This window comes from Argiope bruennichi, chromosome 5, assembly GCF_947563725.1.
Source record: "Argiope bruennichi chromosome 5, qqArgBrue1.1, whole genome shotgun sequence".
Taxonomy (NCBI): domain Eukaryota; kingdom Metazoa; phylum Arthropoda; class Arachnida; order Araneae; family Araneidae; genus Argiope; species Argiope bruennichi.
This window is the reverse complement of record NC_079155.1, coordinates 32,233,118-32,521,475: the sequence shown is the minus strand read 5'-3', so window position 1 is coordinate 32,521,475 and position 288,358 is coordinate 32,233,118. Positions and strand designations below refer to the sequence as shown.

The 288,358-nt window shown below is 30.6% G+C and overlaps 9 protein-coding genes across 11 annotated transcripts; 2 read left to right on the top strand and 7 right to left on the bottom strand.

Moving 5' to 3' along the window:
• Nucleotides 1–7,835: 7,835 nt before the first annotated feature.
• LOC129969391 (probable insulin-like peptide 7) lies at nt 7,836–26,221 on the top strand. The gene is made up of 4 exons (XM_056083953.1): nt 7,836–7,899; nt 21,915–22,035; nt 23,622–23,752; nt 25,954–26,221. Exons 1-4 carry the CDS (start codon nt 7,881–7,883, stop codon nt 26,130–26,132), a joined length of 450 nt encoding a protein of 149 aa, XP_055939928.1. The 5' UTR covers nt 7,836–7,880; the 3' UTR covers nt 26,133–26,221.
• Nucleotides 26,222–33,033: 6,812 nt separating this feature from the next.
• LOC129969231 (dynamin-1-like protein) lies at nt 33,034–37,232 on the top strand. Its single transcript, XM_056083691.1, has one exon. The coding sequence runs from the start codon at nt 33,355–33,357 to the stop codon at nt 35,593–35,595; it is 2,241 nt and encodes a 746-aa protein (XP_055939666.1). The 5' UTR covers nt 33,034–33,354; the 3' UTR covers nt 35,596–37,232.
• Nucleotides 37,233–47,947: 10,715 nt separating this feature from the next.
• Nucleotides 47,948–50,221, bottom strand: LOC129968231 (uncharacterized). Its single transcript, XM_056082084.1, has one exon. The coding sequence runs from the start codon at nt 50,219–50,221 to the stop codon at nt 47,948–47,950; it is 2,274 nt and encodes a 757-aa protein (XP_055938059.1).
• An 8-nt stretch (nt 50,222–50,229) lies between these two features.
• On the bottom strand, nt 50,230–53,286 carry LOC129968229 (uncharacterized). Its single transcript, XM_056082083.1, has one exon. It carries the CDS (start codon nt 53,284–53,286, stop codon nt 50,230–50,232), a length of 3,057 nt encoding a protein of 1,018 aa, XP_055938058.1.
• A 1,521-nt stretch (nt 53,287–54,807) lies between these two features.
• Nucleotides 54,808–55,764, bottom strand: LOC129968228 (uncharacterized). The gene has a single exon (XM_056082082.1). The coding sequence runs from the start codon at nt 55,762–55,764 to the stop codon at nt 54,808–54,810; it is 957 nt and encodes a 318-aa protein (XP_055938057.1).
• Nucleotides 55,765–55,772: 8 nt separating this feature from the next.
• On the bottom strand, nt 55,773–58,829 carry LOC129968227 (uncharacterized). The gene has a single exon (XM_056082081.1). The coding sequence runs from the start codon at nt 58,827–58,829 to the stop codon at nt 55,773–55,775; it is 3,057 nt and encodes a 1,018-aa protein (XP_055938056.1).
• Nucleotides 58,830–66,656: 7,827 nt separating this feature from the next.
• Nucleotides 66,657–69,217, bottom strand: LOC129968226 (uncharacterized). Its single transcript, XM_056082080.1, has 2 exons — nt 69,128–69,217; nt 66,657–67,967 (listed from the first exon to the last, which is right to left on the bottom strand). Exons 1-2 carry the CDS (start codon nt 69,215–69,217, stop codon nt 66,657–66,659), a joined length of 1,401 nt encoding a protein of 466 aa, XP_055938055.1.
• Nucleotides 69,218–84,403: 15,186 nt separating this feature from the next.
• On the bottom strand, nt 84,404–212,814 carry LOC129968933 (beta-1,3-galactosyltransferase 5-like). Of its 2 annotated transcripts, XM_056083291.1 has the most exons (5): nt 212,571–212,814; nt 158,248–158,304; nt 100,359–100,555; nt 95,241–95,385; nt 84,404–90,994 (listed from the first exon to the last, which is right to left on the bottom strand). In XM_056083291.1, the coding sequence occupies exons 3-5, from the start codon at nt 100,540–100,542 to the stop codon at nt 90,262–90,264; spliced, it is 1,062 nt and encodes a 353-aa protein (XP_055939266.1). In that variant the 5' UTR covers nt 100,543–100,555; nt 158,248–158,304; nt 212,571–212,814; the 3' UTR covers nt 84,404–90,261. The 2 variants fall into 2 exon arrangements, with proteins under 2 accessions (XP_055939266.1, XP_055939267.1); XM_056083292.1 differs by lacking the exons at nt 158,248–158,304; nt 212,571–212,814 and adding an exon at nt 123,589–123,829.
• A 21,727-nt stretch (nt 212,815–234,541) lies between these two features.
• On the bottom strand, nt 234,542–275,952 carry LOC129969506 (mitogen-activated protein kinase kinase kinase 12-like). Of its 2 annotated transcripts, none has more exons than XM_056084109.1 (14): nt 275,696–275,952; nt 264,909–265,050; nt 263,342–263,661; nt 257,059–257,242; nt 254,592–254,783; nt 253,261–253,419; nt 250,377–250,535; nt 242,836–242,944; nt 241,955–242,181; nt 241,615–241,749; nt 240,180–240,870; nt 239,765–239,838; nt 237,149–237,359; nt 234,542–235,482 (listed from the first exon to the last, which is right to left on the bottom strand). In XM_056084109.1, exons 2-14 carry the CDS (start codon nt 265,022–265,024, stop codon nt 235,405–235,407), a joined length of 2,655 nt encoding a protein of 884 aa, XP_055940084.1. In that variant the 5' UTR covers nt 265,025–265,050; nt 275,696–275,952; the 3' UTR covers nt 234,542–235,404. The 2 variants fall into 2 exon arrangements, with proteins under 2 accessions (XP_055940084.1, XP_055940085.1); XM_056084110.1 differs by lacking the exon at nt 275,696–275,952 and adding an exon at nt 265,375–265,463.
• Nucleotides 275,953–288,358: the final 12,406 nt, after the last annotated feature.

Below are 288,358 nucleotides of genomic sequence, written 5' to 3'. Positions count from 1 at the left end.
AGTGAATGTAATGGTTCGGGCAGGGGGAGGGTGAATTTCCTCTAATTTAATTTCTCCTTGTAAACAACACATGCTTTTTGATTCATTGAACAATATGGTCAGACTATAGACATTATTCCTATTGAAACCGAAGCATCATTTCTGTAATCCACGCATGGATCGTAATTCAGCAGTTGCAGTGCGATCTAAAGAAAGACGGTTGTTCCGCTCATCAGAAGACTCTCCTTCCCTAAGTGTGAGCATTTTTTTCTCTGATATTTGCTAACCGAATGTTTCTTTCCTCTTCATTTTCCTTATCGCTCAACAAACGAAGCTTTTTAGCATTTAATGTGTTCTGCCCAAGCTTGGATTTCCTTCTTTTGGGCATAATGAGATTTGAATCGCTGTCTAAAATCAGACGTAAACAAAGAAATGTATCGTTTATGAACACCACAACTCTTTCTATTTGCACATGCGAAGTTTGAGGTTTCCGCACACGAGCGGATAAATGCAAAGCAGATATTGGTGTTTACGCATGCGCGAATCATAGTAGGAAAATAATTAAAATCGCAATTATAAAACTCTTTTTCTTTTAATTTCGATATGACTTCTATATACTAAAATCTTCCCTAATAAATGCCCTACAAAATAGTACAATATCTGTAAAGTATTTCTCGAGTTTTTCGAGTTCAAACATACAGACACTTTCAGGAGACTTCATTCTATACTATGTATAGATAATATTTCCAAATATGGTTATATGACATAATATTTCCAAATATGGCAGGGTCTTTTTATTCTATTTCATATTATAGAGAATTTATGTTTACAAAATATAAAAATCTTAAACACAATGATCTTTGTACAAAATTTGACACAGGTTTGTTTAAACCTTTGTTACAAGGAAAACATGATTTTTTCATCTATTTAACTTTTGGAGTTATGTTATAGTGGTTAGAATCTAACGAATGAACATGTATACAGATATATTTTTTCAGGGGTTCGGATTAAAGAAAATTCGTATTCGGAGAAATTGAGAGATTCCATGAGATTCATTAAAATCTTCTACCTGAATTTTGTTAATTACAAATTTTCTTTCTACATATACTTTATTTATGACAAATAAAACAAACAAGTACATTCAAAAATGTAATAAAACTATTTTCAATAACAAAATCTCTAAACAATAATCTCGTTTTACTTAATACAGTAGCAGTATTGATATAAATCATATAGTCATTGCATGAAAATAAGTAATGGTAATAACAAAATATCATAAAATTTAATTTCTAGACGAACATAATCAATTTAGTTCTTTTTTTTCATGTCCTTTCATTCGTCATTTTACAAAATGCAATCTCCTATTCAATTCGTAATTAACTATATCCTATTCTTACTATTCTTGCCTTAATTTTATTTAAACCATGCGAAATATTTCCTTTTATTTTTATCTTATTTTTAATTTATTCTATAGCAATATAATAAGGCTAGATAATGTAGTATCATTAGCTAGCAAGAATGAATCACATGACATGCTAACCGCAAGAGAAGCGCAGCTCCTCATGTAATTTAAAATCTAATTTTTGACTTTTACAAATTCTATCCTCCACAAAGATCCTCAATGGATCCAAAACTTAAACAGCACATCTCCTGTAACACACATATTAAGTGACTCCATTATGACAATTTTTTGACTCTAAAGTCTTCATTATTTCATATTTTATGACAGCATATGAAATGATGCGTTTTCTTCCTTGTACTGAGTAACATTTTTGATTTGTGTAATGTCTTCCTGGAAATCATCACGGCACTTCAGTCACGTAATGGATTTTAACGCAGCAGATGTTACATAGTCGTGTAACTAATGATTGACTGGACTCAGTTATGCCACTGGAAATCAATCTTAAACTATACTTTTTGAGGTTTAGCTGTTCAAAATTACTATGAAAAATTATAATCATTTTGTTTCCAACATTTTTTGTTGAATTTTAAATAATTTGGAACCTATGCGATTTCATCAAAATCCTAGAAATTGTAAAGCTGAAGTCCATGATTTGTACAGAATTACGGCCGATTACATTTCAAGAATTACATATCTATATAAATAATTCTCTTATGCGTCTCCCAAAAAACCTGTTATTTAACTTTAAAATTTGGTAATATCTACTGTATTTTTGCTATCAGCGCAAATTATTATAAATGTAAGTAGAATTGTAAATTCAGTTTAGAATTCTTTTTTGGAAAAGGGAAATATTTTTTTGCTATCAGAATATAAATAATTATTTTAAAAAAATGTAAATGAATTCTAGTTTATTTAGAATTCTTTATTGGAGAAAGATTTTTTTTTTTTTTTTACTATCAGAACGCAAACGATTATTTTTTTAAAAATGTAAAGATATTCTAGTAGAATTGTAGTGCAGTTTAGAATTTATTTATTTATTTTTAATTTTTTAAAAATGTGTTGTTTTGGATAGCAAAAGTTACTTTTTCATAGTAAATAAAATAACTATTATTTTTTTTATTAATCTTCACTTTTTAAAATTTTATTTGGAGATATTTTTGATCAGTTGAATAAATTTCAGTTTCAAAGGCATCCATGAATTTGTTATTCGTTGCTTTTCGGTTTAAGCGTTATTTAGAATGCTTGCCTTTATTATTGAAGCATGAATCTTCATCGTGTGGTAAAAAATTATCAAAATATGATATAAGGCGAATCTAACTGGTAAACGAATCAGTTGAAGAAATGTTTTGAAATGCATTTAGAAAGAAGTAGAGTGTTTCAACATGATCAGCATGCCTGTATATAAGTGGACGGTCAGAGCATTGGTGTTGAAGATATCTTTATTGGAACAAAGGCAGAAATTTATGAGACTCTAAGTATACAAAACGCTGACATAATGACAGGATGCGTTTACCGGTATTATCGAACTGTCCCGAATTAAAGAAACAGCTTTTATGCTCCGGTTCATCTGAATCCTGTAATTACCGTTTGCATGTTCACAAATATAATTTTGCATTAGCCTTCACATCCAGAAGAGCAAAAATAAGTATTCCAAGCGAAAATGGATTTAATTGCTTCGAAATTCATGGTCAAATGTGCCATCGTTTTACATTGATATAGCAAAAGGAAGTAAGATACTGGCTGTGGTCAGTATCTTTATAGTGATTTGATATAGTAAATGATATAGTAAATTTTTGATATAGTAAAGCCAATATTATGGGAATGTTAAGAGAAATATTCTTGAATTTTGTTGAGAAGAAATATTCCAAATTCCAAGAATGGCGTTTATCTCATCAGATAGTAAAATGACGTTTAGGTTTAACAGTTCCCTGTACGCTTGGGATTTTCGATGACTATTAGTAAATTTCAAGGTCAGACTTTCGATTAGGTGTGTATAGCATTAAATAAGCCTGCTTTTTAAAATGACCAACTTCGTTTTAGCTTGTTTATGAGCAGATCAGTTGAAAGTGATACAGTGGCCAAAAGGTATGCAAATATACGAAGCAGTATCCTCATTATAAAGAGTGAAGCAAGCAGAGTTTGTTTTGCAAACCCGAAAATGGCTATACAATTCTCCAGGGCTGATGAACGTTTCTGAGTTGGGAACTGAACCCACAATTATAAAACATTATTTCTAACAAAATTTCTTTGTTTCCTTGTCCTTATACTTCATGTGCGTACATATGAACAAGCAGTCCAATCCGTTTAAGCCTTTTTTTTTTATATTAGCATAGAATTCTGCTAATGCTTTCAGTTATTTGTTTGTACTCTCATTCGAGTAGTTTTTTATTATTCATGTATACATGTAATCTAGATTGTGAAATAAAATATTATGTCTTGTGAACAAGCGAGTTTTATTATAAAGTCAGGTTTAAAATATGATAAAATTGAGAATTACATGTACATCACAAAATGTTTATTTTTCATGTACTGCTTTATTAAAGACGCAGCTAGTTGTAAAAATTCAAGAATAGCATTTTCCTCAGTGGTAGCCTAAACATGACATAATGACCTTACAATTATATGAAAAAGTAACAACAGAGTCATATGACAGAAGTAATACATGATAAAAATAAAGCACATGTCATATAAAAGCACATTACCTTAAGTCAATTAGTTCGGCCCCATTTTTGGTACTGTTACAATCCGTGCTAGCCCGAAAAAAAGAGGTATCTGGTGCCCGTCCGAAAAAAAACGCAAATGTTTTGAGAGATCTTGAAATAAGCTTTTTCAAATAATTTATTGTATTACACTCTTTATTACAGTTCGAAAATCTGCATGATAAAAAAATAAAAGAATACAAGAAAATGAAGAATTATTTAAATTAATTTAATAAAGTCAGCATTTCGATATCAAAAATTATCGTTAATAAATCACAAAACTAAAATGTGTGATTTATAAATTTGTTAAATATAATTTTACATGCAGATTACTAGGATCTATGATTTTTGTTTCATTTTGCTAATGTTTTATAACAAATTCGTTCATTGTATCATTGTAATTTAGTTTTTTATTTGTTTCGGATCTGATAGATTTTATCAAAAGAAAAAATCTGTTCTTGTTTAAAGATAAATTTCAAGTAATTATATATTTTTTTAAAACGAGAAACTTAGTTTGGAGATGTAGCTGTGATTGCTTAAACCGATATATTTAGATAATTAACAGAAACTTTGATAAAATTCAAACGAATTATTTTTAAATAATTATTTTAATTTTTATAATAGCAAATAGCATAGTTTTATAATGGATAGAAAACTTTACAACAAATTTGAGTTCAATGAACGCTCAATACAATCAATATTGCCTTGAAAAATCGCATTTGATTCTTTGCTACATTTGAGAACATTATTTTGCATCTAAAATCAGTTTGAGAATATTACTCAAAGGTTTAAAAAGAAACTCTAATCATTCCCAAGTAACAACTATCATTTTGCACAGTTGATTTTAACGCCTCCTCATTTAAACTAAAATCTAAGTCATGCTAAACTTTAAAATCTAAGTCAAGAAAATCAATTATATAACAAAAATTTATAAATTATAGTATCAGTTTATATAGTATCATAGAAATATCAGACAATTAATAAGAATAATTTCGATGCTATTTTAGTTCATAATTCTAAAATGCAATAGAATATTAAAATTTTAACAGTATTATCAAATATTAAAATGTTAACATTATATAAAATAATCGGAATATAACCCATTTTATTTTAGTAGTAAAAAATGTTTAAAAAAATTGAGAAAATTTGGAATTCCAATATTCTACTTGAAAAGGGTTGTTTGGTTCTGTGTAAGTTAATTAAATATCTCACAACGAGTATTGATTCATCATCACTTCTGAGAAATTTTTAAAACCTGAGTGAATTTTAAATTTTTAAATAAAATTGTTACATTTAATTTAATATAGAAAATATCGTGTTCAACAGCAGTTGTCGACTAATTATTACATGACAAATTGAAATTAAATATTGAGCAAATTAAAATTCATGAAAACAGTTCTGAAATAAATAGTGATTTACAAAATGATTCAGCTGTTGAATAAAAATTTAAATGAAGTTTATAATTACGGATGAGTTAGAGATGTTTATTAACTTTTGTAAGTAAATAAATAAAAAAATTTAAAGAAAAACAAATAAAAAGACAATACTTCAAAAGCAAGTAAAAAGAAAGATAAACAATTTTAACTAACCATCTTGAAAATTCAATACACACCAGCTTCATATTAATTACATCACCATCATTATCAGAATCATAGAGACTTCTTTTCTTCAACTAGATTTAACATAAACGGCAAATAGAAGAATGAGAGCAGACGATTTTTTATAAACATTGGAAAAATAATTGATCCAATGAAAACATTTCCAAATTGTAAAAGTATGGAAGTTGAAGTTAAGTATTTTTGCAAGCGACATTTCCTTCTTAAATTGATAAACTTTTCCCAGACGATTTTTAATTTTATTTTTATTAAGGATCCAATTTAAGACACATTTAAAGAACTTTTAAAGAGAACATTCTGAAAAATAATAAATGTAAGATTTAAAGAATATCTATGCATTCTCTTTTACTAAGATAAAAAAAAAATATGTGATAATGATTATATGAAAGATACTATTTTTCGAAGAACATCATTTATCATTTGAAATACTACCTCACTTACTATGCTTTGACGTATTTTTATCCCTCATAGCTTATCAAAAATCAATTGATACACTGATTTAAAAAAAAAAGCAAAATATATTTTTGAAGTAAAGCACATGACCTTTTAAACTTCAACGCTTTTTTTTTTTTTTTTTTGATAATTGTAAAACTCAGAAGCGTTGGAATACCAAAGGACTTTTTTAGCTTAAAAATTCTTTAGAACAATAACTTTTCTATGTAAAGAAATTGTTTTGAAACATCGATTAATTACTTTTAATAATTCTTAATAATGAATAATTGAGAGATTAAAAATTGAGAGAATAAAAGATTTTGTTATTTAGCGTTGAGATTTGACAAACAGAAATTAAAATTTTTTTTGTTTGTCCAAAACAAATATGAAAACTTGTAATTCAAAATTCCAGATAGAAAATTTACTATATGTCTTAACACTAATTAGAAATGTTACCTTTTATGCAATTAAATTTTTTTAAATTACCCAGAAAATTTAATTATTTAAAAAAGCAAAAAAAAAGTTTTATATAAACTTTAGAAAAATTTATATTTTTTTCTGTTAATTAGACAAACTCAATTTAATAACTCACACCTCAATACCGGTTCAAATAAATTTTATTGTTTCTTGCAACGCGATGGACTAGTGACTCAGCCTATTCTATTTGCAGCTTTATATTTTTTCGATAATAATTATATTTTACTGAGAGTAAATATATATCTTCAAACTTTCCGAAAGTTGTGCTTCATTAAATAAAAAAATATTCAATACAATCAATGGAAAAAGTAATACTTTCAAAGAAAAATAAATTTCAAAAGCCTCTGTTCCTTTGATGTTTGAAACTGTTTAATATTATATTATTGTCACTGTCACTATTATTTCTATGCATATTTAGAAATTCTTACTATTATTTTTATTTGAATACAATACTGATGTTAAAATGTTTAACATAAATGTCTGGATAAAATAAGTTTCAAGTAATCAAGAAAAATTTTATATAATAAAATTAAAAGGTATGTAAGTCTTAGAAAAAGTATTGTTTATCTATTACTAGGAATAACACTGGCTTGCGTTTATATTTTGGAAGTCTCAATAGAAATACGGGAAATAAAACATATTTTATAGATGTGCCATTTTTTCGATAAGTATAACAATTTTGAATATCTTATTACTCGGTAAAAAAATCAACTACTTCTGGTTCCTAGAGCAACAGACAGTGACAGACCTTAGATTTGGCTTCTGTTGCTTTATATAAATATGTATGTTAGAAATATATATTTTAAATATCAAACTTCTTGTGATGTTTAGAATATAAATTTCAACAGTTTGTTATTTTTTAATGATATAGGAAAAAGATAGCTTCATCGTGAAGCAAATGAAATATTGGCTTGTATATAAAAAGAACAAATCGAAAGATTATTCTAAGCATCTAGTTATTTTGCTGATATTCAATCACTTAAATTGTAAACAAACTAATAAGACCCTAATATCATTTTAAAAGTAATTTTTGACAAAGGTCAACAAAGATTTTCCCAGAAATGAACGTCAGAGCTATAAATACTTGTTTTTAGCTAAACAGGACACGACACCTGTAGCTTTTTTTTTTTTAACTGTCAGGAAATGCGTGGTTGGAGGGCAGCGATTGGCGGAAAAGCTGAGCGCCCCCGCCCCTCTGCGGAGAAAGCCAGGGCTTTTAAAACAAGGGGGCTGTGCCACAATGTCTCTTAGGATGAGCGCGCGAACCAGCATCTAATGATCAGCCACCGCTCAGGTAAGTCTGCTTTTACTTGCTTTATCTAGAACGAGCATTCTTTTAAAGAAAGTTTGATACAATTTTTTAGTTCATCGATACAGATATAAAATTATTAATTGAATAGACTAATACTGTGGAATCCTCTTTTCATTTTAAATGATTTTAATTGTCATTTTAGGAAGATTTAATAAAAATATAAGCAAAAAATGCTCATGGTCAATCCATAAATTTGGCAAAAATTGTTTCTCATAAATGTGTATTATCTTTATCTAATATGAACTATGTAAAGTTGAAATATTATTTTATGATGTTTTTTCCGTAATCAGAGCTTATTAAATACATTTACTGTGTGTTAAAGAATAAAAAAAACAACGAAAATCATTACATAAAATTTAATATTTAAATATGTGATGTCCTAAGTGATAATGTGTAATGTCCTATAAATGTCCTGTGTAAAATAATGTTAAATGTGTAATGTCCTAAGTGATAATGGTAGTAAGAATTGTTTTAACTATTGCTAGACATTTCGACATTTCAAATTTTTGTATAAACATTGTTAGGAACTTAAATATTAAACTTTCAGAATAAAAGCTACTTGTCTTCGATGGATTTTTTTTTTCAGTTATCGCAGCATTTATGCAATGATTAAGAATTATCTATAAGATTCAGTCACCAATATTTACAAATAGCACTACAGACAATTGTTAATTAGATTCGAAGTTTAAAGAAATGTATCACACTGGAATTCCTGATTCAAATTGTGGTTCGAAAAATATCGTTTAAATTGAGTCCATTTCCATTAGATCGACAATTTTTGAAAATTTATACTATATGGTTCTTACGTAGTCAAGATTTTAAATGAAACAACTTCAATCTATTAAGTTTCAGCTTTTTTTTTAATTCTTTAAGTAACTTAATAATTTTTTTCTGACTTTATTTTAAAAAGTAAAAACTACTTTTTCAACAATACAAGTCACGTGCACTTACATCATGTTCTTTAAATTTCGCTAAGTAATACGCCTTGTTCGATTACTTACGCAGACGGAAGTATTACCATTTAAAGAGCTCAAGTGAAAGAAAGTACTCAGAGAAGTTATTTCCATTAATGAAGAATTTCAACATACTTTTTCAATTTTTTTTACCTCGAATAGCTGTTGAGCCATTTTGGTTTCAGTAGTTTATATTGACATTGGTGTTTGAAAGTCCAACGCTATCTCGATTGTCTGAACAAATAAAATGAAGAAAAAGTTAACACTTTACGGAAAAACAAGAATTTCAACAGACGATTTAGGAGAATCGGCTGATATATATAAAAAAATTTCGTCGTTAAATAAGAAAATATAAAGCATATGTAATATTCCACTCTTGCAAACGAATCAGAATTGCACGAATAAAATTCTTATTCTTGAAAAATTCGCCAAAAAATAGGTTTAAGAATATAGAATGCTGATTTTTTTATTAAAGTATTGATTCTTTGGTAATTTATTTTTTATAAACGTTATTATTTTATAACGATTCCTTCCAATTTATATACAATTCTTAAAACAACAAATTATGCGAATAAATTTTGAATCGCTTTTGCAAACTGCTTAATCTTAAGAAATCGTGAGTATAACGGTGTTAAATTAAATGACAAAAATTAAGTATTTCAACTAATTTTGACTTTTTCACAAACAAATAATAGGTTTTCTGAATGAGCTAAAGCATAGAATTTATTCAAATTTTCGAATTGTAATAGCTAAACTTTCATTATTTATGAAATATTATTCAAAAATGAAAACATGTTGTTTTATCGTGTAAGTCTCTATTTTTACTAACCCTAAACTATCAAATGTCAAATGTTTCAATTTTTATCAATTCAGCAAGAACATATATTTCTGTTCCATTAACTGTATTTTTATTTTTTTTCAAAATTACCATGTTGGCCTTTTTTTTTATGCAGTTATTGAATCTTGGCGATGTTCCAAAAAATTTGGCTTTAGAAATTTTCATTATTGTTAAACTGACTGACAGCCTTCTCTAAAAGAGCTATGTCTTTTTTCATGCAGATTATAATAAATCCGTTGAAGAAACATAGGAAGAAATATTTCTGTTAAAATATCTCTTTTATGTTTAATATAACACTTTTAACAATATTTCTAGGCAATTTAACATTCATCATTTGAATCCTAGTATTTATAAATAGAATTGTTCTAAATTTTTAACTACGTCTTTTAATTAAAATTTTACTTCTTTTTTATTGGCCATTACATTATCTATGCTTACGTTACCTATTATTTTTGTATAGTACATATACAGAGATATTTATGTATGCTCATGTTTCTGTGTTGGTATTGTGTTTGTGCGTGTTTTATTTTTTGATCTTTGCTTTTTTAATGGTCTTTTAATTCGTGGTTCTAAAATAAAAATGAGAATGGGTGACACTAATGTGACGGGTCATTTAGGCTTTGGTATATTTTTGATGTTTCGTAGTTGCCTGTTTTCGTTTTAATTATTTAAGTATTTGTCTTTTTTTACATCAGATATGGTTTTGAATATTATATTGTATGCCATTCTTTTTATGAGTATTTTAATTTGCTTTGTGGCTTATATTTATGCCATGCATTTTGTAAATGAAGTAATCACTGTAATGTACTTATTTTAAATAAATAAATATTGAAATTTATTTAATTTAACGTGACAGCTATCAGCTTTAAGAAAATCCATATAATTATGAAAAATCAAATGGCAGTCATTAAATTTATTTCTTTTAGTAGTTAGGGGTATATTCCTTTAAGTGCATCGTATTACTGCAAAAAATAGAAAATTTACTGCAAACTAAAAACCACTTGTAAGAATGAGCTGAAATTTTGCAGACCATAAAAGATTATCTTCTCCATTTATTTCTGTTAAGACTGATAAGTGTTTCTATTCAAAAGATTTTAAGCATCAATTTTGACAAATTACAAATGGTTTTCAAATGAAAAGGTACGAAACGACACTGTGGGTATAAATGAAGATTTTATTCAAAGTATACATACCTCCATTTCCCGCCTCCAGTTTCTTTATTAAAACATTTTTAATTAGTTTTAATTTTATTCTCTACATAAGGTCTCGATGCTTTGTTTCTACTATTTAACGTAGTATCTAGTCAGTGGTATTTCAAGATTGAAATACGTTGAAATCCAACAGGTGCTTAAAACCGTAACATAACCAGTTATGGATTTTTGATAAAGCAGCTGCCGAGGACCAATAGGATGAAATGGACCGTAGACAGAGTGATTAAAAAGTGATATAAATTTAAGGAGAAATAAATAAATTTATAAAAAATACGAACTATGTAAATTGAAAATATTAGGATTGCAAAGTGTATTTGTTATAGACTTTATTACATAAATTAAAATATAATTAATTGATTATTTATAATTTATTATAATATTAATTATTCAGTGAAGTAGTTGTATAATATATCATATGATTGCTGTAAAATAACATTTCAATACTTTATTTCGAAGTTTATTATTTCTTTGTTTTTTATTACAATAAATAGATATTTTTATTTTTAAGAGAAGAAAATCATTAATTAATAAATATAATTGAAATTTTTTTTTTTAGAATTTCATTATTTTGATTATTTTTTTCGTGACATGCATCTAAATAATGAAAGCATATAGAGTTTCACAAAGTTATTCAAACAAAAAAATAACTAAAATAAACCCTTAATAAGTTGATAAAATATTTTGAAATGAGAAACTAAACTTATCCTTTATTAAAAGATTGTCTTCACAATGCACGCTGACTTCGGCCTCTAAAAGTCTAAATTGCCACTGCGCATGAAGTACAAATGCATTATAGCAACAGAAAGAGTATTCTCGAATTCATTTGTATCGTTATAGTCACAGTTAGTAGTAACTCAAAAATTGATTGTTGAAGAGTCAAAATAAAATTCGTTCAAAGTATCCATTTTTTACTTCGCAGTATAAAGTATAAAAAGTAAAAGTAATCGTCAAAAAATTCGAACTCGAGATTTCGACAAATCTCCACGTTTTAGATCTCCCTTAGTTCGAAAAAAAAACATTTTTGGAAAATGTCCGTCTATGAAAAAGTTATCTCAAAAAAGCTTTGAGCTACACTTATATGTTTGGTTTTTGCACCAAATTTGTAGATTTCTATAAATTTTTGGGAGTCTGTCTGTCCAACTGTTCGAATACAAATTAAAACGATAGCTAAAAAAAAGAAGAGAGCTAGATGGATAAAATTGGGTTTATAGATTTACTATCTATACGGTAGACACCTATCGAATTTTGAATCAAATCCAACTATGGGATTTTGTGACTACAATCATACTTTTGTGTCAAAGTTTTGCTTCAATCGTTTTTAAAAAACATGTCTAAAACACAAATTCCATTTTCGGATACTAGTAAGAGATTAATCGCAAAAAAACTCGCCAAATATGACATGATGGATCCAGTAAAAATGCTAACTTCTCACCAAGGATTAATAATTTCGTATCTATTGTACTCCAATGCCATGAAGGCGTTCTCTGGGATAACGCGTTTATTAATGAGGAGGCAAGAAATTTTTAAGGATACCACTCCCACTATTTACATTCATTGCATTAGCATCATATTTTCAAGATTATGCATTTCGCGATCGTAACAGCGTAATTCGCTTAGACGGCGAAAATTTCATTGTTAGATGTTGCATTTTTTTTTTTTTAAATTCAAAAACTGATTATCTAGACATTACTTATTTACAGCATTTACGAACTTCAAAAATTACCTTTGAATTTTATATCACCGCGTTTTTAGAATACAGCCTGCCAGTTTCAATACAAAATTCTTTTTAGTTATATATAAATGAATAAGGTTACATTCTCGATTGTTTTTCAAATAGCTGTGTGTTCTACAAATTAATAACCAAACAAGGCTACTTCACCCGGTCTAATTCAAAGCATTCGGATTGAATTTGAATGACTGGACCTCCGCGACAGCACTGGCGGAAACTACGATTGAATCCTAAGGGCCTTCACCGGCCACGGTACAATCCTCCTCGTAGGAAGCACGTCCCGCCATCGGTAAGAGGTAGCTTAATCATATCATTTCTGTACTCGTTCAGGAAGCGAGAATCAACCACTCACTATGCTGGAAGCTTCTCATCCCCAAACTTTAAGCGTCACCCCCCCCTTAGTAGGAGTCTACGAATTAATAAATGGAAAGTAAAGCGTTTTTGATTTACATGTAATTTTCAATTCTATCTTATTTCAACAGAGTTCGATAACAAAACAATAGCTTGTTCGCAAGATACATCTTTTAGTTCTACATTTAGATTATATATACACATGATTTCTTTAAAAAACATGATCAAGAATGCAAATGAAAATCTGTTACTAGAATACATCAGTAGAATATTATTAGAAAACACACACAAAAAAAAAAAATTATGTTTAAGTGGGTAGGGCAGCTTGTAGTTCTAATAATGCTGTTGTTCATCAATTAAATTTTGAGAATAGTAAAATCTTTCAGGATCACACATTTCGAAATTTATATCCTTTCCCAGATTTCTCCAAAAAATACCGTAAAATTTGGGTTTGTATTCTTATGCGTATTTGTAATTATCTATTACTTTATTTAATTAGATTATGCAATATAATAGACAAATAATCTATCAATCTTTCAAAATTGTGATCATCAAATTTTAATGGAATATTTCGAATCAAATTCCGAACAAAACTTCACAACCATATTAATTTTTCCAATAAAAAAAAAAAGAGACATGAGTTTTTTAATTATTTTTAGAAAACGACAGACCAATAAAATAAAAGTTGACAGACTTGGAAAGCCTCAATCCAATATATTAAGTCCACATTGATAAATATGGCATCAGTTTCCAGGGCTGTACTGTGTTCCTTTTAGAATGCGTCCCCTTGCTATCGTGCATCAATTGCTGGGTAAAAGATCAGTCTTCGATATATCCGTAACTCATCTATATCCAAGTTCAACTATTAAATATTGGGCCACGGTGGCCTGGTGGTAAGGTCTCGGCTCTTGATCGGTAGGGTTTCAGGTTCGAGACCTGATTCCACCGAAGAACCGTCGTGTAAAGGGGTCTAGAGTACGTTAAATCCGTCTAGGCCAAGCGTCCTCCCGATGGTGTTGAGGAATATGGAGATGGGTATGCCAGCTCAGATGTCGTCCTCGTCATCTGACCGCGGTTCAAAATTACGAGGTCCGTCCCAAAATAGCCCTAGTGTTGTTTAAAATGGGACGTTAATATAACTAACTTATATATAACTAACTAACTTCCCCCAGATTTTCATAACCCCACTGGGATTTGGAAACTCTACAAGCAATTTTTATCGAAAGAAGAAATATTTTGCTATTTGTAATCCTCTTTCTATACCCCCCCCCCTTTCAGATTGTAATAGGTTTTTTTTTCTTTCTTTCTTTTCCCCTTTCCATATTGTCTGCTTTGTTTTCACAATACCTGCTGAGTTTCGATTAATCACAGGATTATATTTTAAACCGAAGGAATTTAATTTTCAAAATAAATAAGATGGTATCCTGTTAGCAAAGTTTAATACTTTGACGAAATGAGAACATCTATTAATCGAACCATCCATTCGTTTAGATGTTTGCGGAAAAACAAGCCAACAGCCCTTTGGCCGATTGGTTGAAAATTTCCTAAAAATCTACAATTCAGACTCTAAAACTGCGTACCAAAAACGGTTTATTGTAATTGTTACATTTTTGAATTACTGGGTTTACAAGCATGCAAAAGCACAGACTGACAGACGATCAACCTCTTGACGGAATTTGTTCCAAATTTGATACGGTATATATTTTAAATATTTAGCATGTATACCAAATTTAACTATCTAGCACTTTATGTTTTCCAGTTAACGTATTCACTTGAACTCAGATAGCCAGACATACTTCCACTGAATAAATTTCACAAAATTTAATAGAAATTTACAAATTTTATGTACTAGAATCCCTATTAGAAATTTCTTCCGTATAGTTCAAAACGTTTCTAGTTAGCTCAAAACAATAGTTCCGTATAGGTCAAAACTTTTTTGAGTTGTTGTTGCAGATCTCCAAGAACAGCAGTCTATGAAAGTCTATGAAATTGCACACCCTAAATAGACCTAATGGATTGACAATAAGATTCTATTTGTTAAGCGTTTTTCACTAATCAAATTCTCAGAAAGAGCAAGTGAGATATATAATTACAAAAATGTGTTTTTGTGTCGGACTCACGAAGAAATGGAAATGCGGAAATTGTTCAAAATCTCGTTTTCAAATTTTTTGACGATTACATTACTTTTTCGTTTATATATTTTTCTTTTATACAAAAAAGTAAAAAAACTATTAAACATACAACTAAACCAAACATGTAATCAAATATATAAAATTATAAATACACAATATTTAAACAAATAGTCATAACAAGAGAAAACTTTCTCTTCCTTTTCATCGATACTTTCCAAGATATATTGTTTTATAAGAAATGCAAGACATGTGTCTACTTGCTTGATAATTGTAATTAGGCTGCCATTTGTAAAAACTTTCCAAGGAATATATGAAATATAACATAAATTGTGACTTAAAACGGTCAAGCTTCAACAATTTACCACACTCTTTCAAAATTAAAATTTAAAGAGCAAAATTTATTTTCGAATAAAAACGTTTTACAAATACTATTCACAGTTTTTTTTAAAATAAATTTTTATTGTTGCATCTTTTACATTCCTTTTTTACCATTCAATACAAGAGAAAAAAAATAAATAAAATCCAAACTGCCAGCCCGTTGAAGAGCATTTTGCACTTTTTGGACAGTCTATTTTTACGCTGGCAATAATGGGTTTGCTGGCGCTGCAATTATCAAGACGGAATTAAACGTAAAGAGGAGGAAAAAGCGAGATTCAATTCGGAAATGTTTTCTTTAAATCTCATCATATTTGGATCCCCGCCAAGAGCATAATAACGAAGTTGCAGGCACGTCCCCTGCTTTTCATTACGCAGAAGAGTACGCAACGTGCTAGGGGAAAAGGTCGCGCTAAGTTTTTGAAAATCAATTTTCAACAAAGTAATCTAAAGGTGACAGAGCATTTTCATGTCAAATTCGATTTTCGACAGAATTATCAGCGTGCAATTAAATAATGGTGTAGGATTTTAGAGATAATGCATAGATACTTTTTTATGGAAAAAAAATCAAATGACGGACATTAATCAAATAAACAATATATTCAATGTGTGTATGAAATTAATAAAAAACAATTATTTGGAAACGCGTTTTCATTAATGCACTAAAAGGTAGAAAAATTTTATTTTAATTAATTTTTGCAATTTAATTTTTACCTTCATAATCCATCCTTCTCTTTATTTATTTATATAGTTGAATTTATATTTGTATTTTTTTAATACAAATCTGTAGTTTTCATTTGATCTTAATGAAATTCGGCGCATGCGCTGTTGAAGATAAGGCGAGCATTAAGAACCAGAATAAATAAATTATATTTATTAAAGATTGGGCAAGTTTTAGCGTTTCGAAAATAGTATTTTACAAAAATGATTTTTTCTATATCTTATGTAAAAAAAACAAAAAAGCTTTAATTTTATTTTTGTACAATGTTTTTATAAATTTAGAATTTAATCTGGTATACTATCGCCAATACTTCACCTCTTGAGAGTCAAAATACAGATACATATCTTCCTTTATTATTAGTAGTAGAGATACAAGGAATTCAAAATACACCTGAAACGGATGAATTGATGTGAATTTTATTTTGGTGGCTTTTCTATTCCCTTTTGTAGGATAAACTTTGCCGACTACTGAAATGGGAATTAAGCTTTAAATTGTACAATTGTGTCGACGCAGAAAAATGATTTAGATAATCCGGAATTTTAACTCTTTAACATGCATGACGGCTTAATTCTTTATCAACTACTTTATGAAATTTCATGAAAGAAATCTTAGCAATGAGACGTGGTAATCTCGATTAATGAATTGTCTTTAAGAAATATGTGGAATTTTATGAGAAAACTTGCAATGATTTTCAATTTTTTTTCTTTTCATTTCAGCTGGAAAACTTACAATTAAGCGAATCGTGAAATTATATAAAATAATTTTGGCATAGACAGAAATTTTCATTTTTCATAAATCGTCTGAAATACAGATGGTAGAAAAATTTTTTTTCTCCTTTTTTCAATGTAACTGTACAAACTGTATTATACATATTCAGGGTGATAGGTCAAGTCATTATAAGCAATTTAAATACAAAATGGTGTCCCCTATACCTAGGGAAATAACATGCATCTTTAGTAAAGTGACTACGCTGAATTTATTGAGACAGATTACAACGTTCCTAACGGCGGAATAAGGAAGTAACAAAGGTAAAGGAAATTGTTTGTAAATATCCAATTTGAAAAATATACACTATACCACAATAAAAGCACAAAAAAACGTTCCATGGAAGTATCTGTAAAACTGACTGAGATATTTGCGATTAAAATATGAGCTTCCCATGACTTGAAAATAGGTGTGTCCTAAAAGGTCACTTTAATAAACTCAGATCACCTCCCCAAGTGTGTTTTCCACATTTTTTTTTTTAAATTTATTTTTGTTTACTTTCTCCGTAGCTTAAATTTAACACAGTTGTTGATGAAAGAAAACTGTAGGATAATATCAGATAATCTATTTTTCAATATTAAGAGGAACAATTTTTTTAATTTCATAATTTTAATCAAAAATTGCTCCACCTGTTTGTTTTTTTTAATTTTTTTAAAATTTATTCTTGCTTAATTTCTCCGTAGCTTAAATTTCACTTCGTTGTTGCTAAAAGAAAGCTGTAGGATAATATCAGATAATCTATTTTTCAATATTAAGAGGAACAATTTTTTCAATTTCATAATTTTAATCGAAAATAGCTCCGCCTGTTTGCTTTTTTACATATTTGCTTTCAAATAATGCCAAATTCACAATGAATCAAAATTTTAAAAAATAAACAAATAATGAGTATTTTAACTCTGAAACTATTGGACAAATTTCGGGAACACGTCAGTGAACTGAATTTCTAAACTTTAGCTTAACAGAAAATGAGAGAAAAATTTATGATAAAATTCCATCTTTATTAACAGGAAACAAGACACGCTAAATAAAAGCGTGATAAAACTAGATCTACTTCATACAACCACGCGATTTATCTAATAAATTCCACCTACGTATAATTTTAAACTCAACTCATTCAAAAAATAAGTTTGAATTCCAATAGGTTCTTTTAAAACGATTCTTTCTCCAAGATTTGTTCCATAATGAAAGACTAGCTTATAAATAAACTTGGAGGAAAAAGCTGCTTTTCGCGAGTGGTATTTCTGCCAAGATTTTGAATCTCGTTTAAATTGACAAGATTAGAATTCGAGCCATCGAACTCATTTGCATCATCATTGAACAGCTCACTTTGAATATTTTAGCGGGGATTTAACTTCACAGAATTATACGAAAGAAAAGAATCCGTTTTCAAAGAGATTTTCAAATCTCTTTTAGAACATGTTCTAAAATGTTTTCCCGCCTTTTTTGGATCTTGAATAGAAGTATTTACTTTTTTTTCTTTCGTGGAACAGCTGGATTCGTTTCGTGTAGGTTTGTGTTCATGTCATTTACACAGGAATTTTTAATATTTTTCACAAATTTTACTCAAAAATTTCGTATATTTCTTCTCTTAAATTTTTAAGCATTTTTTTTTAATTTCAAAAATCTGTACAGGATTTTCATTTTTTGTATTCATTTCAATATTTTAACGAATATTTCATGTTTTTATGGAGAAGTATTCTTATACTTGAACGGATTGCTAAAAAATATATTCGAAGAAAATTTATACATAAAGTTATCAATATTCATGTAGAAATTACCTAGAATGCTATATTTCTATGTTATGACAACTATGCTGAGAAGCTTTTGCAACTTTTATCGGGCAGATAAAAAGAATCGAATTTAGTGACTTATTCATGTATTAGTGCATAATTGTGATAATGCGCAAGTAACAAAAATTCTTATATTTAAGGGAATTAACTTGATAGCAAGAACATTAGCATCATATTAATTAAATTTTTTAACTGATTTTGTTTAAGGCTGGGGAAAACCAGCAGGAGTGAACTACTTTAAACTTTCTCTTGTACTATCTAATAACTTGCCATGCCAGAGAACGCCTTACATATGGCATTGGCGTACAATGGTTATGAAATTTCAACTTTTGGAGTGAATTTCATTTTTACTGGATCTATTGTCACTTCCTTTAGCGAGTTATGTGAACGATTAATCCTTGGCATGCCATGTTTTATATATTTTTAATAATGTTTTATATACGTTTTTCTCAAACTTTTGAAAAAAAAATTGGCACAAAACTCCATTTATAATCAAAAATTCCAATACCAAATTTGATATATTTAAATTATTGCATTTTTTGAATTATCGCGTTCACATATTTCTGAAAGTACAGACCGATAGACAGTCAACCCCTTATTGGATTTTGCTCAAAATTTGACAGGTATATACACTACAGATGTTAAATTTGTCGACCGAATTTTATTTATCTAATTCTCTTCATTTTGAAATTATTGTTAGCTTGTATTCGACCAGCCGAACAGACTTTCCCTCAAAGGATTTTATTCAAAATTTGACAGCAGTTGGAAAATTTGGTGTAAAGACCGTATGCTAAATTTCAACCGTCTAGCTCAAAGCCTTTTAAAGTTATCTTTGTTACAGATAGACAGACTGACATTTTCCAAAAATGTGTTTTTCTCAGTCAGAGAAACATCAGTCTGAAACGTGTAGATTCGTCAAAATCTCGATTTCGAGTTTTTTGACTATTACTATACTTTTTCTATACTACATCTACGAGAAAGCAAGGTGAAAGAGAGATTGATGTCAGATGGTGCTGACATTTATTATTATCATATTAACTATGACACCATTTTAATTGACTCAATTATATTGTAATAAATAAACATATGAGAAGAAACCTATAGTCTTCAATAGTTTTGGTATGATTTTTTTTTGTGTGTAACTGAAAAACATTCAAGTCATAGTAATTAAAATAAACAAAGATGTGTACATGCATACGCGCGTGCACGGGTGTGTGTATGTGTGTGTGCTACCATATTTGACATAAATATAAACTGAAGGTGGGTGGCTATAACTTAGAGATGCATTTTTTTCTTTCTGCAATTTTAAATAGAGAGTAAACGAAATTTTAATTATTTTTCTTTGAATAACATCAAAATATGTAATTGAAAATAAAATATTTTTATTTCACTTAAAGCCTAAATAAATGTCTTTTTAATGGTACTGCTTTTTTAAATATTCTTTGCATAATTTTTAACGATACTCTTTATAATTGCAATGAAATTCAAATCGTTTTCATCGCTTCGTCAGTTGTTTAATTACGTAATTTTGCTTCCATTTTTGAAACTTAAGAAAGAAATTGTTTATTAATTAACCAGTTTACATGAGAATAAGAAAGTGAAGTTATAGTTCAGCAAGAGACAAAGTGTAATTATAAAATAGGTTACCTAGGCAGTTACTTTTTTACTAACATTATGATACCATGAAATTTGATTTCATTACGTCCATGTACACAATAAATGATAATTCTTCTAAACCAATATATCTTTAAAATCTATTATAATTTACGTTATTATCAAGAGATTTCTTTTTAAATGAAGCACAATAATGCTCCTGAATTCTAAATGGTTGCCAAAGATTTAATAATACTAATCATAATTAATTAATAATTAATAAATAATTTTATTAATACTTAGTGGTAAAATGAATAATTTATAGCTAATAAATAAAAATTATCTAATTTTTTTATGAATAAGATAATAAAAATTATAATTAAAAAGTGTAATACTTTTAAAAACAATAATTTCAATAAATTAGTGAATTATTCAGATAAACAGTATAAAATATTTTTAATATAATAATTGTGTAAGACAACATTTAAATACAGTCAAGTGAAAAAAATGAGAAATTCGTTATTACATTTCTAAATCAATATGTTATGTGCCAGCAAAGACCTTGAATGAACTAACCCTCTAATCGGATTATCTTTTTTACGACAGTTAAAATACATATAAATGTAATCGGTTATCCAAAGATCTTCCGAATAGATTATTAGAATACGAATAAATTAGTCTTTATTGTTTTCAAAACGTTTATTATTAATCTTTTCTTGCTTAATAACAAAAATTTCTATTACGTTTTCAGACTTATTCTAGAATATTTGGAGCAAATGATCTGTCAATAATAAAGTAAAATATTAATCAATAAACTTTCAAAATATTCATCAGTTAGTAATTTCACTCAATTTTTTTAAAATCAAAATTTGTTATTTCTTGAATAAGTTACAATTAAATACTAGGGTTAAGTCAAAAATTTTCTAAATGCTTGGCATAACTCGTTACATTGCGCACACTGCTTTCTGCTTTCGCTTCTTTTATTGTTATACACAGATGAATGATAATGCTATGAAAGTTTGATTTCAATTTCGCAATTTTTCTTTCATCTGTTGTCGACTATGGCCGCTCCATTAGAAGAGAAATGAATTAATAAATGGAATGATCCAACACTTTTAATCATAGAATGTCAAAAGTCAGAAAATCATCGAAGACTGTTGCCACACTCGGATAATACTTATTTCATACTGGGGAAGATACAAATACCTCAATGGACAATCTTAGATTCTCAAGGCATTTATATTTCTCTGAAGACAAAACCTTAGTACATTTGTATCATTTTAAGAAAAATTGTAAAAAGAAAACGAAAAGATAATACCCTAGGCGGTTACACGCCCAAAGACTGATTGGTGAGATGCATTTATCAGTTCAATATAATTTAACTTCAATGACTTGTTCTTTAATTTGTCTATTCATGCATCGAAAACCCCCATTCTTCAAGAAATATCGTTTAGGCTATAAAAAAATCTTTAAATAATTTTATTGTTATTGTCTTATACAAATATTGATATAAATTGGAGTCTTTTTCTTTTTTTCCAGGTACTATGGGTAGTACATCGCTGGTATCGCTGCGCAGTAGCGTTATTTTATGCGTTATCTGGCTAGCTCTAGCCGCAGAAATGGAAATAGACCCTGTCTGGGAAAATATTTTCAAAGCCAGGTACATAGTTTTTTTTGCATGAAAATAATGCTAAAGTATTCTGGGAAATTTTTTTCTCATTATAGCTATCAAAATTCCAAATTAAAATTTCGTGGTCATTGATTTTGATAAAAGTATTTTTTTTTAAATTGCTGAATAAAATTTAGTAAGAATTGTTTTTTTTTTTGTCTCTTCTTCATTAATTGTAAAAAATCGTTCTTTATTTTATATTGTTAAATAGTTGTGGCATTTACTATGGCTAATTTGCCATTGTTTAAATTATTGAAGACGAAATTCTGTTTTTGGTTTTTCATTAAGAACAAATTTATTTTGAAAACCGCAAACATTTCCCTGCTATATAAATCATTCCTCAAAAAGGAAACATTTCCAGAAAACAATTACCAATGCAGAAATGCGTCTATATGATCCTAACACATTTTTTGTATGATAAAATCTGCTATATAAATCATTCTACCAAAAAGAAAAAATTTAGATAAAGAAAAGAAAAGAAAACCTTTCCAAAAATAATTACCAATGCTAAAATACGTCTATATGATCGAAACACTTTTTTTTTTTGTATGATGCGAGTTAACCGGATAAAAAAAATCAATGTATTGTTTTATTTAAAATTAGCTATCTATTGTTAAAAACTTTGTCTATAATTAAAAGAATACATCGTAAAATCTTTTTGTATATTAAATATGTAGAAAGCATTTCTAATTTCATTTCTTATAATAAAATTAGCTTTCATTTTTTTAATAATTCATAAACAGTCATCTTTTTTTAAAATAACACAAATGTTTGTTAAATTATATATGCTTTATAAGATTTTCAATTTTTTATGTAACGTTTACAAGAAAATATTTTAAGAAAAAGTTTTTTTTAAGCAAATTTAATTAAACATTAATAAACCAGTCGAAATGTTCTTCCTTTCAGTTGCTTGTATATTTCCACTTAAACACATCGGTGACTTTTGAACTTGCTTTTGAAATATGTTAGCCGAGGCCTGTTCTAGGATAGGCTGGCTTTCGACTGGCATCCATAAGGATCACTATATTTTTTTAGCTGTTATGTGCAACGATAAAGATTTTATTGAATGGGAAATGACAATGACTCAATGGCAAAAGATTTTATTGAATGGGAAATGGCAATGGCTTAGTGACAAAAACTTTTATTGAATGGGAAATGGCAATGGCTTAATGACAAAAAATTTTATTGAATGGGAAATGGCAATGGCTTAGTGACAAAAAATTTTATTGAATGGGAAATGGAAATGGCTTAGTGACAAAAAATTTTATTGAATGAGAAATGGCAATGGTTCAAAATTTTGATTTGAAAAAATGAGTTTTTGGGGGGGATTGAAAGCGGGCTGAAACGATGCTATAATTCAGAATACCAAAATGAAATTATTTGAGGTCTACTATCCTTTCTCTTAGCATATTTTGTATATATAAAAAAAAATCTAAAAGTTAAAAAAAAATTATAAGAGTTAAGTTTTTCGTGTAAATTCTTCCTACACATCAACTTCCTACTTACGTTCTTGGCTCATAAAGTTCAATAAGATAAATTTTCAATGGTGTTTGTTGAAACTGCCGTTCTTCCCGCAGGAGCGACGATGACTGGCGAACAGTGTGGCACACGGAAAGACACCGCAGATGTTACCATGACCTCCTCATACACATGGATTGGGTTTGTCAGAAAGATATTTATGCTGTTAAGAGGAAGAAGAAAATTTCTGGTAAGAAATTCGACTCTTTGATCGGTAAATGTTGCTTCAAAACAATGCTAACTCGTTTATTGGAGATGCAGAGCTTTAGATCTCATTACACATTTTGAAGAAAGCGTCCATATGGAAAATTTGATGAATAATGCATACAAAATAATTTTTTCCCATTCTTTAATTGCAAAAATTATTCTTACTCTATTTGAGATGTAGAGCTTGAGATCTCACTGAACTTTTTCAAAAAATAATGGTCACCTCTCCCCCTAGTAATATATGTCAATGCATCCATACGGAAAGTTTGATGATCAATGCAGATAAAACACTTCTTTTATCTCACACTTTAATTTAGCAAGGGTGTAAAAATAAGTCATCGTTCTACGGAAACCCAGCGCACGATTATAATATCCAAAAGAACTTGTAGTGAATAGCTTATAAGCCAGTTACGCTACCCGAGCAATTGCTTTTGTATTGTGGTCATGTTACTGGGCTGCGAACCACAAGGTCCCAGATACTATCCTCGCGCATCTCAATTTGTCACATTGATGACCTCGGACGATGAACCTTCAACTTTCGTATAGCTGTTGTGGCGCCATCTACCCACAGCAACTCAAAGTCGTCAGATTCACTTGACGCAGCAACACAAAGCCGCTAGACTCACTTGGCGCAACAACATCAGCAACCACTCACGCTCGCCAGCTTGGCGCTACTCAAATGACTACAGGCGCATTAGAATCAACAGCTAATACATCATCATTCAACAGCCGTATCGTTCGTCTCACCTCCGACTCACTGGAGGGAGAGTCTGTAGTGAATAGATTATAAACCAGTTAACAACTACGTTTCACAAGCCATTGCTTTTGTATCGGGGTTATGTTACTCAGCTGAGAACCACAAGGTCCCAGGTTCTATCCTCACGCATCACAACCACCTACAAACTAATGTTTAAGTACTAAAATTATCAGAAGTGAAAAACTGATTGCTTTGTGCACTTGATAAAACTAAATTTTTTTACAGACATGATCTCACATACTTCGGCTAAAATTTAGAACCAGATGGCTATCTCATAAAAAATGATTATTTTTATTTAATTTGAGTTATAGACATATTAATTAGAATCGATAAAGAAAAGTCAATATAGGAATTTACTCTTTCATAACTTTTAACACACATTATTTATGAACCAAAGAGCATGCGCAGAAAACTAATATAGATATCAGACTTTAACTTTAGTCTTTATTTGTCTTCAGAAATTTAACCATTTATATCATCTAACTTAGTTTCAGAAGCAATGATATTATTACAACGAATTACCATCAATAGTTTATAGATTTTTTTCATCAATGTAACTATTTCAGAGATTTTTCTATACTTTATTTTTGGATTTTTTCACATATTTCGGGAAATGGGCTGGAAATCAATGCCACCAGTAAGAAATATTTTAAGTATTTTTTAACGCTTTTGGAAGTTACCTATCTATCTATATATTGTTCAATAACAATCACAAATGCATTGGAATTATTAAATAAACAACAAATTTCATAATACGAAACACTTGCTGAAACTTATCCTAATCTTTTCAGTAAAACAGGCGACATCAGTGGCGTCACTAGGAAAGCTGCAAAATTGCTGGTCGGTAGGTCAAGGCATATGTAAACAATATAAAGAGCTGCCAAAAATATTTAGGCTGAAATCAATGTTTCAATTCTAGATGATACAACAGTAGCAGCGTCTATGTACATGAGTAATTAGGTCACAGAATATTGACTCCTGACAATTTATCAATCCTGCCATCCAGTAATGAGTCACTAAGTCATACTTATATACTCATAGACCTATGTCGTTGGGAGAATTCCCTACTCTGTCTGAGATGTACAACTGTTTAGCCTCATTTAATCATATTTTAACACAATGATCTCGTTTCAGCTGCCAAATACTCTTCTATTTATAAAAAAAAACTGCAACCAATTCAATAGAAGTCTCAAGAAAGTTTCCACATCTTTTATCCTTCCAAATAAAAATATTTTTTATCGAACTTAATATATCGAGCTTTGCCATTAATTTAGATATTATTGAGATAATTATCTCATGATTTATTTCACAATATATAATATTATTTCATGAATAAATTATCTCATAGTGGTCAAATGCCTAATAAACATAAATCAAACTACCACAGTTTCATATTCACCTTAGTGACAAAAACTGTTCAATTTCAGAGCCTTTTATGGATGACCAGCAGGCTCACCGTTTCCTGGGGCGTCGCCGAAAGCGCTCTGCTGCTCACCACGCCCTCGTCAAGAGAGGCATCATCGACGAATGCTGCCACGGAAATGCAGGGTGCTCCTGGGAAGAGTACGCAGAGTACTGTCCGGCCAACTCGAGGGTCCGGTCCTGACGACCACGTGTCCTAAAGAAATGACTTTCTTTATGTATGTGAAAGAGAACGGCACCTGGCTTCGAGATTAATAAAATAAATTTTTCAAACTGCTTTCTCTCATTTCTTTTGGTTCCGGTGTATAATGCCTCGACTCGTCTCCTTAAACACTCATTTTCACTTTCTCGTATACGTAGTTTAGAGCACATTTTTGAAAATTGTCTGCCTGTCTGTGATAAGGATAACTCAGAAACGTTTTCAGCAAGACTGCTGAAATTTAGTACATAATCTTTACACCAAATTTTTAGATTTCTATCGAAGTTTGAGTGAAAAATCTGTTTAAAGAAAGTATGTCTGTCCGGCTGTCCGAATATAAGTTATCACGATAATTACAAAACGAAGTGAGCTAAATAGATAAAATTGGGTACACAGATTTAACGTCTATGCAGTAGACATCTATCAAATTTTGAGCCAAATTCAACTACGGGTTGATGATTTGTCAGTTTGTACTTTCAGAAATAAGTAAACGCGATAATAGAAAAACGCAATGACTTAAATATATCAAGTATGTTATGAGATTTTGTGACTACAAATATAATTTTATGTCAAAATTTTTGTTCCCATTATTTGAGAAAAACATGTCTAAAACACAAATTTGGTTTTGGGATACTGTTAATCGTGAAATAACTCGCCAAGAATGACACGATAGATTCAGAAAAATGATAAATTTATGCCAAAGGTTAATATTTCGTAATTATTAACCTTTGTATTTAATTTGCATTTATTATTCGTTTTGTATTTAATATTATATTAATATATTCAATTTATATTAATATTTTGTATTTATTATTTTATATTTGTATTTTACATTTGTATTTAATATTCGTAATTATTAACCGAATTCGCCAATGCCACGTAAGACGTTCTCTGGCATGACAAATTTATTAGAAAGTATGCGAGAAAGTTTTGATGAGACCTTCACGTTTTTTATATATTTATTTTATTTTGAGACGAAGATCTTGGCAATAAATTGAATCTGACCTATTTGTATTTAATCATTTAGTGTTACACTGATCAGATGAAATTATGGACGTCCAAAGTAGATATTAAATTAATTGGATATGAAGATGAGATTATTATCTTGGAGTAGATAAAGTTCGTTAAACATGAATAAGTTTTTTTTTTAAAGTTGATAATTTTTTTCTATCTATCACTTATAAAATAAAGTTGATGATAGGAAGATGCCTATAAGCCAATCTTAAATTTAAGACACGCCGGCGTCCTGGCATAGGGGTAGCGCGTCTTCCCCGTGATCTGGGCGTCCCGGTTTGGGCATGGTTGTTCTTCTGTTGTTCTATCTGTGAGATGTGTGAATGTGCCCTCCTGTAAAAAGGGGTTGTGCAAGCGAATGAATGATGCGTGAGTGGCAAAGTCGTACTCTTGGCCCTAGTTGGCGCTGCTATAAAAAATAAGAGACGTTCCCCCTCAGGCTTAAATCGCTGTCTTCTTAACAGCGGGCTTGTCAGTGGCAAGTGCCATAAGAAACAAACAAACAAACAAATTTAAGACACGATAGATGACCAAATCTCCTCTTACATTCAATGCGCAATTATTCAAAGTTCACGTATTAAAAACCGTACAAACTCTAACTATTCTTCAGAAAGTTATAGTTTTGAAAAGATATTTAGCCAAAGAAAAAAGTGTACATTAGACATTCTTATTAGGTGACGTATTTCTGTTTTATTCGGAAAATTAAATGACGAAGATAAATTCTATTTCTCAGGAAGGTTATCATAATCAACTTATCATTATCTTTTGAAATATTAAAGGTAGTAGACAAAACATGCATAGTTCTTGAATTGATAAGGATGTGACGAAAAATATTATCTTTTAGTTTAATGTTATCGTATTTGCTTAATGTTATCGTTTAGTTAAAATAACGTTAAGCAAGTCATTTAGTATAATTTTTAAATCAAGATTCTGAGATATGGGTTTGAAATTTTGAACTAAACGATACTGTTCCTATGAAAAAAGGCATTCCAAAAAATATTTTTTCACAAAATTAAGCTTTTGATTATTTTAAAACTCATGGATTTTTCTTCAAACGAATTAATTAATCAATTCTTCTTAATCGATTGCATATCCAAGACTAAATAATTTATTAATGAGGCAACAACCATAAAATGTCACTCCACCATCTGAAAATTATATTTTATTGTTTGTTTGTTTCTTATGGCACTTGCCACTGACAAGCCCACTGTTACGAAGACAACGATTTAAGCCTGAGGGGGAACGTCTCTTATTTTTTATAGCAGCGCCAACTAGGGCCAAGAGTACGACTTTGCCACTCACGCATCACTCATTCGCTTGCACAACCCCTTTTTACAGGAGGGCACATTCACACATCTCACAGATAGAACAACAGAAGAACAACCATGCCCAAACCGGGACTCGAACTCGGGACGCCCAGATCACGGGGAAGACGCGCTACCCCTATGCCAGGACGCCGGCATTATATTTTATAATAAAGTTATCAAAATTACCTATAGGCAACCTATTTCATTTAAGATTATTATAGAATACAAATTCTAGGAGGAAATGTCGCTTTTTCTAACAATTTCTTTGTTCAAGGCTCTTCTTAAAATCAAGAATTACACCCCGTAAGGATATCCATTCCCAGAATATTTTATCATTGTGATTATTGCGTTGAGATTTCAAATTTCAATAATGAACATATTTTTAAACATAAATGATAAATTCTTAGAAATAAATTCGAGCACATTCTAGATACCAAACACTCAAGACAGGATTATAAAATAGGATATGTTGGCATTGTCTAGGGGCCCTGTAACTTTGGAGAGCCTCCAGATTTTTTGCGGTATTTTCTGGTTGTCTAATTTTACGCATTCACTTGAATTATTATTTTCATCATTTGTATATATTCAAATTTAAATCAAGTATTATTTAAATTTTAGAACACTATTTTTGGATTTTTTTCGTGCTTTTCAAAGTCACAATTGGAGTCAGTGTAGAGTACTCTTTTTATAGTTTACTAATTGAATCACAATAAACAGCCTTGGTAATCATTGCATTTGAGTGTTTAGAATGGTTGTTTCCTAACTTTTTTGTAATTTTGTCTCTGCACCAAACGAGATAACGATGTTAATAAGAAAATCATATGTCGAATTTTATTTATATGACTTGTTGAATTTTGGCAGGCAGTATTCTGAATATATAGATAAATAATCTAACTATTGAAAGATTTAACCAAAAAATTAATATAGATATGCAATGGAGTCAACTGATTACGCATTCACTGTCAGTTGACAGGCGTGTAAAGCAATTAACATATATTTAGAGTTTGCATCATTTAGTGCAGATGTGTGTGTCTTTTGTATCTTATTCTTTTTGTACATTTTGGAAACTTTTTAATGATTAAAAAATGAGTTAATGTTCAACTTTTTTTCATTATATGGCTTTAGAAAAATTGAAACATCAAACAGCAATATTTATCAAGTTTATATTTAAAAATCATGAGTTAATGAAATTTTAATGAGGCGATGAATTCATTTAAAAAAATAGCGAGTAAAACCAACTAAATGTGCATTTTTACTTTCTCGTCTGAGAATTATAAAAAAGAATAGCGTTGTAATATCAAACAATTTGATTTCGAAATATCGACGAATCTCTCTATTTCATACCTCTCCTTTGTCTGTCTTTGAAAATTATTTGAAAGCTAAATAATGTAAAATAACCAAAATGCTTTTTAAAAGAATGCAATTCTACATCTACCCATTTGAATCGTAATTTGCATAAAATTGAAGTATTTATTTATAAATATGCCGTTGCTTTTAGCCAAATAAGATTTATGTAATATTTTAAATAATAACTCAATAAACAAAAACACGAATAATAATTATATATATGTAATGATATTTTAAACTCTAATTTCAATTCCAAATAAATTCCCAAAGTTTCATCGTAATTTAGCCCATATCAAAGTCATTCTAAAATATTCTCTTATTCCTTGATTCCATTCCACTTTTTCTATTTAATTAATTCAAGAGATGCTTTGTAAAATGCTTTAGTCAGAGGTTCCCATGTTCGGAGTGAAAGGATAAAAATTGCTGATCCAAACAAATTATTTTTTAAATGATCCCCGTGTTTCCCTTGCTTGTGATTGACATGTGTCAGAAAACCCTTTCAGAATCTTAATAGCATATTAGCACTGTGAAAAAATATTTTCCCTAACGATATCTCATGTTATATAAGACCAGGGATAACTCATTTCTGTCTTCTCTTGCCTAATTTGATGCTGTGAGGGGACGCGCTCTTTGTCCGCACCTCTTGTAAATAAATTATGTCTTTCCGGGATGGATTAAAGAGAATTTAAAAATGCAAAGTGTCTTCACTGTCTTCGAAGCAGCCTTTTGCTTTCAAAAAAATTAAATGTTTACATATTTATCAATAAAGATAAATTTACACATGAATATAAATGAGTTCTATATACTCTTTATTATTTATATTTTAAAACACTTTTGCAAATCATAATACTTATCAAGAAAAAATATATACCTGAAGCTTTTGGGTGGGGAAGGGTTATTATTGTTTTAAAATGATGACCCTTTAAATATGTGTAACTTTTGTTAGTTTAATTTAATGCAGTTAAATTAACGTCTTTGTTTGAAGCTTGCAACAATTATTTTGGGAAGAACTTTGTATCAACCGTAGTCAAATAATGAAGACGTACCTTAAATGTCACCCTCATCTAAACTTTTAGCATAGAATATGGTTAGATATATATTTGAAAGTAATTGTTCGATGTACTGAAGCCGCATAATATCGTGAAGATATCATAACAATATTGTAAAACTTTTCATAATATTAAGATTCTTTTGATCCTCTTTGCCAGATTTAATGTGCCCTAGTCCCATATATACTGGCAAGGTGTATTTATTAAATAAGCGAAGTAAGCAATCGCCTAGGGTCCCCATAACTTTTAAAAGCCCCGAGAAATCGAGATTTTTTGAAGTATTTTAAAAGTAATTTATTGTTCGCTTTCATTAAATTAGTGATGTGTCTTATTTATTTAAAATCACAATAAGTACTTTTTAAATTAATTTTAGAAAATTATTCTAGGAAAATTCTCAATTAATTAACCTTTCCAAGCTTTGTATTATGTTATATAATTATAAAAAATGTGTTGTTTTATTATTCTAAGAGTTATTTATTTGCGAGTGCTCTCCACAAAACGTTCGCTCTTATTCTCCAACAATGCTGTTATTCCCCTCTCCTTGCATGAAATTCTGAACATTTAGCAACGAATACTCAGATTTTTACTATCGTTTGTTCCACATATGAGCGCTCCGTGTTTCATAGAATAGAGAAGAAAACCAAATGAGCATTTTGCACTCGTTTTCCCGAAGAATTGAAGCCAAATTATGACACAGAACTATAATTGTTACAAGACAGCATGGTTAATCAGATGACTATTTTCCAGTTATGTGGTGAGTGTTAGATTCTACATATTTTTGTAAAATTAGGTTTCAAATTAAATCGGCGATTTAGAAATATTTTTATTAAGACATCAATCATTCTTACTTATAAAAGAACAACTCATTCATATTATATTTAGATTATAATTAAAATTTAATTTTTAAACAGAATAATAATTATAACTTTAATGATGATCATAACAATGGACACTTTCACGATGAAAAAAAATCGTGCAATTTTATTTCACCATGAATATTAGTAATTTTTTATGCAGATATTAATTTTTAATTTTATAATAGAACCAAAATTATAATGATAATAAAAAAAATTGGAAACAAAAAAAATCTTGATATTTTTTCAATTAATAAGTGGTGACTGGTTCACAAAAACACGGTTTCCTTAGCTAGTTTGCTGAAAGGCATACATTACTAATTTTGGACCATCTGTAACAATTATTCTTTGATCCAAGTGTAAATCGAATGAGTCCATAAATTTAAAACAAATCCAATTAATCTTAAAATTTTACTATCTTTCTTTATAATAGAAATTTAATTTATTACTATTAAAAATAGTTGAAATCATTTAACTATCTAAAAATTAATTTTTAATTATAATTTTATAAATGAATGAACAGTCTATTATGGATTGAATAAAAAGAAGCTCGTATTTTAAATAAAGTCCAAAGATATTTTTAAAAAATCTCAAATTTCCTCTAGAATAAAAATTTAAAACAATCTCGAACTATAACTAAATGTTTATTAACTCCTTCAAATATTAAAAAAGACAAAATGTTCTAGATTTTTTAAACATTTCTATTAATAAAACTTTCCACCGGAAGTATTTCTTGAAAATGGTATTCTATGAACCCAGATAAAAAAGGCAAGGCCGAAACAAAAATAAGCTAACTAAAGCAAGAAAACTACAAGCATTTCTTCAATTCAAAAATTAAATTACAACTATCTAGCTTTTAGTGCGCAAACATTTTGGATTATTTTAAAAATTCCTTCTCAATAAAACGAAACGAAGTAGATGGATTAAAGTGACTAGTCGCACTGGAACTTCAAACTAGCGGCTGGAAAGCATTTAGTGACTTCAAGAACAAGTTATTTTACTCTTTTCCACTTTAATTAGGGGAATTATAACAAACTAATCATAAATTCAAATAAAATATGATTGATAAATTTATGTTCATATGATTGATATTTAAGAACTGCGAACCAACAAGCTAATAAATATATTGTGTTGAAGTCGGAATTCGTTTGTCAACGTACTTAGTAAGAATGTTAGTTTCATAATTAAAATAATCATTAACTCAATTATTTCTTCACCCTCGGATATTTAAAATTAATTTTGCAATAATTACGTATTATTGCCTGCTCTCTCATGCCTGACATTCATGGATTCAGTGATTACTATGACTCAACGATTGGCAACATCGCTCGCTTTCAGATTTGTTTTTGTGTTTACTAGGAGCGGCGTTAACGAACTTCTTTTTTTTACATTGTTTAAAATAACGGTTTCGTAATGTAATACAGTTTCTTTTTAAAGTTATCGCCCTCCATTTTTATAATACATCTAACACTTCAAAGCCTTAAATTGCATCATACAGTAAGTACTTCACTGGGACCTTTGACCTCTAAGAATTCTGATTTCACATCTAAGGATAACGATTGTTCGGAGAAATTCTTCGTAAGTGTTTGAATTTTGTTCCAAAGTACTCTTCAGTGGCGAACGAAAATAACTAATTATGGAGGCCTTGATTCCTGTAATGAACAAATTGCACGATGTTTTCAATACCGTTGGAACAGATACTATCCAACTCCCTCAGATTGTTGTTGTAGGAGCTCAGAGTTCGGGTAAAAGTTCTGTTCTAGAAAGCTTGGTTGGCCGGGATTTTCTTCCTAGAGGAGCAGGTATTGTAACCCGGCGACCATTAGTTTTACAACTTGTTTACACACCTAAGGATGATACTTCGTATCGTTCGGCAGAGGAGGGTACTCTCAATCTTGAAGAATGGGGTAAATTTTTGCACACGAAATCGAAGGTTTATTCTGATTTTAATGAAATCCGCAAAGAAATTGAAGCCGAAACTGATAGGATGAGTGGTTCAAACAAAGGAATTTGTCCTGAGCCCATAAATTTGAAGATATATTCCCCTCATGTTGTTAACCTTACTTTAGTAGATTTGCCCGGAATAACCAAAGTTCCTGTTGGGGACCAGCCAGAGGATATTGAGATTCAAATACGTCAGTTAATTCTTCAACATATAAGCAATCCCAATGCTATCATATTAGCAGTAACTCCTGCCAATACAGATTTCGCTACTTCTGAAGCTTTGAAGATGGCCAGAGAAGTTGACCCTGATGGACGAAGAACTCTGGCTGTAGTTACTAAACTGGACCTCATGGATGCTGGTACTGATGCCGTAGATGTCTTATGTGGTCGAGTTATACCTGTGAAGCTTGGTATAATTGGTGTTGTCAATCGATCTCAGCAAGACATAAATAACAGGAAAAGCATTGAAGAAGCTGCTAAAGATGAATTCTCATTTTTACAAAGGAAGTATCCAACTTTAGCAAACAGAAATGGAACTGCTTTTCTTGCAAAAACTTTGAATCGACTCCTGATGCATCACATAAGAGATTGCTTGCCTGATTTAAAGACGAGAGTGAATGTAATGATATCTCAGTTTCAGTCTATGCTGCATTCTTATGGAGAAGCTGTGGATGATCAAGGGCAAACTTTATTGCAGATAATTACAAAATTTGCATCTGCTTATTGCTCTACAGTAGAAGGCACTGCTCGCAATATTGAAACAGCAGAATTATGTGGTGGTGCAAGAATTTGTTATATTTTCCATGAAACATTTGGTCGCACATTAAATAGTATTCATCCTCTTGGGGGATTGACAACACTGGACATCCTGACTGCAATTCGAAATGCTACAGGTACTCGACCAGCTCTGTTTGTCCCAGAAGTTTCTTTTGAGCTATTGGTTAAACGTCAGATCCGACGTTTAGAAGATCCTAGTCTGAGGTGTGTAGAATTGGTACATGAAGAAATGCAACGTATCATTCAGCATTGTGGCACAGAAGTTCAACAAGAGATTATTCGTTTTCCAAAATTGCATGAAAAGATTGTTGATGTAGTTACTCATCTACTCCGCAGAAGATTGCCAGCTACAAATTCCATGGTGGAGAATCTTGTGGCTATTGAATTGGCTTATATTAATACAAAGCATCCTGACTTTCACCATGATGCTGCTTTAGTGGATACTTTAACTAAGCATAATGAAGAAAAAACTGTCAATATAACTAAAATGGTGGAAAATAATAAAACCTTTAATAATCCATCATTAATGTTCCAGAACCAGAGTGATGGTCCGAAAATAGATAATATTTCAACATCGAAAAAATTTGCCCAGTATTCAGAATCGACAACCTTGCGTTCCTCAAGCAAGTTGAGTGGTAGCGATTCCAACTTGCTGCAAGGTTCTTTAACAAAGCAGATTCCACCTGCTTCAGGAAACTGGATGGAATCATCACCAACTTTCCCCGGCAAAGAAACTAAGCCAGCAGCAAATGAAAAGTCGAATTTTGGACCTATGAATCCAGCTGCTACTTATAGTCCTGTGAAGGCTGTAAATTTGTTGCCCGAGATACCTAACAGCACCCCTCGACAACTGTCTACTAAAGAGAAGAAGGATTGTGAAGTTATTGAACGTTTAATCCATTCTTATTTTATGATTGTTCGTAAAAACATTCAAGATGCTGTGCCTAAAGCCATTATGCATTTTCTTGTAAATTTTGTGAGGGATAATCTCCAAAGTGAACTTGTAACTCATCTTTATAAGCATGAAAATTTCACTACCCTTTTGCAGGAATCGGAACACATAGCTGTTCGCAGGCAAGAAGCTGCCGAGATGTTGAAGGCCCTTCAAAAAGCTAATCAAATAATAAGTGAAATTAGAGAAACACATATGTGGTAAATAAAGCAATTTTAGGCTAATTATTTCAGTTGTAGCGTTGCAAAGTTTGTTAATTTTTTTTACACTTGGGTTCTAGTTGTAATGAGTAAGAACGCCACATTTTTTTTTTGTGTGTGTGAATATTAGTTGTACATTCCTTTGTTAAACCTAACAATATTTAGCTCTCTTGAGAACACTTCAGTACAATATATTAAAGAATGAAAATAAATTGTTTTATATCAAAGATGAAAAAGTAAGCCATTTGCTATTGGAAAGGACTGGGTAAAATACCCATAGGTAATAAACTTATCACGTTTCTAGTTCACATGAAAATTAGAAATCTCTTAATTGTTAGTATTGTTTATTTTTAGATAAATAATTTGTGATATTGGTCTTTGCATGAATTTTTGTTTACTTTATAGGTTATTCTTATTTATATTAAGGTCTTTCATTTTCCCATAATTAAGATGCCAGGTTCAACTTCTATATCGAATTGTCCTTAAAATGTATTTATTATAAGAGATTAACTAATTCGTAAACATACTGTAAATTATGAATTTTAGCAAACATGGTTTGTTTTCTCATATTAAAACTTGCCAATGTTAAAAAAAAATATTTCGTAATTTTTCTATTATGAAATATTTAAGAAAGCAAGGCGAGTAAAATTATTGAGTTTTGAAGTTTTCATAATGCTTATAAATCCAATGTAGTTCATTTTGGAGAAAGAATATAGGAATTATTTTATTATAAAAACTTGAATTACTTTTGCATATTATCATAGATTTGTAAAGAATTTTTTCAGTTATAACAGGATAATGCTTGAATATGAGTAATATAAATTTTTACTGTAAATTGAAAAATATTTCTTAGCAAGTACTCCGTATTCGGATGCTTTATCTTTAAAAAAATGTATGGCATGAATTAATTTTTTTCATCAGATTGAAGGAATGTATGTATACTCGTTATTTATTTTACATGATGAGTAAACTTTTTTTACACTTTTATTACATAATATATTGATTCATAATATACATCATATAAAAATTTTGTTCTGGTAATGAAATGTTATATATTATTATGAGCCTGAATTTGTAAGTATTGACAACAATACTTGTAGATATAAATGTATTATGTCTAAATTATTAATTTGCATCTATTAGCAAACTATCTTTTTGCTATTGTTGTGAAACTGATATAAATATTTATATATTTGACTCCTTGACTATTTTATTAATATAACAGCTTTCTGAAAATAATTATATAAAGTATGTGAGAAAATCTATTTCTTTTGTCTGAATAAAGACTTAATTTATTGCATGAAATATATGTACATAGAAAAATCATACATAAATCTTCCTGTTTTCTATAAATCAACTTAGTTTATTTTTATTACTATTATGCATTATTATCTGTAAATATAATTTTTAATTAACCTTTTATTTAAAAAAAATTTTTGAAAGTTTGCATTTTTCAAAATTAAACATGAAAATTTATTTCCTTATTGAATGTTCCAGTACTTAGGGAATTGAGCCCCTTTTATTATATGTAAATTCACCTCCAATTTCACTATGTTTGTATTGTGGCTTGACATGAATACTGTAAAATGTTTATCTGTTGTCCATTCTAAATAAAATATGCACATGCTTTATAAAATTTTGAGTCTTTATTATTTTGATGGGATTTTAAACTAATAAGAGAGTTGCTTGAGAATTTTCATGAAGCAGTAAGATTGTTTTTTCTGTTTATTTTAACTAAGAGATTAATTTTTATTTATTTGTTTTGGTAAATTAAATTTACTTATTCAAAAATTCTATGAGGATAAAAGCTTATCTGCATGTATGAAACTATTAATATGAAAAAAATGAATTGATTTGCTTATGTCATACCCATGTTAAATTATATGATAATTTATAAATATATCATTCTCATATATGCAAAAATTATATGGTAATTGTTCACTTCCTTGACCGTATATTCCTAAAACCAAATTTTTACCAAAAAAAAAAAAAAAAATTACAATAAAACCAATTAGTGATCTATTTTGAGATGATTTTGCACCAGGAATATCTAATAATTATTTAGAAAAATAATTTATTGTAAATTTAGTTAAAATTAGAAATTTATTCAGATATATTTTCTTTACTTCAAATTCTTGTTGTGCAAGTTATCTTGTATATTTTAGCTTGCCTACTGCCTTTTCTCCTCTTTTTTTTTTTTTTTTTCTTTTTGCTGCCGTCAGTGCATAAGTTCAAATAACTAGTGTCTTCTTTATTTTCATTCAAATGCAATATCAGAATTTTATATAAATTTATTAATGATTTCGAAACTAAACCTAAATGAATCTCCTAAAATACAGGGTGTCCCAAAAAAATGTATACACATTTTAGCAGCTGATAACTAAGTTATTTCTTCTTTCTTTACTGACTGAACCCATTGAACCGAGTGATGGCAGACAGACTTGAATTTGAAGAAAGGAAATTTATTCTAAAATGCTACTGGAAGTATGAAAATGCAGTAGAAGTGCAAAGACAATTTAAGAGGGAGTTTAACAAAGAACCACCTACACGAGTTACCATCACTTGAATTAGAGATAAGTTTGAAGCTGATGGAACTGTTCAGGACGTCCATAAACCTGCAACAGTTGTTCAATTGAGGGCAACCATTGAACATGAATGTATGAATATCCCAAGGGAATTGTTCCATCCTGTGTTATTCCATCGCTTCGTGTTGTCAGCAGTGTCTGGAGCAGAACGGACATCAGTTTGAGAACATGCGATAACAAGACAATAGAATGATATTTGTAGAATCTTTTACATATTGAAAATTATTCGAATTATAATAAACCCCAAATTTACAATTATTTAAAGTGTGTATACATTTTTTTGGGACACCCTGTATTACTTATCTCCATTGACCTTGATATTGATTGTATTTTTTTTTAACATGCCATATATTTTTACATTAAAAATTTATCCTTGTATGTAAAAGCTATAATTTTAATATATAACTAATTAATAGTGTGTCATAAAATTGTATATGGAATTTAAAATATCATCAGTTTAGGAAAGCTATGTATTGGCTCGTGAATAATGATCTAAAAATCCATTTAAATTCTTCTAGTTTAATATTGTTTAATATAATTTATAGTCTAGTATAATAATCTTCTAGTTCTTGTGATTTTTTTTAAATGGAGTGGAGGTTTAATTGCCAGATTTATCTATAATTTTTTCATTATTACTTAACCATTTATAAATGTATTTAATACAAGTTAATACAATTATTTTACCATTTATATATGTATTAAATATTTACTTACAACTGATAATTTAAGGTATTGAAGTTTTTATCATAGGGAGTAAATTTGTCATCACCAGATAGAAAAATATTTTGAGAATTTTAATATTTACTTATAACTAACTGAAATGATTTAAGATCTATAATTTTAAAGCTTGTGATATATTCTTGGAATTATAAAATTGATATTTTTTATATCAAATTACCTGACAAACATTCTTATGATAAATGCAAGATTGTTTTTAAAATACTTTTTTTCTTTTAAGATAAAATACAGCTATCTTTTATGGTTTATGTTGAATTATACCATTTAAATAGAAATTTACTGTCCCAAAATATTTATTCTTGTGTACATTTTTTATATATCAAGCATTTAGTATATCAATCCCTAATATAAGAATTCAATCCAAAATAATATAATTCCCTATTTATCTTTCTACTGTATATCTAATGGTGATATTGAAAATACCATGATTGAGACATGCTTTATTCATCCAATATGTGGTAGAAGTCAGTTTATTAAAGAACTTAATATTGCAGATTTTAATTTCTGATGCTTTAAATTCTTGAGATAGATTTTGTTTCTGTGCTAGTAAAGATTATAATGACTGCTGTTCTGTCATAAACAGTATATTTATTTGCAACTGTTGATATATCGTTCAAATTCTGCTGAATTATTGCTAAATTAAAAGTTATTGAACATCACTGTATTAGCAAGTTTTCAAAGGTGCCTTATTATTTGTTTATGCTTCAAATATTAATTAGATTATTCAAAATTGATATTGAAATATGAAGGTCTACAAATTGTTATTTCATTTACTAAATTCTATATTGATTTTTCAGTATTGCCCTCTACTAAAACTGCAAGTTTTTAAAATGAAACTACAAAGTGCTCATATAATGTGTATAGTTTTTAATAATTAAGACTTGATAATGGTATGTGATAGAAAAAATATGTAAAAGTTATTAGAAATCTTGGTATACATTTTTTTTTTTTAATTTTTAGAAAAGGGACTAAAAAATTACTAATTTTTCAGTTTCATAGAAACAAAAAAAAAGTTTTTTTTTATTGAACTTTTTGAAAAAATTTTATTGACTGATTCGAATATGAAATTATTGTGTAAATGCTCATCCAGCTGGAAAATGCAATTTTCTTTCTCTTTTAGTGAAGCCACAGATTAGGAGTAATTTTTTCCAGAGGTAAGGGTTTTTTTTAATGCTTTTTTTTGCTGTACACATATACATATAAAATTATAAGGAACTTATAAAATTATAAGTAAAAAGAACTAAAGTTCCAAATGAATCATATGAGCACAATCTATTATTACATTTTAAATATGCACTGTTAAATTAATTAGCTGTGAATCAATCAAGATATTTAGAAATCAATATATATTAAAATATTTTTTTTTATCTAGTTTGCTTAACTAGCATCAATTCATGACATATCTGCTTGTACTTTCAATTAAAAATAGCTTTGAAACCGATTTTGATTTGAAATAAATATTATCCATTTTGTCTTATGCTGAGCTGATGACAACAAATAATTTTGTTAACACTAAGATGAATATGAATAACTGGAATATGAAATAACTGGTCTTTCATTTGCATTAGATTTTTATATTTTATTGCGTGTTTTGCAACCTTTTTAGTTTTGATAAATAAATATAAAATTTCTAAGTAGTTAAGTATGATGCTTTTTATAATAATATTCACCCAAACTTTAATATATAATTTTAAATTGCCAATCTCTGACACATCAATTATTTTTTGTTGTTAAAATATCATAAATGTATCATGATATCTGAGGAATCCAAATGAAGTTTTATTTTTAAAATTTAAACAATTTTGATTACATTTTCTTTCAAATGTTTTTTACTCCCTTCTAAGCACTTAATTAATAAGAATATTTAGTATAATTTAATTATATTTAGAAGTGTAAATATAATTAATTGTATAATAGAATAATAAATTCTGAAATTTTTTTTATCATTATTTTATGATTTCACTAAATTTTCAAAATTGGATGCTTGTTTCTTATACCAGTTAAAAATAAAAAGATTGTCTGGAACATATTTAGAATATTCGTGCAGATTTGCAATTTTTTAAAGTTTAATTTTGGTAATCAAGAAGATTTTTTTTAAATCGAGGAACTGGAAGTTTTAATAAGAAGAAAAAGAAACACTGTAATTGATATAAGCAGATATTGTTTCTCATTTTAGAAATGAATCAGTTTGTGGATTCTTATGATGTATTTGTATAAAATTGAGCCATTTGCCCTGACTCTTCTTGCACTGTCAGTGATTCAGAATAAAAAGGAAAGCTTGAAATTTCCTGTTGGTCAAGGCAATCTTGGTTTACTTGAGGTAGAAGTTAGATTTCATCCCAATATGTGAGAACATATTACCTTTTAAAGGAAACTGACCCACATTTTTGTTTTGTCTGGGATGAAGGGGGATCTTTAACAAGGAACAATTCATCTGCTGTCAGAGAACACATCTATTTACCAGTTTTTAACTAATGTTGAGTACAGAAGCCATAATATTTTTCCTGTGATTCATATTCCTCTGTATCCACGTCTTAACCTAGGTGGTGATAGGCACAATATAAAATTTAAAACTGTATACGTTTATTTAATTTAAAAAATCAAATGCATGTGCATGCATCAAATATTGTGCCATGAAAATTTGGAGTAATTTATAATAGCACAGCAGCTGATCATTGTCACTTGATTGTTTATTGTTAAATATATATCCCAACAACATCATTCGAATTAAATGCTTAGTTTTCAAGTAATCACTGCTGATTTAAAGGTTTGATTATATTGTTTGCAACAACTCTCATTCCTGGCTTTGGGCATTTTGCGACCCTAGGCAGTGCACATTATGAGGTCCTTCTTTTACTAAAATGGGCAATTTAGTTTCACTTTTTTAACATGCTAATGATTTATTTTGGGTTAATTTTTTTATTTTATTAACTTTGTGAATATGTATTTAGTATATAAAATTCAAATTTGCGTTTATTTTATTCAATGAACGATTGAAACGAACCTTTTTAAATAACAAAGTTAGTTTTATTTTATTTACACATCTTTTCTTATTACGAATTTCGAGAGAAAAACCAAAATAAGAAGTACTTTTTAAATTTATACTAATTACTGTTGCCACCAATCTTACTAAAACTTTGCTGTTTCTGAACAGTATTTTTTATTTATATATTAAGATTCCAAACTGCCCGACAGCCACGCTTCGACACAATATTATTGAAGTAAGTGTTGATATTATAAATATTTTAAGTATTAAATGAACATAGTGAACCTGACTAGTTATACTTGATAAAGTTTTCATATTTTTCAAATATTTTATCATGCATAGAATGTGTACTTTTTACAAACTTATTTTTTTATCAACGAGGAAAATAAAGATCTTAAAGGACCTATTAAATGGCTTCTTCTCAGCCTAGCGGCGGCCCTACGTAGTTGCCTAGTTGGAAATTCACCAATGATAAATTTACTTATATTTCTGGTCACAATTATAAGTGGGGGCGCTTTAATTTTGACCCTATCTTCGAATTTTTTAAATTTTAGTAAATATATATATATTGTTACGAAATTTCCGAGGTTCGTTTGGATAGTGGGAGTTGTATGGTGCAAAGAACGCACAGTAGAAAATAAAACAACGACGTTTATTTACACGGAGACACACAGGACAGCACAAAGACGACAACTATATACAGCACAGAAGACGATTATCTTCAGCCGAGACGTGCAGCATACAACAGATTCTACTGCAGACAGTAGCACACAGCTTAGTTCAGCACTAGCTTCACTCCTTCGCTGCTCCGCTTATTTCTGGGAGGCCAGTTCTTTAGCGTCGGTTCCGACTACGACTCAATTCTCCACTACTCGGCAGCGGCAGGACTGCTCCCTTTTATAGGCATCAGGAGGCGGGGCTAGAAGCCTCTCAACCAATCAGGAACGTTCGAGGCGTAACTCGGTTCCTACTGGACGGAACGGGAAAATTCTCGATGTTTCGGGTATAATCGATTTTGGCGCCAAAGTCGCCAAGCTCTGGGCCCTCTCATGGAACAAACTATGCTGGAAAGCCGCATCACAGATTCGTAACTATATATATATATATATATATATATATATATATATATATATATATATATATATATATATATATATAAGCCGTTTATTATGAAAATGGGGCAAGTCCATTTTTTGTTATTGCGAAATATTTAAAGGTTTGCGTTTCAATAAATCTAAAAATATTGGTAAGTATTAATAGATATATATATATTTTGTATTTTGTGGTACCAGATAATGTAGGTTTATAATCCAATAGTGTTTACAGTGCTGACTAAAAAAATGAGAGTTCATTTATAACTAAATGAACTTGCCTCACTTTCAAAATTAAAGAATTATTGCAATCATTCATTTAATTGGGAAATAATATTTCAGTTGCATCAGCCTTTTTTTAAGAATAAAAACTAAATACTATTCAAATTTTTATAAATATTTATTCATTTGATAAAAAGGGAAACAAAACCAAGAATATTCTAGTAGAAAATATAACATAACAACAAACCATTCAGTTTTATTAAAAATTTCAATGAAATTATATATTTCTGTTCATATGTAGGTATAATCAATTTGAATTTTATTCAAGATTTAACATTTTAAAAAATTTATGATGAGCGGGAGGTATATGTGGTAATGTATCCATCATATCCTTGTATTTTTCAGATGTAATAAATCTCCTTTTTCCTCTTATATAAAAGATAATTTTATATTTCTGAAATTACTTGGAATTATTTATCTTTCTCGTTGTGTTGACAAATGGGTAATTTTAAATTCAAAATATCGTTCTGTCGAAGTTTTGTTGAACATTTTGTATGGTGCATCACTTGTAAATCTGATCCAGCATATAGTTAATCCATTCACGGTTTCTCCATCGGTATTTTCCTTTCCTTTTAAAACCGCTTTTTCCAGAGGTTAGGTTGAAAATAAATTTCTATGTTTAATTTCATATACTAAAAATTGATTATGTTTTTGACAATTTTGTATTACTTTATAGTAATCCTGGGAAATATGCAAGGAACTGGTTTCTGGATTGAATAGTTACTGGATAGCTCCACTCAAAAATCACGATCGTTCGGTAGAAATGAATGTCCTAACAATAAAAATTCGTGATCAATGATATTCATTTCGTTATCACTGGACTGAATAATCGGTGATGGAAGTAAACATTATTATCGACACACAAAATTAAGATATACTTTTTATTATTTATAAAATACTGTACAACCACCGATTTTCAATATCAAAAATAGATAAATAGAAATAGTCTAGATTTCAGACATGATGCCAAACGGCCACATTTCCTTCACCATAGAGCAACCGGAGCTAAATTTTGTCGTAATATATTCGGTCAAATATATTACAACTATCTAAGATGGACTTGCACCACTTTCAAAATAAACAGATTTCCAATACTGTTAAGAGCTAAAACTTGCATCTACAAAATAGTTGAATCAAAATATTTTTTTACTATAAATTTTTTGCTGTTAAAAAGATCATACCAAGTTTTATCTATAACTGCCATTATCACCATTTTTTTTTTTTCAAAAATGGACTTGCCCTACTTTTAAAATAAACGGCTCATTTGTGCATCTCTGTTCAGACCTGAATCTAATTAGGCCCGCATCAGACATGCATCTAAATAGATCTGCATCCAGTTAGGCGTGCACCTAAATAGATATGCATCTAATTCTATCTCAATCAGGTCTGCATCTAATTTAGTCCGCATCAGAATGGCATCCATTACATTTGCATCTATTTAGACCTGAAAGTAACTGGATATATTTAGATCTGCATCTAATAAGGCCCCCATCAGATCTGCATCAAATTAGATCCGCTTCTAAATAGAACTGTATCTAATTAGGCCTGCACCAAATTAGACCTGCATCAGATCTGCATCTAATTAGATACATATCTAAACAGATATTCAACAAATCTGCATCAAATAATATCCATATCTATGTAGTTCTGCAGCAAGCCTGCATCTTATTAGCTCCGCATCAAAACAGAACTGCAACTAATTAGGCCTGCAGCAATTCTGCGTCTTATCAGGCCTGTATGAGGTCTGCATCTTATACGATCCATATCTAAATAGATCTGCATCATGTGTGCATCTAATTATTCCCGTGCCTAATCAGAACTGAATCAGGTCAGCATCTAATTAGATCCGCATCTAAATAGAACTGCATCTAGTTAGATCTGAATTCAGGTTTGCATCGGATTAGGCTCGAATCAGACCTGCATCTTATTAGATGTGCATCTAATTAGAACTGTATGTAACTAGGTCTATTTAGAGCCGCATCTAGTTAGGCCCGCATCTGATCTATCATCTAACTAGATCCGTATCTAAATAGAACAGTATCTAATTAGGCTCCAATTAGATCTACATCTAATTAGATCCATATAGAAATCTGCATCAAGTTTGCGTTTAATTAGATCTGAATCAGGCCTGCATCTTATTAGGCCAGCATCAGACCTGCATCTAATTAAGCGCGCATATGATCCGCATCTAAATAGAACTGCATCTTATTAGGCACGCATCAGAACTGATTCTACTTACATCTGCATCTATTTTGAGCTATATATAACTAGATATGTTAAGATCTGCATCTAATTAGATCCGCATTTAACAGAACTGCAACTAATTAGGCCTGCAGCTAATCTGCATCTTATTAGGTCTGTATGAAGCCTGCATCTAATATGATCCATATCTGAATAGATCTGTATCAGGTGTGCATCTAATTACGCCCTCTTGAGACCTGCATCTAATTAGGCCGGCCTCTAAATACATCTCCATCTAATTAGATCTGTATCAGGTCTACATCTAATTAGGCCTACATCAGCCCTGCATCTAATTAAAGACGCATGAGATCCGCCTCTTATTAGCCCCGCATCCAAATAGATCTGAATCTAATTATATCTGAATCAGGTCTCCATCTATTTAAGCCCGCATCAGACCGGCATCGAATTACATCTGCATCCACTTAGACCTGCATGTAACTACATATATTTAAGTCTACATCTAATAAGGCCCGCATCAGACTTGCATCTAAATAGAACTGAATCGAATTAGGCCTGCATCAAGTCTGCATCTAATTAGGGCTGCATCAAGTCTGCATCTAATTAGGGCTGCATCAAGTCTGCATCTAATTAGGGCTGCATCAAGTCTGCATCTAATTAGGGCTGCATCAAGTCTGCATCTAATTAGGGCTGCATCAAGTCTGCATCTAATTAGGGCTGCATCAAGTCTGCATCTAATTAGGACTGCATCAAATTTGCATCTAATTAGATCCATATGAGCCGTTTATTTTGAATGTGAAGCAAGTCCATTTTTGAAAGAAAATTTAGATAATGGTAGTATAGATAAAATTTGTTATGATGTTTTTATGCGTAAACAATTTAAAGTAAAAAAAATCAGATTCTAGTATTTTCTGATGGCAGTTTTAGATCGTGAAAGTATTGAAAATCTGTTTATTTTGAAAGTGGTGTAAGTCCATCTTAGATTTAAATTATTTTTGACCGAATATTACTGCAAAATTTAGCTCCGGTTGCTCTATGGTGAAGGAAATGTGACCGTTTGACATCATGTCTGAAATCTAGGGTGTTTCTATCTATCTATCTTTAATAATGAAAATCGGTGGTTGTACTGTGTTTCATAAATGATAAAAAGTATATCTTAATTTTGTGTTTCGATAATAATACAGTATCTTGTGTGCATCTCTGATCAGACCTGCATCTAATGAGGCCCGCATCAAATCTGCATCTAAATAGACCTGCATCTAATTAGATATGAATCAGGTCTGTATCTAATTAGTGCCGCATCAAACCTGGATCTGAAAAGAACTGCATGTAAACAGATGAAATTAAATCTGCAACTAATTAGGCTCTCTTCATATCTGCATCAAATTAGACACGCTTCTAAATAGAACTGCATCTAATTAGGCCTGCATGTAAATAGATCAAATTAGATCTGCAACTAATTAGGCTCTCTTCATATCTGCATCAAATTAGACACGCTTCTAAATAGAACTGCATCTAATTAGGCCTGCATGTAAATAGATCAAATTAGATCTGCAACTAATTAGGCTCTCTTCATATCTGTATCAAATTACACGCTTCTAAATAGAACTGCATCTAATTAGGCCTGCATGTAAATAGATCAAATTAGATCTGCAACTAATTAGGCTCTCTTCATATCTGCATCAAATTAGACACGCTTCTAATTAGGCCTGCATCTAATTAGACCTGCATCAAGTCTACATCTAATTACATACATATCTAAATAGATATTCAACAGATCTGCATCAAATGAGATCCATATCTATATAGTTCTGCCGCAAGCCTGCATCTTATTAGCTCCGCATCAAAACAGAACTGCAACTAATTAGGCCTGCAGCAATTCTGCGTCTTATCAGGCCTGTATGAGGTCTCCATCTTATACGATCCATATCTAAATAGATCTGCATCATGTGTGCATCTAATTAGGCCCGCGCCTAATCAGATCTGAATCAGGTCAGTGTAAACAATGTCAGTAAAAATATCGTTGCGGACGCCTTTTCTATTACAATTCACTCAAATGATCAAAAGATCTCCAGATGAGTGATATACTCACGAAAAAGTGTATTAATCAGTGTTCTTAAATGCAATTAACGACCTGATTGCCTATCACAGTTCTTTATTAACGGACAAACACATTCAAAACAAACTACACTATTTACAAGATGTTGCCATACGGTACAAGCTAAATCAAAACAAAACAAATAATTCTTAGGTTATAGGTGGACGGTTTGTATTCAGACATTGAAAATAATATTGCACAATCTTAAATTGAACACATACATAATACAAAAAAAATAAACAGAGTGAAATATTTTACAACATGTTACATACTCCCACCTTGCAAAGTGAAGGGTTACAAACTGAACTTTGCAATATAAAACAAACTGAAATTTATAACACTTAATTCCTCGTGAAATCTGTAAAATTGAAAGGAGTTCACAAGTCCAATTTACGAGGAACCTTTATGGTCCTTCCTAATCTGGTTTTGGTATGGTGTACCTCCTCAGAAATATCAGTCCTTTCAACAGGAGAATTGGGAACCTGGTCAGCAGGTAAATCAGGAACATGATCAGCAAGTGAATCAGGAACATGATCAGTAGGTGAATCAGGAACATGGTCAGTAGGTAAATCAGGAGTTTTCTCAACAGATAAGCCACTTTTTCCTGAGGCCTTCAAAACATCAATTTCAGTTTTTGCTGACACTTCCAATGGATAAAGCCTTTGGAAGGGACGGATCCTCTCACCATGGGAGGTTCTAATTCTCGCTACTCTAGGGACACCATCTTTGCCAGGATAAACCTCCAAGATAACACCAAGAGGCCAGTCAATGCGTCGAATATTGTCATGACCAATCAGTACAACATCGCCCGCTTCTAAAACATCACTTTTCCTTGTCCCTCTGTGGACCAGAAGAGCAAGATATTCATTTCTAAATCTTTGTCTAAGATCTTCACGCAACTTCTGCAAATATTTGGTGCGCTTTACCAACGAAGAACGATCTACTTTATCTAAATCTGGCGTTTCATAGTTGCTGTTTCCGTGAATAAACATTGATGGGGTCAAAGGTAGCAATTCATTTGGATCATCTTGTATGTATGTCAACGGTCTAGCATTGATTATGGACTCACAGTCACATAAGATGGTTAGGAGTTCTTCATAATTTATAATAGATTTTCCTAACACTCGACGTAAAAGCTCTTTGAGCATTCTCACAATACGCTCCCACCATCCACCCCACCAGGCTGCTGTGGGTGGGATAAATTTCCAAGTGATTTTCTGAGCAGTTGAGTACACAGAAATTTTATCCCAATCTAATGCTCGCAACGCATTATTTGTCCCTACGAAATTAGTACCGTTGTCACTGTAAAGTACTGAAATCCTGCCTCTTCTTGCAATGAACCGTCTTAAGGCTTGAATAAAAGTATCAGTAGTGACTGATCGGACTAATTCAAAATGCACTGCTCTGTAGACAGCACAAGTAAATAAAACAATCCAGGCCTTTCCTTTCGACTTAAGATAAAGAGGACCTGCATAGTCTACACCTGTTACTTCAAATACCTTTGTCTGAGTAACTCTATCTTTAGGCAGTGGAGCGAAGGGCACTTCAAGATGTTTAGCTTTATAACGCTTGCAAATCACACACTCAGAAAGAACCTGCTTAACTAATCTTTTGGCTCTAATTATCCAAAATTTCTCTCTAAGCCGGGCGAGTAATATTGAAGAGCCTGCATGCATAGCTTTTATATGCTCCTCTCGAATTAATTTTATTACAACATCATTGGCAGGTAAGAGAATTGGAAACTTGAAATCTTCCTTCTCACAACTGTCTGCTAGTTTGGTTCTTATTCTCAGAAGCCCATCTTCATCTTTAAATGCTTGCATTTTAGCAAGAAGTTTCTCATCTTGAAAGGCATTTGACTGCATGGACTTGAAACACAAAATCTCTGCTTGTCTGAATTCTTCATAGACTAAGTTTCCTTTTAGCTTGGTTGCATTTGAAACGTTATGAATAAAACGTAGAATCCATGCCACTACTCTGATGTTTCTACTATAGGTGGAAAAATATTCACTCTTTATATCGGTTGTTTGAATATTCACCAGAGAGGTCACGATAGCTCTTCTCTCTTTATTGACTTCTTCCTCATTGACATCTACTACCACATCACTGACAGGCCATTCATGAGACGAAAGGTACAACCAACTGGGACCTTCCCACCATTTCGAACTGCAAAGCTGCTTCGCTGAACACCCTCTACTCGGACAGTCCGCTGGATTCAGTGATCCAGGAACGTGTCTCCAGGCTTTGACTGGTGTCAGCTTTCGAATTTCTTGAACACGGTTGTAAACAAATACACCCCACGGTTCTTCTCTCTTCAACCAAGCCAGCACAGTAGTAGAGTCTGTCCAGAAATAAACATTGTCTGTTGGAAACTCTTTCAAGACAGTGGAAGAAAGACGAGCAGATATAGCAGCACCAAGAAGTTCCAGCCTTGCAATAGTTGTTTCCTTTTTTCCACAAGGTGCAATTCTAGTTTTACTCTGCACCAGTTGTATGTGTACAGAGTTTCCACTATCAACTCGTAGGAAAACAACCGCAGAATAGGCTAGTTTGCTCGCGTCGCAAAAAAAATGCAATGAAATATTCTCAAATCCGCTATCACAGTGTAACCATCTTGGTACTCTAACATGCTTCAAATATTCCAGCTCCATTAGCCACTTCAGAAAATCTTGACGTGTTCTACTTCTTCATCCCAACCGATTTTAGATTTCCACAAATTTTGTAGCCAGAGTTTTGGTAGTAGCAACACTGGACTAGTAATCCCCAAGGGATCAAACACTTTGTGGGAAGCAGCAAGAATATTTCTTTTCGTGATAACCTCTTCCATTAGTTCTCTCAAATCCGGAATATTTATTGAAAGAGTATCACAATGTCTGTCCCAAATCGTTCCCAGGATGATTGTAGGACTTGTTATTGGATCAGATGGGCTAGAGTGCTCCCACCCTCGTAAGTCGAATTTTCTTTCAGCCATGATCTCCGTGGCTACATCAATAAATCGTTCTAGCTCCGAGTGGGTTTTGACGCTTGCTAAACAATTGTCCACGTAAAAGCTGTTCATCAACTTTTGAATAATGCACTCAGGGTATCTTCCACGGCCTTGCTGCGCTTCTTCCAACTTTCTCTCCAAGTGGTATTGGATTGTTGACCCAAGCAAGAAAGGGCTGCTGGAAACACCAAACACCACTCGGCAATGTCGGTAATGTATGAGTTCTCCTTCTTCACTGTGCCACAAAAATCGCAGGAAATTTCGATCCTCCTTATATAGACTTATTTGTAAGAAGGCCTTCCGTATATCAGCCGAAATGCCAAACCTATACAGTCGAAACCTTGTTAACATGGAAGGGATCAATTCAATCAAGTTTAATCCCTTTTCCAAACAGTCATTGAGGCTGACCGCTCCCTTTTGTTTTGATGAAGCGTTAAAGACGGGCCTAATTTTCGTAGTGCTGTTCGGCTTCACCACATGTCGATGGGGCAGATAGTGACAAGCAGACTTTATTTCCTCTTGGGGAACTTCTTCAATTATGCCTTCTCGTTCCCATTCTTTAAAGACATCACCGTATTCTTGAAATAAGTTTTCCTTCTTCAGCTTATGGGTTGTCACTTGCAACCCTTTGAGTGCCAAATTGAAGTTGTCTGGAAGAGGCAAATGACCGTCAAGCCAAGGTAGGGAGACAAGGAATCGCTCTTCTTCATCGACCTTGACAGTTCTTAAGAAGTGCTCCATCGACGCTTTATGAAGCTCCTCTTTGGTTTTTTGTTCTGAAGGATCTTGGATCCCCAAGGAATCTAATCTCCATAATTGGGAGATATCCATCTCTTTCACAAATAGGGAGGCCACCAGCATAGCATTGCATGATGACATCTCATTCTCAGGAACTTTACCTGACAGAGTCCAGCCAAGTAGTGTCTCCATGGCAACAAGCCCACAGGATAGAACTCTACGCTGGCCAGTCATGAGCTTCCCTATCACATCTGAACCAAGAAGCACTTGAACAGATTGTGGCTCCTCCCCTACATCTGATAGCCTGATCTTCATCTCACGGAGCTCTGTAATCCATGAACCTGGAATGACTGATGAAATTTTGTCACATATAGATGGCTGGTCTAATGCTTCCAGGTTGCATGTAACACTGTTGTCTTGATTTCTCAGTTTTATCCTATAGCAATTATGTTCGCACTTGTCAGATTTAATGCCCCCAAACAATGAGTGCATCAGAATTTCCTTTCTGAGTGGGATATATCCCATTTTCTCAACAACATTCTTTAATACATAAGTCTTTTGTGACCCAGAATCTAGAATTGCCCTAACTGGGATTTCTTTGTTACCACACACCATTTTTAATTTCAACGTTTGGAGGAACACCCTGGGACTAGAAGTGTTGTTGGCCATATTAACTTCAACATTTGGACTCTTATTCTCACTCTTGAATGAATCTTGATTCTTAGCCTCTAGAGACTCACACATAAGTGGGACATGCTTTTTCCCACATATTACACATCTTAAAAATGCCTTACAGGAACGAGATGTATGCTTTGGTGTTAAGCAAGCAAAACAACATTGCTTCTCTCTTAAAATATTATACCTTTCAGCCAAACTCATCTTCTGAGCTTGAAAACAGTCTGGGCTCGAGTGTTTCCCAGTACAGAAAACACATTCTTTCTTCACTTCTTTTGAAGCTGTAGTAAATAAATTGGCAGCTGTAGGTACTTTTTTCATTGGAAAATCTCTTACTTTTTTCTTAAATGATTGGCGATTTTCATCTGCACCCAAGCCAAAACCAGCCATAGCCAAATTAATTCTTTCTTCGTCCTCCGTTTCTGCTTTAAGAAAAGTCATCAAGTTGGTTAAACGGTCTTTAGCATCAGTTGAGACTGCTGAAGAAGCACTTCTATTCCATGCTTTCAAAAAGTCCTCTTGAAAACAAGACTCCACCATGGGATAAAGAATTGAAGCACATTTATCAGTAGTCACTCCTAAAGTCTCTAAGGCTCTCAAATAAGATTCGAGTTTATCATAGAGAGATGTCATCGATATTTTCTCATGTTTCTGAACTGAGATTATCAGCTTTAATAATTCCCGAACATAAACTTCTACTAATAGTTCATCTCTCCCAAATCGTGCTTTTAAACTTTCAACTGCTTTGACATAATTGGCTGCTGTTGCCGGGAAGCTTTCTACTACTTCTCGGGCTCGTGATCCATTTACAGTAGCTTGCACAAGATATTGAAATTTGTTCTCAGGCGCGATTTCATCATCGTTATGAATGTGTTGAAACTGGCTCCAGAATTGTAGCCAATCTTTAATATCGCCATTAAACTGTCTAAATTCTAATTTTGGCAGATTAAATTTCTTTTTAGCACCAGATATAACAGTATTTTGAGACTCACCTGTAATTGGCAACGTTGCTCTGATTCTCGCCAATTCCAGTTCGTGTTCTCTTATTTTTCCACTTTCTTCGTATTCTAGCTGTTTTAATCTTTCCGCTTTTTCAAATTCTGTTTGCTTTTGTTTTTGTTCTTCTTTTAGTTTTCGTTGGCTCACGGCCGTTACTAAAATATTTGTCACAAAGTCTGGATCATCCAAATACTCTTTGCTATTCAAAATAATATCTTTCAGTTCAGAAATTTTTACCTTATCAGGCAGTGTCTCTCCAATTTCTTCTGCTACAAACAACAAGTCCTCTTTCAAGAAGCCCTTAGCTGTTTTAAACATGTTTGTATTCAAAAACAATGTCCTGTCGCGTAACGCCAGAAATGTAAACAATGTCAGTAAAAATATCGTTGCGGACGCCTTTTCTATTACAATTCACTCAAATGATCAAAAGATCTCCAGATGAGTGATATACTCACGAAAAAGTGTATTAATCAGTGTTCTTAAATGCAATTAACGACCTGATTGCCTATCACAGTTCTTTATTAACGGACAAACACATTCAAAACAAACTACACTATTTACAAGATGTTGCCATACGGTACAAGCTAAATCAAAACAAAACAAATAATTCTTAGGTTATAGGTGGACGGTTTGTATTCAGACATTGAAAATAATATTGCACAATCTTAAATTGAACACATACATAAGACAAAAAAAATAAACAGAGTGAAATATTTTACAACATGTTACAGTCAGCATCTAATTCATAGGTTCCCAAAGTGGTCCAGGTGGACCTCCAGGGGTCCATAGGAGACCACACGGGGGTTCACGTAGACGTGAAAAGAAAACAGGGGTTCGCAAGTTGTAAGTGGGGGTCCACGAAAAATTTTCTGGTTTTCATAATAAAGAACAAAATATTTGGCTTGGATTTACCTATCAACGCAGGCAGGTAGCATCATTCACTAGGTAGGTACTCAAACATATTCGAGATTCAGTTCAAACACAGAATTGAATAGAACAATAGATAATAGTACAAATGTACACCACCACCAAATTTTTGATAGCGTTTCTCTCGTCATATCTTGTCGAAAGAAGTTTTAGTGCCGTTTAGTGTTAACAAAAAAAAGAGCAGATTGAACATCACAGAATGGGGAGATTTGAGATTACTTCTTACAAAACTCAAGCCAAATATTGATAATTTGCTGTCAATTCATCAAGTACATCCGTCTCATTAAAAGTATGACTATTTTTTGATGTTGATTTACATTTCAGAGTTCATTGTTGATGTTTTTGTCAATTGTTGATTGTTTGTAATAATAAATATTTATAATTTTGTATAACCACAAGTATTATTTTAATAAATAGGACACAAGAAAATGTGCTACTTTTTTTTTTTTCTTAACCCCCCCAATTTAGGTGATAATTTTTAGGAGTTTTGGGAATACAGTAGAAATGTAGCAGCAGGGGGTCTACCGAAAATAGTAAAACTTTGAAAGTGGTCCACGAGAAAAAATAGTTTGGAAACCTCTGATCTAATTAGATCCGCATCTAAATAGAACTGCATCTAGTTAGATCTGAATCAGGTCTGCATCGGATTAGGCCCGAATCAGACCTGCATCTTATTAGATCTGCATCTAATTAGAACTACATGTAACTAGATCTATTTAGATCTGCATCTAATTAAGCCAGCATCAGATCCATCATCTAATTAGATCCGCATCTAAATAGAACAGCATCTAATTTTTCCTGCATCTAGTCTGCATCTAATTAAGCCCCAATTAGATCTACATCTAATTAGATCCATATATAAATGTGCATCAGGCTTGCATCTAATTAGATCTGAATCATGCCTGCATCTAATTAGATCTGAATCTGTCCTGCATCTAATGAATCGCGCATGTGATCCGCACCGAAATCTTCCTTCTCACAACTGTCTGCTAGTTTGGTTCTTATTCTCAGAAGCCCATCTTCATCTTTAAATGCTTGCATTTTAGCAAGAAGTTTCTCATCTTGAAAGGCATTTGACTGCATGGACTTGAAACACAAAATCTCTGCTTGTCTGAATTCTTCATAGACTAAGTTTCCTTTTAGCTTGGTTGCATTTGAAACGTTATGAATAAAACGTAGAATCCATGCCACTACTCTGATGTTTCTACTATAGGTGGAAAAATATTCACTCTTTATATCGGTTGTTTGAATATTCACCAGAGAGGTCACGATAGCTCTTCTCTCTTTATTGACTTCTTCCTCATTGACATCTACTACCACATCACTGACAGGCCATTCATGAGACGAAAGGTACAACCAACTGGGACCTTCCCACCATTTCGAACTGCAAAGCTGCTTCGCTGAACACCCTCTACTCGGACAGTCCGCTGGATTCAGTGATCCAGGAACGTGTCTCCAGGCTTTGACTGGTGTCAGCTTTCGAATTTCTTGAACACGGTTGTAAACAAATACACCCCACGGTTCTTCTCTCTTCAACCAAGCCAGCACAGTAGTAGAGTCTGTCCAGAAATAAACATTGTCTGTTGGAAACTCTTTCAAGACAGTGGAAGAAAGACGAGCAGATATAGCAGCACCAAGAAGTTCCAGCCTTGCAATAGTTGTTTCCTTTTTTCCACAAGGTGCAATTCTAGTTTTACTCTGCACCAGTTGTATGTGTACAGAGTTTCCACTATCAACTCGTAGGAAAACAACCGCAGAATAGGCTAGTTTGCTCGCGTCGCAAAAAAAATGCAATGAAATATTCTCAAATCCGCTATCACAGTGTAACCATCTTGGTACTCTAACATGCTTCAAATATTCCAGCTCCATTAGCCACTTCAGAAAATCTTGACGTGTTCTACTTCTTCATCCCAACCGATTTTAGATTTCCACAAATTTTGTAGCCAGAGTTTTGGTAGTAGCAACACTGGACTAGTAATCCCCAAGGGATCAAACACTTTGTGGGAAGCAGCAAGAATATTTCTTTTCGTGATAACCTCTTCCATTAGTTCTCTCAAATCCGGAATATTTATTGAAAGAGTATCACAATGTCTGTCCCAAATCGTTCCCAGGATGATTGTAGGACTTGTTATTGGATCAGATGGGCTAGAGTGCTCCCACCCTCGTAAGTCGAATTTTCTTTCAGCCATGATCTCCGTGGCTACATCAATAAATCGTTCTAGCTCCGAGTGGGTTTTGACGCTTGCTAAACAATTGTCCACGTAAAAGCTGTTCATCAACTTTTGAATAATGCACTCAGGGTATCTTCCACGGCCTTGCTGCGCTTCTTCCAACTTTCTCTCCAAGTGGTATTGGATTGTTGACCCAAGCAAGAAAGGGCTGCTGGAAACACCAAACACCACTCGGCAATGTCGGTAATGTATGAGTTCTCCTTCTTCACTGTGCCACAAAAATCGCAGGAAATTTCGATCCTCCTTATATAGACTTATTTGTAAGAAGGCCTTCCGTATATCAGCCGAAATGCCAAACCTATACAGTCGAAACCTTGTTAACATGGAAGGGATCAATTCAATCAAGTTTAATCCCTTTTCCAAACAGTCATTGAGGCTGACCGCTCCCTTTTGTTTTGATGAAGCGTTAAAGACGGGCCTAATTTTCGTAGTGCTGTTCGGCTTCACCACATGTCGATGGGGCAGATAGTGACAAGCAGACTTTATTTCCTCTTGGGGAACTTCTTCAATTATGCCTTCTCGTTCCCATTCTTTAAAGACATCACCGTATTCTTGAAATAAGTTTTCCTTCTTCAGCTTATGGGTTGTCACTTGCAACCCTTTGAGTGCCAAATTGAAGTTGTCTGGAAGAGGCAAATGACCGTCAAGCCAAGGTAGGGAGACAAGGAATCGCTCTTCTTCATCGACCTTGACAGTTCTTAAGAAGTGCTCCATCGACGCTTTATGAAGCTCCTCTTTGGTTTTTTGTTCTGAAGGATCTTGGATCCCCAAGGAATCTAATCTCCATAATTGGGAGATATCCATCTCTTTCACAAATAGGGAGGCCACCAGCATAGCATTGCATGATGACATCTCATTCTCAGGAACTTTACCTGACAGAGTCCAGCCAAGTAGTGTCTCCATGGCAACAAGCCCACAGGATAGAACTCTACGCTGGCCAGTCATGAGCTTCCCTATCACATCTGAACCAAGAAGCACTTGAACAGATTGTGGCTCCTCCCCTACATCTGATAGCCTGATCTTCATCTCACGGAGCTCTGTAATCCATGAACCTGGAATGACTGATGAAATTTTGTCACATATAGATGGCTGGTCTAATGCTTCCAGGTTGCATGTAACACTGTTGTCTTGATTTCTCAGTTTTATCCTATAGCAATTATGTTCGCACTTGTCAGATTTAATGCCCCCAAACAATGAGTGCATCAGAATTTCCTTTCTGAGTGGGATATATCCCATTTTCTCAACAACATTCTTTAATACATAAGTCTTTTGTGACCCAGAATCTAGAATTGCCCTAACTGGGATTTCTTTGTTACCACACACCATTTTTAATTTCAACGTTTGGAGGAACACCCTGGGACTAGAAGTGTTGTTGGCCATATTAACTTCAACATTTGGACTCTTATTCTCACTCTTGAATGAATCTTGATTCTTAGCCTCTAGAGACTCACACATAAGTGGGACATGCTTTTTCCCACATATTACACATCTTAAAAATGCCTTACAGGAACGAGATGTATGCTTTGGTGTTAAGCAAGCAAAACAACATTGCTTCTCTCTTAAAATATTATACCTTTCAGCCAAACTCATCTTCTGAGCTTGAAAACAGTCTGGGCTCGAGTGTTTCCCAGTACAGAAAACACATTCTTTCTTCACTTCTTTTGAAGCTGTAGTAAATAAATTGGCAGCTGTAGGTACTTTTTTCATTGGAAAATCTCTTACTTTTTTCTTAAATGATTGGCGATTTTCATCTGCACCCAAGCCAAAACCAGCCATAGCCAAATTAATTCTTTCTTCGCCCTCCGTTTCTGCTTTAAGAAAAGTCATCAAGTTGGTTAAACGGTCTTTAGCATCAGTTGAGACTGCTGAAGAAGCACTTCTATTCCATGCTTTCAAAAAGTCCTCTTGAAAACAAGACTCCACCATGGGATAAAGAATTGAAGCACATTTATCAGTAGTCACTCCTAAAGTCTCTAAGGCTCTCAAATAAGATTCGAGTTTATCATAGAGAGATGTCATCGATATTTTCTCATGTTTCTGAACTGAGATTATCAGCTTTAATAATTCCCGAACATAAACTTCTACTAATAGTTCATCTCTCCCAAATCGTGCTTTTAAACTTTCAACTGCTTTGGCATAATTGGCTGCTGTTGCCGGGAAGCTTTCTACTACTTCTCGGGCTCGTGATCCATTTACAGTAGCTTGCACAAGATATTGAAATTTGTTCTCAGGCGCGATTTCATCATCGTTATGAATGTGTTGAAACTGGCTCCAGAATTGTAGCCAATCTTTAATATCGCCATTAAACTGTCTAAATTCTAATTTTGGCAGATTAAATTTCTTTTTAGCACCAGATATAACAGTATTTTGAGACTCACCTGTAATTGGCAACGTTGCTCTGATTCTCGCCAATTCCAGTTCGTGTTCTCTTATTTTTCCACTTTCTTCGTATTCTAGCTGTTTTAATCTTTCCGCTTTTTCAAATTCTGTTTGCTTTTGTTTTTGTTCTTCTTTTAGTTTTCGTTGGCTCACGGCCGTTACTAAAATATTTGTCACAAAGTCTGGATCATCCAAATACTCTTTGCTATTCAAAATAATATCTTTCAGTTCAGAAATTTTTACCTTATCAGGCAGTGTCTCTCCAATTTCTTCTGCTACAAACAACAAGTCCTCTTTCAAGAAGCCCTTAGCTGTTTTAAACATGTTTGTATTCAAAAACAATGTCCTGTCGCGTAACGCCAGAAATGTAAACAATGTCAGTAAAAATATCGTTGCGGACGCCTTTTCTATTACAATTCACTCAAATGATCAAAAGATCTCCAGATGAGTGATATACTCACGAAAAAGTGTATTAATCAGTGTTCTTAAATGCAATTAACGACCTGATTGCCTATCACAGTTCTTTATTAACGGACAAACACATTCAAAACAAACTACACTATTTACAAGATGTTGCCATACGGTACAAGCTAAATCAAAACAAAACAAATAATTCTTAGGTTATAGGTGGACGGTTTGTATTCAGACATTGAAAATAATATTGCACAATCTTAAATTGAACACATACATAAGACAAAAAAAATAAACAGAGTGAAATATTTTACAACATGTTACAGTCAGCATCTAATTCATAGGTTCCCAAAGTGGTCCAGGTGGACCTCCAGGGGTCCATAGGAGACCACACGGGGGTTCACGTAGACGTGAAAAGAAAACAGGGGTTCACAAGTTGTAAGTGGGGGTCCACGAAAAATTTTCTGGTTTTCATAATAAAGAACAAAATATTTGGCTTGGATTTACCTATCAACGCAGGCAGGTAGCATCGTTCACTAGGTAGGTACTCAAACATATTCGAGATTCAGTTCAAACACAGAATTGAATAGAACAATAGATAATAGTACAAATGTACACCACCACCAAATTTTTGATAGCGTTTCTCTCGTCATATCTTGTCGAAAGAAGTTTTAGTGCCGTTTAGTGTTAACAAAAAAAAGAGCAGATTGAACATCACAGAATGGGGAGATTTGAGATTACTTCTTACAAAACTCAAGCCAAATATTGATAATTTGCTGTCAATTCATCAAGTACATCCGTCTCATTAAAAGTATGACTATTTTTTGATGTTGATTTACATTTCAGAGTTCATTGTTGATGTTTTTGTCAATTGTTGATTGTTTGTAATAATAAATATTTATAATTTTGTATAACCACAAGTATTATTTTAATAAATAGGACACAAGAAAATGTGCTACTTTTTTTTTTCTTAACCCCCCCAATTTAGGTGATAATTTTTAGGAGTTTTGGGAATACAGTAGAAATGTAGCAGCAGGGGGTCTACCGAAAATAGTAAAACTTTGAAAGTGGTCCACGAGAAAAAATAGTTTGGAAACCTCTGATCTAATTAGATCCGCATCTAAATAGAACTGCATCTAGTTAGATCTGAATCAGGTCTGCATCGGATTAGGCCCGAATCAGACCTGCATCTTATTAGATCTGCATCTAATTAGAACTGCATGTAACTAGATCTATTTAGATCTGCATCTAATTAAGCCAGCATCAGATCCATCATCTAATTAGATCCGCATCTAAATAGAACAGCATCTAATTTTTCCTGCATCTAGTCTGCATCTAATTAAGCCCCAATTAGATCTACATCTAATTAGATCCATATATAAATGTGCATCAGGTTTGCATCTAATTAGATCTGAATCATGCCTGCATCTAATTAGATCTGAATCTGTCCTGCATCTAATGAATCGCGCATGTGATCCGCATCTAAATAGAACTGTATCTTATAAGGCACGCATCAGAACCGCAACTGATTACATCTGCATCTATTTAGAGCTGTAAACAAATAGATATATTGAAATCTGCATCTAATAAGGCCCGCATTAGATCTGCATCAAATTAGACCCGCATCTAAATGGAATTGCATCTAATTAGGCCAGCATGCATCAAATCTGCATCTAATTAGGCCTTCATCAGATCTGCATCGAATTAGATCCATATGAGCCATTTATTTTGAAAGTGGGCCAAGTCCATTTTTGAAAAAAAAATTTAGATAATGTTAACTGTAGGTAAAATTTGTTATGATCTTTTTATGAGTAAGCAATTTAAAGTGGAAGAAAAAAAAATAATCAGATTCTAGTATTTTGGAGATGGAAGTTTTAGCTCTTAACAGTTTTGAAAATCTGTTTGTGTGGTGCAAGTCTATCTTAGATAGCTGTAATATATTTGACCGAATATATTTAGCTCCGGTTGCTCTATGGTGAAGCAAATGTGGCCGTTTGATATCATGTCTGAAATCTAGGGTGTTTTTGTCTTTCTATCTTTGATAATGAAATTCGGTGATTGTACAGTGTTTCATAAATAAAAAAAAGTATATCATAATTTTGTGTTTTGATAATAATATGTTTATTTCCAACACCGATTGACAATGAAATAAGTATCATTGATCATAAATTTTTGTTGTCAGGACATTCATTTCTACCGAGCGATCGTGATTTTAGAGTGGTAGAACTGGAAATCCGGAAAACCAGTTTCTTGTATATTCCCCTTGATTAACTATAAAGTAATACGAAATATTCGAAAATATAATAAATGTTTAATACATTAAATGAAATGCGGATATTTATTTTCAACCCAACCTCTGGAGAAAGCGGTTTTACAAAGAAATAAAAATACGGATGGAGAAACCGTGAATTGTTTAACTATAATATAGTTATAATATTATTATTAATATTATTATTATCGAATATAATATTATCGATAATAATATTCTTATTATCGAAACACAAAATTAAGATATACTTTTTATTATTTATGAAACACCGTATAATCACCGATTTTCTTTATCAAAGATAGATAGATAGAAACACCCTAGATTTCAGACATGATATATCAAACAGCCACATTTGCTTCACCATAGAGCAACCGGAGCTAAATTTTGCTGTAATATATTCGGTCAAATATATTACAGCTATCTAAGATGGATATGCACCACTTTCAAAATAAACAAATTTTTAATACTTTTAAGAGCTAAAACTGCCATCTCCAAAATACTAGATTTTGATTTTTTTTCACCTTTAAATTGTTTACGCATAAAAAAGATCATAACAAGTTTTATCTGTACTATTATCTCCATTTTTTTTCAAAAATTGACTTGCCCCACTTTCAAAATAAACGGCTCATATAATGTTCTTGGTAAATAATTATAAAATAATTTTCTTTATATCATAGCTGTATTATTTTTCTTCACTTTTAGACAGATTGTTCATCTTTGAAATGGTTTTAAAAAGCTTTCCCTTTAAACCATGGTAAGAAAATCGAAAGACTCGCTCATCACAGTGATAGAAAAGATTTAAAAAAAAATTAGGTACTCATTCACAGCTAATATACTTTTGAGAAAGGGATTTTACAGAAATATTGCTTTGTGTCAAATGTGTTCCGACCTGTCACTGTGCTGCCCTCTTGCGGCAAAAGGAAAAACACTTCAGTGTATCGTGAGCGAGTGTGTGCGGTAGCAAGGCAGCGCCTGCCAAGCAATGATGACCAGAATAAAAGGAAAAAGAGTCCAAATTTATTCTTGTGTGGTGATTTTTTAATAATGTGATAGCTATCGACATAAATTTAGTGCGTGTGTGTTCATATGGTCCGTCTCGGAGGAGGTGAAATAGCGATCAGCAATGGATTACGTTTTTTTTTTTTTTTTGTGTGTGTGTGTGTGTGTGTGTGTGTGTGTGTGTGTGAAAATATGCGAAGTGGATTAGCGTAATCAAAACACGAGCCAAAATTTGTAGCTTGAGTGGTGTTTTCTGTTTCTGTTCTCTGTGTTTTCGCGTATTCTCTCGTCCCAATTCTCAAGGATAATTATTGTGGGTAAGTGTTCAATTACTTAAATTTTCATTATGTTTTTGTCTAGTTTGAAGAAAGACGAATTAAAGAGTTTGTGTACAGAACTAGATATTCACTTTGCATCTTTCGCTAAAGTTGTAGATTTGATATAATTGAGAATAGTGACATTTATAAGCAAAGAATTGAGGTTGTGAAAAATTTAATTAAAGAGATTTCAGACGAAAGAAGTAAAAATTCGGATCAAGCCGAAAACGAAAGGCGTTCATTAGAGCAAAAATTGGAGATTGAAAGGCTTTCGCTTTTGCGTGTAGAGAAAGAAATAGAGCTTTTAAAGCTCAAATCCTCATCGTGTGAGCTTAGCAATACTGAACAGAGTTTTAGTTTAGAGAATTTAATTAAGAGTATCAAAGTTTTGACGATTCCTGTTCCCAAAAATGCTGAATGTTTTAATCTCTTTTTCAATTCGCTCGAAAAAGCCTTCAAAACAAAAGGAGTTAGTGATAAATTTAAAGCGGAAATTCTATTAAATCTATTAGGGGATAGAATTGGCAATTTAATGGTTTATATCAAAGAAGAAGAGTTGAGTGACTATGAAAAAATTAAATCTATTGTTTTAAAACAATTTCAACCAACTTATCAAGAATGTCTAAAACAATTTAAAAGTGCAGTAAAATTGCCAACAGAAAATTACGCTCAATTTGCTTCAAGAGTTAGACCTGTTTTTGAATATTACATTCAACTTCGTAATGTGAATGATTTTTCTAAATTGTGTGTTTCTGATCAGAGTTTTAGCACTCTTCCTCAAGATTTAAAAAGTCATATCAGTATTAAACAAGGAGAATCTGTTTTTAATGTGCAGGAATTAAGTAGAGAATGTGATTTATTTGTGGCTTCTAAAACCGGAACCAAAAGTAGTTCGTTTTCCCGCGCAGTTGTTACGAATAAAAATGAGCAAAGGAATTTCGGTAAAGGAAATTTTGAGAATCGTAATAGAAATGTTTCTAAAGTGTTCTTATCGAATACTAATTCTAAATGCGTTATGTGCCAGAACAACCACTCAATTTTTAAATGTCAGGAATTTCAAAAACTTTCTGTTAGTGATAGAGTTGCATTTGTGAAATCCCAAAACTTATGTTTTAAATGCCTCTCACCAATATGCAATGTGAAAAAGTGTTCTGCAAGAAATTGCTTTTGTAATAAACCTCATAATAGGTTACTTCATTATCCCAGAGAGTTTGATCATTTCAGTGGGAGTGGTAAAAACGAAACTAGTACCATAGTTAATAAAGGGGAAAGTTCAAAATCAATTTTAAACCCGGAAGTTAATTCCTTTTATCCAACTTCTTGCGCAACTTGTAAAATATCTTCAATAATTACTATGGATGTGATATGAGAGAACACTTTATTTGCGATTATTTACATAGCAAAGTTTCGAAATCATATTTACATCGAGAAAAGCGAAATCTGAATTAATTACATTTTGGAGTGGAGTTGAGTTGCAACTGGTATGACGCTTACATAATCTCCCACCTTGCAATTTTATGGAGTACCTAAAATTGCAACAAAGTTATAAATCGAGTCTATTGGGAATTTTAATACGCCGTCCAGCTTTAGTGACAACATCAGGAGTTACTTTGGTTATATAATCATCATCTTCACTGGAATCTTGATCTGAAACAGCTGGAGTTGCAGAAAGTTGACTGTTTGTGTCTTTATCCTTTTGCTGAGCAATGAATGGTAATTTTTCAGAACTTCTGATTTCCAAGGAATAAAGTCTCTGGAATGGTCTTAATTTTTCCCCCTGAGCTGTTCTTACTCTGGCGACTCTTGAATGTCCATCTGCTCCAGGGAGGACTTCAGTTACAATTCCTAAGGGCCAGTGAAGGCGTTTTCCATCAGTTTCAAGGAGAATTATGTCTCCAACATTCAAAGATTCATCTCGGGTGTGACGACCTTTATGCACTAACATTGCTAAGTATTCGTTGCGAAATCTCGTTCTTAAATTATGCCGTAGTTTTTGAATAAAACGTAATCTTCTATTTAGGCTTTTACTGTCGATTTCGTCTAAATCAGTTGTATCACTACTAGGAATGCTTTGCAAGAAACAAGCAGGTGTCAATGGCCTTAGACCTTCTGAATTATCTTCAATATATGTGAGAGGCCTGGAATTTATTGTAGCTTCACAGTCACATATAAGAGTTTCCAATTCTTCATAATCAATACTCTTTCGGCCCAAAATTCTCCTTAGCATTTCTTTTAGCATGCGAATCATCCACTCCCACCATCCACCCCACCATGCAGCAGTTGGAGGGTTGAAATTCCATTTAATTTTCTTGATAGTGGAAAACGACATGATCTTCTCCCAATCTAGATTTTTCAAGGCATTACTTGTACCAACGAAGTTGGTGCCGTTATCAGTGTAGATTATATTAACTCGACCTCTCCTAGCAAAAAATCTTCTTAAAGCCATTATAAAGGCTTCCGTGGACAAGGAATTGACTAGCTCAAGATGAACAGCCCTATAAATAGCACAGGTAAAAAGGACAATCCATGTCTTTTCTCCAGAACGTAAAAACAATGGGCCTGCCAAATCAATCCCTGTGACTTCAAATGCTGCAGCAACTTTTATTCTATTTTTAGGAAGAGGTGCTAAAGGTGGCTCCGTAGGTTTGGCTTTAAATCTTTTGCAAGTAATACAATGAGAGCTTACTTGTTTTGCTATTTTATTGATAGAAATAATCCAGTAATTTTCCCTCAAATTGGAAATGAGAGTTCGAAGTCCGGCATGCTGCAACTCACAATGTTTCTGGTGTATCAGTCGACGAATTATTTCATGGTTACCTGGCAACAATATAGGGCACTTAAAATTCTCTTCTTCATCTCCCAGTATGAGCTTAGTTCTAACTTTAAGAATGTCGGAATCGTCTTTGAAAGTTTGCATATTTTTCAATGCTTTCATCTTGCTTCCTGCAAAACTTTCCTTTTGAATTAGCTTTAGCAAACAGTTTTCAGCTGATTGGACTTCTTCATAGGTTAGTTCGGTTTCCTTACATTTTTCTTTAAGACGACAGTTTTTAATAAAACGTAGTATCCAAGTCAGCATTCTTAAAATCTTTGTATATTTCGAGAAATAAAGTAGATTGTCAGTAAAGTTAACTGATTCATGCTCCACATTACTGACTATTGTTTTCCTTTTCTCTGATTCAACTAAATTTTCATCAATAATTTGTTTTTCATTCAAAGGCCAGTATTCTTGTGACTTTGATAACCATTCTGGACCTTCCCACCACTTGCTCTTCAATAAAATCTTTGCATCACAACCTCTTGAAGGAAGGTCTGCTGGATTCATATGACCTGGCACGAAATGCCAGTTATCAGAATTGGTATATTTTCTTATTTCAGTTATCCTATTTCTTACAAATGTATTCCAAGAATTATCCCGTTTAATCCAAGTTAAGACAACAGTCGAGTCAGTCCAAAAGTATACTTCATTAAAATTTACCTCAAGTCCATCTGTCACTTGGCAATATAATCGGGATAATATAAGAGCTCCCAATAGTTCTAATCGAGGAATTGTAATTTCCTTTGTTGGTGACACTCTTGATTTACTTGCCACTAATTGAACTGAAACTTTCCCGTTATATTCAGCACGTAAAAAAATACATGCAGCATAAGAGGCTTCACTGGCGTCACTGAAACAGTGAAGACTTATCTGACAATCTTTAAAGGGATTTGAAAGTAGTCTTCTTGGAATTTTGCAATCTTTTAGCAGATTTACATGTTTGTACCAGGCTAAAAATTCATTACATATATCTGGTGGAAGCACATCATCCCAATTAATTTTTCTTTTCCATGTTTTTTGTAGAATGATCTTTGGAATTAGAGTAGTTGGACTTGTAAATCCTATTGGGTCGTAAATTCTTTGAGCAATAGATAATAATGTTCGTTTGGTTATATTTTCTTCTGAAATTTTTATAACACTGTTACAAGAAAGTTCATCATATTCAGTATCCCAGGAAAGTCCTAGTATTGGAATATATCTCTTTTGTGTTTCTTCTACAATTTCTTCAGAAGTAACCCAACCTCGTAAATCAAATTTGGCTGCAGACATTAGTTCTTTAGCTTCAGAAATAAATTTGGCTGCCTCTTCTCTAGTTTCTAAACTAGTTATGCAGTTATCTACATAAAAGGATTTTTGAAGTTGATGAGCTGTTTCCTTCCTTCCTCAAGTAAAAATGGACTAGGAGAAGCACCAAATACCACTCGACAATGTCTCAGGGTGATCAATTCCTCTCTTCTTGAAAAATCTTTCCACCATAAAAACTTAAAATAATCTCTATCCTTTGGGTTCAAACTGATTTGTAAGAAGGCCTTTTTAATATCTGATGTTATTCCAATAGCATTTTTGCGAAATTGTATTATCAATTTTGGTACTAATTCTAATAAATTTGGACCCTTTTCTAAGCAATTATTCAAGCAATTTCCTTTAGAGTCTTTTGCTGAGGCATCGAAAACAGGGCGAATCTTTGTAGTTGTATCTCCAGTCTTTATTACAGGATGATGAGGTAAATAATGTCCTTTATTCTTATCTTCATTTACAATTTCGATAATTCCCTCTCGAATCCATTCATTAAACACATCATCATATTCGCTTAAATGTCCTGACCGAATAAGATTTTTTGTAGTTGACATCAAACGCTTAGTGGCTAATTCTTTGTTGCTTTCTAACTCTGGATATCCACTTTTCCATGGCAAACATACTTCATATCTCTTGTCTTCATTTCTCTTAATAGTTTTACGGAAAAATTCAACTGCTTCTTCATCGGCTACCTGCCTTGATTTAATTTCTACAGGATCTCGTATACCGATGGCATCTAGACTCCATAATTCCGTCAAATCTAAATTGGCAACATAAATAATATTCTCCAAAGATTTCGACTGTTTCGTTTGTTTACCTTGAAGTGTCCATCTGAGTTTTGTTTTTATGGCTACTAAATTTTTATCAACGTGTTCAATTGATCCCGTCAGCAATACACCAAGGTAATCTGCTCCTATTAATAAATCTATTTCAGGAGTGTCTTCCCCTGTATCACTTAATTCTATATTTTTTCTCTTCAAAATGGGAAAAATGTCAGGATTACTTACACGAGGAATAGCACCACATATTTTCTTTTCATCTAAAACGGAAATGTTGTGCCTGAAATTTGAACACAAGCTTTGCAATGTAATGTTATACACATTATGGGACTTTTGTTTAGTTTCACTGCCCCCCAAAAGTCCATGACTTAACATTTCTTGATCTACTGGTTCCAATCCCAGTTTATCCACAATATCCTTTTTTATGAAAGATCTTTGAGCACCGGTATCGAATAATCCTCGGATAATTAAAGATCTGTCTTTATTGATGATTTTCACCAATACCGTTAACAATAATGTAGATGAATTTCTTGGTGACAGGAGAATCTTGGCATCTAATTCAGGTGATGGATTCTGTTTTGTTTGATTTATATTTGGACACATAATACTATGATGTTTTTTCTTGCATATAATGCACTTCAAATAGGCCCTACACATCTTCAAATTATGACCTGGTTTCAAACAAATAAAGCACGCACCTTTCTTCTTTAATATTTCTTTTTTCTCTTCCAGTGACATATCAGGAGCTTTAAAGCATTCTGTTGTATTATGAAATGACTTATTACAAAATATGCATTGCTTGTCATTTTTTTCTGCTCTTTTCTTTTCACTAGATACAATACAAGCTGCCGTAGGAATTTTATCTTTCTGTTTAATTCTTTGAAATTCTTGATCCTTCGCAAAACCGGATCGAGCAAGTTGTAATCTCTCATCACTCTCGACTTCCGATCGAAGAAATTCTAACAAGTTTCCCAAAATATTCGGCTTGACTTTATTTTCAACTCTGCTACGTGTTCGTTCCCATTCTTTTATGAGATCTTCTGGAAGAGCTGACTCTACTAATGGATACAGCATTGCTTCGTACTTTTCAGATGTCACTCCTAATGTCTCTAATGCTCTTAACTGGGTTTCTAATTTATCATAAAGAGCACGTAAAGTGAAATTTTCTCCATTCTTTACTTGCGTTAAAACAAGATTCAAAAGTTCACGAACATAAATTTGGATCAACAACTCATCTTTAGCAAAACGCGATTTCAATTGTTCAATAGCTTTAGTATAATTCGCGCCCGACGGCGGAAAACTTTCTACTAAATCTCTTGCCGATGAACCAATTTCCGTCGCTTGCAAAAGATATTGAAATTTATCATCCGAATCAATAGTATCATCATCGTGAATTTTTTTGAATTGTCCCCAGAATCCGAGCCAGTTCTTTATATCGCCGTCAAAACGTTTTAATTCCAACTTGGGAAGGCGAAAAGTTCGTTTTGTTTCATTTAATACACAGGAAGTATCACTATTTTCTTCTTTCGTAGCCAAAACAAAATCGACTTTCGTTTCAAAGCAATCCACTGATCGCGATAATTTTCCGCTATGTCAAGGTCATTAGAAAATTCTTCTTCGTCAATATTTTCCATTTCGGACCATTTTACTCTTATTTTTTCATCTAATAGAAATAACCTTTCAGCTTTATCACTTAAAATATTAAATACCGGTATCAATTCAATTTTACTTACCGGTTCCGTTTTCACAGCATTTTCAACTTCTTTCAACGATTTGGTAAATAATCGCCTGAGTTGTGTTCTCTCCCGTTTTAGATAATCCATAATCCTGTCGCGGACGCCAATTTGTAAAATATCTTCAATAATTACTATGGATGTGATATGAGAGAACACTTTATTTGCGATTATTTACATAGCAAAGTTTCGAAATCATATTTACATCGAGAAAAGCGAAATCTGAATTAATTACATTTTGGAGTGGAGTTGAGTTGCAACTGGTATGACGCTTACACAACTAATGAAAATGTGCAATCGACATTTTCAGCTACGAGTACGGTTGAAAATAAACAAATGAGAACTGTATTTTTAAGTCCGGCTAAATTTTATATTCGAGATAAATTTGGGAATCTGCAATGTGTTAGAGGGTTGCTGGATGTAGGAAGTCAGTCCGATATTATGACTTCGGAGTGTGCAAACAGATTAGGGTTAAAACAAGAAAAAATAAATGTAACAATTTCATGTTTAAATAATTCCTCAATGACTGTTACTAAATTTATTAAAGCTGAAATTTCAAATGCTGATAAGAGCTTTAAGCAAAATTTTGAGTTTCTTGTTGTAGATAAAATCACTGAGTTAACCCTAATTAAATATTTAAGTGTTAAAGAACAAATTCCTTCTAATATTAATTTGGCTGATAATTTTATGGTTCCCCAAAAAGTTGATTGTCTACTAGGTGCTAAATCGTTCTATCATTTGTTGAGGCCAGAAAAGATCTACTCATCAAATGCAGAGTTGTGTTTTCAAAATAGTGTTTTTGGATTTTGGGCTTGCGGTAGTGTAATGGAATTTGATTCCCCAAAAATTCATTGTGGGTTAATTATTGATGAAGATTTAAACAATACCATGAAAAAACTCTGGGAACTAGAAACTGTTGAGTTAGAGACCCCTAAATCCCATGAGGCAAAAGTCGCTGAGGAACATTTTGTTAAAACTCATTATAGAGAGCCTAGTGGAAAATATGTAGTCACAATCCCACTTAAAGAGGAACCTAGTTGTTTAGGCGAGTCTAAAAGTATAGCATTAAAAAGATTAAATTCACTTTGGAATAAACTATCTCGTGATAAAACTTATTTAAAATTGTATGAAGAATTTATTAATGAGTATGAAAATTTGGGACATATGAGAGACGTGACGCATGAGACAGAACCAGAGACAGTGTATTATATGCCCCATCATGGAGTATATAGACCAGAGAAAATGACAACTAAGCTTCGTGTAGTATTTAATGCCTCTAGTGAAACCACGAATGGAAATTCATTCAATAGCTTGCAAATTAATGGGGGAATTGTGCAGGAGGACTTAATTTCAATTATGATGCGATTCCGCAAACATACATATGCATTTATTGCGGACATTGAAAAAATGTATAGGATGATTTACATTCATCCCAGTCAGCGAAACCTACAAAGAATACTTTGGAAGGACAGTGAGTTTGGTTCAGTGAAAACGTTTGAACTGTCGACAATTACTTACGGTACTACTAGTGCCCTATTTTTAGCTACCCGAACGCTAATTCAAATTGCAAGGGATGAGGGACACAATTTTCCCCTTGCAGCGCCTGTTGTTGAGAAAGATTTTTATGTGGACGATGTGCTATCTGGTGCTAAGACTTTACCCGTATTCATAGAGATGCAACAGCAGCTCACTTCCATGTTAAAACGAGCTGGCATGAACTTGCATAAATGGCGAGGCAATCATCCTCAGTTGTCTACCACTTCTGGATGCAACTACGACTTTGAAGACTGTGATAACAAAACTTTAGGTGTCACGTGGAACCATACTAATGACTGTTTTTGTTTTAAGGTGTCCATAACTTCAATGGATGTTCATACTAAACGAACAGTTCTATCCACAATTGCCAAGTTGTTTGACCCTCTGGGCCTCCTTGGTCCTGTGATTTCACTAGCAAAAATATTTCTACAAAAATTGTGGCTTCTGAATCTTCAATGGGATGATCAGCTTCTCCCTGAAAATCATAGTGAATAGGAGAAGTTTTCAAACGAGTTACAGTGCATTAACAACATCAAGGTGAGCAGATGTATTCTTCCATTTTCCGACGTCGAAGCTATATAGCTTCATGGGTTCAGCGACGCTTCTGAAGCTGCCTTTGGAGCTGTTGTGTACTGCAAATCCCAAACACCTGCTGGTGAGGTTGTTGTCAAGATGGTGGCCAGTACATCCAGAGTGGCTCCACTGAAGAAGCTCACGATCCCGAGATTGGAGCTCTGTGCTGCTGGTGAAATTGATGCAGCGTATCCAGTCCGCTCTTCGATTGAAAGTGTCCAATACCTATTACTGGAGCGATAGTATGATTGTGCTGTCATGGATTAAAAAAGAGACGTCCCAGTTAAAAACCTTCGTGGCAAACCGTGTAGCCACACTTCAAGACCTTTCGTGTCAGAAGCAGTGGAGACATGTTTCGTCAGGAGATAATCCAGCTGATCTTATCAGTCGTGGTGTAAATCCGTCCAAAATGCTCGAGAGTCACTTGTGGTGGGAAGGCCCTGCCTTTCTAAAAAACAGTGAGTATCCGTGCAGAGAAATCTCTGACTCTGTGATAAAGGACGATGTAGACTGTGAACTCAAAAAAGTTGACTGTGAAAGTGTTTTAGTTACTACATTGAACAATTCATTTGTTACTGATATTCTTAATTGTAGTAATAGTTATACTAAAATATTGCATGTATTAAGTTATATTTACAGGTACTTGAATAATTGTAGAGCTAATTTTCCTAAGAATTTTGGAATCTTAAAAGCTATTGAATTAAAGGAATCTGAAATAAAGCTCCTTAAAATTATTCAAGAGGGAGACTTTCACAAAGAAATCAAATCTCTCAAGGTATCAGGTTTTGTCAATACTGACAGCCAGGTAAAAAATTTATTTCCCTTTTTGGATGAAAATGGCATTTTGAGAATTGGTGGAAGACTTAGCCACAGTGATTTAGATTTTGATAGTAAATTTCCAATTCTTTTATCTAAAAATCATAGACTGTCTTATTTAATTGTAGAACATTTTCATCTAAAAAATTTGCATGCTTCACCACAATTATTATTATATCTCATACGCCAAAAATATTGGATTATAAGTTGCCGTGATTTGTGTAAAAAAATAGTTCATTCATGTATTGTGTGTTTTAAGGCTAAACCTGTTACTTTAGACCAGATAATGGGAGATTTGCCGAGAGATCGAGTAACACCTAACTATCCATTCAATGTGAGTGGAGTTGATTTTTGTGGACCATTCTTCATAAAATATCGCAATCAGGGGAAAGGTATTTTAAACAAAGTCTTTGTGTGTATTTTTATATGCTTTGTAACCAAAGCAATTCATCTAGAGATTGTGAGTGACTTAACGAGTGAAGCCTTTATTGCTACACTAAAAAGATTTTTTGCAAGGAAATGGCAAATAATTAAAGCCAATGTCAAGATAGGTGATTTGGTACTGTTGAAAGAGGAAAATTTACCAAGTACCAAATGGGCCATTGGTCGTATTTTGAATATTTACCTCGGTAAGGATGGTAACGTAAGAGTTTGTGATGTGAAAACACAGAAGGGTATTTTCAAAAGAGCTATTTCCAAATTGTGTAAATTACCTATGGATAATAGAATTTAATCAGTGTAATATTGTATAGTGATTTAATGTAATTTGTATTTTTCCTATTGATGTGTAATCTTATATTAGTGTTCTTTATTGTGTGATTAATGCTATTACCTTGTAATGTGTAGTGTTTAAAACCTTGATTCCCGCTCTATTAGATACTTTTTCGCTCAATTTTTTTTTTCACACGTATTTGAGTATAGTATCGCTTCTGACCTTATTATTTTACTTTAATTTATCCGAGTTTATTTTATTGTTAAATGTAAGCATCTCCTTTTTTCATCTTTCTTCTGGCCCATACTTTAACGAATTAAACCCATCCAAACGCATGTGCAAAAGCGTGGAGGGTTTTAGAATCCGTTGGCAAACTATAGTTTACTTTATTGTTGTATGTAAACATCTGGCGAACAGCCGGTGTGAACTGGTCTTAATGTTCATTAAAATTTCAATAATTAAATATTTTATGCATTTCCTGCTTTAATAGCTTCTTCATCAAAATATTTTAAAACTTCAAATTTTGATTGTCATATAATTCACTCATAATATTATAAAGGCCTTCAGTCATAACGTAATATTATCTCACTCATTTTCTATTAGCTGCCGTAGAATTTATGCTTTAAATTAAAGTGGAAAAGATTAATCTGCAATTAATATAATAATATTTTTTACTAAAACAAAGCATTTTTTTATAATATGATTACTGAAAACAGAGTCACTGAGCATTTAAACTTTATGGGCACTAAAAAATACCTTTCTTAATTTATGTAATATCTCAAGAATTTGTCAACAAAATTTTCTCAGATTCATCATGACAAGATCGATTAATGAACAATGTTTAATTTTAAATGCATCAAACACTAAGAAAATAAAACGAATCGTTTAAAGTAATCGGTTGAAAACAGCTTAAAAAAACTACTTAAAAAACGATGTACTTAAAACTATAAGCACATATAAAAAATAAATAACATAAATACAATTTAATTACAATAGCATACAACTAACGTAAAAATAATTTAAATCAAGTCCGCATCCGTTGTCAACAATCAGAACACAATGCGCATGCGTGAATTTTCAACGCCAGTTACGGTAACGCAAATGCGGGAATTTTCTACTCCAGTTGGGGTAACGCTATGCAGATTAGACATTTTTAATTTCTTTTATTATGTGTTATTTTAATTCAAAAGTACTTCAGAATGAATCTGAAAGATCGATTAATTAACAATGTTTAATTTTAAATGCATAAAACATTAAGAAAATAAACAGAATCGTTTGAAATAATCGGCCGAAAAATATTAATCCTAGCCTCATTACTGTTGGGAAAAACAAAACAAAACTGAAGCCTTACTCATTTGGCGGTGGGAAAAATGGAACATTTTTTGGCGAAAAAGTTAGTTTTTAATCAATAATTAAAATTCTAATTAAAAATTCAAAAAATTTCAAAAAAAGGGACCCCAGGTGCACATTTCCAACCTCTAAGGTATACATGTACCAAATTTGGTAGCTGTAGGTCAAATGGCCTGGCCTGTAGAGCGCCAACACACACAGGCACACATTGAGCTTTATATAAGTATAGATAGATGTAAACATCTCCTCCTTTCAACTTTTCTCCCCCTCCCTCTCACAGACCTGATACTGCGGAGAGTTTTTGAATACGAGAATTAACAGTATCTACAGAACTCGGAAGTTAAATTGTTTTTTAAATTCGAATATAAATTGTTTGAAAATAATTAATTTTAAAAACGTGGATGAATTGAGTTTATTATACATATGTGAAATATTCTTTGGTTTAAGGAGAAGTATGTGTGGAATTTTTTTAACAACGTCTTTTAGTATTCACGATACTAGTGATTTCAATTATTATTATTATTATTTCCTGTTATCAAGATTTCTTTGTGAAAGCCATGGCTAGGCAAAAGACGTAGTCCGAAGAAAAAAGCAGAAAAAAGAGATCTTTTGAAAGTATCTTGAAGTGATATAATTTTAGAAAGGATACCACGTTTTGCTGATAACGCATTTTGATTCGGTATTGTTAAGAGTCATTGAATGAAAATAGAAGTCCCCCAACTCGGCGGTGAAGCTAGAGTTTGAGATAAGAAGATATTTTTAGAATGTGGATAAATTTAAATTATATTGATATATACATAAATTGCTGTGAAATTATTTTAAAAATGAATTTTTTAAAATTTAATATTGTATTATGAATTTATTTTCTAATTCTTTGGAAGGGACGATATATTTACACGATATCGCGAAAATGAGCTGCGAAGAAAGTTAAAAAAAGTACTTCTTTATAATAATACTTATCTCATTTTATTTTTAAAAAATGGAATTAAAAAAACAACATTGAACTGATTTTTACATCGGTATTGCCCTCACTCAAAATAATGTTTAATATAATTTATGCAAGAGCTTATTGCTACAACAAAAATTTAAAAATCGTCTGCAAATTAGTAACAATTTTTATTAGATATATTTATTTGACTTATTGAAAGATATATGATTGCTTTATTTAAAAGAAATTTAAAGGAGATTTGGTTTATTAGTGTGAAGCATCATGCCTGCTGATTTATTTAGGTTTACATGATTTATCTGTATTTTATTTTTATTGAGCATATTAAAAATGTGTTCGATATCGTCGAAAGGCGCTTGTTTATTAATCCAATAACAAACTATAAAAAGCAAATTCTACTTAAAAACCTTTAAAAAAAATTTAATGTTTAGGTTTTTTTCTCCTAGTTTTATATTAATTCATTTAAAACTGGGGGTGGGGGGTTGCTCTACTACTTACTTTGCTAAGTTAATTCACTGTAAAGCTTAAAAAAATAAAGTGGTGTAAAAATGGTTTATGTACTATAATATTCTTTCAAGTTATTCAGGAAAAATATTAAAATTTCGATTAATTTTTAATTAAAATTTAATTAAAGTTTTTAGAAAGTGTTTTCTTTTTGTGAGTACTTACTACACAAGAAATAACTGCGTCCCAAATGTGATAGCTCTAGGTCCAACGTTCTGCCTATAGAGTGTTATGGCATGAATTTTCATAATGCTAGTCGTGATTTATAGATTCTATTCCAACATAGAAACATTTTCCTGTTAAAATAATGTAATGTGTTATAAAATTATTGCTACAACAAAACTATAAAGAGCGACGAAAACTACACACAAACGAGTCAAGTCTCCATTTTCATGAAACTATTTGGGAATTATAATTAGTTAATTGCTTGTAAAAGATATAAGATCGATCGGTTTAAAACAGGAAACATAAATGTATAGCTTTTGACTGTTTTTTGGGAAGGGGGCACTTTTTAATTATGTGGAGTAATGTATTTATAAATATATTTTAAATAATAGATCATCCTTCCCTTTCACTTTTATTGTTTCCTGTGTGAACAACTTAGTCTGTACACAATCTTGATCAGAGTAGATTATTTATTACGTTAGATAACGCTGTAATGATGCAATACAAAATTAACTTTCGTATTTGTATTGCATCATGACATCATTATCTTGCAATACCAAACGTTAGATGTAATAACTGCTGCCTGATAGTGATAAATTGCTGTCCTTTGAAACTCGATTATTGTCGGAATATAGATAACTTCTTTCAATTTCAAAATAAGAGATGTGTGAACGCATAAAATAATAAAAAACAAAAATTTGGTTGTTTTTTTTATTAACAGTTAACCATGAGAAAAAAAAGTGAAATAAAATTATATCCATTTGGTTAGATTAAATGATAGTGTTTTTATAAAATTTTAAAATAATAAGATTGCTATTGATTGCGATATGATTATTACTTTATCGAGTTCGAAATAAAAAAAGAAAAATATTGTAATTGTCAAAAGAAAAGAAAAAAAAAAAAATGTGATTTTGTCGAATTTCCAAAATTTTCTGAGTCCGAAAAATACATTTTTGCATTCAAGGAAGTCTATATGTGAACAGGATACTCAAAAACGCTTTGTGCTAGATAGATGAAATTTGGTATATGATTGTAACACCAAATTTGAAGATTTCTATGACATTTCGAACGAAATCCTTTCATAGGAAATATGTGACTGTTCGAATACAAGTGAAGTGGATAACTACAAAACGTAAAGCGCTACATAGGTAAAATTTGGTTTATAGGTTTAACACCTAATACGTCGATTGTTTCAGATTTGGAACGAAATTCATCAAGAATTTGATAGTCTTTCTGTCTGTGCTTTTGCTTGTATGTAAACGCGATAATTCAAAAACGTAAGAACGCAGGTAAATGAAATTTGGTTATTAATTTTTAGCATCTAAAGTGTGAATCTTCATCAAATTTTGAACCAAATCTGTCAAAGGGTTGACCACCTGTCTTTCCTTACTTTCATATACAGATAAATCGAATAACCCCCCAAAACATTGACTTAAATAAATGAAATTTTTAATGTAATCTTGCAATTACATTTGTAGTTCTATGTCAAATTTTGGCTTCGTTCGGTCCAAAGGAAAGCCAAATCAATTACCAAAAAAAAAAAAAAAAAAAAATCAATAAATATTCCGTCAAAGATCGAGAGATAGAATCGTTAAAAATACTAGATTCACACCAAAGATCAATAATCCGTACGAATATTCTCCAATGTCATGCAGTGGTGCGTGAGAACAACCCGACAATAAAAATTTGAACGCTAATGGCATCTCGTACAGACCAAGCTCCCCAATTCTATTTAGGAAAAAGGGGGATAATGCCTTTATTAGAGAATATGCGAGACAGTTTTGAAGAGACCACTCTCGCAGGTTTACTATTTTAGAAGATATTTAAAAAATGCACTATGTCTTATATAGCACTCAGAAGTATAACAGAAATTCTTTTCCTCTTATATATTTCTGTCCTTGAAAAGTCAATAATTTCCGTTAGAATCACTAGATCAAATGAAGAATTTCTGTATCAAAAATTTATTTATTCAGATTATAAAAAGCATGCTATCGTCGAGGAGAATGTTTATTTTGATTGTTATCAGAAACAATACAGAACGGACAAAGCAATTTCCTTCCTTATCATGATTGTGTAAAGAGTTGAAAGACCTATTTACTTTTTATTTATATTTGTGTAACAAATTCATATCAATGCGTCATATATCTTTCTTATATGTCATCAATTTTTGATACTCTAATTTCATCATTTTTGGTTTTGTACATGCTCAACTTGCGAATTTTGATTCCATTTCATTTAGTTTTCTTTTCTTGTATTGTTAATTTTCGATGTTCCGTATTTCTTTTCGTCAATTTTCTATCGGTTATTTCAACTTTTTTACAAAGTTCGTACGTTTAAAAAGAGCAAAATTGTCATTATCAGTTGATTCACAAAGAGATTTTCTTTCTCTGTGAGTCGATTATTATTACAATTCTTACTGCAATACGTTATTATTTTTTTTTTTTGGAAAAAAAATTGTTGAAATAATAATAATAATATAAACTTCCATACATTCAAATCCATTCTGTGCATATATTTTTTAGAATGTTTGCAGACACACCGGATATTCTTTATGTTCTCTTCTAATAACTTGGACCAAATAATGATAATAATAATAATAATAATAATAATAAAAAATACGTGATCGCATTTTAAGCACGAAAAACATTCCCACCTTTACATGTACACGTAAGAAGGAAAATAAATAAATAAAAATAAGGAAATGAGACATTTTTTTAATAAACAATGTGTTATGACTCGGAACTCTACTTTCGTTTTGGAATCAGTTTATTTTTGCACAACAAAAGACAGAGAATTTCATGAGGCTATTTACATAATGATGATAGAAACTGATGAGAGTATTTACAGATGAAGTATACTGAAATTGATCGAATGATTCGTACATCTCAGAGATGAAATAACGTAACATAGAAACACGAATAATCAAAACCGGGTTGCCAGATTCAAAGTCGGAATAAGATGCAACCTAAACACTAAAATGAAAATAAACAGGAAATATAAAACTTATTAGGAGTGGCAACACAAAGGTTCTTAAAAAAGAACACCCGATTGATTTTAAATATGATCAACAATACCCACATTATCCGTGACTTAGTGAATATCAGCGAAATCAAAAAGCCACAATAACGTAAGTTAAAATAAAATTATATATGAAAATACAATTAAAACAAAAAAAGAATGTTGATTGTACACATTTTTCCCACTATCTTATCGCAAACTGAACTGCAGGCAGAAGAAATCGAAACAATGAACTAAAAATGTAGATGTTTTTAAAAAAATGAGAAGAGAACATGAAAAGTTTTCAGCAAACGATCATGAAAAAATCTATTAAAATTTATATCGTGTAAAAAATTTTTTTCATAATTTTTGGAGCTATGTTTCTTTTTCGGTTCTTTGTCAATTAATCGAAGAAGTAAAATTTTTCTCTCTCCGTAGATATGTAAAGAAATTACTCAATTTTCGCAAATATATATAAAAAAAAATTAGATTATTCCGGAAAGTAAATAAAATCAGTGGAAAAAGATATTTCTATCCTTAGAAATATCTTTTAAGGATAGAAGGATTAAGGAAAATTTCTTCTTAATTTAACCTTAAAAGAAATATCTTTTAAGGTTAAATTAAGAAGAAATTTTCCAAGATATTGTCTCATTTAATTTGAACAAGTTAACAAAATGAGAATATTGGGTCCAAATATTTTAGTTCTTAAAATATTTTTGGAAAACCGATAATATATTTTTAAAAAAATTCTCAAAATACAACAAATTACCTCAGACCTTGAAAGCAAACTTCATTAAAACAATTATTTCTTCTATAGGATTGAGCATCTCTTTTATACTTTCTCGTATATGGTGCGTCAAAAAATTCGAACTGAAAATTTTGGGAAATCTGCACCTTTCAGACTTCCGAGTCCGAAAAGACATTTTTAGAATTATATCTGTTTGTGAAAGCGGTAATACAAAAGTGCTTTGAATTAAACGGGTGGAATTTAGTATGTGATCTTTAAACCAAATTTGTGAATTAATTAGTGAAATTTTGATCGAAATGCATTCACTTAAGTCTATCTAGATGTCCAAATACACGTGAACATAGTAGCTACAAAACGTAAAGAGCTAGATGAATGAAATTTGAATAGCATCTAAAGTGTACATCTTTATTAAATATTGAACCAAATCTCTTAAAGGATTGACCATCTGTACTTTCGCATGAACGTAAACTTAATAACTTCAAATATTGATGGTTTGAATAAATGAAATTTGGTATATGATCTTGGAGTTGCAATTGTAATTTTATGTCAAATTTTGATTTCAGTTGCTTGGAAAAAGGGCGTCGAAAATACATAATCGAATTTCCAGTACTTGACTGTTAGCATGGGACTGATCAATTGCCTGTACCCCTAAAAAATGGCGAAAGGTAATACGGCATATTAAATTCAAAGATCAATATTTAGTAACTATTGTTCGCCACTACTAAGTAATTATACAAGTACATATTTTCTTTACTACATAACGAAGCATACAAATCACACGTATAGGCCTCCTCAAAAGGGTTACTTGACCCCACCTTGAGGCATTCGATTAAATCTGAATGACCGGAATACCGCGGAAGCATTGGACGATTGAATCCTAACGGTCACGTAGGTGGCACGTCCCGTCATCGGTAAAGGGTAGCCAACTCCACACCTTTTCTGTACCCACTAGGATGACGAGAACCAGGCACCATGCCGGAAGCTCTTTAGCCCCATTCCTCCCCCCCAGGTTCCCCTCAAGGGGATTTGTTACTCTGAGAAACAAAGACCATGGCAAATCGTATGACAATATATGCAGTTGCAGAGTATTTCTCCGTCTTTTTGACCCTTCCATATAGCGCAGAATTCCGCGCACACGGACGTGTTGAGCGTTGCAGTATAGTGAAGAAAATCGAAAAACTCAGAATGGTTTTTTTGAAAAAAAAAAATTGAAACCAAAATTTGACACAGAACAACTTTAGAAAGAAAACCACATATTAAATTTCATTTACGCAAGTCGTTGCGTTTTTCGAGTTATCGTGTTTATATGCATGCGAAAATACAGACCGATAGGCGTTCAATCCTTTGACGTTTTTTGGTTCAAAATTTGATGTCGATCTACACTTTAAATGCTAAAATCACACTCCAAAGTTTGCATTTTATTGTTATCGTGTTCATTTGTATTCAAACAGAAAGAGAAACTTCTTGTGAATGGATTTTTATTGAAAGTCTATGAAGGTCTAAAAATTTGGTGTAGAAGTCACATAGCAAATATTACCTACCTAGCTCAAAGCGTTTTTGATATCATGTCCATAGACAGAAAGACTATTTCAAAAATGCATTTTTCAGACTTCGGGAGATCTGAAATGCGAAAAATTCCTCAGAATCACAAAATCATTTAATTTTTTTTTTTTTTTTTTTTTTTTTTTTACGATTTTAATATTTTTTCTATATAAAGAAAATAAAAAGGGCATTGGCAGACTATTCTTGTTGAAAACATTTCTCAGCAAAATTTTCACACATACACACGCACAAAGAATATAACTTTCATCTTGAACACATTTAAGCCCTCCATACAATTTAAAAACTTCTCGCCTATTCATGCATAACAATCGTGAAAGAATTACAGTCCAGAAATTGTACGCTTCAATGCACGAATACACTACTTTCACACGGCTTTGTAGTCACGCACTTGGCAACAAATGAATTAAAAGAGTTATTGCGTTACTGTACAAGATTCTTTAGTCTTTTGATTGTCAAATACTCTTTTCAAAAATGATTCTCCAGACTCAAAATTATCTTTCACAATAGTGCAAGCCACAACATATGAAAAATATTATGTAGGATGTTCGACAATAAATCTGAAGGTCATAAAAAAAATCCAGATCCAATCAACCAGCAATAAATATAAGAAAAAGTACAAACATCATGGATGGGATTAAAAAAAAAAACACTTTTTAAATCGCCATTTAAATTATTTTGCCTCAAACCTAGTTAGTTAAAAACTTTAGGTTAGAAACAAAACAGACATGTCCTATAGATTTGAAACTTTCAACCATGATACCTAGCAATTAATGCAGTATGATTTATTTATTTTTTAAAATAAAAACCATGTTTTCAACGCTTTTCAAAAAGGAAGAATTAAAAAGAATAAACATATGCTATAAATTTTTTTTATCACTTTTAACAAAGGACTTCTAGGATTGTGATAACATACTAATCGTACAGCAAGAAATACTATAAATTATTACAGGCATGTTATCCTCAGAAATACTTGTACAGGATTAATTTTTCTCCTAAAATTCCAAATATCAGAGTGTGTGTGTGGGGGGGGGGGGGAATTGAAAGAAATTAAAGATAATCAAAGTTGTCAATTGGTAATACTTTTGATACTAATCCATGCAATACACTGCGCAAAAAAAGTAGGACAGTCGTTTTCTGTAAATATTCTTTTATATTTTTATCATTGCTAATAGATTTTTGTGTAGGTTTTATTTTAAAAAGTTTTCTTTATTTTCATGTAAAAATGAAATAGTTAACACTATTTATAATTAGAAAGACGAGAATATATCATCTACATTGTGTAAAAAAAGTAGGAGGACACCTACTACATTTTTTTTATTTGATGGAATGTGCATAAGTAGAAGAGTAAGTATATACTTTTTTTAAACATTTTTTTCTCAGAAAAACGTAGTTTGTTAAAAATTTCACCGATGCTTTAATTTCGGAATGTCTAGAGCTAGACCCTTAAATGATTTTCAAAAGGGTCAAATTGTTGCACATAAAATGAAGGTAAAGGTATTAGAGAGATTCCTCGTATACTGCACGTCAGCCCGAATACAGTTTCTAACTTTGTTAAAAACCAAACAGAAACGGAATCTGAAAGTAGACTAGTAGCCCTAAAAAGTTAAAACCTCGTGATGAAAGAAAACTTGCTCATGAGCTTAAAAAGAGTACTGGAAGTATTGCAAAAGCTCGAAATCAAGGAAATCAAGCAGGACTTATTCATGTGTCCAAGCAAACAGTATACAACTACATCCAAAGGTCCAAAAGATTCGTTTTCAACAACGGGAGGCATCACCCAAAGTGGAAACAAACACATATTAATAATCGTTTGTCTTGAGCTAAGCAACACATGTCATGGACCACAAAATTCCAGAAGAAAAGAAAATTTAACTTAGAAGGTCCAGACGATTATTAATACTGGCATTGTTTAAAGAATGCAGAACAATATTATTCAACTAGACAAATGGGGGGAGGAAGTTTCATGATTTGGTTAGCAGTTGGCTATAGAGGAAGAACAAGTTTGGTCTTTCTCAATGGTAGGCAGAAGCATACAGACTACATTAATGTTCTGAATTCTGAGCTTCTTCCTTATTGCTCCCAAGTAGGAGGAGAACAGTTGATGTTTCAACAAGATGGAGCCTCAATTTACACCGCCAATGGAGTTAAAAATGGTTCGTTGCAAATAATGTGCAGGTTTTATCATGGCCAGCTAAAAGTTCCGATCTGAATATAGTAGAAAATATCTGGCCAATGCTTGTTCGTCGAGTATACGCTGGTGGGAAGCAGTTTGAATCGCTCTCTGAGCTTTGTGTGACCTTAAATATCCCATGGAATAATTCTTGTCAAATAGAAATCTAATCTTTGTATGATTCACTTCCAAACAGAATATTTGAAGTCATAAAAGCTAATGGAAAGAGTATTCTTTACTAAAACCGCTTATATTTTGTTCTTTTTATAACTGTCCTACTTTTTTTAAAGTTGTTTCTTTTTTTTTTTTTTTTGTCATTTATACTTCATTTTTGAATACCATGGTAATGATGCAAATATTTTTTCGGTAAAGGATCTAAAAAATAATTGCAGTAAAAATGAAAATAAAACCTTATTTTTAAGAATACTAGTGCCCTACTTTTTTTTTTACACAATGTATCTATTTGTCTTATCTTAGTTACTTAGTTCCACTAAGCAATGAAGGCAATTTCATACCCAAAGAATATGGACATTTTTGCATACATGTGCTATCATAATAATTTTTGCCAACAGCTATGGGCTAATTATCGCCACATTTGAATTATGTAAAAAACAACACATTTGTGAAAAATAGAGAAAACTTACTTTTTCATTTTTTTTTGTCACAGAGTTTAAGTTAGTGCAGCATACAAAAATCTTACTCAAGGAAAAAAATTTAATTTAGTTATATACTCTTACTCCTCCCATTTTTCAAGAGAAAATTAATAAATAATAATTTTGTTAGCAAGGTAATGCGATTTGAGAAGTATTTTGCAATATTAAATTTAATTTTCTAATTTTGAAGAAGCCATAACATTTTTGGTAACCTAGTCAATCTTACAAAACGAAAGTGTTTAACAAATGAATCGTAGAATTAAATTTTAAATAATTTCATTGGAATTGAATGTTATATCGATTTCTAATTTTTTTTCTATAGAATGTTTAATAATAAGTAAGTAAAGCAATTATTTTTATGAAATTATGAATAATAAGGGAAATTTTAGTTTGATTTAAACCTACATTCATATTTGTGAAAAAGTATGTCAAGGGATTATGTAACTACAATGAAAAAAAAAATATGTTTCTTTATTATGATTTTATTTGTAGAGAGATTTGAGAATTTCACAAATAATGTTTTATGAATAATGATAACATAAAACACAAAATGCTGAACACATGAACACAGAAGAAAAAAAAAACAGTAAATATAGATTCACATCATAAACTTTAAAAAGATATTACACAGAAAGAAAAAAAAAATATCAAACAAAAGAAAATTTGATGGGAAAGAGATAGTTAATACAAAGTCCTGAGAAACATTTGTCAAAAAGCAAAATAAGGAATGCAGAAACAATATTTTAAATATGTGCAAATTCTAAAACTAAATGCACATTACTTTTAAGAGAATCAAACATAAAAGAAATACCACAATATAAAACACACCAACTGAGGAAATGTATCAAAAACCTGATTCAATCTTTAAATACAATTGTGGTAAATGAACTAGTAATGAAGACATTTAAGCACAGTAAATGCAAAAAACATCGTTTTTAAATATAATTTTTAAAAGAAAATAAATTTAATAAAAATTAATAAAATTTTCTGATTTACTAGTACAGTAGTCTCAAATAAACAAGCACTGCATCAATCTAGTCTCTCTTATCAGGATGTGATTAAACCCTCTAGGGGCCCTTAAGGCAATCTAAGTCTGGGGCCCCTTGCCTCCTTCCCAACTTCAAAAACCAGATATTGTTATTATTTTAAGTTTAATTTATAAAAGCAATGTTATTACATTTTGACAAACTTAAATAGCAGAATATTTAATTTCATGTTACTTTCAAGAAAGGAGTTTTTAGAATTTCGGCGTTAAAAAGATTTTAAGTTTGAATTCAAAAATAATTTCAACAGAATTATGGAATTTTATACTATTCAATGATAAATTTTAAAATTATATAGCTTATATCTTGTTAGAATTATAAAACATAAAAAAAACTTGGCAAAGGCAGTAAATTAGGAATGCTATTAGAATAATATTTCAAAATTTAAGCAATGCTTAATTTTGTTTTAACAAGTGCATGACCTTTGTTTAAGACCTCTTACTGTTTGTGAAAATAGCACAAATTAAAAAATAGAGATCTTGGGGGCAGGGCAGAATCATGAGGCCCCTAGGAATTTGCTTACTTTGCCTATTTACCAACTCTGCTTTTATTGTCCAACAATTTAATAAAGCCAAATGGGAAGCCGTAAATAAAAATATCCCTGTATGTCAATAAAAGTGCTCAAAGGCATGACAAACAATAGTTTATTAATTATATTTTGTAGCAATATTATATTAAACCTATTTTTTATATTTTGTGCAATAAACACAGTTTTTGCAATTAAAACACGTAATCCAGCAGCTGGGCCGAAACATGCAGGATTACTGAGAGTCTGCTGTATTTACAATGTTTAATTAAATCAATAATGCACTGCAGTTAGCTAAATTGAGAAATCAATAATTGATATAACTCAGGAACATCATTTCACTGGAATCATCAATTCTCAGGAATAATACATCATTTCACTTTTCTTTGCATTTTAACTATAGCAATCTTAAAAAAACAAAACTATCTTACTTATGAACAAATAAGATGCTTAAATGTGTAAATAAAACTATGGAGTGGAACAAAACATAGTAAACTTTGTTGGATATTATTGAAATTCCCCAATCTACTGTAAATATTTTAAATTTTACTATACTATAAAAATAATGAAAATAAAAATTGAGATGATTTAATTAATAATGAATTTCAATTAAAGAAAGGCACTAGCAGACATATGTCACCAACAACATTAATGGTATAAATACAGAGTTAGATAACTACAATATACATTATAAAGTTAATATGAAAAATATTATTAGGAATATATGCCACAAGCATAACAGATATCTTATATAAATGTATTGTACAATGAAGTGCAAAACATGTTGGCAGAATTGACAATAAAAAGAACTTAATAAAATTCACATCCAACTTTATATTTATAATTATGTTTTTAAAAAATAAATGTTAAAAATGACATAAAAATACAAAATATTAATTGCTAAGAAACAACAATCTAAATTAAGTAATTTAATTTTTATAACATATATATTGCATATTTTTTTCTTCAATTCAGAAACTGAATTTGTTACACATATATATTTTACATTCTAAATATTTAGATATGCTATAAACATGATGTGATAAGTTAACATTCTTTAAATGATATTATTAATTTGTAGATTTGCCAAACTTAAATACTGAAACAAAAGACTGATAAAAAAAATTATAATATTCACAAAGAAAATAATTTGATTCAAAATTTTAAACCCATAATTTCTAATTATACATTAAAGTTTGGACCTGTAGTTATTTTTTTAAAATATGAATTTACTTATTTCACAAGAAACAATCAAGTACTTAGCATCAACATCCTACAAAGCCTTAGAAAGAATTAGATGAGTATGCATCAAGTTATGAAATTTGGCACAGCATAAAGAGAGCACCAGCTATTAACAAAGATGCTAAAGTTTGGCACATGGTTATTATTAATATTAGCACAAAAAGAGAGTGCAGAAGCTACATTACATAAAGATAACAGATCGGGAAGATAGGATGCTTATTCCTAGATTATTTAGTAAAATGAAGTTCTTTATTTAAAATTCCAGATGGAAAAAAAACTAAGATAAAGCAAAAGTTTAAGAAAACTATTTTTACATGTATTATAAAATATAAGTGAGAAAAAATTAGCATTATTATGCAAAGATGGACCTTCAACATGATACAATCTGTTGGGTATAGAATTATTGCTATTTCTATTCAGCACTTTTGATATAACAAGGGTGTTAATAAAACTTTCATATAAAAGAAAGTAAAATGCAAGTGAATTATTTTATTACACATTTTTCAATTACATGCAATAATTAATAATAATATTATACATATAGCACTAGAAATTTTAAAAAAAAGTCAACAGTGTTAGATCAAAATTAAGAAAAAAGTATAGTTTCTTAAAGATTACACCACTGTTAAAAAAGCTGCAATTAATAATTATAACAAAATCACAATTGTTTTGAGTCAATGCATTCTATAAAAAAGTAATTGCTGATTTAAAATAATTGTTTAAAAAATAAAAATAATTTAGTATTAAGAAAAATAATCACCAAATTAATTGATACGACCAACAAAATGCATGAAAAAAATATCAAACACTGAACTGACAGAAGTGCATAATGAGAAGCAGGTTTAGCAGATATTGATATAAATTAATGCAAAAAACACCTTGCCTTTTAAAATTATTATGCATAGCTTATTGATCTGAACAGATCTTTATGTTAATAATTATTCATTCAACATCATTAAGCATGACTACAGTGTTTCATTTTAGTGAAGAAATTTTACAAAAAGCAAAATGAAAAGAGAAATGTTGAATCTAACAAATTTACTTCATAGCATAAGCTGTCTAATTTTTAAAAATTCCTCACTACTCTTGAATATTTAGCAAATACATTTAAAGACAGGATGTTTAATAAAAATTAGGCATTACTCACTCATTAAATAAATATTTGTAATAAAACACTGAATTTAAAATTGCATATGTATAAAATCTAGTACCATCAGAAAAGATAGATCTCAATCTAGAAAAATATGGAAAATTTTAATTAAATTCTAAAAAAAAAGATAATGTAATGAGCTTTTGAGGATGGGAAATTAAAAATCATATGTTATTGCATAGATATTCTTCCCCTTTCTTCTTACAACAAAAATATATCCATCTATAAAAAAAAATGATATTTTGAAGTAGAAGGTTTTATACACTAATCTAATCTCCCGTGACATTTCAAGTATAGTAATTAATAAAAAACTTTTTTCTAAATTTACAGCAGGAAAATAATATAATATAATTAAAAAGGTGAAAAAAAGTCCTTAATTTAATTTTTTTCCTCCTTAAAAAGTTTTAAATGTTTTATGATTCAAATTTTAATATTATGCTTTCATTTATAACTATTCTTATTCTTGTTCATGAACTAAAGGTTAAGAAGATCTGGAAGGAGAAAACTACTATATATAATAATAGCTTATACTGATAATTTAAGCAGCATTTATAACCATGTCTAAATTTTTAAACTACTTCAAGAAAACTAGCATCGCATGTCATCTCTGTGCAAATGAATTTTTTAAAACATTGTTAATTGAATCAAATGTTTTTTTAAATATAGACACTTTGCAAGATAGATGCCATTCTAGAAATTTTTACAGACATTTTTGATGCATAAATGAAAACATTTGATCGAAGCAATTTTTTTTAGCCAAAACTAGTATACCAGAGAATTCACAAAGTAAGTCACAGTTCATAGAAACTACAAATTTCGAAAATATTTTCACTTCTTCAAATTATTGTGAATTAATATTGACAATAGAACACAATATGAGAATATCAACAGTTGGTGTGAAGAGTATGATCATAAACAAAAAAGTGATATAGTAATACTTCTACATCAGTCATATGAAAATAAATAAACATTAAAAAACTACACTGTATATGCACTAAAATGAACAATTGACATAAAAAAAAAAAAGGCCAAGACAGAAACATACAATAATCAGTGTTAAATAACAAATTACATTAAAAACAAGAATCATAAGCAGTACATTAAAAACAAATACAGACAAGGATGTAAGAAAACAAAATTTGCATCAGGCATAGTTAAGTTATAGCTGCTCTGGTAGACACACATTGTCTATATCACAAGAGAACCTATCTTTAGAAATACTTTGAAAATTTCAGGCAATCATTACATATCATTTCAACACTTTATCACAGTAAAGAAATGGATCAGTCAGTAGTCTCTGCCAATAAACACTCAAAATATATAATAATGGCAGAAAACTACTATGCTTGCTTGCCTTAGTCAGGTCACCCAATGAATATTTTAAGAACAATCCTTACATTTTTAAAATAAATGCAAAAATATATAACTCAAGATGGACATAAAAATAAAAAATTAAATTATTTACCTCTCAACAGATTATTAAATTCCAATAATTATTAAGGAAACTGGTTCATATATATATCTATATAGTTTGTAGCACATATTTTAAAACAAATATATGTATCGAACAAATCTGCTTTATATCAGATAATGTAAAATATTTTTTAAATTTATACCTCTAATAAATTGAGTTCCGAAATTCAATTTTTGAGTAAAATGTTTAAATTAATTGATAGAATTAATAAAATACTTTTAGTAGTTCACAATGGATATTTTCTTAATGTATTAAAAAATTTATAAGACTATTTTATTAATTTTTAAGTCAGCAAAAATTTTGCCTTTTTCTTAACATAGAAAGAAATTTACAGAAATTTAATAATAAAGTTAAAATCAAATTTTAATGAAAAATCTTCTTACTAAGGAAAACAAAAGATAGTTAAGATTAACCTACTGAAATCCTATTTTGGAATAAAAATGTTCTCTTGTTTCTAGTGAAGCTCAACAATGCCAAGTACTTGTTAATGAGTATGTATTAGATTTAAATTCTAATCTAACAAGAACCAGCATGAAAAATTGATGGCAGTGAATGATATTGCAACGCTGGTACTTATACATCAAAAGCAAGATTATTGCAGACAATTTCATTACAGTGCCTTAAATCATTATGTCTTTTTAAATACATTTTAGGAAATTAATAGAATCAACAAGAAGGTTAGCACTGTATTCTCAAAAAAATAATCACGTTTTTAAAAATTAATAAATTATCACAGAGAATCAATATATGTAGACACTAAAATTATCAGATCTCTTCCTGTCACTACTACCTAAAAAAGAATACACTTTAAAAGCCTTATAATATTTACTTTATGATAGGAACATACAATGTTCAAGTAGAGCATTCATCCACAGAAGTTGCAAAATTCTGGCTATGAATGACACTGGCAATTCACAACAATATTCATTGAGTGACGCTGGACAGAGAAAAAGATTGCGATTACTGCTACCTAGATGGCACCAGCGGCCTATGATAATACTGCATCGTTCGATTCCAGAGAGCTAGAATTGTTTCTGAATCAGAATTCGGGTAGCCAAAAAGATAAGGCTTGATTACATTCTCACTATTCAACCACTTATCCACATCAATAGCTGTCAAGGCAAGTTTTTCGGTAAAATCGACATGCGAAATACCCACATGGCTTGCCAATGTACCTGTTACATGCACATCATCTACCCAGAAGTAAGGTATTTTGGAAGATAAAAGGTATAGTTTAAAAACAACATCTGGACTCATAAGTACACCCCAGCCAGCACAATAAGTAGGATACTTCCTAGCAGGGTACTCCTTGAAGCTCACTCGCCACTTGCTTCGCTGACTGCGTTTCACGTGGGGTGAACGGATTAAGTAACACATCATAAGATTTGCCACACCGCCCGTCTGTCCAAAAGTATCTTTGAGGAAGGTTGTAAGTTGAAAAATATCAACAAATATGTCATCATCTGTTTTGAAAACAAAGCGGGCTTGCCGACAGTAGTAAGTAACCCACTTTAAGCCCATAACATGTTTATATGTGAGATTGCGATAGCTGTCCACAAAATTACCTTGAACCACATCATGGTAGAGAGCATTTTCTTCCTCAATCTGTTGCTGTACTTTAGTTTCATTAACAGTACCCAACAGAAAGACTATTTTCATAGGATCATGAGCTAAATTTCCTTCATGTCCCCATGTATTTCTGAAAGGAAATATATATATATATTAAAATTGAGAACAATTACTTAGACAAATCAACATTTCAAACTACTGTAAGTTGATTATTTGGCATGAAAAAAGTTTGTCTACATTCAATCAAGGAAAGTTTTAAATAATAAAGAGAAAGAGAAGATCACAAAGGATGCTCTTCTAATTTTTCCATATTCTTAGATAATATAATACTGTCTGTTTATCTTCTAAGATTTGTAATCCCTTAATGTATTATGAAAGGCAGGAAAGGGGAGGGGTTAAAGCCTCAGAATTGTAAAGTCAAACAGCAAAATCTCCTTTTTACCACTAACTTTCGTGTAAATTAATACAATGGCATAAAATACATTTTTTAGCTTAATGAAGAATTAATCGTATTCACTTAACATGAATACAAAACGAAAACAGTCAAAACATTGATACAAGATTTAACACAAAATTTCATATCAATCTACAATTCTGATAAAATTGTTAGTAATTTGCAAAAGGCAACAAGTTGAATTGTTGTCTTCACATTTATAACACTTTTTACATAAAATAATATTCAATCAAGTGTTTTATATGATCTATTGTACTTCAAATTTAAAAAGAGCTAATAACTAATCATTTCATCATAAAAATATTAAAGATAATCTGTACAGAGTGTTGAGTTAAAGTATGAAGATTTAGATGTCTTATTTTCAAGAAATACAGAGTTTAAAACAGAAACAATTTCTGATGTATATGTATATATAATTCTTTTTAAAGCCATTTAATTTTAAGATAAGAACACTTTCTACTTTAACATATGAATAGCAACTGTTTACATTTTTCTCGACCTTAATTAAAACTGCTGAACTAGCAGTTTTTTTTCCTTTAATTTCACATCAAGTAATGGAGCTCTCCATTTTAAAATTACATTAAAGCTCTGTACAGGTTCCTGATTGTGTCTTTCATTTTCAATGAGATACATAACAAATCAATTCATTTCTAGAGACATAAAAACAATATTTTCAAAACTGCCAATTTGCCCTGCATCCAAGTGCAAGGCTCTAGCATACAATTATAATTACATATACATATGTAAATTACAAACTACATATACTTAAGTAAAGTTACAATATCTAAAGTTTTATTAAAGTAGAAAATAGGAGTACAGATGGGTATCAAAATGATTCAATTTGTTTTCCAAAGATTATATTAGCTAAACACTTATAAATAATCTTGAAACTGTACCATTATATTTTGAGAATATGACTTAAGCTTCAAGATATGAATTTCATAGCCACTCCATTACAGTATTATATATAAGGAATAGGGATTGCAATACCGGGATACCGAATACCGGTATTTTGAGCCATTTGTACAATTTCGTAATACCGGTATTCACAAGTTTAAATACCGGTTTTTCGGTATTTACTAGAAATTTTTAAAATTGTTTCCAATATATATTTCGGTATCGCGAACATAGCAATATAGTATAGCTTTTGTTTTTATGTCTCCCTACCGGGCGAAATTAATTAGCTAATTAATGGCTAAATTAATTGCTTAAATCTAAATTAGCGAAACATGGATTATCCCTGAAAGATGTTGTATCCATAACGACTGATGGAGCAACAATTATGAAAAAAGTTGGAAAATGGATTGGTGCAAATCAGCAGTTGTGCAATGCACATGGAATTCAATTAGGAGTAATAGATGTATTATACCAAAAATATAAAGAACAGAAGAATCCAAATACTGTGGATATAGAAACTTCGGAACCCAACTTAGAAAAGAGTAAGAGTAAGAGTGAGAGTGATATTGACAATGAAGATAATGACAATGTAATTGTTGAAGAAGATATTGCTACTGAGGATGAAATATGAACCTATCAAGAATTGCTTCCTATAATTTATAAAGTTCGAAAAAATGTTAAAATATTTAAACGTTCCCCTATAAAAAGGATATATTACTAAAATATATACTAACTGAAAATAAAACAGAATATATGTTAATATTAGATTCTAAAACAACAGTTTACTCCTAATGATGGAACGATTTTTGAAACTGAGAAATCCAATCCAAAAAGCAATAATCGACTTAAACCGGTAAATTAATTTTTCAGATAGTGAATTCGACTTAATATCCAGAACTATATCAGCTCTATTTCCAATAAAACTGACTATTGAGGCATTATGTCGGAGAGATTCTAATTTATTAACAGCTAATGCAACAATAAATTTCATGTTGCTGTCACTGAAAGAACAGCACACATCACTATTTAAAGAATTATATATTACATTGAAAAATCGCACAGAAGAAAGGCATACCGAAATAGAAAATGTCTTATGGTATTTAGATAATTCTAATGATTTTAAAAATGAAAATGAAAAGAAGAAAAGAAAATAACCAATTCAAATCTGATTAAGTTAGAGTAAAGTTTCTTAAAAATTTTTTCCCACAAACCTATCCACATTCAGAATTCGGTTCAATTATCGAAGATTATGATGTCACTAGTGTCGATAGTGAAAAGGAATTGTCTCTTGAACAAAAATTAGAATTAGTGATAAATAAAATTTCAACGAACCAAAATACAATACAGAAATCAGCTATATCTAAAACCATCCGACGGGAAATCGATTTATTTGAAGATGAGACATTTAGAGGTAAATACTTGGAAAAAGTATATCGCGCATTGCTAACAGTACCACCAATTAACGTAGATGCCGAAAGAGCGATTTCGACAGCTGGTCATTTTTACACAAAATTACTTTTCAGACTTAATGATAGTAGAATTGATGCATTATGTTTTTTAAGATCACATTTCAAAAATTTGTAATAGTACCACAGACTGAATAGTGATATTTACACTTTTTTTTGTGATTTAAATAAATAAGATGTTTCTATACTTTTTTGTGATTATATACTGTTATAATTTATAAGTTACAGATTATTTTTTGTGATATTTACACTCTCTAACAAAACTGGCAAAAAAAAAAAAAAAACACCTGTGTTTTCTTTCTTTTTCTAAAATTTCTAATACCGGTATTAAAACCGGTATCCCGGTATTAAGATTTAAGAAATACCGAATACCGGTATTGAAATTTTGGTCCGGTATTGCAATCCCTAATAAGGAATCATAAATGTTTAGATATTTCATTAAAACCATCCCTCAAGTAGAAGGAACAAAAAGACTGATTGTATCAAACATCTCTATAACCCTCGTTTAATGAATGCAATACTGATAAATTTACTAATTCAGTATATTAAAGACTCATGAAGCTCGACAAACACGGAAATTGAATAAAATACTCATATAATACTAAAGCTTAAAATGGGTATAACTTAATAATAGAAATTGTAAGATTTATTTGTTTATATTATATATGCATGCATGCTATTTCGATTAGTTTTACCTGTGGAAAGAAAGAAGAAACAATATAAATATGACTGATTCCTCAATGAATTCGAATAATATATACTTTCAGCTTAAGTATTTTTATTTCATATTGTTGTAAATAATTTTTTTAAAATAAAAATAGTAACAAGCGTCAAAACATTACCATGGGTAAATGAAATGGTGAACAAAAGATAATAAATAATATAATTTTGATGACTGGTAAATAATTTATAGCTTATTTGAATACTATATAAATAAATTATGTGAATCAAAAGGCATAACAGCACTGTACTTAAAATGTTAATATACGTAAAAGTTAAAGATAATTCATGATTTCACATAAATTATTCAACAGTCAATGGGAAGATGTTAACCATACATAAATAATTCCTCAGATTGTCAATTGCAAGTAAAAAAAAATCTGAAATTGAAAATCCTTTAATTTTTTAAAATATAATCCTTTAATTTTTTATAATTTAGAAAGTAATTTTATTTCTTAGCCTACACTTTAAAATTTTTTGCACTTTTCAATTAGCAAATGAAATAATATATTGATAACGAAAATCTGAAAATATATTCAATATAAAACTAAATCTGATTATTCAGTTTAATGATTTTTGAATGAACATTGAAATAAAATAACACTTTAATGAATATTTCAAAGCTTTTATAGGTGGTGAGAAGTTTTAAAAAGTTTAGTTTCTAGCAGAAATTTTTAAAAGAAGTACATGAATAGATGCAATAACCAAAGACTAAAATAATAATAATAAATGCAAGTATTCATTAAAGGTTGTAAAGCATTTTTTGTAACAATACATTAAAATACTTATAAAAACCAACAAGACAAGTTTGTTTCATTAATGTAGTGAATTTTACTCACCTAATAACTTGACGTTTGTGAAAATTAGTAGGTGCAGAATGAACAAAAACAACAAGAAATACTGGATCAACACCATCACACCGCTTATTGTTGATTAAAAATTCAAACCCTGTATTATCTACAAGCCACTTCATATCATTTGAACCTGAATAATAAATGAAATCAATACATTTTAGAAAGTTCATACAAAGTCATTCAATATAATGATAATGAATAACATGAGAGAAACTAAACATCATTTACAAGAAATTTTATAATATTAGCAAGAGAAAAAAAATATTAAATCTGTTATATTAATACCTTTTAGGAGGAGATATCTTTTATAGAAGGATAAGGAGCGAGTAGGAATAATCAGTAAAAATAAGGAACTTATATTGAATCACTGTCACAAAAAAATGGGCAAAAGCAGATAGCATTTTGCACTTTTTAAACACTTGGGAAAATCATTTTCCACATCAGTGTTAATCATGCCTGTTCAAATGACTTTAGTGATTTTTAATAATTAATATGAAATTATTTAATAATTTTGTTTATGTGCAATAAATGTAAACAAAAATTGTTATTTAACGAAACTTCTTCTCAAATTGAAGTAATTAATGAAAAAACGATGAAGTAACGATGAAAAAATTAATTTTAAACACAGAAAACATTAAATTATAATTTAAAATACAATGATATTTTTTTAAATTCGAGAGATGGTAAATTTTACTGAAAACAATCAGAATGATTTCATTCATAATTGCATATTTTGGGAATAAGACAGCCAGAATGGAATAATGATTGTGTTCGATTTCAATCAATTATTTTATGCATAACTTCACAGATATGGATCTGTAAAGTTATGCATAGTTTCAAATTGAAAAAGAAAATTAAGTTACAATATTTTAATTGCTTTGGCTACCTTTCAGTAGCATTAGCTAGTTGTTCTTCTCTTTAAATGCATTAATCTTCATAAGGTTGGTTGTTTTAGAGAGATTTAATAAAGCAAAAGCCAGATTTGACTATTCTGTGCCATATATATGGTTTAAAAGAAATATGAACATTAAAAATGTCCCTTGTGAGCAGTACAAACCATAAAACCTTATGTTAAAAACAGTGAATAAATAAAAATGAGTTAATACAGTTGGCAAAAATGAATTATAATTATGAAATATAAAATCAAAAATTAAAAACAAATATTTTCCTAGTAGAATTAAAGGGAAAACGATTAAATACATACAGCCAATAGATTCCACTAAAAAGTGAAAATTCATACAAAAAGACAATCGGAAAAAGATTAAGAAATTCTTGCAATCTCTTAAATGGATGCCTTTTTAAATACTTGTCATGGGCAAGACTACTTACGGTCGTACGTTTTAAAACTAACCCATAGAAAATGAGTTCTTTTTCAATTGTCGAGGCAAAATAGCTCTATTAGTAGAGTAAAAGTTAGCAGATGGTTATAGATGCTCTGCAACATCAAGTCTTTCATCAATGGTTTCATTTAGATCGTAGTGTATGGAATTCGAAACATTGCGGACCGGCATTGGGCATTGGTTCACAGTCGGAGTTTACAGTTAACTTTCAGCTCAGCTCATGTGTATCTGTTAAATGGAGAAAACCAATAGTCGGTTTAGTAGCAGATGACGAAGCTTCTATACTCTGTTTCACCCTAACTTGGCAGTAGTGTATATTCTAGGGATGCCGAATCGCAGTCGTTATCAGGGGAACTGGGTTACTTGAAAGTACAAAGTTACTAGAAATGCAAATCACTGGCGAAACTTTATCTCGCAAATTTTTCGCCAAATAGTAAATATTTATTTACTTTATTATATTATCACTTTATCGGAGAATTAATTGTTTCCTTATTTTCCTTATTTTTTTAATATTATTGATACATTATTTTAATAAATTATTAATGTTATTTCATTTCGTTTCATCGTTTCTGAAAAGAAAAACCTAAATCTTTCCACATTCGGTAAAGCATAGTTCGGCTAATGTTTTTCGAAAAGATATCTGTATAATCGTTCACATCTTTTAAAACTTTATCTAATGTTGGGATCTCATTTCTACTAAAATATGCATGGATTTTTCGTCAAATACAGGGTAATGTAAAATCATCATATTTTACAAGACCTGAATGTTTGGCGGAGATGTAAAAGAAAAGCGCGCCAAATATTTGACCTTGAAGACCGGTTCTAGCCAAAGTGGAATTCATTATGTCAATCTTTTAGTTTTATTCGTTCGCTTTATTTACAAAATACTTAACATATAAGCACTTCTAACTTGAGAATAATTTTAAATACATATTGATAAAAAAAAGGATTTCTGTAATTTATGATATTATTTGATAAATTTCTGCGCATTTTAACTATTTTAAAGTCGGAATTGATGGGGAACTCTTTCCCAACGCGGAGCGTCACATTTTCTACCTTTTACAATACTGCCAAGTTAGGGTGGAACAGAGTATAATGGTAATTTCGTCCAAGCCATGGAAATTTCCCTCAGAATCTGAGGGTCGCTAGTTATCAATTACAATTTCAGCATGCTCCTCAAGGAGACTCCCTCGTCTGTTCATTGTAACTGTTCTAAAATCGGACAATATTTCAAAGTTGAATCATATTGCTCAGATTAAATAATAAGTATATTCGATAGGCACAAATTGATTTGCACAAATTGAATGTATCTTGTCTACTATGTCTACTTTTTTACTACTACTACTATGTATACTTGTGAACTATGTCTACTTTTTTTAGAACTAAGAAGTTTATTAATAAGATTTGAATGCCTCTGATGGTAAAGGAAGAATTTTTGATGGCAGATGCAAAACTAATTCAACCTATAGGTGTTTAAAATTTAAGTATTTGCATAGCTTCTGGTTAAGACATTTGTTACTTTATTTTAATAATAATAACAACCTTTTCTTCAAATCGCTAGAATGGACAAAAGCGCGAAAAGGAGGTATATTTCCTCTACACGCATTTTTTCTGTACGGTACATTGCAGATTGTCATGTCCTTTTTCAGCACACCGAGAACAAGTTAGAGTCTTTCGGCAAGCAGCTTTTGAATATTGAAATCACTGGCAATTAAATGAGCGAAATGGGTTTGGAATATATGATTTTATCACTTAGCCAGCTTTGATAGACTGAAGTAGTTTCGAAGAATGGTATGTTAAGACAAGACGATGTGTTGTGTCAAGGAAATAAAAAATGAAATGAAGCTGATAAATAATCGGCCAATAACGTCCGGGTCACCAATGTTTCTACTAGTGATAGGCGAGGATCGAACTCGCAACCTTTGGGTTCGTAGCCGAGTAACAAGACCACTAGACAAAAGAAATTTCTCATGTCTCGTAGCTGTTATCTGGCTTATAAAGCGTCACCACAAAATTTTCCTAAATTCCTATTTTAATAAGGTACACGTATAATTTAACATTTTAAAACACGAGCTATTTCCTCAGCTGCTATGTGCAAAAGTTCACCACAAAAATAACACCTTTCAAAGTGTTTAATGTGGGATCTGCACTAATGGCGATTCTTTTAGTTTTATAATTCGTTGGGTTTGCTTATAAAAAAAAACACTCTAGAGGCAAAACACCATAAAGAAATTTTTTGATCGGTATTACGTCATTAAATGGTTGTATGGTATGAAAATGTTTGCCCTGTTGAGAAGAATATTTCATAATTAAAAAATGAATCAAAATATACAATAAATAAAAAATTCACAGTTTTCTGATGACCACTGAAGGGAGTAGGTTTTTGTTTAGCCGAATCGTTTGGGGGGGGGGGTGTAAGTCGTTTACGGGGGGGGGTAGGTCTCATTTAAGGGTGGTGAAGTCGATTAAATTATTATCATCCTATTTAATAAATTTCCAAATAAAACAAGTCAAATTCTATGAATTCTAAAATATTAAAATAGTTTTAACACATAATTAATTAGGTCCCTGTTTGTTTATTATGTCCATGTAATTAACACAGAATTTAAAAGACCAACTGGCTACTTAAATACAAAATAATTATAATTAATGTGCAAGTGTTTGAAAGAATCTAGAAGAAAAACTAATTGGTTTGGAGAAACTTGGTATTTGTTATATTTACAGCATAGGGAAATGAATTACACAATAAAAATATTTGGTTCATTTTTTTTGGATAGGTGACGCTTTTTATTCGCACTACTTTATACATTAGAATTATAACATTTTTCATTGTTAAAAATATATAAAATGGATTATAACAATATATGCTCAATATGTGAGCCTTCAAGTCCAATCAAGTGCTGCAGACGCAAGACAGCGTGATCCACAGAAGCACCTAATGTCTCCTGGTGAATTTCTAGGACAAATCCAGTAATGCTGCATTTTAAAGCAACAACAGAATGGTAGGCATTTTGACACAGTAAAGAAAAAAAAAAAAAAAAAAAAAAACAAGATTAAATAACTTTTACTATAAAGCCACCTACTGAAGAAACTCAACCAATTTTTTTTTAATTGTGTAATTTATTTCCCCATCTTCCCCTTCTATAGTCTTTCAAACATTTGCACTTTAATTATAACCGCCCCCTATAACTGTGTGCAAATGTGGATGCCACTCAGTCCTGAGACATAATATATTTTCACAAAATCACTAACCTAACATAAAACGTTGATTAAGTTTAAAACGAGTAGAAATTTGAAACTAAATTTGACAAGTTTATTATTAAAAAGTGGGCCTTATAATGTATTCTGCTACAGACGCAAAATGTCTAAATTTACCATTGCATACGAAAGTTTGCATTAAAATTATTTTGGAGCTATAAACTTTAAAATACTTGTTGTTATGAAAGGTAGGGGGGGGGGGGAACAATTCCATCTTTAAATAAAAAGTATACAAGAGTTTTTATCGACTTGTAGTGTATCTAAAATTAACAGGAGTGGTCTCTTCGAATCTCTCCAGTATAATCTAATAAATGTAGCTGAGTATTATTAACCGCAGGCCATTGGCACCAAATTTATTTTTACCGAAGTGGTTGAATTTTTGAATTACCGCATTTATGAATTACCGCATTATGTATATGAATATACAGATTCATATACAGGTTAATATACGAGAAAACAAAAAATGAAATAAATGGAAAAAACGAAACAAAAAGAAACAACACACCATCAAGAAGTGACATATTATAGGCAGGCGAGCTCGTCCTCCACCAGGTGGCGTTTGGCAGTAAGAGTAGGGAAGGCGGTTCTCTATCCAGGAAGAGATAGAGGCAACTTGAGAGCGCGTATGTTACCACCACAAACACCACGAGCGTTCGGACTCGTCTCTCGCATGGACGTGCGATTAGCATCTTGCCGATTTACCTGGAGGGGGAAAAAATCAGTATTAGATCTTTGCAATTTTTTAAACAAATATAAATATATATATAAATAATAAATAATGATTACAAAAGAATACCCTTTACAAATGACAAATCAAATCGTATGGACATTTTTTTTTTTAATTTTTAGAATAAAAAAATATCAGAGACCATTACTAAAACTAAAGAATCAGTCCCCCAGCCCAAAACATTAGTCCGATTTCGTCAATTTTTAGTTCATAAGAAAGTTTATGATATTTAGATACGTGTTATTGATAACATTTTCCACCATCATCACACTCTCATTTTCGAAACAAATCTAAAAACATTACTTCTACAAAAAAAATTTTAAGAGGGCGGGGGGGGGGGGCATGATAAAGTCCACAGCCACAATCACAGAACTGAAATCAGTTTTTATTTCCTTTGAACATTCACGGCGTTCTAACTCGTCATCTATAGTCGCCTAACTTCTTCCACTTTTCATTATTGAGAGATATCGGGAAATAAAATCTCGACAGAGTCTTTGATCAGAATAATTGAAAAAACTATTTTTCGTTATTTTGAGCTCACTGCAAACCAATCAGAACGCTCTATGTGTTATTATGCAAGGACAATTTAAAATAATATTTTCATTTGGTCGAAAGCAAATGAAAGTATACTTTAAAATGATATTTATATTTTTTATGGTTATCAAATTTTTGGTAACCATCAAAATTAATCGATATTACTGAATCAATGTGGCGGACGACAGTTAATCGCCGATGTCAGCTAGCTCACAAAAAATAAAAAAAATAATTAGCGAAAAGAAATATAATTTATCTAATATATAAAAATATCAGTTCATATTTCAGCTTAGTAATATTCATTACTAAACTCTACTAGGATTACAAAATCATATTACAACTTGGTTAGTAAAAACTTAATTAAAAATATGGTTTTCGAATAAAATTCACAAATATTACATTAACATGCAGAGATTAATTTCTCTTTCTTATTTCTACACATTTTGCACATACACTTAAAAATGGAACTGACCGGATGAAATTTAGTTAATCCGGTAAATAATTAAATAATAAATAATATATTTAATTTCCACCCACCCAGAACTCATTCATTTATTTATACAGATTGTTTAAATCTTAATTTATTACGATTTGTTAAGAGTTAAATATCGTTTGCATATATACATTCATAAAAATGCAATATACAAAAATAATATAGAGTTAATATGCGTGTGGAAAAACTTCAATTCATTTGCGTTTTAAAAATAATTATTTTCTAATTAGTCAAATTCAGGTTTCACTTTAAACCCTTTTTTTTTTTTTTTTTTTTTTTTTTTTTTTTTCGTGCCGAGTTTAAATGCGTCGAAACCAAATATGTTATCTCGACTCAATTTCCTTTTAAAGATATACAAATTCCGAAAGTTTCCCCATGTTCTCTTTTTCTTGCTTTCTGTCTTCCTATTTGGACTGCGCCTCTGTCAGCTCATGATTCATGAAGAAATCTTAAAATGTAATTAAAAATGGAATGTACCGGTCCGGAATCATTAAAATAAAAGATTCATAAAAAGAACATTTCCAAATTAAGAAGTTTATATTAACAGTTAGTTAAGTTTACACACACACACACACACACACACACACACACACACACACAACACACAACACACAACACACACACACACACACACACACCGCATTTGCCGCATTCTTTTTAATTTATGTAGAAAAGAATGGAATAATTTATACTTAAAGAATAGAATATGAATTAATATATTTAGTTATTCAATTTTAAATTCAGCAAATAATAAATTTTTAAAAATAGTGCAGCATCTAAAATGTCATACTAAACCAGTAATTACAAAAATGCCTTTGTTTCTGCTACTTGAAAAAAATTACAGAGTTTGTAAAGAAGGAATTTCTTTTAATAATCAACACTGTGAACAGTTCACTGTTCTCTTTTCTCCTCAACAGCACTCTTATTGATTCTAAGTAGCAAGATTCAATTTTTCTATTAAGAAACCCACTTTAGAGCGGCATGTTATGACAAATACTTGTCAAGATCTTAATTCAACTATACACTTTTTTTTTTAAAGGCTGCTTCGTATACTTTATTTTTTTAGAGCCAAATAAGACAGTAGCAATAGAGATGTATAATCCACGATTTTTGTGAATAACAAATAATTTTGCTATTGTTATTTTTAAATATTTGTTCCAAATATCTGTTATTTCAATCATATTATTAATTAAAAATTATTACTTAGTAATAAATATAAAATTTATTAATTGTAATTAATATTTAATTTACTAATTTAAGTAACGTGTGATTGGATTCATTTACCTATTTCAGCTTACTTCTTAAATCTGATTTTTTTTCAAAACTATTTATTTAATTTATTTATTAGAGTGAACCATTTTCTGGAAAAGATGAGTTAAAAATATATGTCATTTCTTTAAAATGTTTACTTTAGTCCTATATTCTACCAATAGATGGCGCCAGCAGTAAACAGAGTACATGTATTCAAAGTCAATCATGTCACGAGCAATTAAAAATGATCTGTATGGAATAGTGCATCATCAAATACGAATATAGGTCACTCCCGTAAAGTGGAGCGGTGACTTCGCACTTTCCGGTGAAATCACCGCTCCGATAAATTTCAGTGATATGCAATTCAATGATACGATAATTCCAATAACCGGTCCGTTCACTTTACAATCCAATCACAGATTTCTTTCTAGAGCTTCCATTAGACAGATCGTATCGATTGTTACTTTCCAGTGAAGTCACCGCTCCGGCTAATTTCAGTGATATCGATTGTTACTTTCTATCGTAATCCCAAACCTGTAATCGAAATATCATCAGAACGATCGTATCAAGGATTTGAATCACACCCCTCTTTAAAAAGTATTGATCACTTGTATTTGTGACTTTTTGATATTGGTTACGTAATAATCGCTCTGAAAATATTCGTCATCCCTAAGTAGTAAAGCTATAGATCTCATTATCAATAAGAAGTCAGTTAGGGCACACATACACAACTGATTCAAGACATTCATTCTGTAGATTTTTTTAATGACGGTTTTTCTTCCGTTTATTAGAAACGGAGAAAAAACGATGATAAAAAATGAAATCGAACTCTTAAAATTTAATTTTTTTAGTAATTAAGATGAACATCGCATGCATGCGTGACTGAAAATTTAACTTAAATTTAGAAAATCACTTCTTTTTCTATAAATACTAATTATCAACCTTCAAAATATAAGCTAAACTCAATGAACGCAAAATTGATAACTTATAAAAACATTTTCTATACTCATAAAAGAAATTACAGTCACTTTTTGGAACGTTTTAGATCACTAAATCCGAGAACTTTAAAAAGCACATTATCACTCGCTACTATGCTTCCATGTATCAAAATGTCTGTATAAAAATGACTGTTTAAACATACCAATTAAAAATTTTGATTTTATATGAGCAATATATGAAAATATTGTTCATTTTAATCTTTGAAACATATGAATTGGACGCCAAAAGCGAATTATAATAAAACAATCAGAGTTTGACTAAAAATAAAGGAGATTTTACATTGGAACGAAATACGCAAATAGAGGCTTAAAAAAACTGTTTAATGGAAATTAAGTCGTTATTTTGTCTTGATAACTTCCGGAAATATAACACATAAATGTTCTTAATGTCATCTGTAAACTTAAATTAGTTTTTCAGTGATAGCAATTTAGCCGTTGCACAATTTTCTCTTATTTTTAATAATATTTTACATGATATGTTTCATTGTCACTATAAATATTTTATTCTAGGTTTATCTTCCATTGATGGAAAAAGAATACGAAAATGTGGCTTATTTTTTCCCTAATGAATTTTTTTTTTTGAAAACACGGTTTTTACAAAATTTGATTTAGTTAGTAGTGACAATAGTAGGTTATAGAGATATATATAGTAGGTATATATAGTTAGTAGATTATAGAATTTATTTTAACATGCACTAAACCCACTTACACGACGGTTCTTCGGTGGAATTGGGTTTCGAACATAGAGCCGTTCGGCTCCGAAGCTAAGAATTTACCATCTGGTCACCGCTGCCCCGTTACTTGCCAGAGGCGGTTAGTTTCTAAAATCGTGTTCATTTAGACTCAAAAATGCACTTTCATTCGTATGTGAATTTAGAAGCTTTCGATTACTCAAGCGGGAACATGTATTCGATGCAAATTCGCCCAACCGATCTTCCGCCCTTTCATGCACAGAGCCTGGAAGACGCAGGTAGCCAGGCGACCCAAAAGAATTAAATGAAAGGGAACATCCCTTCCCTTAATGATCTTAATTGGACCGTTCTAATCTAAGGAGCAACATCAGTCGTTAGCAAGCAAACTCTCCCCAAAAGCAAAGGAGGCTCTTCGAAAGTGGGACACACCCTGTTGCGGGTTAATTAGTCCCAAAAGAGACGAGCAACCTGGGAATTGCACCACTCAAAAGAAGAAAGGTAATAGAGTTAATATTTCATGCTACTTTTGTTACAACTTCACGAAACTTCATTCGGCTCGATGCAAATTGCTCTGTCTCGGTGAAGATGAAAAAGACTGCCACAAGAGAGTTATAAGGGATCACAACGACACTGTGGCGAATTATATGCTTTAATCATGCAATACCTCCTTTTATAATCAATTATATGCGCTTGACATTTTTACTTTTTCATATACAAAGTGTACAAAGATGGTATCCCAAAAATCTTGGAAAAAATTGCAAAGTTATGCAAAACAATATTACATATATAATAGAAATAGAATGCTTTTGATTACACAAGAACTTATAAAGTGATTCTTTGTCCACACGATACTCAATTTTATACTATGCTTCTGCAAGCGCTAGACGAATAATAGAAGTGAATAGCAACCATGACGCATTGTTTGAAACTTTGCAAATTGCAGTAAGACATCTGATGCACATTATCTTTTTACAGCCGCATCAAAAAAAAATGTCTAGATTTTAATTTTGAAAAATCGGGAGATATAATTATACCAAGTGAAATTTTCTCATTAAACCATCATTAGAGCAAAGCGCAACGCCATCTATTGGATTCTAAATATATCACTGTTATGAAATAAAACTTTATGAATCAATTTAAATGCGAAAAAAGAAATATTATTCCAAATTATTTATTTATATAATTTTGCGATGTGTCCAAGAATTCTCGGAAATTCTACATTGTAATGGTCATGAAAATTCGCTCGCGAGATTTTTACAAATCTTCCATATTTCAGATCACCGTCCAAAAAAAGAAAAAAAAAAAAATACATATTGGGAATTATATCTGTTTGATATTTACAAGATAAGTAAACCAGCGGGACTATTTTTATCTGACTTTCTTATATATTAAGATAATCTAACATCTTTTCTGTTCTTCTATTTTTACTTGCAACTGTTGAATGTATAGTAGGAGAGGGGGTAGACATCAGACCCTAGCAGGTCCCGCTAGACTGCAGGCGTGAATGCCTCCACCCTTCCAACTTTCGTGTGTAATGAAAAAAATATGGTGTTTAATTTTTATATTATAACGATGGAAACCAAATATGCATGTTTAGATGTCTTCTTATCCATCGATTGGATTGAAAATTTGGTATAATATAAAGATGAAAACCAAGTATGCATTTTAAAATGCCTTTTTCACCGATTGAATTGAAAATTTGGCACAGAGCTATAATTTTGGCCACAAGATCACATTCCAAATTTACCTAATTACTTGCCTATTATTTATGCAAGTTGTTGTGTTTTATATTTGTAGCATTCACATACTAGCGAATATATAGACCAACAAATGGTCACTCCTTTTTGACAGTCCAAAATATATTGTACATCAAGAATTCTGATGATAAATTTGTTCACTGAATATCAGCTATATAGTTCCGAATTTGAATTATTATGTTCACATGCATACACACAATAATTTTCAATGGATTTAAAAAAAAAATTCAATTTTTATAATTAATGGCCCATTTAAGCTATTGCAAAACAAAACTAATGAAATTCATGCATTGCCATTAATCTTGCTTGGGATGCATTTTAAATTAAATCAAACTGAATTCCATAGATAATTCAAAGAAAAACAATCAATTTCATAGCACAAGCATTAACATTGTGAAAGTGAACCTGATTGGGATTCGAACAGCTTTACAAAGTTAAGCCTGTTTTTCTGCTGCTATTTGAATAGCTGATCAGTAAAAATCAAATATGGATGTTATGTTAAATCTTAACGATCAATTAATTCGTAGTATTTCGTATCCGCTGTGGATATATGATGTTTTCAATGTTTCTGTAATTGAAAAGTTTTCAAATAACTTCTATAAAAAGAAAAAAGGAAATATTATAATTCATTTTATTTAATTCCTTCACGAATTTGCTCGTAATAATTCAAAGTTAATATAATTTTTTTTATATTTGAAAAAATGAAAATAAAATATTTAGTGACATTGTTCAGATAGTAAGACAGTAAATGCTCAAAAAAGGAATAATTTTTCAAAATTTTTATTACATTTTTAATTCAAAAATAACATTAAAAAATTAAAATTTTTCCTCAATAATTTCGAAACATTTTATCGTACACAAATCTTTAAACCGTTTTAAAAATTCGAAAAATAAGCTCAGCGACAAAATTTCTTTATAGCCGTACAGTTTACTTTTAAATTTTAATGAATTTTTATAAATACTTTTTAAGCATATTAAAAAACAATATTTTTCATTATCGCAGTTATTCTATAAATGTTCACGAGCGTTGGTACAATATTAAACTGTGTGTGTATGTGTGTACATTAACAATGTTATAAATTAAGAGCAAATTTTAATAAAATAAAGATAAGAGAATCTGTATTTCTATGCAAAAATATTTGGACTAGAGGTTCAGATTTTTTTTTTTTTAAATTTTATATATACGTGATATCGAATAAGATTTGACGAATGCGATATAGAATTTATAAACAATTAAGTTAGATTTAAATAATAAACTTCAACATAAAAGGTGTTCCTTTTTGGGAATTTTTGAACAAAATATAATTATTACTATTACAATAAAATATTTTCTTAAGAAATTAAGGAAAAATTCAACAACTTAATGTTGTAAAATCAAAGCATTGCGACAATATGTCAAAAATATCAAATTTAGCTTTTTCTTCAAATTTTGGAAATCATTACTTTTCATTAAAAAAAAAAAAAAAAAAAAAAGCAGTTTCTTTAGGGTGAAAAAATGCTTGATGATTAAGGGACCGCACAAGACTAATATTCAACATTTAATATCACTTGAAAAATTGCATTAAAAAAAGATAATTTATAATAACCGACATACTATATTGTCCAATTTTTCATCAAATTTATTTTATTGGACATCGTTTAGTTTAATATCGGCCAGAGAGCCATGAACGTGTCAGAGGCGGAAATCTATTCGCCAAAATCGAACCAGTCTGGTGCTTTTCGGATATAAAAAGGAAGAAAAATTACAGAAAAAAGGATTTATCAAATCTAACCGCCAGCCACATATGATTCAAAAGAAAAGAAAAAAAGAATATGACGTTCAAAAGAGTTAGTAATAAAAAAAATGGCCACGACATGAAAGGTGGTTCTTTTCGATAGTTTCCTACTTGTAAATAAATAAATGATTCCATTTGTCTGTTATCGTCTCGCGCCGGTTGGAGGGTAATCTTTCCCATTCGCTCGTACCTGAGCGTTTTGGAAGGTGGCCAAAGACTTACCATTTATCTTTTTTTCTTTCTTTCTTCTCTTTTTTTGCATTCGTGGACACTGCGAGATGATTATCAAGCAGTCCGCTAACTAGCCATTAATATTATAAAACACGCCCGCAAAGCGTCTCAAATTACAGGGGGCGCGAATCTGTGTTACAGTAATAAGGGGACCAAAGGAAACACACACCGAGAGCTAGAGTCGGCATAATAATAGAGGAATGGGAACTCGCTAATGTGGACAGATAATCTGGCTATCTTCTTCATGCTAAAACCAAGCGACATATCTGTTCTATCATTATTTCTAGTTTGGCATGGTTTAATGACCTAACTATCAATCAGAATTGATCAAATTGCGCCAAACTATTTATAATGCAAGTTCACGTGATCCTATGAATATATCAGTATTTAATGAATTTTTAATAAATAGTTCATTCTAAAATTTATAAATTTTAACTATACATAAATTTATCAAGTTTAAACGTAACATGATATCGAAATTAAGTGGAAAATGTAGCAATTCTGGAAAAACAATTTGTAAATTCAAAATGTCTGGATGGAAACACTTGTTTAACTTTTTCTAAATAAATAGAAAAGGCTGTAGCTTATTCGTAGGACGTCTAATCCATAGTCATTCGTATTATAGGTATATAAAATTACATATAGCTTTTATATGTAATTTTCTAGATAAATTACATATAAAAATTTTGGTATTCCACGTAAGAAGGTAATCATCTAATTTGAAAGCAAAATACAGTTGAAATGAAATGCTCGAATTTTACAGATATTTTAATAACCAAATTTCAAATTCTTCGTTTAAAAAAAAAAAAAAAAAAAAAAAAACCTTATGAAGCAAATGATTTTGAAATCACTGATAGTAACATATAGTCAATTTTGTAATCATTTTCCATGAAACAGAAAAAGATGGCAGCAAAGATAATATGCCTAAATGCCAAGAAGTAAATATCAATTATTCCATTGTAATTATTCTTTCTGTAAAATGCATCTCGGCAAATAAAACTACTTACTACAATCTCTATAAATAAAAGTGAAAATTCACAAATAGTTTGTACGTTGTAAAAATTTAAACTATCGAACTGATTTCCTTAATATTTTGCCCAAGTTCTATGAAGTATAATAAAGATTTTAGTAAAAGTTACATAATTAAAAAAATAATTTTCTATTAATAAAAAATAGGAATATTTTCATGCCTCGAGTAACACCAGGTGTATTGCTTAGTTACTAATAAAAATGATAGTTATTGCAAAGATAGGTTATATCCTAGGTTAACTATCAAAACTATTTTTATGGACTTCAATGAAATCTATATATCTAAACATTATGTATCTTTTTTTTTTTTTTTTTTTTTTTTTTGCATTTCAACTTGCTAAGTAAGAGACAGTTTAAACAAATTCAAGAATAAACTGTGAAAAAATTTTACTAAATATCTACATAAATGTCTTGACAATACCGCTTTTTTTTTCTCCCCCCCCCCCTTTCTCCTTCCCCTCTATTTCAACTCAGACCAAAATATTTTCAATGCAATTAGCTAACGTAGTTTTCTTTTTAATATTAATGCTTTAAAAATATAAAAGACGAATAATAAATAAGGGAAAAATACAAATTCTTGAAATAAAAACATCTTTAAAAGCTTTCTACGTATACATCTTTTTTGCATAATTTTATTTACATGAAAATACTATATTTTCTCGACTGGAGTTTTAAAAGCTGGTAAAACCATTTCGATTTGAATACAGATCAGTAAGACTCAATCTAAATACAAAGTCGAACAAGTCGAGTACATTTTCTTGCTATGTATTAAACTGGGAAGTTCATTCAGTGGAAATTGCAGAGTTCTTTGCTAAAAAAATATCACTAAAAACTAATAATACAATATACATAGTTCCCAAAGTTAACTATTTTAGAGTTCCACCATTTGCATAAAGTTCGTTTGGGCATATTGCCAACAATTCACTATGTCCAGACATCGAAAAGACTAAGAAATACGAAAGGGGTGTTTAAGTAATAAAACGTACTACACCAAAACATTTTTCATTCGAAAAAGAAAGTAAAGGTTCGTAGAGTTAAAGAAGGACACAGTGTAACAATAGGGAATATTTTAGAACTCCCATTTATTTTTTAAAAATTATTGCCACTGGTTAATTAAATCAAAACCATTCATCAGTGGCTGAATGAAGGACATTCAGACATGAATGCCCTTTCAGCGCGATGCCCAACTTAATTGATCTAACGGAAGAAAACAATAAAATTTATAAAAAATGATTATCACAAAAGAGATTATTTAAAGACTGAGTTTCCTGTGCATTATTCAACAAATCATTGCCTGCATCACTAATTTTGGAGCTTTCAACGAGCACTAAAGGATTGCATTAACATGGGACAAATAATGAGAGTATGCTATCTATGGCAATGATAAATTTGGATACTTTTTACATCCACGTCATGAGCATGACTAAGGAACAACTAATCAGTCATTTTTATGCAAGCATTTGCTCTACTGCGGTATCTTCATAATAAAAAAAAAATATTAAAAATGTATACATTTAAATAAGGTTCAATAATATGTCATTTATACTTTATTTATATAAAAGGATTTTGTGTGTGCGTGTGTGCGCGCGCAGAGAAATCTGTTGAAATTCGCCATGAAAATTGGCAATTGAAACCATCTTGAATTTAACGTACATTTTTCTAAATTAATTATCCTATGTTGTTTTGGATGAGTTTTAATACTTATTTGTCTAAGTATCGTTTATAAAGATAAAATTTAAATTAAATTAAAAAAAAACCCTCAGACAAGTCGGATTGATCTTTCCAAAACTTCCTCGCATATCGTCCAACAACGGTCTTATTTCTCTTTCCTCCACATAAAATTATGGACCTTGAATAAGGTTACGAATGCCTTACATGTATAATATTGGCAAATAAAAATTCGAAGTTATAAATCTTTGGTGCTAATCTAGCATGCCTTACATGCATAATATTGGCGAATAAAAATTCGAAGTTATAAATATTTGGCGCTAATCTAGCATGCCTTACATGTATAATATTGGCGAATAAAAATTCGAAGTTATAAATATTTGGCGCTAATCTAGCATGCCTTACATGTATAATATTGGCGAATAAAAATTCGAAGTTATAAATCTTTGGCGCTAATCTAGCATGCCTTACATGTATAATATTGGCGAATAAAAATTCGAAGTTATAAATCTTTGGCGCTAATCTAGCATGCCTTACATGTATAATATTGGCGAATAAAAATTCGAAGTTATAAATATTTGGCGCTAATCTAGCATGCCTTACATGTATAATATTGGCGAATAAAAATTCGAAGTTATAAATATTTGGCGCTAATCTAGCATGCCTTACATGTATAATATTGGCGAATAAAAATTCGAAGTTATAAATCTTTGGCGTTAATCTAGCATTTTTATTAAATCTATAGTGCGAATATATATTTTTGGACCAAAATTTGGCAGGAAATATAGTTGTAATCACAAAATCGCATACCAAATATCATTGGTTTAAATTATTGTGCTTACATATATTCGAAAGTTCAGACCAACAGACGGTCAACACTTTGGCAGATTTGGTTCAAAATTTAACAAGAATACGCATTTTAGATGTTAGACCTATATATTAAAATTGTCAAACTAGCTCTTTCAGCTTTATAATTATCGAGATTATTTGCACTTGAACAGCCAGTCAAACTTTCTCTGAATGACTTTATTCAAAATTTGAGAGAAATCAACTTTATTAGTCTTAATTCAATATACCAAATGTCATACATTTACAGCTCAAAGCGTTTTTGAGATAAGACAGATAGACGAACAGATACAATAATAAAAATGTGTTTTTTCATGTCAAAATCTCTAAATCGAATTTTTTGACGTTTACAAAACTTTTTCTATATTTCGTGTTGAAAAAAAGGTGCGCCATCTGTTGGAATAAACAATTCTCAATTTAAAGAAAATTGTTTTGAAAGTCTAATAACATTTACTATATTAAAAAATTAAAATAAAACCAGTTTTTCCAAACCAATTTTAGGAGTTAAAATTAACATGCCTATATCCAATATTCTAATTAATTTTTTTTTAAAATTTGTAATCATTATTCCAACATCTATCTTTAATTTAAAACAAAAGCGTTCAAAATATCTATTTTTTCATTAATACTATGTAATTAATAGTTTTCCCTGGTGAATTTAAAGATTTTCTTCGCGGCGAGAAGTTTCACATCTTCACCGCTTTGGCAAAGAGCCAAAGTGGTACTTGAGAGGGGAGGGGGGGGGGGTTATGATTTTAAAAAAAAAATATTATTCAAATTCTAATAATATCGTTTGCATCAGATTTTATAATTTCTGTCTTTTTTAAAGCGCGTTTTCATTTACAATTATTTGGTTCAATTTTTATCGTCTGAAATTCATTAATCGATATCATTGCCATGGAAATAAATAAAAGTACAAAATTAATTATTTTTTACTTCGTTTTCAAACTTAATATTATATTATTGTGATTTGGATTTCACTGACATTCATAATGTCAAAGGCAACACTATGCAGCTTTTATGTAAAACTAAATAGGGAAATTTAATGTGAACGAATCCTTGCTACGGCTGAAGCTTATATTGATGGAACTTTGCCATGACGATGGAGTTCAATATGGGAACATGAAAACCCCTCCTTTATTAAATAAAATAATTATTCTAAATTAGTTAGTTTTTTTCTATTATTTAGTTAATAGTTTTAGGAAAAGTTTAGTGTACGTTTCGACACCATACAATTTATAACGTTTCAAATTAAAAAAAACAGTAATAGAATTATGCAATGATTGAAAACAGAGAATTCGAAAGAAAGGGTACTTTTTCTCAAGCCCATGTCAAAAATATTTAAATATTTTTTTTGTTAACGAAACAATTTTAGCATGCAATACAGCATTTTTTTCCCCCAAGCCTTAACATAGTATAAACATTTTTAAATCTATGATAAAAAATTTTATTTTCATTCGAAGTACGTAATATTGATTTATTTGACAACGGAGCGTCTTGAAGAAATTCTTGCTTATATAGCTCATATTTTAAGTGAAAAGAGAATCGATATATTTGTGTGGCAACAGTAATTTCAATTTTATGTGAAAATCCGCGATAAGATGCTAATTAACATTACAGATGTAGTAATCATGTATAAATATTAATAATTTTATCATATTTCTGACATATGAACAATGTGCAAAGAAAAATATTAGTTTTATCATAACATGACTTTTTTTTTAAATGTTATCATTATGGATTAATAAAGCTACATAAGGAAAGGAATTATAAAATTATTTCATTGGTATGAAAGCTTTTTTACGCCTCACCATATTTCAGAGCTTCTAAAGTTATGGATCAAAGTATCTTTATGGACAGCAGAGTGAACTAAAATCGATATACATTATAATTTTATTAATGCAATAAAAATTTCCGATCTTTGCACATCTGAAATAAAAACTGAATTTCGAATAGGGCAAAGCCTCTTAAATTCTACATCATCCGAGTTCAGGAAAACAATATCCTGATGATGTTTTTCAGAAATATCCTTTTTTACGAATTCTTCAATTCTTATAAACAATAACTGTTTATTTAAATAATTATACAGTAAATTATTTTAATTTTATGAATATTCAGATAATTATGTTCCATTTTTATCATGTTAGAACATGATATTTTGGGAAAAGGTTTTGTGACGTTAAAAAAAAATTTCAAGTACAAAAACCATGCAGCATTCAAGACTGGCTCTCAATCGGGACCACAGAAAACAATGTATTAGAAATATGCCAAATTCAAAACCAATACACATTCAATTTTGAATTACAACCATCTATTTTGAACTATAATCACATTATTGAAAATACTTCTCAATCTGCCCATTTCAAAATATTTCAGATGATTCAATTCATCAATGAATGCATTTTATGCGATCAATTAAAGTTTATAAATCCAACTCATGATAATCAAAAATTTATTTAGCAAAATAAAAATTGTTCCCGCATGATAACTTGTATATGTAGAGGTTAAAAAAAATGCATATACAGAAAAGGTATATATGTAAAGGTGCATACATGTATAATGTATTATAAAAATGAAATCATAACATGACGATGTAGTTGTCATAGTAACCTGGATCATCCCGCTTTTCGAAGCCTCTGAACCAAAGAAAGAACGCGTTCGGGCCTTCGACGGCAAGGCTAACATTCGGCATTTCTAATGGATGCAGTGGCGGGAAGAAATTAACAGATGCTAGAGCGAGATATTTCGGCCGGCGATTCCATATATAGGAGGCAGAAAGGACATGCAGTTTCGGGTTACGGATAAATATAGAAACCGTAACGAAGGGGGGGCACCTTAGCCAAAAACAAAATGGAAACACAAGGAAGAAGTAAAAAAAACAAGAAAAGGTGGGAAGGGCAAAAAAAAAACCTTACAGGTTGTAGAAAGAGAGGCAGCAGAAAAAAAAATCCAACTGTTTGGCGAAATCGTATTTTTGGAAGTCGATAGCACGCGCTAAAGGTTAGCGCTTGCGTCATGGAGATATTTGCCTAGCCATATGCACCAGATAGAGGAAGAGAGTCCTGCTTAAGAGAAAAGAAAAAGAGTGCAATATATTTGAAAAAAGGAAATAAGTGATCATATCATTATGAGAAATGTGAAAGTATTAGAGATATCAACCATAGGGCAGAGTTGATGATTGTCTAGTGAAAGTAATGATCTGTTATGGGAATAGGAAATCCATTGAGATGATATTAAAGCCAAGGCAGTTCCTGAACAAATTGATTTAAGTAATGAACGGTCATTATTCAGTTTTTGATTCGAATCCTGTTCTCTCTATAGAATAATGGCTTGACCCATGGGAAAAGAGAAGGCAGCTCTTTTTTATTGCATAAACTCTATATTGCAAAATATTAAATAATTTATCAGTACAAAAAATAAGTCGTAACTGATTATTAAAATTAAAGCACGGAGAGAAATGCCCCATTAATACAAAAATAAAACTCTTTTTAATTTATAAGGAAAAAAGTATTCCAAAACATTTTAATTTAATTATAAAAAAATGTTGTTAAAAATTTTAAAACATTTTATTATGTTAAAGATATTATTATATAAAAAATGTAACAATCCATGCAAAAGAAAGTGTTGTGAAAAATGGAAAAAATTTAAATTCTAAGTTAAAAAAAAACACTTGATAACTATGATACTAATAAAAATAAAAATCTTTATGAAGCATACATATATACATACGTAACTAACTACATATCCTTCTAAACAACTGGCCCGATTTCAACGAAATTTTGCAGACTTAAAGACAAGAAAAAAAAAAAAAAAACCATCTGTCAATTTCTCAAGATGCAAAAGCTAATTACATATTCAATAAGTTAGAAATTATATTGTGACGTTTTTAGCAGTAATTTCGTAGCAAATTATTAATACCAGTTTAAAATTCAAGATTTACTTTTTCAATGATACCAAATCCCTTTCTACTTTTCTTCATCTTTTTAAAATTTAACGCAGACGATTTTGAAATAGAGAAAGATTTTGATCAATTCTATCATATTTTGTGAAATTTGTTTCATATCTTTGAAATTTCTTTTATTGGGTTTTAGTAGTTATTTCATAATGCTTAAAAGAGCTGAAAGAATTATATCTACACTTCAGTTTCAAGCTATTATAAGTGACCAGAGCCGAAAGGCATTTAATCACATGATGTGGTATGTAGTAAAAAAGATTCTGTACTAAAATAATTTGCTAAAAATTAATTTTAACTTGCAAAATATTATACATGAAAGAATTAAAATTTATCAACTAATATTAAATAAAACGCTTGGTTTCATTAAAAAATATCTTTATATTAATTGCAATTTCAGCGTTTCCACTTTAAATTAAAACTGCAGTTTTACCGGAAATGACAACAAATTAGCAAAATATATATAGTAAATTGAACGAAACGATCTAAACAACAGTATAAGTTTGGTATGACTATCAAAATTTGAAGATTAAAAATGCTTTGTTTGAGAAGCTATTAAGAGACAAGTTACTTAAAATATTTAATTGAAAATTGTAGCTAGCGTTAATATTGGTGAACAGGCTGGTCGCCAAAGGCGGCTAGTATTAAATAAAACCCATTAAACCTTTATTATAGAATATTAAATGTTGAAATTATTTTTCTTTTTCTATTATTAAGAAAATATGATTCACTATTATTAAGTAACAAAGTAAGAAAAAATTGATGGACTGAACTTCTAAGTTATGAATGCATACAAGAAGACAACTAAGCTTAAATATTTGGTTATGCTGTTGGATGGGAGGGGAGAGAAAATCTAGTATTCTCTCCTCCCTCTAGAACAGAAAGCTTTAAAAAATAAAATTTCATGATGAAATATTTGAGGCTGAAGGTAATATATCAGATAAAAAAAATAAAGTGCAGATTTATTTTAATATCTGATAATATTTTACAACTACAACTTTAATTTCTATTACATTAGTGAATCATGTGAATGGATATTACTTCAAAAATATCCAAATATTTTATATTTCTTCAAAATTCCATGTCTCGTGAATAAGCGTTTGGGGTTAAAATTATTGTACCTGTGTAAAAGAGCCTCTTTCCAGAATAAATTATTTAATACTGTATTAGTCGCAAATAAAAAAAAAAGAGTTTTAAGCTTGTTCATATGACTTAGCTTTAAACATCCCTTTTATAATTTCTACTTTTATTTATAATAAAAAATTACAATACTGAAGCAGAATATAAGGAATCTGCAATTACCGCCTCACATATGTATGAAAATATTTAATATTTCAAAGCAACAAAAGGTGGAAAACAAATAATTTCAAAATATATAAATAAACCTTTAAAAAGTATGAAAAGAAAATAGAATTTCGTATATACGTCTCCTATCACAGATATTAACCACTTAAGTATTTAACTTTTTTTTCCCCCCTACTTCTAATACCTTTCCTCTTTTGAGAATATGTTGTTTTCATTCAGCTACAAATTCGTAAACATTTATAGATTCTATGCAATTTTTAGATCTAATTGCATCTCGAAATGATTTAAATTGTTTGTTTGTGTGTATATATATATATATAAAATAATTGGTAAACTAAAAAAAATCAGTCACCAAGTCTCAACACTGCACAGATTCTGTCGATATTTGTTTCAGACGAAACCTCTATGCATTCACGACTTTAAATGACCGAATATCAATGTCACATGCCCCTCTCCATCCTTATTTCCAAAAGAATTTTTTAAATTAATTGTTCATTTTCCATGTGGGGAAACCTAGATGAATTTCACAGCCACAATTACTACCAAAAGAATATCGTTACTTTTTATTTCAGATTAAAACTCATGATTCCCATATACGTCATCAATGGTCTCCTGCATTCTCCCCCATCTAATTTAGAGAAGCATCGCCAAATAAAGCAATGGCCGAGGACATAACCTCAATAACTAGAGAGCTTTAGTCAATTCTACTCGCCGCTTTGCTGTACAATTAACCAATTACAATGCTCTATGTTTATTTAATAAAAAATTTAACATAAAATTTTCTTTTGCTGTTTGTGATAAGAGCTTGTTCATCAAAGTTGGTACTTAATCACAGCTGGTACTATTAATACTATCAATATGGTGACTGAAAAGCAGATAGCAGCAGAATGGATATTTATAAATCATAACTTTAAATTCGATAGGAAAATTAATTCAATGTCTAACTATCAATGCCAGATTAATTTAAAGGAGCTTCTAAAAGCTAACTTTTTCTCCCAAGGTCAGAAGCTAACCAAGGTCCCAAGCACTAATTTGCCACCGATGTCATTTTGATTTTAGTATTGTATATATTTTGATTGAATGCAGTTCATTTAATGCTCATCGTCATTCTTTTAATTCATTGTCTCTACTCTGAGGGACTTGGTGCGTGAGAAACACCACCTGAATATTTTTAACTTTCTAAAATCTATTTGTTTTTATAATCGAATTGAGCACATTTTGCATTTGTTTTCAACATTCCATTGATTCTGAAGGTTTTATTCTTTTTCATTGTGATATTTTATGCGTCCTCTTTTTATCCCTGTAAATTTGTTTTTATATTTTAGTAGAATATGTATCTTCCGATCATAAATTTTACCATTTGTTTGGTGCAGCATAGTCAAATATGGCTCTAACGCCAATAAACTACAACTCAAACCAAGGCCAGAAATATATGTAGAGGAAATCAGTATTTCGCCCCCCCCCTTCAATTACAAAAGTACCCCTTTACAACATTCAGTCGACCCAATACTAGGTAAAAAGAGATTTCAGATATCCATATTTTTATTCGTGATAGAATTTTAATTTTTTTATGGAAAGAGATACAAAAACTTAACCCTTTTTATCTCGAGCAACGTATGAATCAAAATATATTCTATACAGTTTGAAGGCTGATTATCGCAGCTTTGTGTTTAAAAATAATTCAAAAACAGACCTTGGTTTTATAAGAATTAAAAAAAAAAAAAAAGTCGTCCAAGGTTATAGGATTAAAACCAGCAAAATCAAAGAGAAGCTTCAGGGAAAAAGAAAATGCTTTCAAATATTCACGTACTTAATCTGGAATGTGCCAGTAGACAGCTTCTTTTTCACTTTTTAATATTCATAAAGCACGCAAATAATCTGAGTGCGAACAATAAAATGAATGACTAAAACATTAAACATTCATTATTATAATTAGTTCGCATTTATTTAAAGCGCCGAGGACTTATGCACTTAAATACCCCTCCTTCAAATAGGCGGTTTATAAACAATAATAAAATACACTGAAAAATGTAAAAAAAGAGAAAAGTGAGTGAACATGAAAAATTTCAGGAAATTCATGTTTCCGAATGAATAATTTATTCTTAACGCTCAGCAGTGGTTCAATGTTCTGAGCTTCGAATTCCCAAAACTTCGTCTACGACACATCAAAACAAATCCAACCGCAGCAAGAAAAACGCAAGCACCCAGCAATAACTTCACAGATAAGGTCATTCATTCTATTTTATTGCGAAGGCTCACGGGAAATAGACTTACGTAAACAGTGATAATGATATTAATTAGGGAAAACGCATCTCCCGATAAAAAGGGCCACACCCAAAAAACACAGCTTAGAAAACTGACAAATGGAATCATTTCCAAAATGTCTTAAAAATAGTCAATAGGATAACAAGTCACAATTGAATGCATAGTACTATACTTTAAAGGCAAATGGAATTATTTTCTAATAGTGAACGGATAGTAAATCAAAATTGAATTCTTAAATCTATATTCTGTGGGCAAATGATATCTCTAAACTCTTTAAATGTAGTAGATAATTAGTCAAAATTGAATCCTTGATTCTAAATTTTACTGGTAAAAAACATTTCAAAATGTCTTAAATATAATGGATAATTAGTCAAAAAATTTATTAATACTGTACTATTAATAAAGCACACTATACACTTAACACATTAATTCTTAAATTAATAATTAATGATTTTTACTATATATATATTAAAAATACAAATGAATGATTACTTACATTTTGATCTGAATTGTATTCCACAATTACAAAAATGTATCATATCAAATCACTGAAATTTTATCAACAGTATCTACCTAATATTTTTTTCGAGTATTTATAAAAACATTCAGCACAATTATTTGTTTTCCATAAATAAAATATTTTAATAAACATAATTTTTTTAATTATAAATTAGAAGATAATACAATATAAGATATACAAAGGAAGCCTTATAAATTTTTATAATTATTTTCCGTTTCAAGTTTTATTACTAATTTCATATTCTTTAAATGAAATGAATTCAGGGTATCACCCCGATAAATACAGTTTTAAAAAAACATGTCTTACTGATCTAATGCATTTTAATTTTATTTAAAATGTCAGCTCAGAATATTTTTTTACAAGTGATTAATATTTTAACTTAACCCATCAGCACTCAATTTAATTTAAAGCACAGATTACAATATATATATTTTTAATTATATCAAAACATCAAGATTAACAGAACTAAAAATCAAATTCCGATTTTTCTTTAATAAAATTAACCAAAAAACGATAAAAAGATAATTTACATAACTTTTTTCTACTTAAAACTTTTAAAATATAGAAAAATATTACTAAGAAGATTGTTTCCGATTTTTTTTTTTTTTTTTCATTACTACAAAAATAAAATAATACTCAAAACGGCAACATTTCAGTAATTCGGTTAAATCAAAAGAAAAATGTGTGCGGTTTAGCCACAGAAATGAAATAAATTGTCCTTTGAATAGGACGTTAGGCGTTAACGAGTTAAACAATATTAAATTTCAATCAGCATTCTTTAATATTTATTAATAAAATAAATAAATTTCTTACATCATAATTCATAATTGTAGCTTAAGCAATTATAAAATTTTAACAAATATTATAACTAATAATCAATTATTTATTACAAATAACTAAAATTACAGACTCTTAATAGGGACAGGTTTCCTAATCCTGCACACAAATGTTACAATTTAATAACTAATAGAGATTCATAATAGAAGCGAATTTAGGAAGGATATCATTATGAGGGGAAAGGACAACCTCTTTCATAAAATGAGCGAAAACCCTTTCGATCCACAGAAATGGGGAAGCGGACGATCTATTGGGAACTAAAAGAGGAAGGAAGTCTTCGGAGATGATTTATCGATTTTTTCGGAAGGGTTTGTCTCTGAAAAGAAGAGCGCATTATTTTATCCGCTTGTGAATATCACCCAACAATAATCGAATCAATTATCATTTGTAAGAAATGGCTATTTGTTAAACAGAAATAAAGAGAATAGCAGCAGCATTCCTCGGTCGATTATAAAGGATCTTAGTCATTTAGCTTTTTGAAATATTAAAAATAAAGTATTAAAGAAAAATTTTATTGCTAATTTCGCTTTTATAATTTTTTTAAAGAATAGAATAAGAATTTAAATATTACGATTTGAAATCCTAAAACTTTCTCTAAAAAGAAAAGATTTTGATACACTGAGAATCAAAACAACAATAATATTAAAATTCTAAGCAATTACTTTATTTTGTTTGAATTATTTAAAAAAAGATTTCGATTTTAGAGAACTTTTAATTAAAAAAAAAATTAAGTTCTAGTTTATCTGCAACTGTTTTTTGACAGCTGCGAAAATAACCAAACGATTATTGATTGCTTTGATAAAATCTGTATAGCCAATAAATTGTGCTGGAATTTCCATTTCCAACAGTAGAGTAATATTTTTTTCAATCAAGAATTCTTCATCCATTTGTGAATTTAATTTCAGGCAATATAGTATAAAATTTAATAGTTAATACCAAACTCAAAATGCAACCGAATTCCAGTTAATTACCGAAATATCTTTTTGTTATTATTATTACAACAGTTTGGATAAAATTAACATCCGAGATTTTTAACTTCAAATAAGGGACTTGGGTAATACAAATATCAAATAAGTTTAATTAAACAGATGAGAATCATGCCCAATTTATAGATTCCCAGTTCATATATAAAGAACTTCAATGCTATAATTTATTATAAAAAAAAACTGAGCCAATTCTATCAATTAGTTGCACAAAAAGTTACTTATAATGCAGTAAATCATTTCAAAATAATGAAGCATTACAAATTTTCTAGTATGTTTTGAGAAAAACGATTCTTTTTTGAAATAATTACTATATATTCAGCAACCTACTATACAAGTGACCCCATTTAACACTGTTTAAATATAATAGATAATTAAGTTCACAATTAAAAAGCAAAGAAATTCAGATTCAATTTTACTTTCTTTTACAAACATTTCAATTGACTAATGTTTTTAATAATTCATCCGTGTTTTATTTATCTTTTAAAATACTTATCCATTAAAGCTAGTTTCAAGATAAATCGTTTAAAAGAAAATGGTAAAAATTTATTGACGTTAGTTAGATGTCACTTTGAAGACTAACAGTATTGAAAAGATAAAATCAATCAGAAAATTATGTTGATAAAACATTTTTAAAAATGTTATATATAATAATACTCACATTATGAATGATTAGAAACAAAAATTATATAACAAAAAGTGGAAAATATACGAATTCGATCAAATATTATATTTGAAAAATTAACTGATATAAGTGAGAACAAATACATTCATCCTAATGGTTTTAGATACCGCCATATCCATTTTACCAATATATTAAACAGATAATTGAAAAGTTACAGCAGAACAGATTTAATTCATATTATCATTGTAACTGTATATATATATGAGCAATATGTAATCAAAATGACAATCGCTTCTCAGTTCGCATTAACTCATAATAACCTTAGATTAGAACGAAGTAAAGAAATTATTATTCATTTGTATTCAAATACTTAAAAACAGTAATGCCACATATTAATATTTCTATCGCAAAATACTTACATATGTTACTATTTAAGATGAATAATATATGTTTTCAAGCATGAATCAATGGAATGAAATTTAAAATCTGATTATTCTTTTAAATTCATTAGCGAATGAATTGTATTTTGAAAATGATTTACAACACAAAAGTTTTCAATTAAATGACAATAACGTAGTTTTATCAGATTCTGACGAAAATAACGAGTAATAGCATTCAGAATTTATACATTATCTAGTTCATTTAAACATTGTCTTATTATTGCTCTGATGATAATTTTTTTAAAAAAAAGGACATTCTGTCCGAGGAATTAATTTTCTGTTATCTGTCTACACAATTAAAGCAAAGCTCAAAATGTAATAATTTTATATTAAAAAATTAATAAACATTTAAAAAAAATTTTATGACAATAAAAATGGAAACAACATTCAGAAGATTTTGCATCTTAACATTTATACATAACAACAAAGTTCAATTTAATTTGAATTTTTCAATTGTTCAACCCATTGCGACTTGCGAACGACTTCTTATTTCTTTACTGCATCAACCGAAGGAAGGACATTTTAATAATTGAAAAATTAGACACCCGACTGTAACCAAATTAAATGGCATTTTATTCAGCCGTTTAAAGACTGTCGAATCAAAACAACGAAATAGCTAGCTTACTGCATACATGCATACCAACGAATACTGCATAAAATCAATACAATATAACATCCTCACCAAGACTGACAACGAAAATCTAAAACTAAACATCAGATTTGTTATGACATCTAACCGTCACAGTTGCCATAACGCGTTATATAAGTGTTGGAAATTCTGCATATTCGATTTAGTGTTGTACTTACAGCTTGGAGTGCACATGGAACGAGGTAGCAGCAGTAGCATCCCGCGCGACAACTAACATTTCATAACAGCACCAATCATTCTCCAGGGAAAGATGCTCGAAACTTCCTCTTCAAGTGGCGAATGACAGGGGTGAAAACAATAAAGGCGTGCTTGTAAGGTGAGACGTTTTACCTCACAAGTGTTGGCCCGACCGGCATTTCTTCGGTGGACCTTGGCGCTTGCCTTCGCGCCCTAGCTAACAACGCCCGAGAACACATCGGGATCAGAAGATGCGAATGGGAGAAAAACGGCCAAGCGTCCTCGGTGGTGCGGGTGGCCAACATTTGGCGAGAAATCACGCTGTTAAGTGAGAGAAAAAATGATGGATGATAAGATTGCAAGACGACTATGTTGAAGGAAATAGAATTTTAAAGTTGTTGACGATCTTTTTAATCTATAAAAAAGGAAAGAAATTATTGCGAATGTTTTTTTTTTTTGGGGGGGGGGGGGAGGACAAGAAATGTTTATTTTGAAAAATGTTTACGCTAGCGTAATTTTGGTTTAAATGAATTCCCCACCTCTTTTCCCCCCGCTCGTTTAGTTTTTCGATGCCAAACTTAGGATATTTTTAAAACACAGGACAAACGTAAACAATTTTTTTCTCGCAAGGTAGCTGATAGAGTACTTTTCTCACAGAGTTTCAGTTGACTAAAGGTAGTATTTTTTTTTTTTTTTTGCAATTGTGTAATTTTCGGAATTTTACTCAAAAAGCAGGTAAATTTAATACAAACTTATTTTGTCACATAAAATTAATTTGTAATACAATTGCAAAATCTTTAATAACAACTGAAAGAATTAATTTAAAATGAATTAACATCAAATCTCATTGCAGTAAAGTTATTTTCCAAATACAATAGAATCACTGAGAAAAAATATTCAAAATATCCATAAAAAAAATCGCGATATCTTTCGTAATGATTCAATAATTCCAAATTTCGAAAATAAAAATAAATTATTTTTCAACTGACACTAATATAAATATATGAAAAGGTCGCGTATTCCTATTTTTTCACTCTTCTCTAAAAATAATTATTTTCAAGCTTCTAGCATTTAGGCATCCTTTTTAATTTCTTTTCCAAATTTTTCAATAATTATGAATGTTGTTGAAATAAACGTAAAATAAGATAAATGTTAAATATGTAAATCCAATTAATTAAAAATTAAACTTTACTTTAAATTTGTTTTAAAAAAAAGCACACAAAAATTTGTTGCACAGTTTCATTTCAATCCAAAGTTCCACATCTTAAAGGAAACATTTTTAAATTGATTAAGTTACAATGAATACGGAAATGTATAAAGAGCAAACCTTTCAAACAAATAATAACATGCATTATTTACAATTCAGAAGTATCCGACAGGCTGGAACAAAAGACAAAATATTCAATACGAGGCTAACAAGTATTTAAATATTTCCTTTGCTCCTTTCAGATGTAACCCTTTGCACTGAGATGATGGGTCGCATACATCTTATTTAATGATGTATTCTTACTAGAATTCAAACGTTATAAAAAAAATATGCAGATAAGAAAGTTGTGATTAAATTTCTATTTAACTTTCTTGAACGCAATGATGCATTATAGACAACACTCAGTTCTTAAAAGTAAATATTTGCACAACTCTATCATTATGCGCAAAATGTGATCTCTAAATAAGACAGTTATCGTAAATAGTATATTTTTGAAGCGAGAATGAATACTAACTGATATTGTGCTTGGAGAAGTGCACATTTAACGTCGAGTTCTAAACGAATAAAATGTGGTTTTATTTATGTGATTTATATTGCGTTTCGGTATTTGAAAGTAACAAAAATAGCAGCAAATAATTCGAGCACAAGTTCGCTTTAATTGGAATATTCTGAAATGTATTTTATGTAAAAAGTAAAATCCAATAATGCTTGATTTTAAAATTAAATTCAAATATTTACATCATTTATACAGATTCTTTATGAAACAATTCGTAAGAAAGTTATTATTGTTATAAACCATTTAAGTTAATGGTTATAAATATCGTTAAAGAATAAACATTAGTTACTTATTACAAGAATGCAATAATTAAACTGAAAACAAATTCGAAAAGACCAAATGATATTCTAGTGACTCGTAATGGCGCGAAATGATTTAAAAGTAAGAAGTGAAACTAGTCCCGCCATCTGAAAGTGACGTCACTTTAAAGAAACGCCGAACAGTTTTTGAAACAGCAGAATGTGAACGAAATCAATGTTCAAATTAATATGTGGGTTTAAACTTCCATCAAATGTCGTTTTTGCAGAAGTGTATGGTTTATTTAAGTGATTTTTGGAGAAATAGATACACTTAAGATTCAAAATTCTATGTATCAATTTTTTTTCTGACTCTTTACGTTTTGCAGTTATGATGTTCACTTGTACTTGGACAAATAAACAGATTTTCTATCAATGGATTTCGTTCAGAATTTAATAGAAATCTACAAATACGTGTAAAGACAGAAAATTTCATTCAATTCAAAGTATTTTTTTGAGTTTTTGTGTTCATACACAAGCAGACAATTCCAAAAAATATGTTTTTTTTTTTAATTCGGGGATATCTGGAGTGTGGAGATAGTCAATATCGAGGTCGAAATTTTTTGAAGATTACAATATATTTTGTCTTCCTACATGAAGAAGTGAAAATACTTCCTCAAGAACGGCCATTTATTAATATTTTAGCAGATTCATTGTTTTTTTTTGGGGTTTTTTTTTTGAAACATTAGAATTAACCTGGAAGTTTGGAATTAGCATTTATAAAAATATTATAGCTGTTTCCAATGATTAATTTATTAACATAATTTTTCCCGACACTTTTAAAGTGCCACTTTTTTCTTGTAATTCGTTCGTATCGCTAATGAAGAATTGAAGAATGAAATTATGTTTCATTTTCTCCCTTTTTGAATTATAAAAGACCCATCTGCAGATCTTGAACTTGCAAATCCTTGCACGATGACTTTTACATGCCTTCGCATTGACGAGCTTGAGCTTTGTACAGATGACCCCCCCCCCCTCCAAATGTTCGCATCGTAAAAATTTACTCCAAAGTCAATTTTAAGAAATTTTTCTGAAAACTTCAATAAAAGAAAAAAGTGTAGCAGTTTTTGGAGCCGGATAGATTAACACATTTCCTGTGATACAGATGCGAATCAAGATTATGTTGAGCAGTTCAGCAAGTTATATGTTTAGTAGCTAGCAAAAAGTTTTTAAAAAATTAATAAAAAGCGAATTTAATTTTTTTTTTCTTTTTAAGCTATTCTTAAAATAAAATTAGTATCATGAAATATTCTTACAGACTAATCAATTAAAAAAAAAAAACCAATCAATACACTGAATCAAGCAACTTTATAAAATGATCAAGATCCTGAGAGTCTACCATTTACTATTTTCTTCAGAATCAATAAAAAACTAGGGTGTATAATTTGTAGAATTTTCAAGCATTTTATTAGCAGAAAAGCAAAGACAAAATAATCAACGTGCTGAGAGTGTACTATTTTACAAAAACTGATTTTCTATATGCTGCGCATATTTTCGGAAATGACTATATAGAAAATCAAGTTAGAAATCGTATACTTCTAGCATGATTTTTTGAACCAGCTTGTAATTATTTCGCTACGGGTTTTGCAAAGAATACAGAAATTGAACAAGATGATATAATATTTCATTCACACGACTGAAAAATTCATAGCGATTAACTTATCGTATAAATTAATACGATTCTACCATAAGTGAAGATGATTCGGGATAAGATATATGAATCATATGTGATTCATATGAAATTTTCTGGTTATTTTTTTTTTTTTATCCTTAGCTCACCGTACAGTTTATATTGGCTATATAAATGCAGAGTAACTGGTAAACGTAGTCTATAGAACAAAACATGCTGCCTTACGTTTATGATATTTTATTATTATTATTAACAGTATACAGCTATCTACAGAGCTATTTAATGACAAATTATTGAATTCGGGCTCGTATTCATCATTTCCAACGGATGATACATCATTAATATCTGGTTACGCTGCTTTTCCATCGCGTAAATATACATATTTCTATAAAAACATTTATACATATAATTTTATATCTAGCACAAATATTTGCGGCAGAAAAATGTATATGACTATATGAGAAATTTTTACTTTGCTCTTTACTTAGCTGTTATTGGAATGTAACTGCGATTAAACAAAATGAAAACATACGCAGTTTGAATCACATATACTTCTTCCAATTGGCGTAACTGTTTTGATTTAGGAGGTCCCATGAGACATTTGTTTCACGTTCAAAAACAATTTTGATCAATTTGTCAGAAAATAATTTTGTGAAAATTTCTATGATTTTTTCATATATGATAAGTTAGTTATCTCCAGAGCCCAGCAAGCCCAAATAATTTTTTGTGCCATGCCGATTAATGTGTAAATATTGGAAAATCCATTCAACTCAGAGAATGTACATTACAGCGGAATAAAAAAAATGTTCATCATTAAGTTAACGAAGATCTTACCGTTATATTAGAAAATTACAGTTCTAATTATTGACGATGTTTCCGATTTAAATATTATGTTTAAGTACAAATAATGAAATATTTGTTCAAAACTTAGGTTTTATTTCAAATTCCTGTAATCAGCAACACTGATTCATCCTATAAATGATTTTAACATTTTTCATAGTGCATAAAGCAGAAGAATGCATGTGTCAACATGAAATTAATTCACGTAATTTACGTTTTAAATCCTACAATGGCCTCGCTTTTCTAGGACCCCTTTCTAGGGCCGTGGGAAGTATGCCTCCCACCAAATTTATCAATCTTTGTATGAAATTATGTAGGTTGGCATAAGTTCTGGCAAATTTTTTTAGTAAGTCAGAAACTTAGAGGCTTCAGTTCTTTATCTTACACAAAATGGTGTGCCTTGGTTTGTCACTTAATTATTAATTAACCAAATTAAATTTATCTAATAAGCTAAATGAATCCCTTTTCTTATTCTAATTTCAAGCCTAAAAATATTTTAACATAATATGACTAGAAAAAAAATGGCCCTTGGGTTAAAACTTAGCCACGAGATAGACCAAAAGTTGATCTTTTTCAGCATAGTCTAAGCTAGAAATATTTATCAACTGGGCCCAATTCAAGACGATTATACATACATATCAAAAAGGTTAAAAATTAAAGTGGCTGAAATGCAAAATCTTCGATTGAGACTTTTAAAAAAAACAGTAATTATTTTTACTAAATTTTAAAACATGCTATATAGTTTTATTTAAATAAAAAACATGCCTAGTTACCAAACCAAAGTTCGGACCAGCCACTTATGGCTGCCCTTTATTTTTCTTTAACCACTTAATAAGACTGTAAATAATTTAACTGAATGGCAACAAACAGTACTTATTCTCAAAAAGAGCATGTTTATATAAATTCTGAACAGTCGATAGAAAGGAGAACAAACTATTGACACTAATATACCACTCTACGATCTAAAAAAAAATGTTCTTATTACTTCTATTGCATAAAGTTCATGCACCATTCAGGGACACTACTATTCGAGGTCACTAAATGCCATGAAAGAAAGAAGAGATATTTAATACCAAAAACTTATCAAATCGGTGAAAGGGCAATTATGTCCAGTGAATTTCAAGTAGGTACTTATTCAAAACCTACAGCACTGCCTCGAACATAAAAAAAAAAAAATCTTTATATTAGGATTAAAGGGTGGGGGAAAAAAACAAAATGTTCTTTTATCCATTTCAACGCTCCGTCTCTCTTAAAATAAATATTGATTCTTTTGAAAGAAACTTTGTCGTTTTCTTTAAATTGAGGTCAAATGCACTTAACCCAAAATGATCCCGAAAAAAAAAAAGTTATTCAGCGCGTGGTGGTGGCAGAGTGGACCATTGTTGACAACAGCGCTGGCGTTGATTTTTGGCGACGAAGATGCTGGCGCTTGGCAACCCTGGGGCTTAGCAGGGAGAAAGAGGGATGCGGACAGCGTCGCACTGCGCCACCTCCCTCTATTCAAGATTGGAGTCCTCTGTATGAGAGAGAGAGTTCGCGGCCCCGCCGCCGGACTCATATCAATGGGAATGCGCCCCCACCCTTCTGTTTAGAAAGAAAGAAAAAAAAAAAAAAGTCTAACCGTGCACTGAGCGAATGCAGAAAAAAGAAAAATTGGTACACATTTGAACTGAAAGAAAAATCAATGCTCCAAAAATAGAACAAATGTTCCGTTTCGAGATGTTGAAGTTTATATATAGAGAGTGTATGCAAAAGTTTTTTTTTTTTTCAAGGATATAATGTCACACTACTGTTAAAAGTAACCAAGCAAAAAAAAAAAAAAAAAAGTTAATATGTTTTTGTTGTTTTGTAATGTCACCTCTGTCATCAAAATTAAGAGGTCCATCCTAAAATAGCTCTAGTGTTGCTTTAAAACGTTATGTTAATGCAATAAAACCAGTCACCTCTGTAACAGAAAAAAAAAAAAAAAAATGTGCATATCGCAATATGTGTGCAGTATATATTAACCTTTAATAGGCCCTCTTTTTCTAGTCATGTTAAATAAAAATACTTTTAGGATTGAGATTGGCTTAAGAAAAGTGGCTCATTTTGCTTATAAGATTAAATTTATTTTGATTAATTAATAATTAAATAAATCAAGACACACCATTTTGTGTGAGATAAGGAACTGAAGGATCTAAGTTTCAATCTTATTGAAAAATTTGTCAGAACGTCTTCCAACTTGCATAATTTCATACAAAAATTGATGAATTTGATGGGAAGCATACTTCCCATGTCTCTAGAAAGGGTTAATAAACAGGTTTGGTGATCCCCCCTCCCCCTCTGTTACAGAAAAGGCATTTCAAAACAAAAAAAAATGCATTGAATCACGTTTCTTTGACTTATTTGTTCATTTGAAGTAATGACTAGCAAAGCCACGTTTCTTCCAAATCAAGCCTTCTATTTTAATCTCGTACGTCACACACATATCAATATTAAATAATTAAAAATAACATTTGGAAAAAAATCTAGATACTTAAAACGACAATTCGAAGTTTGATAATTTTCATACAGCCTAAACTGCGCAGGTAAATATCAAAAGTTGCCACTGTTACGATCAATTTTCGATTAAAATTACATATATTTTTTAATCAAACAACCACTACCAAATAATCCTTAAGTACCTTCGGTGAGCAGAAGACAGCATTTAGAATAATATTTTAATGCTTTTGAAAGGGAAGGGGAAATTCAACTATAATGGGTTTTTTTTAACTATAAAAAAAATTTTAAATACAGAAATTTTATAATAATTTTCTTTCTATACAAATTAAATGTATGTATATTTCTAATGTTTTAAATCGCCATAAATCGCTGCTAATACAAATTAAATATGAATATTTCGATCTAAAATCTTTTAAATTTGATTAAAAAAATCCAACTTTTTTAATTCCTAATTTGGCGAAATATTATTACATGATACTATAAAAGGAAAAGGGGGTAATATAATCGCCATTCTGATACTACTCATTTCTTATAGTGTAAACACTTATTTTATCAATAGTATGATTTTAAGCATATATATACGAAATTTCAATAAATCTTATTTTGGATAAGCATATTTTACTAATTTTTTTTTTTAATTATAAATCGAACAATCTAAGAAAACAACTACAAAGATCAATACTGCTTTTCTTTCGTATTAATAGTAATTTTATATAATAAAACAAAAAAATTTTGAACTCCGAAGTACCATTGTTTCAAATAAAATAAGCAATGTAATACAAAATACAGGATATCTTTAATCAAACAAACAAAAAAAAAATATGCAAACGAACAATTTGAAATTGTTTATTTTGCATTAATTTATTATAACAAACGATTAGGAATCAAACATTTTCAACTGTTTACTAAGTTAGGATTAGAAATTAGTGAACTGATATAAGCAGAAGAGATTATCAACAAATGCAAAGCGGAGAAATTCTAAATTACATTGCCAGTGATGAGACAAGTATTTTGTTACGAGTTGAGGCATTCTGTCGGCAAATATTCTGTCTGCTTTTTGTATTTGTTGGGTTGGCTGCTAATACACTTAAAGTTCACTTAAGTTGATGTAAGTTGTACGACAATGCAAAAGAGTAAATAATTGAAAACTCAAAATAAATTTCAATGCATTATAATCATTTTTGAATGAAAAAGACGGAACATAATTCTTTTAGTTAAAAATGTCTACTTTAGAATAAAAACATTAATTGTTAGGATTAATATACAAACTTAATTAACAAATTAAATAATATATCTTTCTATAATGATAATATTCCAACATCAGTACAAATCAGCAATTTAAAAATATTGAACTTGTAAATTATCTTTATTTTTTAATACTTATTTTGAAAAATAAAGATAATTCACAATGAACAATGAATTAATCGAAGATTTTGTTTATATATGAAATGTGCAATAATATTTCGATTCCTTTTTACGTGTTGAGGAAGAAAGGGAGGATAAAAATTTATTTTAATTTTTGATTGCTTAAAATTAAATCGATTCTAGGTCATATTACCACTCTCGAGTATGCATGCCAAATTCAATAACTTTAGGTCAAATGATTTATCCAGCAAAGCGCCAATATGATCACCTTTATTATTAATACAGATACATTTTTTTACATTGCTTATAAACATATTAAAAAAACACGTTTATTTAATGCCCGTTGGTATAATGTCGAATGTTAAAGTTAAATATATTTTATTTTCTTGTACCTAATGTTTATACTAAATAATCATCAACAGCTGATTTAATATAGAAAAAAAAAGTTATAACTATCTGCTATTTTAAATTAACTTTCATTTTTTTTTCATATTAAAGTATAAAGAATGCCTGAATGAAAGCTTTATAAGAGTTAATTTCTTTATTAATAAAAAATAAAATATTTTTATCGCGAGGAAGCCAGCTAATCAGCTAGTCATTAACACAGAGATAGCACATATTCGAAACTAGAAAACCCACGCGCATCCCCCTCTTCCCATCTTTTCAAAAACAGAAACCAAAATCTACTAAATTATTGGATAATAACCTCTCACTCAATAGACCCCACCCCCCTTCCCATGTTGGAATTCAAAGCTATTGAAAAGAACTCGTAAAATGGAGATGGGGGAGGACAGCAGGATTCTAAAGGACAAATTAAATCGAACATTAATGATCTCGGTAGGGCCATGAATCCACTCTATTCAGCCAGGATCATTTATTTAAAAGAGATTCGCCCTTAATGAGAGCTTTTCCAAAAGGAGCAACCTCTCACGAATAGCGTCAATTTATTTTTAACACGGGCATTGGATATCATTAAGGTGACATTTTCTCTCATCTCCCTCTCTCTCCCCTTACCTACCTCCTAATTCGGGGGGACGAAATATTTCTTAAATTTCAAGTTATGAAATATTTAACAGTAGTCGAAAATTTAGATTAAATCACCGGCGCCGTCTACTGGTATATTCCTCCAAATAAACGGTTTTTATTACCATACTCTTTCAACGGCATAAAAATTGGAGACCTTGGATTAACCCCCCTCCCTCGTCCCTAATAAACCGAAAACCAAAACGGTTTCGCAAATTTCTAACTATGAAATATTTAGCAACAGTCAAAACTTTAGATTAAATCAGCGGCAGTGGTTCTACACGTATATTCCCTAATAAATTGGGTTTTTTTATAACCCTCCCTTCAGCATAAAATTCGAAACTTTAGATTAAGCCGTTTGCTTATTTGAGCTGGTAGTAAACGGAGTGCATGAACTTCAAAGGTTCTTCACCTTCCGCACCTAACTATGCTGGAAAAGAATATTGCAGTTACACTGTAGAATCAAATTTACATAAAGAAATTCTTAATGAGAAATCTTAAAATAGAGATAAAAAAATTAATGAACAGGTGTGGGGGAGAGATAGAGAGGGAAAAGAACAGGGGGCAAAAGAAAATGACAGGAATAAATTTTTACATATTACCGGAAAAATCAATCGGGATGAAGCTGTCATGTCAAGCTGCAGCAAAGTAAAAGAGAGGATCCAATCAGAGAACGAGGCTGCTGCATAAATCCAGAGTGAAATGGAACTTTCTCAGAAGTTCGTACCAAACGTAGTGATGATCATAATCGAATGAAGTGAGAACCAATCAGAGAAAATAACAAGGACCATGATTTGCTACCAATGCTCAGATTATTTTTTTTTTCACATGAAAACATTTCGTGCTTTGTAATACAATCAAAATAAATGGAAATAGAATATGTATTTTAGATAATTTTTACCTCCAACCAACTAAAACTAAAATTTAATACAAGACTACAATCTTAGCACCAAGAACACATACCAAATTTCATTTACTTAGGCCTTGCGTCTTTCAGTTATCGTATTTACTTGCATGTGAAAATACAGACCTTTGACACATATAGTTCAAAACAGATATATAAAAGAAGCAAACCAATAAGAGCAGTTTTCCTCAAATTTTCTTGAATACTTTCTAACACAAGTGTTAGCCTTGCAAGGCATTGGTGAACTACAGTTAGGAAATAGTGATCTCTGGCGTGAATCTAATATTTTTATTGAATCTATCCAGCGATCTTTCACGATTTTTTTTTGGATGATTAATCCCTGGTACGCGGTTAATACACAAGTACCAAAACATAGAATAAGTATTTTGGGCGCTCCCCCCCCCCGATTGATTGAACCCAAATATGACCTTGAACTAAAATTGTAGTCACAATATTACATACCAAATTTCATTTGCGTAAGTTATTGTGTGTACGTGCATTCGAAAGTACAAACCAATAGATGGTGAACCCTGGGATAGTTTTGCTCAAAATTTGATAAGAGTCTACGTTTTAGATGTTAAACATTTGGGCCAAATTTTATCTCTTTACATTTTGAACTTAACTACTTCAATTGTATTTGGAATAGATTACGCTCAAAATTTCAAAGAAATCGACAAATTTGGAATGAAGAACCTTATACTAAATTTCATCCATCTAGTTCAAAACGCTTTTCAATTATTGTGTTCATAGTCAGGCATACAGATATCATTCCCTAAACGGATTTTCAGAACTTTGGAAACTCTGAAGAGTGTAGTTTTCGCTAAAATCTTGAGTTCGAATTTTTTGACGATTCCAATGTCTTTTCTTCGTACGAAAAGGCACTGGAATTGGCATTACATAAAAAGCAGATATTAGACATTGCTTAAACGGCAATCAGAAAATAAATAAATAAATTGCGAAGTTAAATTCGGTTCAAGGTGAAAAAATGCATGTGTGTGAGAGGAGGGAGGTGAAACACAGCAGACTGGGCAACCATAGAACGCTTGCGCACAAGCATCAATTAAGTTTTTATGTCAATGGACACTTAATATGATGCATTAATTGAAAAAAGTTCGTTACGCTTTTCGTGTCCAATTCTGTAAACTATAAAAAACAAGAAAATTTCGAAGAAATCATGATAAAATTTAAAAACACACATGTAATTTTTACATCGCAAAAATGTTGGCAGTACTAACATCAAGATGAATTGGGTAAATTATCGATAATAAATAAACTTTAATGGTGCAAATGTTCACCCAAGGCCTCTACTAAATGATTTCCCATTGATATCTCGAACGGATAATCCGTTTAAGTTATTAATTAATTTCGGCGTCCGCATTTATTGAAGTGTGATTGTTTGAAAACAGTACTCAAATAAATCGATGGAAAATATGCAATTAAAGGTAATTCGTTTAAACCGACTATTATAGAAAAGCATTACAGAGGTATCTTATTACATACTTTCAATTTTAACAATGAGTTCTATATTATAAAAGAATTTTAACGCTACTGCCTCAATTTAACATTGATAAATTCAGATACATTTCTTATATATTTTTATAGCTAAGCATTATTATAGGAGGAACCTGCGATTTCCTTTAAATCAAACTTGCAGCAGAAAGTATCCCTGTTTAGTTCTTAAGGAATTTGGTGTTTGAGACGAGGGCAGTTGCGTTTCATACTCTTTTTAACAAAAATCAATTTACTCCATTTCTTGGCATTCGGTCAGGAGCCAGCCCAGAAAATAAAAATAAGGAAATTTCTGGAAAAAAGTTCATAACGACGTTGCAACGATCAAGTTTCTTCACCAACGAAAAAAACGCAAGACATTTAAACGAGAGATTTTCACACGAAAAAGCGATTTTTCTTTCCAACTTCACGTCAGCATCTGTCACGGAGCCAAAATTTTTCCCGCTTTGATTACAAAAATTCAAAAACTATTTTTTCCCTTGGAGAAAATGACTTATATTCCCTCTCCCTTTTTGTCCCTCAGGAAAATACTGTTCTCAATACACGCATTGGACATTCATAAAATTTATTATCTGGTTTAAGAACATCTATAACTTATTAGACATTGTCTTTGTTTTTCGCCTTTATTTCGTAGACGAGCATTGATTACATTTTCATCTATCTTCATTTCACCTAGAATACACCACTCTCAAACAGCGAATACATTATTCTAAAATCGTAGATGCAAAAGGCTTCTTTGCGATTTTTTTTTAATTCGAACTATATAGAAACTTGAACTATTTAAAATCGTTAGAATGTTAAAATATAGAGTTAGCAAAACAATGGTCGGACCATAAGAGTTATTATTTTCTTCTAAACAATGATAGGAGAAAAAATAGTATACAATAAAAAAACATTTAAAGTTTTGTTTATAATACCCCAAATCTGTAATACTGCAATATTGGAATCATCGCTGAAAAGGTAGATTTACAGATATTCTTAACAGATGCTGGTAGATGCCATGTCCCTGACTCCACCATGACAACAAAAATTAAGGTTCTGGAAAATACAGAATTATGGCAATGAGCTCTGCAGATCCTTATAGAATTTTCATACCTAGGGAAGATATCAAAGGGGAAGTACTCACACAAGGAATGAATGATATCTTTGCAATATTGATAGGGAAATAAGCGCGTCGATAGGGGGATGGGCGCTCTAACTGCATTCTGCATTGTTGCTTTCCCATCTGCTTGCGTTCGCAGTTTCTACAAGAGCTGTTTTTCCAGCAGTCCTTTACCACAGACTGTCTTGCTACCCTACATTTTGTTTTCTTGTGAAGTAAAGCATTATACTTTTATTATCCAGTGTGTGTCATTTCTTTCATCCCAATGTGTAATAATAATTATTCTGAGATATTTCCTCTGGTCATTCGCTCAAACATCCAAGAGGTAGGTTATTTCACCACCATCAGGAATTGTCTCTATGGACGAAATTTGGTATGAGAGCTTTACACTATATTAGTTCATTTCTATCAAATATTGGATAAAACTTATACACTAGAAGTCTGGGTGGCTGTCTCAGTACAAATCAACACAATTACAAAACGTAAAGTGGATAAAATTTGATACACAGATTTAGCATCTGAAGAATGGATTGTTAATCGAATAAAATCCATCAGCAGCTTTAGCAGTTTGATTTGCCTATCCTTAAATATTAGAAGGAAAAGACTTAAGATTCGCTACATTAAAAAAAAATGCTGGGAATGACCGGACAAGTAGATAAGCGGATCACAATGTAGATTGCCTTAAATTTAGATTTATTTCTAGCGTTTCACAATGTTAGACTATAAAACCTAGCACATTGAAACTACTGTTTCCATTTTGCTGTTTGACGTTATTTATGAATTTTTCTCAGTTATGTTGCAAGTTTCAAGACCTACAGTGTTAGATTTCGTATACTAAAAGATAAGAAATTTGAATATTATCAATTATACATGGTTACCTTAAGGCAATAAGCTTTTTAAAACCGCTTTTTATTTATATCTTGCTGATCCTACCACAAAAATTTACGACTTGATATCTTTGATTGGAGAAAGCAGATCTATCATCTTGTATCAAATGCCTTTTGCCGTTTTCTTTTTGGTATTTATTTCATGCAATTTTTTTTAGGTGACAAACCTGACCATAATGGCTATATGATCCACAAACTGTTCTATAATCTATTAATCCTAGAGGCACTAAGAAAACAATACACAAGGTGCTATAAGAGCACTTAAGTCAATAAAAAGAAAATGACCAACGGGAGCAGTCTACACTAAATTTTTTTGCATACTCTCAAATAAAGATACTACCCCAATTCCTTCTATGGAATTTGAGTAAGACAGTGAATACTTTGCATGACAGAGGTGAACGAAGTTACGAAATATATATCTTAAGTTTGAGTAAAAATATTAGATTACGTCTATCGCAAGAATATGGATTTTGGAAGCCTTTTTTGAAGGCCGATTGATACCAAAATTTAATACAAAACTACTACAGTTGTAGTCACGGGATAACATGCCGAATTTCATAAGTTTAGCTCATTGCAATCATGAGCTATTGTGTTTAATTATGAGTCCTGCCTGCGAAAGAAAAGACCGAAAAATAATCAATCATTTCACGGATTTTGTTCTAAATTTGATAGATATTTTAGATGATAATCCTGAGTACAAAATTTCATTGACCTAGTTCAAGGATGGCGAAAAAAGTGGCACGCGTGCCATTGATGACACGCGGCGGAATATTTTGGACACGTCACCGATCAAAACGGTTTTGCTTTTAGTTCAAAATAACAAAGTTCACTATGAAGTATTACGAACAAACGCGAGTGATCGGTCGAGGTACACGGGGTGCATATTCCCATTCTCTGTAAGTGCAATAAAAGACGGAATCAAACAATCGACGTCTGTGATTAAATATGTTAGCAAATATTGTAATATGAGCGGGGCAAGTTACTCGGCTGCAAATGTCATTGATCGGCATAGTACGCCTTTTCAAGAGGTCGAGTTTTTGGAGGAAGCCTGGTTAGCATGCGTGACCTCATTTTTTGAGAATTTTGATAACAAAGGTAAGATAATTCAGTGCATCAAAGATATCCCTCTATCCAGAAACACAACAAAAGAAAAAAAAATCTCAAAACTGCCCGGAAATGTAACAGATAACATTAACTGCGCTCCTTTTATATCGCTATGTCCTGACGAAAGTACTGACGTCACTAAATCTGCACGTTTGGCTATTTTTGCTTGATATTTTGTAGGACACGTCATTAAGGAAGAATTAATTGCAATAACAATCGTTGCTAACAACTACAAAGGGCACAGATATTTGTAAGGATGTTAAAAAATAGCGTGCTGAGAAAGAAATTGATTTGAAAAGAATTGTTTCAGTGACAACTGATGGTGCTCCAAATATGGTGGGAAATATATATGTTTCATTAGTTTACTTCAAACAGACGTAGGACATTCAATTCTGGAATTTCACTGCTGTAACATTCCCCATTTCCCAGTACTGATAAGATATTTTCAGCCAGATGTGTCGTCGCTGTTATTTACTAAACTCCTCGAGATAGTCAGATGGTGGATCTTTTCACCTGGGTGGTCTCGATCTGTTCATTAGCGACTACAGTGAAAGACCACATGTGGAATTCCTCATCCAAGAGGTATTGATAGTACCTTCAAAGAGAAAGGGGTGTCCAAACATCTGGATGCTAGACGTTTCTCATTGTGAAAGGACCTTCCCACGACCCACTGAGAGAGCATATTGCTGAACCCGATTGGCCGAAAGAGAGCTCAAATGACCAATGTAAATTAAGAGGCGGAGATTGTGGCCGAAATAAAGCGAGGAGATTTTTTTAAGAGAGGAAACGAATTACAGGCGGACTGTTGGACTACGCCCACGAGTTCGGAGTCCGAGAACCAACTGAGTTTCAAGAAAGCCTTCGACTTTGACTGTTGTGTCTCCTGCTACAGGTGTAAATAACTATTTATTTAACCAATATTAGAACAAGTTCTTTTGTATATATATAGGGCTGTAAAATAAAGAATTGTCTGGAAATTCTGCTTCGGTATTTAATCCGTCTAGATCAAGACATTACACAGCATTATTCACTAACAAGCCTTGTGCGCTAAGAGTGATTTAACATCTTTTGATAATGTAATGGCGTTTCATAAAAATAGTCAACCTCATATCGTTGCGGGCTTTAAATAAATGAAAGTCTGATGCTTTGTTGGATGAAGTCAACTCGATGTATAATGGTTTACTAATGTATAATAATGTTCGCTGGTTGAGCCGCAGGAACATTCTTCAAAGGTTGTTGACTGCTTGGAAGAAATCGGACTGTTTCTGCAAAATGAGGGGGAAATTGAACAATATCCACAGTTGTTGGATATTATGTGACTTGCAAAATTGATGTTTTTTACAGACATATGCCAACATTTCAATGAATTGAACGTAAAGCATCAAGGCACAAATAAAAAAAAATGGCCGTCATGATGGATTTCATTCGCGCTTTTGTCGCTGAATTGCGTGTTTTCAGAAACGATATTATTATAAGAAACTACAAACTTGAAAAAAAAAAATATCAAAAATATCACTTCCCAAACTTGAAAATGAATATCAATATTATATATCTGATTTAGATGTACATGAGAAATCAGACAAAGAAAAAGTTATTGAAGAATTTATTTCGGCAATTCATTCTTTAATCAAGGAATTTTCAGTGAGATTTTCTGTTCAAAGAATTATCGGAAGTTTATTATGTACTCCGATGTGGCTATATTTCATAAACTGAATTAGCCCCGATTCGATTGGTTAGAAACTGAAGAATTTGAAATGCAACTGATTGATTTCCAGTCTGGTTCAATATGGATTGAAAAATTTACTGAAACAGAAAAGTTGGAATAGATTGAAACAAAGATTAACAAGCAATATAAGTAAAAATGCCAATAACGAGGTTTTGAAAACATGGAATTCGAGTCCAGGCACATTTAACTGTTTGAAGAAGCTATTTCAACCATAACTCATGCTATTTTAACCATATTTTCATCTGCCTATGCCGGCGAGTCATTATTTACAGAGATGAATAACATTCAAGACTCGCTTAGAAACCGTTTGGCCGCTGACTCCCATTTCAGCAGGCATTCTGCTAAAAGCAACAATCCAAATATAAGATATTTGTCATCTAATCTGCAACCAGAAGCCACACTAATGTTACTTTAATTTGAATTACACTTATAACTAAAACATTTACTACTTTACGGTGCAAAATGTATTTTTTCGTAATAAATAAAGAGTTGAGTTGTTAGTAGTTTTATTATTTTCCCAATAATCACAAGTCAAAATAATTTGACGACACGTCTATACCTCACTGAATATTTATTTAGAAAAAAATGGCACATTGATCCTTAAAGGTTCGCCACCCTTGACCAGTTCTTTGCATTTTATGGTTGTCGCGGTCACTTATACTCTGGCAGAGAGACAGATTTTTTTGTAAATGGTCACAAGTTCATATATCAAATTTCAGCCGTTTTAGTTCAAACAGTTTTTGAATTACTATATTCACACAGAAACAGACAGATAAATATAATAATGTCATTTTTTTTGTGTGTGTGTGTGTGTGTGTGTGTGTGTGTGTGTGTGTGTGTGTCTGGGGAGGTCCGAAACGTAACAATTCGTCAAAATCCCAAATTCGAATTTTTTGACGAAATCTAAGAAGTCGGACCTTTGGATACGTATGACGTCAGTAGAATTTTCCGAAGGAATTATAGTGCAGATTTTTGCATGTGATGATACCTGTATTGACCTACCAACAAAAGAGAATATTGTAAATGCCACACATGGTGGCATGACGGACGCTCAGACTCTGAAGGTAAAAAAGTTAAAAGCTTAATTGCTTTATGTATGAAAAACAGTGATTTTGAATATAGCAATCTTTTCATTACAATTTATTCAAGTAAAAAAAAAAAAACTATCATTTACAATGCTTAGTTAATATTTGCACAATCTTGTATTTCCTAAAGTCAAAAATGAATTTAATTTTTAACTAAATTTGCAACCTTATCCCATGACCCAAGTCATCTTACCAGGCACCGGGGCAGGAAGACATTTATGCATTCATTCTTTTAAAAAGTAAAATAATTTTGGCTATATTTAAAAATATGCATCCATCTAGGTACAATGTAATAATAATAATAGGTCTTTCTAATAACACATGCAAAGAAAAGCTTTTTTTTTTTACACTTGAATTTTTTTTTCCCCTACACATCACTTGATAAGCCATAAAATGTTCTCTCCAAAGCTCATTTTAAATTAGATGTTTAAATATGATAAATATAAATGATAAAAATATTTTTATAAAACCATTCTTTTTAGGTCTCTTTTTTCAGATCGGATCCCCTGGTACACGCCAGAATCCACCCGCGAGTGAATGATGACAAAATAAATAAGACTTTTTTTTTTTTAATTTTTAGAATGTTTTTCTGCTGTCGGAGATATATTTAAACTGAAACTTCAGCAATGTTCAAAAACATGACTTCTAATGAACAGGTTGTTGCATGGCTTTCATAACAAAATAATTCAACAAATGTCATCAATAAAATAACGGTTAAAACACTTTATCACACACAGAAGAAAAGAAAGATCGATGCGGGTGCCATTTTTTAAGAAAGAATTAAGAATTAGTTTTGCCATTCAGTAACTTTTACTGGCAACTGTAAAGAGTCATTTGTTGTATCAAATCCGAATGAAAAAAAATAACATTTCGCTCAAATGAGAATGGGTAGTTTTCATTATATTCCAAATATTAGTATTTCAAGATTTAAAAAAAAATGAGTTTTTACTAAGTTAAAGAAAATATATTAAAGAAAGTAAGAGATGGAAGAATTTATAAAAGTCCACACTAATTATTTCCAGAAGCACTCTAGCAACTCAACTAAACGATGATTTAATTTTTACTTTCTCGTAGTATAGAGAAAGTATAGAAATTGTCAAAAAAAAAAAAAATCGAAATTGAGATTTTGACGATTCTCCACGTTTTAGACCTCCCTGAGTTCGAAAAATACATTTTTAGAAGATGTCTGTCTGTGACAAAGATAATTCAAAAACACTTTGAACTAGGCGGATGAAATTTGGTATATGGTCTTCATACCAAATTTGTACATTTTTATAAAATGTTGAGTAAAATCTATTCAGAGGAAGTCCGTCTGTTCCAATATAAGTTAACACGATAACAACAAAACAAAGAGAGCTAGATAGATAAAATTCGGTACACAGATTTAACATCTATAGTGTAAACACGTATCAAATTTCGAGACAAATCAGAAACATGCAAACGCGATAGTTCAAAAACGCAATGACTTAAATATGACAAATTTGATCCGGGATTTTGTGACTACAAGCGCAGTTTTGTGTCACATTTTTGTTTCAATAGATTGAAAAAATCTGTTTAAAACACAATTTTTTTTTTTTTTTTTTCATACCATTAGCGGCATGCCACGGATTAATTGCCAAACAACTACCAAAGATGACACTTTAGATTCAATAAAAATGGTAAATTCATACAAAATATTAATATTTCGTAACTATTGTACGCCAATGCCATGCAAGGCGTTCTTTGGCATGACATTTGGCATACAGAGTATGCAAGAAAGTTTTGAATAAGTATAAAAGCGTTGTTACAAGTTACATACAAAACCCAATTTGAATAATTATTAAAATTAGAGAGAAAAACTCTTTAGAAAAAGAAAATTGTTAAGTAATATTAAGTATATATATGATCAAAAATGACAGGCCATTTATGACGAATTTCATCAAAATTGCACAAAAACTGAAAAAAATATACAAAAGAAATACAAATATTCAAACTTCATAAGAAAGTGAAGTCATGTTATCACTTTAGAGCGATGAATGATTCGAATTTTAGATTCTAGAGCCCCTAATTGAAGTAATGCATAAATTTTCCAGAGGCTATCAAATAAGAATAATTGCAACAGAAAGACTTCCTCAGATGAATCTACCAAAAAGTTCCTTTTACTTTATTTCTATTTCTCAATTTGATCCAAATTCATTTCTGTCCTATATTTTGTTTCATAATATGTATAGCAAACTAATAAAGAAAGAATCAATAAGGAAATGCTTAGAACATGAACTCTTCAGATATTAAAAACCTATTTCACATAATAGCTAATTAAAAAAAAAAGGTAATAGCTTCTGTGAAAAAATACATATCAAAGCCAAACATACAGATCAAATTAGTTCTTATATAATTAGTCTTTTCCTCCAATGGCAGTTTCGTTTGATAGATAGGAAAAAAGTATTGTAGCTGGGACATTTTTTTAAATCAGTTCGTATATTTCTGGTTGCTGCTGCATTTTCCCATCACCTGGTACCATCTCAATCGTTAAAACTTCGCCAAAAAGAAAAAAGCAATCTTAACATAAGCGATTTCAGACAGAAATTTTAATAATTCAAGGAAGTGTTTGAAATCCTTGTCATAATTATTAAGATAAGGAAAACATTTTGTCTGAAATGATAATGAAATTTTAATATATCTTCACGTTTCAATTCTCCAAATTGTTTTTAGAATTATGTCTGTCGGTCTGTTAGTGACAACAAGTTTAGTACAATTACATTAACGTCCCATTTTAAAACACTTGGGCTATTTTGGGACGGACCTCGTAATTCTGAACCACGGTCAAATGAAAAGGACAACACCTGACCTTGAAATCTATCTAATAAAGACAAAAAGTCAACTCCTCAACGGATTTCGTTCCAAACTTAATAGATGTTTCGATGCAAGAGGTTTTAGATATTTAGGTGTTTACACTTTAGATTAATAAAATATTTAACATTTTTTTTTTTGGATCTTTGTCACAGACAGGGAGACAGAAAGCCATACATATTAATATATATATATATATATATATATATGTGTGCTCTTTTCCACATTCTGAGCGGTTTGAAGCGAGGACATTCGTCGAGATCTTGAGCTCTGTGGCGCAAGTCATATTTGACCGATACGCGCCGCTGTTTCCAAAGCGTAAATAACAATAGTGGAGGCATTTTCAGAGAGAGAAAGAAATATCTAGCAAAATTAATCGTATTTGGAAATGAAAAGAAATATCGTGAATAATGAAACCGCAATGGGAAAGCGTTGAACTGTCCATTAAAGCGAAAACTGATCTGCAAAACAGCTAATATTCCAAATCGACAAACAAGTTGAAGGCATTCTCCAAACAAAACAAAAAGGAGCCACATATTAGATCGCAGCTATCAAATCGTCTCACGGGAGTAAATGCTAGACTGACAATACCACCAACACATCACTGTAAACAACTGAGTCACTGCAGACGATGCATTATTCGAATCTTCCCTCCCCCGACGAGTTCGTCACAGCTGAAGAGCATCACTCGGAAGTGACGTAAGAAGTGCCACCAGTTTTGGCGAGAAAGCACCTGCAAAAGTTCCTTGCAAGGTTTCATACCAATTAACGAATTTTACAGATGAAACTTTTAGAAGTTAAGAAAGAATAGAGTTTAAATGTTCAGATTATATTTTATAGTTAGAAAAAAAATCATTCTTCTTTAGCTTTAAATTACCATACTTGAAATATTTCGAACATTTACATACAGGCAAACAGAAAACTTTTAGAAAAGAAAAAAATCCGCCAATATGGCGATAAACTGCAAAATCTAGTACTACTCGCACATTCCTTTTGATCTCGCCAAAAGAGCGGAACGATTTTCAAAACCAGTTTTTCGCGATCGGTTATGTGGATCGTCGGTTCGTCCTCCGAAGTAAATGGCGAGTTACTTCTTTTTCTTCATTTTTTTCATTCTCCCCCCCCCCCTTTTCTCGCGTAAAAGACAAACGAAAACAACTGAAGGTGAAAGACGATTCAACACTCTTGCAGATTTTTACTGTTCGAAAAGAACACTTAATCTGCACGCTTTTGGTTTCATATACATGTTTATTCCCATGTTTTAGCACACTCTGAGAAAGTGTGTGTGGGGGGGGGGCATACTATGAAAAGAACATATCTTTTGAATGCAAATTTTAAACAAAATGAAATAAAACAGAAATAAAAAAAAATTATGTTTCTATGAAGGCTTTCCAATTCCATACTAAAAAGGACAGCAGAGAAATAGCTAACATAATATATGATTGAATCTACCAGTTCTTTAGAATATATCTGCGATATTTTAAACAAAAACGCTTTTGGGGAGGGTTAGCAAGTCGGGGCAAAGATTCTGTCCCACCGATTCGGAACTTTTCGTTTCACAAATCCCGTCTGGCAATTTAAGCTCGCATTTTTGAAAATAAACAACCTTCAAAAGAACTGAGGACTGAAATGGCATTCATTGATACATTGCTTACAGCTGACACTATTTGACTCATAGGTGTGATTCACACTTGTTGATCAAGGAAGATTTGAATCATAAGCGCAGGTCATGGCAGCGAATGCGTTAACGGGATAACTTCGGCATGACTAGCCTGTGATTCACAGCAGTTATCTAATTAGATGACTTCAATTCTATATTTAAGAGGTAGAAGCAAAAGAGGTCTTCTAATTAGATGTTCTGATTCATGGGTGGATATCATGATTGAGATCATTTTTTTTTTTTCTCTCTTTGTAGTACCAGGAAAAGTTGGAAAGGATAAATTCTTCAAAAATAAAGTTTAAAAAAATGTTTGATCCAAAATAATCGGCATTCAGTATGATTTCTTATGGAATAATAAGTTGCAATTATTTGTTTGGGGCTATATAATAAAACACAGAGGAATTTAGAATATTTTTTAAGAATTTAAAACTTTTGTTACGAATTCGGACCTCTAACACGTATATTTAAATTTATTTAGTATTTATTTTATCACGCTTAGCAAATATTAAACTCATTTCAATAAGTTAAAAACTTTCAACAAAATATATTTATTAAAAAGTTTTCTAGGTTTCTTCACTTAAATAAAAATTTGAAATAAACACTCGTTGAAATATTTCAAAGATCCGAAAATTGTTGTACACAATCCTACTCAGAATAGCGGGCAATTCAGAAATTATCGGACTAGTTTCCGAAAAAATAATGTAAATCATATATCCAAACTTCTTAATCTTTATTTTTAAAATATAATCTTATATATATAATAACAAATACGTACAAAAATACTAAAAAAATATTGAATATCATCACAACACACGTATATACGTTTGGTTTGGTTTGTGGTTTTATGACGTAAGAACCAATATAAAGATCATACTGCGCCAAAAAAATTTATTTCTAGTTCGAAGTTAACAAAAACAGTCTATTAAAATGATACAAAAATAAACATTGATAAAATGATGATAAACCACAAAAAAAGTTATAATAAAACCATGATAATGAATTTAAATCAAAGAATAAAATCCTATAGATTTTAAAAAGATAAAAAGATTCACATATGGGTCCCTGCCAAGCTACAGTGGCAAATTCACTGCTTTTGTTTTGAAGTAAAACAAGCGCCGAGCATTAAAATAGGGACATTCAATAAAGATATGATAAACTGTTGTCCCACAGTCACAATGTGGACACATCGGCAATTGATCATTTAATAACAGATGTTTATGTGTGAATCTAGTGTAGCATATTCACAGACGAATTAAAACTGTGTCATGTTTTCGATTATTTAAAGAAGGCCAATTTTCTATGAAGTTCACTAGTGTGAAGTTTGTTTCAAGTTTCTGAATCCCCTTGATTAACCCAATGTAGTGATTAAACCAAGAAAAAGTTTTACTGTAAAATAAATTTAAATTACTTCAAATTGGAGAAAAAATTACAATAATAAAATTGATATCACTGAAAAGCTTGTATATATATAATTTAATTTTATGGTAATATAACAATGCTTTTTTGTAGAATAGTATCCTTCAAAGTTATTGATAAAAAGTGTTTAAAATAATTATTAAAATTTTGAATAACCTTTACTCAGTGAGTGCCTATTACCCAAAAAATAACTAACTACTAAATATAGGCGTTCTAGGAGCAACGATTTGTTTTAAAGAACATTTTGCACGATTTTTAAATCATGGTGTCACAATCAGCTTATGATGGGTCATTATTAAATGCTCCAAGCACATTGCACTCAAAAGATGCAAGAGACCTGAACACGGCTTTATTTAAAATAATCAGCCAGACATGATGTCATCTAATGACAAAAAATAAATGGTCACTTTCCAATGCCACTCGTAACTGAAACCGCAAGAATGTAACAAGCAAATTAAATAATGATCCCGAAAAAAACCGCAACACACACACACACACACACACAAAAAATATGATGCAAATTAAATAATGCGTGATTCCGGATTCACGTCATTATGCTAATACTGCCAATAGAAAACGCGCGTTTCAAAGCCGGGCAGGGGTGGGGGAGGGAGAACGAGTGCAACCGAAAACTTGAAAAGGCACCGGAAGCCGTCAGGATCAATGGTCAAAACCGGAAGAGGTGGACGGACATCCTTCAGAGAATTTAACAAAAAGCCTCGAGCTATTTGATGGTATTTAATTGAGCGTGGAAGAATTTTCGAATGCAAGCTGACACTGAGAAACATTTTCAGGGGAATGAGATGCATTTTAGTATTCTGACATTCGAGTTATGAGTTGCGATACCGCCCTCTCTTTTCCTGTGCCAAATGCAAAATGTAGATGATGGTTAATAACCTCAATTTTTGGAATATTGTTGGTCAAACCCCGGTTAAATCACCTTTCAATCAAATTGCTATCTCGCATGTATTCGTCTGTTTGTATTCGGATATCTTTAGAAATGAAAGCATCAAGTAACCGTCTTTCTTCGAAATGAATTGTCAGCTCAGCTTTTAACATCATAATCTCAAATGTGATTGTACATTAACCCGTTAACTGCCACGATCCCCATTTGAGGATTTTGGAAATTTACGTACGCCACACGGCGCCAAAAATATATTTGGTATGCTTGGCAGTTTAGTTTCATTGTATATAAAACATAATATTGGCACTTGCGTGGCCGAATGGCAGAAACTTTTGAAATTTTAACTTCACTTTATTTTACTATGGGAGGCATTTTAAATACAAGAAGCGATGATAAAACTGAAGTCCGTTTACATTGCGATACTACAGCAGAAGGGACAGAAATGTTCCCCTTCAGTGATTTTACTATGAGATTTTAGTAAGGATTTCTTTGACACGTGTAAAGAAAGGGAATCTTAGGTATCTTTAAAAGAATGATGTAAGAATTAAGGATTTTTATCCCTTCACTCAGAGCGTGAGAAATGCCGCGACCAGCAGTTTTATAGAACACGGGTTAAATTAATTAAATAAAAAAGTTGGAAATGGATCAGGAAATAAAAGAACATTTCAGAATGAAGTTAATATGGGCTAAATTAAGATAAAAATTTGGAAATTCACTAGAATTTAAATTAAAATTTAAAACATCAATATATATATCAGTCAATATCGTGCGTAGCAGAAAGTGTGTATTATATGCTTCGTTTCTTTACGACAAGCAAACAAATTTGAAATTGGTCTGTAAGTTGAATGAAGCAGAATTGTCATATTTAGAGCATTGTATTTCTCAGGCTCTTTAAACGTCTCTTTTTCATGAAATGTTTATTATTATTTTATAATGATACCCTTTTTCAAAAATATCAAATGTTTTCAAAACAAAACATACTTTTAATCAAATTATAATGCCACACAACTTTTTGTATACATTATATATCAAATCAAAATTTTCAAAAACAAAAAAAATGGCAATAAATTAATTATATTTGAAAAATTTGCTAACAAAATTTAAAATCTAGAAAAGATCTTTCATGTATGAAGTTTGTTAGTAAATTAACTAATTAAAAATAACTGATTGTCTTGATATGCTTGGCTTCGTTTTTCAATTCTAATAAAAACTTCTGGAAACAATTGCTTATTTCAAAATGAGTTTACATAAATTTAATTATATAAAAACAGGTTCTTGTTACTATTTATTTTTAAAAATTCATATCCGCTGTTTAGTATTTTAGCAATTAATTGTTTGCAATTAAATATATTATATATTATATTACAATTTTTAAAGATCTAGTATAGACAACTTTTAAACTACTAAAACATTTTTCAAGTTTTTAACTCTTGGTGCTAACGGTCTTTTTTTTTTAAATATTCATTTAAAAAATAGCATATTCATGTTTAAACAAATTTTCCCGATGCATAAAATATTCCTTATGTTGAAAATGATAAAATCTAATGAGAAACTTTTAAAAACTCGATTTATTGACATTAAAAGTTATTTTTAGAAGTAGTTAGCTGTTGGAGAAAAATAATTGGAAGCTTAGAGATTGAAAATTCAGTGTTTACAAGTGAATTTTTTAAAAAAATAATTATGGAATTGATTTATTGCTTATTTGATAAATCATATCATATATCAATCAATCATATATTAACAACGGGAAGAATTTCTTTTTCCTGTACTATACATTTTCTTTAAATAATTTATTTGTTAAATCAACATTCTGTTTGAAGTTACATGCAAGCTATGCGAAACTGATCTCCTAATTTAGAGGAATGGTCAGATGGTAAGGACAACACACGAACCAGCATATTAGTTTTCGAATTAAAAAACCATGCTAATATGAAGACATTTGAATGGATTAAAATAAACAAGTAGTAGGTACATATTCACAATACATCGTTCTTCAATCCACTGTTGAATCCTTAATTCTCAACCTATATAAAAACCAAGACCCTGCTATCAAATCAACGCTTAAAACTTGCGGCTAATTAAACATTTTAAAATTATTGTAACGAACTTCAGAAATCAAACTTCACGCTCCTGCAATTTTTTTTTTTTTTTTCAAAAAAATGTACTTTTGTGAAAATCAATAACAAAGCCAGGACATTTTGAATTACTTCCATAAATAGGATATCTCCAACTTAAGAACAAAAATCTGTATAATATATGATTTAAAATTAAGTTTAGATCTCTATAGAGCATTTAACTGGATTTGCCAAGGCTGTCATAAGAAAGACTGACACCTATTCTGAAACATTTTACTTACATCGCTATCAACTTAGTTTTAAGTCTGATGGAATTTCATTTGTTTGTTGTATTAAAATGGCATAAAAAAGCAACAAATTCTTGTGTAAGTTTATTCCCAACATAATTTCTCTTGGGAAACGGCCACATAATTTCACATTGTAGCGATCAAAACAATTATAATGAAGGGGTTTCACGAAATATCGTAACATGATTATATTATGGGGGCACCAGAAGGCTGCATGTTTAGATCACGTCCGGGTCACCACTTGATTATATTATGTGGGGGTACGGATTGATTCCTCCACTTAAATGCTCGAGAAACGCTACGGCAGCTACGGCATTTTAACAAGAATAAGAATAGATTTATTTTATACAAAAAAAAAAAAAAAAAAAAAAAAAAAGAACAAACACAAGTAGAAGAAGCTCTTTTGAGTTGGGAAAAAAATATTAAATTCTTGCTGGCTAGATTACATAGTGGGTAGTGATACAGCAGATCCACCAATATTTTAGAGCTTTTATTGTCTTTCTTGATTGAATCAGTTCTTGCATTCTCTATGTAATAATTTTTTACACCGTTCTGTTAATGGAAACTCGAAAGATTTACAGCGCATGGGCATTGGAAGGCGTGTTAGAATGCGAAAGAAAAGCGAAAGGCAGATTTTTACTTTGAAATTAATGTCCAAAATAAAACTTTTTTTAGTAAAAAAAAACATAATTTAGAGTAAATGCCAAAAGTAAAAGCACCACAATTTTTGTAATACGCAATTTATAAAGAGCCTAAAAATATATTAAATTTGAAAAATCAAATCATAGCTTTTTACATAATACAAAAGAAAGAGCTTCAGCGATTAGATTGAATGGAGATGAAATGAACTTAACTTTTTTGTTGTTGTTGTTCAATTGATTTATGTGTGACTTGATTTATATCCCATTCAACAAATAATTACCAAATTTCTTCAAGAAATGAAAAATTCAAATTAGTAGAAATCTGCAGAAGTTTAACTCTGATGCGATGGGGTAACGAAATAATTTATCATAATTAGCATAATTTTATTAATTATTAACCAATTTATTAGCTAAATACAATTTTCAATATGATAAATTTATTAAATTGCAAAGAGCTTTCAGGAAAATATTAAAAAAAACATTAAGTAGTTAATTAGAATATTTTTTTAAGCCTAATCACTTTTGGTAATCATATTAATAGAATTAATTTAGTGTCAAGTCAGCTAAGTTTGATGATCCACAACTTAAGACAACAAAAGAAAGTACCGAACTAAGATTAACTTCAACAATAAACAAATTATTCTGACTGAATAGCAACATCTCCAAATGAGAGAATAAAATTGGCGAAATAGGTTCAGCTGTTAAGGATGAGGTTTTACCAGTTTTTTTTTTTTTTTTTTTTTTTTTTTTTTTTTTGAAATTTTAGCAATTAGGGGTAGAGCGATCACTGATGTATCTAGAGCTCATTAACTTTTATATGAAAAAAAAAAAAAAAAAAATCGAAACTGGCACAGTGGTAGGTTTTCCTTAGAGCATCAGTTCCATAAAGTTTTAAACATAACACTATTACCCACATTTTAGGAACCTAATTTTTAGAGAACCATTTTATTCTCGGAGCATTTTATTTTTTTTTCAGTGATGAATAGTATAGTTTTTTTCCGAAATAGCTTTAAAATAGCTTTTAAAAGGGGGAAAAAAATCAATCATTTTTAGTAAAATTATATATGAAGATATTCAAATTATGGCACGATGAAGATTAATACAGTGGACGCAGCTTATAATGATCATTTCGGATCCAAGACGGTGTAAATGAGGCTTAAAGTAAACAAAAAGCTAAAAAAAACAGATCACAGAACATCGTTCATATTATCCATTTGTTTTAATTAGAAGCCGAAAAATCGATACAATGTAAGAGGGCTGAAAAATGTTCATACATTTTTTTTTTTTTTTTTTTACCTTTCTTATAAATAATTAAGACAAGTTAGGAATCATTTATTGGATAAACTTTTCGTGTGAAATATGTTCAACAAAAGATTTAATACGGCATTGATCTTAAAAGTCGATGAGTTTGCAATGTCCATTGTCCTCAAGCTGTATGCCTTCATCTCTTCGACTCATCCGTGGATGACAAAGTGTTACTTTCGTATACGTGTCTCAATTTACATCAATGTTGAACCAGTCGTCACAATTTTCTTCGGAAAGGTGTACTGAATTTTAAATGAATAAAGATCATCCTCTTGATAAGTTCTAATAATCCATGCCGAACATATCTGGAACATTGAAATTTATCGATATAAGCGAATTGTTGATCACTAGAGCTGGCTGATTTTCAATTTATTTTGGTAGGGATATCCGCTCTTTACTATTTTGATGAGTACAATCAACTGATCATTGTATCCATGATCACTACAAGCAAAGACTACAGCATATTATACTATAATATAAGACCTTGTTGTGACCCACCAAAAATTGACAATGGCCTATCAATGGCTCTCAACACATAGTTTGAGAAATTCTACCTTATGAAAGTAAAGTGAATTAGTTTTTGAAACTCTCAAAAAATGGCGGATGGAAAAAAAACATAAAATAATCGATGGCATATCTATAGGTCACGAGTTTTCATACGATACAAAAATTTATGAAACTAGACCAGTGGTTGAAGCTGGGAAAAGGTTCTATGGTGTTCCTGATATATATGTAATGATATTTTAAACTTTAATTTCAACTTAATTAATTTCCAAGATTTTAATCTTAATTTAGCCCATAGTAACTTTATTCTAAAATATTCTCTTATTTCGTGATCCAATTCCACTTTCTCTACTTAATTAATTCAAGAGAAGCTTTATAAAATTACTGAATCGGCTAAAAGCCAACACTTTCACACGCTCGACGTGAAGGGGTAAAAAATGTCCAGTAAGCACATTCTTTCTTAAAAGATTCCTGTGTTTCCCTTACATGTGATTGACATGCGTCAGAAATCCCTATCAGAATCTTAATATATTAGCACTATGAAGAAAAATTTTCCCTATCAAAATCTCAGGTTATATAAGATGAGGGATAATTTATTTCTCGCTTCTTTCCCACTTCGGCTTTTGTACTGCGCTGTGGCGGACGTCTTGTCCGCGTCTCTGCTTGTAAATAATTATGCTTTCTCGATGGATTAAAAGGAATTTTAAAATGTAAAAAGAATCTTTTCACTGTCTTCAAAACTGCATCCTGCTTCACATAAAATAATGCTTATTATATATATATATATCAGTCTTTGTCTGGTGTGGTTCCAAGTTGCCATGGTTTATGCTTGCAAGTTAAGTCATGTACTTAATTAGATAACTTCTTCTCTGCTATCTTTTAACTATAGTAGCTAAGGAATTATCTAATTAGTTTGTAGATATGAATTAATGAGATAGAAAGAGTGAGTCACATATGGATCACGAGACAGCGAATACGTTGTGAAGGTCTAATTAACACGTTCACTACCTTGATTCATACATGCGATTGGGACCACTGTCTTATAAGATGCTTACTACTTAGCTATCTCCTAACCAGAATAAAAAGAATATCCAATTAGATAAGTGCGCATCACAAGGTGAACAACGTGTTAAAAGTAAAGAAATATAAACTAAACACAGGAGTATTCTACTGGCATGAAATTCTACGCTGATTGAATGGTACTTTTGCTGTCACCCGAAAATGGGCGACAAGACATCATTCAACACGTCAAATGCACTGTGATTCATGGAAGACGCCATAGATCAAGTCTTAAAACATTGGTTCCTGCCCTCCCTCGACTATTGATAGAAGTTTAAACTGAAATTAAGAATTAAAATACGATGTGCATAAAGTTAGTGGTTGTGTCGAGCAAAAACAGCGGCCAAAGCGCCCGTGAAATGACAGCATCTCAAGGACAACGCCCCTCTTGTTGATGCGAAACAGCACAGCTCTCATCACCACCCCCCGATTGAAGATTCGGCGCGCGTGCCACTTCGCGTGCAGACACGAAACACGCGTCGACCCCGTCACGTGAACGCCAAGAAAGGAAGAAAAAAATGCTCATTTGGGCGCCAGTCACTGGTTACGTGCGTCTTGTAACATTTCTCTCTCACTCTCGAGTTTCTTTCCTAAAATGGGAAAAAAGAACAAGGGAGAAAGTTTTCTTCTACTCAAACACCTGCCGTGCATAATGGAACGCCCAAGAAGTGCATGAAAAGGAGTGAGGGCATTTTCTCATTACCCCTTTTTAAAATGTATGCGGCAGTGGTGAAAGGAAAAATAAATAAAAATCATTTTTTGGCTTAGAATGTGACGTCTCGTTGGAAGAAGGAGGGGAGGGTAGAAAGAATCTAACGATTAGGAAGTTGTCGGTTCATTTATTCATCACAGAGTAAAGTAATTTTAACCAAGGTTAGATAACGGTACTTGAAGTGTTTGGGGAATTTAGCAAGTAATTAGTATTCAAAACATCTTGAAGTAAATTATTACAAAATACTACCACAAAATAATAATAAGAGTTTTGATTAACTGTGGAACAACTATTTTGGTTGAAAATTCAAATTTGGCAATTAAAGCCCCCTTTCTTTCTTTTTGATTGCCGGTTTTACACAAATATGCACGCATTAACACAACGCCATGCGCATTTTTAATCAAGATTTTGTTTGGCGCCGGTAGGACAGGTTCAGATCATTTAAGTTTTCGTTAGATCAGATAGTGGATCATTAGAAAGTTCACCAAAGTGGTGTCGCAGGCCAATGTAGTGTTAATTAATATTAATAAAAAGAGCTAGCAGAAAGGTTTTTCTGGCGGCTTTAATATTTATTGAAGGCGCGCTTTGTATTTAACTTCGTTGCATACTAATGAATGTGATGCAGCCAAGCCAAAGATGGCTTTTCTGCCATAAAACACAAACTCAACTCATCTCGTATATTGAAACGAATCGAATATACATTTTAGTTCAAAATTATTTCCCAAAAATGGATATGGCCCAGAGTTTGAAACAGGTAAATATTTCTTGTAATAAAACCATTTATGTGACAGTGATTTAAGAATGACCGACACCGACACAATTAGACAACACAATTAATACATAAAACAATTTAGAAGAATCCTGACAACGCTACATTTCTAACGACTCAAGGTTGACTGTTTCTCTCTATAGCCGTTAGAGGGCTATCCATCTATTTGTTACATTTACCAATTTTCAGCCATTTCGCTTTTGAGTTATTGACTTAACATGCATACGATCAGCCAGATGAAATTCCTAAGAGCTGATTTCGCGCAAAATTTGATGTAGTTCTGCAATTTTGGCTTAAATATCGAATTATATTGATCTTGTTGGTTAGTTCAATCATCATGTTCATAGAAACAGAAAATTCGAAAAACTTTTTTTTTCAAGGAATCGGGGAGGGCTAAAGCATGGAGATCGTTAAGTCAAAATTTTCACAATTGCAATATTTTTCAAAATTATATCTTGTATATCAAAAAGAAAAAAATATTGAGTAGCCATTTGAAAACCTATATCTGTGTAAAATAATATCAATCCAAACATGACACATAATATGCAAAACGAATTCAAATTCGTCTAATAGAGACTGATTGTTTAGGTTTTATAGAGCAAAAGCTAGAATTGTATACACTGCACCACACAAATTCTATAAAAATCAAAACTAGGATATTGTTAAAGCCTTTAAAATTTAAAATAACGTCTTTAAGTTTAGTAAGAAACTAATGTTAATTTTTTAAAGAATGCCCACATTTCTTTTTTTTTTAACAATTCATACAAGACCAAAGGCTGAAAGATAATAAATTCACTCTTCAAATAACGAGGAAAGAAAAAGAAATTCACTTTCTCATCATAAAATACTTTTTTTTTTAAATTAATAAAATGAATTCCTGAAACATTTTATTAAAAACACCCAAACACAATTAAGGCAACCGAGAAACATCGAATTTTTCCAGTTACCAAGAATCTAATACTTTCCTTTAACAAAGTTCGTCTCCCAATTTAATTCGCTCCCAAGTCATAGACAAAAAGATCCCAACAGAATTCTCTACTTTAATCCTCTTACGTTAGAAATATTTTTAGCTTGGCTCGCTTTGATCTCGTAGAATTTTCGTTAAATAAAACACTCGAATAAGACATCACCGATAGGCGCGGCTCGGAGCAAAAGAACTGAGGCATAAATCAATGAAATGTTATTTTTTTTAATATATACCTCTGAAACTTCTGAATTGAGAAAAGAATGAATAACATTCTAACAACTCTGAGCACGAATCTAATAACGGAGAATGATTATATCAGAAATATATTTAAAAAAAATTGGAATATATTTTGATACGGTAAAACCTCGGGTTGACCGAAATACTTTCAAAATCGCTGATCCAAAAAATGCGTATTGTATTGCATGGGAATAATAGCAATTATTTCTGTGAATTCACTGAAAGTTTCGTATGCTATAAATTATATTTGGACCTCGCTTAACAAATATAAATCGTTCCTGGACCTTAATCGTTATGCGAAACATTTTTTTCCTCATAGAAATCCATGGAAAATAAATCAATGCGTACCATTTTCCCATAGAAATCCATGGAAAATAAATCAATGCGTACCATTTTCCCATAGAAATCCATGGAAAATAAATCAATGCGTACCATTCTGGAAAAGAAAAAAATTCTCTAATTTATAATAACGTATTTATTATTCATATTGCATGTTTTCTTTACAAGAAAATTCTCAAAACATTTGCCTTCAGTCACGTTTTAAAATTCGGCAAAAAAATTGGCAAAAGCCACGCAAAATTTAGCGGAGTCACACCATTGTCATTAAACACATTTTTAGCACACAAGCTACTGACTAGAGATACTTTTCAATACATGAAAGAATTTCCTTTATTTCACTGGAAAATTGTTGCTCTGTTGAGTCCCTTATTTCCACCCCTTCTGGTCAAATCTCCTCCGCAGCTTTTTACTGTGACACTGAATGCAGATCCATAAATTCTTCGGTAATTTGGCTATGTTCTTCCACCAGCTCAATGATGTCCTTAAGATTCATTTCTAGCTCCGTAATTCTGGTCAGGGACACAATCTCGTCGATAGAGGCTCCACATCACTTATTCAAACACCTCGGAGTCACGTTTGACAACGCTATTCGGCCAAAACATCGAAGTAGATACAAGGGTTCTCTTCAAACAAGTGCACATCATTGGCTGATACAGGCCAATCCATAATGGTACACTATGACGTCTTGTCGTCACTCGTTCTGCGAAACATCGCTCATTAAGTGAATCCCCGTTTCGCATTTTGTTTTGCCCGTTAAGCGAGGTGTTCGTTAAGTGGAATTAGATTATATTATTACGCATATAACTTGATACAGCTACTATAATCTTAAAAATGTAAGTTTAATTAAGAACACAAAGAGTACTTTGAATTTGTTTTGCACTCGAAGTGTTTCTGAATTGCATGCCGTTATTAGGTATAAAACAGCAATAGATGTACTAGCATGGCTCAAGACACACCCCCCTCCCCCAATTTGGCTAACAGGAATTATACTGGTGCTTCTTATAAGTTACCTTGGCAAAAATTAACTAAAAATCTGAATAAAATTTATATAAAATAATACAAAGCCTACATGCAAGATTGTGTTCTAATATCTTGTCTGCATGCTTTTAAAGTGTTCAAAAACTATGCATTAATTAAGGCAGCAATAGATGAACTTGCAAGGCTATGCCTGCGATCATTTTATTTCGCCTTGTTAAAAAAATTCAAATAAATGCAACTTACTTTTTAAAAGACTTCGTATGTGAACTTAATACTCCAAATTTATTTTGTTCAAGACTCCTGAAACAAAAAGAAACGTCAATTTAACAACAAAAAGTGAAAATTATTATAAATAATATAAATAAAATTGAGCAATAAAAATGGGAAAAAACATAAAATAACCTAAATACTTTTTTTTTAGTTAGTACCTCTTTAGATAAAGCGATAGAAAATCACATTTCGTGAATGGAAGTAATTAATTGAAGAACACCTAGATAATTCAGTGGAAAAATAATTACTAAATAGGTTTTAGTTCTCACATAGACCTGGTGAAGTATTATAATGGTTAAGAATTTTTTTTTTTTTTTTTTTTTTTTTTTTTTATGGATCAGAACTTCATAAAATTCTCCCATGGTTGCCTCCTATACAAAGGAAAAATTAAAAACTCCTCAAACATTCACATTATAATTCCCTACAATTACCCTTAATTGAAGTGCCCATACAAGCGTTTACATTGGCACAAGTTTCATCAAGCCTTAACAGGAGTTTAGTTTTGTTTAGTTATATTAACGCCCCGTTGTAAAGCAACACTAGGGCTATTTTGGGACGGACCTTGTAATTTTGCACCGCGGTCAGATGATGAGGACGACGCCTGAGCTGGCACAACCACCCCTCGCCACGCCACGCCACACCAGCGGGAGGACGTTTGGCATGACGGATTTAACGTGTAACAGACCCCCTTCAACGACGGTTCTTCGGTGGAATCGGGTCTCGAACCTGAAACCCTACGGCTCACAAGCCGAGATCTTACCACCAGGCCACTGCGGTTTCAGCCTTAACAGGAAAGAATTTGTAAAGAATTAAATCCAACATATACATGTTGTTCTGCAGATCGACTGATAAATTCAGGGAATTGTTAATAGGCATCAAGAATAAAAATTCCAATGAAACATAAAGTCAAAGGCCAATGAAACATAAAGTTTTTGTGTTCAGAAGGCATTGTTGTGTGCACCATGTGTGACATGTGCGCGTTGGATAACCTTCATGCCAATCTACCGTCAAAATCGCAATAAAGGCTTAATATCAACATGTGGACAGGGATCCTCGGTGATTATTTTTTGGGAACATATTTCCTGCCAGAACGCTTGGATGGAAAGATATAGCTTGTTTTACAGTAAAGCGGATTCCGAGAAATGTTACAAAATGTATGGGCTGCAACGCCCTGATGCACATTTTTTTCGAGTGAAATGCATAATCACTTCAATATTATATAAGGAAGTACACAGAATGCACAGAACTCATTGCATGGCCTCCACTATCGCCAGATCTTAATCCGCGCGACTTCTATTCCAATGGGGTCCTTTAAAGCATTCGTTTATACAATGCCTATGGACACAGCGAAAAGTCTGGAAGTGAGGGATGTTCGTCGCATACATCAAAAGCATACCTGGTATCTTTACCCTGCTTTGGAGCAGCATAGTTCCAATCTGATATCTCTCATGGCCCTTCGGATATTGTTTTTACATCGCATATTTTGCGCAATAACATCAGCGACCGCCTCATCCATCAACTCTTTCAATAATTGATTAAATAAATCTTTTTTTTCAGTTATTATTGTACTTTTTGTTGTTCCAGTAACCTGAGAGTGTTCTTTGCGTTTTCACTCTCCAATATGGTTTGCAACATCATTTTCCTTTGTAATTTTAATTGCTATTGTTATCTACTAACAACCCTACGAGTTTATTCGTCCATTAACAGAACACCCTGTATATCTTTTCCAATGCTACTGTCTTTATAAATAATAATAATCTAATGTTACAATTTAAGCCATTTTTTTATGAATTATGGAGTTTAATTTCAGCAAATTATTTTATTTCGGATAAAATTTACAGTAATGATTCCGAAATATACACAAATTGATGGCTGGTTGGTTCTCAGTAAAATAACTGCTTGCGTGTGTTCATGGCGCTGGCGCTTTACAAATCGCTTGATCTAGAAGTAGAAAATACGACACAAATGTATCTTTGTTTGGACGATGAGAATATGCAATGAAAGCAATCTTTTTTTTCATTTAGTTTTTAATTTAAATTCTAATAAAAATTTCAAAAAAAAAAAAATGCTCCGAGCTACACATTTCCACTTTCCAAAGTATATCTATGTCAAATTTGACAACTCTATATCAAGCGATCTGCATGCAAACATTAATATAAACTACAAGTAAAGATAGGTCAAATGCAAAGGATAACATTCATGTATTTTATAAATTTTCCAAGATGCATATCTATAGAGAAATAAGGCATGAAAACCAGAAAATAAGGGGGGGGAATCAGATTTGTAAGTCATATGACTTTTATTTGGGGGGATAGAAGAGAGATAAACGCACATATGCAATATTATTAATTCTTATTTCAAGAAAATTCGACCGTTTATCAGTAGATGACGTAATAAAGGTGCCCCGCCAATCAATCCGTTAAAAAGAATTCAATAGCACCCCCCCCCCACGCCTCTCCATCATTCGATTGCTTTTCTCCCACTTTTGAACAAATGTACAAACAGCATTAAAGAATTCAACAAGCGCGTCTTCATCTCAAGATTTTACGATTCCGTCATGCTTTCAATTTTATGTTCAAAACAATTTTTCATGGCCTTCTTTCCAATTCAGAAGCAAAAATTAATAAAAAAAGTCACATGATATAACAAATCACAAATATACGTACATGTTACCATGAAATGGTATAAACTTGTAAAACGTGTTCTATAATCGAAGTCCCGTAAAATGTGGTCTTCTATTGTACAAATGTATTCCCTGCGTTATACACGAGTTCACAATAAAATAGTTTTAAGTGCTCATACAAGGGAAAATTAATAAAATTCGGAAATGCAAAAATTCACTTTGTTAGTAGTAAATAGAATATAGCCTCTAATATAAATGTTCGATAAATTTAGGCCACAACCCAATAACTTAAAATAGTATTAACAAATAACACAGTGAGTTTTCGGTTTTCATAACAGGTACACCACTTGCAGGATGATCATAATGGAAATAATGGAATGTCATATTCCGTTATTTACATGTAGATAATTTCCCATTAATTTATTATGTACTTGGTGGCAACGGCAATCAGTTGGTTCGATCAAAATTAATTATAATTATCCGATTTTATGAAAATTTACAAGTTAACTAGCACATTACCACTTTTTGAGTAGAAAGTGCTCACTATAAAAAGTTTTTTTAAAAGAAAAATCTTAGATTTTTAAATCAAAGTTAATCGAATTTTAACGCTTTTCCTTAAAACTTCTGAGCATATCATCATCCAAATTATTTTTGCATAATTTAAAATTTAAAATAAAAGCCTTTTAATGATACAGTCTTCATTTCCGCATAGTTTCTTTACCCCTCCTCACAATTAAAAAAAAAAAAAAAAAAAAAAACATTTCAAAATATTTAAGTATTTTTTTCACAACACTTTTAGAGCATTTTAGTCACTGGATTTCTACTCTCACATTTTATGATAATATGAAATTTTTTTTTACATGGTTCGTTATTTCTGTCATGTAATTACTTTAAAAATAATATAAAAAGACAAATCTAATCTAAACATTATCATACTAAAACGTCCCGGTACGACCGGAGTTTAACTCCCTGCTTGGCACAATTTTCAAAAATCGCCAACAACGGTCTTGCGCCGTGTTTTGTGAAATGTTCAAAAAGCGAGGGAGCAGATGTCCAATCATAGCGCATAATAAAGGCGAAAGATATTAGGTTTGCCAGTCTGGAGGTTACCAGCTTTGGTGCATTATCGCAACTTGGCGAAGAAGGGGGTTAAACTCCGGTTCACCCGAGATCCCAATCTTTAAATTTTCTTTTGAGCTTATTTCCCTCTAATTCAGCATATTACAAGAATTTCAATGACGTTCCGCGCACAAAATCAAACAAAAAAAAAAACACAATATTATTGCATCAAACCATCAGGAGTGGGCATCTCCAAATTTTCTAGCATACTCTCTATTAAAGGTGAACCTTGGCGTAAGGCCGCGAATGCATTGCATGCTATTGGCGAACAGTAGTTACGAAATATTGAGCTTTCGCGCGAATCTAGCGTTTTTACCGAATCTGGTGCGAGATATTTGGCGATTAATCCGTAAATATGCCAACATCGAATTTATATTCTTGGCGCTTTTTTTAACAGATTGCAACGAAAATCTGACACAATAAATATTAGAATTGTAATTAGATCACATGCAAATTTCATTCATTTTTTTCATGGCATTTACATGTATGTGGAAATGTGGACCAATACATGCAGTTTCGATGAAAATCGATGCAAATCTACATCTTAGATGCTACAACTAAATATCAAATTTTATTTAGCTAGCATTTTACATTTTGTATTTATTATGTTTACTTGGAAAGCAAACAGATTTTCTCGGAATGTGCTTTGTCAAAATTGAATAGAAATCTCTAAATTTAAGGTTGAGATTACATACCAAATTCCAACCGTCTAGTTCAAAGCGTTCGAGTTATTTTCACAAACAGGCATAATTCCAAAAATGCATTTTTCGAACTCAGTGAGGTCCGAGTTCGGAAGATTGTGGGGATTCATAGAAATTGGGGATTCGAATTTTTTTGACGATTATAGTACTTTCCCTTCGTACAAAGAAAAGTTTTACATTTAAAAAGGAACTTTTTCTGTCTCTAATAAACATAAAACTAGTTCTCTTTTAGCACACTCAACGGGCTTCAAATTTGCATATCAATCACCATGCTGTTGAAAAATCAACTTACTGACCTCAATGCTAAATGTAGCAAAACAAAAATTGCCATTTCGTAAGATCACACGCATTGGTTTTACATATAAAAAATTAATTATTATTCGATTGCGATAATTCAATGTTTAAACGAAAGAAAAGCAATTTTATCATTATTGGGAGACTCGATAATAGTTAAGCATGCTTTAATGATGCATTGTTGCAAACGTCGATACAAAGGCATCAGAGAACAAAGGGTTTAGTTAAGCGACAAACCGCCAGAAATTGAACAAAGAATAAAATTGATATCTGAATTGACAATATTGACTATATTGATGATAAAAGCGAATAAGTTTTGTGAAAAACACACAGAATAATCAAGATTACAATAAATTTCCAATTAATATCGACCAGGAATCAAAAAATGTTCGCAACCAATAATTTTTAATTATGTCAGCACAATAAGCGATAAACCTATTAATAAACCTGATTAAACGCAAGAAAGTAAAAATTACGCAAAGTTACGAAGAGAAAACACTGTACTCGTTAAAAATTTCGTTTTTTTTTTACGAATCTCCACGTTTTATACCTCCAAGTCTGAAACACACTTTTTTTTTTAAGCATGTATGTTTGTGTCTATGAATACGATAACTCAGAAATTCTTTTGCCTAGGCGGATTAAATTTGGTGTGGTCTCTACATTAAATTTGTAGATTTTTATCAATTTTTGAACAAAATTTATTAAAAGGAATTCGATTCGTCCGGTTGCTCGAGTATATGGGAAGATGGCAACTCCAAAACCTTTTTCATTCAGCCGTTTGAAAACAGTCTAAAATGCATACAGTTTATCCCGAGTATCCGGCCTAATATAGCGAGAGGGCAGGCCGAATAAAAAAAAAAAAAAAAAAAGGCCGGAGTTCTATGAACTCATTTCTTTGCCCACCAATAAAAGAAGATAAAGTTTTTAACCACCCATTACAAACTCTGAATACTGGCCTAGTTATAGGTAGGGATTTCAATACCGGACCGAAATTTCAATACCGGTATTCGGTATTTTTTAAATCTTAATACCGGGATACCGGTTTTAATACCGGTATTAGAAATTTTGGAAAAAAGAAAGAAAACACAGGTGTTTCTTTTTATTTGCCAGTTTTGTTAGAGAGCGTAAATATCACAAAAAATAATTTGTAACTTATAAATTATAACAGTATATAATCACAAAAAAAGTAAAGAAACATCTTATTTATTTAAATCACAAAAAAAAGTATAAATATCACTATTCAGTTTGTGGTATTATTACAAATTTTTGAAATGTTATCTAAAAAAACATAATGCATCAATTGTACTGCCATTAAGCCTGAAAAGTAATTTTGTGTAAAAATGACCAGCTGTCGAAAACGCTCTTTCGGCATCTACGCTAGTGGGTGGTACTGTTAGCAATGCGCGATATATTACTTTTTCCAAGTATTTACCTCTAAATCCCTCATCTTCAAATAAATCGATTTCTCGTCGGATGGTTTTGCATATAGCGGATTTCAGTATTGTATTTTGGATCGTTGAAATTTTTTTATTTATCGCTAATTCTAATTTTTGTTCAAGAGACAATTCCTTTTCACTATCGACAGTAGTGACATCATAATCTTCGATAATTGTATCGAATTCTGAATGTGGATAGGTTTGTGGGAAAAAATTTTTAAGAAACTTTACTCTAACTTAATCAGATTTGAATTGGTTATTTTCTTTTCTTCTTTTCATTTTCATTTTTAAAATCATTTGAATTATGTAAATACCATAAGACATTTTCTATTTCGGTATGCCTTTCTTCTGTACGATTTTTCAGTATAATATATAATTCTTCAGATACTAATGTGTGTTGTTCTTTCAGTGACTGCAACACGAAATTTATTGTTGCATTAGCTGTTAATAAATTACAATCTCTCCGACATAATGCCTGAATAGTCAGTTTTATTAGAAGTAGAGCTGATATAGTTCTGGATATTAAGTCGAATTCACTATCTGAAAAATTAATTTACAGGTTTAAGTCGATTATTGCTTTTTGGATTGGATTTCTCAGTTTCAAAAATCGTTCCATCATTAGGAGTAAACTGTTCCAACGTGTTTTAGAATCTAATATTAACATATATTCTGTTTTATTTTCAGTTAGTATATATTTTAGTAATATATCCTTTTTATAGGGGAGCATTTAAATATTTTAACAATTTTTCAAACTTTGTAAATTATAGGAAGCAATTCTTGATAGGCTAATATTTCATCATTTTTAGCAATATCTTCTTCAATAATTAAATTGTCATTATCTTCATTGTCAATATCACTCTCTTCAAAGTTGGAATCCGAAGTTTCTATATCCACATTTAGATTCTTCTGTTTTTCTTCTTTATTTTTTTGGTATAATGTATCTATTACTCCTAATTGAATTCCATGAGCATAGCACAATTGCAGATTTGCACCAATCAACTTTCCAACTTTTTTCATAACTGTTGCTCCATCAGTCGTTATAGATACAATATCTTCTTTCAGGGATAATCCATGTTTCGCTAATTTAAATTTAAGTAATTAATTAAGTCATTAATTAGCTAATTAACTTCGCCCGTTAGGAAGACATAAAAACCAAAACGTATACTATATTGCTATGTTCGCGATACCTGAACATATAGTGGAGACAATTTTAAAAGTTTCTAGTAAATACCGAAAAACCGGTATTTAAACTTGTGAATACCGGTATTACAAAATTGTACAAATGGCTCAAAATACCGGTATTCGGTATCCCGGTATACCGGTATTGCAATCCCTAGTTATAGGTACACATTTTTCTTTTAAGTGTTCATGCCGCAAAAAAAAAAAAGCTCCCTGAACTTCTTTATGCTTACCTTTCAGAATGGCTTTTCTCACTTTTCTTCCACTTCCACCAGCTTGTGCAACACGCCATTTTCCAATCCCTGCTCGATTTTTTCCCAGCCCCCCCCCCCCACTGTACTTTTCCGAAATCCTAACTCCAAAACTATATTGCTTGCTGTTACACCAGAATCTAATTGCTGAAAGCCCGTATTTTCTCATCACTACAACTTTTTTGCGTTTATTACCCATTTTGAAATCTTCACTGTGGTCACTAAGAGCAATTTACGAATACTGTACTTAATGTGCAGTCATAATCAGGAACAGCAGCAACAACTGAGGTCTGTTACCCACTGACAAAACAATGAACAACGAGCAGAACGCTGCTCTTTTCCTGTCACAACGTATTTTACTCATGACACAAGGAGAATCGTAGGACGCCCGCTTCCAGTGCTTTGGCAATACTCTCAATGTAAGGCCTGCCTTTCTCATTTAATTACGATAAAAGAAAACTAGGCAGGATAGTGAGGAAGCCGGATAGTCACGAACCGGATACTCGAGAGTGTACTGTACTTAGTTTTCTTCCCAACCCCAAATCCTCACGGGCCGGTCTTTTAATATGATAATATGAGCACTTACGGCGCTCTCAGATTTATGCGGGAGGAGAGAAGTGTTATGTATAACAGCGTACAGTAGCTGTACAAAAAAAAATTGTAAGAGAGTAGATAGTTGTACCCCACACAGCGGCGGGCGTACGAGACAACAAATACAACGGCTTAAATTGCAAATGATGTTTTTTTTTCATTTTGTTTTGTTTTTGTTTCAAGTATACAATCCATTTAATACGATGGATCAGAGAATATGCGAGAAGGTTTCAGGGAGACCATTCCTATTAGTTTAAATTAGCATTTCCTTTCGAGTTAAACGAATTCAATTACTACAAATTGCGAAAAAATATATATAATTTCTTACGTCTTTATGTCGTTACGTATTCTTATGTCGTTTACAAATTCCGGGCTTCTTTTTTTCTTTCCCCCGAGCTCAATTAGGTATAAAAAATAGAAGATGTCTCCCCCCCCTTACGATTACAAACCTTTTTTGCATATACTTAATGAACGAGAATGTAAAAACACCCATCAAAGTATGTCAATTATCCGGATGGTACACGAACAATCCCTGTGTTCAAAAGCGTTATCGAATCGTAAATACACTAAAAGATTCGTCCTCAAGTGAACAGCACGGGAAGATTGCAAGTCATTTGCCTCTTTTTTTACGGCAGGTGTTAATTAAGCAACGTCACTAAATGTAGGGAGGGAAGAGGTTAGCAGAAAATCTGCAGGTGAACTAGCATGCACCACAGGACACTGAGCGCATCAAAGAATGCTTTCTCTTAACAAGGCTATCATCGGTGCGCTCTCAAGCGTGTCTTAGCAAGTAGTCGGCCATTTCTCACACGCTTCGCGAGTTCGAACATGCCAAGTAGACGTTACAAGGACGTAGACCCCAACACCGTTTTTTCTTTTAAGTTAATTTTCATTTTCTAGTTAACTATTCCACTTACGTCTATTCTGTCCTGTTTCGAGATTTTTTTTTACGTGCACTATTCACTCGGCAATGGGAGGGTTAAAAGATGCTTAGCCGTGCCTGATATTTCCAGCGAAACATTGAGTAAATGTTTAGAATAAACCAAAATAAAAAGGACAAATATCTAGCATTTCACAACCATAATAATGAATGATATTTAAACAATATTAATTCCTCTTGAAAGATAAGACTTTTCAGTTTAGTTGGTTTAGTTCAGTTATAATAAAATCCCGTTTTAAAGCAACACTGGGGCTATTTTGGGACGGACCACGCAATTTTGAACTGCGGTCAGATGACGAGGACGACACCTGAGCTGGCATCCCCTCTTCAAACTCCCACATAACACCAGTGGGAGGACGATTGGCCCTTATGGATTTAACGTGCACCAGACCCGCTTCACAGCGGTTCTTCGGTGGAATCAGGTCTCGAACTTGAAACCCTCATGTTCCGAAGCCTAGACCTTACACCACCAGGCTACCTCGGCTTTAATAAAGCGGAATGAAAATTTTTTAACAATAATTTATCAATTAAAAAACAGTTTTATACATCAAGCAAATCTTTTCAAATACATAAATCTAAGTAAAATAGAAAAATCACTAGTATCCGTCAACTAATCGCAGTTATTCGGTTCTGCAATTATTTGCATAGTAGTGAAATGATTCTTTTTAAAATAGTTTTAAAGACACTCCTCCTTTTGAATATCCCTTTACTTAAAAATTAAAGATATACGCGATAAATTTCAAATTAATACACCTATGCCAAGGTTTGTCAAATTTTAATACATGCACATTAGTGGTACTTCATAATATATTTAGTAGTACAAATTTCATAAAAGATTTAAATGAATGTAAAACAAGGAGTTTTAACATTTTTAACGAATAAAATTGAATAATAAATATTAAATGTGTTATTCCTAGATTATAAACAATACATTTATAATGCACTAATTGTTACTCGATTTCAAACTGACTGTTAATCTTTTATGAAGGCATATCGATTTGTTTTTTTATTTATTTGATGCAAAATTTTAAAGATTTGAGAATCTGGCTAAATGTTAATAAATCTTACCTTAAATCCTGTCCTTTAAAAAAAAAAAAAAAAAAGCATTTAAATAGCAAATATTGCATAATCTAACAACAACCTCCTCAAAGAAGTAAAAATATAACATGTCCTATCTTATCGGGACAAATCAATAATGAACCGAGTGATTCAAGAAATTTAGAACTTTTAAAGCGAAAAAACAAAATCGTTTCTGAGAATCAAAGAGAAGGAAGTGAAGAGCAGATGTTTGCAAGTCTAATTATTTCGCAAAGATCCTCGAGAAAAACAAGTCTGACCTTTATCTGCTTAGTTGAATTAGTTCATTAAAAGTGCTATTAGGCTCGAGACTTAGAAGGTTAAGCAAGTTCCAAGAAACAAAAGTTTGAACACACTAATCAGTATAAGGTAAAAGAACTATTAACAAAAGGCAGTTTCGTTATCCAGGGAAGTTTCGAGTACAAAACTAAAATTACATCATATTATTCGAAGAGTAAAATTTTAATATCCGAAATGACAAGAGATTGTCGTATAACAGAAATGTATTGGGAAATAATTTTGTATTTTTTTGTATATATTTTTTTAAAAACATATTTGTAAACAACAAAAAATTCAAGGATCTTTATGGTCATTTGAAAAAATTTTAATTTTTAAAAATTTTCGGATAAACGAAAAAAACGAAAAAAAAAATTTTTTTTAAATAAATATTTCATTTACTCAAAAAAAAAAAAATGATTTTTAGTAATTTTTTTTTTGTCGCTATCAAACAACTAAATTTTTATGAAAAAGAATTCTGAATTGAATCAATTTTAGCAGAATTCATTTACATTTTAATAATCGTTTGTCTTCTGACAGATGGGAAAAAAGAAAGATGCAAAAAGGAAAAAATAATTCGCGCACACGACAAAAAGAATTAAATTTTTTTACAATATGAAACAAATTGTAATGTATTCTTACCTGATTTTGTATTCTTATTCTTATTCTTGCTAGGCAAAGAAAATGACCGATTGTTTCTATAACTTATAAACGTTTTAGAGAAATAACTTAGCAACCTAGATTTCAAAAATCGAGTTAAATCAACAACATTTATGAGGAGTTTTAATCAATGCGTGACAACTGAATGATATTTCATATAAATAAACATTTTTAAAATCTTTAGACGTGGCACTCAACGCACCGCTAAACTTTAGTTTTCACTTTCACTTCACGAAATTCAAGATTAGGATTATCAGCATTCCCACTGAGAAAAATGAAATGGCAAAAAAATTTATGAAACATTCAAGAAAGTTAACAGAAGATAAAAACTAGTTTTTAAGATTTCCTAATTCAAATTTCACATACATAATATAAGCAATGAAGTCATGACATGATGCAAAGGTAAAAAGTTCCGGATATGTCACAAATTTTATAAATACAAAGCAACTGAATCTTTATAACTGGAATTTACAGATGCTTTTATAATCTCAACAATGGCTACCGAAACTACAAGTCTCAAATTCTTGTAATAATTTTTAAAATTTAAAATAAAAAAAACTTATTATTTTCTAGTATACGAAGTATTAAGAAAATATTATGATTCCAATTCGAAATTTTGGCGAATCTCCAGATTTTAGACCTCTTTGAGTTCGAAAATAACATTTTTAGAAAATATCTGTGTGTTTGGGAAGAAGATAACCCAAAAATGCGTTTAGCTAGATGGATAAAATTTGATATACGGTCTTTACATCAAATGTTTTAGATTTCTACTGAAATTTTGAAAGAAATCCGTTTAGAAAAAGTCTGTCCAATATAAGTTAATACGATGACTACAAAATAAAGAAAGCTAGATAGATAGATAAAATTTGTTACATAGATTTAACATCAATAGATCCACAATTTTTGTCCCAATTTGTTGGAAAGGACGTATCTAAAAACCCAATTTCTATTCTCGGATACTTTTAATCGTATACTTACAAAAATTATTCCCAGAAAATTGATTTGAAAACAACATTTTAGAAAATTTCTTAAATGTGTTCAGTGTAGCTTTTGAATGTAATTACCCATAAAGTTCAGTTCAGTTAACGAAATTCAGCCACATTTATGCAAAATGGTCGTGCAATAGTTCGACAAAAAAGTGTGTACATGCCAGCAAAGCCGTGGTCTTCATTTGCCATATGTGTTATTCCATACATAATACTATCCTGTGCACTTTATGATTCAATAAAAATATAACAATTTAAAGGAAAAATAAAAACTGTTGTTTGTTTCATTAAAATCCTTCGTTCTATCCAGTAAGCTCCTTTTTTACGAACCCTAAACTGCCAACTGTTAAATGTTTTTTAATAGGGTTGCCAATACTTTACTGCATAAATTGTGGTAAATTTAAAACTTGCGTTAATTTTGAGACACCCTGTACTTTCTCTCTGCAAATTTCGTATACACAGAAATGGAATGATCCCAGTCAATTTATTAATAAAGCAAAATTGGATGCTTTAAAAATGCCATTAGCTTCTATAGATTAACACCTTTTACAATACTCTGCCCTTTTACTTTTTTTTTTTTTTTTTTGGTAATTGATGGTGTTTAATTCTCAATCTATATATGTTTTAAAAATTAATATTAAATGTCTTCGATATATGCCTGCCGATAAAAAAAATAAATCCGATTCTACCGATTTAATAGATAAATAAACTGATATAAACTGTTAAAAAATAAAATTTATGGACAATTATATAGATAAACATAATACAAATGCACGCAAACAAGAGCTATGAAAAAGAAAAATCCTTATATTTATTGCGAGAAAAGAAACATTAATTACGCTCTTAACATAAAAATCGATTTTTTTTTCAATCGATTCTAATTACACTTGCACATCGATTAAAACATTGTTCTTCAGCAATGACATTGAGATTTACACATTGAGTGGAGGATGGAAAAACATTTAAAAAATGCTAATAACGCTAGACGCGCAGACATTTGATTGCGTTAACACTTCTTTTTATGTCGTCTGCCAGAATAAAATAAAAAGCATGGAATATGTAGCATAAAAAAAACCAACTATTACATAAGCTCTAATTGTTACAGGCGTTTAATTTAAGTGACGACCGCAATCGATTGGGATTGATATGAAAACATTAATAGGGTAATAAAAATAAACCGATTCACAACCGGAACAATGCAACTATAAAAAATTTAACAGTTCAGAGGCGATTTATAGGCTTTAAATATGTAATTGGGATGCGAATATATTTTTTAAAGCAGCAATTCAAATGCAGACAGAATGGCAGATTCGAATATTGGAAGTATAAGATTAAGTTAGCTATAATAACGTCTCGTTTGTAAACAAAGTCTATATGAGAACGGAACTTAAAATTTTAAACGTAAGTCAGGTGACGGGGGCTACACCTGAGCAGATACTTCATCTCCGCACTCACACCACGGAGTAGATGGTGTTAAGCTCACAATGTCAGATTTAACGTGCACCAGACTCGCATATACACGACGAATTTTTAGTGAAATCTGGTTTCAAACTGCAGATTTTCATTCCAAAAGCTGAGACCTTATCATTATGCCTACGTGATATGCAAACATCGAAAGAAATGCGAATGTAAGGCTTAAGTACATATGAAAAATTTTAGAAGATATTAGAAAAGCCATCTAGAATACTCTTTTTCCAGTTCATATATATATTTTAAATTCTTAATTTAATCCAAATTAATTTCCAAAACTTTATCTTAATTTAGCCTATCGTAACTTCATTCTAAATCATTCTCTTATTTCGTGATCCAATTCCACTTTCGGTTTAATTCATTCCTTTGTAAAAATAATGCGCCATCCGTACTATGTATCAAATGAAAGTGATACTTCAGTGCCCTTGAAAAGGTGTCAAAGGTCACCACGTGTATTGAATTGGACCGTGGCCAGAAATTCCATCTTATATAAGACGTGATCATTTGTTTCGGCCCTTTTTTCGCCCTCATTTCTTTCTTACTTCTGCTTTTGTGTCGCACTGCGTCGTCTTGTAAAAAATCATGCCTGCCACTCGGAATAGAATAAAACAAAATTAAAAATACAATTGTTTCTTCAATGCCTTCAAACCTGAACTCTACTTCAACCAAAAATATGTTACATATTATTTAGCCGACAGGATTTGAAATCTATTACATACATATACTTAGAAATTCTAGCACCTTCTTTTCTGTTCTATTGATTTGCATCCCTTGAAAGTATAATGAGGCTGGTATAGAGCATATAGGAAGTTCACAGAAGTCTTCACCCCCTCGAAGATCATAACAGTCTGCAAGAGTAAGCACATCCATCGCCACGCCCTCCCAACCCCCGTCTCTCAGTATGCTGCATTTTGTGCTTCACAATATAATGAAAATGGAGTATGCATTTTGGGCGACTTCTTTACTACCAATTGTATCCAAAATTTGACACAGATGTACAGTTTTTACACCAGACTACATTCCAAAGCCAACGTATTTAAATGACAACATTTCAAATTTTATATCTAAGTAGTTAATATATTTGAATTAACATATTCACACCCTTACATATACATACAGACCAAGAATCGCCCTCCCCTTGATAGATTTGGTCTGAAATTTAATACACATCTGCCATTTTGATGGCATATCTATACACAATTTACAAATCTAGCTCTTTACATTTTGTAGTTATTCATTTGCGTTTTGACAGATAGACTTCATGTCAATGGTTTTCTCTCAAAATATGACAAATCAAATATAATATAAAGAAAATATACCAAATTTCATCTGTCAAGATAAAATCGTTTGAGTTCCATTCACAGACTGACAGAGGGTACAGTTCCAAAAGCATTCTCTTCGGCCCAAAATATAAAAATCCGTCAAAATTTAGAGATTCAAACTTTTTGACAGTTATAATATTTTCGTCTAGTATATTTCGTATACCAAGAAGTAAAAGAATAATTATTTCTTTTCTATATAAAACCAAAGTCACAGATAGTCCTAAAGTAAGAGAAAGCATGAGTTTTTATTCTAACAATTTTGAGAAAATAGTAATAAATTTTTTAAAAAAAATAGGAATATTTTATAAGTTTAATAATCGATAAAACAAGAATGACCAGTTAGATAATCTCAAGAATATATAAATAGCCATATTTTTATGAAACACAAAAAAGTAATAATTATTAATTCATAATTGATAACATTGAGCAAAATATTTTTTTTAACTTTTACTACAAACTAGAAGCATCAGAAATATTATACTACGAATAATAAATGACTATCACACAATTGTTTCATTGAGTAGGCTTAAAAATTTAATATATTGCGTACCGATTCAAATAAAAATACGTATTTGCCATAGTAGAAAGTAAATGGCCGAAGTGAGGAAAAATGTAAGAGAAGTAAACATTGCTACAACAGGATAACACGCCTGCAGCTCCAAAAATGTATTAAGTAAAACAGCTGTACAGTGCTGGGAAAAGCACAAAAGTTAACAAAGATTCGCTATGTTTGAACCATAATAATCTCGAAAATCAGCGACCAGATATCATGGTACACGAGTGCGAGGAATCATTTTTACGAAGACTTTTTTTAATCCATGGCACTTGGAAAAAATAATTTGATGCATAATTATTCACATAATACAAGAACTTATTTATTTTTCGGAGCAGTAAACAAGTATAATTATTTTAAATTGAGTTTCCTCTACATATCTTACTTACAAGCCGGGATCCACGGATCCTTCGAGAAAATTCCATCCGCTGTTGAAAAAATATAAAAACCAAAGCACATACACATGAAGGGTCAATTCTTTCTTTGGACTGTTGATCGCAGAGCACTCTTTCTAGTTGTTTTACACTAAGTGCTGTTGAGTTATGATATTATTTAGTTATGTGCTGTCTGTCTATTAATATGGTGTCAATGTTTACATGTGCCTTTCTTTGTCACTAGCGTTCTGTGTTTGCTGCGATTTTCTTAGAATCAAGTGCCATCTCCCACTATTCAATCCTCTTTGGTGAATGCGGTAGTTTGGGGAACAGGGTGCCAGTTCAGGTGTCGTCCTTGCCACCTGACAGGGATTAAAAATTACGAGGTCCCTCAAAATGCGTGTTGATTCCAAACCGGAAGTTAATATAAAGAAATTAAACCCAATATCCAATGTACTGCAATTCTTTTACTACACACCCAACGGATGATTTCGTAACTACAGTACACTCCGTAGCATCGGACCTAATGTGGCGGAAGGGCAGGTCGGATAACAAAGAAGCCAGATGGGCCGGAGATCTTGTATGAACTCATTTCTTTGCCCACAATACCAGAAGGCAAAGTTTTTATACCAAAACTGCCTGTTATAATACGTATTTTCTCACTTCTTACTAAGCCCTCCATTTACATTAAGTCACGTAGAATGTGAACGCGTCCAGGTAAATCATAGAAGCACTGTGCAGTTATAATAAGGAACAGCGGCAACAATTGACGTCCGTTACGCATTGACGAAACAATGAACAATGAGCAAAACGCTGCTCTTTTTTGTCACAACTTCTGTTTTGCACATGACATGCAGGAGGATCATAACAGATCCCCTCCCCCACTTTCCAATGTCTTGGCAATGTTGCCAATGTAACGCCTTACCTTCCTCATATACATAGTGTAACATTCCCCGTTTCAAAGTACTGATAAGAAATTTACAGCCAGCTGTGTCGTCGCTGTTACTTACTAAACTCCTCGAGATAGCCAGATGGTGGATCTTTTCACCTGGGTGGTCTCGCATCAGTTCATTAGCGACTACAGTGAAAGACCACATGTGGAATTCCTTATCCAAAAGATATTGATAGTAAATTCAAAGAGAAAAGGGTGTCCAAACATCTGGATGCTAGATGTTTCTCTTTGTGAAAGGACTTTCTCACCACCCACTGGCGCCACTGAGAGAGCATATTGCTGAACCCCGATTGGCCAAAAGAGAGTTCAGATGACCAATGTAAATTAAGAGGCGGAGATTGTCGCCGAAATAAAGTGCGGAGATTTTTTTTAGGAGGAGAGAAGAAACGAATTGCAGGCGAACTGTTGGACTACGGCACGAGTTCGGAGTCCGAGAACCAACTGAGTTTCAAGTAAGCCTTCGACTTCGACTGTTGTACTACAGGCGTAAATAACTATTTATTTAACAAAGACTAAAACAAGTTGTTCTTTTGTATTTATAGGGCTGTAAAATAAAGAATTATCTGAAAATTCTACTTCGTTATTTGATCAGTCTAGATCAAGACATTACAATAGTATAAAATGAAGTCTCCTGAAAGCATCTGTATGTTTGAAAGAGAAAAACGCGGGAAATACTTAACTGACATTGGAGATATTTGTACCATTTTATAGGACATTTATTAGGGAAAGTTTTAGTATATTAAACTCATATCTAAATTAAAAAAGGAGTTTTATAAATGCGATTTTAGTTATTTTCCTATTACGATTCGCGCATGCGTAAAACAGTCGTATTTGTGCTTTACACTTATCAGCGCATGTGCGAAAACTTCAAAACTGCGTGTGCGCAAATAGCAAGAGCTGTGGTACGCATGTGCGATACATTACTTTGTTTACGTCTTGTTTTACACAGCGATTGGTAAACAGGGTGGAGACTAGACTTAAGTTTAAAGCTAAATTTTTCTCTTGGATGATATGTCATGGGCAACGCTGTGCGGGTACTGCTAGTTTAATTACTTTAACAGAAAAACAGGATGGTCAGGACGGAAGAGTGTATTCGAGAATGCACCGTATATACTATTCATGCACATATATAATTTGTTTTTCGAAGTCTATACACATGAAACTACTAAAATCTGATCAATGAAAATAAAATTAAACTTTTAATTCCTTTTTACTGATTGCAGTTCCTTGCATCAGTGTATTAACATATTACATGAATAGAAAGAAAACCCAATCAACATTTACAACCATTCCAATTTATAGTAATTTTTTTTCCAACAATCAATTATTCAATATTTTCCAGGTCCGTAGTTCCGTCGCCAAATCACCTGTTCTCTTTCCTAGTCATAATAAATACGGTGTTCAGCCAGAACATCTACAGGCTGCAAATTATCTGCGGCATGAAAGGATTAAAAAAGGAAAAAAGAAACGAAAAAGAATTACTTGTCCCCAGAGAACAGTTTCGGGAACTGCTTGTCTCTTCGCTAACGTATACGTGTATAGCAAAGAAAACGACACCTGTCACGAGTCAGAAAAGGTCCGTCCTTCATTAAAGAGATTAATGAGAACGGTCGCATGGTCAGTTCGCGTTGCCGTGATTTTTCTTGCAAACGGTGTAACTCAATTTTGAAAGCTCTATGAAATCGTTGCAGACTTTTTTTTTTCAGAGTTCGCGTGCGGAATTACCATTTTGTGCATCGGACGTTAACTAACTGTAACAAAGGTGGGTTCGCAAGAGTTTCGCATCGATTTTCTGGTAGTCCTTCCCTTTCTTCTTATACTTCTTTATGAATTTAAGGCAAGGGCGTCGAAATGAATTCAAGAAAGCAGAATTTCATGGAGATGAAAGGAAGGGAAAAAAATATTGCACGAAATAGGCACCTCCCCCCCCCCAATTTTCCGATGGTCCCAAGAAAAGAAAAGGTTGCGAGTTCCGGTTGAACTTCAGTTTAGATCGCAAAGTCCACTAAATTCTCGATTAACAGTAGCTTTCCGTGATCAAAATCATAATGATAAATCAAAATCATGTTGATGAGGATATAATGTTATTTTGGAGCAAAATCCTTTTGCAGTATAAATTGTCAATGCTCTATTCAGTACATAACTTTAGAAAATAAAATATTAATAAAAATTCCAAATAAAATTAAAAACGACCTGAAACATTTTTTAATGTATATATGGAGGATTAAAATCAAATCAAGTAAAATGTTTGCGTTTTTACTTTCTGGAATACGTAGTATAGAGAAAGTATAGTAATCGTCAAAAAATTCGAATTCAAAATTTTCACAAATCTATGTTTTAAGCCCCTTTGAGTTCGAAAAACACATTTCTAGAAAAATATCCGTCTGTGGCAAAGATAATTAAAAAAAAGCTTTGAGCTAGACGTTTGAAATTTGGTATATGGTCTTACATCAAATTTGCAGATTTCTATCAAATTTTGAATAAATTCTCTTCAGAGGAAGTCTGTCTGTCCGGCTGTTCGAATATAAGTTAACACGATAACTATAAAACAAAGTTAGCAAGATAGATAAAATAAGGTACATAGATTTAACATCTATAGAGTAAACGCTTATCAAATTTAAGCCAAATCTAACTAACTACAGGTTGACTGTTTGCCTATACATTCAGAAACATGTAAACATAGAATTCAAAAATTAGTGCAGTTGTATGCCAAATTAGTGCAGCTGTATGCCAAATCTTTGTTTCAATCAATCGAGAAAAACATGTTTGAAGTACAAATTCGATTTCGGATACTATTAACAGCATGCCAGGAATTAATCGCCAAAAAAATTCGCCAAGGGTGACATGAAAGTTCCAGTAATTCACGCTAAAAATAATTCGCAACTATTGTACACCATGCAAGACATGCGTTGGCATGAGAAGTTTATTAGAGACTATGCGAAAAAAATTTGAAAAGACCACTCCCACAGGCTTAAAAATGGAAGGAGATCTCCAGTTAAAAACGGAAAATCGCAAACGGTGGTACCAAAACAGTCGTGACGTAATGGATTCAGAGATAAACAATTCGTTAAAAATTGTCTTACAGAAAAAATGTTCCCATAACAAATGCAAATCGGTGGAGGTTCCAAGAAAAGCAAATATTTATGAATAAACCTTCAATAACCAATTTTTAACCAGGTTAAGCTTATCAAAATTGTTCATTTTTTTTTTAATCAAACAAAAAAAAAAGTGTTAATATTAAAAAAAGAAACTAATTTTGTTTTGTTTTGTTTGTTGTTAAAAAATTTACAAAATTTGATAAACTTTAATACAAGTTTATTAGGATATAATTGTGCGTATAGGCCTTCTACAGGAAATAAAAATTGCTCAAAAGCATTTTTGTTGATTTGTGTGATCTAATGCCCATTTTCGGATTATCCGCGGTTGCCGCACTTCCAACTTGTGGCAGATAATAGATATTTAGTAATACCCATACCCCTTATTGAAGTAACATGATTGTTATGTAGGAATGGACCGTGATCAGATGATGAGGACGACACCTGAGTCGGTGCCCTCTCTAAATTTCAACGTCATACAACACCTCGAAGAATTTAGCGCGCAAAAGACCTATTTATATGGTGGTTTCTCGGTAGAATCGGATTTCGAGACGATTATATTAAATCGACGTTTTTATAGTTTAAAATCTCATGCTTTCTTTTCTACAGTAAACAAACGTATCTGGAAATATAAATGCAATTCCTAAAAAAATAATTGCGATTCCTAAAATCTGAAAAAGAAAAGAAAAATCAAGAAGGAAAAAAAGTCGCTAATTTATACTCGTAGATATAAAAACTAAGATAATCCAATAAACGTAACGTGACAAACAGATGCGATGTTAAATTTATCATATTTACCTAGACAGAGAAATGTCCCACAAGGTCATACATTTTTTATTCCGTTTTAAATTCGCTTGATTCATTGTTTGTTTTTGTCAACAATATATCAAGAAAAGATAAGCCATTAACAAGACATCCGTTTACATGCTTTTCTTGGGACAGTTATTTGAAAAAAAAAATTATAACAAATAACAATGTAATTCTTCATTCGAAAATGATGAATATTTACTTTAAAAAAATGACATCGCATATTTTACAAAAATTATAAGAATTCTTTCTCAACCGTGACATAGAGTTTATTTAATCTATCCTTTGAAAACTTTTTTTTCTCTCTCTCTCACACACACAATTGCAAGAATATAGAAAATAAGGTCCCGTTTCGGTCGAAATTTGTTTTCAAAAGAAATGAAATTTAAATAAACAGAAACATTACCATACAATTCGAGCATGCTTCTTAAATATATACAAGCAAAGTGGAGTTTTTAACAATAGCAAACAAAATTTTATTTATCCGTGAGAGCACGTGGGCACATATGCACAATTCGGACTACAATAACATGCATCACTTCTTGCGGAAGGAAGGAAAAATAAAATATCACAGGAAAAGGTACAATTTTATGACGATTTAATCTCTTATTCATTTATTCACCATTTTGGCCGCGGTTCGTGTGCAGCATTTTCAAATGGTCGTGGCTGACGAGCATGGGCGATAGGCAACAACGCAGTTGTGTTTGAAAAGGTCTGGAACAACTTTAAATTATGGAAGATAAAAATTGTAAAAGAATACTAAAAACTTATTCAGCTTTGGTTGGATTTGAGGTTTTATTGCACAAGGACCAATTTGAAGGTCAAGCAGTTCTAACAATTATTTCTAGCTCCAAAGTTTAACAAAAAAAAAAAAAAAAAAAAATCTATTAAAATGACAGAAAATAACCATTGGTAAAATGACGATACATTACAGAAGTCACAAAGAAACCATGATAGTGAGTTCAAAATAAGGAAAAAAATCCTACAGATTTTAAAACGAAAAGTTTCTCCTGTGGGTCTCTGCCAAGCGACAATGGTAAGTCATATCACTGACTGAATGACCGGACCGCAGCTATAGCAACATTGGCGGGAATTCTGTTTGAGTCCTAAAGGCCATCACCGGCTACGGTACAAACCCTTCCCTAAAGAAGTCCGTCCCGTCATCGATGGGAGGAGCCACACCCCCACCTTTTCATGTATTCTCCTGGGTGGCGAGAACCAACCACCATAGTGGAAATTTCTTATCCTCAATTCGAGGTGCCCCTTGGGGGGGGGGCTAAAATGATAAAATCACTGCTGTTGTTTTGAAGTAAAACAAACACAGAGCATTAAAATGTGAACATTCAATAAGAATATGCTGTAATATTGATAAACTATTGCTTCACAGTCACAATGCGGACACATCTGCAATTTATCATTTAATAATAGATGTTTATGTGTGAATCTAGTGTGGCCGATTCTCAGATGAGTTAAAATTGTGTCATGTTTTCGAGTTTTCGATTATGTAAAGAAGGCCAATTTTCTAGGATAAGCTTTCAAGTATGAAGTTTGTTTAGAGTTTCCGAATCCCACTGAGTTTGCTAGTTGATGTGAAGACAGCGTTCTGCCTGTTTCTTCAAATCGCATGCAGGTATGGATGTTTCTAAAAGAGTTGCAGATTTGGCACTCTTATCAGCCTGGTCATTCCTGCATATTCCTATATGAGATGATATCCAGCAAAATAAAACAGTAAGACCTCGAGAGAAAGTCTTATAATAAGTCTAAAATCCCAAAGATCATTGGATGAGTATGATTTTGAAGAGATTTTTAAAGACTAATATAGCTTCCACTACGTCTATTTGTTGTTGTTGTTACTTATGGCACTTGCCACGGACAAGCCCGCTGTTCGAAAACAGTCGATTTAAGCCTAAGGGGGAGCGCCTCTTGTTTTTATTGTAGAGCCAACTAGGGTCAAGAATACGACTTAACTACACACACGTCGCAACCCTTTTTACGGGGCGGACTTCATGTATTTCATTCACTCATCCACAGATCATAATTTAGACCTGAATCATAGAACGATCACCCCTGATCCAGTACTCCCAGTGGTATTACTCTCGACATGGAGGACTTTGTGACCACGACAGATTTATACGCGCGTCAGTCACTAAGCATGCGGGATTACGTCTATTTAAAATCTCTAATAAAACATGCAAAACTGCAGTGGTCTCAACTTATTCAGCATTCTCAGAGTAACATGACATGTACCGGATTAGTCAGCCGGATTCAACAAAAATTCTAGATTTATAAAAAGTCATTAAAAATAGCATCTTAACAATAATAAATACTTTAATATGCAAAAATAAACTACTAATAAAGTAGAATCTATCTGCATTGACTTTTACAGGACAGACCGTCTGATTAAAGTCCCGTATCCACGGCCCTTTGCCTTTAAGGATACGGTCGTAAATCTGCCATCTGATCCATTGTAGGACCACTCTCGCCTGTGGACGTCGATCAGGAGCTTCCCGAAAACTGTCGGTAAAATGAAGAAACATCAAAGAACCTCGGAAAACCACAAGAGAGGGGAAAGAAGGCAAAATGTGCCTGTCTGAAGATGCGCACGGGACGTCGGAACGGCGCTTTAGACCTACCAAATGTGGACACAAAACCATTGAGAAGACGCAGCAATGTGAACATACTGTTTATTTCAAGATAGGTTTACAAGACTAGAAGTTATCGACGCTTGTAATTCGCTAAGAGATGGCAGGCAGAAATCTAAGCACTTATTACATTTCCGGATTCCGCGAATAATCCGAGTTGAAACTGTTGCTAATTGGGAACATCTCCTTTCATCTTTCCTTTCACCCCAGTTGTTTTACGAAATAAACACCTACTGACGCAAGCGCAAAAGCGCAGCAGGCTACCGAATCCGAGAATGAGCAGCAAGAGCAAATTTCTAAATTTTAATTATCATTCAATCAAAAATAAAATGAAATTGAGTTTATTCCATCCCAATTCCTGAAAATATGATTGCACAAAACTAATTTTCAAGCCAGTTTGAAATTCAAAAAAAGTCCCTCTTTTTAATTATACTAATTGTAAAAATTTAGAGTGGAAAATTGCTAGGCAATTTTTTTAAAAAAATACTTTCTTGCACAATCTATCAACAATGGATTTCATCGCCACATTGAAATTCAGTACTTTTTTGTTTCATCAAATATTTAATTGCACGATTTTTCTTCACTAATAGGAGCTAAAAAAATTCAACTAATTTTCTGCTTAGTTTACATGAGAAATCAGCGAGTAAAATTACAACACCGCAAAAGTCACATTTGTACTAAATTACCCAGGTCATTAAGTCTTTAATGGCACTGTGACGTCATGGGAGATTCCATTAAGGAGGTTCAATGACGCAATTAGCAGAACATCTGTAAAGTAATTAACATTACACAATGTCTGTCACAATCTGATGATGAAAAATGCTTCACTGAAAGAATTAAGAACATCTTGTGCATAAGCGATTTATTTAACTGAAACTAAATACAACCAATATATTAGAGGTTGGAACATTAACTATTCTGTTTGGCATACACGAACTGGTCTCCGAAAGCGGCTAGTATTATAGATAATAAATATTGAAAAATCTGAGCACGTTTTTGAGCATCCGAGATTGTTTTCGTTTGGGCCAGGGTCACGTCAACGTGCAGCAATTTTCTTCCCTTTCATGCTCTCAATGCCCTTTCTGGAACGGTGAGAAAACTGAAGAGGGAAGGTTGCCAATGCTCCGGATTATACAGAAATCATTGAATAAGAACTTCATATTCAGATGGCTTTTCGACAGTAAAATATTCCATTTCAAAAACCAGCAGCGGTGATCTCCCCGAAACACAAAATAAAGGTGTTACCCACCCCCTTTTTTTTCATATAAAATTTATTAGGCAAGACCTTGAATGATATGAGTGATACGATTTTTATTTTCAGAGACCCACAAATGAAACTTACGTGTTTTGTAGTATAGGAAATAAAAATCGAATACTTATTTTAGATAACTTTTTTCCCTTAAAACTTAAAATTGACAGAGAACCAAATCCCATTTAAGTTTTTGCATTTTTATGTTGTGATTTTTACATACACATGAAAGGCAGTTCTTTGACGGATTTTGTTTAAAATTTGGTGCGGAAATAAACTTTAGAAAATTAAACAATGTACCAAATTTTATCGATTTAAATCTTTATGTTTTGTAGCTATTGTAATGTCTTGATCTAGACTGATCAAATAACGAAGCAGAATTTAAAGACAATTCTTTATTTTACAGCCATATATATACCAAAGAACAACTTGTTCTAATCTTGGTTAAATAAATAGATATTTACACCTGTAGTAGGAGACACAACAGTCAAAGTCGAAGGCTTTCTTGAAACTCAATTGGTTCTCAGACTCCGAACTCGTGGGCGTAGTCCAATAGTCCGTCTGCAATTCGTTTCTTCTCTTAAAAAAATCTCCTCACTTTATTTCGGAGACAATCTCTGCCTCTTAATTTACATTGGTCATTTGAGCTCTCTTTCGGCCAATCGGGGTTCAGCAATATGCTCTCTCAGCGGCGCCATTCGGTCGTGGGAAAGTCCTTTGTGTGACGCAACTTTCACAACTAACTATTTTGGAACACAGTTATCATAGTCCTTTCACAATGAGAAAAATTTAGCATTCAGATGTTTGGACATCCCTTTCTCTTTGAAGGTACTATCAATACCTCTTGGACGAGGAAGTCCACATGTGGTCTTTCACTGTAGTCTATGAACAGATGCGAGACCACCCAGGTGAAAAGATCCACCATCTGGCTATCTCGAGGAGTTTAGTATTTAACAGCGTCGACACAGTTGGCTGTAAATGTCTTATCAGTATTGGGAAAAGAGGAATGTTACAATATATACATTCCAATCAAACCGACAAGCTTCTTGTGAATGGGCTTAGTTTAAAATTAAAAAAAAATTGGTGTAAAGACCACTTTGTAATTTCATCTGTCTAGCTAAACGATTTTCAGTTGTCGTGCTCATAGATAGACATAATACAAAAAGTGCTTTTCGAAATTAGATTTAAAATGTGAAGATTTGACAAAATCTTAAAATCAATTTTTATGATTATAATATAATTCTAGAAACAAAAAAAGGTAAAAGGCATGAGAAAAGGATGTTCTTAAGGATATATATGATATCCACTCTAATCATAGTCCAATTAACTAATTCCTAAAACGCTAGATACAAGCACAAACGTCCAGAATATACAGGCGACCACCCTACCACCAGGAAGCTGAACCATATCGATACCCGTCCAGTTAAGGAAATGTTTTAAACATTAAAAAAAAAAAAAAAAACTAGATTTTTTTATTATTTAAGTAAATGATTACATTTTTGAAAGAAAAAAAAATTAGAAATTCTCCGATTAACATTGTCAGAATTACGCAGATTTCAATATTGCAGGAAAATCGGCTCCTCAACAGTCGGCATTTCCTCACGGCAGTTATTATTCGGCCAAAAAAGTAATCGATTACCATAAGTCTGTCAATTTTAGCAGCAAACGGATAGAACTTTATAGTAAAAAATGGCAAAATATCAAGAATATATAACTAAATATGGCTGTTTTCATTCCATAACTAAGCAAAGCCCCGCCCCCTTTCTAAGAGGTGCTTATTTTCATTTAATATTACCTCTTCGCTGCTACATATCAGTTGTATTTGAATCGTTATGTTTAATTAAAATAAATTGACAGTAATGCCATTAAAGTTGAGCATAAAACTGAAACATGTTAGTCGCTTTAAACTTTAAAACGTGAGTTCTTGCACGCACAACAGTTTATTTTCACATTTAAGACGAGGTTGGCACATAAATAAAGAGACAGAAAAATATGCCTGCAGCACAGTGCGAACATGGACACCAAATTCTTTTACAACAACGTTGCCATTCACAAAGGGACAAATTCAATGGCATCAGAATAATACATGTTGCCAAATACAATAGTATAAAATAACAAAATACACTGGGACAATACACAAAAACATAATAAAGAAAAATATTAAAATAAATATTATCAAAATACAAACATATCCAAACAAATATCAAAAGTAATCGCACTAAATGTTTCGTATTTCTAAAGAAAACGGATCGTGGAGAATAAAGTTTTGTCCCAATGACAAAAATATAAGTACAATAAATTTTTTGTGCTACATGAATTTCCAGCTGTAAATTTCTAAATTTGTAATAGATCAAATTTCTCACTAAATTTTTGAGATTATTCCTTTTGTAACTCGAAAAATATGAAGCGATATTCTAGCTCTCACCATAGGTTGTCTAACTTTTGTTACGCAACAACAATATTGTATTTGTTGTCATGGATTCCAATCGATGCTTATCATGAAATGATCCAGTAAACATTTGTAATAGCTAATCACCACCCCCTTGAACAGAAATAGATGATTTCATTTCATGAAATAACAAAAATATTGTGCCTTTTTTCTCATCAACTCTCTTTCGTTAAAAATTCCATTCAATCCTATATTACGAATTAAATGCGCTACATGTTCAATAGTAATAACTTTAAGAGAGGATAATGCAATGAAAAAAAAAATTACTACATTCAACGTTCTTTTCATGCTAAAGTTCTACATTCAAAGAAAGACTTTGCGCTCGTCCTGTAGATTTAGCTTCCAATTAATGGAAATTTTTACGAAAATTTCATAACAATACATATTAAGACCACTGCTTTTGCTTTTCTGTTTACGAAATATACAAATAGAAGTATTATGACCATCAAACGAACTCGAGATTTTGACGCAAGTTCATTTTTCAGATTTCCTCAATTCCGAAAAGCACACTTATGGAATTACGACCGTCTTTCTGGGAAGACGAAAACTAAAAAATACTTGAGGATAGACAAATGAAATTTAGTGTATGATCTATACACAATATATATCAAATTTGTCGATTTCTCTCAAATTTTGAGCGAAATCTATTCAAATGAAGTCTATCTGTCCGAGTAGATGCGAAATCGATAACTACAGAATGTAAAAAGCTAGATGGATAAAATTTGGTATTAAGATTTAGCATCTAAAGCATAGCTTTGAATCAAAACCGACCAGGGGTCTGACCGTCCCTCTATCTCACTTCTGCATGAATATGAATACGACAAATCAAAAATGCAATGACTTAAATGAATAAATTTAGGTATATGGTCTTATCTCTACAATTGTAATTCAATATTCATCTTTGATATATACAAGATGAAATGTCTTCAATTCTTTTTGCATATTTTTTTCTTTTCACTATGCAAAGTGATAAATTTATACTATATAGTATAATGCGACTGAAAATAAAAATCTGAGCACTCGTGGCTTCCATGACCTTGCTTGAGCGTCCACAATTTTCATGCTGGGAAACAAGGATAATTTGAATAAACAAATGAATGAATATCAAATACTTATATTTCCAAAACTACTGCACATAATATTAACAGTAATTAATGCATAAAAATATATATATAATAAAAACTTTTTTTTTTCAGTTACAAATTTTTGATGCGTGAACCTTTTACAAATCGACAAATAATCTGTAATCCAGCTCGTTTCACACATTTTAAAGTTTTACACTATTGACGGTGCTTAGTTCAGCACTGATGCACTCTTAAGTTCATTGACAGTTCAATGGAGGTTTATAAACGATGTCTTTGGTATAATCCAATAAAAAGGCATCTCATTATGTTAAATACAGGGATCGTGGTGGCCATGTGATGAAGGGTAAATCAGAGTTACCTGTAAATCCCCTCCAGCGTTGTGGAAGCCCCTCATTTAGGTAGGCTATGAACATCTAACTCTTATGGAGTTGACTCTTTTGTTGGAAGTTAAAATGACTTGTTCCTACTATTCTTCCATACTTGTTGGCAAATCGATTATTTCTAACATGTCCAGATAATTACCATCTGTTGAATGATGTTAGAACAAAACTTCATAAACGAAATTTGGGAAGCTTTTCTTAATTTTCATGCACTACACTTTATACTATGTGTAATATTTTTGTAATAGTTTTGAAAATTTAAATTTTTTAATTCAATTATTTATTTATACTACTCCCCCTCCTCTATTATCATGTAGCATGGGAGAAAATTTCGGGAAAACCATCCCCACTGGTATAAAATTAATACTGAAATCTGAGGTTTAAAAGCTTACTTCATCACTTGATATTTATTTAATAATTATTAACATCAGCCTGTTTCACATGGAAGTTTCCATTTTGTTTTTCACATCACAGAATCCCCTACCCTCCTCGCCTTGTAACTTCATCAGTACCAATAAAGAAGATTCAAATGAAAACAAAGCACTTCATGCCATGACGTCGTGCGTGACACTGCGCGATGAAGATGCGCATGTGACGAAATTCAATCATGATGCAATGAATGAAGAACAGTATTGTTTCAGGAAAAGAATTTCAGCTTGCAAATATATCACGGAAGCTTGAAAGAGTGACATAAAAAGGAGGAAAAAAAGCTTGAGAAATAAACAAATAAAAAAAACACGTTAAATTATTCAGATGGCGGTTGTGAATTAGCGGAAAGACAACTTAACATTCCAAAAGTAGGAAAATATTTCAGCCAAGTGTCTCAATTTCAATAAGAAACTTCCAGACACGTGAGCAAAGAGGAAAGACACGTCTAAAATAAGAGGATTTATTATTCCAAAATGTTTATACAGCGGTTTGAAGAATCTTTTCAAGTTTATCAACCTTCAAACGGGAATGCTTGTTTGAAGATTTAAGAAATTCATGAACTCGCATATTTGAAAAATGTCAGTTTTAAAGTGATATATCTATCAAGATCAGCTGTTCAAATGATTAAGCAAATATGAGTAACAGATCTCGAATAATTGATTGCGAATTCTAATGAAAACTAAATAGATAACATTTATTTAAAGGAACTATGTATATAGCAAATGAGATCTGTGTATTTAACAAAATAAATTTCACATTATTTATTGAGATTCTTGCTGTTGTAAACTGTTCCATAGATATTAAATTTCATTTTCAAAAATGTTCACGAGAAATGTGGGGGAGGAAGAGCAAGACTAACATATTTTAGATATGAAGAAACGAAAACAGTAAATTTGAGTCGATGTAAAATTATTTAACATAAATAAAATTCGTGTTAAATAAATATAGGATATTTTCAAAAAAAAAATTTAAAATACAAATATCAGGAAGAATTAAATAATCGTAACCATAGAAAATTTAAAAAACTGTAGCCATCAGTTAGGAAATAAAATTAGTTAATACATAATTCTGTAAGAGGGTTAACAGTGGGAAATACGAAACAAAACCGTGCACTGCTCATTTGTCTTCAATTTTATTAGTTAAAAATTTTTTTTTTACTGCTGAATCAGAATGTTATTTAAATAGAAATCTCCAGAAAGAATCATGCTTGTCTGTGAATATAAAAAATTTTCAGATTTAAGATCAAAAGCGTAGATTTTTACTAAATTTGGAATCAAATCCATCAAGAAGTTTGAATGCCTGTCTTTCGGTTTGTCTGCCTGTACTTTAGGAAGCACGTAAAACTGAGAAATGCAATGACTTAAATTTTATAAAATTTGGCGATTTTGAGACTATACTTTTACAATTAGTCACAAAATCGCCAAATTTGTCACAATCACAAACTTGTCAACATTTGTCAAATCACAAATTCGCCAAAATCTGTCAAATTTTGGCTTAAATCGGTCGAAGAAAAAAAAAAAAAAAATAGCGACCAAAATACATATTCGGTTTTCTCGTACACGTGTCTGAACCGCGATCCATAGATTAATCGTCAAAAATCGTACACTAATCAAGTCTTTCATAAATATTGTTCACCAATGGCATGCGGTTAATAATACACAAGTACATTTATTAGAGAGTATGAGAGAAAGTTTCCGGAAGACCATTCCCCCTTATTATTATTATTTACTTCTGCTCATGCACACAAGAATCCCTCCCCTTTTCTTGACAGAAGACAAGAAATCACATTTACATCAATTAATATAACACCATTTAATCATTTTAAAGGCCAGCAAATCTTGATAGTTTTATTTCGCCAATTTTCAAATGCGGATCAGATTTTCCGGCCGAAGACAACATACAACTATGAGGCCAATCTTTTAATAAACTGATCGATTTCGGGCTATATTTAATTATCTTAAAATAAATTGTCTGCACGTTAAATTGAAGTTTTTTTTAAATTTATTTTATTAGCTTTTCGACACTATGTGTTTTTATTTATTATGACTTATAACGACACGGCATGCATGCTTATATGCAATTACATTTAAACTGTTTCCCCGAGCATGACTGGTATGCCGGTAGGTGCCCAGGCTTGTCTCTGGTATGCACCAGTCCAAGGAGTGTTCAAACGCTCTAATCAAGGTTAAGGTCTGGCCATATATAAAAAATCTTTTCTTCATCAGAGGCCAAAAGATATATACCCCCTATATATACCCCCTCGCCCCTGCTCCGCCGAGCTTTTCCCCCTCATATCATTGACTTTATAGGCGAGCCTGTCTGTGAGGCTACTGGTGAATGAGGGAGAGTCAGTTCACAATCTTATGCGAAAAGATCTCTTGGACTTGGTTTGAACTGGTATTCAATCCAAGGGGCGCAAGCAACAACAACAACACACCATTTAAAATGTTTGTTACTTATACTGTAATAGCCATATAACGGATACGAACTTGACTCATTATATTTCGCTAAGTTTTGATAGTTATTCTAATGCATTTTAATTCATAAAATTTGAAAAATTTTCGAATTTATTTTGCAGTTAAGCTAATGGTATTTTTCAATTTACCTGTCTACAGCGCCCAATTAATATTCAGCGGCCCTAGGCAATTGTTTAACTTACCTAACCGAAAGTCCATCACTGTTGATTCTCGCAAGCGGTATAACAAAGGCAAGTCGCGTCAGCGGCATAATACTATTCTTTTAAACACATCCATCATCAGAGTGGTTTAGTAAATGTAAATGATGTTCGGCGAATGGTATCTTTTTTTAACCATTTTATGGTGTTCTTTAAAAATTTGAATAAACACTTTCATGCTTTGTTTCCATGACGCCCGAATAATGTATACCCATGTTGCATCACTACATCACTTACTCTGAAAGACTGACACTTGGTTCTTTTGCACAATGCCAAAAGCTAATAATCCGATGAAAGCATAAATGATTAAAAGCGCACCAAACTAATCATTTATTGATTGTTCTTTTTTAAGCACTAATTGCAAAAGCTATCTTCTTTTTTTTAATCGTAGAATTCAAAACAATGTTTTCACGTCTAGTAACCAGCAAAACCGCTTCTAAAAGGCTTGCAAGAAAACATTCAATTTACCATCAATTTATTTTTCATCATTTCATTTGATGTTGGTAAGGAGAAAGAAAAACAATTTTATAATTCTTTTTTACTGGAATTAATGCTTTAGCAACACGGCATAATTTATATTGCTATTTGCTTTATCATTACATAGTTTTCGACGGAATAAATGCAACAAAACTCGAAATAATGTTTCATTTTGTTTTCCCATGTACAGGATTTTTGCATTGAGAAAATTACTTTAAAGTTAATTATCTCAGAAATATTTATGCTAAAAGGGCACAAAATTAACCAATACTTATCAAAACATGAATGGAATAATTCAGAAATTATATTTCAAATTATACCCAATATCAATAAAGGATTGAACTAAAATAACAAAACAATGCTGTGTGTGTGTGTGTGTGTGTGTGTGTGTGTGTGTGTGTGTGTGTGTGTGTGTGTGTGTGTGTGTGTGTGTGTGTGTGTGTGTGTCATCAATTTCTAGAATTAAAATGTTCAGGTTAGGGAAAATCTATTTAAATATAGAGATCAAAAGTATTAAATAGTTTTAAGATGTTAAATTTAAAATGTCTCGATATACAACTACTGATTATTTCTCTAGCAGGAGCGGAAACAGATACTGAAATCTTATACTTACGAGTGAATCGCTGGTTAGTAAATTCTTCAACACTTCAGGCAAATTGCACCGATTTTCCTAAATTTTTCATCAATATTTCGAGTATTTTTCAATTGAATTTTCTTTTTTCCCAGAAACGTGCAGGGCAAAAAGAACAGTTCTGTCATAGCCCCACAATTACTCAGCTGTAGTTGAGAAACTTCGCTTCGTACACAAAAACACTTTACATTTGTATTTCATTCACTCCGACTGTATCTTCTTATTGATAATTCTTCAACACTTTCATTCGCCCTAACATCTGTTTTTCGATTATTTCGATTTATAACAGAAAATGCTCGACTTAAACTCATTTTTTTCGTACTATCTAACTATAAAAAGCTTTTGCTCAGATTTTCCGCCAAGATAAGTGTGTAAATAATTCGCATGGGCGAGTTGTTGCGAAATGATGATTAATAAATCTGGTCCGATTTTGGGTGTACATAATTATTTTATACAATGAGAAATATTTACAGAAAGCCATCTCAGATATACAATGCCTTAGACTAACGTAATGGATAGATCTAAAGCTGCAAAATTTGAGACAAAAAAAATTTTTTAGGTAAGTTAAAAAGAATGTGAAACTCGATACAGTTATTATATATAATTAGTTCACATTTACAGTGTTTTTTTTCCGCATTAAATTTCAAAATATTGTCAAACAAAAATAATTTTTAAATCGCCTTAAAATTCATAAATTTTTCTTCCAGATATTTTAATTGCTGTGCAATTTTTTTAATGCATAATTTACAAAAAACCTTTTATTTTAACATTTAATTTCAATTTTCATAATTTCCCTAATTTTTCATCACTGTTTCCCCCTTTATTGCTGTGAGTTATTAAATGTAGATTCTGTTTATTTAATATTTATAATAAATACTTAACTAAGAAAATTATATATTATATATATATATACTTAGTATGTTTCTTAGAATCCTACAAATGAAAATATATTCAAACAATTTGCTTTATAAAACGAATTCATGAACAAAATGCAATTATTTTCTATATACATACATGGAATAAATTAACAATTTGTTCGCTTTGTACATCATTTATTAATTTCGATAATGTGTTCAAAGAATTGAGAATTGACAAGTTTTCATATCCACATATTTAATAGTTATAAATACATATTATGCCTATTTGCTTGGTTTTTAATTCGTCCCTTTTTTGTTCATTAATTCTACAAAACATTCAACATTTCATTTAAAAAATGTTCCATTTCAAAGCTAGATTATGTATCGGAAATTAAATTTCAATTATGAAATTTTAACATCAAGCAATTACTTACAAAATCATATAATCTATATTATCTACCAAAAGCACAATATGAAATTCGATTAAATAATTTTTTTTACATAATTCTATTGTATTTCTGATTAGTCAAACATATCAGGAACACATTTATAGTAAACATTTGCAACAAATATTCAAAACGTAGCACTAAACATAGTAATAATAAACGTAACGTGTTATAAAACCCTTTGAGACAAATGCTGAAGAATACATATACCGTCGTATGCGTTTTTGCACAAAAAATTGAATGTATTGTTGCGAAAGATTCCCAAATGTATTGTATCTAAGTGTGAAACTGCAAAAAGAGTCCATTAGAATCTTTTTTCACAACTAATTGTCCCTAATTTAAAATGCATAGCTCAATTCCAATGAAAGATACGAATAATGCACAATGCTATTTCTGTATACATTACCTATCCGTGATTTCAGAATTGTCTCGTAGAATCCAGAATAAATACCAGAAAACTCATTTCCAGTAGCAGCAAAAAGCTTGAACAAGCTTCCAAGTGTGTAATCCTAAGAGCAGCACACTCATTCCGAAGTTGAAGATTGAAGATCCAAATAGTAAAAGCTCGGTTCTTGTTTGCTGAAGAACGGCTGCTTCAATACATGCACAACAAGATCAGATATTTAAGCTGCTGTTATTTCTTTTGAAGTTCTAATGAATATTGCCATTTTAGACGCTTTTGAGTATTAAGGTATGTAAAATTTAATTGAGCAACAAATTATTAAGGCAGAATGCATATTTAGATTTTAGCCTGGTTTTGAAGTAATTATTCGAATAGTAAACACTAATTATTTTTTCTTCGAAGAGAGGAGTTAAAAACAAAAATCAATTTGTAATTTTGTCAATTCTCTATGTAAACATGGAATTAAAATGAATTTTGTAAATGCGTTGTAATAAATCGATTCTTCATGACCCTTTATATATGTTGTTTAACCCTTTCTAAGGCCGTGGGAAGTATGTTTCCGACCAAATTGATCAATCTTTGTATGAAATTATGTAGGTTTGCATAAGTTCTGACAAATTTTTTTTAGTAAGTCAGAAACTTAGATGCTTCAGTTCTTTATCTCAGACAAAATGATGTGTCTTGATTTGTTAATTATTAATTAACCAAATTAATTAATTAAATTAAATTTATCTAATAAGCTAAACGAATCCCTTTTCTTATTCTAATTTCAAGCCTAAAAATATTTTAACATAATATGACTAGAAAAATATGGCCCTTTAAAGGGTTAAATAAATCCTCAGAATATGCAAGAAAACATTTAATGTAAGTAATAAGAATAACTATTTATACACTAAGTAGAACAGAAATATGAAAACTGAAGCAAGAATACTTTTATTGAATAATTTAGAATTCCAAGCGATTTTTTTTTATATGCGTTGAAATTTTTGACCGAAATGTTGCCAGCTAGGAAATAGAAACTTCCCTTCAGATTATAAATAAATATGAAAAAAAAAAAAAACAATTAAAGCGCGGCAATAAATAAATGATGCAGTCTCTTGGGTTCAAATACCTCCACTTTCTAACCAATAATATCGATAAAATAAAAGAAACCAAATATTGCAGGAAGTTCAAAGCCTGAACCATATTAGTTCTCGTTTCCCAAGCATGAAAAAAAGATACAAAATTCAGACGCATCAGCAAAATACTACGTTCTTTCACAACTATGATTGCGGAATTAAACTGCAGCGGATATAGTAGCTCGAGAATTCCTGATAACTTAAATCTAATGCATTGTCATTGAATATTAATGTTTCCTGTGTCATGAAATAATAACTTGAATTGATTGAAAGTAATCTATAAAAGGATATAATCTTCATATTGGAAGAATATTTCTCCAGATTTGAATGGAAATTTTCATTTTCATAATGCGTTAAATAAACAATCGTTCGATTCGTTTCTAATGATTGTAATTAATTACTTAAAAAACCAGCAGAACCGTCTCCCCCAAACTTTCTAGCATACTCTCTAATAAAGTTTGGCCAGAAAAATACTTGAGTATAATAGTTAGGAAACATTAACTTTTGGCATGAACTTAGCATTTTTACTGAATCTATCGTGTCATTCTTGGCGATTAGTCCCTGGCAAGTCGTTAATAGTATCCGAAAATCGAATGTTTGCTTTAGAACGTTTTTCTCAATCGACTGAAACAAAAATTTGATACAAAACTGCACTTGTACTCACAAAATCCCATGTTAAATTTCGTATATTTAAATCACAGCGTTTTAGGCTTATCGTGCTAACATTTTTCTGTAAGTACAGACCGACAGAAAGGTCAACCGTTGTTAGATTTAACTCAAAATTTGATTAGTGTCCACACAATAGATGCTGTAATGTTCTGATCTAGACTGATTAAATAACGAAGCAGAATTTCCAGACAATTCTTTATTTTACAGCCCTATACATATATATACAAAAGAACAACTTGTTCTAATCTTGGTTAAATAAATAGTTATTTACACCTGTAGTAGGAGACAACAGTCAAAGTCGAAGGCTTTCTTGAAACTCAGTTGGTTTTCAGACTCCGAACTCGTGGGCGTAGTCCAACAATCTGCCTGCAATTCGTTTCTCCTCCTCTCTCTAAAAAAAATCTCCTCACTTTATTTCGGCGACAATCTCCGCCTCTTAATTGACATTGGTCATTTGAGCTCTCTTTCGGCCAATCGGGGTTCAGCAATATGCTCTCTCAGCGGCGCCAGTGGGTCGTGGGAAGGTCCTTTCACAAAGAGAAACATCTAGCATCCAGATGTTTGGACACCCCTTTCTCTTTGAAGGTACTATTAATACCTCTTGGATGAGGAATTCCAACTGTGGTCTTTCACTGTAGTCGCCAATGAACAGGTGCGAGACCACCCAGGTGAAAAGATCCACCATCTGACTATCTCGAGGAGTTTAGTAAGTAACAGCGACGACACAGCTGGCTGTAAATGTCTTATCAGTACTGAGAAACGGGAAATGTTACAATGCTAAATATGTGTGCCGAATTTTATCGATCTAGCTCTTTCTTTTGAAGTTATCGCAGTAACTTATTTTCGAACAGCCGATTTCCTTTCGAACAGAAAGACTTCCTTTTAACGGATTTTCATCAAAATTTGATAGAAATCTGCAAATTTAGTGTAAAAACCGTATACCAAATTTCAATCGTCAAGCTCAAAATGTGTTTGAGTTAGCATTATCACAGACAGACAGACATTTTCCGAAAATGTGTATTTCAGAACTCAAGGATGTCTAAAACGTGAATATTCGTCAAAATCTCAAGTTTGAATTTTTTGACGATTACTTTCTCTACACTACGTATACAAGAAAGTAACAATCGGTGATTTAGGACTAGGCAGCCACCTAGGGCAGCTGAACTGCGAAGTGGCTACAAGCAGGTCGGTCGAAAAAATTCTCTTTATTGTCAAATTATAAAAGTTGGTAAAAAATACAAATTCTAAGAAATATAAAATATTAGGATAATATTAACAGTGAAATTAAAGCGTTCCAGTTTGTCACAAGACCAGATTTGTCATAATTTAATTCATAAGCTCGTATTGAAAGAGCGAAAAACAAAAATTGGAGAAAAAAAAGTTAATTGAAGTTGGAGAAAAAAAAAAAAGTTAATTGAAGTTGGAGAAAAAAAAAAAAAGTTAATTGAAGTTGGAGAAAAAAAAAAAAAAGTTAATTGAAGTTGGAGAAAAAAAAAAAAAAGTTAATTGAAGTTGGAGAAAAAAAAAAAAAGTTAATTGAAGTTGGAGAAAAAAAAAAAAAAGTTAATTGAAGTTGGAGAAAGAAAAAAAAAAAGTTAATTGAAGTTGGAGAAAGAAAAAAAAAAGTTAATTGAAGTTGGAGGAAAAAAAAAAAAAAGTTAATTGAAGTTGGAGAAAGAAAAAAAAAAAGTTAATTGAAGTTGGAGGAAAAAAAAAAAAAAGTTAATTGAAGTTGGAGGAAAAAAAAAAAAAGTTAATTGAAGTTGGAGGGAAAAAAAAAAAGTTAATTGAAGTTGGAGGGAAAAAAAAAAAGTTAATAGAAGTTGGGGAAAAAAAAGTTAATAGAAGTTGGGGAAAAAAAAGTTAATAGAAGTTGGGGAAAAAAAAAAAAGATTAATAGAAGTTGGAAAAAAAAAAAAGATTAATAGAAGTTGGAAAAAAAAAAAAGATTAATAGAAGTTGGAAAAAAAAAAAGATTAATAGAAGTTGGAAAAAAAAAAGATTAATAGAAGTTGGAAAAAAAAAAGATTAATAGAAGTTGGAAAAAAAAAAAGAAGTTGAAAAAAGATTAATAGAAGTTGAAAAAATGAATTAAAAAAAATAAAAAGAAAGTGATTTCCAATCTCAAATTTTACAATTCATAGTATATGGCAAGCCTATTTGGTTGGAAAAGAAAGCAAAGTTTGTCGTCCTTTAGTGGCCACATGTCTCAATTTACACGGGACATTTGGATTAAGTTGCCAATGTGCGGTATACTTGAACTCAAAGGCTCTTAACTCCGGACCTTGCTGTTGTTAGAGAGAATGGCATTACAATTCAAGTACCTGACAAGTGTAAGAGTTTAGGAAACAGGAGTTACTAAAATGTTACTCCTTTAAGAATCAGAAATTACAAAATAAAAGAGCTAACAACATTAATATCAATTGAGAAGAGGGGGGGGGGAACAGAAGGAGTGAAGAAAATTTATATCATAAATTATTAATCAACAATTTCGTTTTCACGCAGTCATGTTGGTGCGGTTTGGCGACAAATCAATAGCAGGGGAATTCCAGAACAGCTAGAAAACTGCTCTGGAAAGGTGGTAGACAGATCAATTGAGGTCGTATTTATAATTCTTGATTTGCAGTATTTACATTTAAGGAGTTTTTCTTTATCTCCATTCTTTTTTAAGTAAAGAGCAACATGATGGCAGTTGGAAAGCTTAGTTAATAGCAACATTATTTTTAAGATAATTCATTAGTACAAAAATTTATTCGATCATTTAACCGTTTGCCCTTCTACAGTGAATTTAGAAATTTCTTTAAATGTTCAAAGATTCAAAAATAAAACCTGCCCCCGTTTTCATTTTTGGTATCAAAATGCCGAACTGTGCCTATTCAATCCTTATTTTGAATCCAGTGCCTCAGATTTTCATTTCATCTATTTAACAATAAATGGACCATATTGTGAAAACAAAACACATAAATTAGGATAAAATTTTATGAAGGCTGGATTTGGAAAAATACTTCCCAAACTTCATTATAAATTGAATGATGATTTAAATATGGTGTTAAGTAAATGAATTACAATGAACACAAAATAGTTGCAAGTAAACTGCAAAATATTTTCATTCTTCATAACTTCCTCGCTTCCTACTCAATATTTTCTCGTATAAGGAATATACAATATCTTAAACGTCAAAAAAATTCGAAGTCGAGCTTTCGACGAGTCTCCACGTTTTAGACCTCACTGAGTTAAAAAAACACATGTTTGGGAAAATGTCCATCAACCTGTGACAAAGATAACTCAAAAACACTTTGATCTAGATGGATGAAATTTGGTATACCGTCTTTACAAATTTGCAGATTTCTATCAAATTTTGAGCAAAATTTGTTCAGAGGAAGTCTATCCGGCTGTTCGAATATATTTTAACACTATGATTATAAAACCAAGAGAGCTAGATAGATAAAATTTGATGCACTGAATTAACATCTATAGTCTCAACACCTACCACATTTTGAGCCAAATCGAATAAGAGATTGACTGTCTGTCGATCTGTACTTTCAAAAACATGCAAATGCGATAGATCAAAATTGAAATGACAAATATATCAAATTTGGCATGTGATTTTTGTGCCTACAAGTGCACTTCCGTGTCAATTGGGAAAAACGCGAATAAAACAAATTCGATTTTCGAATACTATTAACTGCATGACAAGAATTTATCGCCAAAACACCAAGGATGACGCCAAAGGTTAATATTTCGTAAAACTAGTGTACATCAGTGATATGAAAGGTGTTCTCTGGTATAACATCTTTATTAGAGTATGCGAGAAAGTTTTATGGAGACCATTTCCGCTGGTTAGTATAATGTCTGTTAATACGAAAACTCAAACACATTGAGTTATAAAATTTAGTATGTCTTAAAACTTACGTAGATTTCTATCATAATTCGGGAAAAATCTACCTAAGGGAAGTTGGTCTATCCATATACTAGTAAACAAGTTACCTTGAAAACACGTTTAGTTTAGTTATATTAACGTTCCGTTGTAAAGCAACACTAGGGCTATTTTGGGACGGACCTTGTAATTTTGAACCGCGGTCAGATGACGAGGACGACACCTGAGCAACCCCCCCCCCTCTCCAAACCACACCACACCAGCGGGAGGACGTTTGGCATGACGGATTTAACGTGCAACAAACCCCCTTACACGACGGTTTTTCGGTAGAATCGGGTCTCGAACTTGAAACCCTACGGCTCACAAGCCGAGATTTTACCACCAGGCTACCGCGGCCTTGAAAACATAAAGAGCTGTATGGATGAAATTCACTAATTTGTGGTCAGAATTTATATGAGCATTAAGTTTCGAGCCTGTATATTTGTTGTACAAATGATGCATAGTTAAAATTATCGAATGTCAGGATTGTTACATGAATGAAAATACACCCAAGCAGTATTATCAAGACAACTTTCAAACGGTTGTTTTCGTTTGTTTGTTTTACATTATTCAACAAGATTCTCTGAGCAGAAAGGGATAGCAAAGAAAAAAAAAAGACATTCTTTTTTTAGAAAAATCTGCATCTTAACCCAAAAATTTTCATTCATGAAACAGACAATGGGCTTTCTCAGTACAGAAGATTACACAGAATTCGATACTTCTTACAAAATGCAAGCGAATCTTACACAAACAAAGGCAATCTTCCGAAGGAAAAGAAAAAAACACCAATTAACAGCAATAATGCTGTAATTCAATCAGACAAAGCAATCAGGACATTGTTTCTAATCATGCAAATTCGATTGCAAAAACGAGAAGCAAGAGAGGACGAAACCCGCCTGTTTTCTTTTTATACTGGAAGAAAACAAAACAGGTAACTAACTACCCCAAGACAAGTTTCCCTGTTCATCTTGTGGTTAACAAGAGTCGAGCGAAATGGTAGAGGAGGGAGGACAAACAAGACATGACCTTCCAGATTATGCATCATGCTCTCTCTGGATGGAAAGGAAAGGGGGGTGGGTCGTAATCAACAAAGAAATTGTCCAAACATCGCAGACGAATCTTGAATTGGCGAGTGGTTAGGTGATATCGAAGAAGTCGTAATTTCTTTTTGCAAAATGCTACTAATTTATTTTTAAAAAAAGCTGAATTACATGACTGCCAAAATCCAATCAGTTCCTTAGAAAATAAAAAAATAAAAACTGAACAAAAAATTGCGAACAGGCGTTTATTACTTGAAAGATATGTTCATGTAATGAAGATTTTTGCTATTAAGTACCCTAGAAGACTGTATGCTATTCATGAACAAATTACTTAAACCCCTTCGTAAACAAAGATGAGCTTGACTCGTGCATCGAATTACTGAATTTTTAATTTTAAATCTGCAAATAAGTGAAAGTATTAAGTCATTTGAAAATACTTCAATCTCTCAAATGTCCTTATATTATTATAAGAATTAAAATAATAATGTTCTAAATAGGATGTACCATCTACTTAGGAAGTAAATTCATAGGTCGAAAGGTTAACAAAAAAATGCTGCTGAAAGTGCGATGAATTTGGATCCTCTGAGTTTAAACGATGAATCACATTTTACACTCATCTTCCCGCACATATTAATTCCTCGATTGTTTCATAATCTAATTAGATGATAGCTCCAATTTCAGAAACATAATATTGTACTGATTCATTTAAGATTCTATAGCATATTTGAAACGCTTGTTAATAATGTGCATTTTTTTTATCGAATTATAGGTTTCTTAGATTTTTATTTATATAAAAGTCAATTATTTGATGCTAGCTTGATAATTATAGGATTGGGCATGATAGTATCCGTATATATTTATAAAAAATAACACTAAATTCAAACTTTTTTTAAGAAATACAAAAATTAACTAATTTGGAAACCCTTATTCAAAACGGGATTGACTTTGACAGACGAATTAGGAAGAAATACAGCATGGATCTTCTATCAAATAAATTTGAAATTTAACATAAGAAAAGGTTATTTTTAAAATTAGCTTGTGCCTTTTAAAATCCAATCAGAGTATATCTCCATTAACTCCCGACGAAATTCGAAAGGAAAATTGATTTCCTATTTATAATATTAGACTCTCTAATCATAAGCAAACTAAATCAGAACACATTATTTTACTTGAAATGTTCTTCTATAGCATCCCCCAGAGTTTCCGATTTATCACCTTTGATCCCCACCCTGATTTCGTTTTTTCGAGGTCAGCTAAAAGTACAAGTTCGTGTATACTATCCACACTATCGATGATCTAACGTACACGCTGAACATAAGACTCAATAAAATAAGTGTTCGAAAACTGGAAAAAGGAATTTCATTTTTTTTTTCTTTTCCCTTAATCCTTCGTGGATCCTTCGCATTCGTGGATTATCCGAGAAAAAAGATCACATTCCAAATGTCTCAAGACAATGCTCATTTCCTTTCAATTTTGATTCTCAGAAAAGTCACTTTAAAAAGTGTAGTCCTTTTTTGTTATTTTTAAAAGACGATTAAAAATAAAATAAATTCTTCAAGCATCACTTTTCAATCAACCTACATTTATATTCCATAAGCGAATTAATTACCATCATTATTGCAATCTGGTAGCAATTATTAAATCCTATTTGGTGATTTTTTTCCCTCCAATCAATTAGCTGTTAAAAATGACTATCGCTCATTAAATAAGTGGTCATAATGTGACGACTCTTCGGTGCGCGGAATTTAGCAGCGATAGAAGCAAAGTTGATAAATTATATGAAATAACGCATAACAAGTAATAATACGCAACAAATCATTTAATAATTGTTATTACAAGAAACCGTCAATTGTAATATCCTATAATGAAGACATCATTCGCTGCGGATGCTGTAAAAATAATGGGTTCAGATTAAATAACGAATTTTAAATATTCGACATTAACTTGAATTCAACACTATAAAGCATAATGGTATTAAAAATCAATATTTCTTTGAGTAATTAAAGAAAAAAAATTGATCTGAAATCTCAAGACAGCTTAAATAGTTTATTAAATTTCTAATTTTTGAATGTTTTAACTCGATCGTGGATAAATTTTTAATTTTGAAAAGTAAAGAACAAAGACTTAATTTAAATATTCAAAATATAAACATAAAAAAGAATTGCATATTTTCTTTCAGTATTAGGCCAGAATGACATTATCAATACAAAATACACCAATAAAAAGAAACAGGAGGCATATTTACTGCTACCTTTAACGATCAGTTAGTACGCCGATATTAATCATTGCTAAGCTTTCAAATCAATTATTTTCTTAATCGCATCCTCAGCAAAATATTTTTAAAAATTTCCAATTTTGATATGCATATAACACATACCAATTTAGAAACTTTATATCGTTCTATTCATTGTTATGCATGTCCCTGATTTTCCATCTATATCTATATTCAATTATATTTATTTATTTTTTTAAATTACAACCAGTCACTTCATTGCCACAGAACTAAGCCGTATAAAAGGGATTATTGTGACTCACTGTTATATTCTATCCAAATTTTTGCATAAGAAAACAATGGCCAACAAAAGTTCAAAGAATCTTCAAACTGTTGGTAAAAGGCTAGAAGTCTTTTCCATCATTTCTTTTAATATATTTTAAATTTTATCTAATTATATTATGGGAAAGAGTAATATTTTTTTTAAAAAAAAAAAGAGGGCACTTTAAAAATATTTATCGATTTATTGTTTAAAATTGTCACAAATATTTTTGCTGTTATTTTCCTATGCCTGTTAATAGTAATGCCATCCCTTTACGCAAAAAAGTGAAGATTCATAACCCAGAATAAGATTTACATAATGAAGTTAAACCCAATTGTTGATATTCAAAGAGATGAATGATTAAAAATAGAAATCGCAAACCAAATAGATTTCTTCATCACCACCCCTTTCCTCTTGATTTTATAATCCTGCATGAAAAAGCACGAAAGCATCGCTCTATTTCCGATCACAAGATTTCAGAACGAGGGTGATTTATTCGAAACAGGAAACTAGAATGCGACGTCGGAAGCGAAGCATAAATTATTCGGTCGTCTATAAACAATTCGCACATCTGAAGAATCACTCGATTACACGCTATTTTATTGTCGTTCTGCAGGCATAAAGAACCACGAAACGATCACGGACCTAAATAGGAAACTAGGAAAAGAAAACAACAAATACGTATTTAAAAAAGAGAATACAAAAAGAAGATAAGAGCAATTTAAAATATGATAATATATATCATGGTGTAATTGTCGTTAATGATAAAGAACATCTTTTATTGTGGGTACATCTTATTTATCACAGGCCATTATAAGGATGGCCGAAGCCAACCTCGTAAATTTATCCATGACACTAGTATTTAGATTATCAATTTAGAAATCAGTCTGCGCTTATTTTATGCGCAGGAAAATAAAGTTTCAGTACTAAATGTCCAAATCTTTTAATACTAAATTTCTCAGAATTATGCATAATACTGTATTAAAGATACAGATTTTATATATGTAGGAGCTTTTAATATAATAATTCTCATTCTTTAGCATGTTGCATCACTGATTACGTAATGATATTCACATGATTGTTTCATGCCTAAATTGGCAGTCGACAGTTCGGCAGTGAGTAGGTAAGACGAGCCACTCACATTCATTTAACTTTAAAAAACATATACAATGTTAGTTCAGAAATGTTTTTTCCTTATATTAATTTATATATTGTTTCTTAATATACGTTATTAATACTGGTCGTTACCTTTCATCACACACACACACACACGGATCCAGCCTACCGGTTGGATGCAAGACAAATAGAGAGCCGATGGGGAAACAATTATCATACATAAACTACACCAAAAATTAAGTGGAAATTATTTACAAAATTAAAAACATTTTACCAATTTATAAGTAAAATTACAAGAAGAGTTAAAATCATTACAAGCGAAAGTGTAAAATAAAAAATTCCAGCAAACAGCTAGAATAGAATCCAAACAAAACCAAATCCAATCAACAAAGAACTACATGTAACCCATTAAAACTTATTTTAAAATAATTTAAAAATATATTCCTTTTTAATCTAGTCTTGCCACAGACGGTTGCACATGTCCTAACAAAATTTGAAAGTTTTCCCAATGTTAGCAGACGCATCCTGTAGTTTTTCAAATTTTAGCCAAACCAAATAGATAAGTGGTTACTGGCTAGAACTTAGAGGTGAAATTTTTTAATATCTGAAAAAATGATCAACTCACTGACCGACCCACAGAAGCACACTGACATAATAAGGAAATACAAATAGAAAAGAATTAAAATTTATTATAGATTTTTCTAAACAAGGAACCAAACTCCTTACCCTCTTACTGGATTCCGTATCATATTTATCCCAATCTTCCTGCCATTCTTATTGTAACATTCTACTTATTTTTTATTATACACTAGAATGGGGAACAGAGATTTCTATTCTATCTACCTCTGTAGTTGCTAGCTTCGTGTGATGAGCTTGGCGTTCGCTGTCCATATCGCCAACATGAACTTGGGTATTAACAATATATTATAGTCTGTATTTTCTGTAGGCGGTTCAAGGTCACATTTTCTACCGCGTTACTGGTACCAGACAACCAGTAACGAGATAGAAAATGTGACCTTGAACCACCTACAGAAAATACGCAGACTATAGTATCTTTCAAATAACGCCAATACCTCAATTTGATTCTGAAAAATTCAGATGCAACAATACCAGAAACACGATAGTTAAAATAAGAGGGACAAAATAGAAAACTGCATTCGCAAAATTTTCTATCTTATCAAATGTTTAAACACCTACACTCAAAGATTTTATTTTATTTAAAATCAATACTATAAAGGTAGCGCCAAATTTGGAAATTTGGCGAATATAAAAGGTCAATTTTTTTCAAGGCATGGTATATTAAAATATTTTTTAATTGAGATTGGCTTAAGAAAAGTGATTCATTTAGTTTATTAATTTATTTATTAATTCATTCATCAATAAAATAACTAAGTAAAAATCAAAATGCTACATTTTATGCGAGATAAGGAAGTGAAGCATCTAGGTTTCTGTCTTACTGAAAAATTTCTCAGAACTTGAGAAAAACTACAAAACTTCATACAACGACTGATGAATTTGGTGATAAATATACTTCCCATGTCCTAGAAAGCGTTAAATAATTAAAACGAAGTGCGTGGGAGACAAAAATGAACTTGCACATGGGTAGATTAAACCACTGAAGTTACCAAAAATGTTTTCAATATATACAAAGAAAATTAATTAAAATTATAAGCTTTTTCTTAAACCTAAAACTATTTTAAAAAATAAATAGAAAGGAGGTTCATTCCTTTAGTCCGAAATAAAATGATAAATAGAGACATTTTCGCAAAGCTGAAAATTTAAATAAAAAAAATACTAAAATAAATCTTTAACATATCATTAAGTTAAAACATATCAATTTGTTAAAACGAAGAATTTTGCTTCATTGGTTCATTTATAACCAAATATTAAAAGAAGGTCTCATTATGTGTACTCCATTGAACCTAAAATTGGCCAACTCCACCAACAGTTTTATATCCCCTTCACCACTTCGCACAAAGGAATAAAGAGATGTGCAACTAAATGAAATAATTCGTAACAATGTAGAGTAATGATGATGATGTGTCCGCGTTACCACGGAAAGGGGGTGCAGTAGCTTCTGAAGGTAAAGAGCCCTGAGCACCCGAGGGCAAAAGTCTGACTTCTAGCTCATATGAAGATGAAACACACATTCGCTTGCACAACCCCTTTTTACAGGGGGGCACATTCACACACCTCACAGATAGAACACAGATGAAGAACAGCCATGCCCGAACCGGGATTCGAACCCGGGAAGCCCAGATCAAGGGGAAGATGCGCTACCCCTATGCCAGTACGCCGGCAATGTACAGTAATAATTTAATTTAGTGAATATTCAATAAGAAGTTTGGTTAAAAAGAAATAGAATACAAGAAGAATACTTAAGAATATACAATAAAAAGAAAACTTATTAACTGCTTTTACAAGATCAAGTTTCAACTATCTTATCATTAAAGTTACCAATAGATCATCCCCCATTACTCATATAAAAGACAAAAAATCTATTTACTTTTCTATTCCAAATTGTGGAAACACAGTTCTTAGCGATCTAACAAGAGGCAGCACGCAGAAAGTACAGTTTCTCTACCAACATCCATACATAAAAACATTGAAATTTTCATTCGAAATCCTCTATGCATTTGATAGTATAATCAGATTATCTAAGAAATTAAGGGACTCTTCACGCATTATTTATAAATGATAAGATCATCAACTGCTTGAGTGTAAACAGCCACTGGACTTAGATAAGAAAGGAATGTGGTTAAGTCACACAGTGGCTACAAGGCAATGACTTGCCAAGAATCTATTTCAGTTCAGAAGATTATGGAAATCCTGCGCCATAATTTGAAATCAGATTGCTTTGTCCGTTTTCAGGAAACCGGAGTTGTTGATACTATTATGCCAACTTTTCATCTTCGGATGTTCAATCGAATTTAAAGCTTGGGTGTAGTCCCCTCGAAACTTTCTCGTATATTCTCCATTACAAGTGTCATCCCCTTTTTTTAGAACAAAAATTGTAGACTTTGAGCAAAATTGTGATTGACATGAGTGCTCAGATTTTTATTTTGAGAGTTCCGCAAGCGATGTTTTGTGCTTCATTACATAGGGAAGAAACGGAGAAGCATTTTGGACGCCTTTTTGTCGACCGATTGAAATCAAAATTTGTAGACTTTGGTTAATAGAACAATTTTAATCACAAGATCATGTTAAATTTCAATTATTTTCATCGATGCGTTTGAGTTATCGCATTTACCAGCAATAGAGGAATAGACCGACAAACAATCAATCCCTTGATTCAAAATTGGATACGGATTCCTACAACAGACGCTAAAAATGTGCACCAGGTTTTATCCATTATATAGTGGTGTGTTGTGGTTTTCTAAGGAACTGCCCGCTTTTAAATACACTATATTTAATCTTCACAAACACAGCTACACTACAAAATTCACAAACACTTATTACTACAGACACACATAGAAAATTAGGTTAATGAATAGTACGGCGGAGGGATTCCACAGCTTCCAGCCGAATGCAGTCGGCATTAGAGCAAGGGTTGCGCATGGGGAAAAAAGTCGACCTCGGGGTGCAGGTCTGCCATTCATCTGGTTGTCTTCTGCAAAATGCCACAAGGGGGCGCTCTCTACTCAAGGAAAAAAGGAGCTGCTACAATTATACTTTTACATTTTGTAATCAGCGGATTCTTAAACACACATTTCTAGGGAATGTGTTTGTTAAAAATTAATATAAAAACCATATACAAAACTTCGCCCTTATACCACAAAATGGGTTGTTTTTTTTTCTTTCCCGGCGTTATCGAGTTTAGAGACAGATATAATATCAAAAATCTATTTTTTCTACTCAATAACGCCTGAAATGTGGAGATTCGTCAAAATCTGAGTCCGAATTTTTTGACGATTGCAGTACTTTTTCTTTGCGTATGAGTTTTTGTATATGGGGGGGGGGATGTTTCTGTTGTACATTTTAACATTTCAAAATCCATCAAAACCTGCATCAAATAAGCAAATATGACAAAATGAAGTTATTTTCTGAAGGGTTTTTTTTTTATATATATAATTAAATCTACATCAATATTTTAAATAATAATGAATACAATTTCACAGATTTCTCTAGCTTTTATTTTGCTCTCTTTCACTATCATTAATTTATGTTTAATTTTATAAGGCTCATTAACTTCATCAATTTAATTTTCAGGTCAAGAATTTTCCCTCAGGAAGACAAAAAATAATAATAAGCTCTAATTTGCTCGAGATTCACGGTGCACTCCATTAGTTTTTTTAAATTTTCATTAAGGAAAGCTTCATTTGCATAAATATTAAAATAAACTATGATTACGAAATTAATCTTAACATTTATTTTTCACAATTCAATTAATTTATGAATTAAAATTTCTTTTCAAACTTATTTTAAAAACCGTAATTTCAGACTCTCAGTCACTTGAAATATAATTTATTTTCACTTAGCACTGCTCATAGGACAATTTAATTTTTTAAAATTATAAAAGGAGGTACTGATATAGGAACTCATGGGTTTTTATATATAAAGCTTTCATATATTAAATTTTTTATAAAAAGCATCAACTCAATTTCTGAAGAGTTCAACTCATCATTAGCAGTTTGCTCAGTAAAGTTCATGACGAGCTGCACGCTTATTTTAAATTCAAGCAGGTAATCGAGAAAAATTGATTTTTTTTTAATTCAGAACATTTTTTTCATACATTTTGTTGACATGATCCAATTCTCAAAGACACACACAAAACCAACCGTTATCTAGCTAAATCACTCATTATATTTCCTCATAATTGAAGAAAGGCTGTTTACAGAACGCACAAAAAGGATATTATTTCAACTTCTTGTTGAAATTTGATTTTTTTTCTCTCGCTTTAAATAATGAAAGAAAAAAAAACATGCTGACGATAACTACAAAATAACGGACTTATAAACAAGAAAATGGTTGTGACACGCAAAACGCTCACTTCTCGCATATTCTTCAATAAATCAAGATAAGCCAACTTTATCTTCGGGGTTTCGCTGAAGGTCATGTCGCAACGCCCCACGAAGAATTCGCAATCATGGGTCACACTACTGATGGCAAACGAAGTTATCTGTTCTGGAAAGAAATGCGAGTATCCGTCTCAAGCCTGTTTGTTAAAACTTATCAATCTTTTCTGCAGGACCCTCCTCATAATGCAAGATTCGGCTTCAAACCCGCCTCCCCTGAATTCCTAAAACGAATCATATTTATTGATTTTAATTTAATAAATATCAAAGTTTTTAATAGCAAATATTATGGCAATATGAAATATAACATGCCACGGCGTACCAATTTCTAAAATAGTTGTTTTCTGTATACAGCTCATTAAATGTTTAAATATTCGCGCATAAAGAAGAAATTTCAAATAAAATGGATTTTAAAAATTGTAAATATATTTAAAGCATTCTTAATACACAGAGTTTGTCGAAGTGGTTGTTAAGTTCGAAAATTAAGTGGGGGGGGGGGAGAAAAAAGACCACACTGACCTGCAAGTGAATTTGAATCCAAGACAAAAATCCTGAGCATAAAGTTCTGAAAAGATTTATTGAATATATGGCCCTTATGAATCAAATGAAGGGCCATATACTCAACATGGCCCTTGGAAATTCCACAAAAATATCTATGCTTCGGTAGGATCCCTTACTTTGCCTGTTTGATAAATGGCCCCCACATTTCTGCACAAATAAACCGTTAAAACTTTTTTTAATATGCACCATTTTCGAAACAGTAGAGAACAATTAGGACAGAATCATTAAATAATCTGAAGAACTTAAGATAGTCATTAAAAGTGCAAGATTTCCATCGCTCATAAAAATTGAATATATTGAGCAGAGTTTGATAATTAAACAGGCAAAGCAAGCACTTGCAGGCAGGCAAAGAGAATGCTTGAAACTTATTTAATATTGTACTTTTACTTAATTATAAAGAACACGCAATAGAATCATTTATTGAAACAAGTATTATTTAAACCAGTTTTAGTTCATTCTAGTAATATACTTAATTACCATTTATAAATTTAACATTATTTTATAATACTAAAAAAATCTGTCGTGGGTTTGTAATTTTAAAACATGCTGGAACCTATTATTAAATATCATTTGTGTTAAAAAAGGTTTAGACTTTTTGCTTTTAATATTTTGTTTAGAAATTACTTTAAAATCTCAACTATGCAATTTTCATACGCGAATGAAAATAAAAATAAAATGATTTGAAATTAAGCATTTTGCTATTTCATTTTGCCAAATTTGCATCTCAGAGCTACTTATACAAAAATTAAATTAAAACGGATAAAAAAATTATTTTGAAAGTTTGAAGACGAAATAAAGTAAGGAGATAGCTTGGATTAGAGATTAAACCTTCGAGGGGCCGTGTCTAAAGGCACCCCTGGAAGGTTTAATTCGGTCCTTATAGAAACTTCCGACTTTTTTTAATTGACTATCCCTTCTGTTATGATGCATACACTGTCAAATATTTTACAAACTAAGTAAATTAACTACTAAGTAATACAAACTAAGTAATTCAAAAAATCTATTTCTTAAATGAACTGAAAAAAAATATTCATATTATTAAAAGCAGACGATTATATGAATAACGATTAAACTATCAACTAAAATAATGTCCTAAAAAATTCGTAGTTAATTAAAGGTATTATTTATAATGCTTACAGAAACATGAAATTTGAAAATATATAATAAATGAATTCAGTGTATGAGTACAACTATTTTATAGGAAAGTAAATTCTTTAAAAGGAATTTCTAAAATGTGAATGACAAACATTGTTAAACTGATGCGAACAATCATGCCAAAATACTTTTAAGAATTTTATCAAAGAATCTCTCTTCTAGCTTTCTGATAAAGATTGTTTAAATATTAGTATAGGAACTATGCTAATATTTACCTTAAAATATTATCAAGAATCTGATTTTATCAATAATAGTATTTTTCATTCAGCTAATGCAATTCCAGTTGAAGCTGAAAATAGTTTAAAATTCCATAGCACCACAAATTATTATGTCAATAATTTCCACCTTCTTAAATGTGCATTTTTTGATAAATGCCCCCCTTCCTATCGTATCTCCTTAATCAAACGTAATACACATTACAGAAATGCAGTAACTTTCATATAGTATAAACAGATTCCTAAAACTAACAAAATCAACGATTTAGAATGCCTTTTTAAAAAAGCAAATTTAGCAACAAAAAAAAAATGTTACAAAATGTATGCAAAAACGATTTTATATATATATATTTAATATATCTTATTGAAATATAAAATATGTTGCAAACAGCTTTGTAACAACAAGTACAAAAACTCTAAGATCTTAATACCTTTTAATAAAGTCGGACTTCGGTAATCCTAGCACTCAAGCTGAACTGTTGCAAATTCGCCCTCATACCATAAGTGTTACATTTTAGTTAATTTTTTTAAAATTCTCTTTATAATTTACACCTCACCAGGAAAATATTTTACTGTATTTCTCCTCTCTCTACTATATAAATATAGGAAATTTTATAATCTCCGTAGTTACAGTTAGTAAAATTATGTGTCTTTAAAATGTATTTTAATGAATTCAAGTGATGAAAAATATAACATCATACACAATGTATTATTGCACTACATAATTATAAATTGTACATCTTTTATAAACAAAAATTATTTTACCCATATTTTTCAGCGAAGGAAAGACATTCATGATTTTTTAAAATTTTTATTTACGTAATAGACTGAACCAATTAAAATTTTCTTTCGGCCATCTCCTTCCTTTATTTGAGTCAATCCTGCCATCTGCTCGGTTGACACTATTTATTTATTTATTTTGTACAATCGGGGCTTCTGTGGGGGTGATTTCTGAACATTATTTATCCAATGACGATTAATGAAATGAAAATAAATATATATTAAGTCCTGACATCATTTACACTAGCTACGCCACTGTTAAGAGAAAAAACAACCGATTCCGGAAAAGACGATTCTAATATTTGCACCAAAAGATTCGAATAAAGTTTAAGATGTCAATGAAGTATAATCCTTCCAGCAGTTTAGTAGACAATTTTCCCACTTATTTAAACCACTAGCAAGTTAATTAATTCTTAAAATATAATTAATAAAACTAATTATAAAATTCAGAAATGCATAAAACAGCCGAAGATTCTATTACAATCATCACAAGTTGCAGAAAATGTTTTCATTGCGCTAATTAGTTTATAATATCCACTAGCTGTGAGCCGACACTCATTTAATATTATTTACAAATAAATAAATTTTAAATGTTTTTTAAATAAAGAATTTGCAAATTAATTACGTCAGATACGGAATCTTAGTATATAAATAGGTAAATGTATTAAATAAACATTCAGAGAATATGAAAAATTACAGAACTATATTCATAGTAATGTGAAAAAAATTACAGGCTTTCTTTAAACGAAGAAATACTTTCAAATCTGATCAAAAGAAACAATAGGAGAAACATTTACATAAGCTTAAACACTTAGTTTTTAAAAAGCTAGCACAAGATCAACGTTAATCCTTACTTTGACTATAGATATTCAACGAGAAACAGGTTTGCCGATAATTTATTTTCTGCGTCTCATTTGTAACGGTTTAATGCATTTAACGATTTATGCCTCGTGATCTAAGGTTTAAAGCTGCAAATCCGACTTGCCAACTTTCAAAAAACCCGCACAATTCGAGAATAATCTAAAACCTTGCTACAAAGCGAGAAATCATCCTTTAAAAACCAGTCCTCGAGTAAGAACAAAGGGGATTTGTCACAAAGTACATCTTTGCAACTCGCCTGGCTCTTCGTCAGCGAAGGCATAGTCGGAATTTTCAATTTTTATGTCACAGTAAATAAATATTTTTAAAAAAATACATAATAAGGAAATTCTGCGTCATTTCTGAAGTTTCAAAATTCGATATATATATATTTTATCATAAACTGAGTACAGACGGTTCTTAATAATGTAGTTCTTAATACACACATTACAGTTTTAAAGGAAAAAAAATTAACAGAATGCTTATCAATTATACAAAATTTTTCAAACATTTTTTGACTCGGACAGTAAATAGTAGTATTAAAAAAATTTCGACAATCAACAAATATTAGGGGCAAACTTCTAAGTAAAAGAAACAACTTTGAAAAAAAATATTCTTTCAATTTAAAAAAAAGAAATACTTTTTCATTCAAATCGACATCACCATTAAATATATAAGCGGTTTGATTACACATGTTATATAAAGACAGAAAAGTCATACCCCATCCAATTGTATGGAACACGTTGCAGGCAACAATATTAACTCAAAGATCTTAATTCGTAAGATTAAATCGAATATGCACAATCACACACAAAAAATGCTAATTAGATTGCGAAACTGCAAGAACAATAATGAAATATATATAAAAGGAATAAGGAATTTCAGGTTTACCTCGTGCTGTGTTCATAGAATGTCATGTCCAACGCGTCAAGAACTTTTTCAAATTCTTTTTCCTCTTGTCTCTTTATTCTTCTTCATCAAAACTTCCTAAAAACCTTCAAAGAAACTCTAAAACTCGTTCTCAGCGGCAAAAACACATTCAATTCTGCAGGTTCATATTATGCAACTATTTTGTAAAGGTAAACAGGAGCACCATATTACATACCACACACTCATAACGTCAACTCGAATGAGGCAAGCCGGCATCGTAAAACTTGCCTTGCCGCCTTTCATACTTCGTAACCCTGCTGAGTTTTGGGGTTACCGAAATTTTTTGTCGAGATTTCGCGCCAAGAAAAGATTTTGACAGATCGTTGTTTTGGCGATTGCTTGGCGTCGGGTTTGACAAGTGCGACGCGTCAGTTCGGATATAGTACGTCATTCGAAAGGAATGAGAAGGGAATTTTCCCTCTCTTTATTTTTTTAGTTTCCTTTCTATTCTTTTGCTCAATAATTACTGTGTTTTCTTCGCTCTGTAATTAAGGTAAGTAGAGCAAAGACCACAAAAAAAAAAAAAATCTAATTTATTTTAAGAAAAATTCTATTGGAGGCCAAATTCTATAGTATAAAGATGCCAATCGCTGATGTAACAAATGCATATTCCTTTTATCAATAAATATCTACATATTCATATTCAAAGCTAAATATACACAAATTTATACTTAAAAAACTTTTTCGATTAGCAAAATAGTACATGAATTGTACGATAAAAAGGAGAAAATTCTATAATTTTCATCGATATATTTACAGCTAGTCGCCTTAGAGCGACCATTTGATTTGCCAAAATTATTGATTGTTGAAAATTTTATTTAAATATTGACTTCTGCAACAAAATATTTTTAAATCTCATAATTTGAGCGACAACAGTTCACACCAGATTAGAAGCCATACGTTGTTATGCTTTTCCTCACTTTTCTATTATTTTTTTTTTTTACATCCAATTACATCATTGTAAAGACCAGTAGTATTTAAAAGCAGGAGCATTTTTTAAAAAATTATTCATCATTTCTTAGTTCTGAAGTTAAACCTTAAATGTAAGAATAACAAAATTTCATACATTATACTGAATACCTATTCAGTATGAAAAAATAAATCAAATCACCAACAATAGGAAAAAAGTCAGGATGAAATGTTTATTGTAATTATGAAATAGAGTTAAATGAGTCTCATTTAACAATTGAATATATCATTGCCAATGAAATATATTGTTCTACTGATCCATCTTTGCCCTCATTTGCTACGCCACTGAATTATAAGACTGCTAAAATCATTAACCTTTCTACAAAAATTTCTTGAGTTGATTAGATGACCTTCAGAACTTCCATATTCAAGACCTTAATCGTGACCTCCGAGAATCGACTTCTCTTAATTTTCGAAAATCGCGGCATTTACATTTTCTAGCTTTATTTCCTAATCTTAACTCATAAGTCAGATTAAAAATCAAAATTTTTCTTACCCGGTTTACGCTGTCTTCTTTTTTTCATTTCGGAATTTCTGTGCAATATTTACAATAACTTTACAGTAATTTGATGTAAAAACTTGTCGAGGATCCGAGAAATTTTTCTTCGAATTGCATAGCGAAGTAAACTGTGCAACTAAGTCTTGTTATTACAACTGCAGAGAAATCCTTCACAAGTGCCGTTTATATACATGCACATACATGTAAATAAATAAACAAAAAATGATTTTGAATAAATTTTTAAAAAAACATTTAACACATTTCTTCATTTGAAAAGCAAGCATAATTATCCTGATTTTGATATTAATTTCGAAATAACTTATAATTATTTGAAATGGATATCTCAACTTTGGATTTTGCCTTAACATTTCTGCTTTTCTGCCTTAATTAATATTTTCATACACGAAATTGCGTACGAGTATCGAACTGTGGTATGCTTTTCGAATTAGCGTTATTTCCACTTTTTTTTCAATAGCAATTTTCCGAGAATTGTTGAAGAACTTTTCTTCGAGCTTTCTGTATTGGCTCAACTGGTGTTTGCGCGTTTACATCAAACGCACCGAGCTTTTAGTATTTTGAAATAAAATGAACGTCTGGCATTTGCTTCTGTTAGCATGGCATGGAGTAAGACTGCGCCAACTTATATGACGTTACAATAACGTGGATTGATTTTATATAATAAAGTGAAAAATGGTAAAGATTTTTTTACTCTCTTATACGAAGAAACAGAAAATATTCTAATCGTCAAAAGATTCGACATCGAGATTTTCACGTTTCAGGTAAAAATCTGTCCGAAAACCATATTTTTGGAATTATGTCTGTCTGCCTGTGAATACGATAACTCAAAAAATTTTTTGAGCTGGATGGATGAAATTTGGTATGTAGTCTTTACACCCAATTTGTAGATTTTTTTTTCTCACATTTCAAATAAAATCCATTCTTTGCATCTGCCCGAATACAAATGAGTACAATAATTACAAAACTGAAAAAGCGAGATGGATGAAATTTGATGTACAAATTTAGAACTGAAACTGAAGATTCGTATAAAGTTCTGAATCCAATCAATCAAAGGATCGACTGTCTACCAGTCTTTACTGTAACATTCCCCGTTTCCCAGTACTGATAAGACATTTGCAGTCAGCTGTGTCGTCGCTGTTACTTACTAAACTCCTCAGGATAGCTAGATGGTGGATCTTTTCACCTGGGTGGTCTCGCATCTGTTCATTAGCGAATACAGTGAAAGACCACATGTGCAATTCCTCCAAAGAGAAAGGGGTGTCAAACATCTGGATGCTAAATGTTTCTCATTGTGAAAGGACTATGATAACTCCGTGTTCCAGAATAGTCAGTTATGAAAGGTGCATCATTAAAAGGACCTTCCCACCACCCACTGGCGCCACTGTGAGAGCATATTGCTGAACCCCGATTGGCCGATGTAAATTAAGAGGCGGAGATTGTCACTAAAATAAAGTGTGGAGATTTTTTTTTTAGAAAGAAAAGAAACGAATTGCAGGCAAACTGTTGGATTACGCCCACGAGTTCGGAGTCCAAGAACCATCTGAGTTTGAAGATAAACCTTCGACTTTGACTGTTGTGTCTCCTACTGCAGGTGCAAATAACTATTTATTTAACCAAGATTAGAACAAGTTGTTCTTTTGTATATATAGGGCTGTAAAATAAAGAATTGTTTGGAAACTCTGCTTCGTTATTTGAACAGTCTTGATCAAGACATTACAATACATTCACATGCAAAGTAAACGCGATTATTAAAAAAGACGACCATTTATGCAAATATAATTTGTTGTGTGATCTTGTTATTAGAATCGTAACTCTGTGTCAAGCTTTAGATTCAGTCAATGTTCAACATGTACAGTTGATTTCTTCATTATATCATAAAACATAAAAGGTTTATGGGCAGGACTTTGAATTCTCTTGGCATACACGGCCTTGTCCAATATCTCCTTTATATATATATATATATATATATGAGGGTAAATGGTATTAATATCTTTAAATTAGAAAATATACGAGGAAATGTCGGGAATTTTTTATTTCATTTAATGTTTATCACACACGCATCACCCCCAAGCACTTGAATTTACCTTGAAATCTCCGCAGTAATAATTTTTTCTGAAGAATAATTTAACAAAATTGCAATAGATTATCCAAATCTTCTCGTAGTTTTCCCAGAATAAGGATAATATATAAAAATTATAAGTTATGATTCGTCTTCCATTTGAAGATAAAGAGCGATTACATTTTCCCCAATTTCATACGGTTTTCCCATTTCTTTTTAATTATTATTTGAAATAAAAAATCTAACAAGATGTTTATACCCAAGAAAATTATTTCAGTAAGAGAATAGGAAACCGATAACTTTTGAATTGAAAAAATATGGTTCGTTAATTGACGCTTTATCATATTGAAACTTTTTAATATCTTGTGAAAGTTGACAGTTTACAAGAAGACTATGTAGAAAGCTCAAATGAATAGTTTTGAAAGTGATTTTATTTTTGTTATTGACCATAATCAATTCAGTTTCTCTAAAGTCTAATCTCTTTTTCTCTTATTTTATCATTTTTATCTCTTAAGGAATAACTTGTATCAAATTTTGTCTTGAACCTGTCGTTATGTTTTCTACATTTAATGTGTTTTGGATTGTTCTTGGATTCTATTATTTTGTGACTTTTATTATCATATTCCAGGGAGATACCTTCTTGTTCTTTGCAATGTGTCCAAATTTTGTCCATTTAACGCCATATAACTTTAATATATTCCTTAAAATTATAGTGTCTCCAAAAATATATCAATCTTATTTTTTTTAAGATGTTTTTTAAAAGCTATTGAATACATTCATATTATCCAATTTTTCCCTGGCTGATTTTGAAAGAGCCTTTAACTATCAGAAAACTTTCCTCCAATTCTTCATTTCATAATTTCAACTTTTTTCAATATTTCTTTTTACTTGAGATGTTCATCTACATTGTATATAACTATACTGTGAGTTTTAATTTTGGTTTATAAATACATTATTTTATTTTTAGTTCATCTTTGTTTTTTTTAAACTCAGCAATCAATTCAAAAATATCCTCTGTAGTTGGTGAATTAATTAAAATTCTGCCATTTTTTTTATTTCCTAGTTGCTTTCTAAGACTGTGTATCTGTAGGATATATTAAAATACTATATTTTTTCTTTGAAATTTTATTTTGATCTAGTTTATAATATTTCCTTGAACTGTTTAAGTTCGGCATAAATTAAATGTTTATTTTCATTTACTCTCTCTGATCATTGGATTTAATGCACCTGTAAAACCCTTCAAAGGCGTAGACTGAAATTTTTACCATAGTTTGTTTACATTTGATTGTTGCCATTCGAGAATAAATATAAGAGAGATATTTGTGATATGTACATTAGATTTTATGTATACGTAGATTGAGCTTGATGGATAAAATTTGATTCATAATTTTTAAAATGTAGATCCGTAATCAAATTTTCCGTAGATTTTATGTATACGTAGATTGAGCTTGATCGATAAAATTTGATTCATAATTTTTAAAATGTAGATCCGTAATCAAATTTTCCGTAGATTTTATGTATACGTAGATTGAGCTTGATGGATAAAATTTGATTCATAATTTTTAAAATGTAGATCCGTAATCAAATTTTGCACCAAATCAAACATTGGGTTGATTCTTTGTTGGTCTGAACTCAGGTGTCGTCCTCATCATCTGACCGCGGTTCAAAATTACGAGGTCCGTATCAAAATAGCCCTTGTGTTGCTTCAAACGGAACGTTAATATAACCAAACCAAACCAAACTTTGTTGGTCTGTACTTTCGCAGGCATGTAAGCACTATAATTCAAAAGTGTAATAATTTTGATAAATGAAATTTCCTGCATAGTTTTATAATCTAAAGCTTAGATTTTTACCAAATTCTTAATTCTTAGATTTTCGCCAAATTCTTAGATTTTCGCCAAATTTATCAAAAGGACACAGTAGTCTTTCAGTCTTTACTTTTACACGCATATAAATGCAATAGCTCGAAAACGAAACAAGGCTTAGTTAAATGAAATTTGGCGTGTAATCTTTTTTACTAAATTTGTTATTCTGTATCAAATATTGCTTTAAAAAATGGCATCCAAAAGACAAATGCAGTTTTCTACATTCTACTACGAAGCATAATATTTGGCTAAACTACGCTCCTGTGGCCAGGCTCTAAAAACAAAGGGAAGGAGGACTAAAGTTCAGAGAACGCTTGAAGTTATTTCTAGCTTGTCAAATTTGGTATTAAATTTAACTCACTGAACCACTAGCCATTGGCGGTAACATCTCGATCTTGGCCACAGGACCGTGCAATGTTATAAGTCTAACTCAAGCGCGTAGCTTTGAGTTAAGCATCAACTTGTAGAAGTGCCAAAGGACAAAATAAAATGATTGCAGAAACGAAAATAAGCCATTTTACGGCTGACATTAATAACCAAGATTGATTCTCGGGTTGGGAAGGGGAGATCTTCGACAGATCCCCCAACCTTTTGGGTTGAGTTACCGTCTTGGGTAATGGAATGGAATGGAACCATGATTGATTACTAGAGACACGCACTATTGATATATGGCGTTAGCAGATACGTAGAAAGTGGGCACCCTTTCTTCAGAATTTTGCATAACATGCATTTTAGTCACACTAATCAGCAAAATTTGAAAAAAGTAAACAAACTCTATATAATATTGCCAATATTTTATATTTTTCTAGAAACTAAAAGAATCGTGATTTAAAGCAAGTGGAAATTTAAAGCGTGAAAAAACACTCACATACGTAAAAGTGGAAATTTTATATATGGAAATATTTGAAATATGGAAATTTGATAAGACTAACAAAAGATATAGGTAATGAGAACTTACATATGTAACATAATATTTCATTCTGTATATCGACAACATTTAATACTTTAAAGGAGCATAAATGCTATATACTAAACCATCAGGAGATGTCCCTTCAAAAGTTTCTCTCATATACTCTCAAATAAAGGTATTATCCCATAGAACGCCTTACATGGCATTGGCATACAATAGTTATGAAATATGAACATTTGGCGTGAATACAACATTTTTACCGAATCTATCGTTTCATCCTTGGCGAGCTATTTGGCGATTAATTCCTAGCATGCGAAAAATAGTATCCGGAAATCGAATTTGTGTTTTCAGACGAGTTGTTCCCAACCGGTCGAAAGAAAAATTTAACATAACTATAATTGCAATTACAAAATCCAATTCCAGATTTGATATATTTAAGTCTATGTGTCTTTGAGTTATCGCGTTTACATGTTTCTGAAAGTACAGACCGACAGACGGCCATTCCCTTGTTGGATTTGGTTCAAAATTTGAAAGAGGTTTAGACTATAGATGTTTAATTCTATGTATCGAATTTTATTTACTTAACTTTATTCGTTGTGTAGTAACTGTGTTAAATTACATTCGAACAGCCAGCCAGACGGATTTCTTCTGTGCAGATTTTGCTCAAAATTTGACAGAAAACTGCAAATTTGCAAAGTCCGTATACCAAATTTCATCCATCTAGATCAAAGTGTTTTTGAGTTATCTTTGTCACAAATAGAAAGATGGACACTTTCCAAAAAAGTGTTTTTCGAATCACGTTTCAGACAGGTAGGGCTAAAACGCGGAGATTTGTCGAAATCTAGAGTTCGAATTTTTTGACAATTACTATACTTTCTCTATACTACATATACGAGAAAGTAAAAAAGCACAAAATATTGTTTCTCTCAAGTCGATATTTTTACAAAATATTTTACTAACAATATCGATGTCATTTTAAACAGAAGGTGGATAAGGTTATTATGGAATCTTAATTAACGTAAAATCGTTGTGTATAAATTATTAAAAGTTGTTATTTACCGTTTTGACTTATTTAAATTATTTTATAGCTTGCATTGCTGAAATTCGTTGCGTAATTTCTATACGCCGTCTGAATTTTCATTTGCGAGTAGCAAGATTTCATAGAATTTTGAAATCTGTTTTTCTTTTTTTTTTTTTTTCTTCTCTCCTTTCTGTTTTTGAATTATAATCCTTTTGCATATTTATTTATTTATTATTTTTTTTGTTAAGAAGAAAAAGAAAATGGGAATTTTTCATCGTTGAGCAAACTTACTTTATAGAAATGGAAAGGTAATTGCGTTATTAGAACAGTAGGTCATTTAATTATGTAAAATAATAATGACATTGAGGACAAATATCATGTCTCTTTCAATCTTCATGAGCAAAATCAGAGTTGTTATCTTTCTATTTCTCTGGAGGAAAATATTTTCATGATCCTAAAACTAGAAAATAAAATCATAAATTTAAAAAATAAAATAAAAATAGTTATTTGGAAGATTATATTTGCTTATCTGATTTTGTTCCCAAATCTGTGAATATTATACTATTATGTAAGTAGCAAAGAAATTGATCTTATTATTTATTGTAGAGTGGCAACAATTAAATGTAATTAACCATTATACAGACATCACAGATTTTTTCGCTGAACGCTTTTTACAGCTGACCTTAATTCAATGCTTCACTTAACTAACTAATAGAGCTACAAAATAATATTAGAAATGCTCGAGAAAGAGTTCGCCGTATCACCGAAATCTCCATTCAGTTAGGAAAAAAGAAATGTAAACGAAAGAAAAATATTGACGTCAAATAAATCAAAGCTTAATTTAGAGCGAAATTCGACTTAGCCGTCTCCAGACAGAAAATAGCAGTGATTTGTATCGTAAAAGCATAAGCTCCGTTATTCATACAATATGATAAATTATTTCATGAAATAATTAGAAGTTATATTAAATAACTCTACTATGCTCTTTAACGATAACATAAACACATTTTAATTTCTCCCGATAAATAGCAAGAATAAACAAATAATGCTTTCCGTATTAATAATTTAAAAACCAGAAAAATCAATATTCTAGGTGAAATATTCTGGGTCTTTGACGACCAACTGGTCGTCAAAGACGGCTGCTATTGAAGAATCTGAATGAAGGATACATGATGCTTTTCAATGACACCATTAATGTTTTACACGGTCACATTAAGCACAAGTATTAATACTAAAAAAAATAAAGTCATAACAATATTACATCATTGTTGGCACGAATAACAATAAAGTCATAGTAATATTACAATAATGATGTCACCAAATGGTAACACTAAATCCATATTAATATTAGCAGTTTATAGAAATACTGTATTACAGAGACCAAAAAGTATCCGGAATGATTCAATTATATTCGGGGCCGGTAGATGCCCTAGAACTTATGTGGAGCGGAGCCCAATTTGAAACAGTTTTCGATAGTACCTGGTTCCCAGTTTTCATATAGAATATAAAGCAAATTTAATTAGTTTATTCAGATCAAAGAAAATAAGTTTTTTTTTCTTTTAATTATTATTATTTTTTAATTTTTAGTCATTAATTATTATTATATTCATTATGGAATCTTAAAATGAAATATTTTTTCAATAAGAAACGAAATTTACTTCTTAAAAAAGAGATATAAATATTTTGTAACCAATAAATAACCTCTTCTGTGGGAAGCTTGTCCGAGATGACCGTTTAGATGTTTTATGGCTGTTGAGGCCCGCCGGCAAAGCGGAAGAAATACTGTTCTTTTTATGCAGGAAATGACGATCTTTGCGAGAGATAACTAAACAATGTGCTTTTTCCTTTTTTCCCCAGCTTTTGTAAAATAGATATTATAAGGGGGCGGGGAGACCATGTAAATTAGCAAACGAATTTAAAAACATTATTAAAAAATCCTAAATTTAATTATCGAAGGTACAAACTTAATATCTACATTAGATTCGAATATATCCTGAGTAACACTCTGGTGCAGGGCCCTTAACTTGCGATACATTTTTTTCTAAATTACAGCCTGTCAAACCGTTACCACAGAAATAAACGGTATTGTAACATTCCCTGATTCCCAGTACTGATAAGACATTTACAGCCAGCTGTGTCGTCGCTGTTACTTACTAAACTCCTCGAGATAGCCAGATAGTGGATCTTTTCACCTGGGTGGTCTCGCATCTGTTCATTAGGGACTACAATGAAAGACCACATGTGGTATTCCTCGTCCAACAGGTATTGATAGTGCCTTCAAAGAGAAAGGGGTGTCCAAACATCTGGATGCTAGATGTTTCTCTTTGTGAAAGGACCTTTCCACGACCCACTGGCGCCACTGAGAGAGCATATTGCTGAACCCGGATTGGCCGAAAGAGAGCTCAAATGACCAATATAAATTAAGAGGCGGAGATTGTCGCCGAAATAAAGTGCGGAGATTTTTTTAGGGGAGAGAAGAAACGAATTGCAGGAGACTGTTGGACTACGCCCACGAGTTCAGAGTCCGTGAACCAACTGAGTTTCAAGAAACCCTTCGACTTTGACTGTTGTATCTCCTACTACAGGAGTAAATAATTATTTATTTAACCAAGATTAGAACAAGTTATTTCTTGTATTTATAGGGCTGTAAAATAAAGAATTGTCTAGAAATTCTGCTTCGTTATTTGATCAGTCTAGATCAAGACATTACAGTATAAACAGGGATTATTGTGACTGGCTGTTATATCCATTTACTATCCAACTTTTGACTTGTGGTATTTATTGGAAAAGATCGGTCCAATTGGCTAAATGCCTATTCTGTTCAATATATATCTATGGCTGCTATTGCTTGCACACTTCTATCAAACATTTTTACGCCTTCTATGAATATCTGGCAACAGTAAGGAATTTATTTCATCCTCTGAAAATGAATTTGTTTTTAATGAGATAAAAATTTTCATTCTTTTGTTTTTCTAATATGCAGAAAATTATTGAGCAAGGAATATGATTATTTCGGTCTTATAGAGCGGGATAATTTTTTTATAATCACCCTGTACTTTAGTTTCACTAAATTATACTAACATTAAAAACTTGAGGCTAATTTCAGTTTCTTAATTCTTATAACTTTACTGTCGTATTCTGGAAAATAAACAATACTTCTATAATATATCACATGGAAAACACACCCATACAACAAATTACTGCACACTAAGAATATAAGTGGTCAGCATAGCAAACTGAGATATTGAATCGAATATTGTTTTTAAAAAAGACGAATATTCTATGTTATACAATGAAAGGGAAAGACAAATCTGACAAATCTTTCACGTAAAAATGTATTTGTTTTACGAAAGCAAGGCATCTGCTCGGATGAAATGAGCAGCTGTTTCCTCTCATATTTGTGTGTTCATGGATATATTTAGTTCAGGGTTTATTTTCAAAAAGCAACAGTGATTAAGCAACTGATTCCTGAGAAATATGACAAAAGGCAATGGATTTTATTCGAAACAATTTTTCCAAACTGGCATTTATTTTGTAGATGATGCAAATATCATTTCCCTTCTAAACATATAAAGAGAAAAAAAGAGTTAAAATTAAGCAATTTTTTTGAATAATTTTATAAAACTCTTGGTATAAGAATCAAAATCATAAATGCTATTAGAATTATTTACTTATAAAGAAAAAAAGAGTTAAAATTATGCAATTTTTTGAATAATTTTATAAAACTCGGTACGAGAATCAAAATCATAAATGCTATTAGAAATATTTACATATAAAGAAAAAAAAAGAGTTAAAATTATGCAATTTTTTGAATAATTTTATAAACCCCTTGGTACGAAAATCAAAATCATAAATGCTATTAGAATTATTTCCATATAAAGAAGAAAAAAAAAAGTTAAAATTATGCAATTTTTTGAATAATTTTATAAAACTCTTGGTACTAGAATCAAAATCATAAATGCTATTAGAATTATTTACTTATAAAGAAAAAAAGAGTTAAAATTATGCAATTTTTTGAATAATTTTATAAACCTCCTGGTTCAAGAATCAACATCATAAATGCCAATAAAATTATTTACATATAAAGAAAAAAAAAAGAGTTAAAATTATGCAAATTTTGGAATAATTTTATAAACCTCTTGGTACGAAAATCAAAATCATAAATTCTATTAGAATTATTTCCATATAAAGAAGAAGAAGAAAAAAAAAAATTATGCAATTTTTTGAATAATTTTATAAAATATCTTGGTACGAGAATCAAAATCACAAATGCTATTAGAATTATTTACATATAAAGAAAAAAAAAGAGTTAAAATTATGCAATTTTTTGAATAATTTTATAAAATATCTTGGTACGAGAATCAAAATCACAAATGCTATTAGAATTATTTACATATAAAGAAAAAAAAACAGTTAAAATTATGCAATTTTTTGAATAATTTTATAAAACTCTTGGTACGAGAATCAAAATCATAAATGCTATTAGAATTATTAAAAAAACATTCATATAAATATAACTAATAAATTTCTATTAATATCAAATATTAATTAATGAAGGTACCAACCACATTTAAATTTGTTTGTATTAATGTAACTAGAATGTTCTCTATTATGAAAATCGTCGAAATTTGAGTTGTAAATGGAAGGGATATTTTTTCCCTAGAAATTTGATGACCAAATATCTAACTTAAAATTTAAAATGTTTAAAAAGAATGAGGCGTTTTTATTAAAAATCTATAAAAAAAATATTTGTCTCTTAAAAAAATAGATTTTTAATAACAAATTGTGTATTATGATGCGATAATCTTCAAATTCATAATTACTAATCGAATAACAGAATAAAGAAATACAAAGAATAAAGAAATTTGCATAAAATCACTATAACATCATCATAGTTTGTGATGATAAGTTTAGCAATTGTTGTCAATTTATTTTCATTTGAAATAATTAAAAAAAAAATGTCTAAATATAATATAATATGAAAATCGAAAAAAAAAAAAAAACCTATTATAAAAAGGTTTTTAGACCAAAAATGAAGAAAAACAGGTATGGCAGATATAAAAGCAGTTGTAAAAAATAAAACGCAACATTTCATATAAATGCAATAAAAAAATTATATATGAGCACTAAAATGTGGGGAGAAAAAAAAAAAACGTTTTGCAAAAAAAAGTGCTAAAAAGTTGTATCGTTTATAATGTTTACTCGTGCATTAATTTACCATTTTAAAAATTAATATAGAAACTTTTGGCTTTTCAAATCTATATATAACTATAGAGCAATTGCAGAATTGATGAAATGAAAATTATATTTCAGCCTAAAATTGAAAATCAAATTAATGATGATACAATGTGTAGCAACTTCCTTAATGGAATTTCCATATATTTTAAACCCGGGGCAAATTCACACAAGTAAACTCAATAGAATTCTTTGATTTAACTTCTGAAGATAGGTAAAATTAGTTTCAAGGATATTTCCTTAAAAGATATACGGTTTCTTATGGTTACAAAAACAGCTATAATAGTTTTTAAAACATGGAAAAATCTTTAAATAAAATTGTAAATAACCAGAAGATTATTTACTTGTGATGCGATTTTTATTACTTGAAAAAATGAAACAAAATTTAGGACTATGTTGCAAAGGTTTGAATTAATGTTTCATTGCTTTTATTGGATAGCGTTTATCAAAATAAATATCAACTTTCGACCAGCATAGTAGTTTTTCTTAATCTTTCTCGTATATTCTAAAATATAGTTATCTCCGTTCCTTCGTATAAAAACTGCTGACTTTGGACAAAACGATGAACGTTACAAGTTTTCGAATTCCCGCACATGATCATTTTCTGCTTCGTAATATAATGAATAAAACAGAGTATGCCTTTCCAACTAATTAAAAACAAAATTCGACGCAGAACTACAATTACAGAAAGAAAATCACACACCAATTATTATTTATATAAAGCATTGTGTTTTTGTATTATCAAGTTTTCATGGATACAAGTGCATAAACCGGCAGACAGTCACCCCATTGGCGGATTTGGTTGAAAATCTGATTCAGATTTACACTTTAGATGTACAATTTGTGTACTGAATTTTATCTGTCTACTCCACTATATTTTGTAGTTATCACATTTATTTTCTCTCTGTCAGACATATGCATTTCCAATGAATAAATTTCGTTCAAAATTCGATTGTATTTACACATTTGGTGTTAAGACAACGAATCAAATTTCATCTGTCTAGCTCTGTGCGTTTTTGAATCATCGTGTACACAAACGGAAATACATAGTTTCAGAAATGAGTTTTTCTAATTCAGGAAGGTTTGCATCGTGAAGAAGAATTTTAAAACCTCGAATTTGAAACCTTGTTTTTGAATTATCGTGTACACAAACGGAGATACATAGTTTCAGAAATATGTTTTTCTAATGCATCGTGAAGATTCGCCAAAACCTCGAATTTTCCTGATTATAATATTTTGTACACTTTATAACGAAAAAAAAAGTAGAACTTATTAGAATTATTATGTTGGAAATAAACTCAAATGTATGTCAATTAACAGATTTAATACCGAAAATGCTACCCTAGTGAATACTGATTTACTTTTTTTTATTAAAAGACACTGATTCATAAGAGATTATAAAAGACTTCATAGTTGCATTTTAAAGGAAAGTAATAATAGCATAAAGATTTGCTAAAAGAAAAACCACATCATTATTTTCAAAAAATAAATGAATGAAAAATAAAAAAAATAGAAAAATTTAGAATGTTGAATTTATATTCGTTGGAATTTTATAAAATTTGACAAAAACATTAATCAAACAGAGCTTCATAAACCAAGCCCAAAAGAAAAACAATGGATTTATCTTCTGCCTTGAAAACATAAAAAACGAAAACATGCCAAGAAACTTGTAACCGAATTCAATATGTGATGGTCTAGACAGAAATGTTCCATGTTTAGAATGAAGATGCTTATCAACTCAGTTGGCAGCAAAGTCATGACTAGGGATTGCAATACCGGACCAAAATTTCAATACCGGTATTCGGTATTTTCTAAATCTTAATACCGGGATACCGGTTTTAATACCGGTATTAGAAATTTTAGAAAAAGAAAGAAAACACAGGTGTTTCATTGTTTTATTTGCCAGTTTTGTTAGAGAGTGTAAATATCACAAAAAATAATTTGTAACTTATAAATTATAACAGTATATAATCACAAAAAAGTAAAGGAACATCTTATTTATTTAAATCACAAAAAAAGTGTAAATATCACTATTTAGTCTGTGGTACTATTACAAATTTTTGAAATGGGATCTTAAAAAAACATAATAGTAATTTTGAAAAGTAATTTTGTGTAAAAATTGCCAGCTGTCGAAAACCCTCTTTCGGCATCTACGCTAGCTGGTGGTACTGTTAGCAATGTGCGATATATTTTTTTTAAAGTATTTACCTCTAAATCCCTCATTTTCAAATAAATCGATTTCTCGTCGGATGGTTTTGGATATAGCTGATTTCTGTATTGTATTTTGGTTCGTTGAAATTTTTTTTTTTATTTATCGCTAATTCTAATTTTTGTTCAAGAGAATTCCTTTTCACTATCGACAGTAGTGACATCATAATCTTGGATAATTGAACCGAATTCTTCTGAATGTGGATAGGTTTGTGGGTAAAAAATTTTAAGAAAATTTACTCTAAACTTAATCAGATTTGAACTGGTTATTTTCTTTTCTTCTTTTTCATTTTCATTTTTAAAATCATTATAATTATGTAAATACCAAAAGACATTTTCTATTTCGGTATGCCTTTCTTCTGTGCGATTTTTCAATGTAATATATAATTCCTTAGATAGTGATGTGTGCTGTTCTTTCAGTGACTACAACATGAAATTTATTGTTGCATTAGCTGTTATTAGAATCTCTCCGACATAATGCCTCAATAGTCAGTTTTATTGGAAGTAGAGCTGATATAGTTCTGGATATTAAGTCGAATTCACTATCTGAAAAAATAATTTACAGGTTTAAGTCGATTATTGCTTTTTGGATTGGATTTCTCAGTTTCAAAAATCGTTCCATCATTAGGAGTAAACTGTTCTAACGTGTTTTAGAATCTAATATTAACATATATTCTGTTTTATTTTCAGTTAATATATATTTTAGTAATATATCCTTTTTTATAGGGGAACGTTTAAATATCTTAACAATTTATCGAACTTTATAAATTATAGGAAGCAATTCTTGATAGATTAATATTTCATCGTCATTAGCAATATCTTCTTCAACAATTACATTGTCATTATCTTCATTGTCAATATCACTCTCACTTTTACTCTCTTCAAAGTTGGAATCGTAAGTTTCTATATCCACAGTATTTGGATTCTTCTGTTCTTTATTTTTTTGGTATAATACATCTATTACTCCTAATTGAATCCATGTGCATAGCACAACTGCTGATTTGCACCAATCAACTTTCCAACTTTTTTCATAATTGTTGCTCCATCAGTCGTTATGGATAAAATATTTTCTTTCAGGGATAATCCATGTTTCGCTAATTTAGATTTAAGCAATTAATTAAGCCATTAATTAGCTAATTAATTTCGCCCGTTAGGGAGACATAAAAACAAAAACATATACTTTTTTGCTGTGTTGGCGATCCCTGAACATAGAGTGGAGACAATTTAAAAAATTTCTAGTAAATACCGAAAAACCGGTATTTAAACTTGTGAATCCCGGTATTACAAAATTGTACAAATGGCTCAAAATACCGGTATTCGGTATCCCGGTATTGCAATCCCTAGTCATGACTGTTTCAAGGTGCTTATAGCTATTGAAGGATTGCAGGGAGAGGATTAAGTGCCTCAATGCGTCTCCCAAAAATAATGGCGTTGTGAGGGTAGCTGGTGCACGGTATGATTTATCCCTCCCCCTGTCGTGTTGCAAATTAGAAAGAATAAATATCATCCGGGTGACCGGGATATTTATATTCTCCGTTCGCTACATTACTTCCATAAAGCATCCCATGCATTTTCAATCAGTTTCAAGTACGGAGAACGTGCTGCTCAGCTCATTAAATCCTGCTTTAAAACAATACGATAATTGTTATAGGACAACTCATATATAATAGGAAGGCAATTCTCCCTTCATTGGATTCTGTAGTCTAGAATTAATTTTTATACAATGAGAGGAAAACCCATTACGCCTGTGTAAGAATAGAAGTTGAATAAGATCATTTCTATATAAATGAGCATTTATGGTGATTCTTGGAAGGATATGCAATATCTCTTTCATGCACAGGGTTGGTATAATGGAATTCTTGGCTCCTGTCAGATCAACAATCTTCTTACATAATTCCGCGATCAAAACTGAAATTCATCAGTAAAGAATACAGTTTCCAATAGCTTATACTCCACTTGATACGCTTACATGTCCAGTTAAACATTTCATTTCCACTGATGGAAATAAGAGACATGTAGAAGTCAGGAATATTAGTATATCATACTACTAAATGGTATGAGGGGCACCCATATTCCTGAACGTCTTATATACAGCCGTCTTTCTGATCCTAGATGATCTGAGAACAAATCTTCCAATGGCTACAACAAGAGAAAATGTAAGTTCAGTTGGTGTAAATGCATTCTGTTCTCTTCCAATTAGGGCCATCTGCCGTACATATAACTGATCACAGATCTCCATCTGCTGAACCTTCTAGAATCGATTCTGACTTTCGAAATGCAGTCCGCAATCTAATGATTGGAGAAATTCTCGCATTCAACCCTCTTACTACATACAATGTCTCTGACCTGCTTTTATTCGCTTAGTGGCACATTATTCTAATTCATCAGTTTAGTTATATTAACGTCCCATTTCAAAGCGACACTAGTACTATTTTGGGACGGATCTCGTAATTTTGAACCGCGGTCAGATGACGAGGACGACATCTGAGCTGATATTCCCCCTCTCCAAACTTCCACACCACACGTTTGGCTCAGACACCCTACCATGACGGTTCTTTTGTGGAACGGGTCTCGAATCTGACACCCTCCGGTTCCGAAGCCAAGACCTTACCACCAGGGCACCGCGGCCCTTTTCTAATTTATAAGATATATGATGTCGGATACTCATATCTAAAAAATGGCTATTTCGAAATTTCAAAATGCAGTTTTTATTTGCAGAAAGTGCAAATGCTTTAAATGCCTGTCTAATGGTACTAACTGTTAGAAGCTTCACGAAGCTGAATATCATAGTACAGCAATACTTTTTATGTTTGGAGTGAAATGTGTATGAAAATTTTCCTATTTTTACTGTAACAGCCAATTTTTCTTTAAGTTTTGGAAATTAAATTATTCTATAACATCATCGCTTATTTAATGAATTTCTGAATGTTTTATCAAGAGTTATTTTATCATGTGAAAGACTGTTTTGAATAGACCCAAATTGATGCGTATCTGGGTTAACTCTTATATAAGTACATTTGCGATACTTGTTGCTTGAGATAATTTGTTTTCATTATCTCTGGTTTATATACTATTGTTTCAAATCAAAACTTTTTTTAAAAATGCTACAGAATTCTTTTCGAGATCTGATATACCGTATCCATTTTAATCTCTATCAATAGCTAATTTCTAATCATTAAAGACAAGAATATGGTTCTAATTGAAAAAGTACTCCAAATGATGTAAAGAATTATATTTATGTTTTCTGAGTCAATAAATGTACTATTGAAAAAATTATGATAAAAATTTAATTTTTTTTCACACATTACAAAATTTTAATTATTTATACTTTACTTTTCACTTCTTTATATATAATATTTTATCACATTTAAGGCAGTTTTTTTTTTTTTTTTCCCAATCGGAAGCTTATGCTTATCTAATGGTCTGTAAATTTAGCTATTGTGTAGTAATTAAGAGGAGGCAATATATAGGTTTTTTCAGAAAATTAAACTTATTTTTATTATTTAAAAAATTAAATGTTAAAATAATCAGAACAGAGTGTGTGAAGTAAATGAATAAGACCAAATAAACTGTTTTTTTTCCCTCAAAAATAATCACACAAGTTCAAATATTAATAAGAAATAAGATAATGCAATATCACTATTTATTATTCACACTGTGTAATGCATTTTACAAACAAGATCCAATACAAATTATTTTTCAATACTGATTGTTAGCATAAATATTAATTTATATCAGCAAAATTAGATGAGATATCTGACATAAATCGTATTCATTAGCATACATAGTTTTAGTAAAAACATTTCTAAACTTTATTATCAATTATTGTTATTTATATCTTTTCTTTCCTTGTAAAAATTAAAAATAAACTGCAACTTTACATTCATAATAATTACATTCATTTCATAATTTTACTTTTGATATTCATACACATAATGAATATATATGAAAAGTAAACTTGTATGTAAATCAGATTTACATTATCTAATTATAACATAAATATGATTTTTTTTAAATACATTTTATTCAAATCCCTTGCAATCAAATAAAAAAATCTAACTTTAATGACTATTATATAACTTATTTGCGTTTATATAAAACAAAGATTTAAAAAATGGGTACACATTTATATTTTTTTTTTCACTTTGAAACTTCTTTTTGCTATATTTCTTTTTGCTTATGCTAAGTTAATTTAGCTGTATATCTAATACCACATATATCTGAAAAATAATTTGAGGTCTGGTTTATTATGAAACAGAGATTCGTCAAAATTTTGAGGTCAAATTATTTGACAAGTACAATACTTTGAAACTTTGTATATAAAAAAGTAACCAACAGGAGTAGTCTCTTTGAAACTTTCTTGCATATTCCCGAATAAAAGTGCTATCATCAACCCCCCCCCCCTCCCACCAATAAAAATTTGAAGGCCTTGGTCAAATCCATGAATGCAACGGATGCTTAGATTTTTACTTTAAAAGCCTACACTTGACTGTTTTTGAATTTGTAGTATACTGGGGAAACAAAAAAACAAACGAATATGAATTTTGAGCAGTTTTCTTTCCATTCAACTGAAACTAAAACTTGTCTCTTTCTTTTGTAAACATCGCATATAAGAAAGCAAAAATAAAATAGCTAATACAAATATATTAGTGAATGTTTAAACTATTTAAAAATTAATTGAATGAGAATTAGAGCAGGTTTTTACAATATTGCAGGGCTGTATACCATTAGAGGCACAAAGCAATTTTTCTACATCTTTATCTTTCTGATGCTTCAATTATCTTTCCGATTCTTATAATCATATTTACTTCAAATGATTCAATGAAATGCATTAAATAATAACTATTTAAAATTTATTTATTATTAACAAACAGTTACTAGAAGTTATATAATTTCTTTGTCAGAAAATGGATTATGTAAGAAGCTTATTTAAGAAATCCTGCTTTAGAATAATACAAAGAAAAATCGTATGTTCGCATAAACGAAGCATATAAGATGATTTTAAGAAGGGTGAAATCATTTAGAAATTGCAAAAACAGTCAGATAATTCTCACAAACATAATTCAGTTTTAAAATTATATATATAGTACATTTTCAGCTAACTAAAACTGCTATGGAATTTTTAATTATAAATTAAATCTAAAATATCTTAAATAAAGCAATATTATATATATATACTGGAACTATGTGCATTGAAAAGCAGATGGAAAGATAAAATCAAAACTAAAAAATTATTTTTGAGAATAAAATATTAATTAATATTATTTGAAACCTAAAATCTGTAGCAATCAATCTGATGATCAAGATGTGTATAATAAATGTATGAAGTACCAGTTTTTTTGCTATAGTTTAAGGCAAGAAACATGCTGTTAAAATGGTATGAAAAATCGAGGAGGACCAGGAGAACATGATTGCACAAATGAATAAGCCCATGTAATCCAAAGAAGGAAGTAAAACATATAAGAAACATTCTTTTTAGAATTCAATAAGTATTTTAATTTCTATATACAAGAGACAGAAAAAAAAGTTCAAGTTCCTTGGATACATACAGTGGTATGGTAATGTAAAGGCATGGGCATAAATGCCACTGATACTCAGGAAATTGCTATATATACAAAATATTAGTACTTTTACATTGTAATGATAATTAAGATAAAGAGTAAGAATGAAGGAAAATGTTATGTCCTAGATACTACTTAACCTTGCTGCACCACTGCATATAAACAGAATTTTTTGTACACATACATATAAATATTTTTTTAATTCTTAAAAACAAAAGTTTTGTCCATCTTTTATTTGAAAAAAATTGAATATCATGAGAAAAACTTGTTTACAAATTGAAAATTCGCATAACAAATACATCTCTACAATTTTCTATGTAAAAAAAAAAAAAAAAAAAAAAATTCATACAAATACTTATGATATAAAATAACACATGCTAAAAATAATAATATTATAAATTAAATCAACAATAACAAATTCTAAAATTTGAAGCTTCCTTGATCTTTACATAATGCAAAATTGAATGTGTTATATTTCTGACAAACTTATTATCATAATTAAATTAATATGTACTCCAATATTGTGGATAAAGTTGATTATATCTACACCATTAATAAATGCATACAAAAAGTACAGATTTATCTATACATAACATTAACAGAATCATTTGAATATAGATAGTTGTATGTGGTAAAAAAATTAACTAAAGTTTATTAAAATTTTTTAAATATATATATTTAAACTCAAACACAAACAAAAGTATAAATACAAAAATATTTCTAAATATTCCAATATTGTTATATTTTAATTATTTCCATTATGCCATATATACTTAGTGGTGTAACTAAAAAGTCTTATGCTTAATCTTTTAGCTATGTAAATGTTTCTAAATTTACATAACTAAGAGATTAAGCATACGCTGTTTATACATAGCTATATCCTGTTAATAAATCTTTTTTAAAGTTCCGTAAAAAAATGGAATTATTAATGGATCAGAAAAAGAAAGAAAGAAAGAACAAGAGTTTTCATGCAAACAAAACATCATTATAAAGAAATTAGTTTTATAAATTAGGATTATTATTAATTCAGTCACATAGCACTTTCAAGTATGAATAAAACATTTTTCTGTTATGTTTGCTAGTTGCTTAGAAATATAAGAAAAGCATTATCAATCAAATTTTTCCTATAAAAGCGAGGCACTTACAGAAAGCATTCTGTAGATGTCTTTTGAAATCAATATTCCAAATTTCTATGCTACATAGTGATAAAGACATTATGTAAATTATTATGTTATTGCTTTGATTACTAGGCTAGAAGTAAAAAAGAAATAAATGGTCAAATGTATTTTATAAATCTATACTACATATAAATTTTAAGGCAATATTATCTTGTAGCTCAGTTTTTTTTAAAAATTTGTACAGTAAATCAATGCACATTAGTTGTGAAAAAAAAAAAAGAAAATCAAAGTTCATTATTAATTAATTGCACTGAAAACAAATTTTGCTTCTAAATACAAATTGCTTTGCTTTGCACAATTCTTTAAATTATTTTTCATCTATAATTTCTATTAAAACTTTTAATCAAAATGTTAAAGATAAAATAAAATTTCAATAAAAATTTAATCATACTATGATAATTCTCAGAATCAGGCAATGTTTAGCTAAGAGGTTGATACTTATATTATGTAAGATTTCAAAATTGGACAATCAGAATTAAAGTTATCTAAAAACAAAAAATTCTAGATACATTATTAAAAGATTTCAAGCTAGGAATTCACTTCAATGAAATTAAAATTTTTTCATTCAATATGATGCTTATGTTTTATACATAATACACACACATTTCTAATAATAATAAAACCACATATTTATCTAAGATACTAAGGCAGATATCAAATTATTTGAACTTGACTGTACTAAAATAAAGTTAAAAATGCAGTATAAATATATGCCACTTTGTACAATTTGGAAATTTTGTTACAATACTATCACTAAAAAGCTTTTTGGAATACTTTCAAGTAAGTTTTAGACCCGACTCGTTAGATGCACATACAAAAAAATTGCAATACAATTAAATTCTCAAACATGTAATATACTGAGAGATGCTATACACATTGATGGTTAAAATGGTTAAATGAATACCTATTTCCAGATAAAGGAAACAAATTTCTGCATCCCGTAAGAGAGGGAATTAATATTAAAAATATGAAAAGAATAGACTTTGGACTGTAAACATTCAACATCTTTCATTGCTTATGTCATGTACATACAAATTCAGTTCTCTTAACATCTTTAAAATTATCAGAATTGATTCAATACCAATCCGTTAGGTATCATCAACACAGTAAAAGACATATTAACAAACACATGATTTGAACTTACACTTCATGTTCAAATCATTATTAAAATGTCTTTTGTTTTGAGCAGCAAATCTCACGAAACAAGATCATATCTGATCTCAGCATAGGCACTAACTGTTCTTGAGTGCAGCTTCTATAACTAATGTGTAATTACCAGTTAGTAGCAGCTAATGGTATGCAATCAATGCCTTTATCCAAAGGAACTCCTCCAGAAGGTGGTAATGAATTCTTAAAAAAAAAATGACAAATAAATTTGAAATATAAACACAGGACAACAATGGTGATAATAAAGATATGAAAAATACTGCAAAATTTTTTAAAGCCTTTTAATAGTATTAAATCAAAATTTTTCACTAAACATCAGATGCAAAATTTTCTGCATTTTAACTATATTAAAATGAATTAAGATCTTTGCAAGAACCTTGAATGTTTATATTGAAGGACAAGTCTAAAAATATATTCTCAGTTTCCCTATTTTGAAAACAAATATTTTTATCTGAAAAACTGGTTTATAATAGAAAGAACAACATTTATAACAGTGAAAAAAAAAAAAAATGATTCTATACTACTAATAAAGTAAAAGGTAAATAGTGAGTGTGTGTATTGGTGCTCTACAGGCCAGACATTTGACCTCCAGCTACTAAATTCAGCACATATATACCTTAGAGGGTGTAAATGTGCATCTCATACCATTTTTTTTTTCAAATTTCAATTAGAATTTTAACTAATTAAAAATTAGGCTGAATTTAATTGTTTTTCTACAATGATTTCCAAAAATAATGCTACACAAAAATAAATTTTACACCCTTTTATAATATAAAAAAAGTGTCTTTTTAATGATACTAATTTAATTATATTGGGAATTTTTGCTGAATTTTGGCAATTTTTAAAATATTATTTCTCCTCTAATTTCTAATAATAATAATAACCATTAAATTCATATCATTTTCATTGTTTCATCAAATATTTAATAACATTATTCTCTTCCATTGTTGAAAATTAAGGAAAAAGGATTCTATTTAATATCTGTATCTGTGTAGTTTAATTTATTATATTGTGTATCTAACTAAGAAGATAGATAAACCTGATATTTTCATTTTCATTAGTCCTATGATGACTAATAAAGATAGATAGAAAGATTGATATACACAATAAACAAAAATAAAGTAAGACAATTAAAATAATTCAGAATCAGAGCAGAGAGACATTTTATATCTAAATGATTCATGCAAAAATAAATATAACCAATATTCCTGATGGTCCAGTTGGTTGCTTGAGGTGACTAGTACACAATAAGAACAAAGTGTTTTAAATAAAGCAAAGTCTTTTCCAATAAACTGAAATTATAGGAAGTAATGGCATTTATCTTTAACTTATTAACACCATCAAAATTGCAAAACAAAAGAAATAATAACAAATAGATAAACTTTTGAAATAGTTGCAGATTGATTTAGCTCTGCAGATCCAAAGAAGGCGGCATTATAATAATTTTATAGAAGACATTTAGTCTAATTACCTAATTACTTATAAAAAGAAATGAGCAAATTTTGGGCATAATTTTAAACATGTTTTTCCAATGTTGCAAAATTATAATGAAATCCCTACCTAATTTTTAAATATAAATAATTTGTTGTGTTTTAAATTATATTAACCTAGACATCTTACTTGAAAAATTGCTTCGCCTAGGGTAAAAGTAAAATATCTTTACCTTATCAAATGAAATTCTTAAAAAATCTGAGCATATAGTCTGGTATTGATTCAGAAATTGAACTGTTAATAGAGATCATTATTTCGACATTATGAAAGCTTTCTTATACATGAAAAGCCTGATGAAAGCATTTTTACAATACAATTGCTTTTTTGAAAAATGAAATCGTTCTTTCACATAACTTACTCGATTGATTCTATTAAGTTCCAATGCCTCACGATTCCCATAAAGAACTGTTGAAGGGTCCACCATGGTATGCCTTCTTAAGTGCCTATGAACTTGGGGAGTGAGAGAATCAGAAACTTTAAGATCAGATAAACCTGACAAAACCTCATTAGGAGATGAAAAATTGCATTCACAAGCAGCTATCTCAGGAGGCAAAAGTTCTGGTTCATACCTAAGCAAGCAATAGATAAATAAAAATATTTAAATCATGAAAATTTTTCAGTTTTTAAAAAGAAAACAGATTTTTAATATTAAAAAGAAATTTTCATTATGATTATAGTTTGGAAATAGTTAAAATATATAACAAAATCGAGTTAAATTCATCAAATGTAATTCACAATAGCACAGAATATAAAAGTGAAAAAAAAAATTGTTACATTTATTCAAAAGCTTTGAATTTCATATTTGATTGAAATTCTACAAATGGATGGATTCTAAAACTTGGATGGATATATGGCTTGTAAAAATTAATTCAAACAAGTGAATAACAAACTCCTAAGTAAATTGCCAAATAAAACTTTTTGAAAGTAAAAATAAATTTATTAATGTAATGAATACTATAATTATATTTATCATTATTCCAAACATAATGGTAATTATTATTATATCATTTTAAATCCCCCCCTACACACAAAAAAAAAAATGATAGAAAAAATATGTTTCAAACTTGAAGAACTTCAGTTTTATAAGTTACTTAGATGCAATAGATCACAGTATTTAGCATCCTCTCATATTGCTAATTCTAAAATAATAATACTGCAATATTTTGAAAGGAATTTTCATAATTTCACAATTCTCAATGCAATATTGATTTATCAATTCAAGTCAGATATAGAAGCTGTGTTAAACAGAGAAATAAAATATTTTCAAAATATTTATCTGATTAATAAAAAACTTTCCAATGAATATCTGTATATGCACATGAATTAGCAAAATTTAAAAAATTTACCATCTACCATTATGGGCCCCAGTTCCTTAATTAAATTGATGATGGTTAATTCAGAATTTTAAAATTCAGTATTATTATTGTGAATAGAGAAAGATATTACAATATGTATACTTTATTTTACTGAAAAATGTCCATTCAACACACTGTTCTTTAGCACAACATATTTTAAGTACTTAAATGATCTAAATAACAAAAAATAAAAACGTTGCAGCTCTATAGCTAGGTTCCATATGAAAATGTTAACCATTGTGTTGATTTATAAGACACAGTTGAAGAAATTTTCAGCTGCTCTTCAACTATGGTAAATCCTTAGAATGCAAAGCTATGCACCAACTATGATCCTTAGAATGCAAAGCCAACTCTCATCTAAAATTTTAAATTATATTAATTCTGCAGGGATGAGGATTATGTTATAGTAAATAAGAAAATCTCAGAAGAGTTTATAGATAGATAATCCAGCTCAAAATAAGCAGAAATTGTGGGGTGTAACTGAAAATTTTACTTTTACACAATTGCCTTATGATTAAAGACATAATACAAACTAGGTGAATTTCAATTCAGATGATGAACAACTTTTAAACTGAAAGTTTACTATGACTTCGCTAGTTTAGCAGTTAAGAGATGAGAAATTATTTTCAATTTTTGATTATTTTTAAATTTGTGACATTTTTTTGGAAAGTTATATAAGTTGCATTCACTTCCATACACTATTTAATCTTGATTACAGTAACTTTTATAAGATTATAAAAGAAAACAGAGGCATGGATGTCTTTATAGCTCCATACAAAAGGAGTTTATAGGAATTCCTTCAGTAAATTTTCTTATTTTTTTTAAATGGTGTTTTTTTTTATATATATAATTAAACTGCAAATCCAATAAGTTATATAAATTTATCCTCTGAAAAATCTTTTTAAGACAATAAGATTTCTTAATTAATTCTTTGGATGGAAAATTTCTTAATTGACGCTCATAATGAAAAAAAGAAAAAAGAAAAGAAAGAAAAAAAAAACTATCATATATTTTGAAACATTCTTATTCATAAGTTATCTAATAATTCTAATAGAATTGGAATAAGGGAAAAGATTTAAATTGAAGAATTATTAATTAGGAATGCTTTTTAACTTCGGAGCTGAAATTTCATTGCAATCTATTAAATTCTTCAAGAATTTAAAACAGGATTTCTTAAATAAGAGGTCTCAACACCAAGTGAGATAAAGTACATTAACAGTACATGTTTTTTTCTAAATGCTTCTTTATTAGTGAAAGAAAAAAATAACAAAAAAAAAAAAAAAATACTAATTAGAAACTTATAGATAAAACAAATTCAATTTTTTTTTCTGCTTATCATTTATGAAGCACTAATTTTTAACATGTATACATAATTTCAAAACAGAATAGCATTTGTAGATACATAAAAGAAATATTTTTGTTGTATAAACAGAATTATAAATAGAATTTCGTTTAAGAACATTGCTTTAAGTTAACAAATTTTAATGAAAAAATTTAGTAATTAGACTATGGAAAAAATATTATTTAATATATTTAAACAATTTTTTTTTATGTCAATAATATATACTTCAATAATATATCAAGACAACGTTTATTCTATCATCACACAATCAACTTACCATCTTTTCTTCAGAATATTTCCATCTCTGTCATGAGTTGATTGATTTGGAGCTGATGCAACTTTTTCTAATTCCTGAAATCAAAATTTTTATAAAAAAGTGATATCAAGATAAAAAAAAAAAGTTTAAGATCTAACAAACTAAGTAATGTTCATTATTAAAAAATCATTAATTTAAAAAAACTGTTAATTAATATTTTATCCCCATGGTTTATATTACACAAAATTTAAACTTCAAAAATAAAGTTTGATACAAGTCATATAAATATAAAGATAAAAAAAATAGAACTTATAGTTATCACTCTCTAAAAATAGGAATGAAAGTAAAAACAGTGGTGGTAAAAAAATACTAATAAGCTTGCTAAAGTGTTATTATTTACTAAATAATAGAATGAAGCACCAAAAAAATAATATACCTGAACACGGTAAATGTCATTAAAGCTTCCTCCATATCTTACTGGCACACCAGGTACAACTCTAGGGAAATAATGTAATTTCTTTGGTTGTTTTAAGCTCTCTAATGAACCTCCAGCACAAAAATTATAGGGAATGTCATCATCAATCAGAGCATGGTGTATTGCAGTTGGTCTATTGCCATTAGATGCATCATCTGAATGATAATCAATACTTTCAACCTGTCTTCTGGTCTGCAGTTCTTTATTTATCTGTTTTGCAATTTCATATGATTGTGGATCTCTTTGCCAGTTAGGAACTTTAGCAGGAGGCACATTTTCATCCGAGTCAAACTGATCCCAATTGCAATGCCTGGGATTACCAGAAAGTCTATTTTTTATCACTTCAACATTGCTAGGTCTTGATTGGAAATTTATAGGCAAGTCACAGTCACGATTGGAATGATTCTGTTCCATATTGAAAATTACAGCTGGCCTATAAGGCAAGTGGCCTTTAGAGGAATTCTTTTGATGCCCATAAGAATTTGGGGCTGTCTCTTCACAAAACACTTCAAATTCTTGCTTTGGTGGGATTTCAGCTACATAAACAGCTGCCTGCCCTGGAAATTGACTATTGACAGGATCTGCTATATATAGTTGAGGTGGAGTCCTTTTAGCTTGAGGTATTTCTGAATTTAAAGTCTGATCGTCTGGGCTAAAATGAAAATAGATCAATTTTTATAAATAAGAGAAAAATTATTTTTGACTGAACAATTACTTGTAACAAAAGAAAATTTATTTTTGAAATCAAAATTATGAATTTAATTCTCATTTATTTTAAATGTGAATGCAATTTGTATATAAAAAATAAAGAGAAAAAAAGGATTCTATTTTATTTGATAACTTTAAATAAATCCATTAATAAGTTTTTAATTAATTTGTAAAAATAGAAAATTAATATTTTATATTCAAAATTTTTTACATTGAAATTATTAATTCACACATACTGCTTTTCTCAATGAAAAGCGCTAAGATTTTATTAAAACAAAAATTGAAAATTTAATTGGAAAATTGCTTTTAGTATTTCAAAAACTTCATCAATTGCAACACAATTCATTTTAAATTAATCTAACTAACTTTTCAATTTCTTAGTTCTTATAAAAATTATTCCACCCTGAAAACAAAACAAAAATTTCTGTACAATATTTTCAAACACATATGTTATGCCATTTACTATTTTTATGTACTATGCATTCTTATTTGATTTATTGTTCTGATAAAGGAAGGTTACTCAACTCATAAAAGGAAGAAGAGCATGCCCAGTGGCTTTCTGTTACCCAGAAAGGCAACAAAAAGCACCCTGGCATTTTAATTGCAGCAAATGCAATAAGCTTTTAATCAAATATCATAAATAAATTTTTAAAAAATAAATAAATACACCTGTAGTTTAAACATTTACCTTTTAAGAGAACTTGAACTTTTGCGAGAACGCTTTTTAGTAAGTCTTTCATGGGCTCGAAGTAATGGCCTAACTATATTTCTTTTACATGCTTTATCTTGTCCATTCTTTGAACCTTGCAAGTTTTCTTCGCGCCTTAAAATAAATAAAGATATCATATTTAAATAAATATTTGCCTCATTTTAATCTTTTATATAGAGTTTAAATAATTCAATTACAAAATATAATATTAAAAATAACTTATTCAAATTTATTTTATATAATTTATTACATATTGCATTAAAAAAAATCTCTCAGGAAATAATAAGAAGCTCAAGAAATACAATTCCAAAATTCTTACTGAACAAGTTCTTTTTCCCTTTGTTCAAGTTGAAGTAAGCAAGTTGCCAACTCCATGTACAAGTCATTAGCTCTCTCTAACTTTCTTTCATAATGCTCTCGAATGTCTTGAGCATGGCGTAGCTCTTCTCTACGTTGTTTAACCAAATCTTCTTCAACCAAAGGAACACGACTTTCCTTATCTTGGAAATTTTGCATATATTCATCGATTTCTTTTCTCCATCTAGTCTAAAAATTTGTATAATTTGTTAACAATAAATGAAATTTTAATAACAAATCAGTATATTAAGAAGTATACAAAAAGGAATGATTAGAAATTCATGTAAATATGTTTTATTATTACTTTTTTTATAAAACAAAGTATATAACAAGGATTTTTTTTAGATGAATAAAAATAATAAAATTTGAATACTTTCATGATACATGTTCAAAATGTCACTCTTTTATGCAAATATAAAAAGCATCAATGCATTTTCCAAAATTCGAGACACTTTTCTTAAAATATCCTTGGTTAATTTATCAAGCAGCCATATAGACAGTTTTTTCAAAACAAGAAAGCCTTAGAATAAAACAACCAGTTTTGGTTCTAAATTTGAATTTTTTTTTTTATTTAAGTATAATTTAATAAACGGATTTTTTACAAAATTATTAACCAACAATAAAAACTATAGGCAGTAAATATATTGATCATCACATGAAAAAAAGACAAAAAAAATAAAAATAATAAACTCATCAAACAGGTCCAATCATGATTAAATAAATTATTTACACATTTTCATAAAAGATAATAAATAAGTTTTTATTTGTTTTTTAACTAAACACATATAAATTATAATAAACTATTTCAACATGATAATCAAGAATTTCATTTAATAAACATACTTGATTTTGTAAAAATTTCTCTCTAGAAACACCAATGAGTTCATGAGCAGCAGTATCCAAGTATAAAAGAATGTGATGGAATGAGGGTCGATTTCTAGGTTTTGAACTCCTATGACATAAATTAAGCAAATTAATTAAAAGAAATAATTCATTTGAAAATATTTAACAATATTATTAAGATGAATTACTTTTACAGTCTTAATAATTTTTAAATGATATTTCTATACATAGAGTACATATGATGGTTAAAAATTGTATTATTTAATATATAAAATATCTTTGTGTCATGTTTTAACTCAACACATAAAAAAAAACATTTTAAAATGCTACTATCCATAATTCATGAATCATTAATTGACGTAATATTTCAACATATCAAATTCTTAATTATGTAATGATAGAATAAATTTATTTATGCTATATTTATGATATTGCAGAATATTATATAAAGAAGAATGCAGGTATCTTTTATCTACTAAGTACATTTTTTCTCCAGAAATCTTTTCTTCATAGCGTTAAGAAAAAGAAATGGAAAACCTACAGAAAAAAATATTCAATACTGAGTGAAAATAATAATAAAAAAGGAGGATCAAAACTTTCTTCATGAACTATTTCCAATTCTTGTTAATATTTCAACTCATTAATTTAAAATTATGCATAAAATATTTTTCAAAATGTAAGTTTTTGCATTGAGAGAAAAATAAATAAATAAGGAAATAAATGAGTCAGTGAATAAACCAGAATTAATCAAGGCTTTTACATTCATATATAGTAATGATATCTCTTAATCTAATTTAAATCCTAATTAATTTCCTAATTTTTATCTTAATTTAGCCCATGTTAACTTCATTCTAAAATGTTCTCTTATTTCCTAACCCAATTCCACTTTTTTATTTAGTTAATTCAACTTGCACTCTATAAAATGCTCACTTCAGCGGGTTCTCACGCTCCAAGTGAAGGGATAAAAATCCTTAACATTTATAATATTCTTTTAAAGATATCTAAATTCCTTGCCTAAATCGACATGTGTCAAAAGAAATTCCTATCAAAATCTCATAGTAAAACCAGTAATGGGAAAAATTTTGGTCTCTTTTGCTCTTCTGATTTTGTATCATGATGCAAACAGATGTCAGCTTATCAACTGTTTTGTCCTTGTTTCGTAATAAAACTGTTGCGTGAATCCGCAATCTTTGAAGAAGCCAGTGATAACTCAACTCGGAATTAGAATTTTAAAAACTGAAAAACGTTGTGAACGCTGAAAAGACTTTGAACTATATTTTTCGGAAATGCAGTCATTTAAATTTAATATGTAAATAGAATAACTTGTGGCGAATTGAGGTGCGCGAGGATAGAACCTGGGACCTTGTGGTTCGCAGTCCAGTAACATGACCAAAATACAAAAGCAATTTCTCGTGCAGTGTAGCTGTTAACTGGCTTATAAGCTTTCACCACAAACTTGTCTTATCTTAGAAATAAATGTTATAGTTTTTTTAAGGAGAGTAGTTTTCAATCACAGTAAAAGAGCCCGTGTACATAGACATGTATACGACATGGCGTCCGCGACAGGACCTGTGATTTGAAATCAATGATTCGAAAGGCAAGTGAATTATTTTGACGATAAATTATTTGTTATTAGAAATTTGTCGATACTTTGAAGTAAGAGTAACTGTTTCAGAAAAATTATGGAAGCTTTAAAGCTTAAAAGCAGAACAGTTAGATCTGAATTTACTAGATTATTTATTCAATTAAATGAGTCAGCAAAAACGGAAGTTTGTTTGAATGAGGGGGATTTAGGGATTTTTAGCTACAAAGGCTGTCATCCCAGAAAACGGAAGTAAATGTTGCAGAAGAATTAGATTGTTTGGCACCCTTCCAGTTGTTCGGCGGGAAAAATAATGAATTTTTACAATTAAATGAATACAGTTTGAATCTTTTGTTTAAGTCTGAAGACGTAAAGGAAGATGACATTAAAAAAGGAATCTCGTTCAGCAAACGAATATTCACTCAAATTTAAAAAGACGAGTTTGGTATTCGATCGAAAAACTAATCTCGCTGTTAACGCTGCTACGTTATACGTAGTGAAAAGCGGAAATTCAAGCTGCTTCGTTTGGAACTGAAGAAATTTGGCGGGGAAATTAAAGATTGGCTGCCGTTTTGGGGACAGTTCCAAAAAATTGACGAAGACAACAATATCGATGAAACCGACAAGTTTCAATACTTATTCCAAGCAACTATCCCGAATTCCAGAGCGAAGGAATTAGTTACAAGTTTTCCCCCTTCCTTCGGAAATTATTGGAAGACAATTGACTGTCTGAAATCTAGATTCGGCAGGGATGATTTGTTGGTTGAATATTATGTTCGAGAACTGTTAAAACTGACACTCGCATTTGATTTTAAAGAGAAAAAACATGTAACATTATCAACTGTTTATGACCGTCTTGAAATCCAGAGGAAATCATTAGAAACTCTTGGCGTTACTATAGCGAAGTATGCGGCCATGTTATTTCCCCTGGTTGAATCTTGTTTAAATGAAGAAGTTTTAAGAGCCTGACGGAGAAATGATAGAAGGGTGGATGGCAAAGATGATGCGAAAGAATCTCGATTGGAAAGTTAGATGAAATTTTTAAGAACGAAGTTGAAAATGGGGACAGGACTCTTGCCATGCATGGCTTCTCTTTGAAAGAAAGTAACAAGAATATCAAGAGACTTGAAGACAGCTGCGGGACTTTTTATAGGAAACCAAAAATCTGTTTTGAAGTGTGTGTTTTGTGACAAGAACAATCATGAATCCTAAGGATGTTGCTCGAAATTTGGATTTAAATGAGAAAATGAAACGATTGAAGAAACGAGGTTGTTGTTTCAGATGTCTAAGTAATGGTCATGTGTCAAAGCTATGCAGGGTCCAAGTGAATTGCGGCTGCTGTGGTCAAAGACATCATGTTGTGATGTGCCCTGATAGAAAAACTGTTGAGTCTTCTAACTCTCAAGAAGCAGCGGACAGTTCAATCAATTTTGGACAGTTCAATGCATTGGCCAATCCCACATGTTTTCCACAAACCCTGGTCGTGGTTCTTCGGGGAGAAAAAAAAGGGTTTTGCTGTGAAAGCCCTCATAGACACTGGAAGTCAGAAATCTTATATTACGAAAGGAGCTGCTAAAAAAAGCATCCTGTATTTGAAAGAGACAACTGCTATTCATACTTTGTTTGGAGGGATGCAAAATCCCCAGAAATTCAGAATATAAGATTTTTTAAGTGATTTTGAAAAGAATTATCATTGCATTTTTAACGCATTTGATCAAGAGAAAATCTGTGCCGAAATTTGCCAGATACCAACCGGATTCTGATCAAAGGAACTAGAGGATAATAGAATTCATCTAACGGATCAAGAATGTTTACTTCTTGATGTATTCTTCTTCATCCACAATTGATTTGCTTATTGGTGCTGACATAGCAGGAAAATTGATGACTGGAAAAATCCTCAATTTAGCTTTTGGATTAACTGCTATTGAGACTTTGGTTGGTTGGACACTTATGGGAAGAGCACCAAGCAGGTCAGGCTCTATAAGCATGAGAGTGAGAAACTTACTTATAAAAGAATGTAATATGAATGACTTATGGAAGTTAGATGCCATTGTAATTACTGATCCTGCTGAATCGAAAAAGAAGACTGAAATGCATCAAGAGACCATAGAATATTTTCGAAGCACTCTGACGATTAACGAGGAAGGGAGGCACGAGGCCGTCTTACCTTGTGTGTTAGAATCATCCCAGCATCCTGACAACAGACAAATGGCCGAAAAACGACTTTTTTGTATTTATAAAAAACTTGCAGAATCCGAGAAGATTAGAGCATATACAGATATCTTTAAAAAATGGATTGCTAACGGTGTCATTAAAGAAATCAAAAATAAAAATGAATCAAATGTACACTATCTCCCACATAGGCCTGTATTTAAAGAGAACAGCATTGCTACGAAAATGAGGCTGTTTTCGATGCATCCGCACATATAAGGGAATCCCTCACAGAATGCCTGCTTAAAAAGCGGTCTAATTTAATTGAATTTGTTCCTTCCCTACTGAATCGTTTCCGGAAATTTCTTGTTGGAATAACATCAGACATTGAGAAGGCATTTCTTCAGATCGGAATCAGAGAGAAGGACGGGGATTATCTGCGATTTTTATGGAAAACCAAAGACAAGGGAATGAAAATTTACAGACATCGTAGAGTTGTTTTGGTGTCACTTGCAGTCCATTCCCTTTAGCGGCAACTTTGAATTACCATCTGGAACAAGCCCCTGAAGAGCTCTTGAATACTGCATAAATTTTAAAGAATTCATTTTATGTGGATAATTGTGTCTGCAATTTTAAGAATACAGATAAAGCGAATAAATTTATAATTGAATCACAAGCGTTGGTGTCTTCAGGAAAATTCAATCAACGAGGCTGGAAATCAAATGCTTCACTTGAAATTATCGATAAACTCGACAACCACCAAACTGTACCATTATTGGGCCTAAACTGGGTTCTAAAACAAGATGCTTTGTCTTGAATCATAAACTGTCAGAAAGATAAAACCTGGTTCTTACTAAAAGAGGTGGCTCAGAGTATATTTGACCCTTTGGGTATATCTTCTGCCGTAACCATCATTCAAAAGTTTATGGTTCAAGAATCCTGGACTTAAATGGGATGATGCCCTACCAGAAGGTCTATCAAAACGATGTTTGAACTGGCTGAAGGGTATAAAGAATCTTTTAGAAGTCAAAATAACTCGGTGGATGAAACTGAGTCAAGGTGAAGAAGAAACCGCCAGTCTTCATGCCTTTTGTGATGCAAGTGCTAAAGCGTATGCCACTTATATTTTCCTAAAAGTGGAGGTTCGTGATGAAGTGTTTGTTAGCTTTGTTCAGTCTTGAGCTAGAGTGCCACTTTAAAGAATTTAACGATTCCACGTCTTGAACTGAGGGCATGTTGTAATGGTTCTGGTTGAGTGCAAGAATTATCAAAGACCTAAAAATACCAAATCTGAAGATATTTTATTGGAGCGATTCATTGACAGCACTTACCTGGATAAAGAGAAATGCGCCCTGGGAAACATTTGTGTGGAACAGAGTCCAAGATAAACACATCAATTCAAATGTTGAAAGTTGGAGACATATTCCCGGCATACAAAATCCGGCCGACCTTCCCAGCAGAGGATGTTCAGCGGAGCAATTTTTTCATTTGAAATGGTGGGAGGGACCTATGTGGCTTTATGAAATTGAAGAAAATTGGCCGAGTAGCACAGAAGAAGCAGACGAAGAATTGATAAATACTGAGAAACGAAAAACCATATTGTCAGTTCATAATCACACCGAAAAACCAAATGATTGGTACTACAGATCATTCTCTTCTCATTTGAAAACTATTCGCATGCTTGCATGGATTCGCAGATTCTACAATAATGCCAGAAAAAGAGAAGCTTCGAATTTCCCAACTCTTACTTGTTTTGAGATAAAAGAAGCCGAACATCTATTCATGATGTTGTTCCAGAGAGAAATGTTTAATGGACCTTCAGATCCGAGTTGCACTCTTTAAATGTCATAGCTGACAGGAATGGCTTACTGCGAGTTAAGATCCGCACTATTTACCGTCAAGATACAGAAGACTTCAAGTACCCGGTGTCCTGTCTTGGGGAACATCCAGCTGTGGGGAAGTTGATCGCGTATAAACATCAAACTTTGATGCACTTTGAAATTCAAATTTTGATGGCCCTTCCCCAAGAGAAACACTGGATTCTGAAAGGAAGGAAGTCCATTCAAAAAATTTTAAACAGCTGTGTCCGATGTAAGCGTTTCAATGATAAACCTGTGAAAACAAATTTACCTCCCTTGCCAGAAGACAGAGTGAAAAATGCAGGTGTATTTGAGGTTACTGGAGTGGATCTGGCTGACCCATTGTTTCTAAAAGACGGTACTAAAACATGGGTTGCGCTCTTCACATGCGCTATATCGATGGATCCACCTTGAACTTCTTTCTTCGCTGTCAATGGAAAATTTCCTACTAACGCTGAGACGTTTTATTACAAGACGTGGACGACTTTCAGTAATATACTCGGCTAATGGAACCAATTTTATTGAAACAAGTCGACTATTTCATTGTATTAACTGGCAACAAGTAATAGAAGAAGGGAAAAAGAAGGAAATCATTTAGAAATTTATACCACCATCAGCTCCATGGTGGTGAGGAGCGCCTCAATGCCCTAATAAAAGACCTTCTGAAGAAAGTTCTAGGCCGAGCATGCCTGAATTGCGAAGAATTGAATACGATTCTATGCGATTGCGAAGATATCGTAAATTCAAGACCCATTACCTACGCTTCTGAACACGATGATTTGGAACCTATAACACCATCTTCATTCCTCAGAGAACACATAGAAAATGGAATTCCAGATCTTGACCACTTGGAATTATCTTCCGAGTATCTTCGCAAGCGAAAGTTGTATAGGTGTAAACTGCAAGGAGATCTCAGAAGTCGATTCCGACTGGAATACTTGGGGCAGCTGAGGCAACAAATCAAGAAAATGATAGAAACCCACGATTTCAAAGTGGGAGAAGTGGTTATTGTCGAAGTACCCAATCAAAAACGTCTGAATTAGCCTCTGGGAAAAATACCAGAAATATTCCCTGGTAAGGGCGGTTCAATTGTCCCTGTGAAAGTAAAAACGAAGAACGGCGAATTTCTGAGACCTGTACAGCGTCTCTACGTCTTTGAGGTTCAAATGCTTTCAGTAGAGAATCTACTAGAGAAGAGAGCATCTGAAATTAAAGATGAGAAAGAAGAGGCAGTATACAACAGCAATATGTTGAACATCTTGAGAAACTACCAGAATCTGGCAAAAGTTCTCAACCAAATCTAAATACAATGAAAACCTGTTTGGGCCGTAAGATTCAAGCTCCCAAACGACTGGACCTGTGAGCTGTTTGGACTAAAGAACATTTTGAATTTTCTTGAAAAGAAAAACCCCAAAATGTTGCATGAATCCGCGATCTTTGAAGAAGCCAGTAATAACTCAACTCGGTATTGGAATTTTAAAAACTGAAAACGTTGTGAACAACAGCTAAAAAGACTCTAAACTATATTTTTTTTCCGGAAATACAGTCATTTAAATTTAATATGTATATAGAATAACTTATCTTGACTTAGAAATAAATGTTATAGTTCTTTTAAGGACAATAATTTTTAATCACAGTAAAAGAACCCGTGTACATGTATACGACAAATACCTTACATGATGAAATAGATTGAAGTTTTTAAAATTTTAAAAGCTTCTTCTATTTAGCCAAGCAACTGATAAATATGTTTACACACACACACACACATATTGAAATTTTTAAATAAACTTTCATTTGATTTAAAACAAAATTCACATTTATTCATTCATTTTTAAAAATCTGTACTTATAATAGTTTCCCTTTTAATCTTAATAACACAGTTTTATAAAAATATTGACAAATGTTTTGTATATAAAAAAAAGATGGCAATCAACAATAAATCTCCTTACCAGCATTGTTTTAAAAGAATTCGAAATGCTTCTGGAATAGAGTCTGGAACAGGAAGATGAAGACTGTTATTACCCACACCCCAAATAATTGCAGAAGAATCCACATCTTTGTATGGAACTTCTCGAGTTAGCAATTCCCACAATACAACTCCAAAAGACCTAAAAAGTAAAAATTATCATGATAATGTAAAAACGCAATTGATTTTAGTTATAAAATCAATAAAATGGTAAATAAAACCCGAATTAAGATTTTTATAAAATGAGTAATTGGGTGAAATGGGACCTATTAAAATCAAAAGAAAAGACCTACTGAATAGCAAAAAGATCATTTTTTCTATGTTTAAAGTCATAATTTTATAAATCAGTAACAAAAATAAATCTTTTCAAAATCAGATTCTGAAAGTCAACTTTCATCACCCTTGATTGTAATGCATAAGACAATTTAATACTTGCATTAAATTTTTTTTGTTCATCTTCCATGTTTTTTTTATTTTACCATATTTATTTCCCATATTTTTTTTATTTCCATTTTTTTAAATTTTATACACAGTAACACATCACTCAATAAATCTCGAGTCTAATTAAGAAAAACACATTTTTTTAAGAAATTCCACTTTATTCATCAACATACTCTCCTTCAAGAGTGATAAATTCATTTCAATGCTTCTCTAATTTTTCAATGCCCTTTATGTAAAACGATTTGTCTTTGCTCTCAAAATAAGCCTCAGTTTCGGCAATCACTTTTTCATTTGAGTCAAATTTCTTTCCCTGGAGCATCTTTTTCATGTCTGCAAAAAGCCAGTAGTCGCTGGGGGCCAAATCTGGAGAGTACGGTGGGTGGGGAAACAGTTCAAAGCGTGATTCATCCAATTTAACCATAGTTTTCATCGACTAGTGACACGGGGCATTGTCCTGATGAAACAGCACTTTTTTCTTTTGCATGTGGGGCCGTTTTCTCTTGATTTCTGAACTCAATCGATCCAATAATGCCATGTAATATTCACTATTGATAGTTTTGCCTTTCTCAAGATAGTCGTTGAACAAAATTCCATGCGAATCCCAAAATACAGATGCCATAATATTGACAGCCGACTTTTGAGTTTTTGGTTGCTTTGGACGACTTTCACCGGCTGCTGTCCACTCATCTGACGATCTTTTTGATTCAGGCGTGTAGTGGTAGATCCATGTTTTATCCATTGTCACATACCAACGCAAGAAATCCTTTTTATTACGCTTGAACAGTTCCAAGCAGCGATCTGAATCATCGACTCGTTTCTTGTCTGGTATGAGAAAACGCGGCACCCATTTCGAAAGCAACTTGCACATGCCCAAATTTCCATGTAAAATTGTAAAGATACTACCTTCTGATATCTTCAAGGTGTCAGCTATCTCACGCAACTTCATTTTATGGTCTTTTAAAACTATTTTATAGACATTTTTTTTTTAATGTTTTTAAGAACAATTCCTGATTTTGGGCGACCAGAGCGTTTAGCATCATCAGTGCTTGTACGACCGCGTTTAAATTTAGCATACCAGTCAATAATAATTGATTTCCCTGGTGCAGAATCCCCATAACGCTTATCAAGCCACTATTTGGCTTCAACAGCATTTTTCCCCATCCAAAAACAGTACTTAATCAGCACACGAAATTCCTTTCTATTCATTGTATTGAAAATTACAAAACTGGGGTCACTGAAACGACTGTAACTTATAAATTAATGGTCAGAATGCCATGAAATTTTGACATGTACTGTTTGAAGGTTAGTACTACCTGGAAATCATGTAGGTCTTATAACAATGTTGTTATATATGTGTCAGACTGGGGACTTATTAAGTGATGTGTTAGTACTTTGTATTTTCCTTAACATTTTTTAAATAATTCATACCAAAATATGATTTTAATTTAGAATATAAGAAATGTATTAAAAATTTTAAACAAGTAAATAAATTTTATAAATTTAGATGACACAAGTAAATGTATATAAAAGTAAACACAATAAGTATTTTATTATTTTATACATGTTTAAAGTTTTATAAGTATACTTTTTAACACACTTTAATAATTATTTATCTGATTTATATGAATGTATTTATATTGACTTTTAAATAGTTTATAGCATTTCTTTGTGGGAAATTAATTGATGAATTGGATTAGATATATATTTTCTAAAATACTATAATCTATGGAAAAAACAGTCACATCACTTAGTACTACTTTTTTTTAAGGTTCACAAGCTTTATTGCTAAGATGGCTGCATAATGTATAAAGGAGCTTAATACATTATTCTATATATATTATGAATTAAATGATATGATATATTATTTATATATATTAGAATTAAATCATTTTTTAACTGAAAAATTAAAACATTATCAAATTAGAAGAATATTTTTAGAACCAGTGATATCCCTCAGATCATGGGCATTCTGAGCTACAACTAGCTTATTAAATAAAACAGCCTTGCTTATAGTTGCTCATTTTGCAGAATATATAATGTTCTAGTAAAAATGCTCTAATGCAAATGTAATGGATGGCTTAAAATAAACAGTGCATATGCCTAAAGTGCCCCTACTTTGTGTAATTTAATTGGATACAAACTAAATACTGAGACATTCTAAATAATTTCAAATAAACTTTTACAATCAACCATTGAATGTAATTTTGGTGTACATAAAAATGCATTTCAACTGAAATCACCTGAAAAAAAACCTATACTTCACTTTAGACTAAAAAAAATCTATAAACTGTAATAAAAGATTTGCTGCCATAAAAAATAATTTCTTTCAAAGAAAGGACATTTTATTAATTCTATATTTTGGTTTAAATTTAATCAAAATAAGAAAATATATTTAAAAAATAAAGAACATAATTTATTAAACTAACCATATATCCACTTTCTCAGAACAAGGATCATGTCTGATGACTTCAGGAGCCATCCACGCAACTGTACCAGCAAAAGACATTTTTGTACTGATATCATTCAACTGACGTGAGGTTCCAAAGTCAGAAATTTTCAAAACTTCATTCATACTTATGAGTACACTGTTTTAATAATAATAATTTTAAAAAAACATTAGATTATGACAGATATGATGACATGAGAATAATTACAATACAACTCTGTTATTAATCCATTAATACCCACATTAATTTAAAGACTAAATTTCAACAGAAATGTTTAAAATATTAAGATCAAGAAAATAAGAAAGTAAAACTTCATTCTTCAATTTTTGAAAAATAATTGAGCAATAATAAAAAAATGTTAAATTTTTTATGAACATATATTAAATGATTTTTTTATATATGTATATAATAAAAACCTAAGCATGGTAAAAAATTTTTTAAAAAAAGTAATAAGAATTTCAAAATCAGAACCATGCATGCCATTTGAAATGCTCGAAGTTTGATTTGGTATATGCCAAATAAAATTTTTTTTAAGAAGCTCGGGAATATATACCGAATGGCTAGACAAAGTGAAACAGGAAATAATGGAATATGACCAAGCCGTTTAAGACACGGTATTGAAATAGTAATTGTTCTAAAATGATAAGTGTTGGGCATTAATGGGTTAAAAATATCATAGGAACTAACAAAATAAATAAAGCTAATTTCAAAAATAAAAGAAATATAAAGTACCTTTTAAAACATGCAATTCATTGAACCTAAAAACAAAATAAACATGAAATCATAATTGAAGGACTTCTAGCATAAAGAAATAATAAATGATCAAAATGAAAAGTTCAAATACATGCAAAACAAAACATAAAGGTTTGGCAAAGAAACAATATATTTTTTTTAATGCTAAGTCAACTATATGCACATCATAATTAGTTATGAACTATTTATATATAGGCAATATACTACTCAGTAGAAAATTAAAATTACAATAAAACTAGTAAAAATGTGAAATGAAAACTAAAATCAAAATTCTTTTATTTACTGGATATTTTATGTTTGAAATTCATTTTAGTTATATAGAAACAGCTTTTAAAAAAATATTAGAATCTAATCTTAACTGAACTGAAAATTTGTGTTCTAATATCAAAAACATATACAAAAAAAAAAAAAAAATGAGAAATATAAAAAAAAAAATCTGACATTATGGATAAAAAAAACACATTTATTATGCTGTTAAAAATTAAGAGAACTAAACTATATATGTTAAAATTGATAACAATAAAAATTTTAAAAATACCAATTTAAAAGTTTCATACTTGGGAGATTTTAAATCTCTATGCACTATTCTGTTTTGATGCAAATATTCCATTCCAGATACAATTTGTTTACACCAATCAAGAGTTTTATCAGGAGGTATATCTCTATCACTGCGTAACATCTCATAAAGCTGACCATATGGACAAAATTCCATAATTATGCAGTAGCAAGGAGATTGGATACACACACCTCTGTACATCAAGAAAAAAATATAAGCAACATATATACCAAAATAACATATATATATGCACCAAAGCATATTATGGAATTAATCATGTAAAATAATAATAATCTTTCATTTAACAATAATTTAGGTAATTAACAACCTTCATTTAAAACTAATTACATTAATTCTTTCATCAATAATAAATAATGTACCAAGATTTCTGAGAGAAATTATATCATTAATTAGTTACTATATCATTAATTAGTTTTAAATATATTACATTAAATATATAAAAATACAACAATATTTAATATATTACATCACAATAAAGGGCAATCATGCCCTACAAGTAATTTTTGGAAATTGAATAACTACATCAATGACTTTGCAATAAATTGACAAGTGGAAATAAGCTAACTAGCTTTTAAAAATAAAATGACCATAAGAATATTTCATTTTTAGTACTATAAGATTATAAAAAATATTTCTTTAAATTATTAAAAATTATATTTTTATAGAATAAAATATTTTTTTTGTAGTTGAAATTTTAGTTAAAAGAATACTGATGCATCATATCATAAATAATTCTTTAAATAACTATTTTTTGTATGCAGAGGAGGAAAGGGGAATGCATTGAACTCATTAACATTGCACTTACTTCAGAAATTTGACTGACATATATTCTGAACTTTGATTTTGATAAGTTAAAACAGCAACAAAATTAAATGCATTTATTGTTTTAAAATTGTTATCAACAATAAGGACTAACTGAACAGATAAAATAACAGTTTAGTAATAAGCACATACTTTCATCATAATATGTAATCAATAAAAATGGAAAAACAAAATATACAACAATGAACAATCTATTAAATTATATAGTAAATGAAATGTGCAGCTTTTAAAAATAAATAATTAATGTAAGAAAACAGATTTATTTATATTACCATAATATATTTATTTTTCTTATTTGTTTTCATTTAATATCCATAATGTAGTACCAAGAAGATGTGTTTCTGAGATATAATATTACATTACAGAATAAGATGTAATTATTTATATGAGATTCAATTCTCTAGTAACAGTTCTAAAAGTTATCAATTTCCAATGCTAAATCTATTTTTAGTTCATAATCAGCTGAAATTTTTTCTTCTTCCTCTTTTATATTATTATAAATAAGTATATACTGGGTATATTTTCACATAATCAAACTTTTGAATTATAAAATAAAATAGATATTAATCAACAATAGACAAATGAGTCCGTTAAGAAGCCATTTTCAAATTTTTGTATAACATTTTGTAGATATATATAAATTGTATAAGAGGGAAAAATTCAGATAGATTTTAAGAAAAGAGCATAAAAGCAAATATGACAACTTTACTAATTATTTTTTGATTTTATAGTCATCTGCTTATTAATATTATTAGAATACATATAACAAAAATTATTATCAAAAATAAGATGGATATATAGCCATTTTTTTAACATTCTGCTTTAAATTATATTAATTTCCAAGTTACATTAATAATTGTATCACATCATAATTTTAAACCCATACATTATGAATAATATAAAATATGTCACCACATTCCTCTTAATTATAATCTATTTCTTAATGTTCAAATATAAGTATAAGGGGGGGGGGACCCGAATATCCGACTGCTTATTGAAATGGAATAAAAGGGTAACACAAGAGGAGAAGAGTGGAAAGCATTATAATTGTATAAATTTCATTTTACACCATTACATAAAGGAAGAAAATATGTACATATCAAATCAATAAATCTCTTCAATTTTTCCCTATTTATATTTATTTTTAAAAAAAATCATAGGCGTTTCATAAAAGAAAGCTTACTGCTTTTTAATTTTCAATAATTTCAAAGCGTACAATTTTAATTTTGATGTGTTTGATCTCTCTCTCACTCTCTCTTTGTATATTTATGTATATATGTATGAATTGAAAAAATAATTTCCATCTTTGTAATTAACATTGACATTATCAATAAAATATTTTTTAATTCAATAAATTGATTTTTTGAAAATATATAGGAATTTTTTTTCAATATATTCCAAAAAGTGTCTTCTTTTGTAGGATCAATAATTTGTCAGTAATGATAAAAATTACATTTCTATTAACTATCAAAAGTTTGAATTGTCATTATCAAGCCATAAAATATTTTTAAGATTATGAAAAAGTTAGAAAATAGTCTGTGAACCAAACCAAAAAACAACAGCACAAAAAAAATCTTTAAAATTTCCAATATTATTCTGAAAGCAAAAATGAAATTTTTACTTACTTAAAAGTCACTATATTAGGATGTCGAAGATGTCTTAAATGTTTTATATCTGTTTCTTCTTTCTCGCGTACTTTTTTCACAGCAACCAGCTCTCCTTCAAGTTCACCCAGGAAAACAGCCCCTTGCGCTCCACTTCCCACCCACTGTAAATCTTGAATATTTTCAAATGGTATTTCCCATTCATCTGTAAAGGATAATAAATGAGTAAGGTTAGGACAGTAATGGTATCTTGTACAAAAGCATAAATTCTAAAGAAGTGTCACTGAATTAGGGAAGCTTGATAAATAAGAGTTGCTGCTGTTTTGGGATGAACAATAGCTGTTGCAAAATAAGGAATGGATTCAGTAAGCTTATTAAAGTATCTAGGTGTAAAGCTGAATGTCAAATAGATGCTAAATTCAAATAATGCTTAAGTGCATGATGCACTTCCACACCTTTTTTAGAAATCTAAAGATATCCAATGGAATTAAAGCCTGCATTTTTTGTTTGCCATTTTAGAAAAACAAAATCAATTGAATGTTTTATAGATTAATTATTGAGAATTTTCTTAAAAGAGCAAATTAAGCTTTTCTTTACTATTAGCAATTTTCATGCAGCATGGCAGATAAATTTTAGATAATTAAAATTACAGAAGCTAGATTCTGAAAGTTTTGAGAAAAACTGTATGAGCCAAAAGTTAAAGTATTCATCATTATGAATTTAAATGGCAAAAAATAATAAATTTTAAGAGTGCAGAAAAATATAATTCATTACATTTATGCCATTTGGAGAATTCTCACATCCATAAAAAACAAAAGGCAGCAGTCATAATATTTATTTAACACAATCACTCCTAAGTGAATGATGTTTTAATATATGTAAAAATCAACGATCATATTATGTTATCATAACTTAATGAAAATATTTAAACATGTGATTTTAAAAATTAAAAATGCTTTAAAATTATAAAATGATATAAATAATCAATTGAAAATAGGCAATCAAAATACTAATAGCAGCACATGTACCCAGGGCCAGCTATCTGAGGATGCGGCAGATGCTATGCAGCGGGACCCCGCAATTGAAGGATCCCCAATATGATCAAGAACTGAAATAATGTTCTGAACGGTAATAGCGGAATGGAAAGTAGAGAGGGAGAAATTTTCCAGGAACAATCAATGGATTTTGAAATATAAGAAGTTTAAAGATATATTATAATTCAGTGCAAGTGGGCAACATATTATAAACATAATGTATGATCATTTCACCTACTAGCTTAAATTGCATACGATACTCTTTGATAATTTAGACTATAAAATGTTTAATATTATTAGATCTAATCATGTCCATGCCAAGGAAATATCTCTCTGGCTGTCAAGACTGTTTCAAAAAAGAAAATGAAAAAAGAAAAGAAAGAAGAAAAGCCAAATTTCAAAATGTCATGAGTAGATGTGTTTTCTTGTCTATAAAGTAATACTGGCAATGAAATCGCATCGATTTTAGAAGTTACAATTCACCTGACAAAGAAAGTTCCCCACAAACTACACAATGTTGCAATGAAAGTGTAGAAAGTGTGAAAATCTTTGAAGAACTATTTATGAATAATGATGAAATTGACAATAACAAATGTGGCCAAATGCATATAAGTGATCCAGGTTTATGACCAAGCATTATAACTGATATGTTTAAAATGTTTTGTCTTAAAAGCAGACCTAGACAATACAAAGGAGTTTTTGCTAAGAATGCTGAAGTTAAATCATATTCCACTTATTACTATTTATTAAAAAAATAGTGCCAAATGGTGAAATATAGTTTCATAGCTGGTTGATTTTTTTCAAAAATGCAGAATTTGGTATTTTGTTTTTGCTTTATATTATTTTCAAGAGGAAAGGACAAATCTAAATGACTTGTAGAAGGCCATAATAACTAGAGAAAGTTGTCGATTGTAATTCCAAGATCATGAGCGATCTATTTGTCACTTAATTCATTTATTGCTTGGAAAGAATTACTGAAACGACTAAATTTATGTTCCACTATTGATAAAATAAATGAAGTTAATATAAATAAGGAAACGGAATGATGTAAATTAGTATTTCAAAGAAATGTAGATGTGATTCTATTTTTTCATGTAATAATCTTCCGATTCGAGGGAACCCTGAAATAATAGGCACGTCTAATAATGGAAATTTTTTAAAGTTTAATCGAATTAACTTTAAAAAATTAAGCGAATATGACTCTATGCTTATGGATCATATAAACAGAATAAAAAATTCCAAAAATAGAACTGTGCATGATTTAGCATATACATCATAAGAACAAATTATCCATGTTAGTAAATGAAGTTCTTTATAAAATTAAAGTAGCAAAAGTAGCAAAGTATTACAGTATCCAAATGGATTCTACTTCTGATATTTCTCACAAAAAACAAACTTCAGTCTTTATTAGGTACATAAATTTTGAAGAGAAAAGATTAAGTATAAATGAGTCATTTGTAGGGTTTATTTAAGTAACTGATGTGACTGGAGAAGGACTAACAAAAATTCTAGTGAAACGATTTACTGAGCTTGATTTAGATATTATGAATTGTAGTGGACAGGCATATGACAATGGTAGCAACATGAAAAGAAATTATAAAGGTATAAAATCTAAAATAATTGTTCTAAACCTTCATGTGATTTATGTGCCTTGCATTTCATATTCTTTTAATTTATTAATTTGTGATACCGCTTCCAACTGTATATACAGTATTTTTTTTTTTTTTTTTTTGATATTGCAGTGTTTATATTGCTTACTTTCAGCATCCACAAAAAGATGGGAAGACATTTAAATATTACTCTTCTGCAAAGACATTTAAATATTACTCTTAAACCATCCTGTGACACTTATTGGGGAGCTGAAATAGATTTGATTAAAGTAGTGTATATACAGTTTGGACAATCTTGTAATACCCTAGAAGAATTTGTTGTATTCGTGCATCAACAAAAATAAAATGCAGACAAACTTACTATAAAACTAAATCTTATTACATTATAGATAATATTATCAAATTTATATCAACTTATTTTCACTCAAAATTCTAGCATCGTTTTTAAACAAGTTCCAAAAATATCACTGTTGCCAATCTGAATTTTACAACTATTTACAAAATAAAATTTTTAATTATTAAAATAATCATTAGCTACTTTTAAATATTTACAATTTATGTCGCAACAAATTTATTGATGCAGATAACAATAATACAGCGGTATCCAAAGCTAAAAATCTATTGATTCAATATAAGAAATGACACTTATTTTATATTTACCCTTCACACCTGAATGGTGACTTTCACTCACCATTCAAGATGGTGCATCATTTTCAATGGAAGAATTCAACTTAAAAAATTATGTATTTATTTTTCGAAGCAATACACAAGTCGTATTAAGTGAATAATTATGCATCAAATTACTTTTCCAAGCACAAAAGGTTAATAGTATGGTTTACAATATTGTCCAATCAAAAAACTATTTCAAGTAAAAACAATAGTTCTCAACTGGGCTTTTAATTTAGTCAATAAAATTAAAACTAAAATCCAAAATTTAATTCATTTATAAACCAAGCAAAAGTAATAGCACGTGATTTGAATCTTTCAGAACATTTTCCTGAAAAACGAATTCGGAAAAGAGAAAAATTATATTTCAAAACAGCACAAGATGAAATTATATAAAACCTGGTTAATGGAATTTAGGTATTATTTTTTAACTCTGTAACTGATACTGTTATTATACAGATAGAAAATAGATTTAAAAGTATTTCAGATAAATCACTCGTATAAAAACTTTAGAAAAACATGAATTAGAAAAATTTTTCAAACACTTTGCAACGTTTTATAATAACGATGTAAATGAAAACTAATCCAAATAAACTGTTTTGCTACTGGATTTGATTTTGAATGAAAAGGATGTAAAAATCACACAACACATATTGCAATACATACTAATCAATAATTATAATGATTTATTTCTGAGTTGTGTTAAAACTTTTCTTTACATTACCAGTTACTATAATAAGTACTGAATGCTCTTTCAGCAAATTAAAATTAATAAAGAATTATCTTCAGTCATGTGTAAATAAAGCTTAAATGCACTTGCTGTACAAATCATTGAAAAAAAAAACTTACAAAAAATGTAATTTTCCTGAAGTAAATTAATAGCAAAATCAAAATCACGCATTAAATAAACAGGCAATTGTAATATGTGTTTGTGTTTATAATTTTTTTTGTTTTCACTTTGTGAAAAAATTTAGGGCCTCAAATGGTTTTTTGCACTTGGGCCCCTTCATAGAGAAGGCCGGCTCTGCATGTATCGAATTGTTCAAACCATTTTAAAGCCATCCACAATTTTTTTTTATATTCATACAACTTATCTACCATTTCATCTAACCTTTTCACCTAACAAAATCAAAATTTCTAATTATTTAATGAAAACTACAGAAAACAATTTACATTAATCAACAAAGATAAAGAAATGGAAGCAAATTAACACTAACATGTTTACTCACCCATGACTATTTATCAAGAACTCTTTTCAGAAACATCTAAGAACTTTTTATAAAGCACCAAACTAAAGCATAAAATGGTATTTTACATGAAGAATCTGATGAAACATTCAAGTGTGAATCACAAGTAATATGTGTCACTAATTGGACAGATCAGTGCAAGTCATCAGTGGCACACAATACATGATAAAATACCTAAGGTGTGCATTAATAGATTCATTGAAATGAACATGGTAATATATGAATGACATTTGCTTGTGAAGATACTATATTCATAAATGGCAAATAGTAAAAATTAAGAAAACTTAGATGAAGAAATATACTTAAAATATAATTAAAATCAGTTAAAAACCAATAAGCTAGCTTTCAGAAGAAAAAAGGCAATTGATACTCACACAAGGTTGGCCATCTGGGGGATGCGGTGGATGCTATGCATCGGGGCTACAGGATTGTAGGGGCCCCCAACATGATTAAGAATTAAAATAATGTTCTGAACAATAGTAGCGGAATAGAAACAAGTGAAGAAGAAATTTAACTGGAACATCAACGAGATTGAAATATTCAAAATTTATAGTTATATTGCAGTCTAGTGCAAGGATCCAACATATTACAAGCATATGATAAATAGATTTACGATCATTCACTTCACTTACTAGGTTGGATTGCATATTGTATTTTGATAATTCTTACCATAAAATGTATAATATTGTTAGATATAATTATGTCCATGCCAAGGAAATATCCTTCTAGCTGTCAAAAAAGAAAGAAAGCAGAAAAGAAAGAAAGAAAAGCTAAATTTCAAGAAGTCACAAGTAGATCTGTTTTCTTGGCTATGAACAAATTCTGCAATGAAATTGCTTCAACTTCAGAGGTTGCAATTGGGGAAGAAAGTTGTGCACAAACTACACAATCTTGCTATAAAAATGTAGAAACTGTGAAATTCATTGAAGAACCGTATCCACATACAAATATGATTGAATCAGAAAATAACGACGAAAATGACAATAACATATGTGATCAAGTGAATATAATTGATAAATTTAGAATGTTTTATGTTAAAACCAGACCTGTGCAACACAAAGGAGTTTTTCCTAAGAATGCTGAAGATAGACCAATTTTCCACTGCATACAACTTTTAAAAAAAATGCCAAATGGCAAATTTTAATTAATTTTAAAATGCAAGACTCGATATTTTGTTTTTGTTGTATAATAGTATAATATTAATAATGTTGTATAAAGGAAATGTACAATCTACACGATTTATAGGTGGCTATAATATCTAGAAAAAACTGTCAACTGTAATTCAAGATGATCATGGGAATTTTATTTGTCACTTTAATTTGTTTATTTTTCGGAAAGAATTACTAAAATGACTAAATTTATGTTCTGGATATATAAAATACACAAAACATTGTATTACATACTAAATAATAATTATAATGAGTTATTTCTAAATGTATTGAAACTTTTTTCTGTGTTGCCAATCACCATAGCAAATGCAGAGAGCTCTTTTCAGGAAATTAAAACTAATAAAAAATTATCTTTGTGAAGCATGTGTGCGGAACACTTTCATGAAATAAACACTGAAAAAGAAATGGCAAAACATTGTGGTTTTTCTGATGTAATTAATATAAAAAAATCAAGCATTAAATAAAAATGCAATTGTATTATATGTTCATTTTTTTTTTTTACTTTACAAAAAATTTAAAGCCTCAAATAGTTTCTTGCACCCAGGCCCCTTTGTAGAAAAGGCCGGCTCTGTACTCACCAGAGTCAATGTGTTCATTTCCTGCAGCTTTGCCAAGGATTCCCCAAACTGGCCGAAGACATACCAACAATCCATCTAACCATCCATTTTTAGCTCTAGTATGGGGCAAGAAACTCATTCCCTGAGCAACAGAAGCTGCAGATGATCTAACTGTTGTAAAGGCAGCTGGACTACTAGTTGAACTAGTAATCGTTGGAGAAGTTGGAGCAACTGTAGTAACTACAGGTGTACTAGCAGAACGAGCTGGAGGATACATAATAGTTTTTTCTGGAGGAGATGCAGAGGATTTGCTCGAACTCTCATCATTAATGCATAATAAACTAAGAAAAATAAAAAAAATTACCTTGCATTAATATAAATAAGATTTTTATAACAAAATTCAGAATTCATTAAGCTTTGATTTCCTACTTATTTAAAAAAGATATTTTCATTTGAAACAGCTTTAATTTGCTAATGCACATCAACTCTGCATTGAACTGCATAAAGTTGCATGTAAACTTATATTTAAACAAATAATTACAACATATTAATACATATTGATTAGTCAAATAAATCATACATATTGATTAGTCAAATAAATCATACATATTGATTAGTCAAATAAATCATACATATTGATTAGTCAAATAAATCATACATATTGATTAGTCAAATAAATCATACATATTGATTAGTCAAATAAATCATATACTTAATGTATGCCAAGAAATAGTATAATCTAAAATTACTGAATAATCTGAACCAAAAAATCTTGCATGTGAAGATGATTAGAAAAAGAACTCAATGAATTTCTAGTTCTTTTACAACTGTAATGAAACAGAAAGATGGCATAAATATTCGCCCTTCTTTCAAATGATTATTTTAAATTCTTAAGGTCATTAATACCATATTTAAAAATAATATTTTTATTGTTAACTTTTATTACTAAATATATTTTTAGATGTCATATCATGTATGTAGTTTTAAAGTAAATTCTAGATAAAGGATATATCTAACTGTATTTCAGATATTCATGACTTAAGATAAGAAAAAGATTTAACATTTTCAAAATTCCACTAAGGATTCCAAAATGAAGTTTTTTTAAAGGCCCAAACTTATTAAGAATTTTTAAATAAGTTTGAGATACTCTTCCTTCAGTAAGATAGCAGCCCAGCATATGTATTGAAATAGAACAGAATCTAAATGGAAATAACGCAAAAAAAAAAAAAAAGGTATTTTGAAATATTTTAGTTGATTTGGAAAAAAATGAATAATTGGGCTGATTTCATCAACTGCTTCATTCACATAAAATTATTAAAACAATATATATAGAGACAAAATATTATAGAGCTTAAAGTTGAGGTAAACTATTATAATCAATTTCTTATTTTTGAAATTTAGTGATAAAGCTTATAGCATATTAAATACTGATTTTTTTTATCATACAAATCAGAGTATTAGTAACTTCAAAATAATTTACTTAGGAAATTAAAATATTGATTAACAATGTTAAATGTATATATTAAGTACTCTAAATAAATAAAACAATTATCGTTACCCAAACTACATATTATACATTCAAACCAACCTTTGTTGAAAATCTTCCCTTTCACTGCTGCTACACATAATGCCAAGAGAACTTGGTGATGTCAAACTACTTTCCATGGAGCTAGGCATTTCTGTTTTTGGAATAGTGGCAGACATGATGGCTCAGAATGTAGACAATATACCTGAAAAACAAAATTATATGAAATCTGATCCGATTTTCTAATGTAAGAATACTCTAAAAAATTACTCTATAAGAAATGTAAAACAGAAACAATAAATTTATTACACTTCAATTATATTATAAAAAATTCATCTTAAATTCCATATTTTTCACTGTTTCCCTTTCTATAAATTCAGCAATTCCACAATACGTTCGAAAAAACGATTGTTAGATTACGATACCGTTTTATATTTACATTGTAAGACCAAAAGATGAAATTCTGCATTGAATAATTAATCCAGGAAAAAAACGGCTTTCGGAATTCATATAAATATGAGCTACCAACCTGCTTTTAAATAAATCACAAAAGAAAATGCAATTTCCCTTTATGCTTATCTCGAACAAAATCTGACAACGACCGGCATTTGTTTTGCTGCAGCTGTTTTCATTCGAGACAAAACTTCCCTAGCTTTTCCCTGTAGTATCAGTTAGGGAAAATTGGAGAATGCGATCCGGGAGCGGAATGTGAATAAATTGAAAAAAGGTTTCTTTTTCTAGCAGTAGAACTGACAATATTAAAAAGAAAAAACTTTTTGAGCTGTTTTGTATCGATTACTCCTTCCATAATGACCGTGTCTCATATAACATTTATATACCTACACCACGTAATGACAATTAGATATAATTTCTTTAAGAGGTAATGTGAATGCTTTGCTGTTAGCATTTATAACGCATAATTATACCGTTCTTACTTAATAACCGTAATATGTAATGCACTTTTTAAATGAATAGTTTTTATTGATTTTTAGAATGCACAAGAAAATACTGCATTAAAACAAATAGAAATTATTTAATTATAAATAACGAAAAAAGTTACTGCTTTTAGCAGTTTACTACAGGTTTCAGTCACATTTCTTCTTTCCCCTTCAAAATACATTTTGCTGTATTAAAAAGAAATAAAATTTTTCCTGGAAAAAAAATCTGTTCCATTAATCGTTTTGATTATCTGCGAATAACATATGAACTATCCTTTAGTAATAAGTGTAAATAAATGGAAAGATTATGAAGAAGAAAAAAAACCTTTTTTTCCTGGGCATGTCATGACTCATTCGATCTCTCATTCCGAGAGTTGTGAATGAAAATTCGGGAAAATAAAAATGCGTGCCACTTATCCGGAAGATATTGCGGCGAAGTTCTCGGAAAAACTCCTCTCTGGAATCGATAACGAGAAGTTCTGAAGTTCAAGGTCACCTCGCACTCTTTCGAGGACGTTTGGTATGATTGGCAGTTGGAATTCATCGTTCTGCTTGCTGCTGCTAACAGGGAAAATAAATAGGAGGAGGGGGGATCCCTGAGAATAATTTTAAATTTGCTCATCTGATAATAAATTTAAATCGTATTTTCATTGATTAATAATTTGAATTTCTCCCGCTTACATTATTTCTAACAAACAGAAAATTTTATGTTTAAATATCTTACAAGGCATTTTCGGACCATAGTTGCGGAATATAGATTTTTGCTATATTCTAGTGTGAATCTAGTATTTTTACTGAATCTATCGTGCAGATATATATTTTGGACAACTTTTTTCCGCCCGATTGAAATTAAAATTTCAAAAAGAACTTATAGTCATAATCTCACGTATCAATTTTTAATTATTTGAATCAAAGCTTTTCCGAGTTATTCATGTGAAAATACAGATCGCCATGATCAACCTTCTTAAAAACTTGGCTCCAAATTTCTACGAATATGCACATAAGATACTAAACTAGTGTACCAAATTTTATTTATCTAAATCTTTACATTTTTCTAGTTATCATATTTAATTACGTTGAAATAAGAAGACTTCCTCAAAATGGATTTCGTTCGAAATTTGATATAAATTTACAAATTTGTTCAGATAAGTTCACGTACCAAATTTCATTCGTTTAGCTTAAAGCGATTTTGAGTTATCCTGTTCACAAACAAACGAAATTCCAAAATTAAGTTTTTCGGAATTCTGGTAAGTTTGAAACATGACGATTCGTCAAAATCTAGAGTTCGCATTTTTATTTTTTTGACGATAATGATATTTTCAATATACTTCGCATACGAGAAAGTGGTGAAGTGAAAAAGTGGTAATTTACTTTTAAGAAATTTATATAAAAATTAAAAAGATCTCAGCAATAATGCACATTTATTATTCAATATATGTACAGTTTTTTTTTTATCTTCAATATTGCTATTAGTTTGATTATTTTAAAATAGTTTGAATTACTAATCTGTGTGTAGTTATTACCAACCATGGTTAGAAATGGCTTACACTTAAATTTATTCAAACGCCTATTAGTATATTATTTTAAAAATATTTACGGCCCAGCAAAAATGTTTCCTCAAGAAAATAGCCGAGAGGAGGAAAGAAAATGTGTTCTTTCATAAATTTTTTACCGTTTAATAAACTGGTGCTTTTTCAAAACAGTATTTCCTGAGACGTCATGAAAATTTATTTGAATATCCGAAACCAAATATGTTACGCAATGACTGATTTCGGGATTTTGCAATTCTAGGCAGTGGATATTATGAAGCCTTTCTTTTCATAATTCGATCAATTTCATTTCACATTTTTAACTTAATTAGCAAGTTAACATATTTTAGATTATTTATTTTACTAATTTTGTGAAAATGTGAAGTTTTTATTTATTTACAAGGGGGTATCAATAAGTAACTTGCATAATTTTGAGTACTATAATAAAAAATGCTATGAGTAATAACATGAATCGGAAATAAAAATATTGCCAATTTGCTGTTTTACGATATAACTGCCATTTACGTTGAAACATTTATCCCAGCGCTGGATCAGTTTCAAAATCCAAGTCTCAGGTAGGAAAATCCAAGCCACTGTCGCATGACACGTTTGAGGTTGTAATCACAATAAAACTTTTGATTATCAAGAAATCTATCTCTATATGCCCAAACAGAGGAAAACCAAAAGTTTCTGTGTGCATGCTGTTTTCTGGCAAATTCTGAAAACAGTTTTTTGTCCACTTTTGTTCGAGCAAAACTGCAATGATTCCTTTTGGAACATTCGGATCGCCCACATACAGGCTGGACTTAAACTGGGGAGGGGGGGGGGGAGGCAAGTTCTCTGGCAAATATCTTACCAGTTTGTTTGCTGGTACTTTTTAAAATAATATTTTAGAAGGTAATGTGTGCATTTATTTGCAGATTTGAAACCAAAAATTCTCAAAAAGACGGGTTATAATACCTATTTTATCTCATAACATTGTCCAAAAAGAATCAGAAATTGCCTAAAGTAAAAAAAAATTTTACTTCAAAAGGTGTAATATAAATAGAGGAATTAATTTATCCATAATAATACAAGGGAGTTCTTCTAAATCCAAATGAAATTTTTTATGCACTAACACATACATAATTTTCATACATTAATATCTTGACACTTTAGATCTAATTAGAAAAATATGAAGCATTACTAAAAGATTTCATTTTTCATCTTCAGCTTATGATGTAATTTCAAATTTAATGCCAATAAAATGTGAACACTGCTATAATTGAAGTGTACTTATATGAATATTTTCGGATCTTGGATCCGACTTTAGTCCATTGTTTACTTCTACATATTTCCATAAATTGCATTGCTTGTTTCAAAATATTCATTGCAATTTGCAAATTTCGTACTTTCTCTTCACAATTCTTTCACGTTACAATTAATTAATTTGTGAAGCCCATTATAATTCTTTTATGAATTTCCACCTTTCTGACTTTCTCTTTTGTCTTGTTCCAACAATCGCAATAATTTTATTATTTTCACTAATTCATCGGCATGACAGCAACCAATTGATAGGTTTTCAAGATTTAAGTTAACATTGAACACCTTTTATACAGCTTTATGCAATGCGATCTTTTTACATCTGAAAACAAAAAAATATCAAATTATATGATATTTGAACCTCAGAATTGAATACATTCATTTGCCATTCAATCATCTGAAAGAAAATGTAATGGCATAAGATATCCACAAACACCTATGCGGTGATATCATGGAGTTAACGTTTATATAACGTAAACAGTTTATCTTCTTCGAACAAAGAATGAAAGCATTGAAAATTTTATTTTCAAAATATTTTTTTTCTGAGACACAGACAGGAATGATAAAACTCGGAAACTTTTTTTGTTTTATACGTTTTAAAGCTCTTCAATAATTCTTTTTAAACGTTAAAACATTTTCGGTAAAGTCATTTACACTAATAATCTTTTATCATCAATTATTATTCATAGTTTGCAAACAGGTGATTAATCAAAAATCAAAATGAACCTAATCAGTTTATCAGAATCGAATCCCCCCCCCTCTTGAATACCACTTTTCAAAGTTCATTATGCTGACACACCCAACCTTGTTCGATAAATCGCATCTCCAGGGGATTTAGGAACATGAAGTTTTATAGCTTGACAGTTGAGCAGAATATGCAGAATGCGAATTAATGAGAAACCTTTAAAAGGCAAAAAACGGAGCGGAAAGTAGAAAAAAGAAACACAATATAGAGATCGTGGAATTCTCCATTTTCCTTTCTATCGCATTTTCCCCTTTCCTTTTCCCTATCTATAAAGAGTCGTAATGTTATATTTTTAACGCCCCTCGAGCAATTTCTTTTGAAGAAGACTGGAGAAAATATCATTCTATTGCAGAAACCTCATGCAAATTTTTGTTAGGAAACTTTCTGATACATAATCACTTTTTAATGGCTGAAATTTTCCTTTCTTATTGTATGGAGTAAAAATGGAAATCTGAATTAAATATGGGACGAATCGATTCAAGAATATTTTAAAATATTCTGCTATTCTCATATCAGAAATAATATACAAGTACAAAATTATAGATTCTGATACATGAAAATAATACCAGATATAACAGATTCCCAATAACCAGGCATATATAAGACCACAAGATTGCCAGATTTAACAAATACGCTTATTGGGTTCACACAACAGACATCACTGGTAAAAGCATGCATCGCTGTATTTATAATTTTGTTTAAAAAACTGTGAACTTGGTATTTTCTTATTTAAAGTTCTAATGTAAATGTACAATGCAAGAACGATGTGTTCTATTAATAAGCATCTATCTTTGATTTCATAAAAAGAGTTTTTTTTTCAACTATTTTCTGTTGAATCAAAAGAACGTTACTTAACTCTTACAAATTAATATCTTGATCAGCTTTATTTAAAAAAAAATGAAATATTAGTGTATTTAGCAGAGATTTCGATGAAATCTTGAAATACTCTAATATATTTGATGGGAATGTAATATAATATATTCTCAATAATTCGGTAAACATAAGACCAGAAGACTACTGGTTTAGTAAATGTACCAGGTTAGTAGAGGTTCAGACAAAAACAAAACTCATATTAATTATTTTTAATACAGAATATATATATATATAATTGTTTAATATGTATTGATAAAAGGAAGTATTTGCGTATTGTGTGTTTCGGCACTTACACACGGTTACAGAACGCACTGCTATACCTAGAACTACTAATTCGGCACAAATTGTATTTGTATAGTGCGAATGTGCATCTAGTAGCAACGTTTTTGAAGTTTTAATTAATTAAGAATGCAGCGAAATGGAGTTTTTCGTGATAACTGTCGAAAATATTATTGCACAAAACTGATTTTTATATTATTTTAAAATTTCAAAAAAATTCTTTTTAAAATGGACAGGCAATTTTTTCCTTAAATTTTATTTATTTTGCATGATTTTCAACCATAGACTTCAAATGCAACGAATCGTTGCGACGGAATACAGATGATTTTTTTTTTATATTTCATCAAATATTTAGTCACGTGATTTTCTTCCACCATTGAAAGTTCAAGAAAAAAGATTTTGCTAATTATCACTTTACATGAAGAGTAATAGAAAGAGAAATTGTCTTGTTGCGAAGGGAACGTACAATTGTAAGCAGATCGCTTATACATTTATTTTAAAAGTCGCTATAAAACATGGGACTGGAATTCCATTTTCTCCTTTGTTAAGAAAATCATCAACACAAAGTTATGCTGAAGAGATTTGATTTAAATCAAACTTAACCAATATTTCTAGCAAACAAACTGATCACCGAAAGCGGATAGTATATAATAAATTCACGAAATTTAATATAAAATCTGAGTAATTGCTAATTGCTCATGTAGTACCAAAATCTTTTGACATTCGCATGCAGTGACTTGATTTGTTTTGTGGTGCACGTTAAATCCAAATGAAATAAAATATTTTCATGTTAGTGAAATGGGAAAATTTTGAAAGGGTACCGGTACAAGTGGTAATTTCGTCTCCTGATTATGGTTCAAAATTATGAAATTCGTTCTAAAATAATTTTCATGCCCTTTTAAAATGAATAATAAGTAAATTGTATAAATTTAGTTTATTATAAACAAAATTGATAAAACAGCTTTCATTTTAAAAATATCTCTATAAAGAAGATATCAGCTTATAGAATAGCATTGTTTCTTTTGTTAATTTCTCTTTTCATTTCAAAATGCCTAATATCTGAAATAGCAAATGATAAAAAAATGTATTAACCCACTGAATGCATAACTTTTTAAAGAATCACAATTTAGATGCATTATTTGCAAATAAGTTCAAATATTTTTCAAACAAAATGAATTGATGTAATATGTTACACGATAATAATATGATATAATAAAAATTTGTAATCATAAAAATAAACACTCTAAACTGCGAAAAACGCGGGAGGCAATAAAAAATGGACTTATATGTGGAAATCGCGGGATAAACAGCTGGAATGTTAATAATTGCAGATTATCAAATGGAATATCTCAATATTCTGATTGCTTTTTTAATAAAAAAATCTAGGAGACACAAGAATAGCGCATTTATGTAAAAGAATGCGTGTTTGCATTTATTCAAAGCCCTCCCCGAACCAGCCTACTGGGTCGAACTTAAATTTTAAGACAGATAGGATGAGAAAAGAGAGCTCAAGTTATCAATAAAAATCTTTGGATTACCATTAGAATATTTTTGTACATCAGAATTCGAAAAAAATTTAGTATTTCAAATCGCACAAGGTGGCGCTTCTTGTTATAATTTCTAAGGATCCAGGAAATTAAAACAATTGTAAAGGAGAAGAACATGAAAAAAAGGATCACTGAGTCAATGTCAATATTTTTAGTGGCACAGGGTGATAGTAAAAAATGCTAATTAAGAAAAAATTCCAATAATGATTCTTAAAAATAATCGAGCTCGGCACAATGCACTTTCCGAAATAAAAAATAAAATAAAGAGGAAACTCCAAATGGTTTATGTCTGCAACGGAAATTAGCAGTTGGCATGCCATTAATAGAAAATTTCCAATTAATATAATGAGTCGATAAATGCCAAAAATATGGCTGGCGCCTCGACTTTTTTCCCTCTTTCACGTAGCGGAAACAAATGGACAAAAATGTCTAGTAATCAATTTTTACTAAATGGCATTCACTCAAATATATATATCATATAAAAAATACTCTTTTGCGAATGGGAAAAATCCAAGAACAAGGATTTTTCTGTCTTTAACTGGAAATTAATAGATTCGTTTGTTTTTTTTAAAGATACTTTAAAGTTGCTTCAATATATATATAGTCCTGGTCCCGAAAACATTTGCGAGACTCAAGGGGACAGTGAACTTTGAAATAAGCAAAAATGGACGAAAACATGAATTTTTTTTTTAATCGTTTGATCATCAAAATATATGTTTATATTCCACTGAAAGTGTTATAGTCCACTGAAAGTGAAAATTTATAATAATATATTTCATTTAAAAAAGTTTTCTTAAGAAATTTGACGTATTTGTATTGTAATACATATACATGAAAATTTCATGACTTTAAAAGAGAATAATTCGCGAAAGTGTCTATTAGAGTCCACCGTCCCCTTAACTGCAACTGTTTTTCAGGACCAGGCTTGGTTATTTGTCAATTTCTACAATATTAGTAGCAAAAAGTGTTTTTAAAAATATCAAACAATAGTGACTAAAGAACTTTTCCATTTATTTTATATTTTCATTTGAGCGTCTTGTTTCGCTCTGATAGAATATTTTTAAAACTGAGAAAGTGCACTTTACTGAAAAAAGCATAGGAATATTTTCTTATCTTTTTGGATCAAATCGGGTTTACAAAGGCAAGAATTTTAAGTCCCTTATTATGAAAAAAGAAATTATAATCGTATTAGACTAGTTATTAAAAGTGTATATATAATGTATTGTCATGCACATATAACGAAAGAATTTTTAATCTAATGATATAACGAACAATAATTATAGAGCCTGTTTTTTCATTATTAATGATCTGACTTTTGGAATTGTACCTTTAAATCATTTCAAAACGGAAAAAAAGGAGAAACTTTGAAGAGTCATGTGACAGAAGGTAAGCGTTGAAAAAAAGAAAGGCCCTCGTCGTCATAGATACCACGGAAAACATCTGTCTCCATTGAAAGGTTGAAGGATTTTTTCACTGACTGCTTTGGCACAAAAATCAACTGCTTTTCGACAATTTTAAAATATTGATCTGTGCTTGAGCGAAAATATTTCCGCTTTCGTAGATTTCACTACAAATACACATAAAGAATATTATTCATGGCTTTAAGTAAGAGAACAAGGCTTAGCCCTGAAAACTGATATTAATGAAAAGGGTCTTAATACATAAAAATTGCAATAGCTAGAAGGAATATACGAATTTAATTGTGATGTGTTGTGAGTATTGTCATCTAAAATGAGAGAATATTTATGAAGAATAATAGAATGTAATCAGCCTCTGATCATAATACATTATTTATTGACAATAATTACAGAAAAGTCTAATTCAAAAAATCTTGAAATTAGAAATAACAATACTAAAACTTACAGATACGGAAAAAGTGTCCAAAATGAACTTAAAAAAAGTGAAGCTTAAAATATAATAAAACCGTCGATTAAATCAGTCATTACTTTTTAAAATAATAACTAAAAATTCTTGAAATATACACATAATAGTCGTTTTTAATGTTTAGTAAATATACAAACTCACAACAAAATACATATTGAAAGTTAATTTTTATAAACATCAGATATATGCATGAACTAAAGTTCAAAATAGGGTAAATATTGTAGACCCAAAAGCGTAAATATTAGAAATAGTACATGTTAACTGTAATGATTTCGTTGTACATTCTATTAAATTAAGTATAAGTAATATAATTACTTTATATTACTTAAATTTACTTATAATTTTGAATTATACCATATTCAAGATATTTTTCGAGTTAACCATATAGAAGTATTGTTTATTTTCATTTTAATGAGAAAAAATAGTGTTTGAATTATTTTGATACTTTTTACCGTTTATTAATTTAGTTTTCAGTCATTCGGTATTTAGTTTCTTGAACTAGTATTAAGAGTGATTAATTTAAATTACTGTCAATCTTTAAATTTCAGCGATATTGAGCTTAAAGAATATTGTGTTACTCTGATAAAATCTATTTAAAAATGTGCCTTCCCCCCTTTTATTTCAAGAAAATATTATCTGCTTACTTCATTTATGAAGAAAATAATCATCTTTCAACGAAAAATAAATAAATGCATTTAATTCAACACAGGCATAAATATATATATTTTTTTTTGGAAAAAAATGAAATAGCCAAACTTATAATGAATTTACCATAACAAAATATAATGACTTATAATATTAAAAATTTAATTTCTGAAAATTTAATACTTGCGGATCTAAAGTTTCAGATTTTTTTTTTTATTTTCTTATTAAACTAACTATACACACTGTTTTAGGAGAAAAAATAACATAAATTAGCAAATTGAAGAAAACAGACAGCGATTGAAGAATACTAAATATTTTTTTTTAATATGAAGCATATATAGAATATTGCATATGCAAAGTAAAATATTTTCAATAAAAAGAAACAAACACAAAAGTCATAAATGAACTAAATAAATATAATATATAATCAATAGAAAATAATGAAGAAATTATTAAAACCTTGCTATGATGTTTAGAATAATTCATGATGATATCAAATATGTTTTAATATATAACTAAGAACCAGCTGTCGCATTTATTATTAAAAAATAGAGTAAACAACTGAGCTTCAAACATTATTAAGCTTAATTTTTTAAATATAATTATTAATTTGAGGTTGATATATTATGACAAGAATATAGGTGAAATTGCTATAACTGTAAAGTTTTAAGTAACTTTATTGTGTGTGTCAATTTTTCCTTTATTTCAAATATTTTACCACAATTGACAATATTAATTGCCATGCTACAAAGTAGACTACAACACAAATTAACCCTTAAATTCAAAAATAGCAATCGTAAACACATCTTTAAGCACCATATTTTTGAAGTGATGTTTAAATTAAATAATTTTTCAATGTCAGTAAGCAAATGTAATAATGACATTTCCATATTAATTTCATGCAAAACGGAATGTATAAGAACTGATGTTTCATTCTTACATTTCACTAGGAAAATAGGTATCATTTTCCAATAATGCTGTTGACAGATCTCGTGACCTGCCTATAAATGCGTAAGATCTAATGCATTAACACTGATGTACATCTAATGCTATTAAGTAAAAAATATTTCATATATATACATAAGAAAGAAAACTTCAAAACACTTACCAAGGAAAAATATGTGCATCTAATTCTTGATCATTACATTTAACTTGAATCAAAGAAGATTTACTAAGTTGTGATTGTCATTCAGAAATCCACAATCAACATATCGATCGTTTGAAGTGGTTAGACAATCAAATTGATAGCAATAATAAGAAAAAAACATATCTAAAATATGAAGCTTAGTCGCAATGTTTAATTAATGTTGAAATCTAAGTTTGTTTTGTCTCAGGTTATAGTTTCGCAGTTACTGTGACGCTTGGCATTTCAGACATAGTAGTGGAAATACAAGCAGATTTGTAGGGTTACCACTTGCAATGTATTTCGAGAATCGGGGCGCCAACTTTCTCGCCATGGCTGCTTATCAAAGCTTAAATAAACTCAAGTAATGATAAGAATTTAATAATCTGTCTAGGCAGAAAGAAATTTTCATTAGGAATTCACAACTTGGTAGCCATTTTTCTGTATATTTTTAAACCTCGAATATTATGAATAAGGTAAAGTGTGTAATTAAATGTTTAAATACTAAATACAAAATTCGAACAAAGATTTCTCACATTTTAGTATAAAATAACTTTATTAATAATGTCTAAATCTTTAGTTTAAAAGTAAAAGTAAATTTCATTTGTTTTTATCATGAAACGCTATTTTTATTTTTTATTTGCAGAATTCAGTTTCTTTTATTTATAGATAGTAAACTTTTCCTTTATAGATAGGCATTTAATTAATTATTCAATACAGAAATTTAGTTGTTAATTGCCTTTAAAAATTATTATTCGTTTTTTTAAAAATTTATGTGAAGATTTTAATTTTTAAAAAGTGATTAAGTAAGTTATTAACTTTAAAAATTCAATACTTTAATATGCGAGGTTACAAATCAACGATTCTTCTAAATTTTTCAAAATGCTTTCAACTTTGAATGAATGCTCTGCTAATCTTATATATTATCGAATCTTCTAAGCATCTTTGAATAATTCGAGTTCAAAATTAAAATGCTAACAATGTCAGAAGGAGAAAAAAAGATATTGAATTTAAAAAATCATTTATATGTTTACCTATGTATTTATTATTTCCTTCTGTTATTATTTACACAATTTGTTATTGATATTATCATAAACCAAACTATTTTCCTCTTTTTTTCCCCCCTCTTTTAAATGATATAATTTTTTTTTAAATTCTATGTTTTTGTACACATAATATAAAACTTCATGTTAAAAATAAAAACGTACTTTTTAAAAAAATAAAATCTAATTTGAATACAGAAATAAAAAACATATTAATATAGTTAATTCATATTAGTTAATTTTGAGCAAAATCGCAATGTTTTCTGGCATTAATCATTTCTCTCAGACGATTTTTCATAAAAGTGTTTTTTCCCTACGCAAGCGTATAAGTGCAGAAAAAACAGTTTTACGGTTTTTTTCGACGTGAATTCGCTTTTGTACATAACAGATGAAAAACTACATCAGAATTTAGATTTAAGATATCTAGTCTACTATACTTTTAAACCATTCGAATTTAGGTGAATTTTAAGTTGTTATACATTTTAAAAGTCGCACGTGTAGACAGTCGATTGATGCTTAAACTTGTTTATGTTATTGTGAAAAAGATAGACAAGATCTAGTTGTATTAAACGGGCTATGAGGAAGATGGCAGAATTTTTAAAGAAAAATAATTTGCGCTGGCTTATTGTGATATTCTAATAATTAATAATATTAATATTTGTATTTAACATACGTTTAATATTACAAACATAATTATTTATTATATTATTGAGTATACTTAAATTTTCGTTTTAAAAATGTATTTTAACTTTCGCTGCTATAAGTAAAAGAGTGTATATTTTTTCTATATAAACGTATTTTTTCAGGCGTTTTGTGCATTTCATATTAATGGAGAATAATTCAAGATACATAATAGACTATCTAATTAGAATAAACTGAGTTCCAAGAAGTATTTGTTCATTTCATTAATACTTCATTTTGTTCTCATAGAATCAAATGATGATTACTTCGCAAATAGAAGCTTTATTAATATACATTTGGACTGTAGAATAAAACCTTATTTTTGTCTTCTAATTCATAAAATTAATTAAATAAATTACTTATTTCATTTTCTTTTTTAAAAACCAATATCTTTTATTAAATTGAAATTTAGAATTTGGTTACCTTATTTTTATATTAATATTTCATAGTTATTGATTGCTTTATTTCATATTTAAATTTTACTTGTTTTTTCACTTCCAGTTAATTCTTTTTTTCTAGTCAAATTCAATTTGTTAGTACTTTACAACCATCAAAAATAAGAAGAAAAAATCTAAATTTCAGTTGAAAGCATTTCAAAATTTAGATTTTTTTTAAAAAAATCATGAATAAATTATTTTCATTTAGCGTACAACTCAGACCTTCAGAAACTTTTCACTTTCAGTTAATTCTTTTTATCTAGTCAAATTCAATTTGTCACTATTTTACAACCATCAGAAATTTAAAAAAAAAAATCGAAATTTCAGTTGAAAGCTTTTTAAAATTCAGAACTTTACTTAATTGTGAATAAATTCTTTTGCTTTAACGTAGAACTCTGACCTTCATAATTTTTTTGCAAGTTTTGAAATATGATTCTGATATCAATAATACTTCTCTTCTCTTTTAGTTTCCTTTATCAGTATAGATCTACGATGCATTGCTAAAGATGACGTAATTGTTGAAATGTTGCCAAGTTGAAAATCTGTATCAGAGCGATTCCGTTGCCAAATTTGTTGCACGCGCGCCCAGATCGGGAGTAGAGCAATACCACGTGACTGAGAAAACTCTCCGACGTCACGTGACGTCGAACTATCGATCGCATTTTTCCAATCTTCAAAATATCCGTGGATTCAGAAAAACGTGTGGTCCCTCTCTTCCCCCCAATTAATAAGGGAGGCAGAGAGCGGAGCGACGGGAAATGGATTTTCCTATATCCTCTTCTTCCTAATTTGGCGATTTCATTATCTTTCGTTTATTTCTGTTGAAGTGTAATCAGGTTTGAATCGATTTATGTACATTGTGGGAGGTAAAGTCGGAAATTGCTAAAAGTTAACAGAATGTCAAATAAAATATTCCTTTTAAAAAAGAAATGTTAGTGAAAGAACCATAATGATATTAATGATGTATTGTTTTTTTGAAGTTCAGTTTATTAAAGAGAATTTTTTTTCAAACTTTCTTACTTAGTATAAATTATTTTTTAAGTTCTCGTATACAATGTGAAAGTATCGTAATCAATAAAAAAAATTAGCCTCAAAATTGTGATGAATCTTTATATTTCAGACTAAAGATATCGAAACTCCCTAAATTCTAGAGAGACATTTTTAATTTTTCTTACAGGAAGAACAGAGAAAGTATTGTGATCGACAAAAATTTCGAATTCGGGATTCTGACGAATCTCCTCGTTTTAGACATTCCTGATTTCGAAAACAAACTAAAAGATATCTCAAAAACACTTTGAGCTGGAAAGATGAAGATATATCGTTTTTACACAAAATTTGTAGATTTTTATCAAATTTTGTACAAAATCTATTTAGAGAAAGTCGGTCTATTTGGTTATCCGAATGTGCGTTAACACAATAACTGCAAAACGAGGAGAGCTAAAGAAATGAAATTCTATACATAGATTTAACATGTACAGTTTAGAAAACTATCAATTTTTCAGCCAAAGTCACTTAGGAGTTGTCTTTGGTCTGTACTTTCAGAAACATGTAAACGCGACAACTCAAAAAGAAATTACTTAAATATATTAAAATCTGATATGGGATTTTGTAACCACAAGTGTAGTTTTGTATCAAATTTTTGCTTCGATTGGTTGAATAAATGCCTCTAAAATACAAATTCTATTTTCAGATACTATTAACAGCATGCACTGGGATAACTCGCTAAAAAAACTCTCGAATGATCACACAATAGATTCAGTAAAAATGCTCACCATTGGTTAATATTCGTAACCATTGTACGCCAAAAGCATGCAAAGCGTTTTCTGAAATAACATCTTTTTTCAATTCCTACTATTAGTTCACTCTACTTTTTATTCATCCACTTAAGTTCAAATATTTTTTTTAAACTTGTAGTGGATGACACTTGATGTTAATACAGTTTTTTAAATATTAATTAATTAATTAAATTTGTTCAGTAATTTCTATTTGGTCGCCAAATCCATTGCCCTGTCGCCAAATAGTCGCCAAGTTTGTCGCAAAACTCTGAGATTACGACTTTAAAATTTTTTTTATATATATTGTTAGAGAGTATGCGATAAAGTTTTGGAGAAGTCACTCCTGCTAGTTAGAATTATATCTGTCTGTCTGTGAATATGATAACACACACTTTGAGCTAAGCGGATGAAATTTGGTTTATTATCTTTACACCAAATTTGTATATTTCGATCAAATTTTGGATGAAATTAATTTAAATAAAGTCTATCTGTCCGGCTATTCAAGCGCAAGTGAATATGATGACTGAACCAACTGAAATTGTCTCCCTAAAAGTTCCTTGCATATTCTCTAATAAAGGTGTTATCCCAGAAAACGCCTACCATGGAATTGGCATACAATAGCTATGAAATATTAATAATTGGTATGAATTTAGCGTTTTTACTGAATCTATCGTGTTATCCTTGGGGAATTTTTCAGCAATTAATCCCTGGCAGGCAGTTAATAGTATCCAAAAATATAATTTCTATTTAGACGAGTTTTTTTCAACAGATTAAATATTTGCCACAAAACTATAATTTTATTCACAAAATCCCCTACCTAATTTCTTATTTTTTTAAAAATTATCGTGTTTACACGTTTTTGAAAATACGGACAGAAAGACAGCCAACCTTTAGTTGAATTTGGATCAAAGTTGGACAAGTGATTACAATATAAAACTTGTGCACCGAATTTTATGTGTCCATCTCTATTCGTTTTATAGTTATCGCGTTAGTTTATATTCGAACAGCCGTACAGATAGACTTCCTTTGGGCGGATTTTTCTGATGATTTGATAGAAATATATAAATTTGATGTAAAAACTATATACGAAATTTCAACCATCTAGCTCAATACGTTTTGGAGTTATCTTTGTCACAGACAGATAGACAGACAGACGGACATTTTCCAAAATTATGATTTTCGAACTCATGGATGTCTAAAACATGGAGATTTGTCAAAATCTCGCGTTCGAATTTTTAATTAATTACAATATTTCCTCTATACTACGTATACGTAGAAACGTATAGAGTTATATAGAATAAATTTGATTGCAGACTTAGCATCTAAAATGTAGAACCATATCAAATTTGGAACAAAATCTGCCAAGGAATTAACCATTTGACGGTTTGTACTTTTGAGCGCATGCACTCTCAATAAGTCAAAAATGACCACTACTGATTTAAATAAATGATATATGATCTTGTGATTTTAATTGCAGTTTCACGCTAAATTTTGATTTCAGTTAGCCGGAGATAGGCGTCGAAGATACATTTTTGATATGTATTAACTTTATTCCAACATTCCGCATTTTTGTATTAACCACATTCCAAAAATTGATCGCTTGAAAACATCGCCAAAGATTCAATAGAAACGCTAGATTTACGCCAAAAATTGATCATTTGAAACTATTATTCGCCAATGCCCTGCAATTAATCGCAAGTACTGGTTTCCTTTATAATAATACGATGCACACAATTATAATGTGTGGGGCTAATAAAATAATAATTTGGACATTGGTGACGTTCATGGCCAAGGTTCGTGGTTTTATGTGAGAGTAGGGGAAGCTGATAATATCTTTATTACAGAACATTTGAGAAAGTTTACAGGCGATCATTTTCGCCGATTTTTTATTAGGAATGAACTTATGACTTAGTTTGAGAAAATTTGCAAACACGTGAAATTTATTATATCATTCTCTAACTATCGTTGCCAGAATGCCTGTTACGACGTTTTTAAATTGTATAGCTGAAAATTAAACAAATTAAAACATTTGGTAATATAAAATAATTACAAAAATTTAGGAATGCTCCCAGACGAGATCATCAATTTGAGAAAGAAAAGTTCAGTGATTTCAAATCTCTTTAAAAATCAAATAACCATTGCTATAACGCAGCAAATATGGAAGACAGGGAAGAATTCACTTTAGAAATTCAATCACCCGATAAACGTCACTACATAATAATCAGTCTGAATCATAAAAAAAGCAAGTGCTTTTTCAAAAATTTACTAGCTTACTCCCAAATAAATGCTTTTGTATGTTATTATCCATATGCCATTGGAGAACAATAGTTACGAAAGAGCCCATTAGAGTCTCCGATTAGTCTTTGCCGATTAATCCATACATGAACTACAGAATTTCGTATGTAGTCATAAAATGACATACCAAATTAGCATATATTTAAGTCACTGCATTTTTAAGCTACATACATATACAGACTGACAGATACAGACATACATATTCGCTAAAGTACAGACTGACGGATGGTCGAGTCCATGTTGTATTTAGTTCCAACTTTGAAATACATGGTTCTACACTTTAGATTTAAATTTGAATATTAAATTTTATCTTTCTAGCTCTATTCAGTTTGTAATTATCGTGTGTCTAAAAGGCCAAATTTGATAAAAATCTACAAATTTGGTTTTAATTTCATATACTAAATTTAATCCGTCTATCTCAAAACGTTTTTGAATTATTATGCTCACAATCAGATGGGATCAATTCCCCCCCCCCCAAAAAAAACCCCAATTTTTTGAAATCAAGGAGATCTGAAACGTAGAAATCTTCAAAATCTGGAAGCCCAAATTTTTGAAGATTACAATGCTTTCTCTTTGTATAATTCATTTGTATAATTTTTAGCCAAACCCAAGAAGGGGTTAACTCTGCCGATCTGTACCCTATGAAAAATGTAAAAGCGATAACTCCTAAACGATATAACATAAATATATCAAATTTGGTATTGGATTTTATGACCACAAGCATAGTTGTGTGTCAAAGTTTTGTTCCAATCCCTTGGGAAAAAAGGATCTAAAACACAAATTCGATTTCTGGATGTCATTAACCGCATGCCAGGCATAATTCGTCAATGATTCCACGATAGATTCAATGAAAATATTAAATTCATTCCAAGGTTGTAATTTGGTAACTATTGAAAGCCAGTGTCATACCAGTGAAAGACGTTTTCTGGAATAACATTTTTACTCGAGAATGTTTTGGGGTGATCACTTCCACTGATTGTATTTTAAAAATTAATTTTAGAACTATGAATTAAGTTTTCCAACAAAAAATTTTCTTCTGTCACCTTTTAATGCACGTTGAAATTATTTAAAATATTATTTTATATAATTGGAATATTTAAGAGTTTTCCAGGAGGAATTTTACTCATATAAATACACCATCATGTATTCACTAAAATTCTTATTTTTAAAAAGACCATAGTTGATCTTGTTTGAGGAATTGATAACCACAAAATTTTGGTTTAAATAATGTTTACATTTAGAGATTTATATAAAAAAATACTTTTTAATTAAAAAATTTGGTTTTAGTATCCAAATTTTTATTGAGAAGTAATAACTTTATGTTAAATTAATATTTATTTACTTCACCAAAAATAATAGTAATAATGATAATTTATACTTTAGTAAACAAACCAAACTGATTTTAATTCATATAGCATCCAATAAATTAATTCATTTAGCATGATATATCATTCGATAGTCAAGCTTAATTATAAAAAAATGTATTAATTTGTTTCGGTCCTTATTATATTTTATTATAAGGTTTAAATAATAAAGTGAAGATATTTTCCCCATTTATCAACTCGGTACATTCCATTTGAGATTATGTTACTGATTTTTCCTTTTCTATTGTTCTTCGTTGTTCATTCGATCGTATAGTTTTTACTCCACACCACACTACATCATGCAAATAGTTAATTATTTATTATAATTAATTTTGGTATTAAATATTTACTGATCTTGATTTAAAAAGGAAATTAATTATTATGTACCATTTTGAACGGATACTGAAGAAAAATTTTGCTTGTCTCCCCCATCAGAAAATGACTGTTTTCGCTTTTGTTCTATTATAACAGCATGTCACTTGATCGACTGCCATTGTGCTTTTGGGAGTACATATCATTTCTTTCTTTCAGAACTTTTAGGCACCTTTAAATAGCTACTTTAAACAGAGAAGAAAATTCTTAAACGATATGAAACAGAAAATTAGCAAAATAGCTGTGGAATAGATCATAATCTTACTATTGCCATTTTTCAAAATCGTCTGCTTTAAATTTTAAAATAATTCATAACAGTTGAAGGAAAACTTACACAGAAAAGAGTTTGCTTCACTAAAAAGAAAAAATTTTGAATTTTAGAATGGCCTTTAAAAATTTCCTGTGAGATATTTTGCTTCGATGTCACTGCAGAAAAACAGCCACATTTCGGTTAATTTCTAATTCATTGAATATTTAATCAATTTATCCACTTTGAAAAATTAGTAACATTCTTTCTTTTATCTTAAAAAATAAGTGTGCAAAGTTTGATTAAAATCGACTTATTCGTAAGACAGATGTGAAACAGACACAGTCACAGTGATTTTTATTTATATTATTATTCTAATGCTGTTTAATTAATTTTTATAGTGCATTTTTTTTATAATAGAAAGTAATTTTGAATAGTCAAGTTTTTTCATGGCTTAGTTAAGTTCCAAAATGTATCCATTAGATAGAATGGTAACAATAATTGTTGCCATTAATTCAGGCATAGGATAAGGTCTCATATATTATCATAAAAGAGTTCTAGATTCATAAAATAAGACAAGGTATATTATATGTTTTTTTTGTTCATTAGTAAATATTTTTATTGTTTTTTAAACAGAAATCTGCCTAAAGTAAGAATGTATTATTTCTGGATTATATAAATTTGATTACTCGGCAAATAGCATTTAAGAATTGCCAGCAAATAAAATAATGTTTTGATGTTAAATCAAAACAAATGCAACGTCCCCTCGAAAAATAGAACGTTTCGTGCTAATTGATATCGATCATGTTTCTTATGTTGTAAGCGTTTTTGACATTTCTACAAATGATAGAGGCGAATCTATATTTGTGTCTGAGTATCAGTTTGTTGACTTCCTATAAGTCAGATGCTTAATTAGAGTTACTAAATTAGATAGAAATAAATTTTGAAACTTTATATCTCGGAGAAATTTGTTTGAATTTTGTTTAATTAAACTTTAAGTGAGATTTAGAGTTTTCGCAATAGCTTTTTAAAATATTATTGTACGAAAATGGCATTTGCACAGTTTTAAAATTCTAAACAAAATTGTCTTTTTAACAATACTAGTTTTATTTCCATGTATTCCCCCCCCCTGAATTTTGACAATTTTTAAGAATATTTTTTAACGCAACAATTTATTCCTTGTTACAATGAAATTAAAACAGCTTTCATCGTTTCATCAAATATTTTTAGCGTAATTTTCTATCATTGTTGCAAGCTAAAGAAGAATAATTCTATTTATTCTTTGCTCAGTTTACAAGAGGAGAATGAAGGAAATACTGCAAAAATCAGCTGCCAATTAAAACATTGTATTAAAAATTTGTAATATTTTTTTCCCGATCAAGCACTTTCATGGTAAGGAAGACAGTTTTACAAATAACTCTAGCAGATGTTGAATGAATGTCAGATCAATGACTCCCGTGTTTGGCAACAAACTCTGAGATTCCAGAAACTACAAGAATTTTGGCCATAAATCCATTAAAACTCGAGATGGCTATCTTTTTAGATTCAGCTTCGTCACGTAAATATATATGTATAAAAAATGGGAGTCAGAGATAAAATCAGTCATATGAATTGACCTTCAGCGAATAATAAGTTCTCTCTCAGTGCTTTGTGCTTTTTACAGTTATTTATTACCCATTTGCTGCTTCTCTGCTGCTGTTATAATCCATGTGATATTTTTATGTACGTCCTGGTGAATTTTGTTGCTTTTGTATTCGGGCTTTCGTATAGAATAAAATATCATGTTAATGAATTGTCGGACTGTGTCACCGTACACCCTCTGCCTTTATTTTCGGCTTACGAATTTTGAGTTTTCCCTAACAATTTCTTATCATAACAATTATGTATGACACTATGATGCCATGGGACCCTGCTCCATTAAGAAAGAATATGATCATAATAGACAGAACATGTATGAAGCTATTATAATAACACAGCTTTAATGTCTGTAACATGTTGATGGTTAAAAAAATATTAAAGGAATTACGTACTTTTAAGTTATGCATAATAAGTTTAACTGAAATCAAGCAAAGTCAATATTTTCAGCGAACTGTTTGGCGAAAAAGGCTAATATACTAAAAACGATAAAGTTATATGGTATAAATCTATGTATTACAGGTATTTCTGCACCATTAGAGAAACTGTATCTTAGATGAGGCAGTGATATTTTGGTTATAATGCTTTCAAATCTTCTTAGTGAGACTAATTCCAATTTATATCATAGAGACAGTGTAATTTCAAATACAGTGATTTAAGAAACGTAAAGTTTGACTCCACCTAGCGGCGAAGTAATCCTACATAAATTTCGTAATTCTATAGCCAGACACTCGGTTTTAAATGTCGTATTCAATAAAGAAGTTTATTATTAAGATTTTATTAACCAGTTTTTATCTGTGTTTGGTCAAAAATTTATTTTCTTCGATCATGATATGATTTTTTTAAAAATATTTTTCATTCAGGTCACTGTTTGGTTACAAGAAAATTGACGTCAATAGCGCTTTTGAAGGGCTCTTTGTCAAAAAGAAATGACAGTTGCTTGCAAAGATAAACTAAATTCAAAATAAAGACAAATAACTGTCTATTTTAGTTAAATAGAGATAATTTTTTAAGTTCGAACAGCATTCACTAATTATGTCATATCAATCCTGGCTCTTTAAAAGGCTGTTATTGTACGAAAAAATTATTGAAAAGGGGGGGGGCATATCTCTACTGTCTTGTTTTATTCTGATAAATTTTTAATATCTTTTTTAATTTTTTTTTTAATTTTTTGCTTAAACATAAAATCTGAAATCTTATAGTCCGAACTTTTCTTATATTAGAGTTTTTAATAAGTATTTCACATGTGTGTTTATTTAGTTAATTTTAGTTTGATTAAGTTATATAAATGACCCGTTTTGATACAACACAAGGGCTATTTAGGAACTGATCTTATAATTTTGAGTAGAAGTCAGATGATAAGAAAGATGCCTGAGTTGCCATCATCCATTTTTAAATTTTTGCTCCTCACTAGCGGGAGGGCGTTTGATCCGCGACGTCAGGTTTAGCATGCACCTACTCACATACAAGAATTATTTTTAATTTTTCCTTTCACCTACACAAAGTTCGGGCAAAAAAAATATCACAATCTTTAAAAAAAATTTCAACTTCGTATTTTGACGAATCTCTACATTTCAGGCTTCTTTAAGTTCGAGAAGCACATTTTTGGAGTTATGTCTGTCTGCTATGAACACGATAACTCAAAAATGCTTTGAGTATATGGATCAAATTTGGTATATCTTTACATGTTTGTAAATGACCATCACACTTCGAATAAAATCTATTTAGAGGATATCTGTCTGATCAACTGCCCGAATACAAGTGAATAAGATGAACAACGAAATGTATAGAGCTAGATAAATAAAATTTGGTTCACAGGTTTAAGGTCTAACATGTAAATATTTATTAAATTTTGGACCATATCTATCAAAGGGTCACCGACTATCGGATGATACTTTCGCTTGCATGTAATCAAAATAATTCAAAAATAAATAACTTAAATAAATGAAATATAGTATATAATCTTATGATTACAATTCTAGCTCTGTGTCAAATTTTAGTTTCAGTTTTTGAGAAAAAAAGGCTTCCAAAATAGATATTCGATTTTCGGGTATTTATGTATTCACCGTATGACAGGGATTAATTGCCAAAGATTCAGTAAAAAATACTAAATTCATGCAACATTGTAAAAGGGGCAATGTTTCATATTCATTGTTCGCCAATTTTGAAAGCATTCGTGGCCGATTTCCCTTCTAAATTCTAAAATCTTTCCTTCTTTCTTTACTTTTTTAATTTTTAATTTATTTTATTTTATTTATTTATTCATTTTTTTTTGATCACACGATGAAAAAAATCGGATCCTTTTTGGAAAATAAAATCTTTTTCGGGAAGAATGTGTGCTGATTCTCTCAGAAAAAAATTCGATACTCCGAGAATGAACTGGGTCACTACAGATTCTTAAAATGTGACACCAATGTTTTATGATTGGGAAGTCCTGATATTGAACTTTCTTGGAAGAAATAATTTATAGTTTCAATTCAATTGTCAAAAGTTTATGACTTAAATCAAGTATTTCGAGGAACAACATTGTTCGATTTTAGAAAATATATGAAAAATATCAAGAACATAAATAGTTGTGTATTGGCTATATTGATATCATTTTTAATAAAGCTATATTCATAAATTTTAAAAAAAATTTCATTCGAATAAAATTAAGAGCGTAATATCTTGAGAAGAGATTTTCTAAAGAAATAAATTTAGTTTTCTAGTAGCAATATAATTATATGTTTAAATTCTTACTATCTTCTTTTAGGAAATATATTAAATTATTGTTAGAACTGCAGTAGTATACGAATAAGG

Bases quoted from the DNA above. Each gene is read 5' to 3' on its own strand.
- LOC129969391 (XM_056083953.1), top strand. The intron at 22,036-23,621 runs GTACATAGTTTT...TTCTTCCCGCAG, and splicing joins GAAAATATTTTCAAAGCCAG to GAGCGACGATGACTGGCGAA. The intron at 23,753-25,953 runs GTAAGAAATTCG...GTTCAATTTCAG, and splicing joins GAGGAAGAAGAAAATTTCTG to AGCCTTTTATGGATGACCAG.
- LOC129969231 (XM_056083691.1), top strand. From the start codon at position 33,355: ATGGAGGCCTTGATTCCTGTAATGAACAAATTGCACGATGTTTTCAAT.
- LOC129968231 (XM_056082084.1), bottom strand. From the start codon at position 50,221: ATGGAGCTGGAATATTTGAAGCATGTTAGAGTACCAAGATGGTTACAC.
- LOC129968229 (XM_056082083.1), bottom strand. From the start codon at position 53,286: ATGTTTAAAACAGCTAAGGGCTTCTTGAAAGAGGACTTGTTGTTTGTA.
- LOC129968228 (XM_056082082.1), bottom strand. From the start codon at position 55,764: ATGGAGCTGGAATATTTGAAGCATGTTAGAGTACCAAGATGGTTACAC.
- LOC129968227 (XM_056082081.1), bottom strand. From the start codon at position 58,829: ATGTTTAAAACAGCTAAGGGCTTCTTGAAAGAGGACTTGTTGTTTGTA.
- LOC129968226 (XM_056082080.1), bottom strand. From the start codon at position 69,217: ATGGATTATCTAAAACGGGAGAGAACACAACTCAGGCGATTATTTACC. The intron at 67,968-69,127 runs GTAAGTAAAATT...CAAACAAAACAG, and splicing joins ATGCTGTGAAAACGGAACCG to AATCCATCACCTGAATTAGA.
- LOC129968933 (XM_056083291.1), bottom strand. From the start codon at position 100,542: ATGCTAATCGCACGTCCATGCGAGAGACGAGTCCGAACGCTCGTGGTG. The intron at 95,386-100,358 runs GTGTGTTGTTTC...TTTATTATTCAG, and splicing joins TAATATGTCACTTCTTGATG to GTTCAAATGATATGAAGTGG. The intron at 90,995-95,240 runs GTGAGTAAAATT...ATTTCCTTTCAG, and splicing joins CACAAACGTCAAGTTATTAG to AAATACATGGGGACATGAAG.
- LOC129969506 (XM_056084109.1), bottom strand. From the start codon at position 265,024: ATGTCTGCCACTATTCCAAAAACAGAAATGCCTAGCTCCATGGAAAGT. The intron at 257,243-263,341 runs GTGAGTACAGAG...TATCCTTTACAG, and splicing joins AAATGAACACATTGACTCTG to ATGAATGGGAAATACCATTT. The intron at 254,784-257,058 runs GTAAGTAAAAAT...CTTGATGTACAG, and splicing joins CCTAATATAGTGACTTTTAA to AGGTGTGTGTATCCAATCTC.